At 48.8% G+C, this 238,905-nt stretch overlaps 14 protein-coding genes across 29 annotated transcripts in view; 7 read left to right on the forward strand and 7 right to left on the reverse strand.

Moving 5' to 3' along the window:
- The window catches only part of LOC133339828 (mediator of RNA polymerase II transcription subunit 15-like), a 13,310-nt gene extending 6,013 nt beyond the window's left edge, over positions 1-7,297 (forward strand). The window contains exons 6-8 of the mRNA XM_061547967.1: positions 417-512; positions 2,027-2,059; positions 3,815-7,297. The gene's annotated coding sequence lies outside the window, so the exon portion shown is untranslated. The remainder of the gene's footprint in view (positions 1-416; positions 513-2,026; positions 2,060-3,814) is intronic.
- Positions 7,298-10,198: 2,901 nt separating this feature from the next.
- Positions 10,199-18,229, forward strand: PAGR1 (PAXIP1 associated glutamate rich protein 1). The gene is made up of 6 exons (XM_061547983.1): positions 10,199-10,455; positions 12,749-12,880; positions 14,151-14,266; positions 15,784-15,917; positions 16,724-16,815; positions 17,979-18,229. Exons 2-6 carry the CDS (start codon positions 12,763-12,765, stop codon positions 18,140-18,142), a joined length of 624 nt encoding a protein of 207 aa, XP_061403967.1. The 5' UTR covers positions 10,199-10,455; positions 12,749-12,762; the 3' UTR covers positions 18,143-18,229.
- Positions 18,230-20,308: 2,079 nt separating this feature from the next.
- Positions 20,309-36,793, forward strand: PRIMPOL (primase and DNA directed polymerase). 2 transcript variants are annotated; one of them, XR_009754775.1, is made up of 11 exons: positions 20,312-20,652; positions 23,023-23,276; positions 23,821-23,936; positions 24,342-24,474; positions 24,690-24,837; positions 25,658-26,200; positions 27,778-28,033; positions 29,373-29,473; positions 35,014-35,096; positions 36,070-36,116; positions 36,712-36,793. XR_009754775.1 is itself a non-coding variant. In XM_061547869.1 (4 exons), the coding sequence occupies exons 1-4, from the start codon at positions 20,607-20,609 to the stop codon at positions 24,487-24,489; spliced, it is 564 nt and encodes a 187-aa protein (XP_061403853.1). In that variant the 5' UTR covers positions 20,309-20,606; the 3' UTR covers positions 24,490-24,832. The 2 variants fall into 2 exon arrangements, 1 of the variants encoding a protein (XP_061403853.1); XM_061547869.1 differs by lacking the exons at positions 25,658-26,200; positions 27,778-28,033; positions 29,373-29,473; ... (1 more) ...; positions 36,070-36,116; positions 36,712-36,793 and having other exon boundaries at positions 20,309-20,652; positions 24,342-24,832.
- Positions 36,794-38,548: 1,755 nt separating this feature from the next.
- Positions 38,549-51,424, reverse strand: METTL17 (methyltransferase like 17). The gene is made up of 14 exons (XM_061547881.1): positions 50,839-51,424; positions 50,557-50,689; positions 48,803-48,934; positions 48,572-48,683; positions 47,680-47,761; positions 47,147-47,220; positions 44,964-45,058; positions 44,091-44,158; positions 43,677-43,784; positions 43,079-43,147; positions 42,292-42,339; positions 41,000-41,092; positions 39,773-39,960; positions 38,549-38,886 (listed from the first exon to the last, which is right to left on the reverse strand). Exons 1-14 carry the CDS (start codon positions 50,893-50,895, stop codon positions 38,766-38,768), a joined length of 1,380 nt encoding a protein of 459 aa, XP_061403865.1. The 5' UTR covers positions 50,896-51,424; the 3' UTR covers positions 38,549-38,765.
- Positions 51,425-64,981: 13,557 nt separating this feature from the next.
- LOC133339763 (chemerin-like receptor 2) lies at positions 64,982-75,877 on the forward strand. 2 transcript variants are annotated; one of them, XM_061547931.1, is made up of 3 exons: positions 64,982-65,431; positions 65,618-65,748; positions 73,406-75,877. In XM_061547931.1, the coding sequence occupies exon 3, from the start codon at positions 73,454-73,456 to the stop codon at positions 74,480-74,482; it is 1,029 nt and encodes a 342-aa protein (XP_061403915.1). In that variant the 5' UTR covers positions 64,982-65,431; positions 65,618-65,748; positions 73,406-73,453; the 3' UTR covers positions 74,483-75,877. The 2 variants fall into 2 exon arrangements, with proteins under 2 accessions (XP_061403915.1, XP_061403916.1); XM_061547932.1 differs by lacking the exons at positions 64,982-65,431; positions 65,618-65,748 and adding an exon at positions 67,352-67,742.
- A 928-nt stretch (positions 75,878-76,805) lies between these two features.
- Positions 76,806-124,082, forward strand: XRN1 (5'-3' exoribonuclease 1). 4 transcript variants are annotated; one of them, XM_061547779.1, is made up of 40 exons: positions 76,811-77,003; positions 79,315-79,446; positions 80,589-80,689; positions 81,437-81,534; positions 82,661-82,770; positions 84,089-84,199; positions 84,713-84,798; positions 85,754-85,841; positions 86,491-86,659; positions 87,820-87,887; positions 89,206-89,280; positions 89,758-89,851; positions 90,298-90,391; positions 92,365-92,454; positions 93,853-94,009; positions 94,734-94,853; positions 95,398-95,507; positions 96,340-96,457; positions 96,950-97,042; positions 97,610-97,713; positions 98,882-98,983; positions 99,716-99,878; positions 108,522-108,635; positions 109,145-109,243; positions 109,640-109,755; positions 110,208-110,354; positions 111,445-111,534; positions 112,025-112,160; positions 112,650-112,706; positions 113,480-113,612; positions 114,786-114,855; positions 115,239-115,482; positions 115,863-115,922; positions 116,588-116,674; positions 117,496-117,627; positions 117,741-117,795; positions 118,807-118,976; positions 119,251-119,341; positions 119,720-120,114; positions 121,447-124,082. In XM_061547779.1, exons 1-40 carry the CDS (start codon positions 76,929-76,931, stop codon positions 121,729-121,731), a joined length of 4,839 nt encoding a protein of 1,612 aa, XP_061403763.1. In that variant the 5' UTR covers positions 76,811-76,928; the 3' UTR covers positions 121,732-124,082. The 4 variants fall into 4 exon arrangements, with proteins under 4 accessions (XP_061403768.1, XP_061403763.1, XP_061403746.1 ...); XM_061547762.1 differs by having other exon boundaries at positions 76,812-77,003; positions 121,375-124,082; XM_061547771.1 differs by having other exon boundaries at positions 76,812-77,003; positions 119,251-119,335; positions 121,375-124,082.
- Positions 124,083-124,309: 227 nt separating this feature from the next.
- On the reverse strand, positions 124,310-134,790 carry LZIC (leucine zipper and CTNNBIP1 domain containing). 5 transcript variants are annotated; one of them, XM_061548012.1, is made up of 7 exons: positions 134,717-134,790; positions 130,751-130,867; positions 129,065-129,200; positions 128,420-128,518; positions 126,716-126,811; positions 126,236-126,317; positions 124,310-125,705 (listed from the first exon to the last, which is right to left on the reverse strand). In XM_061548012.1, the coding sequence occupies exons 2-7, from the start codon at positions 130,849-130,851 to the stop codon at positions 125,647-125,649; spliced, it is 573 nt and encodes a 190-aa protein (XP_061403996.1). In that variant the 5' UTR covers positions 130,852-130,867; positions 134,717-134,790; the 3' UTR covers positions 124,310-125,646. The 5 variants fall into 5 exon arrangements, with proteins under 5 accessions (XP_061403996.1, XP_061403993.1, XP_061403988.1 ...); XM_061548009.1 differs by lacking the exon at positions 134,717-134,790 and adding an exon at positions 132,598-132,616; XM_061548004.1 differs by lacking the exon at positions 134,717-134,790 and adding an exon at positions 132,361-132,488.
- SLX1B (SLX1 homolog B, structure-specific endonuclease subunit) lies at positions 132,693-140,824 on the forward strand. Of its 3 annotated transcripts, XM_061547946.1 has the most exons (9): positions 132,693-133,079; positions 133,218-133,321; positions 134,727-134,916; positions 136,581-136,632; positions 137,315-137,379; positions 137,511-137,808; positions 138,247-138,377; positions 139,351-139,438; positions 139,959-140,824. In XM_061547946.1, the coding sequence occupies exons 3-9, from the start codon at positions 134,744-134,746 to the stop codon at positions 139,986-139,988; spliced, it is 837 nt and encodes a 278-aa protein (XP_061403930.1). In that variant the 5' UTR covers positions 132,693-133,079; positions 133,218-133,321; positions 134,727-134,743; the 3' UTR covers positions 139,989-140,824. The 3 variants fall into 3 exon arrangements, with proteins under 3 accessions (XP_061403930.1, XP_061403920.1, XP_061403924.1); XM_061547936.1 differs by lacking the exons at positions 132,693-133,079; positions 133,218-133,321 and having other exon boundaries at positions 134,282-134,916; positions 138,250-138,377; XM_061547940.1 differs by lacking the exons at positions 132,693-133,079; positions 133,218-133,321 and having other exon boundaries at positions 134,282-134,916; positions 138,253-138,377.
- A 65-nt stretch (positions 140,825-140,889) lies between these two features.
- LOC133339641 (BOS complex subunit NOMO1-like) lies at positions 140,890-161,942 on the reverse strand. The gene is made up of 31 exons (XM_061547797.1): positions 161,665-161,942; positions 160,424-160,513; positions 159,726-159,771; positions 159,255-159,355; positions 158,905-159,005; positions 158,147-158,219; positions 157,678-157,827; positions 156,879-157,016; positions 156,192-156,281; positions 155,399-155,501; positions 154,632-154,782; positions 154,236-154,410; positions 153,942-154,083; positions 153,496-153,627; positions 153,047-153,186; positions 152,511-152,598; positions 151,910-151,973; positions 151,047-151,145; positions 150,279-150,452; positions 149,751-149,833; positions 149,131-149,290; positions 148,751-148,877; positions 148,014-148,127; positions 147,586-147,713; positions 146,857-146,998; positions 145,838-145,921; positions 145,425-145,538; positions 144,853-144,954; positions 143,672-143,791; positions 143,163-143,255; positions 140,890-142,200 (listed from the first exon to the last, which is right to left on the reverse strand). Exons 1-31 carry the CDS (start codon positions 161,911-161,913, stop codon positions 142,069-142,071), a joined length of 3,705 nt encoding a protein of 1,234 aa, XP_061403781.1. The 5' UTR covers positions 161,914-161,942; the 3' UTR covers positions 140,890-142,068.
- Positions 161,943-165,702: 3,760 nt separating this feature from the next.
- LOC133339750 (uncharacterized) lies at positions 165,703-172,351 on the reverse strand. 2 transcript variants are annotated; one of them, XM_061547922.1, is made up of 3 exons: positions 172,005-172,351; positions 170,858-171,008; positions 165,703-169,135 (listed from the first exon to the last, which is right to left on the reverse strand). In XM_061547922.1, exons 1-3 carry the CDS (start codon positions 172,140-172,142, stop codon positions 168,147-168,149), a joined length of 1,278 nt encoding a protein of 425 aa, XP_061403906.1. In that variant the 5' UTR covers positions 172,143-172,351; the 3' UTR covers positions 165,703-168,146. The 2 variants fall into 2 exon arrangements, with proteins under 2 accessions (XP_061403906.1, XP_061403910.1); XM_061547926.1 differs by having other exon boundaries at positions 165,704-169,135; positions 172,017-172,351.
- A 2,671-nt stretch (positions 172,352-175,022) lies between these two features.
- On the reverse strand, positions 175,023-192,258 carry CENPT (centromere protein T). The gene is made up of 14 exons (XM_061547850.1): positions 191,914-192,258; positions 191,639-191,778; positions 188,955-189,048; positions 187,617-187,707; positions 186,964-187,097; positions 185,904-185,937; positions 184,655-184,788; positions 183,595-183,628; positions 182,509-182,687; positions 181,439-182,089; positions 180,742-180,829; positions 180,256-180,417; positions 178,054-178,158; positions 175,023-176,976 (listed from the first exon to the last, which is right to left on the reverse strand). Exons 2-14 carry the CDS (start codon positions 191,771-191,773, stop codon positions 176,844-176,846), a joined length of 1,974 nt encoding a protein of 657 aa, XP_061403834.1. The 5' UTR covers positions 191,774-191,778; positions 191,914-192,258; the 3' UTR covers positions 175,023-176,843.
- A 3,176-nt stretch (positions 192,259-195,434) lies between these two features.
- LOC133339659 (uncharacterized) lies at positions 195,435-206,139 on the forward strand. 4 transcript variants are annotated; one of them, XM_061547819.1, is made up of 7 exons: positions 195,435-195,610; positions 197,015-197,073; positions 197,530-197,578; positions 198,060-198,178; positions 199,158-199,280; positions 200,132-200,182; positions 201,403-206,139. In XM_061547819.1, exons 2-7 carry the CDS (start codon positions 197,023-197,025, stop codon positions 204,499-204,501), a joined length of 3,492 nt encoding a protein of 1,163 aa, XP_061403803.1. In that variant the 5' UTR covers positions 195,435-195,610; positions 197,015-197,022; the 3' UTR covers positions 204,502-206,139. The 4 variants fall into 4 exon arrangements, with proteins under 4 accessions (XP_061403803.1, XP_061403808.1, XP_061403810.1 ...); XM_061547824.1 differs by having other exon boundaries at positions 198,063-198,178; XM_061547826.1 differs by lacking the exon at positions 200,132-200,182.
- A 1,999-nt stretch (positions 206,140-208,138) lies between these two features.
- LOC133339895 (biogenesis of lysosome-related organelles complex 1 subunit 4-like) lies at positions 208,139-224,037 on the reverse strand. The gene is made up of 5 exons (XM_061548018.1): positions 223,931-224,037; positions 221,537-221,608; positions 210,859-210,960; positions 210,175-210,309; positions 208,139-209,011 (listed from the first exon to the last, which is right to left on the reverse strand). Exons 1-5 carry the CDS (start codon positions 223,988-223,990, stop codon positions 208,865-208,867), a joined length of 516 nt encoding a protein of 171 aa, XP_061404002.1. The 5' UTR covers positions 223,991-224,037; the 3' UTR covers positions 208,139-208,864.
- A 5,204-nt stretch (positions 224,038-229,241) lies between these two features.
- On the reverse strand, positions 229,242-235,885 carry LOC133340334 (neuronal acetylcholine receptor subunit alpha-10-like). Its single transcript, XM_061548477.1, has 6 exons — positions 235,839-235,885; positions 232,749-232,903; positions 231,019-231,199; positions 230,649-230,804; positions 230,344-230,539; positions 229,242-230,179 (listed from the first exon to the last, which is right to left on the reverse strand). Exons 2-6 carry the CDS (start codon positions 232,856-232,858, stop codon positions 229,659-229,661), a joined length of 1,164 nt encoding a protein of 387 aa, XP_061404461.1. The 5' UTR covers positions 232,859-232,903; positions 235,839-235,885; the 3' UTR covers positions 229,242-229,658.
- Positions 235,886-238,905: the final 3,020 nt, after the last annotated feature.

The following is a 238,905-nucleotide window of genomic DNA, read 5'->3' on the forward strand; positions in this document are numbered from 1 at the left end:
ATAGAAATTCCGGCCCAATGCCTGCCGTAGTCTGCCACCTGCCCTGCTCTGCTCTACCCACTGCCCCATCTGCGCTTGCCCAATGCCCTTCCCTCTTCCGCACTTGGCTGCTCCCAAGTCCAAACTCGTTCTGTTCGGCCGCCTACGGGCGGCGGCGTCGTGATGATGTGCAGCCTCATGATGCCACCGTACAGGCATTTCAATGCGATGCTCTTCTCACTCTAAAGGGTGCAGGCCAATTGCCTGTTTGAGCACTTGGAATTTTACGTTTTGGAATGTAGTATTCGGGAAAATATTTAATTCGCGACCTGTGCGTGACACTATACGTTCGTGTATTTGTGTGTCCATCCCCCGTGTCCTCGATCAACGCTCATTTGTGTCTCTCCACTGACCCTGCCGCCCACTCTGTCTCGCAGTGACCAATGGCAACGGTGGGTACGGCAGCAACGGTGGCAACGGTGGCAACGGCGGCAACGGCGGCAACGGCGGCAACGGTGGCGGCCGCTCCAACGGTACGTGTGGATGAGGGCCACAGCAGTACTCGTCCCTCACAGCAACACGGGTCTGGGTTCAATTCCCCACTCGGGTGCCTTTTTAAATCCTTAATATTAAGTTCACTTGCTTGCTTGCTTGCGCGCTTACGACCGTGCAAATCTTTCGGTCGTTTTTTAACCCACTTCCCGTGATCCAATCGAGCTGACATTTTGCACACAGACTCGTTGTGCGTGACAATTTATTTTCGTGAATTTTTTTTTCCAAAATTTTCCACTTTTTAGGAAAAAAAAAATTTCACTAACACAATCATATATTTTTCCTAAACACAGAAAAGTATTCAAGAAAACAACAAAAATGCACAATATAAACAATCATACAAAAACTGAAAACCTTATAATCCTTATATACGACTTTCCTTATATTTAATTTAAAATACCAATGTGATAAAAATGAAACTCTTACTCAAGAAAAACAGAAATGAATAATAAAATAAAACCGATGCCACGCATATAAAGGATTTATAGTGAAAAACTTTGTTTTTACGGGTTAATTTTTTCTGTGTAGAGTTTGTATTCATCTTCTTGGTTCTTTCGGTAAAGTCACGTAGAATGGAAATAATAAAATAATACAAATAAAACATATTAAATAATTCTCACGACGTTTCTACTCGACAGACCTGCTCTCCACCTGAGGACGGCTGCTTGCGTTGTGACCGAAACGTCGTGAGAATTATTTTATTAAGTTTTATTTGTATTATTTTATTACCTCCCTTCTACGGGACTTTACCTAAAGAACCAAGAAAATGAATCCCTGCAGTCACGAAAGCTTTAAATCGAAATTTAGAGTTTGTATTGTCCCTCCCCCTTTTTCTAGATGGGTTTCCTACGGATTCTCCATTTTCCTACCATAGCTAAAAGAAAACCCAGTATTAGCCAGGCCTCGCAATGCTGAAAATTGTACACTGCTAATTACTCAATTGAGTTTAAGAGTCTTGAGACACATTGAGGATTTTTGGGTGAACTAGAGAGTAGCAATACTTATTCTTGGGTTTTTTCGGTAAAGTCACGTAGGTAAAAAATTACACTTATCAAAGTAAAATAAAATAAAAATCACGACGTTTCGGAGGCAACACAAGCTTCCGTCTTCAGGTGGAACCGTCACAGCACGATAGCTGTCGTGATTTTTCTTTTATTTTTTATTTTACTTTTATTAATTTTTATTTTTTACCTACGTGACTTTACCGAAAAAACCTAAGAATATTAATCCTTGCAGTCACAAAAGCTTCAAATCTAGTAGCAATACGACATAATCCACAATTATACACGATTGCACATGTGCACACGCATGCAGTACGGTACTATAACATCAAACGGACTCCACGCAAGTCGCCAGGGTGGATCCACTTGAATGTGTCCAGTTCTGGTAACACGTGGGTCAGGCTGGAGGCGCGCGTGTGAACGTCTGTGTGGACGCTGCGTCGTGTCAGTTCAGTTTGAGGACCACGTGGTCTCCGTGTGCGATTTCGTTGCAGGCAACGGTGCTGGAGCCAATGGAGCGAAACCTTGTAAGTGCGCCGCCTCGAACCGTAAACACGGCAATGAGCACTCACAGTCGTCCTACTCGTGCTTATATGCGCTTCTCTAACACGGCACTTCGTACACTTGAACAAACATGAGCTTAATATTCTTGGTTCTTTCGGTAAAGTCACGTAGAAGGGAACTCATCATCAGGTGATGATGATTGCTTGTGTTGCAGTCGAAACGTCGTGAGAATTTTTATTGTTTTATATTTATGTTATTTTATTATTTCCCTTCTACATGACTTTACCGAAAGAACCAAGAATATAAATCCCTGCAGTCACGAAAGCTTTAAATCAAAATGAGCTTCATAGTTGGCATGCATATGTTGTTGACTTCGGGTATCTACGCGTTAAGTATACCTAATTAAGGACACACGTAAGCAGCATTTGTGTGTAGAAATTTTGTTTCAGACATTCAAAGGGTACTTTTGAGGTGCCCTGAAACGGCCAGCACTCAGCACCCTGTAACTCCCTGAGACCTGCATGAAGTCACCTCGATATCGATTATTTAATACCACACCCAGAATAAACTATTATGCTCACATATTTAACCATACTGAGCACAAACTTAAAAATGTTAAATCAACTTTACCAGGGGCGGTTTCTTCATTAGGGCGATTGGGCGACGCACCACCAATGTCATTCAACCACAGAGTCACGCTAGCCGTCACTGTGCCTCTGGATATAGTCCAATCAGCGTCATGCTACGTTCTGTGGAGTACCGCCTCTTTTTGGGCGATTTCCCTCCAGCTGAGAATCGCCCCGAGTGGCCCCATAGACTTACATTCAAAGATGTTTTTTTTCGAACAGGGGCGCTGCAATGCATTCTCTATGGCTTCCGGGAGGGCTCGCCCTAACGTGCTTACGTCATCATACGTGCTTACGTCATCATACGTAAGCACGTTTCATCCAACAATATAATTTGTTGCCACCTAGTGGAATCTTTAATAAAATAAACTTGAGTGGTTTGTTTTAATAGTGAGTATAGAAACAAACAAGATGTATTGTAAGAGTCACTTTATTTTTCATTAATATTAAAGAAGTGAAGTTGCCTTTACATGCTTAAGCTGTTAATTTATCCATTGCATGGGTGGACCTTATCCTTATCAATCATCCAGACATTTGCCCCCCCTGAGAGATTTTGCAGGAGCCGCCACTGAACTTTACGTTAAACTGAGCACAGGTTGTGTTAAACGCAGCAACGCTCGGATGTACATGGAGTGTCTTGGTGGGTCTGTGTGAGTGCGTTACCATAGAGGTACAGCCGTTTGATTCTGTTCCATATTAGCAGAGGCTAGAGAAGGCCTTTATCCAGCAGTAGATTGGCCATGGATGATGATGATAATTTACAGTCATTGTTGACCCAGCGAAGCTTCTTTCAGCATCGTAACTCATTTTGTGTTTTTACAATGATCTCGCTTGGGACGTTTCCACAATCTACTTGTATCTCTGCGTGTGTGAGCAAGCCAGAGAAGTCCCGTATGTGTGTGTGATGGACGACCACTCAGACTCCGCTCACACATATCAACAACTCGTTTGCAAAACCACCAGGGAAAAACACGAAACAACGTTTGGCCAAGATTAACAAACATCTTCGAATATCCACTAAATGTGTCGTGCAACATATTTCCTTCGTCAAATTTTGTCTGCATGTCTGTCTTTCAATAATGCTACCAGACCCTTTGACCACACCCTTAGGCTATCTTCTCTGTTCCTCAAACCGTTTCACTTTTTTGGCAGATGGAGGACCTCAGTCGACGCCGACAGCAGCCCTGGGAGGAGGCCCGGGAGGAGCGCCGGGAGATCACTACGGAGCCAAGGCCGGAGGGGCAGGGGCAGGGCCCGGCCAGGGAAAAGGCCAAGGCTTGGGTTCTCCTGTCGGGGCAGGCCCAGGGATAGGGGCAGGGGCAGGCCCAGGGGCAGGCCCGGGGGCAGACGCGGGGGCAGGCGTGAAGGCAGCTAAGACATCCTACGGTGGCAATGGATACGGCAATGGCCAGGGAAATGGCCACAACAACGGATATGATAATGGCAATGCAGAGGAATATTCAAATGCTCAGGCTATTGTTCAGGTTAATGGATATGCAAACGGTTACAAAAATGGAGAAAAAGGATCCACAAATGGGAATGGGAATGCTAATGGCAATGGAAATGGAGCTGGATATTCGAATGGCCAAGCGAATGGACATAGCAACGGCCACGCCAATGGGAATGGGAATGGTTATGGGGCGGCCCCTGCTGAGGCAGGTTACGGGCCAGAGGCTAGTGTAGGTGCCAAGCCAGCCCTCGGTGCCGGCCACGGCTTGGGTTATGGGCCTGGTGGGGCTGGTTACGGAAAGAGTAAGCAGTACAAGGGCTAGTGGACACGGCGTGACAAATTCACATATTTCACGTGTAACAATATTCGCATGATCACATTGAGCAGAAGTGTAGTCTGAACAGTTTCACTGTGAAAGATAAACACACACACAGTGACACATCAAATGCATTTTGAACAGTGCTGCGGTGTTTAAATGAAGGTAAATATAACTCGGCATTGCTTCATCGTTTATTTCAGCCATGAATGCTCCTGGGTAAATTCCCAGAAGCATTCTTGCCACAAGCCAATGGGCATTTGTCCGCATTTAAAACAAAATTATACTTTATTTGATACCTAAAGGCAGTCTTCAATCCCAGCAGCATGTGCACAACAAACCCTTTAGATGTGTAGTGTTCTACATCGATAATCCCCATGCACGTTTTCCCACGCAGATGACGGAGTCAGTAGCACAGCACTATCCCGCAGATTTATATTTTTAGATATTTTCAGTTTGATATCCATACAAAACAAAAGCCTGAAATCCAAAAAGTATTTGATATTTCGAGAATAAACATGAAAAGTAATCCAACAATAATGAACCTTATGGCGGTACCTCGGGGTCCCGAATAAATGGAAGTCAAATCGTAACCCCCCTTGGCGCGGATCATTCTGTTGTCGTGTCATGTCCAAGCGCAGCGGGGAGGACGAATGCGCAGAAGAAACACAACTTTGATTAGCGCATCGTGTAGCGCTGGTCGAGAGGAATCGATTTCCGTGCCGTTCGCCTTCAACAGACATGAAATGACGTCGCAACGCAGTTCATGCGAGAGACGGGGGCTGATGACCTACGGGGTCCCGCCATAAGGTTCATATATTTGTAATTTTATTTTCTTATTTTTATTTATCTGTCTTAATTACCATAGTCTCTACGACACAGTATGGGCCTATCGTGTTCAGCTCGAATGGCTTCGGGTAGATAATGCAATCATGATTGTTAAATTTAGCACCCAAATTGTGCCAACCCGTTTTGTTTTTTATGGACCGGTTATAGGCTCTGCGTTACAACCAAATCCCTCGTGTTTTGACAGTCGGGAATATTGCTAGGCTCACAAGTCTCTCGTCATGTTTTGACAACACTTTAGTTCAACAAACTCGTTACATTAATGTGCATAACGCTGCAACAGAAGATTAAATCACAATTTACAAAGTGACAACGGTAATGCGTATAGCGCAGACGTTCATTGCCGCTGGAGAATCCTTCCTGGCCCAGATCACCGTAACCGATTACACTTCTGAAGATCTTGCGCTAGAACTATCCTCATAATCCCAGGTGCTGTGTGGGAGCAACCATTGGCGCTGTGTACAGCGTCGTGGCTTTGTGTCCGTCGGTGTAGTTTTAAAATTCTACAAACAGTGAGGATTGGCGCTTTGCTTTAACCTACCCCTTCAGTTACGTCCTTCAGTGTAAGTATCAGTGCCATGCAACTGATGGCTTACAGGGAAGTGATGTACACCTCTCCAGTTGAGTTTATTTCTTGTGTCACGAGTGTTGTCGGAAACGTTGTGGGTGTATGTCTTGAACACTATCTCGATGTTACACACACACGTGTTAAGTCAAGCAGTCTCTCATGAAGGTAGTTTGTCTTTCAATACTGAAAGGTGCTATGTTACACAAAACGTGTGATCGTGTATGATGCAAACATTTAAAAATTAAAATTAATTAAACGTGTGATTTTTTTTTTAAATGAACGCATGTCGATTACATTAAGAATTGTACATACTGAATGAAATGGTATTCACATTAATGAAAGCAACACTTCTTTCATGAGAGATGCCATTAATTTGGGGGTGCGTTCGGTGCAAAGGTTGTGCCCCTTTGCTCGAGGGACAGACTTGGAGCAGTTGATTCATCCGGCAAAACCGGGCCCTGCTCATTTTTGGTGCTTTTACTCCACAGAATGTTATAGCCCTCGTTCAAAAAGACGAGCCACGTTTACTGCTCACGACCGTGACCGGTGATCCCCCCCCCGCTCCCTGGTGTTGTCTCTAGAGGAAACATACAGCGAGACGAATGCAGATTTGAAAAAAAATATAGATACATTTCGCCAGTTCTGGTGTTTGCCAGTGACTCCTCTGATAAAGCAGTGAATCATGACTCACACGCGCATGTGTGCCTCTCACGTGAAGTGCAGTGACTTGATTGGTAGCAATGTGTAAAATCTCTAAATAAAAGTGTTTGTTTCCAACAACGTCTCAATAACTTTACTTGTCTCCTGGTACAGTGTTTACACGATGACTTGGCCACTATTATAGTTTCAAAGCTTCCCTGTATGATTATTACCCCAACAAAGTAAACGCATGAGCACCCCAAACAATACTCGTTTGGTCAAGCAGACAAGCGCGTTTCATTCAATTTAAAAATATCCGACCGTGAAACTTACAGCAAATCACCGTTTGTTAAATCATCATCCCAAAGCACTCTTATCATCACGCTACAACGACCATCAGCATGAACATGCGTTGTGCTTGTGACAAGACTGGTGTAGTTCTTCAAGTCGTTTTTATGACCCTTTTTGAGTCGCATAATTAACCGAAAAAGAACCTGATGATTCTTGAGCTATGTGAACGTTTCACGTAGGGAACTGCGTCATGAATCATGGTTATACTTTGCCGCGCAAAATATAAATCGTTCAAGATCATTGGGGACAATAACGACAAATGTAGAGGCCAACCAACTTCGGGAACAAGCCGGGTTTAGGAAAGGTTTCTCTACCATTGATAACTCGCAGACTATATTCAACAGATTCTGGAAAAGCCCAATGCATGTCGATATCATTGCGACGTGCCTCTGTAGACTAGGAAGAAGCATTCAAGCTCTCGAAACCCAAGGCCTGAATACGTAATATATATTTTAAAATACTAATTTTAAAAAATTAAAAAACAGAACCACACTGATATTACATAGAGAAAGTACCAACATACACAAAGTGGCGTGCTCTCGCCAAGGTTATGTACAGTGACGTTTGATTTATTTAATGACAATGAGATCAATGGGGAATAACAACCGTGTCAGATTTTTCTGCTGATGTGACAGTGATTATAACGTCAAGTAATAAATGAGCTGCGGGAAATGTAAGAGTGTGTGACCGTTCGAGATCTGTGCTTGTGTGAATGGGTGAGTTTGATGCATTTGCATGCGAGCAAGACTGCAAGAGTTTCGCCAGGTGTGTGTGCTTGCGACGAGGGTTTGGTGTGTGTGTGAGTGTAAGGGGTAGTCGGGTGGTGTTGTAGTCACGATGTAGGATGTAAGAGTACCGTGCCTGTCGGAGAGGGCCATGCTCTTGGTATTAGCAGCGTGAGGCCTGCGGTAAAGAATATCACAGACCTGAGTGAAATATCCCACCCCCCATAATATCCATAATAGAGATCTTTGGGTTAGATCGCGTAAATATAGATGTGTCGTTAAATCCGCCACCACCCGACACAGCCAATTAGTAAGGTTTGTCACGGACACAAAACGTGGCAATTCGTTACGAGTACAGCACACCGGTGTGTTGGAGAGTAAACCCGCAACATTTACCATTCGAGCAGGGGCGGTTTCTTCATTAGGGCGATTGGGCGACGCACCACCAATGTCATTGAACCACAGAGTCACGATAGCCGTCACTGTGCCTCTGGATATAGTCCAATCAGCGTCATGTCACGTTCTGTGGAGTACCACCTCTTTTTGGGCGATTTCACTCCGGCTGAGAATCGCCCCGAGTGGCCCCATAGACTTACATTCAAAGATGTTTTTTTTCGAACGGCGGGCGCTGCAATGCATTCTCTATGGCTTCCGGGAGGGCTCGCCCTAACGTGCTTACGTCATCATACGTACTAACGTCATCATACGTAAGCACGTTTCATCCAACAATATAATTTGTCGCCACCTAGTGGAATCTTTAATAAAAGAAACATGAGTGGATTCTATTAATAGTGAGTATAGAAACAAACAAGAGATGTATTGTAAGAGTCACTTTATTTTTCATTAATATAAAGAAGTGAAGTTGCCTGTACATGCTTAAGCTGTTAATGTATCCATTGCATGGGTGGACCTTATCCTTATCAATCATCCAGACATTTGCCCCCCCCTGAGAGATTTTGCAGGAGGCGCCACTGCATTCGAGTACGACGTTTCGCCAGTAAATACAACTAGCATTATCAGGCGACAGCCAGAGTTGCGGAAAAATCCTCCTGTTTCGTTCCTTAAATAGAGGAGATAACGGTGATGTCGTCACTTGTGAGCCAATAAAGTGCGATGGCCAGAGAGAGGGGGGGGGTAATGTATGCATACAAATTACAATGGATATTACAATGGATATTACAATGGAAACCTGGCAGGACCCTCCTGAAAATGAGCCTTGAGACTCGGGGAGGTAAAAAATAATACGGTATCGATTACCGTTTCGAGTTTTGCCTCGAAATAGGACCCGGGCTTAAAGAGGGCACTTGCATCGCTCGCGGCGTTGATCCCACGCGGTGGCATTGGGCGCTGTGATCAGACGGGTATAAGGGGCCGTCCATAAATGACGTCACGCGATTTTGGACGATTTTTGACCCCCCCCCCCCTCGTCACACGGCGTCCACAAAAAGTCAGACCCCCCCTCAAATATGACGTCACAAAGCTCTGCCCCCACCCCCCAAAACCATATTACCATTTTGAAATCGCTTTAAACTATTGTAATTGTAGTGCGGATTTAATGTGGCGCTGCACTCTGATGTTGTAGGAGAAAATATTTATTAAATAGTCTATTTAATTAAGTAGAACGTGTTGTCTATATTTATTTAAAGTTGCGCATTTTGATGTGACGTCACACATTGTCACAAATGTCTGACCCCCCCCTAGGTGCGTGACATCATTTATGGACGGCCCCTAACTGTTGTTATAACGATTACATACCGTGTCAACCCATACGACTGTACCCCGTAATTTTGTACATGGAAATTGAATTTTCAGCTCTAGACGGCGTGCAGCCGTTTCAATACGGGCAAAACATTGATTGGTCTCCATATTGTTAAAGTCACGTAGGTAAAAATAAATAATAACAATAATAGATTAATCATAATATAAATAAAATAATATATTTTTTTGATTCTTGATAATATATATTCTCCATATTCTTGGTTCTTTCTGTAAAGTCACGTAGAAGGGAAACAATTAAATCATAAAAATATAAAACAATAAAATCATCAGGTGTGAAATCCACAGCAAGAAAATTAAATCAAAATTAAATTTTTAAATCAAAACAATGTTTGGTCTGTTTCTTAGTGTTTCTCCCTTGTGATGATGGCACTCACATGGGACCATCATGATGTATGTTAACAGCTTCAAAAAGTCTCCACTCGCTCGCCATCATTGTCAACGCGTGCCTGGAATCTTCTCCAGGTGGTCGCCACAACATTTCTTGTGGAATTGTTGCAAATTTTCAAAAGCAATAAAAACATTTCGATTTAAAGCTTTCGTGACTGCAAGGATTCATCTTCTTGGTTCTTTCGGTAAAGTCACGTAGAAGGGAAGTAATAAAATAATAAAAATAAAACATAATAAAATAATATAAAATATTTATTCTTTTAATTTTATTATTTTATAATATATTTATAATTTTTATTTTATTATTTTATAATATAATATATTTATTATTTTTATTTTATTATTTTATTACTTCCCTTCTACGTGACTTTACCGAAAGAACCAAGAAGAAAAATAAAAACATTTATTTTTAAAGCACCCAGCAAAACCACGTGAGTGTAGGAATCGATAGAGGCGATTCCTCGCGCCGGGAATCGAACCGCAAGGCGCCGCGCGCGCCCCGCGGCCTGGCCCGGGTCAACGTCGCAGAGACGGCGCTAGGCGAGGCGCTGGATCCGTAGCGAGAGTGGAGGCGTTAGTTCGTATCGATACTGTTAGTATCGATAGTGTTAGTTCGTATCGATAGTGGAGGCATTAGTTCGTACTGATAGTGGAGGCGCTAGTTCGTGGCCGCTAGTCTCGGCGCTTCGTGTTCAGGAGAAACACGCGGCCCGGCGGGAGAAGCGACTCAAGGTGCAGCCCCGCGAAAGCCGTTCTCACCCTACACACACACAGTCTACATACACACAGTCTACATACACACACCCTACATACACACAGTCTACATACACACACCCTACACACACACACCCTACACACACCCTACACACACCCTACATACACACAGTCTACATACACACAGTCTACACACACACAGTCTACATACACACAGTCTACATACACACAGTCTACACACACACACCCTACACGCACACACCCTACATACACACAGTATACATACATACACACACCCTACACACACACACCCTACACACACACACCCTACACACACACACCCTACACACACACACCCTACACACACACCCTACATACACCAGTAGTATCCACATACATACACACACACCCTACACACACACCCTACATACACACACCCTACACACACACACCCTACATACACACACCCTACACACACACACCCTACACATACACTCCCTACACACACACACACACACCCTACACACACACCCTACATACACACACCCTACACACACACACACCCTACATACACACACACACCCTACACACACACCCTACACACACACACCCTACATACACACACCCTACACACACACACCCTACATACACACACCCTACACACACACCCTACATACACACCCTACATACACACACCCTGCTCACCCTACACACATACACCCTGCTCACCCTACACACACACACCCTGCTCACCCTACACACACCCTACACACACCCTACATACACACACCCTACACACACACACCCTGCTCACCCTATACACACACACCCTGCTCACCCTACACACACCCTACACACACACCCTGCTCACCCTACACACACACCCTACATACACATACACACACCCTACACACACACACCCTGCTCACTCTACACACACACCCTACACACACACACCCTGCTCACCCTACACACACCCTACACACACACACCCTGCTCACCCCTACACACTCGCCCCCTACGCACGCTCACCATAGCCAAAACCACTGACCTTAAACGCCGTACTTTGTAGGCCTGATTTGTTCTCAACAGTCTGTTTTTGATGCACAGGTGAATAGTGGCTTTTCATATCAAACCAAACCATAATACAATTCCAGAGTTTACTGTGAATAAACCATTGCTGCCAAGATGCACTCACAAGCCATGTGGGCTGATGGTTTGTTTGTTTACGCGAGGTGCAAAGAGCCCACATGGCCTGTGAGTGCATCGTTTTGTGTAAACAAATAAACCATCAGCCATCTGTGGAGACATTAAGCATGTTTTTTAAATATAAAAATGTAAACTAGTTGTAGGCGATTTAAATATACTCTCAGCTCTGGGTACAGTGGATCAGAGGTCCCATACTCTTAGGTTTTTTCGGTAAAGTCACGTAGGTAAAAAATAAATAATAATAATAGAAATGATCATAGAAATAAAATAATAAATCACGACGTTTCGGAGGCAACATAAGTGGACACTTGATGCAGTAAATTTAGCTGTGACGGTCCCACCTGATGACGGAGACTTGTGTTGCCTCCGAAACGTCGTGATTTATTATTTTATTTGTATTATTATTTTTATTTTTTACCTACGTGACTTTACTGAAAAAACCTAAGAGTATGAATCCTTGCAGTCACGAAAGCCTCAAATCCAGAGGTCACATGTTTGATCAACTATACCTGCTGTGATGTTTTAAATAATATTTGAAAGATTACGTGCAGAGTGCTGAAATTTGGTTTGGCTGTTCGTCAAGACTACAATTCCACAAAATGTCATCAAATTAATTGGAGTTCGGTAAGAGCAGTGTTGATTTGTTATCGTATGGCCTGGATCACAGCAGCATGGAGGCCACTGCGTTGCCAGATGACTGCTCTGTTGCTTATGTGTGCATGTTGAACTTCTTTCGCACCGTATATAGCCAACCGTGCTAATCGGAGGTGCTTAGAAAATGTAATTTTTAGCAAACTACAATGACCCGATTTACTAATTCCACAAACGTCTGATTAAAAAAAGTATAAATACTATTATATGTAAGATATTCTCAGTGTGAAAATTCTAAAATGCAATTTTTTGGAGGCTAATTAAAACTTTTTATTTTAAATGGAATGTTTTTATTGTTATTCCACCCTTTAAGAGTAAAACAAATGCAATGTATAATATCCATCTTCGCTTTTCATTACAACCACATTGAGAACCTTAAGTAATAAGTGTGTTGGGAATGTTCATTCCTTCCGCTCTTTGATGTGTTCACCATCCCCGGTGTTATGTGCAGGTAACGTCAGTATAATGGAGACTGCGGTTGAGACGGTGGCGAGTGAACTGTCGTGCATGAACACTGGACATGACGATGGTGAAAAGGCTCAACAACCCCAAGAGAACGTCGGCGAGGGTGAAAAAGCAGCAAGTGAGTTATCTTGAACACTGTGTTGGCCTCAAATACAGGTAGTCCCCGACTTACGATGGAGATGCGTTACGACGACCCCATCGTAAGTCGAAAATATCGTAAGTCGAAAATGGCCTAGCCTACCCAGGAGTCTTAAAGAATGGTGATAATTTAGCAAAATAGAGCAATTTACAGTACCGTACTGTATAAACTATATGCGTACAGTACATCCCGGCAGCGTCCCAACGTACAGTATCGTACCTCGTACACTGCTGCGTTTGCCTGCCGCGCGAAATGTAAAATATTTTACAATTTTGTCATATCACTATCGCCCATTGTAAGATCGAAATATCGTAAGTCGGATCATCGTAAGTCCGGGGGGACTAGCTGTAATAACAAAAGTCACCTTGTAACGTATCCAGTATTCACTCGCTTTCGATGAGAGAGAATAACTCGGAGGCGTGAGGAATTGCAGACAAGCAGGAAGGCAGTAGCCAGGCGGTGAGCCGGTGCTTCCAACAATTGCCCAAACTCTGTGGCCCTCTATATATTAAGATGCTTTCAGCCAATTCACGAGTGTTAATAAATGTGGGAGGAAACCGGAGCACCCAGAGGGAACCCTCGTGCGCGATGGGGCAGTATCTCTATCCCATACAGATGGATCAAAGATGAGTCCACATTTTGCTGTTCCACCTTCTCCTGGCAAGCATGGCAGGGCACCTCAATGCCCACGGGAAGAGATGTCATAACATTTGTGCGGTCCACTAATCCACACCGTCACAGTTCTAGATTACAAGCGTATGCCACCATCGTCCGAATAAATAATAATAAACATGTAATTGGTATTCAGAGACGATTCTTTATGAGCTGTAAGATAAAAAAAAAATCCATGGCTAATTAGAATGAAACTTTAAATCTCATATCATCAGGGGCCATGCTGTAGTGTATAGCCTCAGTATCTATGAATATACCCAGCATTCACTGTTTTACATCCTATCCTGTATTGCTTGAAATGTATGGCCATCAATTATAATATAATATTCAAGGTTAAGAGATTTCTATGGTCAATTTTGTTAAAATGACCACCTCTCTCCATCCTTTCCCTCTGCTTAATCCCCCAACTGTTGACAAAGTTGGCATCTCCACTCTTCTAATTATTGTGTCATTTCACTTGTAATTAGAAAAATAATTCTCACAACAAAATTTAGCAATTAGATCGGCATTTTGGCAAAAATTGCCCCAGTGATATTTCTGCTTACCAATGTATATGTCATTTATATATCTTCTCTAGGTGACAGTGATTGGTGGATGGGCAGCAGTGATGATGAGGAAATCAAGCCTGGGTGCCCAGACTGGATGCCCAGCCCAGAACAGATTCGTACTCTGTTTGAGTGTATCGCTAAGGAAGTAAGTTTTGCGAATCAATCACAGTAGTTTAACTCCTAACACTCAATACACATCTTCTTGGTTCTTTCGATAAAGTCACGTAGAAGGGAAGTAATAAATAATAAAAATAAAACATAATAAAACAATTATTTTTATTATTTTATTACTTCCCTTCTACGTGACTTTAACGAAAGAACCAAGAAGATGAATCCCTGCAGTCACGAAAGCTTTAAATCGAAACTCAATACACACCTTCATGGAAGATAATGTTTAACGAATACATAATTAATATACACAAAATATCATAATTATGTATAAAATTATGTTATTTTAATCTGTCTTGAACTCCTGGACCAATGTTTCCCAGCAGCCTCTGTTTAAAACCAGGAAGCCTCTGGACTGGCTCTTCTTTCTGGGTGCATGAGTCGAGTCCAGTCTAATAAACAACTGCTGCTCACATGCCAAACGATGTAGATTAGAGCAGTGCCCCCCCCCCCGCCCCCGCCACTGTGTGGGTCATGGGGTTTATTTGTCCATAGGTCATTGCATTGGTCAGTGTGGGTCAATGACAGTAGGGAGCATAGCTGTGGGAGCATAGAAGTAGTACAACAGTGGGGTTTGCTGCACTGCCCTCTGCTGCCCATCACATAGCCCCACATCTGAGTGTAGCCTGTTTGTACAGTAAAACCTTGGATTGTGAGCATAATTCGTTCCGGAAACGTGTTTGTAATCCAAAGCACTTGTCTATCAAAGCACTCGTATATCAGTTGTGATCACGTGACGCTCGGCAGACAAAGCGTATACACGTACTACTCGTATTAAAAGACCTCGCTCGTTTATCAAATTGATATTTATTAAAATAATTTGCTCGTCTTGCAAAACACTCGCAGACCAAGTTACTCGCAATCCAAGGTTTTGCTGTATACGAAAACCTACGTTTTAAGTTCAACAGATGTAAGTTCGTTTAAGGGAAGACCAGTGTGATTAGAGCAGGGAAGGATTGTAGTGTTTGGGTTTGTGTGGTGAGGCAGCTAATTGAGAACCGGGAAAGTCACGACGCACTTTGCATTTTTCGTTCAAGTGCTGTACATGAATAATGTAGCGTACTTGTGTTTTTTTTGAGAATGCAAAGGATCCAAATGAATTGGCTTTACTGCTGTGTTCATCTGTTTGCAGACAAGTTTCATGTTCTGCAATAGCTTAAAACCCTATTATATTAAATGACTTAAGCATTATTAAAATCAATGTAATATCAATTGCATGTGGATAGATGGCAGAGAATATCTATCTCGCCCTCTTTTCCACAAATGTAGCTACCGACATACCTCTGGGCATTGAATTATGGCATCTGTCATAACATGATTTCAGCCTCTAATTTAAAAGGTATTCTAAGCAAATAAATAAGTGAATACCATTAAAAGAATATCATGTTCAGGTTTATTTAGTTTTAAGCTGGTGAAAACTCAAGAGATATGGATAGTCTCTTTGGGACTTTACCATTAAAACTAATATAATTTCAATGTACACTCTGTGTTAAGGGGTCACTTCCACTAAAAATGACACATTTGCCTCGGCGACCGCCCACCCCGGAACCCCAATGTCCGGATGAACCGGAAGAAGAAGGCCGAACAGAGCAGCCAGATGGGCAACAGAGTGAAACACTGGACGGAAAGTAAGTCTCATGGTCACACATCTGTAAAACCCGGCCAGGTTGCTGAGCCATAGAGCGAGTGGCTCGCAATCGGACGGTTGAGAGTTCAAATCTTGGCTGGGGGTTTACTTAGCGCATTAGTCTTCCGGGGTTGATAAAATAAGTACCACCATGTGGGCAAGTCAAAAGTGGTTGCCCTATAGATATATTTTCTCCCCCCTGAGGAATGTCGAATTTCCACTACTGTCTCAGGGCTGTGAACAGGTCATGAGTACCAGTGCCTCAAAGCGAGATTAAGCAGGAAATAAATGTAAAAAAATGTTAACTGCATGTCTGTCAGCGAAATTGGCCCAGTGAATGCCAAATTTGCCTGGAATAATCCAGAGACGTATTGAATACGATTTTGAATGCGACCTCTGTTAAACCGCTAAGCTTTGGCCTCGGTCAAATATCTGTGACTAAAACAATCGCAATTAGTGGGGTGCGCTTGAAAAACCACGCTCCTGCACGTCCCATCTTGACGCCGCCTCGATACTCACAAATGTCATACTCCCATTTACCTATAATGGCTTCACTAACATCATCTTCAAATAAAAATATATACACATTCAGTAATACATATTTATATAACAATTAAATGCTGAGTGGGCTTCTCACAACAGGAAATGGATATGCGTTATGCCTGTTTCCACTGTCGCAATTGTTTTATTCACTATATTTACTGGCTAAACACATGCAATGGAAGCTTAGCGATTGTTTAGTGAAAATGTTTTTTATTTTTTTTTATAAAATACACTCTTCTATTCGTGTCATGTGTGAATGTGCAGGTGTGACACCCCATCAGAATTTGATTTTAACGAGGAACTGACTCCAAAGAAAACCAACGACAAGAAGCTATTCAGTCCACGTAGGACTCCAGGTAATCAGAGTGTTCTACTTTTGTATGGTAACATTTGTCTGCAGTGAAGTGGGGTAATGGGTTCGATATGACGAGATAATTTAAAATTATCTTCAGGCCATTACAAGAACTGCAGGCACGTCACTCCATGCCGAGTCATGCATGTGCCATGATACGGGTGACGCAATAAATAGTGCGTTCATTTAGATATGAATATCACGTGAGAATAATTGATAGTAAGGACGTATACTCGCCGAACCTCTATCAGTAATATTTAGTTTACGTGGATTCATCTCCAACCCACGGCATTGCAGGAGCCTGCCCGCCAACGGGGATGACGCGTGTGACGTTGTAACAGGCAACTCCGGCTTCTGTTTGAGCTCGCGAAGCCAAGAGACACCGGGTAGACAAGGAGCTCCTCTGTGCCTGGGCTTCAAAGGTTGAGCCCAGCAGAAGCTGGATGTGTTTAGTTATGTAAGCACACCAGATAAATGACCGCACCGTGTAATGGAGCAAACCACTTAATCCAGCAATTAATCCTCCAATTCGAACACTTTCTGCAAATGTTGACTCGTCAGATAGAGAAGTGCTTGCATGCAGGCTGAAAACAAAAGGGTGTTCAAAAGTTGGTTTTTGGACAACGAGAGGTGCGTTTGTGACCACTGGATTCAGAGGCAGATCGAGAAACTTTGCAAGAAACTTCTCAGCCTGTATTTTGCAGTTCCCCAAATATCAGCAAGTATATGACTGTGTGGAATGACCAAGTACCCATTCTAAACACAATTAACAAATAGAAGACAGGGTGGGTTCATATTCCACTTGCCACTATTGTGCATGGGCAAGAATTGTAACCAGTTTACAATTTTACAGTCATTTCCATACATGAATGGAGTGATGAACACTAAATTTAACATAAAGGTTTTATCAGCAAATTATGTAAATTAACAGTGAGGATGCAGCAATAGTACTTTAGCTTGACCAAATCCTCGAGAGGTCATGGTTCAAAAACGAACGTCCTTTGGTGTGGGACGTTTTGTTTGTTTAACGTTTTCTGTACAACTGCGGAGCACAGGGATTCTTCATGGTTTTTCGAATTGGTTCCATAAGGTATCGCTGTTTTAAGTGTAATACGGACGTACATGCTTTGTTTATTCCAAGTTCACGTTTGTGATGTTGGCTCGCAGGAAGCGGAGGGCGGATACCGAAGCGGGAGGCCCGTCTGGACAAGGTGCTGTCCGACATGCTGCGCCACAAGCGGATGGACCAGCAGCTTCAGCAGAGATCCAGCCAGCACGGCACTCCCGAACGCGACGCACAAACACCCACCAGCAAGAGAAGCACGTCGTAATTATAGGACAAAAAAGTTTTTTTTGTATTAATGTACAATGTTTTTCTTACTCTTTTTGATTCAATTGAAATAAAATTTATTTTATTATCGGTGTCTCGATTTGTTTATATCTAAATCAGTTTATGTACCTCATTTGCAGTACTGATATTAGTCGTTGCAAATGTTTCAATTGGCACATTTGTTTAGTTCTAGATTTGAAGCTTTCGTGACTGCAAGGATTCATACTCTTAGGTTTTTTTCGGTAAAGTCACGTAGGGAAAAAATAATAATAAAATAATAATAAATCACGACGTTTCGGAGGCAACAAGTCTCCGTCATCAGGTGGGACCGTCACAGCTAAATTTACTGTATCAAGTGAAGATAAATCCAAAAGACAACATCTCTCCTCCCCTTAACCAGTATTTAAGATCTTGTCTTTTGGATTTCTCTTCACATACAGTAAATTTAGCTGTGACGGTCCCACCTGAAGACGGAGACTTGTGTTGCCTCCGAAACGTAATTTATGATTATTTTATTATTTTACCTACGTGACTTTACCGAAAAAAACTAAGAGTAAATTTGTTCAGGTTCATGCGCCGCTGAGTGCGAGACTCGGACGTTCTGCAGCCTTGAGCCTCCACCAGAGCGCGAGACTTGTGCTTGAAACAAACGTAACGATCTCCCCGCAATTCGGGAAGGGTGGCACCCTACCAAGTGGTCATTCCCCGGGCCCAATCCCGGCACGATTTTCCTGGTGGAATGGGGGTGGAGGACCTATCAATAGCGGAACGATGACCCCAGGAGACCTCGTAAATCTGACCCCATGCGTGTCTGTCAACCAGCCTATGTCTGCATGGGCCTCATCTCTTCATATGGGAGTCGGCACCACTCGGAGCCGTGTGTGTTATATATATATATCTCGCACCGTTTCAGTGGCACTGCTTGTGCTGAGATTTTAAAACGGTTGCCAAAGCACAGGTCCAAAATGTGTCACAAGTGGCACTCAAATATTGGAATACACCGAAGCCTTGAACGTCGCAGGGGGTTACGTTCTTGACAAGAGCTGCAATCGGCAATTCCGCGATTCGTCAACTGAGAAGGCAGATGGAAAAAAACGAGGGTTTCGTTCAAGTTTTGTCGTTTCTGTTACTCCGACATCAACCCCAAAGGTCACCATCGTCTCTGCACTGCGTCTCCCATCAGTGCAGTTCTCGCGAGCGATTCGATTCCGCGGATCGAATCGTGGAATCGATTCGGGGGGCAGGGGGGGGGTCACGCCGGTCACGTGACGAGAGAAACGCGCGGGAAACGCGAACTTGTGTGCGGTCCCTCCGCGGTCTCCACATCGCCTCTCTTTTTTTCTCTGCAGCCTCCCTCTCGTCTCTTCCATTGTCTCTGTTGTCTCCACATCGCCTCTCTCTCTCTCTCTGCAGGCTCCTCTCGTCTCTTCCACGGTCTCTGTTGTCTCCACATCGCCTCTCTCTCTGCAGGCTTCTCTCGTCTCTTCCACGGTCTCTGTTGTCTGCACATCGCCTCTCTCTCTCTGCAGGCCTCTCTCGTCTCTTCCACGGTCTCGGTTGTCTCCACATCGCCTCTCTCTCTCTGCAGGCGCCCTCTCGTCTCTTCCACGGTCTCTTCGCCGTAACGCAGTAGGCGGAGTGGTGGAGAGGTAATGGCGAGGTGTGGTGGAGAGTGATGGTGAGGTGTGATCGTGAGTGATGCTGAGGCGTGGTTGGTGATGTGTGTGTGTGGTGATGTGTGTGTGTGTGTGGTGATTGATGTGATGTGTGTGGTGATTGATGTGATGTGTGTGGTGATTGATGTGATGTGTGTGTGGTGATGTGTGTGTGGTGATGTGTGTGTGGTGATGTGTGTGTGTGGTGATGTGTGTGTGTGGTGATGTGTGTGTGTGGTGATGTGTGTGTGTGTGGTGATGTGTGTGTGTGTGGTGTGTGTGGTGATGTGTGTGTGTGTGGTGATGTGTGTGTGGTGATGTGTGTGTGGTGATGTGTGTGTGTGGTGATGTGTGTGTGTGGTGATGTGTGTGTGGTGATGTGTGTGTGTGTGTGGTCATCTCGGTCATCTCGGTCAGTCGACCCGTGGCACCTGGGTCTGCCCCGTGACCTCCTGCCAGCGGGCTTTCGACACTTCACGTGGCCTCAAGGTGCACTTGGCCTGGCACAAGCATCGTGGTGACGTCACCGCCACTTAGTGGCGAATGGCGGTTGTTGTTGTGTGTGGTGATGTGTGCGTGTGGTGATGTGTGTGTGGTGATGTGTGTGGTGATGTGTGTGTGGTGATGTGTATGTGGTAATGTGTGTGTGTATGTGGTGATGTGTGTGTGTGTATGTGGTGATGTGTGTGTGTATGTGGTGATGTGTGTGTGTATGTGGTGATGTGTGTGTGGTGATTGTGTGTGTGGTGATGTGTGTGTGAGGCGAATATTTTGTCTTGTGTTTAACCTGCGGCTCCACGCACACATGCGATGGGCACATGCCTCTTACTACTTGTCAGCTCATCAGGAGCGCTTCGTAAGCAACCACGCGGCACGCAACTTGTTAAAGTGCGGGTTTGCGTAAATCAACATCACTGCCAAAGCTCTGTGTTTCTGCTGTAATCTAAAGGACGGTATGGATGTACTTTATGTTGAACATCTTTCGACGCAACTACTTATTTCAATTGTGGGGCTATGCAAGATGCGACTATTGGCCCCCTCTCCCCCCCCCACTACTGAAACAACTACGGATTTTAAAAATTTATATTCTTTGGGTAAAGTCACGTAGAAACAATTTATTTAACGAAAAAAACTACTAAGTTTTGATCGCAACACAAGCAATCGTCATCAGGATTGCTTGTGTTGCGATCGAAACGTCGTAGTTTTTGGTCATTTTTGTTGTTCTATCTACGTGACTTTACCGAAAGACCCACAGAATATGAATTCCTACAGTCACGAAAGCTTTAAGTCAAGATTTTTTAAAAATAGTTTTCAATAATGTGGGCTATAACCCTACTATTGTAGTTGCACCGTGTATTGGGTTTTGAGGAAGACAGCGTCAATAATCAATATATTTAATGAGACAATACTCAAGTTAGCATGCGTCGTGCTTTCATTGTGGCCAATCGGTCAAAGATTTCGTCAAAAGGAGATAGTTGATCGGGCAACTTTATGCTGATCGATTGATGTAGCCAGATGCGTTAATCGGTACTGGTCCATGGTAGACCGTAGTTCATTTTTAATTAACATTTTTAAATCAAATTTCTTAACACGTTTTGCTTGTTTATCTGTTGATTCGGGGGTCCCCCTTGTGGCCGGCTGGGCCCCTGTGCGTCGCATAACGCTGCCACTAAACCCGTAGTTGCGCCCCTGACCGTACACTGCACCAACCTCAACGTTTTGTTATTGCTTTCATCAATCTTCATCGACAAAAACACATTCCTGCGGAGGGAGCTGGTAGGAACGTTGAGTTGCTCGGTCAATGGCCAGGGTCAACGGCGGCGTGGTGTATTCCGCAAATATACCAGACTTTGAGGGCGGGCACAAGCCGGCGTGACTAGGTTAAACGTTGAGTTTTATAAGGGCACCACGGGGTGACCAGCCCCTCCCCACCCAGCCCCTCCCCACCCAGCCCCTCCCCACCCAGCCCCTCCCTGCACGACGGATGAACACAATAATCCCCTGTGGGCTGGTGTAACCAGGAGGTTCATACCAGTATTATGACTTGTACCACTCGCATGAGACTGCCTTGAAAGGAAAATATATAATAGGCGACCTTTCGGACAATGACCCATCTTCATAGCACTATTTCACCATACCTGTCAACCCATACGGTTTACCCGTATTCCTGTACAGGGAAATTTAGTTTTCAGGTCCAAATGGCGTGCAGCCGTAACAATACGGGATTTTGTAGGGTGAACGTTGAGATTTATAGTGACACGGGGTGACCAGTAAGGTCTGAATTGAGCTGTAATAAAGTAGGACTGATAAGGGGTTGATAGATGCTATTCTTGCATATTGCAATATCCCTAGGAGCTAAGAGTGCCGTCATGAGGTCTTTCAGTTTTTTCAGTTGCATGTATTTGGTATAGCCCTGTGAGCCATTCGGCTCTTGAATCGGGTGCAACAGCAACAAAAAAAGGTCTGCTGGCCACGAGAGGGCTTCAGGAGAGGATTCGTGTCGTGCTGTTCCTTTGTAAGAGCAACACATTACAGTGGTTTATTACGTGGTACATAATTTGGGTCGCATGATCACAGTCGAACTAGTGTGGCTTGTCTTTACTTTTCCATTCATGGAGACGTACGCATCGGCCTGTTGAAGTTCTGATGCGGTGAATTGTTAAACAGGTGTCTTGGAGCAGGAATGTCAAAGCCAGGAGGTATGTGATGCTGTCAGCATTCTGTGGGTGCACATCTGTGAAAACGAGATTTATAGTTCGTCCAATTCCTTCAGTATAAATAAATATTATGATTCGCTGTGGTTTTTGGCAGTCTGTTGGTTTTGAGGCACCTAGGTTCCAGAGGAGTTGCCAGGCATTACAGCCATAGTGAGTGCAGTCTTAAATCTGCAGTGACGTCTTCCTCATGTTTTATTCGTGCAGAGTTCAGGGACAGCGCGGTGCCCTTATCACGGTCACAAGTTCTTTTTAACTGTTTCCAAGAGTTCTGTTTCTAGTTGCCAACAAGGCTTCATAGCACACATTTTGCATGCTATGCAGAAGGGTGATTGCCTTGAAGCATTGCTTATTTTTTTATCTTTCCTTTTAGGGCATTGTTATTTATTAATGTGTGCAGTTTTTTGTGCTTTGTGACACCACTGCCAATGTCAGTGTCGCCAAATAACTGGTGTTAAGTCTGTAATGTGTGCGCACATGTATAAATACACATATCGCTGTTCATTCCCTAGTTGCGCTGCTGCGAGGGGGCTGCTGCAGAGACTCGCTGAGTGTCAGGCAGATGAGTGCCAGCAGGGGCCGGGCGCGCTGGGCCCAGCTGCTAGAGCGCGTGTCGCTGCGGGAGCGCATCTTCAGCAAGCGGCCCCTCACCGCCACCCCTTACCGGCCCCGACTGTCAACGCCAGACCTCCCCCCGCATGTGTGGAGCCTCTTCCACCGGCAGGCGGACGCGCTGCAGTTGGCACGCAGCGCCGCCCCAGCTCAGGTAAGGAGCGGCGTCACGAGCCCTCACGACGCCCGTTTCTGGTGTTCAACGCGTGCAACCAAAGAGACCAGGAGAGTTTCCCCATAGTTTAATTCCATGGATTAAACCGAAATTGTGTTTGGTGTTTACGTGCAAATGTAAACATTTGTTGTCAGATTTCGATTTAAAGCTTTCGTGACTGCAGGGATTCATCTTCTTGGTTCTTTCGGTAAAGTCACGTAGAAGGAAAATAAAATAATAAAAATAAAACCTAATTAAATAATTCTCACGACGTTTCGGCCACAACGCAAGACAGCGTCTGAAGACGCTGTCTTCCCGACAGACCTGTTCTTCACCTGAGGACGGCTGCTTGCGTTGTGGCTGAAACGTCGTGAGAATTATTTTATTATGTTTTATTATTTTATTATTTCCCTTCTACGTGACTTTACCGAAAGAACCAAGAAGATTTGTTGTCAGCTTTTCTACTTTACCTTTTTGAAAATAAAATATATTTTGAAATCCGATACATATGAGTATGGGTCGCATTGTGTGTGTGTGTGTCCAGGAGGTACACACGTTCGCATTTGAGCGTCCTAACCAAGCGACCGCAGGTACAAGAACCTTCCTGGTCACATCCTACTCCGAGTTTTGGCATTACTATCATGTGTACTGCAGTGGAAGGTACGAATACCCTCGGTGTACACTGTGTTGCACAGTACTTGTTATAAACTGCACCAGATATGTTATCCTATATACACTTTTAGCAGACAACTCTCCAATCATATTACCAATTGGCACATCCTAGATTGAATTTCCACTGTGCATGATGTTTAAAAAGCAGGACGACAACGCTTATATTTCTTTCTGAGGGAAGAAAATGCTGACCATAGGCAGAAGAGGAAGGTCTTGAGCCTGAACTTGAAAAGGGGCAGAGAGTTTACAGATTCGTGATGGCGCAGATGCAGTCATTACTTGGATTAGAGAAGAATCGCACTGCGTTCCCTCTCACCAACACGGAGAGACCTTTATTGAGCAATTACCGTAGATTGACTGGGAGTGATTGTGATTGGTGGCGTGTTCCTGTAGGGCATCACACCAGGCGCATTACTACGAAGTGATCCCAGAGGGCAGCACGTGTCACTTGTATTTTGATGTGGAGTTCTCACGGGAGAGCAACCCTGACCTGGATGGGGGTAGCTTAACAGCCACTCTCATTAAGGTGAGTAGCCCATAGTTCTGCACCCTTCACAGATTGAGGTATTGAAGGTGCATGAGGGGTCAGGGTCTCACGAGATGATTCCTGTCTTAGGACCAGTGTGAATTCCACATGGCTGTGGTTAAAGCAGCAGGTGAAAAAGGTAAAGGTTTAGCCTTGCAATAAACCTCCTGCTGGGCTATATCACCACCCAGGTTGACACGTGTGCTTGTGGGCAGTATGTCTGTGCATGTATTCAAGCGTGCTACGGGCTGGCTTGCACGATGGGAGATGTGCTATCTCTGGACTCCAGCTCAGCCAGCAAGTTCAGCCGGCACTTGCTGTTCCACATCCCTGGTGCAGCTTTTCAGGACAACCTGCAAGCCGGCACGTACACACTGCTGACTGCACACATTGCCGTAGCCAAAAGTACCAGACACAATCGTCATTGTAAAAATACAGATATTTCTTTGAAGATTTTTCTTCATAGGTTTTCACAATTAATATTATGATTCATAATAATTTCTTTAGATATACATATCGCGTTGATATAATGTAAATTTTAAACTATACACGATAAAAACTAAATCATTTGGCATATTCGCGCGTAAAGATAAGAAATTTGATCTGCTGTGTCGTGACGGAACACAATGTGAATGAGGCAAAACTGTTTGTTTATGATACCCATTGTCCAATGCAGTAGTTTTCTGAAAACATGTGACTGGATATACCCTGTCCTACATTTAGCATGGTTTTAGAAACCCCTTACATGTTGGAAGTTACTGAGCCACATCCTCAAGTAAAAACTTGAATGAACTCTGTGTCCTGCCGTTATAATTATTATTTTATGAGTGCCTTTCATAAAAAAAATCTCCCAAAGCTCTAGAAAATAAAAAAAACAGATTTGATTATAAACACAAAAGAATAACTACTGTGACAAGCAGGTGAGGAAACCCACAATCCTGTAATTTAACTGTGGGGGAAGATGGTACAATAATAATATGTCCTTACACGTGCTGTTGCCACACATACCAGTTGCTACACACGATCTACTTACTTCCATTTGTTCAACAAAATCACCCTATGACCAAGGAGACTGCACAAGCTATTCAACGTCCTTGTTGTAGGATATGTATACAATATATGTTTAAAGCATTATGTGTTTGTATTTTAACATATCTTTCATAACCCTTCACCCAATATTCAGGAAACTTTGTCCGAAAAATATTCAAGCCGCTTGCTGAGAAAATTTGCAACATTACACTGCAAGGTGTCGCAGAAGCCCATTCTGTGTGTCCGAGTGAAAGTCCAGCAGTGCAACATATTGCAGAATCCACATTCTCCCAGAGTCTTCAGGGAGAGTTTGAGATCAAAGAACAATTGGATATCCTAGAATCTCACAAAACACTGTGGGATGATGCCGACTCAAATGAATCATGGACTGAGAACTGGAAGAAGGAGTTCGACCAAGAGTCTTCACTCTGTGGTTCTGAAAATGATCAGGAGTCGAAGAGCAATGGGGAGTGCACAGGAACCCTGCGTGATCACACAAACACTCAGTTCACCAAGGCAGGAGAGATGACCCTGGACTGTTCTGCAACATGGTATCACCCTCAAGATCAAGGGACATCAGGAACTGAGAAAAGGTCACTGTGGGATATCTTGGATTACAGAGAAACCTGGCAATATCTTCTGGAGGCTTTGATTGTGAAAGACAAAATCGGACAACTCACCCTGGCTGTTGACCTAGGTAAGAAGCCTGAGTGAACTCGATATTAATCTACAGTTGTGAAATAAAAAATCAAGGTGATTTCCTGCTCAAATGAGGATAAAAGGAGTGCTCATTTGCTGTTTACAGCCCTGAGCCAGTGGATGAAAGTCCATATTCTATGATTGGAGAGAGTCCATCCATAGGACAACCACTATTGACTTCCTCACAAGATGGTACAGTACTCATTGTATCGTCCCTGTAGGGATGGTGGGCTGAGTCATCCCCCAACCAGGATTTTAACTCGTAACATTCCGATTGAGGGCCGCTCGGTTTCCAGCCGAGCCATCTGGCGAGAATCTTGAAATAAACCGTCTGTTAATTAATCTGTCTGCATAAAATATATATTTAATGCATTAGACTATGACCTTTTCAGTCCAATGTCCAGCAAAATTACCCATCGGACGATATATAAAATAAATTTTTACAGATTTTTCTAGGAGCGCATAGTTTCAGTAGTAATGGTTAAACACCAGCAAACTCTGGATCAGCTTTAACATCCAGTGTCTCATCAGCCGAGTCAGGCTTTCTTGAGCCAATTCTGATGAACTGCTGGATTTTTATAGGAAAGCAGCCTTTTTGTTATCTATGGGCCCTAGTTTGACACGAAACTTCATAATATATAACACAAAATGATCATTAGTGTTTGGCACGACTGTAGTGACATCAGGGATGTATGTCACTGTATGGTGCCGCCCCGAGAGGGCTGTGGTGCGCGATGCACTGTCATCGCGTACACCCCGTAGGCGGGTGTAGTACTAGCCCTAGCGGGGCTTGGTGTGCACTGGGTTAGCGCGGGCTCCCACAAGGGGACGTGGGAGAGTGTCAGCATAGGGGCAGGGTTGCCCCGGTCCATGACACTCTGGTTGACCCCGTAGACACGTGATCCGGAGTGTCCACAGAGAAGACCCCAGGTGGGGGGGCTAGGGGGCGATCACGTGTCCGGGGAGAGCTCTCGAGAGGGATCGAGAGAGAGCTGGAACGGTCGAGAATGTGGGCGGGGCCAAGGGAGGAGCAGCCCCGACCCAGGGGGATATAAGGTGGGTCCCTGAGAGGGACTGGGCTCGCTGTCATTCTACAAGCTGGAAGCTTGTAGGACGTAGAGCATCAACACGTGGTGGGTACCCGAGTGAGGGTCAGACCCTTCGTAGCTGTAACTCCTCCGTATAGGGTAGTTAGCTGGGTGGCCACCACCCTAGGCTGTATCTGGTGAAGGGGCAGAGTTACCCCTTTGTGTTACGTGTTGATGTTACAAATAGATGTGTTGCCTCGAAAGAACGTCTGCGACTCAGTTGGACTCACTACAGGACTATAAGTTACAAAATAAATAATTATAGTATGCCTAATTTACATATCTGTCCCTCGAAATATAAAATAAAAGTTTATTTTACACATCCCATCAACCACATTTTTATCCCATTATAAAATACATTTGGGGCATCGTTTTTTTTCTTTACGTTCATCTTTGTCTAGAAGAGCTGTTTGCTTTGTTCCATATGATTTCTTGTACAGAATGTAGTGTGAAGTCTTACACAAAGGCATGTGTTCTCGCCATACAGGTGTATACACCAAGAACAGGAACTTCCGATTGTATGGCTCATCAAAGGCAGGAGTGCTTGTCCCACTGCGACTGGCTCCAGATGACAGTTATGTAGCCCAAAGACTCCCTGCATGGGGGGTCCATAGAGCCAGAGAGACACTGCAGTCCACGGGGACAACCAGAGCCTCCGGAAGGCCTGCGTGGTCCTCGGAGGCCAAGAAGCACGTGGGGCTGCAGGAGAAGATATTTTTGGCTTCACTTATCACCAATGTCGAGTGAGTCTGACATCTTAACATATGACAAGTGGGTGCAGCGGGTGTGGATGTATAGGTTGCCTGATTGTTTTTTTATTCTCTTTAAATAAAGACTTTTAATATGCTGGAAATTAGATCTTCATTAAAATAATGGTTATTTAAAATGAAAGTTTATTTCAAAAAGTAATCCTATAAAATATCAACATTTATATTTCTGATTATTCCATGCTGACGACACTATTGTCTGCCTATAATGGAGTGTTTTTTTTATTAGTTCACACAATCTCAGGGTAGCTGGGCTCTCTTTATAAATGGCTTTGATAATATCTAAATATTTTTTATGAAGGCCTTGGTTTGTAAGACCTTGGATGACTGGATCGGTTTCCACTAAATCAAATGCCTCAATCTACAAAAAAACATGCAATCGTGGTATTAGATATTCATTTGTATTTTCTTGAATCTGAATGATAGTATGTAAGTAGTCAATAGTAGAAAACTTATTTTCTAAATCCAGTTGACTTACATGGCTGGTTGGCCTCTGTCTATTCGATTCTCTGTGGTCTTCATAAACACTCTATACATGTGTGGTAATACGCTAATGGGTCTCTCATTCTGAATGTGAGCTTGTCTAACATTTTTAAGAAACAAAATTAAGGGATCATTCCTCAATTGAGATTTAATTTATGTATCAATGTTTAGTAAATAGTTCTGCTGATTTTGATGCTTGTGTAAGAATGTGTAATATCCATCACCGGCTCAGAGCCACCAATGCAGGTGAACACTGCCCTGTGTTCAGTAGAGCACAGAGATGCACTGTCATTCTGTATGTTTTAATGTATTATTGTTCTCTATATGCATCTTTGTTCCAGTGTTATTCTGAATAGATACGTTTTGATATTTGTGTGCATTATTGTTGCGTATCGACACCCATGGTATCTGTATCTGAATTGTGTAAGAACAATTTGTGTTCATGTATATGGTGTTGCTTAAATGCCTCAGCAATGCAAAGTGCTTTACATCATATCTCATCTCAAACAATCCCATAGGCACCCCAAATGCCAGCTGTTCTGGCACAAAGGATCTCGGCACCGGGCATAAGTTTGTCAGTATGGGGCCATAATTACTATGTGTAATCCTACTTGAGTAATTTGCAGGTAATTGTATCTCGAATTCGGACCGTGATGCCGGCAGACAATGGCCTATTTGTTTTTAATTATATTACGCGTGTCTCTAACGTCCACTGTGGGCAGTCTGCCGGAATTGACCAGAAAACCTCTGCAACATACGGCGAACACGCCACCGTTGGGCCACATCACCTCATGTATGTGCGTGTGCGAACCTTTGCATGTGAATGCGATAGACGAACCCCAGGCCTTCACGTGCTGAGCTGCCTCGGTTCTCCCATGGACACCCACCGGACAAACACCTTCGCTGCAAACAATGCTCACGGTGACGCCAAACGTGAGTTAAACTCTTTGAGCTGATGTGTACCTTTTGCTTTATAGGACGATTCTGAAAATGCTGATTCGTTCGTTAGTGGCTGGGCACAACGTTTCAGAACGTGTGTCTGATTTTGATTAAGCCCGTATAAATTCATTTCTGTCATTCTGCCTCCTTGTCACAAGGGATAGTCGTACCATTCCCTCCTCTGATCCCTCGGCCACATCGATTGATGGAAACGAACCGCATCACAGCATCATGTGGACACCTCAGATAGCCTGTGCACAAGTGGAGACTTGGGGACACTCCACAGTGCTAACAGGGCGAACAACTTCTCACTGTGGTGCATCTGGTGAACAATACTCGACTGTTATGCATTCCCCAGAAACATCTCTTGAGATTTTCTCCTGCATCTCTTTAACTTCAGACAGCACAATCTAGATTTGAAGTTTTCGTGACTGCAGGGATCCATACTCTTTGGTTCTTTCGGTACCTACGTGACTTTACCGAAAGAACCAAAGAGTTCCGACAGTACAATGTTGATCTGCCTCCATGTGACATTTTACTTGTATATTTTTCCCCAGTTAAAACGAATAATAATTTGCTAATGTATTCAGGAAAGCCACATTGAGTCGTTGGACTCTTTTTCAGTTGAGTCCTGCATTGGGTTTTAATTTTAAGGTGCATTCAGCCAATTAATGAGTATACAAGTGGGAGGAAACCCTGGCGCCCAGAGAAAACCCACACACGTGAGGAAGCAACACTCTATCCACGTGTAATAAAGGACTCAGACGCTTCTCTCTGACTCCGTGTCCTTTATTTGGGGTTCGCGTTCTCCTTCCCTCACGGCACTCCTCCTGAGACTCTCTGCCTGGCAGCTCCACATCTGCCTTCGCTCCCGTAGCCTTCCGCGCTCCTGCAGCTCCGCTGCAGGCTCTTGGTGCAGCCCTCTGGCTGCTCTCACAGCAGCTCCATCGCTGCTCCCTGTTCCTCCGTGCGTGGCGATCTCGCCACCTCCCAACGTCAGCCCTTCGTGGCCTCTGTGGCTATCTCGCCATCTCCTACCTCAGCCCTTCGTGGCCTCTGTGGCTATCTCGCCATCTCCTACCTCAGCCCTTCGTGGCCTCTGTGGCTATCTCGCCATCTCCAACCTCAATCCTCCACTCTCTCTTCCACCCCGCTGGCTGGCGCCATCATGAGCCCCTTAGCCACCAGGCTGAGGCACGGCGACCACCCAATGTGTTCACCACCCTTCACTCCCCCGACTGACCCAGATGGCTTCCTGTCTCCCCGCTATAACTTCTCCCCCTCATGACCCTGACTCCTCCCTCTCGGATCGTCATATCCGCCCCGCCTATTTACGCCCGCATTACACTACCCTCCCCCGTAGAGAAAATTCCAGCCGTCCTCGGCTGAAACAGAACAAAATAATGCGGGCGAAGGCATCACAATCAGGAGTCCCCCAGACACAACGGAGATTATAAGAACAACAACACAAGTAACAAAAGGGGAGGTATCAGGAACTGGAACAGAACACCGGCCTGTCCTCCGCGCAACAACAACAAGAATAAGAATGGCACAATGCACAACAACGGCAACTGACACGCAAGAACGGCCAACGCGCACAACCCAGGAATGTGATGTTTTAGTGCGTGTCCATGTTGCAGTTCCATCCGCTCGGCCCAAGTCCAACGTCAAAGAGCAATGGTAGAGCAGGAATGACGAACAGGCGCTCAATCGCTCCTTCAAGTCCTCGTCCAGTTAGCACACCAGGTAACACCCAGTGTGGCAGGCACTGAAGATCTGTGACGAGAAGGAGAATCCAATCCCCTGAGGCACAACACAACAACGCAGATCCACATGTCGTACACGACAGCCACCCGGCCCCAGGGAAGTGGAGATGATGTAAATCCGGCCCGCTTAAAAAAAACCCCATAAATACCCAAAATAAACGTGATGGATGCCCCAGTATTTACATTTTAACAACAATATTATTTACACGTAACAACAACAACAAAAAAAAAATTCTGCTCTTACCCACCAGCAGTCCTCCCTTGAGGACCAGCACAGACCTCGGACGTACACAGCATGTACCCACAGTCACTCTCAACAAACCAACAAAACGCCTAATCGCACACCCTCGCGTGGAGAGAGCCACGCTCCCCAGCGGTAACGTTTAACTCGCCGTAACCCTCACCGTGGTCGTCAACCCACAGCAACATCCATTTACCATACTCTCGGCTAGTGCCATTTCGGGGATGAGCAGCACTCGGCCATGCTCCTCCCTTACTATCCCATCAGCGATGGACACACACCAGTCTCGTATAGTCTGACGCTTTATAGCCCAGGGAAGGTTCATCCCCCGGCAATGCCAGACCCCATGGACTCCCCCCACGGGGCAATGTTCTCTTATAGAGACAATAACACCCTAACCCAGATCCCGTGAGCCCCCGGCACACCAGGTTCAGTCTGCCACCGCACAACTGAACCATGACTCCCCGAGCCATATGAGCACATGGCCCATTAGTTTAAGACATACCACGGAGGTTTCGCCTCCGGGCTGTCAGGTCAGCCATCAGCCATAGGCCGATGTGACCACAACTCATGCATCACCCAATCAACAATGGCAGGCATAACAGATGGAATATTTGCCCCACCGCGGTTTTTCCCGCGCGCTCAAAATGGCGGCCCCCTTCGCCCAGCGCGTTCGCGCAATAACTCACGCGCTCTCAAAATGGCGGCCCTTTGCGCAAAGCGCATCGTCGCCATACCCCGCGTGCGCGCAAAATGGCGGCCCAACGTGCGAACACGTGGCCAGTTTTCCCCGTGCGTGCTGTCCGCATCCCCCGTCACGTTATAACCCCCCCAACGATAGACGCACAGCCCCAGCTTGCTGCGCACAGCAGTCATATCGTGGAAATTTTAACCAATATTTTACCAACACATTGGTTACACACACCAACCCGCAAGCAACTCCTGGCTGCATGCAATCAACCAAATACGCGACGCCACTTGGCGCCCATTTACGATCCCATTAGCATTAACATCTGAGCCACCCACAACGGCGTCATCGCGCACCCTCATTTTCAAAAAGCTCAATTACCCCTATAATATACACGCAATCTCGTGTGCACAACACCCATACAACCAAATTTTTGGGTCCCCCTCTATAATATACACGCAATCTCGTGTGCACAACACCCATACAACCAAATTTTTGGGTCCCCCTCTATAATATACACGCAATCTCGTGTGCACAACACCCATACAACCAAATTTTTGGGTCCCCCTCGAATTTGTTACCAATTCCCAACAGGTACGCACAAATAATAACAATCCCAATTCCAATAGTCAACCACTGCATCGCACCCCATAACCGTACAGAACAGTGTAACAGCACATGCAGTCAGCATATCGCGATCACACGCGTACATTTAAGCACAATAGCAAGCAGATCTGCAGGCAACCAACACACCATTAATCCTGTCGTAACTTTGCAGCAACACAATTATTCTCTCTCATGCAACAACCGCATCGCACACAGCACCTCGCAGCACAATACACCAAAAAAAAAAAAATTTTTTTCTTTCAATTAAGCCCGTCGCGCACGGTAACCCACGAGATGGTACAGCACAGGATACCCGACGCTCCCAAGTTAATAATTAACTTCACCATCAAGATAACAACTCCACGCAGCAGCGCACACACATTATTTGACACTCAGCAAACACAGCAGACTCTCCGTCCATTCTCAACACACGCACACACTTATATTGACACCAAGCAACAAGCAGAAAGCGCGTTCATCGTTATTACACACACATACACACAGTCCGAACCGCGCTCCGCACAATCGAGTCATAAGAGAAAAAAAAACAAAATCGCCCCCCGGCCCTCGAAAGATGGGTGAGGTGTGTGTTAAGGCCGGGTGCGTATCGTTACGACTCGCCCGGGGCTGCAGCAAGAAGAGGACGGCAGGGTGGCAACTTGAGACGCCTCGCAGAACTCGTTCGGCGACTTGACTGCTCCGTTGTCACGCACCCGAGCCAGGACGGGAAGCTCCCGCCCCAGCAGCCGCAGCATCGTCCTCCTCTCCTCGCAGCTCGTCCTCGCGCAGCAGCTCACTGCAGGCTGCTCTCCCCGAGGCACCTCCAGATGGCAGCGCAAAGCTGCGTCACCGCCGCGATGTTGAATGGCGGCGTCTCCCCACCGCGGTGAAGACAAGATGGCGGCTTCCCGCCTTTTCTCCCCTGCCACGCCCAAGATGGCGTCTTCGTGCCACGTGGCAGATGGCGCTGGCAGCGCAGGAAAGGCGGAGGCCTGCGGATCACCACCGGGCCTCCCCGACGCCGTCCTCGGCGTGGTGAACTCACACAGTTGCGCCAGCACGATTTTCAAGGTCTCCATCTGCGCCGCCATCTGTCTCCATCGTAAGTTGGCATCCTCCGGCACAGACAGGTCCACCAACGCGGCGACACCTTGCTCACCCGGACCCGTACTCGTTCCAGCACAGATCTCCTCTTCCATCGCAGGCAGGTCCACCGTCTGAGGAAGGTCGTCGTCGTCTGATGATGTAGCAGATGATGGCGCAGGAATATTCTTTTTTTTTTCTTCTCTCAGTTGTTTTGAGATGCCGTTTCACTTCTGACACCAGTGTAATAAAGGACTCAGACGCTTCTCTCTGACTCCGTGTCCTTTATTTGGGGTTCGCGTTCTCCTTCCCTCACGGCACTCCTCCTGAGACTCTCTGCCTGGCAGCTCCACATCTGCCTTCGCTCCCGTAGCCTTCCGCGCTCCTGCAGCTCCGCTGCAGGCTCTTGGTGCAGCCCTCTGGCTGCTCTCACAGCAGCTCCATCGCTGCTCCCTGTTCCTCCGTGCGTGGCGATCTCGCCACCTCCCAACGTCAGCTCTTCGTGGCCTCTGTGGCTATCTCGCCATCTCCTACCTCAGCCCTTCGTGGCCTCTGTGGCTATCTCGCCATCTCCTACCTCAGCCCTTCGTGGCCTCTGTGGCTATCTCGCCATCTCCAACCTCAATCCTCCACTCTCTCTTCCACCCCGCTGGCTGGCGCCGTCATGAGCCCCTCAGCCACCAGGCTGAGGCACGGCGACCACCCAACGTGTTCACCACCCTTCACTCCCCCGACTGACCCAGATGGCTTCCTGTCTCCCCGCTATAACTTCTCCCCCTCGTGACCCTGACTCCTCCCTCTCGGATCGTCATATCCGCCCCGCCCATTTACGCCCGCATTACACACGTACAGATGGAAACAGATGGAGATTAGGCCACTTGCTGTACTGCCTTCTGAGGAGCCAGGGTATTGGCACCTTCACACCCACGGGAAGGAAGTTTCAGATTTGTGCTATCCGCAAACCCTCGCCTCCACACTGCTGGATTACAGCCCACGTGTATAGCCACCACCACCTGGCTATGTTTGTAAAATACTCTGTCGCTTGACACGATTGGCAACACAGTCCTCTGTTAGGGTAATGAGCCAAGATTTTAATTTCAGAAATTCAGACAAGTAAAATTTAATGTTATTGAATTCTCTGCTCATGCAGCTACTTTGTGGACCTACATCAGGGGATTTTCTACCAGAAGTGCCACGACCAGGAATGCAAGGCAATAAATTTCCGCTCTCAAAGTGAGTTTGTTTTGATCATAAGTAGATATAAAGTGTATCTCTTTGTGATGACATTCAAATATAAAATGTAACTTTATTGTAAGAAATTGTAAATGTTTTCAACTCGTTGTATTGTATACTTGATGTGTCTGTGCCTTATCACTGTTGTATGGCTACTCCCATGATTACCGTTCCCCTCAACTTCACTTCTTTCACCCACGTTGAGGATTTGGTCTCTTTGTGCTTTTTTCCTCGCACTGCTCTATTTGAAATTCCCTCCCATCGTCCATTTTCCCCAAGCTCCTATAATAACCCTGCTCATTTCATCATAAACATGTTATCCAGTGCAACTTTGAAAGTGAATTTAACACTTCGGTTTTTGTGACACACATTGTCCTCAAGCGATCCGACCCAAACATCTATTACGAATTTGGATAGCGACGTTTATTGGTGGTTGCTTGACATTTAGGGCCTTTAAGGCCGGCACTGTTAATAAATGTTTGAATTCATAACCGATACTAACAATGCAGTGCTGTCATCACCTATTACTGCCTCTTAAATTACAATTTTAATAGATAATGTAAGATAATTATCATTTATACTATTACCTAACTTTAGCAGTACAATGTAATGCTTGTCCACTTTTAGCAGGAAGCATGTTAATAATAGTATGCAAAGGCAAACTGGGTATTGTAGTTGAGATTGAATAACCTTTGAAGACGTAAGTATCATTGCAGCTGATTTATGAAGCCATTTAGAATAATTGAATAACAAAGCTACGGAGTCAAGAAATCCGTAAAATTATTTTATTATTACGCTTGCTTACCCTGGAATAAGTCTCAACTTTTTATGGAGGGTACTGTCAAGTTTTCGCAGTAAGGGGGCATGTTGCTGTGTGGAATTCCAATGGAGCAATTTGCATGTATGTTTTCATAATTGGGATGTTTGTATTCAGTAACATGCAAACATAAATAGGTTTGTTTATTGTTTTCAGACTATCCTCTTCCTCAAGAGTGCCTCCCCAAATTCATTCTCTCTCGAGTAAGTATATTTAATGGCATTTGCCATAGTAGCAAAGCACTATATTGTTAGCTTTGGTTTGCCCATGACAAATCTGCATAAATGACGTTCTTCCTTAGGCACGTTGGTGTTGCTTCCATTATCAAGTTAAGTTTTTAGATGCTCCAATTTGGGTGCCAGGCCTGGAGATGATGCAGCAGCTCCTCCAAATGGCAATCCTTGACAGCACCGGCCTAGGCATCTCCCTCTGCCGTGTCAGCTGGGGCTGGGGGCATTGTCTTGCCGAAGCAATGCTCCAGCTCATGTAGTTGATGGAACAAGTTTCCAAAATATGTACGTGTGATTGTCTCCTTGTGTGGAACGAAGTCAATAAGGAACCGCATTGTTAGAACTATCTAGAGGGAACTCCATATGGTTATAAGATCAGAATCTGACTACAGAACTAGATTTATAACCGGAGGCCGACAGAAATGGTTATTTTGTTTTGGACATTGTCATTTTTGTTTTTCAGTAAAAAATTTTGTTTCGTTTATTTGAAAATATTTTCATTTGTGGCCATTTTACCGCTTGTTAAATGTAATAATACTTATCTACGTGTTATGTTCCCAAAAAACAGAGCGATTTTCCTGGAGAAGCTGGAGATAAAGAAGTTGGAGAAGACCACACACAGAACCAGAGACAGACACAGTGACAACCACCGTGGAAGTCACCCACGTGGAAGTCACCCACGTGGAAATGTAGACATGAAGACATACAGCGTTTGTGTGATGTAAATAGTAGACTCGATTTTCCACGCTAATGACGGGGAAAGACGGCTCCGGATAATTCAAAATTGCGGATAATCCAAAAATATCTATTTTTGCGATCTCTATGCCAAAAAAACACTAATATAGGTATAAATTGTGTTTAAGTCGCCCAGTTTCATGGATTAAACTCACAAAATTATTGATCGGATAAATCACTCAAAATGAGGCAACTGACGATTTTGATTGTTACTCTTTCGACTTAGAACGAATACTAACGATCAATGCGGGTGCTCGGTGGACAACACTTTCCTGCTCCCGCACAGAAGAGTTAGCTCAATCTAGATTAGAAGTTTTCATGACTGCAGGGATCCATACTCTTTGGTTCTTTCGGTAAAGTCATGTAGGTAGAAAAATTAAATCAATTTATTTAATTTTTTTATAAGTTAAATTTTTTTTTTCAAATAAGTGTATTTTATTTTTTATACCTACGTGACTTTACCGAAAAAACTAAAGAGTAAGAGTTAGTTCACTAAGTGGGTAGCAGGACCACACCAATCAAAATCAAACTCTGCCCGCTGTCGTAAAGGTATGCAACTATTGTACTGTAGGTGTTCACGTGGATTTCGGATTAACCTGAGCACACATTTGTTCAGTTTAAGCACGTAACTTGTAATACACATTTCCAAGAATTACAATGTATAACCGTGTTTAGATTATTAATTTAGGCTCGAGGGAAAATCCATGAGTTGTTAATTTGTTAAAATCTAAGGTGCGCGGTTAAACCGCAAATCGGATAAACCTAACACAGTCTACTGTGACGCTTGTGTGATTTGTACCTGATATGTTCCATATTTAGTGAAAATAGGTTACAACAATGTCTTGAAATATTAATAAGCTGAATTCGCAGTTGAATTTACTGTTTGAACATGTCTACGCATTTGTCCGCTGCTTGCTATACATTTACATGCATTTTTTATTAAAATTATGTTTTTGGTTTAGGTTGTACAGTTTTAAATCATTTAAATGTTTATTGTACCGTATATACTGGACTGTTACGGATTATGGTACGATGGCATTTAGGGGGGCAATCACATGACCCAGCTGTCGAGTGTTACCTGCTTATTGCAGAGGTTCACGGTTGGAATCCAGCAGCTGCCCTGATTAATACTGCGGGTGTAGTAACCGGAAAAATATTCACCATCTGCCTGACCGGACATTAAAGATTCTGTGAAGTTATTTGCAATAGTAGGCCATTGCGTGCCGGGGTCGTAGTCGACATTACAAATTGCCCGCAAATTACTCATTTGGAATAAACACCAATCATCACCTGCTGCAAAAACTTGCCAGGACCCTCTTGAAAACGATACATGATACTCAGGGTCATTCAAAGTCATCTGCCATGTGCCAATGGCAGATTCGGTTACATGAGCCGGTCAAGGATGTGCTCCCCCTTTCGTACAGCATTTGAAAAGCAACTGGCAAAACATGAGTAGTAATCCATCCATGGGCATCAGGAGTTGTTGGGTTGTATTTTCTTCCCTGCGTCAGTGTAACCGTGGCACGGTGAGCAGTCGCTTACGAGATGAAAAGATTGCAGTTCACATTCACCACAGGACGAACATCTAATTTTAAATCCTTTTTGAAGGAGAGAGATGCCACCTGCTGGATCTTGTTCACACATGATTAAACGCAAGATGTGCTGAGATATTTTCAGTCCAGACGTACATTTATTTGCAAAACATGTATTCTGGTTCGTATGTTTTTCTCAAAAAACAACATTTTTAAAAGTTAATCTCATTTCATAATTATTTGTTGAACATATGTACAGTAATTCCCTTTCCAGAGGCCTTGAATTATGCAGTGGACTTCACATAATCCAAAATGTTCACAGGACAATAAGACTCAATAAAGTTCACAGTTTAAATCATTGTGACTCATCAGATGATTCATCAGATGATTCATGGTTGGAATTCTCCTTAAAGTCCAGCTGGTCTGTAGGCACCCTGTCTCCCACCTTGCAGTGACGAATGCTCCGGTACAGATCTCTAGGACACAACAAACACAGGCATTTGCAACAGCTGCTTGTCCGAATGACAATCTAATTATAGAAAATTACTGTAGTAGGTTGTGACCATCATATTCCAGTTGTTGAGTACTAACATTGCACTTGACTGGCAGGATACAGTCTTTATAGAGTATAAACAAGCACGACCCATTGTTGATAGAAAAAACATCTTATTGAAGGGATTCCAGATGCACTTGGGTGGCGAATATCTTGTGTAGGTGAACTCACTGACATGATTTATTGTTTTCCTGCAGACACCCCACAACCACCCCCTTCTGATTGTGCCTACTTTCTTTCCTGCCATGATCAAAGTTGCTGAGCATATTCCATACAATCCCAAACATCCACATCCATCAATTTGTTTAAGTTAATCTGTGTGATAAATACAATAACCAGAATTCCAACAACCTAAAGCCGACTTTCCTATTCTTCTTAGGCAGTGTTGGGTGACAATTATTCTGCTTTTCTGGTTCTGTCCTGAGGATGCTTGCAGTTTCCATCAAAACGTCATATCTGATTGCTACATTCGGTTGAGGATTGCTATTAGGTCTTTCGGTAAAGCCACGTAGATAGAACATAGTAAAGTAATATAATAAAAATATTATTTTATTATTTGTTCTATCTCCGTGGCTTTACCGAAAGACCCAAAGAATATGAAATCCTGCAGTCACGAAAACTTTAAGTCAAGATTAAATTGCTATTAAACTTACCACTGAATTGATATAATTGGTATGTTTGAATACCACGTGACAATTTTATTTTACGTCACAGTTGGTGGAGGGTTTTGCGACACAAATTTGACCATGGCCCAACTCAGAAATCAATGATGGATGAATTATTGGTGGCGTCTGGGCTGCGGTGTTTACCTGCCGTGCCTCTGGCGTGTAAACACGACGTGCTCGATGGCTCCGTTGGAGCAGCACATGTGGCAGTGCACGTGGCGCGTCCTGCACTGCACCGGCTGCAAGATCCTCGGCCAAACCTGCTCAGCGTTTTCCTCACCGCGGCGGAAAATCAGGTACGAGAACTTCTCCGTTCTGGAAGGAAGTAGTTTCTGGAACGCAAGAGCAACGGCAAACGGCAATATGCAACCTCCCGCAGAAGTAGTTCTAATGATGTTGCTGTTGCCGATCGTTACATATCAGTGAATGTAATTGTTTGTGTTTGAAGATATCTTTACATTTTTTATGCATTCTTGGAATTACATTGAAAGACAAAGGAACACAGGGATTAAAGAAGATGCACAGGTTAATGACTGTCCAAGCTATGAAGAAAAATGGGTTGGGTGGGACAAGTCATGACTACGATGAATGGTAAAAAAAAATGACAAATTGGCAGTCAAGGAATAGAATGCATCTAAGATGATACCCACCAAGGAGATGGAGCGATGCGTTCGATTCGTGTACAGGTGCTGGATGGATCGTTGCATAGTAGGATCAGGAGAGGTGGCGTGGCTTGGGAAGGCCTTCATTCAGCGGTGGATTGATTATGGCTGATGATTAAAATATTTTTCTAGGAAAATCCCTTCAGATGAAACATCTCATTTTCAAGATTGTTCATATTAGCTTCAGCATTGAGGAGTCTACACTCTCCACCTGGCTGGTGTGGTGGTTGAACACGATGTGGTCGAGATGAAACGGTCCGAGAGAAATAAGTTCTCAACGTGGAGGGAGGAATCAATGAGTGAAGTTCACAGGAACCCTATCCATGGTGGTAGCCAGAGAAGAGTGATACAAAGGTGACTGACCGCTGGTGAGCGAGTACAGTGAAACCTTGGATTGCGAGTAACTTGGTCTGCGAGTGTTTTGCAAGACGAGCAAAATTTTAAATAAATATGAATTTGATAAACGAGCGAGGTCTTGCAATACGAGTAGTAGGTGTATACGCTTTGTCTGCCGAGCGTCACGTGATCACAACTGATATACGAGTGCTTTGGATTACAAACACGTTTCCGGAACGAATTATGCTCGCAATCCAAGGTTTTACTGTAACTGGAATGATTCAGTGAGTGCCGGATCGTCAATCAACCTAACGCTGACAGGTGAAGACATTTAAATGAATAAAGTGATTCGTCACATTTTGCAATCACTTACGGATTCAAAGTCAAACGGCTGGTAGTTCTGAGTGAAGTTGCACGGAATGAGCTTTCTCGCCAGCGTCAGTGGGCACTGCAGACCATGCGGACACTGCAGGGAGAACATTCAGTCAGCTGCAATTTCTTCCGGTGATAATTTAAGCGTTGATAATGTTCATTGTTAACGTGATGCAATTGGGTTAGGCCACATCACGATCTGGTCAAATGTCCGTTGCAAACAATTTTAATTGTCGCGTGTGTACGAGTGTTTACCCCACCAATTATTTTTGTTTCTTACCGGTGAGCTGAAACAATAAAACTGGTGCATTAAATGCCGATACACGAGACAATATAATTTGTTTGGCTATGTCAGGTCGTGTAGCATTACACAACCAAACAGTGACTGAACCATTAAGTAGTCCAACCCAAAAAAATCAACATCCAGCAATGTAATGTTATACTTGTTATCTGCAATGAAGAGTGAGGTCACGGATAAGGGGAGTTTCAGATGAGAGAAGCTTCACTGTGAGCAAGTAAATTAGGTCTACGGGACGTGGCTCCACCCTGCGTCACGTGACGCAGCGCCAAACGTACCCCCCCCCAATGGTTATTTGGTGAAAACAAATCACGAAACTCATCTCCATCACACGTGATGGAGTGGGTTTCTGGCTTTGTGAGCTCCATGGTGGTGGCTCAGAGCCAGCGGGGTCCCTATAGCTGACCTCTCGCTATACCGGTCTACAACCGTGGTGGAGAGTTATGGGGGGGCGCGATGGCATCAAGGACGGTGGCCGTGATAATCTCGTGACCTTGCTGCACAAGGCCTTGATGTAATTGTTTAAGGCCACTGTCAAGGTTGGGACTTCTAAGATCTCCGAGGCGATCACCAATGACTGGATCTGACCTACAAGACGGCCAGTCTACACCGTGGGAAGAGGTTCTCTTTCTGCTGGCGCTTCGACATTGGGACATCACTATTTCCTTGGCATGAATATCAAGCACAACGCATCCTCTATCCATATCCCCATCATCCTCAACTCCTGCTATCGTTGGGATAGTGGGGGTCCGGGATTCTCTGTCCTGTGAGGATGCCAGTGGATTTGTCTTATAAGACTTGGATGCAAAGGGAATCTTCAGTGGAGCTAAATTTAATCCCCCCCACCCACTACCGCATCACAAGCTGCTTGTGCATTGCTCACAAGGCATTTCCCAGCGATCGTCAGGCCGGCAATGGAAAAATAAATCTTGATGCTCATCAAAAGGGCGAGGTTGGCAGCCACACCCGCAGGACACGGTGGCTGCCATACTTACAGGTGCAAAGACATGCCCTTGATTTTCTTTATTCTGCTCATCAGTTTCCTGTTTACACACACCAAAAATCAGGGGTATTTCATCTGCCATTCAGTGGTGGGTTTTAAATCAACATACCTGAGTTTTATCCATGATACAGGGCCATTTTTAAGATTGTCATGAGTTCAGTTCTATGCTTATTTGTCAATATTTATCAGAGACAGGAGAGAACGTGCTTAAGAGGATGGCCATCAAACAGATGGAGTGATAATATCGATGCATGAGCAGGCGCAATATGGATTTTTGTGGCATCACAGCACCATGACGGATGAGAGGCCTTCATTCAGCGGACGATAGACCATGGCTGACGATGCTGAAACTATGGAGACTAGAATAACATCATTTCGAAGAACGCTGCCCAATTTGCTAGGCTGTTGATATGAGTTCTGAAATGACCGTACGTAAGAAGACTTAGTGAATTGTCAGCCACGTGGATTCTCTTCCCTCCAGTGACCCTCCACCACCCAACACCTCAATTCTCAAGTGAGCGTGGAGGTGGTGCTTATCTTGTCAGTTTTGTAAATTGCACATTCATATGGCACGGGCGAGCCTATCCACTGGACAAGCACTGCTGATTTCCCCACAAAGTGGTACTAATTTTATCGGCCTCGGTGAGACGATGGCCTGTCAACCCCAAACCAGGATTTGAACTCGCAATCTTATTGCGATGCGCTTTCTCTGCTGGCCGGTATGGGCGAGTAGAATAATGTATCGAGACAGTGATGGTATGCTAGGCGCAGCCCTTTACCTGCAGAAGTGCATCCCTTGCCTGCATCAGAATGGTATATCCACTAAGAGTTCCATTCTCAATCAGTACCTGAACACAGGCAACGAACGACAGAAACAGGACATCGACACAAGAGCAGCTGACATCATTGTTATGATCTCCACCAAACATGCACCCCTCTCTGACACACCCATGCTATAGTCACTCGACACTACATGAATGTTTCTGTACCTTGATTTTACGAGAGAGTGTTTTTCATAGTAATTTGGTCGGGCCAAATTTTGTTACTCGAATTTAATTGTACTGAATATTGTTGATGTTTGGGCACCGTTTCATATTTTTCAGATGTAACGTGGTTGTGTTTGCTCCGCTTTATATTTTGGTTGCTTTTGCTCCCGATTCATATTTGCCGGCAGACTGTCTTCATGGGTGCCGTGTATTATTTATTTAAAATGCATTTTAAAAAATATGTCTCTTGCAAAATCCCTCCAGATGGAACATCTCGTGCGCAAGGGGGGTCCAGGGTGTCAATTGACATAGCAAAAAAACCCGTAACGGCATGCGTACAAACATTACTTTTTTCCGATCTAAAACATTGAAAATGAATGTAACCTTTTACCAGAAAAGAGTTTGTTCTCTGCCACAGAGACAGCACGGCGCTGAGACGATCGGTGGCGCTTCCCAGCTCACTCAGCGAAAACGCTGCCACAACAACGTCGTATCGTACCTGCAGATCGCACAATGGTACGTTTCGTACGGCAGTGCACACAACAAGAACTCTCTATATATTTATATTCTTTAAATGCTGTGCAATTATATGTAATGGTTGACACTCAGAAACAAATGTAGTCCATTTATAAAATAAAGCACGCACGGTGGAGCGGAGTCAGATCCAGCTCCCGGGGAGCTTGACTTCAAGTGTTTACCACCACACTTGGCCAATAACTAAACACATTAAAATATAATTAAAAAGCAACGGATAACTTATGAGTGAAACCTGACACTGATGTTGTATTGAACTGTAACAAATCACCTTTGATGGAGGTAGGAATTGGCGAAAGTAGACCCTCTCAATAACTGACGTCGCATTTTCTTGTCCTCCTGATCAGCAGAGACGTGGAAAAGCAACGAATTCAGTTTTGAGCAAACGACAGGCGGCCGGACCATGCAGAGGTCAGAGCGCTCAGCAGGCAGCGCTGAGATCTCGCGTTCGAACCCAGGTGTCAGCATCTGCTGCCTGAGATTAAACCGCCTTCTCATGTGCAGTGAGTGGATGGTCTCAGCAAGGTCACCAAAGGTTACACAAAAGAAATACATTTTAACATCTTGTCAGATTAGAATTTGGATGTGAAGGATCACTTTAATAATGATGAAGACATGTTTTTGATAAAGCGTCCATTACATCTGGACTTCTCAGAGCGCTTTACATGCATTTATTGAATTATACCACATCTCATTTAAAAAATGTTAAAGGCACCCCAGTGACAATTGTTCCTGAATGGTACATGGTGACTCAGCACCCAGCCTGCAAGTGGGCATTTGTCTGCCAGTACAGGGCGTTGATTGCTATGTGTAATGCCAATGAGTAATGTGGGTAATTTTTTTATTTGGGAAAATTTGGATGGATAAACAATGGCCTACTTGTTTCCAATTACATCAGGGGGCTCTTAAACGTCGACTGTAAGCAGACGGCCGTACTTATGGTTATTACACCCGCAGTAGTAACCAGGGTGGCCTGCCGGATTCGAACAGCGAATCTCTGCAACAAGTGGTGAACAATGCTACCGCTGGGCCAATTTTTAATTCAGGTTTGGGGTTTTATGGATCCGCCGCAATGATGAGCGACAAGCTCAGCCAGAAGCAAGCCTGGTGAGGTTTGGCGAGGCTTGGCGAGCTCCGGGCCTACCCCGGAGCAGCACGTCGGCGAGCTTGTTCATGGCGGGCGACACGTCCACGCAGTAGTGATCCCCAATGGATCCTGACCAGGTCTCGTGAGCAGCCCTGGAGCACGAACAAGGCAATCAGCACGAGTGGAACAGAGACAAGACTCCGGGCAGCGACAAACACAAAGTTCCCACATATACCGTATTTTCCCGCATATAGCCCGCATATGCATATAACCCGCAGACACAAATACCCCGCAAAAAAAGCGTTTTGTGTAAAACAAATTTCAGATAACCCACACCTCCATATACCCCGCATGCATTCATATCTTTAACGTCGTTACCGCAGCTTAATTCCATGATATTAATACGAAGTTTACATTTGTAATACATTCCACCATCAATTGTTAACATTAAAATCTTAACGTGCAGAAAGAAACAAACTAACCGGAAACGAGTGAACTTAAAACAGTAAATAAGTAACAAAAGTAAATATCCAATAAATAAGTAACACATAACTGCTAGATAAGTAAGTACTGTTTTAGCACTGGTAGATTGCGCACTGCGCAGACAATCGTGGCACTACGGTAACGCCGTCGCTTCCCCCCCACCCCTCTCTTCCCCCAGCTCTCCCATCACCGGTAAACAAAGTACGCCCACTTCAAACTGTGTCGTTTCATTGCACAAACAATTCGAATCATTTAAAACGTGATAACATGTGCAATTTTAGTGTGAGTGGTTTATTCAGCAGTGCTTTAGTCAAAGGTAAGTGTTGCATAGTGGATAGTCCTACCATGACAAAATTAAACGAGTTATGACATGTCACACGTGTCAAATATTTTTGGGATAGCCCGCACCTCCATATACCCCGCAGGGTCTTGTTTTGTTTGTAAAAAGTGGTCAACCACGCGGGTTATATGCGGGAAAATAGGTACTCTTAAGAGACTGCTTTGGCAAGTGCTATTCGTGATCACCTATGAAGGCTGGCACGGTACACGAGGGGGTGGGGAGCCAGCACCACACCTGGCCGCCTTTGTCTCCCCGGTGCTGATATTCACACACTGCACCCGGTACTCATTTAAGGCCGAGTGAACTGAGGGGATGCCCAGGACCGGTTCAGATATTCGCTGTCACTTTTCTTGGTCATGAGCGCTAACCACTGCGCTACCGTTCCCCACAGCGAGGGAGCCACGGACCGGTGCCGTATCGCATGGGGGGGGGGGGGGCGCTCCTGTCCACTGAGCGTACGTGCCGAGCACGGGGCTCACTCCGCAGAGCGCATGGCCCCAACATGCACCATTCTCATTGACCACTGGTTCGTTTTCATCATGCATATTCACGCATTCAGATTAACACGTAGGATTTCACGACCAATATTATTCATTTGAGGTTTTTTTAACGGGAGGATTTCTCCACAACTGTGGCTGTCGCCTCATGAGGTTTGTTGTAATTACCGGCGAAATGTCATACTCGAATTGTAAATGTGCTGATCTCGTAACGAATGGTATGTTTTGCTTAAGTGACAAACCTTGCCAATTGGCTGTGTTGGGTGGTGGCTGGTTTAACGACACATTTATATTGACTCTATCTAACCCAGTAGTTTTTATTTATTCTACACAGATCAGCATTATTATCCATTTACAACTTGTACAAAAGACAAGTTAACGTGCTGTGTTTCTGTAGCATACTTGACATTGATTACGAATCATAATATTGACTGGAATAATTTACGTATTAAGTTTAGATTTCTTTTATATTTACAGGCATCCTTAAGGTTTGGTGGCATGATCATCGCCTTTGACCATGATGACATCTTGACCTCGATTCATGTAACTGTGCTAAAAGAGTTGTTCTGTATTGTGTGTGATTGTGCAAAACTGTGGAAAGTGGAAGCAGTTAACGTGCTGCGCTACAATCCCGGCAATCCGAGTTCGATTCCTGCTCACGACCAACACCAGTTACGATTATCTGAACCGGTCCTGGGCCTCCTCTAGGTTGACTTAGCCTTATAAGAGTACCTGGTACAGTGTGTAAACAACCATGTGCCGTGCCAGCCTACATAGGTGCCCTCTAATAGCACTTGCCCCAATAGTCATTTTAGGCTATAGGGGGATCTTTGTGTTTGTGTAGTGAGTGAAGTACAGCTCTAGATGTGATGCATGTGTTGTGCTGCAGAGGCTGTGACGTGGTGGGATGTGTGGCGCACCACACTGAGCTGCCTGTGCCCGAGCCGAAATCCAGGAGGGACGTGGGGCGAAAGTCGGGAACACGTTTCTTGATCTAGAACACAACATAAATGATTAAGCTCACATCACACGGGTCGGGCCGTGCGTCTATAATTCACGCACTGTATCCGCTAATCAAGTAATCGTTCGGTGACTGCTGTGAGCTGCACTGAAACAAATCGTACAAACGAGGCAAAGATACAAATAAGGCAGTAAAAACCAGGCAAAATAAGAATCCCTTATTGCAACAAATCGTGGCCGGAATTGTGGCCGTGAATCGAATCACTGTGGGGTGGTTGTTACACGACTTGTGCTTGGCCAGATGGATGTAAATGGATGTACTGGCCACCTTCATGTTGAATCCTAAGAATTATATCCTGTTTGATCATCATCATCATCATCAGCCATGATCAATCAACTGCATCCTGCCCTCGCCCATTAATACTTCGGTCACCAATAGTAAATTAACCGGGGAGGCCGCGAGTGACGGTAGAGGAGCAAAGGAGCCGCTCACCTCGGTGAGCGCACGCACAGTGGCCGCGTGGCACCCGCCCATGCGCGCCGCCATGAAGGTCAGGCTCATGGCCTCGTCGTACCTGGGGGCAAACGACACGCCGCGCCAACTTTTGCACGAGAGCACTCGATAACGCGAAACACGCAGCGAGTAAAAATGGCCAGTTATTTTGTGCGACCTAACCCAAAAACGTACTGTGATTAATTACATTGACGTTATAACAGTAACTTAATAATATTCTTGGTTCTTTCGGTAGATAGAAAAAAATCTAAATTAAAAGCAAAAAACCCACGACGTTTCGATCGCAACACAAGCGGTCTTCTTCTTTCCACCTAAAGAAGACCGCTTGTGTTGCGATCGAAACGTCGTGGGATTTTAGCTTTTTTTTTGCTTTAAATCTAGATTTTTTGTTTTCTATCTACGTGACTCTACCGAAAGAACCAAGAATATGAATTCCTGCAGTCACGAAAGTTAATAATAGTTTGGATATAAATAAATACGTCCGGCTTTACATTTCATTCGGTTGTTCAGGGGGACTCTGGGCGTGCAAATAAGGCCTATCGAGTTATCATTCCAGCCAGTTGGAGGTGCGAGGCTGACGGGTCACTGGGCGCCATGGCAGGTGGGTGCCTTCGCCTACCCGCATTGATAAGCGTGGTGAAATACGGTCGAATTTCTTTCCCTAAACGGTCATGGAGCATGAAATGCGGTTCTACGTCATTTGCAACACTTTCTCAAACATGATGGCGGCAGGGAGCGGGGATGTAAGGAATCACTGGGTAATAACGGGACGCCTCTTGGTTTGAGCATTGCTACATGCAATGCACGAAATCGATAAGATTTAGACGGCTATATGCTATGGCGCCATACATCGCATATCGTGAACACTCACCTGAGCATCTTCCAGTGATAGGTCACCTTACGCAGTTTCTGCAGTACCAGGCTTTCCACCATTTCATCTTGTTTCTGCTTTTCCAAACGATCGCCGGTTTCCTCAAACCCATCTAAAACGAAACAAATACACGAGTTAAACACTGTGCCTCCTCTCAGGACGAGTTGAGAACGGTGGCGTCGCCGCCACAGTAAAGCGTGCGGTCCTCGCGGCCGTGCCGCGACTACTCACAGCCTTTGACGACGTCGCGATGGATCTGCGATGCTCTCCTCTGAAGGGGTTGCATTTCGATTGGCAGCGTGCGACTCCACAGATAGCTGCAAAGCTCCTTCATCCGCTCTTGCAGATGTGGGATCTGGAACTCTGTCGACACAAACACCGGTCTTAAACCAAACACATCTATACAAGAAACGCATGAAAATGCAATAGCAGTTGATTACTTTAAACAATGATAGGTTACCTAATGACCAATTCATAACGGAACACGAATGATAGATGTTGAGCTTAACCGTGTACAGGAAAACACCATAATTAGAGATCAGTCACACTGGAAACCAGCCTCTTCCAATTCAAAGGCTCATATACAAGTTTTTTATACCATTGGAACCTCATTTGCCAGTAAAAAATATAATAGTTTTTTTACTCTTCTATCTGGCAACAAAACTGACACCTTTTTTACAAGGAGTCCTGTTTGTATAGACCACAATACCTGCAGCCATAATGCAAAAAAAAAAACATAACTCTGATATATATTTTTTACTGGCAAATGAGGTTCCAATGGTGTAAATGCTTACCCCGAGCTGTCATACTCTGATGGTGCATTGTCTTTGAGTTGTGCGCCTTTTGGCGTCATCTGGTCCAACCCATGTGAGACTAGGCTCTAAGGAAAGCCGTCTCAGGTGTGGACCAATCAACTTCAAGGACAGTGCATATATTATCAGAGTTATATTTTTTGTTTGCATTATGGCTGCAGGTATTGTGGTCTATGCAAACATGACTCCTTGTAAAAAAAGGTGTCAGTTTTGTTGCCAGATAGAAGGGTAAAAAAAAAATGATCAACTTGTTTATATTTACCTAAATAAACAAATTTGTCCAGTTCTTCTTCGTTTTCCGCTTACAGATCCATTGAGGACTATTATCTCTGTGACTGGGGAATGGAGTAGGCCAGCATGCTTCAGACACTTTGTAACCGGCGCAACGCATGCTTTTATTTCCACATTAAAACCATTACAGACCCTGGCCATGCATGGTTCCACGTTATTATTTTTCGATACAAATGATACACTGGTCACAATCGTCGCTGTACATGGGTGTGTGTTTCTTCATTAAGTGCTAAAATGATCTTGGATGGTCAAGTGGATGTTTTAAAATTCAATAGGTTGCATCACTTTGCATCCATATACATTGATTCTTATACTCAATACACTTCTTGAATCGTGTGTCTAAGAGTCTGTTTTGATATTTATTCCAACGATATCATGCCGGATCAATTACATCCGACAGATTTGAAGCTTTCGTGACTGCAAGGATTCATACTCTTAGGTTTTTTCGGTAAAGTCACGTAGGCAACAAATAAATAATAAAAAATAAAGAATAAAAATAATAGAAATAAAATAATAAATCACGACGTTTCGGAGGCAACACAAGTGGACACTTGATACAGTAATTTTAGCTGTGACGGTCCCACCTGATGACGGAGACTTGTGTTGCCTCCGAAACGTCGTGATTTATTATTTTATGTCCATCATTATTTCCATTATTGTATTATTTATCCTATTTATTTATAACCAATTTTTATTATTTATTTTTAACGACGTGACTTTACCGAAAAAACCTAAGAGTATACATCCGACAGCCCTGGACTCCAGCAATCACGGTCATCTGACGCCAGGACAAAGTGGCAACTTTAAAAACAATGCAAAGACCGAGGGCATCATCATCATCATCTTCTGGCGAGCCCACGGCGGAGCAAGGCGCGCACTCACTCGCCAGCACCACCTGCACCCCTTGCCGCAGGGGCTCGGGGATCTTCACGCTCTGCACGTGGCCGATGCCCGGGTGCTTCCTGAAGGACTGGAACTGTTTGGTGGATTCCTCCGCCGTCGCCTCTGCAATGCACTGGAGGACGAAAACACGCGCACAGGGGGGGGGGGGGGGGTGTCTGCGTTACGGGCAGTGTCGCCTGCGAGAGGTGTGCGTGGCGGAACGTCGGACCTCCTCCCCCCCCCCCCCCCCCCCGTGTCTCTCGTCTGCTCCTCTCCGCGTACCCGAACGAGCTGCCGGGGCTGAGGACGCCGCCAGCTGCAGCCGGCGAGGAGGCGCATGGCGCCCCGGGGGAGTGCAGCCGGCACGGCACGGCACGGCTCGGGGCGGAGGAACCCCTCGGGGAGAGACAGAGAGAGACACGGGGAGAGACAGAGAGAGACACGGGGAGAGACACGGGGAGAGACAGAGAGAGACACGGGGAGAGACACGGGGAGAGACAGAGAGAGACACGGGGAGAGACAGAGAGAGAGACGGGGAGATATCACAATGAGACACGGGGAGACACGGAGAGAGACACGGGGAGAGACGACAGAGACACAGGGAGATACCACAGAGACACGGGGAGACACAGACACGGGGAGAGAGAGGCAGAGACACGGGGAGATACCACAATGAGACACGGGGAGAGACGGAGACACGGGGAGACACAGACACGGGGAGAGAGACACGAGCAGAGACAACAGAGACACGGGGAGATACCACAATGAGACACGGGGAGAGACAGTCGCTGAGACAGAGGCACGGGGAGAGACTCGTGCTGTCTTTGAGACGCGAGCGCGCACTGTACGACGCGCGTGCGTCCCACGTGACCGCCGAGTCTACTGTAGTACAGTAGAGCGTCGCACTGTACGACGCGCGTGCGTCCCACGTGACCGCCGGGTCTACTGTAGCACAGTAGAGCGCGCACTGTAGCGGGGAGTTGCCGAGAGTTCTCTCGTTGGGTCGAACGATTCGCAGCTCACCAGCAACTAAACATCGATACTACATCTTCTTGTTTCTTTCGGTAAAGTCACGTAGAAGGGAAGTAATAAAATAATAAAAATAAAACATAATAAAACAATTCTCACGACGTTTCGGCTACAACGCAAGCAGCCGTCTTCAGGTGAAGAATGAGACACTACCAAACTAGGAGCTTATATATAAGCTGCATTGGGGGTTGAAGAGCGCCTTAACAAAAAGAATGTGCATGTGAAGAGGGATTTAGCATATTCATGGAAAATGCGTAGGCGTTGGGCGGGGGGGTGTCAAAGTCATATTATGCCCATGCATTATGCAGGATCAGCAGCAACCAAGGGGGGTGCAGGGATTAGCAGTAACAAAGGAAAGGAATGTTAATGATATGTAGCTGCAGTTACTCAACAACCACGTAGAAAACTAAAGTATAAACTACATAAAAAACTAAAGTATAAACTGCATCGCACCATCAGTATACTTCCTATACTCTATAATAAGCTGAGTTACTAACAGCAAGTAATACATTACAATTTTACCTCGTAAAAATTCTATAATATGCTTCCATCTAAACCTTATTCTCTTACATCACACGAGCATATACCGTACTATATACTGCCATAGATAAACCCAACATTAAATTATATACTGTATTGCTGTAAACCAACCTATATCTTATACATTAATATCACACTATGTATTATTCTACACACCCTAATGTGTATCGAAATGGTTTATTACGTCCTTCCAATGATTGCTGAGCCAGAATCCATCTTCTCGGTTAAAGTTGTCTCTGTGTTTGTATATGTGGATCGCCTCATGAACGAATCTCTCATGATAGCCAGATGGCTTGCAGAGAACCTCTGTCTTGGAGAAGTCAATATCATGTGAGCCCACTGAGTTGTAACAGTGATCTGCCACGGCTGAGGTGTTAGTCCTACCGTGTTTCAGGTCAGCTTTATGTTCACGGATGCGGTCCGAGACATGTCGTTTGGTTTCCCCAATGTAACTGCTACCACAGAGGCAACTTAGTTTGTAGACGCCAGGGTACTGTATGTCTGGAACCACATCTTTTACAGACGGTACCAGATCACGGATTTTATGTACTGTGTTGAATCGGACCTGGATCTTGTGTTTAATCAGGATTTTGGAGATCTTTTTTGTGACCCCAGCAATGTAGGGTAAGGTGATGGTCTTGAAAGGCTCCTCAACAGGATCCTTCTTGATGGTTGGAGTGATGGCTTTGCGGATTGTATAGTCGGAGTAACCATTTGCCTTAAGAGCTTGGCGTACGTGTTTGAGTTCACTGGAAATGTGTTCATGGTCGGAGATGCATTGGGCTCTATGATATAGAGTCTTGATGAGGGAATTCTTCTGAGATGGATGGTGGTGGGAATCCGGTTTTAGATAAGCATCCGTGTGGGTGGCTTTCCTGTAGACAGAGTGGCTCATTGAACCATCAGGTCTCCTTTTGATTAGGACATCCAAAAAGGGTAGCTTGCCATCATTTTCGACTTCCATGGTGAATCTGATGGCTGGGTGTATGGAATTGATGTGGTCGAGAAATTGGTCTAGAGCAGGCCGGCCATGTGGCCAGATGACAAAAGTGTCGTCTACGTACCTCTTCCATAAGGTCGGGCGTAGAGTGGCAGTCTGGATGGCGTCCGTCTCAAATTTCTCCATGAAGATGTTGGCTACAACCGGAGATAGGGGGGAGCCCATTGGGGTGCCCTCAATTTGCTTGTAGAAGGTTCCATTCCAGGTAAAGTATGTATTGGTTAAGCAGTGTCTCACCAGGGGGGGTACCCCAGCATTCAGTCCTTGATGAACCAAGTCTTCAATGATTGCGATGGTGTCAGGCACAGGTACCTTGGTGAACAAGGAAACCACATCAAAACTGACAAGCAGGTCGTCTGGGGACAGGGCAATCCCCTTGATTGTCGATACCAACGCCTACGCATTTTCCATGAATATGCTAAATCCCTCTTCACATGCACATTCTTTTTGTTAAGGCGCTCTTCAACCCCCAATGCAGCTTATATATAAGCTCCTAGTTTGGTAGTGTCTCATTCTTCACCTGAAGACGGCTGCTTGCGTTGTAGCCGAAACGTCGTGAGAATTGTTTTATTATGTTTTATTTTTATTATTTTATTACTTCCCTTCTACGTGACTTTACCGAAAGAAACAAGAAGATGAATCCCTGCAGTCACGAAAGCTTTAAATCGAAACTCGATACTACATTCAACAACAACACCACCACCACACCACCACCACACGCTCACGTGGCTGTCAGTCCCTGATCAGTGCCCTAGCTTCTACTGGTAGGAACCACCTGGTTCCACCAGCCCACAGGGGATTATTGTGTCCGTCCGTCCGTCGTGTATCCAAAAATGGGAGGGGTGGGGAGGGGCTGGGTGAGGTGGGGAGGGTGGGGCTGGGTGGGGGGGAAGGTGGGGCTGGGTGGGGAGGGGAGGTGGGGAGGGTGGGGCTGGGTGGGGGGGGGCTGGGTGGGGGGGAAGGTGGGGCTGGGCGAGGTGGGGAGGGTGGGGCTGGGTGGGGAGGGTGGGCCTGGGTGGGGAGGGGTGGGAAAGGTGGGGAGGGTGGGGGGGTAGGGAGGGGAGGGGCTGGTCACCCCGTGGTGCCCTTATAAAACTCAACGTTTAACCTACTCACGCCGGCTTGTGCCCGCCCTCACAGTCGGCCAGATTCGCGGAATACACCACGCCGCCGTTGGCCCTGGCCATTGACCGAGCAACCCAACGTTCCTACCAGCTCCCTCCGCAGGAATGTGTTATACAGATCAATTCAGACCTCATTGGCCTCCCCTCGTGCTCTTATAAATCTCAACGTTCATTCTACAAAGTCCCATCACAAGGGAGAAACACAAACAAATACACAAACAAGAATGGTATTGCCCGTATTGAAACAGATGTGCGCCGCGTATGGACTTTACCGAAAGAACCACAGAGTATGGATGGATTGCTGCAGTCACGAAAGCTTCAAATCAAGATTGATGGGTCGACAGGTTTGAAGACTCATTTGGTCTTCTCCGTACGGCTGATGTTGATGAATAGCAGCATCTGAAATGTTCCATCGAGGCGTCTTATGAGCCAGATGATTGCACCATGAATCGTGTACGAGGTTGAAGGGTGTTGCATTTGTGACGATGTGTGACGAGGAGTTTGAGGAATGTGACGTCACATAAAAATGCGCAACTTTAAATAAATATAGACAACACGTTCTACTTAATTAAATATACTTTTTAATAAATGTTTTCTCCTACAACATCAGAGTGCAGCGGCACATTAAATACGCACTACAATGACAATAGTTTAAAGCGATTTGAAGCATGTTTTATTTTGGGGGGGGGGGCAGAGCTTTGTGACGTCATATTTGAGGGGGGGGCGGTCTGACTTTATGTGACGCCGTGTGACGAAGAAGGGGGGGGGGGTTCAAAAATCGTCCAGAATCGCGTGGCGTCATTTATGGACGGCCCCCAAGGAGAGACAAATACAGAGACGGGAACGCAGAGCGACAGACGCAACGAGAGACGCACATCCAGACGACAGAGAGAGATCCTGCAAGGGACAGATCGCAACGTAGATACTGAGAGAGACGTGGACACGGTGAGACACTTGAGACTGCATCGAGAAACGCAGAGACGTACACAATCGCAACCAACTTCTTCCGTCATCGTGCACCACCGCTTTGTTAACACATTCCTGCGGAGGGAGCTGGTAGGAACGTTGGGTTGCTCGGTCAATGGCCAGGGTCAACGGCGGCGTGGTGTATTCCGCAAATCTGGCCGACTGTGAGGGCGGGCACAAGCCGGCGTGAGTAGGTTAAACGTTGAGTTTTATAAGGGCACCACGGGGTGACCAGCCCCTCCCCACCCAGCCCCACCCTCCCCACCCAGCCCCACCCCTCCCATTTTTGGATTCACGACGGACGGACGGACACAATAATCCCCTGTGGGCTGGTGGAACCAGGTGGTTCCTACCAGTAATAGCACCAGAGTGCAATGGTCGCTGATGTCTGGAGCCTCCTGACCTCACCATAACCCATAACAGCATTCCCGATGGAGGCCATTCACTGGGCCTCCTTCAAACAAAGGCAAACAGCGCTTAAATCATGCTCCTTACAAAATGTTTCGCAACTGGTTAAACGAATATTTCAGATTCAGTGGGCTCGGCTGCAAAATGTAGTTAGATATAAATATGGGCGAGACAAAAGTCGCGTAGAACAAGCTGATTAAACAACTGAAGTCTACTTTGAAGCGAAATAACAGAAAAATACAGCGGTTAAGACCAACCACTGACGGCGGATGGAGATTGATTCGCATGGTAGGGGGCCGTCCATAAATGACGTCACGCGATTTTGGACGATTTTTGACCCCCCCCCCCCCCCTCGTCACACGGCGTCACAAAAAGTCAGACCCCCCCCCCTCAAATATGACGTCACAAAACTTGCCCTGCCATACGAAGCGGGTGAGCAAGCGGGCTGCTCCCCCGAGTAGCCATTCCGGGGGCTGGAGGGCTTTCGCTCTGTGCCACAGCACTGCGACCGCCAGATTGTTGTTGATCAGCACCCGCCCCCTGAAAGACATCGCCGGGGATAGGCGCGCCCAAGCCGCCAGCTTCGCTTCGAACCGGTCCCCCAGTTCGGGCCAGTTTTGCTGGGTGACGTGGGGCTTCCCGAGGTGGACGCCCCGGTATTTGACGCCGTCGGTCTGCCAGGCGACACCCCCTGGGAGGAGCACCGGGCACGCGGCACCCTGCGGCCCCAGTCGCAGAGCCGTGGTCTTCGCCCAGTTGATCTTAGCGCCGGACATCGCCTCGTAGGCCTCCACCGCCCGGCATAGCGCAGACACGCGTCATGCGTATCCGTGACGACCACGCACAGGTCGTCCGCATATGCCGACACCTTGACGACCGCCTCCTCGGGGCCCGGCACCCTGTACCCCGACAGGGAGAGCTGGAGGCGGCGTACGAGGGGCTCGATGACTCGGACGTAGAGGAGGCCCGACAGCGGGCACCCCTGTCTGACTCCACTCACCACGGGGAAAGGGGCGCTGAGCCGCTGGTTGATCTTCAGCAGGCTCGACGCGCCCGCGTATAGGAGCCGCACGTGTGACCTGAAAGCCGGCCCAAACCCAGACGCGGCGAGCAGTTTTTCCAGGAAGCGGTGTCCGACCCGGTCGAAGGCCTTCTCCTGATCGAGGAAGATGAGGCCCAAGTCCGTGCCGTCCCTTTCCGCCAGTGCGATCACGTCCCCGACCGTGCTTACGTTGTCGTGCAAGCATCGGCCAGGGACGCAGTAGGTTTGTTCGGGTCGAACAAGCTGGCCCACCACCGACTTGAGGCGATTGGCCAGCACTTTCGCAAAAATGTTGTAGTCTGCGCACAGAAGGGACACCGGCCGCCAGTTCTCGATGCGGCGCAGATCTCCCTTCTTCGACAGCAGAGTGACGACAGCCCTCCGGCAGCTCTGCGGGAGCACCCCCATCCGCAGGCTCTCCGCAAGGACCTCCATTAGGTGTGGCGCGAGATCGTCCCAGAAGGTTGTGTAAAATTCGGCCGGCAGGCCGTCGATTCCTAGGGCTTTGCCGGTCGCCAACCCCCTCACCGCGGCGCGGAACTCCTCTCCTGTGATGGGGCCCTCCGTGCGCTCCATCCCGGAGTCCGCCAAGATCGGGCATCCGTCGAGTAGCTCCCGGGCCGCCTCTTCGTCCATGTCACCACCTCAGAAAAGTGTGGCATAGTAATCCCGTGCGAGCCTGGCGATCTCCCCTTCTGCCGTGACAGTCCGCCCCCCCCCCTCCTGATCTGCAGACACGGGATGCTACGGCTGTTGTTGTTGTTGTTGCCGAGCTCGCATTGCAGGCCGAAGAAACATTTTGAGGGGGAGTCCATGTGGGCGAGGTGTTGCATTCGCTGTTGCATTCGCTGTTGCACGTACGATCCGATTGCCTGCCGGTCCGTGACAGCTCTAAACAGCTGCTGCTTCTCCAGCAGCGCCCTGCTTGGCTCAGCGCGAACGTCGCGAGAGGCCCCAAGTTCCGCCTCAAGGAGCAGCAGCTCGTCTCTCAGATGGCCTGCTGCATCCCCTTTGGCGATGGCGTGCTGGCTCCGGATCTGCATGCACAGTGCCCTCACCTGCGCCTTCACGTGCTCCCACCATGCCAGGGCGCAGTGAGAGCTCTTCCTGGCCGCCACCCACTGAGCCCAGCAGGCCCTGAAAGCCTTCTTGAAAGCCGCGTCCTTGAGTAGCCTCAGGTCGAGCTTCCAGTACGCGCTGCCGCGCCTCTCCCGAGGGACATGCAGCCGCACAGTGACCAGGTGGTGGTCCGAGAACCCGGCTGGGATGATCTTACATTCGCCAGTCCGGTTGGCGCTTGCAGCGCTGACGTAAAACCGGTCCAACCTGGCGAGGCAGACTCTCCCCCGGTAGTCACAGCGACTCCAGGTGTACTGCCGCTGCGTTGGTCGGTGTAGTCGCCACACGTCCAGCAGCCCCAGCCTCCGCACAACGTCGGCCAGCGGCCGCGCGGAATCCGGGTGAGGTTCGGCGCAATTTCGGTCGAGGGCCGGGTCGAGCGTACAGTTGAAGTCGCCTCCTATGACGGTCAGCGCGTCGTCCGCATCAGCCGCCTCCAGGGTGTCTCGCAATGCGCCGGAGAAGAACAGCCCCCTCCTGCGACTCTTACTTGGCGCGTACACATTAATACATACCATCCTGGTGCCATTAATCGCAAAACCCGCCTCAATCAGATGCCCCGTCACTACTTCTTTGAAGACAACATCCTCAGGGGCAAAGTCCGGGCCCAACACAAATGCCACGCCTGCCCAGTTCTCCTCGCCATTACTGAAGAATGCACGGCCGCCCAAGAGGTGCTGTCGCCGGGCTTGTAGAGCGCCATCGAAGTGGGTCTCTTGCAGGAAGGCCACGTCGATCTTGTTGTCCTTCAAAAAGCAGCACACGCGATGCCATCGTTTATCGCCGCGGGCGCTGTTGCAATTCAACGAGGCTGACTTGACCCCAGATGCCATCGCACCGAGCGGTAGTGGCAGTGCTGGTGGTAGCGACGCCATCGGAGTTCTATGGAGGGGGGATCAAGCTCTTCCTGACCTTGCCCGCCATTACTTTCAGCCGATAGATCTCCTGCTGGCTGAATCCAAAGGCCTTCGGGTCCTGCATCACTGACTGGGCCGTTGTCAGGAAACCCGGCCCGTCAGGGAACGAGTCCTGAACCACGACGTTGCGTTGCCCGAAAGTTTTCTTCAGGAAGCGGAGGAGGGTGTGGGGCGTGCACTCCCCCATCTTCGCTGCCACCGCCACCTTGACGTCGGCGGTGCCGTTGTCGACATCCGACCCCGCCTCCGGCTCCGATCCTGACCCCAACTCCGACTCCGACGGCGACGGCTCGTCGCCAAAGTCTTCGTCGGCGCAGGCCTCTGCTGCCATCTCTGCCGATACGCACAGAGCCAGGGTCCCATCAGGCTCGGGCTCAAGCCCAGGGAGAGACCCCCCCTGGGGTTCCTCAGTTGTCGCCCCGCTGGTCGTCAGGGTGGGCGAAGACGTGCCCCCAAGCACCGCAGCGCCGTCTGGCATGTCAGTGGCGCTGGAGGTGGTCGATGGCTCCCCCCCCCTCCTCCGTCAGGGCGGGTGAGGCCGGGTCCGGCAGTCGTGCCTCCGGCTCGACCACATCCGGCGGGTGCGCCTCGCCGGTGGTGGTGGTTTTGGTCCATAGCCTCCCCTCCCGCCACACCCGGGCGGCTGGCTGACTCGTTAGTGGCGGCTACCGTGGCCGCCCTCTTGGATTGAGCGTTCGCGCGCCTGCCCGCTCTCCCCCTCTTCCGCGACCCGACGATGGTGAAACCTTCGTCTTTGTCGCCGTCGCTGTCAGGTGCTGCTTCCGCGCTCTAGGGCGCAGAGTCAGCGCAGTCACGCTTCAGCCGCGGCCGCTGCCCCTGCTGGACCTGCTGCTGCGGCTGTGGCTGCTGCTGCGCCTGCTGCTGGGCTGCTGCGGCCGCTGTTCCTGTTGCGGCTGCTTCTGCACCTGTGGCTACTGCTGCTGCGCCTGCGGCTGTGGCAGCTGCTATCGCTGCTGCTGCCACCGCTGCTGCTGCTGTTGTTGTTGCTGTGGCTGCCGCTGTGGCTGCCGCCGCGGCTGCGGCACCGGCGTCCGCTGCACGGTGCTTGCCTGGGCAGGCCACACCCCTCCCTCCTTTGCCTTGGCTGGGCAGCTCCTCCTCGTGTGGCCGAAGCTGCCGCACCCAAAGCACCGCGGCGCCGCTGTTGACAAGTACACCGTGTGGACTCGACCACCGATGGTGTGTTTAATGGTCGCGTCCAGCTCAGTGTTCCCGCCTTTGAGAATTATGAAGGCCTGCCGCTGGCCCGACATAATGTGCCTCATTGCCGGGTTCCGAGTCCGCATTGGCAGCCAGACGATGCGGGAGACCACCACTCCCCATCGCTGGAGGTCCTTCATTAATTCGGCATTCTTCAAGTAGGGCGGCGCGCCGGAGATGGTGACCTTCACCGCCGGCGTGGATAGGGGGGTGCACTCTACGAACAGCCCCCCCTCCCCCCCGACGTTGAGCTCTGTCTCCACGATGCGCGCCGCTCCGTCCACCTCAGCTACGTACACCACATAGCCGCGGTTTTCGCGCCGGATGACCCGAATGGCCGCCAGGCCAACGTGCTCGGCCACCGCGGCGGCGATGTCGTCGGGCGGTGTCTCCGGCGGAGGAAAACAGATGAAACCGTGTTCATCCGTCAGGGATTCAAGATGCTCGTACTGTGCCATTATGTCCGTGTGGCAACAGCACTATGGCACGAGAAAAAAAATAAAGTGCTAAGAAAAAATAAAAGCAGCGAGGTGGAGGGAGATGAAGCCCCCTCCCCCTCTCAAGGGGGGGCAGGAGGGGGGACAAAACACACAAGAAGACAGCAGCGAAGGAGAAAGAGAGAGGGAGAGATACAGAGGGAGGAGAGACAGAGACACAGAGAGAGACACAGAGACAGACACAGAGAGAGGAGGAGAGAGGCAGCTGCAGCAGCCCCAAGGCTGCTCTACCAGCACACCTGGGGGCGTGGTGCCGTCGGGACGGAGGGAAACACAAAACAATTCGAAAAAGCCAGCACCACGTGAAGGAAAAAAGTACTCACAATGAAGGGGAGAAAAAGTTGTTGAAACCAAAAGACTCGATGACGAAAAAAGATAACGGGGTACAAGGTTAATGAACGTGTTCACGCTCTCAGGCTCAGGCCTGGGTGGTGAAAACCCAGGCCTCTATGCACTCCAGGTGGGGAAGCAGCCTCCTCCTCCCAGAATGCACAGAGAGACACACACATGGGGGAGAGACACATAGAGAGACACACACAGAGAGAGACACACACACAAAGACACACAGAGAAACAACGCCTCTGTGACGAGGCATTATATAGAGAGAGAAGAGGAGGGGGGCAGAGAAATGAGCATGTCAATGAGAGCGGCAGGGGGAGAGAAACTGGAAGTTGCTGCATCAGCAGCAGGCCATGCTTTCCCACCTGATGACGGACGCTTGTGTTGCGCCCGAAACGTCGTGATTTATTTGATTTTATTTTTTATACCAACGTGACTTTACCGAAAGAACCAAAGAGTAAAGAGACTCTATCTCTCCTTCCTGGCTCCTCCCCCCTCTCTTACCTATATAGCCTCTTGTTACAGCAGCCCTTTTGCCCACTTCACCAATTGTTTATTGCTATGGTCGCCCCTCCTGATGACGGACGCTTCTGTTGCGCCCGAAACGTCGTGATTCAATTTATTTTATTTTATACCTACATGACTTTACCGAAATAACCAAAGAGTATTGGCGTAGTCACTCTTCCGCCCCCTGTTGACCCAATAGTGATGCTGCCCGCTGACAATATGAGGAGTGCGGAATAACACATTCCTGCGGAGGGAGCTGGTAGGAACGTTGGGTTGCTCGGTCAATGGCCAGGGTCAACGGCGGCGTGGTGTATTCCACAAATATGCCCGGCGTGAGTAGGTTAAACGTTGAGTTTTATAAGGGCACCACGGGGTGACTAGCCCTTCCCCACCCAGCCCCACCCCTCCCACCCCCCACCCAGCCCCACCCTCCGCACCCAGCCCCTCCCCACCCTCCCCACCCAGCCCCTCCCCTCCCCACCCTCCCCTCCCCACCCAGCCCCTCCCTCCCCACCCAGCCCTTCCCTGCACGACGGACACAATAATCCCATGTGGGCTGGTGGAACCAGTGGGTTCCTACTAGTATAACGCCTCTCCAAGAGGAACCACTGCTCTAGACGGTATCTGGTCTGCGCTTCCACGTTGACCAGATTAGTTTGAAGAGGCGGGCGGACCCACACTTTAGCCCACCGCTTTAGCAATCCCTGCCAATGACCATATCGCACTGAAGCCACCCAGTTTCATCGGATTTCAGAAGACGGTGCTTGGGTGGCTGCTGCGATAGGGCAGTTCGGCACAACATCATTGTTGAACACTACTTAGTGGCCGTCCGTAAATGACGTCACGCACCTAGAGGGGGGGGGGAGGTCACACATTTGTGACGATGTGTGACGAGGGGGGGGGGGGGTGAGAAATGTGACGTCACACCAAAATGCGCAACTTTAAATAAATATAGACAACACGTTCTACTTAATTAAATAGACTTTTTAATAAATGTTTTCTGCTACAACATCAGAGTGCAGCGGCACATCAAATACGCACTACAATGATAATAGTTTACAGCAATTTGAAGCATGTTTTATTTTGGGGGGGGGGGCAGAGCTTTGTGACGTATTTTTTGAGGGGGGGGTCTGACTTTTTGTGACGCCGTTTGACGAGGTGGCAAGGTCAAAAATCGTCCAAAATCGCGTGACGTCATTTATGGACGGTCCCTTATGCTCCCAACTTGGTTTGCCACCTATCCATGTTTGCCCCCCCCCCCACCTCCACCCCCGAACATGTTGGCAGCCCTGGTTGGAGGTGCATAGACGAGTCTGGGAATCGGTATCTGTGGGTCCGGTGGCAGGCACTGATGTGAAGCATCGAGGTCTAGGGAGCCGTCCATAAATGACGTCACGCGATTTTGGACGATTTTTGACCCCCCCCTCCCCCTTCGTCACACGGCGTCACAAAAAGTCAGAACCCCCCCCTCAAATATGACGTCACAAAGCTCTGCCCCCCCCCCCAAATAAAATATAAAACATGCTTCAAATAGCTTAAAACTATTGTCATTGTAGTGCGTATATAATGTGGCGCTGCACTCTGATGTTTTAGGAGAAAACATTTATGAAAAAGTCTATTTAATTAATTAAAACGTGCTGTCTATATTTATTTAAAGTTGCGCATTTTGATGTGACGTCACATTTCTCAAACACCCCCCCCCCCCTTGTCACACATCGTCACAAATGTCTGACCCCCTCCCCCCCCCTAGGTGCGTGACGTCATTTATGGACGGCCCCTAGTACTGCTGCTGCTGCACGTCATTGCAGTGCCTTGCACTGCAGTTGTTGACAACAGACCTGGGCTTGAATGGAAAACTCATCCGGGTTTGCTCTGTGGAAAAATGTGGGGGGGGCGATTGCAATCTGTAGCCCCGATGTCCACTTAAAACCCGCACTGATCAGCGCGGATACGAACACAGAATACAGCTGAAGGCTGGGAAGGGCAGGAAGGAAGGGATTGGCTGGTAAACTGATGGCGGATACGAGATTAGTGAATGTTGAGGATGGTGCGTGATGGTGGTCCAGCACGTGGCAGATGAGTTCAAACGAGGCGAATGAGTGATCGCGCTGTCCGTACTCGCTCCAGAATGTTCGGCTGCGTTTCCAGCGAGGCCACGGTGTCTGCTGATAAATGAGGTGGCTCATGAGGTAGGGGGTGCAATTGCAGTAGCTCGGATCTGCTGGGAGGATGTGGGGGCATGAGGGCTATAAGATAGGGGAACCACGGTGGTGATGCGTTACCTACCTGGTATGCAGGAGGTCATGGGTTTCGTTCCCGACCCTGACGCCTGTATATTTGAAGTTTGCGTGTTCTCCCGGTGGTCGCGTGGATTTTTATCTGCCTTCTCCGGTTTTCTCCTCCACATTTAGAAACGTGCGTTTAGAGTATTTGGCTGCTTGTACGTCTCCACGTGCCAAGCCACTTCGTTGAGTTTTGATTTGCGGCAAGGTCGCTTCTGCAAAAGAGCTACATAGCTTAGTGGGCCTTACCTGGTAAAATAAAACATTGGGGTTTTTGTTCATGATGGGGTAGATCGAGAAAGGCATGGTGAAGCTGGGGCCATTGTAGGGAGGGAAACGGTGGTGGCCGTGACCTGGCCCAGCAGGAGCGCACTCGCCGCTTGTTGTAGACGTTCACCGTTCGAATCGGTCAGGCCTCCCTGGTTAATACTGCGGGTGTATTAACCGTAGAATGCTACGCGCTGTCCAAGTGACAGTGGGCGTTAAAGGTCCCGTCACGTCATTTGAAACGAGTTGGCCATTTGTGTGCCGGTGTCATGGTGCAAATTAGAAAGCATACCTGTAGGCTAGGCGTAGTCACAAACCGAACCTCTCCATAATAAAGGCTCAGTCTTTTGTTATGCAGTCTATTCATAGTCTCAAACCGCACCTTACCATAATAATAAAAAATGGGCCATTCCTGCCCCTTCCCCCCCCTCAACCATTATATATACGGAGTGGTATCTCCTGTAATCTCTCATTTACTTGATACAGCTGTCGTGGCTGTGACGGTTCCACCTGAAGACGGAGGCTTGTGTTGCCTCCGAAACGTCGTGATTTGTATTTTATTTTACTTTTATTAATTTTAATGTTTTACCTACGTGACTTTACCGAAAAAACCTAAGAATATGAATCCTTGCAGTCACGAAAGCTTCAAATCTAGAATCCATAACGGAGGTTTTTGAGTGAGATCGCGTAAATATAAATGCGTCGTTCCACCCGCCAAAACACCCGACACGGCCAATTAGTAAGATTTGCCACGTAAACAAAACATGACAATTAGTTACTAGTTCAGCACACCGATGTGTTGGAGAGTAAGCACACAACATTTACAAATCGAGTGCAAATGACTGAATAGGGATTTCACACAGCAGCAAACTCACTCCCTGTGGCCGAGTATAAAACCGCTCGCTGTGTGTGTGGAGGGGGCAGGGTGGGTCTGAGAAATGGACATGAACAGAAAATAAGCAGCGGGACAAGAGAGAGAGCGAGTTGTAAGTTTGCGTTCACCAACCCAGCAGCCGCCACCATACCGGGTCCCGCCCGCGTATTGAACACAGGGCGTGCATCGCTCTGCAGTTCTAAACTTCGCTTTACAAATGTCTTTTCCGTGGGTGTTTTTCAACTATTTTAAGTATTTCCTGTGGAAGTGGTGGTGCTGGTGTGTGTGTGTGCTAATGCAACTCGAGTGCTAAGCCAGATGTTCACGTTCATTAACTCTGGGCCGTATGCCGCAGACGTAAACACAGTCCTGTCACACACAAGCAGCGTGCATGCATCGCATGAACACCCACCCACAAAATGGTACACATAGCTATACAATAAACACACAAACAAAAAACAAAGACACAAACAAACAGTAAATACACGAGGAGCGTTATGCCCACACATGTCCACACACACACACTCATAAACCCCACAAACTCACTGAGTTTGAAGATTCCACTGTGGAATGCTGCCACGCACACAGCAGCCCAGACACACACACAGACTACACACACACACAACAAGTCCAGACACACACACAGAGACTATATAGACACACACGCAGCAGCGCAGGAATCACCACCAACAGCAGCAGCAGCCATCCTTGCAGCCACGCACTGACCCTACTTGTAAACCACGGTGAGTAACATCTGAGCGTCGTTGTTCGAATCACGGAATGGCACACTTTGTCACCGCTCGTGTTGATACCGACCCAGCCAGGGGGCCCACGCTGTGACACTGACGGCTCTGGCGCCACGAGTCTCCTGTTGCAGCACAGGACTGCGTTCTTCTCACTCTGTTCGTCGTATCGATTGCTGTCTGCAGCAGCTGCAGAAGCAGCAGCGGCAGCAGCGGCGGCGTTGCGTGACGCCACCGCGGACCTCTGAGAGTCGGGTTCGAGTCCGGGTCCCTCGCCGAAGCTCCCCGCACCCGGCGCTCTGCGTACCTGCAAGGTGGTGAGTGGTGGTGCTGAGTGGAGCTCGCGGCGTCTCTCTCTCTCTCTCTGTGTGTGTCTGTGTGTGTCTCTGTGTGTGTGTGTGTCTCTCTCTGTGTGTGTTTCTGTGTGTGTGTGTCTCTGTGTGTGTGTGTCTCTCTGTGTGTCTCTCTCTGTGTGTGTCTCTGTGTGTGTGTCTCTCTGTGTGTCTCTCTGTGTGTCTCTCAACCCACGGTCTCTACTCCACGCAACAACATCAACAGCTGAGACAGCACGCCGACTCCGCGTAGCTGTTCCTCCACGGAGAATAGACAAAGTATATCTTTTTTTGTACACTTCAATTTTCAGTTTCATGTATTTGGTATAGCCCTGTGAGCCATTCGGCTCTTGAATCCATGAAAAAACAGCAAAGTCTTCCAGAAAAACACCGTATATCAATGCTGTGTGCAAACATCCCATTGGGATGCAAGTCAAACAACAACAACCATAAGACAATTTAGATTAAAGTTATCAGTCTACACAGCCCATCAGCCCCACGACCTTCTGTGAGTGCACAATTTCAGCAGTTTCGACTTTCAGTATCTCATCTGCAGAGCCGGGCTTACTTGAAGCACTGCTGGTGAATCCGCGCAGAATGTGTCTAGGCAAGGACGCCTCTCTCTGTCACGAGACGGGTCCTCGTGAAACGTCGGCTTCTCTTTGATTATTATTCCAGCTTTGTCAGGTCTGGGTAAACCTTCGCCGTCAAGGGGGCTTGTTGTCTGGTGTGAGGTCCATATCCTCTTCTAATTTCTGGTACTGTAAAAGCTCGTTCGATGCAACAACAACAACCACAACAAACTCTAAAATACACAACACAAAATAATCATTCGCATTCTTGCGGAGAATATAAGTTACAAAATACGTGACGGGGAAAAAATACTTTTGTATTTTGCTTGGAGGGGCATACATGCGAAGGGGAGCGTCTTGTATTTGCGTTCCAACCGCTCTGCCACCAACACAGCGGCTGTCCGAGTTGTCTATGGCACCACCATTCCGTGTGGTGGAGGTGGTGGTATTAGTGGTGGTGGTATTAGTGGTGGTGGTATTAGTGGTGGTATTAGTGGTGGTATTAGTGGTGGTGGCGGTGGCGGTGGTATTAGTGGTGGTGATATTAGTGGTGGTGGTGGTATTAGTGGTGGTGGCGGTGGCGGTGGTATTAGTGGTGGTGGTATTAGTGGTGGTATTAGTGGAGGTGGTGGTGTTAGTGGTGGTGGTGGCGGTGTTGTTGTGTGCGCGATCCTAAAAGGGCGTTCTTCAAACTTGCCCCGTGTGTGCCTGACTCTCCTCCCTCGCAGCCTCTCTCTCTCTCTGTGCGCTGTGATTAAGGGTCATTGACCGAAACGTCGCCTATTACATATTGTTAAGGCAGTGTCATTGATTAATATTGTTGAGGTTGTTGTGTGGGTGTTGTTGTTGTTTTCGACTGGATATAAACACGAGAGGAAAACTCGACCCTAACCCCCGCCCACGGGACCGCAGCAGCAGCGACCGCCTCCTCCTCGCATTCCTGCACGGAGCTCCTCCTCGAGCCGCCAACTCCCGCGGTCCCACGCTCCCCCCATCCTCCTCCTTTCGTGTTGTTTGCGAACTTCTCCTTAAGGGAGCCACCGAACGCAGCGAAAGCGAGGCCCACATGAGCAGACACAGGCGGTGAAGCTGCCGCCAATTGCTGGCGACGAGCAGAGCGCAACGGCGGCGGTGGTGGTTTACGCAGATTCCGTGCACGCGGGCGAGCAAATCATTAAAGACGAGTGATGGCAACGTCCAATGACCGGACTGCCGATGCATAACAACAATGACGATGATAGCCTTTGGGCTCAGTGAGTGCAACGAGTGAAACGTCGTGCTTTATTTGCACAGAGCCACCTTTTGACGAAGGGCTGTTTGGGAGAGATCGTAGCGCAATGGGTGGAAGGTCAAGCGGATGACCCCCGGGTGCGTGAGAGTCGCTGAACGTCGCAGGTGGTGCAGACGGTGAGTGGTTCGCTGACGGACATTGAACAACCGAATGGCAGATGTGTGTTGGTGGCCTTAGAGCAGTGGTTCTTCTTTTTCTTCTTGTTAGCCTGGGCTATATACGCACCAACTGGGGGTGCGAGATGCCCTTTCTGGGGGTGCGAGACGGGGCCAGATTTTGTCAGAAGGTAAATCGTCGAAACACACAAACGAAACGCAGGCACGTCAGTACAACTACTTTGTTGAATCAAACCCTCTATGTATTTATTAGCATTATAAAACTAAGTAACGATTGAGAACCAAAGGGGTGTAAGACTGCAGTTAAGACTTTACCAGTGGCAAAATATAATAATAGGTTTTTACCCCTTCAACTGGTACAAAACTGACACCTTTATACAAGGGATCATGTTTGCAATAACCACAACACAAGCAGTCAAAATGCAAACAAAAAGAAACAACTCTGATAATGGTAATGATATGCACTGTCCTTGAAGTTGATTGGTCCACACCCGAGACAGCTTTTTTTAGAGCCTCGTCTCCATTGTATAAAGGTGTCAGTTTTGTACCAGTTGAAAGGCTAAAAACCTATTACTGCAGTTAAGGTTAAGAACCACTGCTTTAGAGAGTTGCATGGAGCCTGTTGGTGGGACTTGCTTGGCACGTAAGCCTCTCGCTGCGAGCCGCATTCCATGAGCCCTGGAGGCAGCCACTGCACTGATCACAAATCTCTCCATCTCTCTCCGTCTCTTAAGGAGCCCATAGTCATCAGTTTCATTTATAATGAACTAGCTTTACTACCCGGCTTCGCCCGGGACTTGGATTCACCACGCCCGGCCGCCTTTGTCTCCCCAGTGGCGATATTCACACACCACACCAGTTACTCGTTTGAGGCTGAGTCGACCTAGGGGAGGCCCAGGACCGGTTCAAATAATCGTCACCGGTGGTGGCCGTGAGCGGGAATTGAACTCGGCTCGCCGGGTTCGTAGCGCAGCGTAACGCTACCCGCTACACTACAATGCGTTACGCTTCCACATGCGCGGGTCACGTGACAGATGTGACGTCACAGCTCACTTGCCGTGCAAAAAATAAATGCATTATTGAGCTCCCCCCCCCAAAAAAAAAACACAAAAGTGTATTTTAATAATTTTTGCATGGTGTACAGTCTGGAAAGTACCCACATGGCAAATGTTAAGTTTGTTGCATGTCGGGAAGTACGCTAAACATTTTGAACAGACACACATAATCACAACTTTGCCTTTTATATATATGGAGATAACCCTGTGAGCCATGCGGCTCTTGACTCGGGTGCAGCCGCAACAAAAAAAAAACATGAACAAGAAACATCTTAAAGTGACTACACGCAAAAGAAAAATCCTGGAAAAAACAGCAAAAGTCTTCCAGAAAAAGCACCGCATTTCAACGCTGTGTGCAAAAATCCCAGTAGGATGCAAGTCAAACAATAACAACCATAAGACAATGTAGATTAAAGTTATCAGGCCAACTCTGCACTACAACAAACAAACATGGCCAGACCAAACCGTCCTCAAAATCACCAAAATAAAGCCACAAAAACAATGTAACAGTGATCATAGGAACTGTGATTCAAATCCAACAACAAACGATATACATAACATGTACGACCAAACCCCGCAGCCATAGCTGGCTGCATGAGTCACTCTATAATAGCAGGAGCATCAGTAGCAGAATAAACATTTCTCAATCCACCTTTAAAGATCAGCACACCACAATCAAAACTCAAGATCATACTTTGCAGCGGTCATCCGGAATGATACATTTGATTTCAGGCCATTCTGAATAGCAGTGGCAGCAAGGGGTGTACAACTCCTCTAGAGCAGTTTTGAGTGAAGATCTCACAGGTAGTGATCCAAGTTGCAGTTTATTGGCGATAGCATTAGTCGCGATGCGTGCTGTGAGTGGCGCTCTTCAGACGTCAATTATCGACTCAAATCGCGTTTCCCTCTGGGGTAATCGATCTCTCTCTCTCTGGGGGATTGCCGCAGGCAGCTTGCGAGGTAAGTGTTGGATTCATATCGGCTCCCAACAACAACGAGTTTTCTCCACGGCTTCTTTAACTTTCACGTAATTTGTAGCATACGCAATGGGGTGTTACGTTATAATCGCTGTATTGTTTTGAATGCTTCAGTTATTTGATCAAAACTCAAGTAAATGCCCATTCGTATGCGGGTGGATTGTGAAGTTCTAAATGTCCCCTAGTAGTATATCTCACAGTGAGTCCGTATAGTGAAGCATTGTAGTTTGCGCCCGTTCAATCGAGAAACAGAAAAAAAACTGAAGTCATCTCTAGATTTGAAGCTTTCGTGACTGCAATGATTCATATTCTTAAGTTGTTTCGGTAAAGTCACGTAGGTAAAAAATTTAAATTAATAAAATAAAAATAAAAATCACGATTTTTATTTTACTTTTATAAATTAAAATGTTTTACCTACGTGACTTTACCGAAACAACCTAAGAATATGAAATTAATAAAATAAAAATCACGATTTTTATTTTACTTTTATAAATTTACATTTTTACCTACGTGACTTTACCGAAAAAACCTAAGAATATGAAGTCATCTCGTGGCCAGCAGAATTCGACATTGGCGTTTAGCCCCTAAGTGTACACTATTGCTGCCATTGTGAACTGCACGTTTACTCGTGAATGAGGTCACGGTAGCCATGTCGCCAGGTTCACCCTTCATGCCGAGCTGACCTTTGCTTCACATGTTTGTGAACGTTGTAGTATCCCGTAGCGTAAAAATCCTGAACATGATCGTGAGCCATGATCCACTGTTGGATGAAGGCCTCTCCAAGCACATCACCATCTGTCAAGGTCCCGCAATGCAACACTCCATAGGGCCGCTACCCACCAGCCGACCTCGTCACTTCGCCTCTGCCAGTGGACATCCTCTTGAGCGAGTTTCCTCTTCTAGTTTTATCGGAGAGTCTGATTCGTGCGTTGTATTTTGCGTTTGTTTTGCGATAGGAATCGACATAAAATTCCACCACTGGATTTAACAGTCGATCTCTATCATCAATTAAGGTTCCATCGTTCTCCATATGAGTTGCCAATGATCAACTCTTTTTGCTGCTTTCACGCTGACACATCTTGCTATGAACACGATCATTAGTGCAGCCTAAGCAGGCGTCCTCTCTAGGCACTCCTCCCACCCTCATTGTACGTGGAATCTCTCAGTATTCTGACTTTAGTGAGCAACCTTTGTGACTTGAAACTTTCGTGACTGCAGGAATTCATATTCTATGGTTCTTTCGGTAAAGTCACGTAGATAGAAAAAATAATAATACAAATAAAGTGATAAAAAATATCACAAGGTTCCTGATGACGACCGCGATCGAAACGTCGTAATATTTGTAATCACTTTATTTTTCATTATGATTTTTTCTATCTACGTGACTACTGAAAGAACTATAGAATACAACCTTTGTGATTTCCGTTACTTTCTTGATACCTGTACATGTACCAGGCCGCTCAGGTTAGGAGGCACGTGTCGACAATGCGTGTTCGTACACATCTTTACATCCGTGCTCACGACGCCACGGCAGAATCCTTGACCCAACCCACAGATCAACTTCAAGCTGTGCTGATGAAAGAAGCAGGATGTGTTTGTTATGGCATGGGAAAACTTGCAAAACTGGAAACAGCTCCCGTTGTGTCTCCTTGGGAAGAAAGACACACGAGACATTGCAATATGGCACAGCAACAGTTGGGAAAACTCGAAACCTTTTTCAGTTCGAGCCCATCCATATTCGAGGACCCCTTGCAAGCGATGCAGGGTGTTTAAAAATGATGGACCCGATTTGAAATCGCCATATCTCTGCAACCACGAACCGCCCATGAATGCAACTCTTACCACTTGAGAGGGTGGGGCATAGAGTTTGAAATGATTACCGCGAGATGCCTCTTCCAGCGCACAAACAGCCCCTAGCCTCAGTCATTCGCAAGATGGTGACCCCGCAACTCAAGGGGCGTTGTGCGTTCTGCAGTTCAGCAAGACTGAATCTGTAATTGCGGTGCAGCGTGCGTTTCAACGGCGTTTTGGCATTGATCCGCCAATTTCAAAGAGCATTCGTCATTGGTACCGACAATTTGAGGAAACAGGCCTACGTGACTTTACCGAAGAAACCTAAGAGTATGAATCCTTGCAGTCACGAAAGCTTCAAATCTAGTAGGAAACAGGCTGTTTATGTAAGGGGAAGAGCACAGGGCGACCATGCACCTCAGAGGAAAACGTGAGAAGAGAGGCGTTTGGGACGAATTCAACTATCGTCTCGATGTTGTCCGTACAGCAGGTGGAGGGCACATAGACCATTTATTAAATGGTTAGTAAAACTTGATAACTCATTAAACCGATTGTAACTTTTTGTGTAATTGTAACATGTTGCCATCGTGAAATATACTGCTTTGAAATTGAGTACATGTCTTTCAAACACCGTATAATGCCAGGCGTATTGACCAGACACAGCTGGCTGATGCACCTCCTGCCTAAAGCGCCCATCAAACTGACTGAATAGAAAGCTTGTTCAGTTGACATGGCCATCTCCCATTGTCATACCCTGCAACGGAATAATACACGTTGAACGATGTTATAAAAATGTACCCATGTCATTCATTTAAAGGTTTATTATCGAAAACACTTTCTCACCAAACACTAAAACACCGATGGAATTTCAAAATGAATGCAGGACTCTCCTGAAAATGAGTCTTGAGACTCGGTGAGGCACTCCTCAATAAGTTGCATTGTCATTATTATGCCATGAATGGTAGAGGCCTGTTCTTTACAAACTGCCTATGGCCCAAAACCTGTTGCTAAGCTAGTGATTTTAGCAGGGGAAAGCTACTATTTTAAGAATTATAATTTGTATTACTTATAATAAAGAAGTGGATTAAAAACACATTTTCCCTTGTACAATTAAGGTGGATAATGACATACTCCGCTTACAAACACAGCAGTAACTTGTGTTTTCTTAAACATCCCATCGGCCACATGGCCTTCTGGATGTGTTTTTTTTCAAGCAAGCAAAATCCACGGTGCTGATGTTCGTATGACAATGTCAACTCGCAGACGACAGTGTGCCCGATGCGACTTAGAGGGACAGGAACGAGATAGAGGAGAATTGTCTGCTCATTCATCTTGCTCTTCACGTTCCCATTTTTTCTGGCAACAAAACAGGTGTTAAGATGTTAAAACACCAAACTGAAACCTTTTGCAAGGAATCATGTCTGCATTAACCACAATGTTTGGGGTCAAAATGCAAACAAAAGCTGTCTCTGGTCTCTCTGGTGTGGACCAATCAGTTTCAAGGACAATGTATATATTATCAGAGGATGTTTTTTGTTTGCATTCTGACCACAAGCATTGTGGTTAATGCAGACATTATTCCTTGTAAAAGGTTTCAGTTTGGTGCTTTAACATCTTAACACCTGTTTTTTAGCCAGAAAAAAGGGGAAAAACCTATTGTCATATTTTGGTACTGGCAAAGGAGATCCCATGATGTAGTTGTACATTGTACTTAAGATGATGACCTTCTTTCGCGCCGTACGTAGCCAACCGAGCTAATCGGAGTCGTGTGTCTTATAAAAGGCTGATTAATTTAACCATTGCCTTGGTGGTCGTGTTTTGTCTGTGCTGGCTGCTATAGACCCAGGCTGCAGCTCAATAGCGACTGCTGAACTGCGGGACGAGGACCATGGAGGTGCCGCACGATTTTTATGATGACACGCACGAGAACGTGACGGACGATCCCATCACCATCCTGGAATACGACAAGGCCATCATTGTGGCAACCTGCATCATACAGGCGATCATCTTCGTTGTGGGGTTTGTAGGAAACTCCTTGGTGATTATCATCACTGGATTTAAAATTAAGAAATCTATACCGACTATTTTGATAATGAATTTGGCCATCGCTGACTTTATTCTAATTTTGACCCTGCCACTTTGGATCGTGCATTATGCACTCGACTACCACTGGCCGTACGGACATCTCATGTGCAAGATCATGCCATTCATCAGTTACGTCAATGTCACCGCCAGCATTTACTTTGTTACGACTCTAAGTCTGGACCGCTTCCTGCTTGCACTTCAACATTCTTGGGTCCCAAAGATCAGAACTATGAACAACACAATTTTAGTCTGCTTTGGGGTGTGGCTGTTTGCTTCTTTGCTGAGTATCCCCACTTTTGTTTTCAGCAAAGCCCTGGAACATAACGGGCAGGTGTATTGCTATCAGGACAATGACCTCGTGGATCACGCAGCTATTATCTTGGCCAACTTCGTTATTAACTTTCTCATTCCCATTACCATTATGAGCTTTTGCTATTTGTACATTGTGCTCAAGATGAGTCGCGTCTCTTACTCTGCCAACAGAAGGGCCATTAACTTAATAATTGCCATCGTGGTCGTGTTTTGCCTGTGCTGGCTGCCATACTTCCTCGTTGACATCGTGGAAGGTTCGTTAATCCTCCACGATGTCAACAAATATTGGCACGTGTCACATGAGACAAACAAGGCAAAGAGAATTCTGATAAGCCTCGCGTTCTCTCACAGCTGCCTGAATCCCATCCTCTATGCCTTCCTGGCGAAGGGCTTCAGGACGCAGTTCAAGAGTGCATTTATCCTCCAGTATTTTGAGCACATTTTTTACGAAAAAATACCAAATGTGCCCGAGGAGACGCAGCTGACCGACTGCAGCATGCCACAGGCAGAACGGCGCTGATCTTTGCACAGCCGTTCAAATCACAGAGACACGGTCCACTGCAAAGTATTAAGCTTTCAGCGAGCTGCGGACAAATGTATGTGTATATTAATGGCTTTGGTTGATTAAGCGCAATCTAAAATCTGAAAGCGCTGTATGCCGAGCTACATTTCGAAGGCGTTTGTGAATATACACAATGTGTGCTCGTACTGCGCCTGCTGTCTGTCGCTGTTGTCACCAGCCGTACCCACCACCATCGTGTCCGCTTGCTGTCTGTGCCACTGATGTTGTCTCAGAACCGTGCCGGTCTTCATAGGTTACTCGCTAACAGCACTTGCCCCAATTAGTCTGCTAAGGCTATACGGGGGGTCTTTGTCTCAGAACGTCCCATCAGCCCCGAGCTCTTTATCCTCCTGGTCTTATTACACGGGTTGTCTTAACCTTATCACAATTAAAACATATATAACATTGTATTATTCAAATGTAATGCAGTCTCTACCAAGAGTTATACATTGTGTAATCAGAAAAGTATTATATTCATAAGTCAATGTTTCACATGACGTATTTAATTTATACCTTCACTTTGATTGTACCATGTGCGTCTCCTTGTAGCATGAAGAGTTACAATTCCTTTTTGGAGGATGTCTCGGCCTATAATCTCAGAGATAATTAAAGTAAGTACCATGCTGAGATGGCTGGACAGCTAAGGACTTAGAGTACGATTGCAGCACACCCATACTTTATTAAACCGGCTTCTCAAGAGCATCGAGTTTACGGTCTCAAAATGGTCACCAATCTATGCGTAAGAAACAAAAACTCAAATTGGCTAAATGCCATTTCTGAGAAGTAAAATATTGGTTTGACTCATGGCATAAACGTCTCTGTGTGCAGCAGAGCACATGGAAAACTGCTGCCCCCTAGTGTGGACAAGAGGTCAGGTCAGATTTTAGAAGCAGTTCCGTTATATCTCCTTCCACGGGGCCTTTTTCTAACGTTGGGGTGATGCCCCACTACAGTTCTCAATGGATCCTTCATTTTAATAGGAATACATTGTGGAACAATTAAAAAGACAAGTGCATACAATCGCGCAGTCACCAGTGGGCGTAGGATTGACTCGCACTTGGCATAGAAATGTGGAATGTCCACCACTTCGTAAAACATCTGCCAATTTTATTTGAGCACCAGCCCACACCCGTGAAGCAGGGATAGACTTCGGTGTTATCCTTCCGGCTAAATACTATCGCAGCTTACAATTATAAATCGGTGCTTCATAACTAAAAATATATGATAGAACTCTACTACAATGTTGCACGTGACAATTCTAAATGACCAACGCCAAGTCGTTGATGCCACGTGTTGGAATGTGGCGAGGCTTGTGCTCGGCGAGAGGAAATTGTATAAAAATAAAAACAAACGATGCAGCTGTCTCGTCTAGCATCCGTTTCTCGCCAGCGTCTCTCCCTCTACCCCCCAGCTGAACCCTCCCCCCAACAAGCAGCCCGCACGGCTCACGATGATGCACCCTGGGAGGTGCTGCCCGGTCAAGTTCAAGTTGCGAAACTTAGCCAAACTCCCCTCCCCCTACCTAGCCCCTCTCACCCCTCCCCCCTAGCCCAGCTCACCCCTCCCCCCCTTCACCCCTCCCCCCTAGCCCTTCTCACCCCTCCCCCCTAGCCCAGCCCACCCCTCCCCCCTAGCCCAGCTCACCCCTCCCCCCCTTCACCCCTCCCCCCTAGCCCTTATCACCCCTCCCCCCTAGCCCAGCCCACCCCTCCCCCCTAGCCCTTCTCACCCCTCCCCCCTAGCCCAGCCCACCCCTCCCCCCTAGCCCTTCTCACCCCTCCCCCCTAGCCCAGCCCACCCCTCCCCCCTAGCCCCCTCACCCCTCCCCCCTAGCCCTGCTCACCCCTCCCCCCTAGCCCCTCTCACCCCCCCCCTCCCCCCCTAGCCCCTCTCACCCCTCCCCCCTCCCCCCTAGCCCTCCTCACCCCTCCCCCCTCCCCCCCTAGCCCTCCTCACCCCCCCCCCTAGCCCCACTCCCCTCCGTCTCACGCCCGAAAGTTCGGGCGTGAGCCACCGTGACGTCACGCCGCAGCGGTCTGACACTCGGCGGTGACGTGACGTCACGCAGCCCACCGCGCTGTGTGACGCCTTCCCCGTGACGAACCCCGCGCAAGTTGGTCGCGAGGCTCCACTCCCTTCCCCGTGACGTCACCCCCAAGTCTATCTTAACGTTTTTGACGTCATCGCCACGCCTTTGCCGCGGCGATGACGTCAAATCCCCCCGCGCGGGAATTCTCGGAAGTGACGTGGGCCGGGCGGCGGATTGCGTCATGAGGTTCGGGCCTGGGCACGGAGAGAGCGGGCGGTGATAGAAGAAGAGAGCGAGCGGAGAGAGAGAGCGACAAGAGCGAGGGGAGGACGCGGGGGGAGAGTGTCGGAGAGTGGGGAGAGAGCCGGCGACGCCATGGGGGTGCCCAAGTTCTACCGCTGGGTGAGCGAGCGGTACCCGTGCCTGAGCGAGGTTGTGAAGGAGCACCAGGTGAGGGCCCGCATCGCACTTCGGTTCACTCCTCACTCCGACTCGGCTCACTCGCTCACCGTCGCTCACCACTCACTCACCACTCACTCCCCATCGCTCACCACCACTCACCACCACTCCCCACTCACTCCCCACTCACTCTCCACTCACTCACCACTCACTCCCCACTCACTCCCCACTCACTCTCCACTCACTCACCACTCACTCCCCACTCACTCCCCACTCACTCACCACCACTCACCCCACTCCCACTCACTCACCACTCACTCCCCACCACTCACCACTCACTCACCACTCACTCCCCACTCACTCTCCACTCACTCACCACTCACTCCCCACTCCCCCACTCACTCTCCACTCACTCACCACTCACTCCCCACCACTCACCACTCACTCCCCACCACTCACCACTCACTCCCCACTCACTCTCCACTCACTCACCACTCACTCCCCACTCACTCCCCACCACTCACCACTCACTCACCACTCACTCCCCACTCACTCTCCACTCACTCACCACTCACTCCCCACCACTCTCCACTCACTCCCCACCACTCACCACTCACTCCCCACCACTCTCCACTCACTCCCCACTCACTCCCCACCACTCTCCACTCCCCGCCACACACTCCCCCCCACTCCCCACCGCTCACCACTCACTCTCCACTCACTCCCCACCACTCTCCACTCCCCACCACTCCCCACTCACTCCCCACCTCTCCCCACCACTCTCCACTCACTCCCCACCACTCTCCACTCACTCTCCACTCACTCCCCACCACTCTCCACTCACTCTCCACTCACTCCCCACCACTCTCCACTCACTCTCCACTCACTCCCCACCACTCCCCACTCACTCTCCACTCACTCCCCACCACTCCCCACTCACTCTCCACTCACTCCCCACCACTCTCCACTCACTCTCCACTCACTCCCCACCACTCCCCACTCACTCCCCACTCACTCTCCACTCACTCCCCACTCACTCCCCACTCACTCTCCACTCACTCCCACACACTCTCCACTCACTCTCCCACCCACTCTCCACTCACTCTCCACTCACTCTCCACACACTCTCCACCCCTCCCCACCACTATCCACTCACTCCCCACTCACTCTCCACTCTCCACTCACTCCCCACTCACTCCCCACCACTCTCCACTCCCACTCACTCCCCACCTCTCCCCACCACTCACCACCACTCTCCACTCACTCCCCACTCACTCCCACCACTCCCACTCACTCCCCACCACTCTCCACTCACTCTCCACTCACTTCCCACCACTCCCCACTCACTCCCCACCACTCTCCACTCACTCCCCACTCACTCCCCACCACTCCCCACTCACTCTCCACACACTCTCCACTCACTCCCCACTCACTCCCCACTCACTCTCCACTCACTCCCCACCCACTCTCCACACACTCTCCACCCACTCCCCACACACTCTCCACTCACTCCCCACCACTCTCCACTCCCCTCCACTCTCCACTCACTCCCCACTCACTCCCCACCACTCTCCACTCCCCACTCACTCCCCACCTCTCCCCACTCACTCCCCACCTCTCCCCACTCACTCCCCACCTCTCCCCACCACTCACCACCACTCTCCACTCACTCCCCACTCACTCCCCACCACTCCCCACTCACTCTCCACACACAGTGCGCACACAGCACGGTACACACACTGACATCACCCGGAGAGTGAAACTCACTTTAATGACATCTTAATTCAGAAAGTGCTGTCCTGTATAAATACGCGGGGACAATGCCTCTCCTACACACCCATCTTGCCACGTCCAATATAAACGCATTTCTCACACACATCAGCCGCACAATCCTCTGGGGGCGCGTAATTCTCACCGTCTCGGACATCGCTTAACCAGTAGCCGCGTTGTTTTATGTTATTCTCCGTCGAACTGGATGGGACGACCCCATATCGTAATTGCAGGGTACTCCACCGATAACATCTGGCAGTTCACCAGCATTGGTTCAAGCAAAGCCTGACACTGATGATGAGATACTTAAATGTCGAAACCGATCAAGTGTTTGCTTTGACTTGAATCGATGCGGCTGAAATGACGGCACTCCCCAATAGGCCGTGCGTGCGGCTGATGGGACGTTTACGACATTCTGTGGAGAGTCGGACATGTGAAGTAGACATTGCATATTTTGTTGTTATTTATATCTCTCACAGCGACACTCATGATTATTTTGAGCAATGTGTAATGTAAATGTGGTGTGTTGAAGTCAAACATCGTGTTACATTGTGATACCGGTTTTTCACCGATTCAATTCGTTTTCTCACAGATCCCAGAATTCGATAACCTGTACCTGGACATGAACGGGATCATCCACACGTGCTCCCACCCAGACGACACGGACGTGCACCTGCGAATCCCCGAGGAGAAGATTTTCTCCGACATTTTCCACTACATTGAGGTGCGTACCGTGGCCACAGCGGTGCAGGGTTGGGTGCTCAAATGCCTACATGCAGCGAGTTATTTTTGTTTGCTGGGATGTTTGAACGTTCTCGTGTAGATTCTAACGCACACAGGTGTGTCTTGGCAGAAGAATGAGCGGCTTGCAATCGGAAGGTTGCCAGTTCAAATCATGGTTGGTGGTTAACTCGGCCCATCATAACTGCTGGGGTTGATAAAACAAGTACCACTCTGTGGGGAATTCAATAGTGGTTGTACCACACTGTAGAATACTTTCTGCAAAGTGTAGGTTAGTGTTCAGATTGCTCTTTCTGCTCTGAAGAAGAACCCCCGTGTAAGATTGCGTCATTTATGTTTGTGAACATTTTGTAAGTTCACGCAACAACATTGGTGGACATGGTATTTTGGTTAAAAAGCAGTTTGATGATTATTCTTAAATTTGTATGTATGTTTAACACGTAGGCTTTTGCGACCAATATTATTCATAATCAACGTTTTTGGGTTTAGATCGCGTTATTTATAAATGTGTCGTAACTCTCCACCACCCGACACGGCCAATCAGTAAAAAAGTGTCACTTTGACAAAAGACAAAAAGTTCACTGCTTTAGCCCACCGGTGTGTTAAAGCGTGAAACCACAACATTTACAATTTTTGAGTACGACGTTTCGCTGGTAATTGCATCCAGCATCATCGGGCAATTCGCCAGAATGGTGAGGCTCTGCTCTGGCTCCCGGTCTTATATAGAGCAGCAGCAGGGTGATTGTATGTGCCTGTACACTACTAAAACACAGTTGATACGTTAATTTAATTTTAATGGACAAGCAATACCAGTGGTAGTCGACAAGGCCATGGGAAGTGTTTCTTTGGACCTTTTGCAGATACCATTTTTTCTTTTAAAAAAACATCAGATTTATTGCTGCGTGGTGGTCCGCAAAGAATTAGTGTTGACAGTGGTGCGCAGGTCCATAAAGGTCGGGAACCGCTGATTTAGCATTTGTTCAAAATACACTTGTGAACTTTCTCGGTATGTTTACAACACTAAATATGCCTTGCAAGCATTAAACAGCTGATAATAGCATTGCAGCTCATGCTAGCCATGCTTACTACATTGCCCATACATTTGTTGTTGTTGTTTTTGTGCAGGTGTTGTTCAGAATAATCAAACCCAGAAAAGTGTTTTTCATGGCTGTGGACGGAGTTGCTCCCAGGGCTAAGATGAACCAGCAGCGTGGTCGGCGATTCAGGTGTGTGCACTGATGCTTATTGCATGGCAGGGAGTGGATCAGAAACTTTATACTCCATTCAGAAAAACACATTCCTGCGGAGGGAGCTGGTAGGAACGTTGGGTTGCTCGGTCAATGGCCAGGGTCAACGGCGGCGTGGTGTATTCCGCAAATATGCCTAACTGTGAGGGTGGGCACGAGCCGGCGTGAGTAGGTTAAACGTTGAGTTTTATAAGGGCACCACGGGGTGACCAGCCCCTCCCCACCCAGCCCCACCCCTCCCACCCCCAACCCAACCAGCCCCTCCCCACCCTCCGCTCCCCACCCAGCCCCTCCCCACCCTCCCCTCCCCACCCAGCCCCTTCCCACCCTTCGCTCCCCACCGAGCCCCTCCCTGCACGATGGACACAATAATCCCCTGTGAGCTGGTGTAACCAGGAGGTTCCTACCAGTAAAATGTAGACATGTGGTCCTTTACGTTTGGGTTGTGTCGCTCTTAGCCTCGCTTGATCCTTGTATTTTGCTTAATGCTGCTTATTATTTAGCCTACTATGCCGGAGGGTCTAATCAAACCAAGTGCTTGGTTCTGCTTACCCTTGAATCATCTCGAATTCAGGATTTTTCATTCAGAGTGATTTGGTGGTGCTTGTTCAAGTGAAAAACCACAACTGGCTGTATGAGCAGATATGTACGTTTTTGGTTTGAATGTGAGGTTTGTGTATTTACCATGAATGATTGATGACCTCTTCCTTGCATTTTGCTTTGCAGAAGTGCTAAGGAAGCTGAGGATAAAATAAAAAAGGCAATTGAAAAAGGTGAAGTCCTCCCCACTGAGGAAAGATTTGATTCCAACTGCATTACACCAGGTGAGAGGAATGGAATGGTTTCATAGATTCAACTGTACTTTTAATTTTACTACTAAGTAATTACTACTGAGCAAGGCCTTGGAATGATGGTGACTTTCAGTTTTACAATTTCTCATGTTGATTTGTATTGCTTGGCCAATTTAAATTAAGAGCTATATAGTTAATTTTGATTTAAAGCTTTCGTGACTGCAGGGATACATATTATTGGTTCTCTCGGTAAAGTCACGTAGAAGGGAAATAATAAAATAATACAAATATAAAACAATAACAATTCTCACGACGTTTCGACTGCAACACAAGCAATCATCATCAGGTGTGAATCTGTGGAATCTGTGGATTTCACACCTGATGATGATTGCTTGTGTTGCAGTCGAAACGTCGTGAGAATTGTTATTGTTTTATATTTGTATTATTTTATTTTTTCCCTTCTACGTGACTTTACCGAAAGAACCAACAATATAGCTATATAGTTTTCATTGTTATATACCGCACCTATTGAAGCTCAATGAGCCTCCAGTAGGCCATATGGCTCCCACAACAGACGAGTGAGAAGCTGCCTAATCATCGCACCAGTTCAAGCAGATGAACTTCGAGTCGATTAATGACATGAACACAATAGCAATGGAACCCGAGGTAATCATATTGTATTGGATATGACAATATGTTCCGGAGCTAAATGATAACATCAGGGTCTGCTAGCCATGGCATTACTGTTGGGAGAGTGATGTCTGTGTCAGAGAGCTGGACATTAACAAAGCAACTTAAAAAAGGAGCATATGGGTTTTCAGCATATGTGCACGTGTGAGAAAATAAGCACTTAAATGAAACATTGGGCAGTGCCATGGCCTTGCGGTCGCATTTAGATACGACATTTCACTTGAAACTGCGCCAAGCACCTTCAGCCCAGAATCCAGGAAATCAGAATAACCATGTCACTTGACCTGGCTTCCTAATATATGTATTCAAGATTGGTGTCCCCAGATCATTACGTGGCCTAATCCCAAAAAAATAAATCTATGACACGTAATATTGACTGCGAAAACCTGTGTCAGATTAATAAGAGCAGTTCCCACATGTTTTTTGTGAGCTTGTGGTTCTGTTTGTTGTTTACGTCTTCTTTGCTCAGGCACATTTTTCATGGCGCGGCTGCAAGAGCGCCTCAAGAGCTTCGTGTCGGACAAGCTGGACACCGACCGCCTGTGGCATGGTGTGACCGTGTTCTTATCTGGCCACGAGGTATGCCGTGTCATTACTAGAGTTGTTACGCGATAACCGGTAAACTGGTGAGCGTATTCAAAATCAGTTCCTAAAGTCAAGAATCTGTAACTGTTTCCTGGGGAATTCTTTTTTCCCACCCCATTGATTTAACTGCCTTGCCGAGAGGTGAGATCAAACCGGCGACCACTAGATCTTTCACTTAGAGGTGCATAGGTACTTGCTGTTAGCGAGTACCTATGAAGGCTGGAATAGCACACGAGGAGGTGAGTGGTCGTAACCACAAGTTGTTGTTTCCCAAGTTGTGATGTTTACACACCACACCAGATAGTCATTTGAGGCTCAGTCAACCTAGGGGAGGCCCAGGACTGGTTCAACTGATGTTGGCCGTGAGTGGGAATCGAACTCAGGTCTTTGGGTTGTTGCGCAGCACGCTAACCGCTTCACTCCCGCTCCCCCACACCATTCACACACTCAGTACTCCCTCATTTACTCACATTCTCACTCACTTGTTAGTTCACTCACTCATCAACTCATACACTCACCAACTCAATGCTCATGCATATACTCGCTCATTCACCCACTTCACCCTCACACTCGCTCGCATGCCTTCTCACTTAGATGTGCACTAGCTGTCTCACTTGTATTCAGATTCAATATGGCAGGAATGTAATTGTGCAGCAGTTCATCCAGTTAATATTGATTCTTAAATCTAACGTTACAGGCGATGAGTGGCGTGTATAATGTATATTTGTCTCTGCTCTTGTGCTAAGGCCTCTACATTTTTTAACAAAGTGGCCAGACATTGAAATCTCAGTTTAACAAGTTAGTCTTCGCAGCCAATATTAAGTTTATTACATTTTGTTCGACCATATAGTTATTTAGACAAATATATTTCATAAAACCCTCCACCATCCTGACATAGCCAAACAAATTAAATTGTCATGGGTAAAAAGAATTAACACACCACTTATTGTTTCAGCTAAGTTTTTCTTACTTCCTGCAGTTCTGTCCCTGAAGGTGCTTGATGCAGTTTCAAACGAAAGGTCATACATATCTAATAGCTCGGTTGTCAGAATTGTCCTTGTGTTGAAAAATCGGCAAGGATTTTGTACCGATATACTTTATTTATGTTTATTTATATTTCGTGACTTGCTTATATTATCTCTATTTTGCACACCTATCGTCTTTTTTGTATTGTTTGTTGCAACTCGCCAACCCGCCAACCCGCCCATCCTGGACATCTGTGAAAAAGAGCTTCATAGCTCCTTGCCTTCCACCTCCAGCCTAAATAAAGATTCGTATTCTGTGGCGACACTCTCCATGAATCCCTTTACAGACCCCCGGCGAAGGAGAACACAAAATCATGGAGTTCATCAGAGCTCAGAAAATCCGGGCCGATCACGACCCCAACACTCGGCACTGCCTCTACGGCCTTGACGCCGACCTGGTGAGTCCTCGGTTTTGGGTCACGTTTAGCTTGGCTGGGTGGTGCTGTGGTCATACTTGTGCATCACAACAAGAAGGTCCTGGGTTCGAGTCCCAACCAAAGCCCCTCTCTGGAGTTTGTATGTTCTCTCCCCCCCCCCCCCCCCTCATCCTGCATTGGTTTCATCCAGGTTCTGCAATTTCCTACCATCGCTAAAAACACATTCAATGTAACTGATATTGGCTAAATATCCCAGTGCTGAAAATAACATGCAAATTACTCAATTTGAATTACACATAGCAAGTATATATTTACGACTTACCTGTGACGTGAGACAATACTATTAGGGCGTTAAACACTTTTAGACCTGACAGCCTAATTAGCTTGGCTATGTCGGGTGGTGGAGGGTCTCGCAACACGGATTTTGCCATATCGTCACGTGACCTAACCAAGAATCCGAGCAGGAATTGTCATATTTGCCTGTTAAATCCTGCTTGTGAAGAAGAACATTTTGTCTCCAAACGTGTTTGGTAGATCATGCTGGGCCTCACCTCGCATGAGCCTCACTTCTCCCTGCTGCGTGAAGAAGTGCGGTTTGGGGGGAAAAAGTCGCAGAAACGGTTGGTGTTGTTTATTTTATTCCTCTTTCTGCTCATCATAACCGGTGTGGACCCTTCAAAACTTCATTAAATGTTGTCATTAACATCGGATTCGTATTTTAGGTCCCAACGAATAGTAAACAAAAATCCTATAAAATTTTGATTTGAAGCTTTCGTGACTGCAGGGATTCATATTCTTGGTTCTTTCGGTAAAGTCACGTAGAAGGGAAATAATAAAATAATATTTATATAGAAGGGAAATAATAAAATAATGTTTTTATAGAAGGGAAATAAAAAAAATTTCTTTATTTTATTATTTCCCTTCTACGTGACTTTACCGAAAGAACCAAGAATATAAAAATCCTATAGCGTCTGGCATTGTGTCTACTGGTGCATGCATAGTCGCCAATTCTTAGCCACAACCGTCGAAGACCGCAACTGGCACGTGAAGGACATCACAACCCAAGAACGAATTGCTCTTGTCGGGTGAATGCATGCCTAGATGATGCGCTATCAGCTTCAGAATCTGAGCCCTTCTGTTAAACCCCTCAAATTCGGGTCTTGGCCATGTGATGTCACGCGTAACGGACGAGTCGGGACGCACGTAGCTGACTGCAGTAGGTGATGCGGTGACGAAGAGGCGCTAATGAGTGGAGCGACCGGGGGGCCAGGGGACCCAGTGGTCTTGATTGGGAGGCCCTCAATTCAAAAGCCTGAGAGCCACTGCAGTAGAGCATGTGAAGCCAGAGGAACACATTGTCCACTTCTCAAGTCCCCACACCTGTTCACAGTTACGTTTGAAAATGGTGACTTATGATCAGCTACTGATGCAAAATGTAGCATTTGGCAGCTACTTGATACAGCTACTCTAATTGGTTGGAAAGCTAAAGAATGTGAAGGTAATAATTGGCGTATGTTATTTTGTTTCTTTATAAATGTTGTGATTGTGGATACTTTTCATCACGTTGTTTATCAGGAGCGTGGCGCCAGAAGAAACGACCTTTCACCTGCTGCACCTCTCGCTCATGCGGGAGTATCTCCAGTACGAGTTCGAAGAGCTGAAGGTAAAAAAAATTTAATTTTTCAGAAAGTTAAACGATACTTAGACAGTGAGTTCTCTTGTGAAGGTCTGTTTTTACGTGAATATGTGCGTTCTTATTGAGAAGATAACAGTGATGTTTGGATTAGGCCACGTTATTGCTTGGCCGAATATTTGTCGTTAACCCTTCACCATCCAATGCAGCCCGCCAAACAAATTGAATTGTCACGTGTACAAGTGTTTAGCGTGCCGTTTATTATTGTTTCAACTCTCTGGTGAGTTGAATCCTTTTTACAACTAAATTTAGCTACATTTTGATAAATTAGTTTTTGACTTTACTGACGAGCCAAAACAATAGTTACCACATTAAACTCTTGTACACGTGGCAATTTAATTTGCTTGGCTATGTTGGGTGGTGAAGGGTCTTATGTATGTATGTATGTTTAACTTATTTCACACCGTACGTAGCCAACCGTGCTAATCCGAGGTGCAGACAAAAGTTATGACCAGATCATTTCAAAGTCTAACCCAAAAATCAATATCAATCATAATATCGGCTGCGATAACCTCCAGGTTAAGATGACGTTGTTGCCGCGCTATGTAACGGTCCAGAATATTTTAAGCACAGAGAGCGCCATTCTGTTGGCCCACTCATGTGTTTTTTTGTGCGACAGGCATTGCTGCCCTTCCCGTTCAGCGTGGAGCACGTGATCGATGACTGGGTGCTCATGGGCTTCCTCGTTGGGAACGACTTCATCCCCAACCTGCCCAACCTTCACATTGCCCAGGATGCACTTCCACTGCTCTATCGCACGTACATCAAAGTGCTTCCCACTCTTGATGGTGATTGACTAAGCCTGGCCTCGCTCAGGTTGCGTTGAAGTTTATTTTGTTTAACCAGTTGAGAAATCAAGGTCGTCACATTTGCAAGAGTTACCTGGGCCACCAACATGACAAATGCGGTAACGTAAATACGAGTACAAGAAAGAAGCACGTAGAAATTACTCTTTGGTTCTTTCGGTAAAGTCACGTAGGTGAAAATAAAATACAAAGTGAAAACTACTAAATTAAATCACGACGTTTCGGGCGCAACACAAGCATCCTTCATCAGGTGAGGACCACCACAGCGAAAACAGTTGCTGAGGTATGCCAAAGAGATGGCTTTGACGTCGTGATTTAATTTAGTTGTTTTCACTTTTTTATTTTATTATTATTTTCACCTACGTGACTTTACCGAAAGAACCAAAAAGTATGGATCCTTGCAGTCATGAAAACTTCAAATCTAGAATCACGTAGAAATTGGTGCAAAAACAATGAAATAGAACTATAAGGAAAATAGTAAATTGTGCACGTAAGAATAAGGATGTACAATTGTTTGCAGGTATTTGAAAAAGGTCACTTTATATCAACGGTGTGAATGTGCCAGGACAAACAAGACAACATGCAAGATAGATTATACAAATGGGACGCTCTAATGTTTGTTCTGATTTGCTTCTCTGTTTTGGATTCAACAATGCTGATCGGTCGCTCTCTAAAGGCAACAGCATTTGTTTAGCGGGCTATACTCTGTAAATGAGAATAAGTTAATTACAAAGTGTGTGCTGCTTGAGTTATACCACCACTGCCTATGTTGGGTGGTGGGGGAGGCTCTTATGACATTAATTTAGCCAGATCATTACTTGAACTGAACTAAATAGCAGTTATGAATCATATTCTTGGTTCTTTCGCTAAAGTCACGTAGAAGGGAAACAATAAAATAATAAAAATATTGTTTTATATTTTTATTATTAATAAAAATATTGTTTTATATTTTTATTATTTTATTGTTTCCCTTCTACGTGACTTTACCGAAAGAACCAAAAATATGAATCCCTGCAGTCACGAAAGCTTTAAATCAAAAATTAAGTTATGAAGCATCGTAATTTTAATATTTGGGAAGTCGACAGCGACTGTTGTTTCAAGGTACACATGATACTCATGTTTTTTCTGTCTTTGTTCTTCAGGCTACATCAACGAATCGGGGATTTTGAACCTGCCCCGGTTTGAACAGTACCTCGATGCGCTCTCCAAGGTAAGTTATCCACGGAGAGATGCTAGGAGGCTGCCAGAGCACCCCTTAGAGATATAAACATAAATAACAATTGTAGTGGTATTTACAATGTGTTGCTTAAAGGCCTTGGCAACTCAAAACGCCTTGCATCACATCTCAAACATTTAAAGAGCGAAGCCTCCCCTTGTGTTGGATGATGTTTGGGATCCACTGGGTGCAGGTTTGATGACATCGCCCATTATAGGACGAGATCAAAGAGTGCGATTGCTTGAAAAAAAATTCGTACATTTATGAGCGAGTTTCTTGTTTGCATCCCTAGCGTTCGTAACTCCCTGAGTGAGGTTTATTGACCAGTGGTGCATCATTCGTGTGTGTGTATATATGCGCGATAGTGTAGCGGTTAGCGCGCTGCGCTACAAACCTGGCGACCCGGGTTCGATTCCCGCTCACGGCCAACATCAGTGACGATTATCTGAACCGGTCCTGGGCCTCCCCTAGGTCGACTCAGCCTCAAATGAGTACCTGGTGCGGTGTGTAAACATCGCCACTGGGGAGACAAAGGCGGCCGTGCGTGGTGTTGGCCACCCACCCCCTCGTGTGCCATGCCGGCCTTCATAGGTGCTCGCTAACAGCACTTGCCCCTACAGTCTGTTAAGGCTATATGGGGGATCTTTGATATGCGTGCGCAGTAGGGGGTACAGCTAGTACATCTGTCAGTCATCTCGGTCAGTCCGCCCATGGCACCTGGGTCTGTCCCATGACTTCCTATCAGCGAGTCTTCGATACTTCACGTGGCCTCTAAGTGACCTGGCCAAGCACAGGCACCATGGTGACGTCACCATCACTTAGTGGCGAACGGCGGGTATTAGTATATTTGCGTGCACCGTGCATCGCATGCTGTGGATGGGGGCTCCTGTGAGTATAGCAAGAGTTAAAAAGGTGCCATGCAGGTTATGGTGAGAAACGTGGAAGTTTGGGATAAAACGCAGAAAGAAAGCATTGTGTTCATAACCAGCAAGAGGGGCTCTGAGGGGGGTGCCAGGTGTGGGGGTCGTGAGACCGCTACTAGAATGGCACCGAAGGGAAAGACCAAAAGTCACAAGGTGGAATACTGTTACAGCAGACTTTGGAGATTGGTTTCAAATATGCAACGTCTGAGGAAATTGGCCATTACGTCTTATATACCGTTATATAAAATGTTGTTCAACATCATTTCACGAATGGCCCATCTTAATCGAGCAAAGTAATCAAATAAGGAATGGTTTGGCGTTGTGTTTGCAGATGTGCATTTTACCGTTGTGCTTCAAAGCGAAGACATTGCGCGTCTTGTTTCTTCTAGTTTGACCGAGAGCACTTCAATGAAGTCTACGTTGATCTGAAATGGTTTGAAGGAAAAACTGGAAACAGAGAGAAGGTAAAGATGTTGGTCATTTTTTGTTCACTTGTAAATAACGCATTTGTCTTTTCCCCTGTTATAGGCTTGGTAAACTTTCCCTGGTCAAACTATGTATTCTGTTAAAACACACACACATCCTATTCATGCAAGCCCGAAAAAAATCTAAAAGTTTAAAATGTTAGTTCTGCTTTTATCTTGGCCACCATTTAATGTGTAAGTTAGCAGCTGTAACAACAGTTGTAATGCTCTATACTCACGTTCAGTGGGGGAAATGTAAATGTGGAAGTGCCGGGATGAAACCCATTTACTGGCGCTCCTGTGAAAAAGTACGGGAAACGTGCCTGGTGTTTTGACAATTGCCTGTATGGCGCTCTGTCGAATACCATTCCAACTGGACCACTGCACTCCCATAACATCCTCCCCTTTCTTACAGCATCCGCACGTCTAATAGTCACAAGGTATTTTCATTTGGTCACATGCGTTGTGTCTTCACAGGAGAAGGATGATGTGTCTCGGCTTCCTCTGGAGGTTCATATGGGGATGGGAAATCCTCCGGCGAGGGACGGAGTCAGTGCCTCACAGATTCCAGGTACGATGAGCGCGTTGTGGGCACGCGTGTAACAAAAACCCGACCCAGTCCCACATCATGTTGTGTACGCTAAGGGTATTTGAGGCAGGCCAAAATCAAATACAGTACATGACATAACGAGGACGAGAGCAGGTGGGAATGCTTCTGGAAATATGAACTAAACTAATTAAAATATCGTTTTGAATCCTTGTGTACTACCTGCTATTTTCATATGGATCAAAAACATGGCCATTAACAAGACAAAACTAAAAGTGCTCAAAGAAGCGTGGAGCGATGCTTGCCGTGCCGGTTGAGAACCGCTGCCCTAGACACTGCGTCTCGTCGTGTGCGTTGTACTTGTTGGATTCTAAAGATGCGTAGGCGTTGCGCTCGTAGTTTACGCTGTAAGTTGGCAACGTCGGTGAATGTGGTTTCACTCGCACACTGTGTCCCGCGATGCATTGCAGAGGACAGGGAAAGGGATGAGCTGTTTGAGCTGGAATTTGCGCATTACAAGCGGAATTACTACATGACCAAGATGGAGGTGGAAGCTGTCACTGAGTGAGTGTCCCCACTGGCACGCAGCACATTGCACTGGCACCGGTTGGTTTTTATTTTGTGTTGTCGACGTTTTGTTCACCCAGGAAAGTGTCAAGACTTTCTCAGGTGGGGTCCTGCCTTCCAAGTTTTTCGCAGTAGAGGGCGATGTTGCTATTTGTGATCCAAATTGAGTAATTTTCAGGTATTTTTTCGGCACTAGGATATCCAATACCAGTTACATTGTATGTTTTTAGTTATGGGAGGGAAACTGTAGAACCCAGGGAAAACTCCATGAAGAACAGGGGGAAAACATACTCTTGGGTTTTTTCGGTAAAGTCACGTAGGTAAAAAATTAAAATGTAAAATAATAGAATTAATAATAGAAATAAAATAATAAATCACGGCGTCTCGGAGGCAACACAAGTCTCCGTCATCAGGTGGGACCGTCACAGCTAAATTTTCTGTATCAAGTGAGGAAAAATCCAAGAGACAAGCTCTTAAATACAAGTTAAGGGGGAGGGGGGGAGGGGGGGGAAACATCGACACTCCACACTGAAGGGCACCCGAGTTGGGAATCGTACCTCTTCCTGATATGAGGCACAAGCATTACTACCGCACCATACAATTGTTAGTTTAATGTTCTCAGCTTCGTGTTATTGTCATTTGCCAAATGTGCAAATGCCTTAATTATATATATTTAAATATAGCCATAGATATATTTTGATATTCAATGTGGAGTATATTTCGTAAGAAACTTGGAATAAACTTTAATAAAACTGGAGCATGGCAAAAGACTGGTTCCCAACCTGTGATACTCAATGCCATGGCAAGGAGTCCACAGAACTGTGGCAATACCAATTTGTTCACAAAGCACCAGATGTATTACTGCATGGTGGTCCGCGGACATGTCTTGCGGGTTGACAGTGGTGCGTACGGCTCGGGATGGTTGGGAACCGGTGGTGTAATATAAGATGAACAGCAGTCGTCAATCGGTAGATTCTCTCTCGACTTGGCCGACAGGAAGTGATGGTACACCATTGTGTTTAGATTAATTTGAGCAGAGGGGGAGAGGAGGCGTTTCCCTGTATTCATCTTCAACTTCATTCTTACAGCACCAGAGTGAACCTGCACAGCTGTTTAAACATCTGTGAAAAAGAGCTTCATAGCTTATCGGATTCCTCTAGTCTAAATAAAGATTTCGCAGTAGAGGGCAAATTGCCCGATGGTGCTGGATGTAATTACCAGCGAAACGTCGTACTCTAAATTTTAAATTATGTTGATTCACTCTTCAACACACCGGCGGGCTGAACTATTTGTCTTTGTAAAACGTGACACGTTTTTACTGTTTGGCCATGTCGGGTGGTGGAGGGTTATGACACATTTATAAAAATAACGCCATCTAACCCAAAAAATCTTTATCATGAAAAATATTCTTATTCTCATTACCAATGGGGAAATTTTCTTAAAATTTATCAAATTTCCCTGGCCTCTGTCCATCCGGCAGTATAAATGGGTAGAACCACAGCTATTCAATTTGCAGGTGATGTGTGGTGGTCTAAAGTGTGGGTATGCCCACCTCTTTCAACCTATCAAGTCAATGTGGAAATAGTCGACCAAAGTCTACTCCAGATTTCATTCGAGTGGAGGGCCTTCCCAACCAGCGGTGGCGTGTCCAACCCATGGCAAGGCCGCAGCTCTTAGGTTTAGTTGGCAACGAGGTGGAGCGATGAACTGAAGCTGCGTTTAGGAGCTGGGTGCGTTGTTGCATCACAATACTGAGGGATACCGATAGCTTGGGAAAGCCTTAATCCAGCAGACGATGACATGAGTGGTCTTTGAATTTTTTGGTACAGTGCTTTGATACCCCTTTGAGTAGGGGTGATGTTTCATTTCAAGTAAAACCTTTAGCCGGCAGCTGCGCATTGACACATTCGCAATCTTGCACGAGTAAACTTGTTGAACGTTTCTATTTTATTTTGAACGTATTTTCACAGCGATTTTTTGGCGAAACAAGCTCTGTGTTACGTGGAAGCCATTCAGTGGATCCTGCATTATTACTACAACGGTGTGGCATCATGGGGATGGTGAGTGAGTGTGTTTATTTGTTTTGTCTTCAGGAAGATAATGGGTTGTATGAAAAACAAGAATAGGTTTTACCCTTTCTGGCAATAAAACAGTTGTTAAGATGTTCAAACACCAAATGTATACATTTTGCAACAACAGAAAACAGATAGAAGGCTGTCTCTGGTGTTGGCCAATCAGTTTTAAAGACAATGCATATGTAGTGACTTGACTCGGAGACGCTAAGACTTGGAGGCACTTTTATTTAACCGAGCACCCTTTGCACAATACACACCCTACGCTGGTACACACTCTTCTGTCGCTCGTTTATACACAACTCTACGCGGGTCGCTAGCCTATACACACGCTAGCCGTCTAACACTGACGGCGCTGAACCGAGACGGCCAACTACCGTCTAGCAGCGCAACATCGAGTGAAGACGACAGCGACGATGGCGACGAGACGATGGCGACGATCTTCAACAGCACGGCGGGGATCCCACTCCAAACGACAGCCCCGAGCTCTCGCTCAGGGCCCCCTTTTATGCTCCCAGCGTGGCCTCGCTCCGCCCCGGCTACGCCCTCTCTCTAGAACCTACTAGCGGGCTCCCAGGCTTCCCCCATGTGCCCCTTCTGTAATCTTTCCCCCAGATATCCCATCTGGTGTATCACGTGGCCTGCTGACATCAGGGCTGCTGTAAACCACAGATCCCCTTCCCCACCTGCAGCCAGCGCTATGCTGCTACATAGCTCATTCTATGTCACTACACATATATTAGCAGAGCATGTTTGTTTGCATGTTCAACATAAGTACGTGTGGTTAATGCAGACTTGATTCCTTGCCAAAGGTTTCTATTTGGTGTTTGAACATCTTAACACCTGTTTTATTGCCAGAAAGAATTGAACCTATTGTTAATTTTCATACTGTGATACTGGCAAAAAGGTCCCATGATATAATGGGTGGTGGTATTAAGCTCTTCCACATGTCTATTGGGGGGGGGGGGGGTGGGCACGTGTCCACAGAACAAACACAGCTGGCTTCCCCTCAAAGTGGCAATCATTTTAGGGACCCCCGAGGGATTGTGGGCTGAGTCAGTGCCCAACCAGGATTTTAACTCACAACCTTACGATGATTACGCCACTTGCCCTATTGCTGAGCCTTGGTATTTCATAATTAAAGTACATAATACCTTTCAAAGTATTGCATTTTAATTGTGTGAGTTTAGTGCTGGGATCACTGTCAGTGGAAAGGTAAGGCTGTTCACATGTGCTGACAACAGTCATATTCATAAATGTATTTATTCGATATGGACATTGTTTTGCAAGTATATTACATCCATTTCAGTCTATAGTTGTGATTGTTACCAGCCAGCGATGGTCATTTGCTTTTGCTGTGTTTTTTGGTTGTGATTACACATTCAGGTTCTATCCCTACCACTACGCCCCATTTGTGTCCGACGTGCGTGGAATTTCAAAGCTGGAACTTAAGTTAAATCTGGGCCAGCCCTTCCTGCCCTATCAACAACTCCTAGCTGTGCTGCCTTCTCTGAGCAAACAACTGTTGCCACAAGCCTACCAGGTGTGTATTGGGGTGCTATCGTGCCTCTGTGCTGGCCTGCGTGTTCACGAGTGTCTGCCTGTGTTCACGAGTGTCTCTGCCTGCCACGGTGGAGCGGAAAAAGAACACCCGAGCACACAGTCAACTGATGCCCATCAAGGCCATGGAACGGCGGCACTGATGCATTTCACCAGCTCGCAGCCAGCGCCGTCAAACGGTTACAGAAGCTAGACTTCGCTTTAGAACTGTTGCTGCTGTTCCAAACGCAGTTGGTTATCTCTGCAGCACGCCATAACGGAAGGATAATAAAATAAAAAGAAGACGCACGCAGAGCCTGCTTTCGTATTGTGTTGCGTAAGCCACTTTTTATGATTTTGAGGCATTTTAAATCCAAGGCTAGGTGAGTGAATTACCATTGTCTTATGAGGCTGGGGCACGGAATACCTTGGTAATGAAGAGCCCATTGTCTCCTGATATCTCTTGGTATCCACTGCAGCGTGGATGAAAGGGGGCTTCCTACAGAGGGCACGACACCAGCCCGCAGTCATCTTTGTGTCACTGCTGCCTGTTTTTTGGGATGGCCACATTTTCTCAACATTCAGATCTGTTGAGCTTGTGGGCTGGATAATGCAATGCTACACACCTCTGTGTTGTTAAACCAAAAGAAGCTTCTCAGCATTGATGCTTGACACACACAGTTTCTCCGTTGAACCTAAGTCTGATCGTTTTGAATGTTCCTCCTCAGAGCCTTGTGTCGGATGAGACATCTCCGCTGCACGATTTCTACCCTAAAGATTTCAACACCGATCTCAATGGTAAGCAGCACGAGTGGGAGGCCGTGGTGCTGGTGCCCTTCATCTGCGAGGTGAGACCGTGTACACCGTACATCGCCGTGCATTCTGCGAGGCACGCAAAGACGCATGCTGCGTGCACGTATATAAACCGTGCAGGACACAGCCAACACGTGCACTGTAGGGGTTTATACACTTGTACAGTTGCATCAACGTTATCCACATGCTCACATCATGTTGTGTCGCACCAATGTCAACCTCCGCTCCGGATCTTTTTCAATCATCCAAGTTTCTTTCCCTGTTCTGCCATGAAATGTCGAAAAACCTCTGTGTACTCAAAGGCCACAGACTTCCTTTCTTGTTGCTTTGTTGACGTCCAGTAACATTACATGTGGTACTCTCTGGTTCTTTCGGTAAAGTCACGTAGGTATAAAATAAAATGTTTATTTTTTTATTTTATAACTACGTGACTTTACCGAAAGAACCATAGAGTATGGATTCCTGCAGTCACGAAAGCTTCAAATCAAGATTACATGTGGTTTTAGCGCGGTAAGTTGGCCGCCTCTTCCCAAGTGGTTTATTCATGTAGCACATCACAACGATGTTGCTGTCCCCCAGAAACGTCTCCTGGAAGCGATGAAGTCGTGCGAGCACCTCCTGACGGAGGAGGAACGCCAGAGGAACGTTCACTCGGCGTGTCTGGAGTACCTGTCCAGCAGAACGCCCAGGTGAGATAGCCGTGTGCACGGGGGTAGTGTAAACAAAATAAAGAATATATTCACACATCTTTTTACGAGCACAGTTTTTTTGTTAACACTCTCCTAAGCTCTGTGACCCTATACTGGAATAACAGAATACTTGGTCTTGCATCGGAGATACTGCAGACAGCACTCTGCGCCAGGGTAGAGCAGTTACACGATGGAACTGGGAAGACCCAAGCGCCGGCACAGATGTGAATATAATCGTTTTATACACCTCGCCATAGAGGTTTCAAGGCTTTCCTTTCTGGTATTTACGATTCTGATCTTTAAAAAATCACCGCTGCAACATGTAACCATCTTCCGCCCACACTTAACATGTGCCAATAGTCTCAACTCATTTAAATCCTTAATGTGAGTTAATACAGGAAATTAAATTGCAGCCACAAATGGCTGTATGAGTGTAACCCTCACGGATACCGGCCAGCTGGCTTGGCGGGTGAGCGAGCACCACACATCCAGAAGGTTGCAAATGAAAAGCCTGGTGGGGGTTGACGCAGCCCATCAACCCTTCCTGAGGGGTTGTAAACTAATAGTTCCACTTTGCGGCAAAGTCTGCAGTGGTTGTCTTAGGGATAGACATACCCTCGCTATAGGAATGGGCACTTTCCACCGCTGGCTCAGGGCTGTAAACAGAAGATGAGCACCACCTCAATGCCTATTTGAGCAGGGGAAATCACGTGGACTTTTCTCTGCATTCACACTAATTGATTGCGGTCCTGTCGTAACTTGTGGACGAGTTGTTGGTATTTTTCGTTGACGGCTTAACACCTGGTGTGATGGGGTCATTCCTTGGTACCAGGTGCGTTGAGGTGCCCATGGACGCCTGGCACGTGAAGACCAGGAAACCGCAGACGGAATACTCCACCCCCACCCTCTTCTACCCGGGCTTTCCCACCCTCAAGCAAATCCCACACAAGGTAGTAATAGTGATGAACAATTGAGTGCAATTGGTATTCACGCCATTCTTACAGTGCGGGGCTGTCGCATAGACGCGGAGTTTCAGTAGGATGTCCAGCAGGGAACAATGTAGCTCTGTGTAATCCAAATTGAGTGTAAGTGGAGCTGAGCTTTTGTTAACACCTGATCATGCCGGATGTAATGTCCAGTGAAACGTCAAGTGTAAGATTGTGAATGTTACTTTCTTTAAAAAAATCCGGTTTTGCTGAAAAAACAAACCAATTGGCATGTTTACCCATGTGACCACTTTACTTTATTTGCTGTGTCACAAGATTATTTAAATATCTGACACAAAATTACGTGCAGAATAACAATACGTACCCTTCGAAATGGTTGCATGTTATGCCTTATGGCTCAGTACCCGGTAATAAATCCATCCAAAAGGAAATTGGCAGTTGCCTGCACTGAGCTGTAAAGGCAATCACTGCTTCTCCTCTTGGCTTTGTCGGCAGTTCTACTTCAAGAAGGCCGGCGTCACGGTGTTCCAGCACAAAAGCAGAGGAGAGAGCATCATCCTCGAAGTATTGCCCAAGAACAACGAAATGGTAAAATACCGAATACATTTAAAATGGTACTTTTATGAAAGTTTATTCATGATTGTTTCGAATGTAAATTTACTTTATATTTAACAGAGCAAAAGTAGGGTGGTGCACGTGCTTTTGGGCAGCGGAATTTGATCGTGAGAACCACTTGGTAACGCATGTGTCCTTGCATGCGCAAAATTTATTTGTTGACCAATTGCGTCCGCTATCAGAGATCGATATGCAAGGGGCAGTCCTCAGCAACGTGGGCAGCTCTTGAGTAGCTCCGCAGTCACATGGTGGACATGGACAGTGCATCAGGGGGCTTAAACGTCCGTTGAGCCTGGCCCCAGACAGTCTCGATAGCTGGTGCCCATGTGCACGTGAGATTTGATGGTTAGTGGAGGCGAATGGCAGTCTGAGTGTTGTAAGACTCTCCACCACCTGACACAGCCAAACAAATGCAATTGTCATGTGCACAAGTGTTTAATGCGCCATTGGTAATTTTTTCGGCTCATTAGTAATTTGCGCATTGGTATTGGAGGCGTTGCGGTGGTGGAGTGGGTGACGGTTGTGTACGCTGTGTCGCAGGCGACGGAGGAGCTGGCTGCCACCTTGCTTGGTCGCCCCGTGTTTGTGAACTGGCCTCATCTGGAGGAGGCGCTGGTCATTGCGGTGGCAGACTTCAAAATCAAGTAAGAAAGAGAAGGCATGCTGCATTCCCCATCACCATCATCAGCCACGATCTATCCACTGCGGGACGACGGATTCCCCAAGCCGCTGCAACCTCTCACGTCTCTGACGCAACAACCTGCCCAGCACCTTCACATGGACTGCTGTAATCACTCCATCTCCTCAGTGGACGTACTCCCGGACGGATTCCGTTCCTTCCCTGCCCCACTCGATTATTACCCATGTCCATCATCCCTTCTCGTGACATGTCACCATGTCAGAGTATAAAAAAAGAAGTTTTTATTCGGTGAGTTTTACCTGATATGTAGATCAAAACAGACACTCACTTATGTTTTCGAGTCAAACTTTTATGCTTTGTATCCATTGGTTGCTACATGTCTCATTAGAAAACCTGAAATATTTAACATAGTCTCCATTTACGTTTATATTCCTTTATTTCTCCAATGCAGTTTTGGAAATTATCCTATTGAGAACTGCTTTTACATTGTCTTTCCCTGCACATACGATTAGCATAGTTGGCTACTTAGGGTTCGAAAGAAGTTCAACATACATGTGTAGTGGCATGGTTGACCATCATCGCCACTACTCATAGCCGGCAGTACTAGGGGCTGTTGGCCCTAGGCAATCCCTGGTGGGGGAGCATCGTGACCAACGGTCGGGACCCCAGACCCCAGGCAGGGGGCTGGGGGATGAGGTCATTCTCCAGGCCCTTGGAGAAGGTTCTGGAAGGGAGGCGTGGCCAGGGGCAGAGTGACCCGGGACCCTGTATAAAAGCCAGCTCCCCGAGGGGTCCAGCTCGGTCTTCGTACGGCCGTAGACAGAAGAGCCTCACCTGGAGCCCTGAAGAGAAGAGCCCAATGGGCAGAGCCGAACCCCTGGCTCGGGCGGCTCGAGCTCGTACCAGTGAGAGCTCCAGATTATAACCAGTGAAGAGAGGACTCAAGCCCAAGCAGTGTAGGTGTAGTGATAGCCAGTAAGAGGCGAGCTAGTCCAGGGGACTCCCTACATAGAGTATCGGGTGGAAGGGGCCATTACCCCTTTGTGTTGTAGTCTGTTGGTGTTGTAATAAGCTTCCTCCAGTTTATTACCCACTACACATGCAAAAGTTAGTCATTCTGCTGTTGTGGTTGTCGTGCCATTAATGTCATTCTCTCCACTGTGTGTGTACAGGCTGAGTGTGCAAGGGGAGGGTGCAGTGGATATCAAGAGGGTGCAGCTTTCTAAAGAAGAGGAGAAAAATGTGCGGAAAGATATGCTCGCCATTACTGAACAGTACGTTTCCATGCTCGCCATCACTGAACAGCACATTTCAACACTTGCCATTACCTTGTATTGTATTGTAGACATTGAGCAAGCACGCGATTGTGCTTGCAGAGACATGCCTCTGTGCCATGTGTGCTCTCTGCAGGTGACCTGATCTCAATACGCGTTGGCTTTGTTGGTAACATGGGCGGTGACATGGCCCAGCGGTTGCGCGTTTGCCACTTATTGCAGAGACCTGTGGTTTGAGTTTGGCAGGCCGGCCCTGGTTAATACTGCAGGTGTATTTACCAGTAAATATGCACCGTCTACTTCACGGTGGACGTTAAAGATCCCGTGGTGTCATTGGAAAATTGTAGGGCACAAACTGTCTGAAACTTAAGCGCCTTCCTCTTTGGTTCTTTCGGTAAAGTCACGTAGCAGGTATAAAATAAAATAAATTAAATCATGACGTTTCGGGCGCAACACAAGCGTCCATCATCAGGTGGGACAACCACAGCAAGAAACAATTGCTGAAGTGGGCAAAGGGCTGTTGCAACAAGAGGCTATATAGGCAAGAGAAGGGGGGAGGAGCCAGGGAGGAGAGACAGGGAGGGTGGGGGTGTGGGGTAGGGGGAGTGGAGGCGACAAGTTAAGACACAAGCACGGCCTTCCTTTGTGATAGCCATACCCTTTAAGAATGACAGCATGCGTATGAAATGTACTAAACCTGACACTTTGCATTTACGATTGTTTGTTGCATAGATACATGAACAGGAAGGGCGTGGTGGTGCCCACCTCGGGGTGCGTGCTGTACGCGCACCCACTCGTCTCTCGTCGCTACGTGTTCACGCAGCGTGGCTGCGCCACTCTGCAGCGCCAGTGGGCCGCCAACGCCTCCCCCTTCATGCTGCACACCTCACTCAAGGTCCGTCACCTATTCTCGGTGACATTTTTACGCTCGGTTCATATCCAGTTTTGGGGGATTGGGCCACGTCATCCTGCCTGTTTTGTGTCGTTGGAGCCCTCCACCACCCGATGTAGCCGAGATTATTTATGATGCGTACAAGCGTTTACCGTGTCAAGTGTTACTGTTCCAGCTCACCGGTACATCACAGCCAAATGTAGCAATTAGATACGATGTTTGTAGATCGTTACATGGCCGAACCCAAACATGTGATCTATATTACAATATTGGATGCATCTTCTTGGTTCTTTTGGTAAAGTCACGTAGAAGGGAAATAATAAAGTAATAATAATAAAACATAATAAAATAATTCTCACGACGTTTCGGCCACAAGAATTATTTTATTATGTTTTATTTTTATTATTTTATTATTTCCCTTCTTCTTCTTCTTGGTTCTTTCGGTAAAGTCACGTAGAAGGGAAGTAATAAAATAATAAAAATAAAACATAATAAAACAATTCTCACGACGTTTCGGCCACAACGCAAGCAGCCGTCCTCAGGTGAAAACCAGGTCCGTCGAGGCGACAGAGTCTGAATGAAGCAGCACACGAGCTTGGAGCATATATATAAGCTGGGCGCATTGACAAAGGAATTTGCATATCAAAAGGAATTTAGCATATTTATGGGAAATGCAGGGATGTGATTAGTACTGCATATGCATGTGCATTATACAGGATTAACAGCATCAAAGGGAGCTGCAGTTACTGCTGCTGCAGCAGTTGCTGCTGCTGCTGCAGTTTCTGCTGCTGCTGCTGCAGTTGCTGCTGCTGCTGCAGTTGCTGCTGCTGCTGCACTTGCTGCTGATGCTGCACTTGCTGCTGCTGCTGCAGTTGCTGCCTTATCCATTTTAATATAACACTATGTATTATTCTACCCACCCTAATGTGTATCATACTGCTATATGTTTACTGTACAATTACGACACCATACATTACTCTGCACACTGCACCATGCCAGTGAGTGGAACGCGGTCTGAAAGTCACCGTAAACGTGAACACAATCAGTTAAGATCCGAAATGGTTTATTACCTCCTTCCAATGATTGCTAAGCCAGAATCCATCTTCTCGGTTGAAATTGTCTCTGTGTTTGTATATGTGGATCGCCTCATGAACGAATCTCTCATGATAGCCAGATGGCTTGCAGAAATATTTCCAGAAATATTTCCCTTCTACGTGCAGAAATATAGAAATATGACACAGAAATACGTGCAGAAATATATATAAAAAATATTGCAGAAATATTTCCCTTCTACGTGACTTTACCGAAAGAACCAAGAAGATGAATCCCTGCAGTCACAAAAGCTTTAAATCAAATATTGGATGCGTTTATGTTATTTTAATATTATACTTGTTTTGCCCAGGTAAGCCTCAGCTTGTCTGTTGTATTGTTTATGTTTGTACACTGTTTTATATTTCTTCTGTCACGTGATTATTTTTGCTCCGATAATTTCAATTTGGTTGTTTTAATTCTAATTTATTGCTTGCTACTGAGGGAACCGCAAAAACCCTGCCATAGAATTCATGCTGTGCAGCTGACTGGGCATTTTCAAACACTTTTTCTCTTGGGTTAAGCCACATAATTGGGTCCGGTCAGTGTTTTTCCGTGTTATCCTCCAAAGTAAATCTTCACATGTGTAGTAAGTATATATGGAGGCTTGACGACAGGATCGGAGGCACACTTATTTATTACACCAACACAGTTATTACAGGTCACTTGGCTACAGGGATTTCTCGACAGCTAACCCCTCTAGCCTATACCAACTCCTCCACTACGGGACTAAGGAAGGCTATCTGTCCCAGCTTGGTTAAGCTGGGATCCCGGCTCCCTGAGTCACCAGACCAGCTTCGTCTGGGCTCTCGGGGCCACGCCACCGGCTTGCCCTGGTCGGCCCTTAGAAGGACAGCGAGCCAGGGGAGCTCCGGGGCCTATACTAGCAGGTCTTCGTTCTTCTCTGGTTAAAGCTGAGTCCCGACTCCCGAGCCTTTCGGCTCATCACCTTTTATAGGACTTGCCCCCAAGGGGGGGCCCGTGGGGGATACACATGCGGACGTCGGTGCGAGCGCCACCCTTGTGTACGGCCGTAACCCCGCCCCTTGTGTTTGTTGGCCATCCGTGGCCATGCATAATCACGCCTCAACATTCGTAGCCATGTGCAATTACACCTCTACATCACCCCCCCCTGTACAGCTCGCAGCCGTCCCCGGCTGCAAAAAAAAATCAGAATAAAGGTGCATCCCTCACGAAAACCCCGTGTGTGTGCCTCGCGTAATTTTTAACAAGAACAAGAAAACCTCAACAAGAACAACAAGAGGAAGAGAGAGAGAGAGAAAAAAAATAACCCGACGCACCCTCCCCGGATAAATACCCCAAAACCAACATATATATACGCTCCGGACGCCACCTTTCCCATTGTCCGCAAGGCCCCCCAACGGCCGACCTCACAACACCCCTTCCCTTTTTGTCCGCAAGGCCCCCCAACGGCCGACCTCACAAAAGTCTGCGCGTTTTGGCGCGCGTTCTCGCGGCGGGCCCGTCACAAGGGCCCGTCCCGGCACGCTCAGTGACGGTTGTAGACGGTTCGGGTGCAAGAGGGTCAGGCGTCGCTGCCGAGTGACCCCCGACCCCTCCGGGAGGGGTTGGTGGGCGTGGGCCCGTCACTCCTGTTTCACCTGGGGACGGAACAGCTGGCGTCAGGTTAGGCGAGTGCAGCGACGACGGGGAGTCGGCGACACCCTCACACGTTTGGCCATGCGTGTGTGTGTGTGAACCACGGGGCGGCGTGACGAATGGTTTTAACCTTGAGGGGTGCACATACCACCGGCGCCTCCCCCATTTGACGCGAACACATTGCGGCCGCAAAACCTGCACGACCTCCACTGGCCCCCGCCACGGCCGTACCAATTTCGACGAGGTTGCCAGCGGCACCTGAGGACAGTGCAACCACGCCCTGTCCCCTGGTTTCCATTTGACCACCTGCACCCGCCCCAACCGAAGCCTCTCGTTCGCCTTCTGGCGGAGTTCGGAATTTTGCACGGCCGCTTCCCGCGCCTCAGACAATTTAGCGATGTTACATTTAACGTGTTCGGACAAGTTAGACTTCGCCTGGGGCGCCGAGAGCTTCAGCTGGGTCGCCACAGGGGGGTGAACTTCGCGCCCATACATCAAAAAGAAAGGGGAAAATCCGGTGGCCACATGGGGAGCCATTCTGTAGGCCTGCAACACACCGGCTATACGGAGGTCCCAATCCGTCTGGGATATCGACACCTGCTGGGACAGCATGGACGTGATGGTCCGATGCAGCCGTTCCACCATCCCGTCAGTTTGTGGGTGATACGGAGAGGTCCGAACCTTCTCCGTACCCAAGAGGTCGCACACCTCACGTAGGAGTTTACCAGAAAAATTCCTACCCTGGTCAGTAAGCAGCCGTTCCGGAGCACCTTTGTCGAGGACATAGCCCTGGACAAAGGCCTCCGCGATGGCTGCTGCCGACTGGTTCGCCAGGGGCCAGGCCATAGGCCATCTCGTGAAGTATTCAACCCCCGTTAGTAAATACCTATTGCCCCTGGGCGTAGCGGGAAATGGGCCAAGTATGTCCAGAGCGACGAGCTCGTTAACCCGGGAAACTTTTATGGACTGCAGCGGAGGGTTGGACCCCCTCGCAGGCGGCTTCCTCTGCGCGCATTGCGTGCATGACCCCAAGAGATCCCCCACGTCCTTTTCCATGCCTGGCCAGAAGAAATCCAGCTGGAGCGTGGCAAAGGTCTTGTGAACCCCCAAGTGCAGAAGCCGCTCATGAACAGCCCATACCACCTTACCCCTTAAAGCAGCAGGCACCACAAGCCTCTGGCGCCGGGTTTTTCCATCCCAGTGCATCAAAAGACCCTGGAACAACCCCCACGAGTCAACGTTTTCCACCCCCTGACCAGCCCCCCCGACGCGACGGCGCAAAGCGAGGAGGGAGGTGTCCTCCATTTGGAGGCGTCCCCATTCCGCGACCGGCAACCCCAGCAACGAATCCCTCCCTTCTTGCTCGATAGGACCCGAAGCCGAAGGTGCATCGGCAGCGGCCACGAGGACCGAATCGGTGGTGACGTTCGGGGGCCTACAACGCCCCGAACCCAACAGGCACGCGCACTCCGAAGTGGGTGGCAATCGTGACAGGGCGTCAGCGTTCGTGTGGCGGACACCCTTACGATATGTGGTGACAAAGTCATAGTCTTGGAGGATCTCCAACCATCGAGACAACTGGCCCGGTGGTTGTTGAACCCGCAGGGCGTACTGTAGGGCCGCATGATCTGTACGGACGGTGAACCGCCGACCGTACAGATACGGGCGGTACTGCTGAATGAAATAAACAATCGCCAATAATTCCCGACGGGTAACGCAGTACCGCTGTTCGGCTGGAGACAGTACCCGACTACCGTAAGCCACCACATGCTCTACGCCCCCAATGAGCTGGGACAGCACGCCCCCGATGCCCGTGTTACTTGCGTCAGTATCGAGCAAGAAGGGTTGTGAAAAATCGGGGTAATTCAACGGCGGAGCCCCCACCAAAGCATTCCGGAGGGCGCGAAAAGCAGTCTCCTCCTCCGGCCCCCAATGAAACCTGACTCCCTTGGACGTCAAGGCATGCAATGGTTTCGCAATCGTAGCGAAGTCGGCCACAAATCGTCGATAATACGACGCGAACCCAATGAAACTCCTGACCTCTCCCACCGAGGTGGGAGTCGGCCAGGAGCTGACGCATTCCGTTTTGGCGGGATCAGTGGATATCCCCGAGCGCCCAACAATGTGACCCAAATACCGCACCGATTCGCGGAGTAAATGGCACTTCTGCGGTTTAAATTTCAAATTGGCAGCCCGCATTTTGAGAAAAACAGCACGCAACCTCTGGAGGTGTTCTTCGAAGGATTTGCTAAAGACGATGACATCGTCTAAGTAAATCAAACACGAATCCCATTGCAAACCTGCCAAGACCAATTCCATTAACCGCTGAAAAGTTGCCGGCGCAGAATGTAAACCCATCGGCAAGCGGTTAAATTGGAAGAGACCTTGCGGTGTCCGAAAAGCAGTCTTAGGTTTTGATTCGTCATCCAGAGGAAGCTGCCAGAATCCAGATAGCAAATCGAGGGTGGAAAAGAATCGCGCCCCCGCCAAGGCATCGAGCGACTCATCCATTCGAGGAAGCGGGTACGCATCTGCCACAGAGATTTTGTTCAGACGCCGAAAGTCGACACAAAACCGCAGTGAGCCGTCGTGTTTTTTCACCAAAACGATCGGCGCGCCCCACGGGCTGTTGGAAGGGGAAATGATATCGGCGGCTAGCATGTCATCAACAGCCGATTTGACATGATCCTTTTCGGCGGGACTCAACCGAAAGGGATTTTGGCGGATTGGCGCGCTGTCACCCGTGTCAATATGGTGTCGCAGCAATTTAGTACAACCAATATCAAATTTGTGTTGACTAAAAACGTCCGCAAATTCGCTCAGGAGAACTCGCAGCTGCGCGCGCTGCGAGTCGGACAGGTCCACTGAACCCGCGCAAAGCGCATCCAGCCATCCGTCATCACAGTCCGAATGCGGTCGCGACGGAAGATCGGTGGATACCTGACCCACGAGTGGTTCCTCATAGGGTACCGGCGTTGCGTGTGCAAGCACGGTCCCTTGAGGAACCACGGCCGTTCGCGATCCCACATTAAGGACTGCAATGAAGGGGTCCCCATCCCCTCGCACCATAGTCTGAGCCGCGAGCAAATCGGGTCCATTGACCCCGGCCCGAGATGGACCCAACAAGACCCCCCGATCCGCAACCCCTTCATCAAACGGCCGACGCAACCTAAGAGGGACGAGCATCTGGGCCCCCGGAGGCACGCGCACAGTTTTTGTGACGAGCGCCTGCACGGTGGCAAACGCCCGACGCTCCGTGGCGGGGGAAGACAGAAATGTAACGCGTCGGCCCGATGGGAGCTCAATGCACCCTTGGTCAATAAGGATGCGGATGGGCATTTTGGCCAGAAAATCCGTCCCCAACAGGCACGGAACCGCGAGTGAGGAGGAAACCAAAACAGGCCCGGATAATTTAATGTCCCCAATGCAGATAGTGGCGCGGATTTGGCCAATAATGCCCAGAGAGCCCCCGTTAGCGGCATAGCACGGCACGTCAACAGGGAGCAAGGGACGACTTTGAACGGGAAGGATGTTATAAATCAAATCAGATATAATGGTCGCCGATGCCCCTGTGTCAATTAAAATCCGCACCTCTACCCCATCAATGTGACCAACCACGACCGATGATCCCGCCGACGCAGCAACGACACGATGGGCGAGCTCCAACCACTGACCCGGTTGGAGCGCTCGCCGCATTACCGAACAATCGCGCGCGACGGACGGGGAATTTGGAGCCCTGTTTAGTTGAGCGCGTGAGTGTGTGTCGGATGTGTGTGTGGGCCAAACGTGTGAGGTGCCGCGACTCGCCGTATTTCTCTGCTGGAGCTTGAGAGGAGACGGCGTGGCGTCCTGGCGAGGTGTCGCCCCGCGCTGACGGGGAGCCCGGCATCCTGACGCAACGTGGCCTTGCAGGCCACAGTTGTAGCAGCGTGTGAGCGCCCCCGATGTCCTGGGCTGCTCCTGGCGACTCGGTCCATTCCGAGCCTGTGGTGCCGCCGATCTCCATTCCCCTCGCCGCTCCACCCCGCAGACCTTCGATGGGAGGGCGGTGGTCGCCATGGCATGGCCGGCCGCCCCCTTTGCCGCCTTTCGGCGCAGGGACCGCAAGCCCCCGTGGATGTGGCGCGCGACCAGCAGGGACGACATCTCCGCGTCGTCCTGAGCCAGGACGTTGACGTCCAGCTCGTCAGCGAGTAGCAGCAGCTTCTCAGCCACCATGGCATCCACTCCTTCCTCGTCCATCCTTGGGAAAGCAGCCTTCGCCAGAGCCAGGAGAGCCGTCCGGAAGGCCAGGGGTGACTCGTTGGCGGCCCGACTCCGATCGTGGAACAGCTGCCTGCAGTCCGAAGGCGGCCCATAGACGGCTGACAGCAGCTGCAACGCCAGGTGTAGAGTGGCGCGCTTTTCCCTCGGCGCCGAGGTGAGGGTAGCCAGGGCGTCGTTGTCCAGCATCGCTGGCAGCGCGCGTAGAGCCTCGGCGTCCGACCAGTTCGCCATCTCTTGATGAGCGATGAACCGCCTCTTGAAGCCGCCCCAGTCTCCGTCAGCGCCGACAAATTCTTTAAGAGGCGGCAGACGCTGTTGTAAGGCGGCGTCCGTGGCCGCAGAACGCTCTCCGTCGCTCCCCGCCGATGATACAGTGTGGGCGGGCCGTGCACATGGCATCGCCGGTCGCTCCGATGTTGACGCGCCGGCCGGCGTTGATGATGTCACGGCTTGTGTTTGGCGCTCAGCAGACACGTGACGCGGGCCGGCCCCGCCCTCCGCTCGTACTGTAGAGATGGCGGGAAATTTGACCGCGAGCCGCGTCGGGGTGGCGGGAAACGTCGCCCCGCGCCGGCTGCCGTCGTCGACCCGCGCTGCTCCTCCAGCCCCCAGCCGCGTGATCTCCTCCAACGCGGCGGCCGCGGCGTAGAGCAGGTCCGCCAGGCGGGAGTGGGCCAGCCGGAGTCCTTCGGCCGACGCATCCCCCTCCTCCTGTCGTAGCGGCGCGGGCGTACTCGGCCCCGGCTGCTCCGATTCGACCCCGGCCATCTCTGGTGGTGATTCGGCCGCGGCGTCTTCCATCTCCGACTCCCTGGTATGTGTCGTCCCTCGTGTGTCCATCGTTGGACGTTTACTTCTGACCCCAGATGTAGTAAGTATATATGGAGGCTTGACGACAGGATCGGAGGCACACTTATTTATTACACCAACACAGTTATTACAGGTCACTTGGCTACAGGGATTTCTCGACAGCTAACCCCTCTAGCCTATACCAACTCCTCCACTACGGGACTAGGGGAGGCTATCTGTCCCAGCTTGGTTAAGCTGGGATCCCGGCTCCCTGAGTCACCAGACCAGCTTCGTCTGGGCTCTCGGGGCCACGCCACCGGCTTGCCCTGGTCGGCCCTTAGAAGGACAGCGAGCCAGGGGAGCTCCGGGGCCTATACTAGCAGGTCTTCGTTCTTCTCTGGTTAAAGCTGAGTCCCGACTCCCGAGCCTTTCGGCTCATCACCTTTTATAGGACTTGCCCCCAAGGGGGGGCCCGTGGGGGATACACATGCGGACGTCGGTGCGAGCGCCACCCTTGTGTACGGCCGTAACCCCGCCCCTTGTGTTTGTTGGCCATCCGTGGCCATGCATAATCACGCCTCAACATTCGTAGCCATGTGCAATTACACCTCTACACATGTACAAGCGTTTACGACACAAATCACTACACAAATCATTATCATTTCAACTCCATTCTAATTTACGTTTTGTTGTTTTTGCTCTGATTTGTATTTTCTTTGTTCTACTTGTTTTTATGTCATTGCTTTAGTGATATCGGTGACCCAGGTCAGTCATTCTTGCAAATTAAACTATCCTGGTCTCTCGAGGTCTCACCTGGTTCAACAAAATAACTGACACATGAAACATGGCCAATGTGTGTGTGTGTCCCTGTCTCTTCTCCAGGATATTTGCACACCCGAAGTTGCTGCTAGCCACAGCAAGACCTTAGAGGAGATCTTCCCGCTCAACTCCACGGTGTTCATGCTAGGCACCCCTCACTATGGCTGCCAGGGCGAGGTACGTTTCACATTCGCACCGCGTCTCGCTTGCTACTGAGGGAACCGTAAAAACCCTGCCATAGAATTCATGCTGTGCTGCTGACCTGGGCATTTTCAAACACTTTCTCTCTTTGGTTAAGCCACATAATTGGGTCCGGTAATTTTTTTGTCGTGTTATCCTCCAAAGTAAATCTTCACGTGTACAAGCGTTTACGACACAAATCATTATCATTTCAACTCGATGCTAAACGCTCGTACACGTGACGACAACTAAACCGAGATGTTTCTCTGCGGCGTGGAGATGCAGCTGACAACAAGTGAGCGTTGCTCTGCTTCAAAAGCAGAGGGATATTTTGGGGTCCCCCAATGAACCCACTTTATACAGGATACGGTTTGTCCGCCCACATACAACAGGTTTGCACTGTATCTTGCACTGTATCTGAAACCGTGACGCTGCCAAGTCCTGGTGCGTTCTAATGTCATGCCAAATGTCGTATTTTGTTTCCTCGTGTTTGTCTCTCAACCCAGATTTTGGATTCGTCCGACATCATCCCTGAGGGACGAATTCGAGTGATGTTCACCGTCCCGTACGAGCCCAACCTGCAACCGGTCATTCAGAACCAGCACGTGAGTGACCTGGCTCACAACCATTACTGCACTCTACCCTAGCAGTGCTTTTGCAGTGGTTGAGGGCATTTGACTGTTGTTAATTGTGGGGGTGGGGTGTATGTGATGTGATTCATAATAATTTTTTGGTGAGGTCAAGTACAGATTGCATAAAATCCAGCATGACATTACCCATGACAATTTAGTTTTGTTTCGCCATGTCATGTGATGGTGGGTGTTATGACACCGGTTTGACCAGATCATTACGTAGCCTAATCCAATAAAAACGATCGTGAATCATAATTTTGTCTGCAAAAAACCTACGCCTTTAAGTGTAGCTACAGTATTGGTGTGTGCCGTGGTTTTACTGGTGCTGATTGTGTCTGGCCCCGGGGTTGCCCTCGCGTCCCCGTGCAGAGGTTTGCAGTGCGCTATAGCCCAGGCTACGTGCTCGCCAACCGCCTGGCAATATCGGGGCACGTGCTCTCGCGTATCACGGGCACGCTACTCGTCGCCAAAGGCTCCAGGAAATGGTAATTGAGCTTGCACTATCTGCAAAAGATACATTTACTTGTGTGATATAATACATTGGGAAATATCAATGCGTTTGGCTTTGGGCTTTGGCATTTGTGATGCTATTTTAATACAAAGAAATACTTTTCCGTGACTAATTCGAATTTTAACTTGATTTAGTTTCAATACTCTTTGGTTCTTTCGGTAAAGTCACGTAAGTAGAAAAAATAATATATCACGACGTTTCGATCGCAACACAAGCAATCGTCAATGTTTATTTACAAAAACACTTCTAGTCCTACCCCTACTGGTGCTGCAGTAAACCATATGCTACACATATAAACCTTGCACCCAGGAGCCACCATATTTAGACAGGCATAAGTTATTTATAGTGGTCTTTATCACACATCGGTGCTTACATCGATGCCATCGGTCCGAGTTAATTTACCACGTGTGTGTGTGTGTTTTACAGCCCCAAGGGGGATCAGAAATGCAACCTGGGGCTCAATCTCAAATTCAACAGAAAAAACGAGGAGGTGTCCGGTTACACGAAGCGCGTCGAAAATGAGTGGCTCTACTCAGCCGCGACAGAGTTGCTGCTCGGCCAGTACGTCGAGAGGTAAAGTGTGAAGAGAGAGAGAGACAGCCCCCGCCGCCGCTGCTGCTGCTTCTGCTCTCGTGAGCTCAGCGCGCACACAGAGCCCTGTGTGCCCAGCTTCCTCAGCAGGCTCAGAGGGGACGACGCCTGTAAAGTGGAGTCTGGCATGAAGTGAATATTTGTTGTGTTGTGCGCTCTTTACTGTACGCGAAGCACAAAAGACGCATGAAGTCGTTGGGAGTACCCACCGTGACATCACCAAATGCCAAAGCTTTGGCTGTTTCCCTTTGCAATTTGGGCCTGGCTACTTTTAATTTATGAATTACATTTTTTAATGTTTCTGAAAGCAAGTAAAATTTTGAATGGACTTGATCGAATAAATGTCTGGTGTGCTGCGCAATTGTCAGGTGACAGTGCATATGAGTTGTGTTGGTTCCATTGATTTCTCATCGAGTGTAGTTTGTAGTGTAGTTAAAACGATTGGCTTCTTTGGAGATAAGACTGGAGTTTAAGTAGCCCAGATGAGCAGTCATTTCTCTTGTTGCTGTCGTGTGGATGCAATCGACGTGAATATAATTTTTTTTAAACGACTCGACAGCAACTGCCAACACGGAGCGTGAAGAGTCTCCTTAAATTTCGATTTAAAGCTTTCGTGACTGCAGGGATTCATATTCTTGGTTCTTTCGGTAAAGTCACGTAGAAGGGAAAAAATACAATAATAAAAATAAAACATAAAATTCTCACGACGTTTCCGCCACAACGCAAGCAGCCATCCTCAGGCGAAGAACAGAGCTGTCGGAAAGACAGCATCCTAATGAACACTGCTAAGCTTGGCAGCGTATTTTAAGCTGGGTGGGGTTATATATTATTTTCATTATTTCCCTTCTACGTGACTTTACCGAAAGAACCAAGAATGGGAGTCTCCTTGTTGTTTGGGGATTCTACACCGTACCCTTGTATCCAAGCGAACTGCAGCTGGGACATTTAGCATTGCGACGAATATTAACTTTGAAGCATTTCTTTTGGTTAACAAGGGTAGAGTGAACAGACGATTGTTAGGTTTGTGTGGAAATGTGCTTTCTCAATGAAACTTCTTTCTTCCCCATTACAGATTTCCAGAGCTTTTCAAATATTTGGCAAGCAACTCGCAGAGTGACATGTTTTACGAGGATGAAATCTGGTCGTCTGAAGAAGAGAACAGGTAATCTGAACCCATCGCTGCTTTCACCATCGTGTGACAAACGTCGCATCGTTTGCCCACACCGACAGCAGTGCTATTGCAACGCTTCCTTTGGTGAGATGCATGCCTTACCATCGCGCTAGTTTGCCCAGGAAACCTCAAATCAAATTTGGAAAGTGATATTTCGACCGTAACACCTGTCCACTCTTTTTGAATGGCGTCACGGGATCTTTAACAACCACTGTGAAAAAGCAGAGACCGCTTATTGCACGGTTAATACACCCCGTAATATTAACCAGGGCGGGCTGCTAGATTTGAACCATCAACTTCAGCACTAAGCGACGAACGGGCCTCCGCTGGGCCACGTCACCGCCCCGTACGAAGGGCCTTGCAAGAGGCGCAGTGTTGAAGCACACACCAAAATAACCTTCCACACTCCTTATTCAGCGGAACCCAGCATAGAGAGAGGTGGTTGTCCCGCGCGTGTGCCGCCCCGTGTCTGTGCGTGCAGCTCGGAGCGCGTGCACGAGGTGCTCGATTGGCTGAAGTCGCTGCCCGCGTCCAGCGCATCGCGCTCGTCCTGCGACACGCAGGTCCTCGACGCCGGCGTGGTCGAGCGCCTCGAGCAGGAGATAGATGCCCACAAGGTCCGTGTGCCACTCCCGCCACTGTGCAAAGTATTTTCTTAATCTTTATCACGGAATTAATGGTGGTCTGCACGATATCTTGTTTTGAATCACTTCACCATGAAAGGACGCTTCTGTCAGCCTCAGACACTAAATCGTTTTATTTTTAGTGGAATTGTTTTGTCTTGAATATCCCATGAGAAGGAATATCTCATTTGCAAGGGTATGCGGTGTGTGCAGCAAACACGTGTATACAAACATTTGGAATCTATAATGCAGCCTTGACTATCATCCAGCCTGCTGAGCCGCGACTGAGAATAAGGCACTCAAGCTCCCCACATCATGACGGAGGGGGGATTTTATACTCTTCCTGAGTCAAACGGAGAGTGATTAGGTAAAGAAAAAGTGTTGTGAGTGCAGAAAACAATTATCCAACAATGTTCAACACGATGATTGAGTGTTTACGTCTTGTGATGTGTGAAATAGTGTGCTGTAATATGTTGTTGTCAGGCTATGAAAAACAAGAAAAAAGTAAAAATCAGTGTGAAGCCGCATCTGCTGTTCCGGGTGAGTGGCATCGCACCTCGCATGTCCCGTGGTTCACGTGTGTGCACTGTATCCACATCATTACTAAATGCATTTTTTTAAATTCTGTAGATTATTAATTGTGGTGGTAGGGGGGACGAGAGGTAATAACTTCGTGTCTCACTGCAAGAAGGTCCAAGGTTTAATTCCCGACTTGGGCGCCTTTCTGCGTGGAGCGTGTGTGTTGTCCTCCCCCTGTTCTGCATGGATCTCCTTTCTCCCACAAATTAAAAAAACGCTTATACGGTGTGACTGGTATTGTCCAAAACATCAAAATGCTGAAAAATGTCCTGCAAATTACCCCGTTGGGAGTACACACCCAGCAACATCGCCCTCCTACCATGAAAGCCTTGAGGCTCTGAGGCTTTTTTTAGTGAACAAGCGCAATAGAAATGTATTCAACAAGGCACTTTCAACGACACATTCTGTCTCTTCTTCAAGCAGTGCAATTCGCTCTCGTTGCCTCTCCTTGTCCCCACACGGGAGGTGCATGGCCAGTTTATACATTGCACGGTCATAGAGTAGGAACGTCACACGTTGCGATGAAGTGGCCACTTGTGAATCGCTCCAGCCTGTTGCTTGAGATCACTTTGAGACCTAAACAAGTCCGAACGATGTTTGCATGAGCTGTTGTGTTCATCGAATTCTGTGTGTAGCGTGGCTGCTGAGTGCGTGCGTGCGTGTATGCGTTCTGTCGGCGCGCAACTTGGCATGAAAACCGCGGCGTCTGTTGTGGCGGCGGTCGTGCATTGCAGCCCGAGGAGTCGCTGGGCTACGTGATCCCAGACCCGCAGGCCAAGTTCCAGCTGTTCGACCGAGTGGTGAACGTCCGCGAGAGCTTCTCGGTGCCGCTCGGCTTGAGGGGAACCTTGATCGGCATTCACGGTGGTGAGACTTCCAGTCGTGATCCACGTGTCGTTTAATAATCCATGAAACTCCCACTCGCTTCTAAATACTCGTCGAATGAGGTTTTTGGGTGTGGAGATAATGCTCACATGTCCACACAGATGCACTCGTGTACCCACTTGCTGCACTGCCATCTCCTGCCGACCTCGTAGAAATAGGACTGCAGTAATTCAGATATGTCACTGAAGAGAAAACCCATCGTGGTAAAAATAACAAGGTTGTCAGGATGGACCACGTAGAACACTGGTGAGACTAGACCATAAAGAAGGCTGTCTCTGGTGTAGGCCAATCAGTTTCAAGGACAATGCATATATTATCAGAGGATGATTTTGCATGTTTTGTCACAAGTACGTGTGGTTCATGCAGACTTGATGCCTTGCAAAAGGTGTCTATTTGGTGTTTGAACATCTTATCACCTCCTGTTTTATCGCCAGAAAGGGTCAAAGGTATTCTTATTTTTCATAATTTTTGATGCTGGCAAAAAAGGTCCCATAGATAACACGAGGAATATTAATTAACTTTACTGTAATTGAACCGCATTGCGCAGCATACGCAGCGTTGTAGATTTTCGTGCAGCATTATGCATGGATCTTTCACTGCCGTGTTAAGGAAGCCGTGAACATTCGTTCTCGATTCCTTTGCATCATCAGGTAAACACCTTTATGTGAGCTTCACTGGCCCGGGTGGCTCAGAGTTACAATGAGCAACTCATAATCAGAAGGTTGTCAAGTTCAAATCCTGTTTTTTGGGTTCACTCATCCCATCATCGCTCTGCAGCTGATAAAACAGATACTACTTTCCGAGCAGAGACTCTGCCCCCGGCATAGGAATGTGGAATTTCCGCCACTGGCTCAGGGCTGTGAACAGGAGATGAGCACCGCTCATTTGAGGAGTAAGTCGACAATTGACGCGCGTTGCTGACCGGCTCTGTTTCGGTGGCCACTTCACATGAACGCACACTCGGTGTCCACCCGGTGTCCACCCGGTGTCCACCAAGTGTACACTCGATGATGGGCTGAGTACACAGACTGTCAACCCGGTGTCCACCCGGTGTCCATCCTGTGTACACGAGGCATCAGCGTTGACCTCTCCACAAATCCTCGTCTACTGCACACAACGTGGACGCTACAGACTAATTGGTGTTTGTTTTTCCAGCTGAACGTGAAGCAGACATCCTCTACGAAGTCTTGTTTGATGAAGAGTTTGTTGGAGGTCTGACCATAAGGTGAGACGCATTGAATGTGCTCGCGCGTGCGTAGTACTTTGAGTGTTCGTGTGCGTCTCTTATGTGATCACTTGGCATGGCTGTAGTGGAGCACACCGTTCGTAACTCAAGGTATTCGGTATAATTAAACGTAAAGCAGCAGTCGGGGTGATTAATCATCCAGCACTCACCGATATGAATTCTCTCCCCATCATCTCTCCTCCCAAGCTCTCATAATAATCTTTCTCACTTCATAGACGTGTTAACTGTTACCAATTACAACTTTTAATGCGCCGTTCGTTAATGTGCTGTGACACGTTGGGCCTTTCGGGCCTCCGCTGAGCCACTTGTTTTAAACATCCCTCAAGTCACGGATGGTATCGCTGCCGTGTCCCCCGTGCCAGGTGCACGTCGGGCCGCGCGTACCGCCTGCCTCCGTCGGCCCTCGTGAACCTGTCGCACGGCACGCGTGGCTCGTTCGAGCTGCTGGGCCCCAACGTGGGCAAGCTGGCCACGGCCCCGCAGCCGCTGCACGTTGGAAACGACTTCCGAGGCCCCCGCAAAACCCCAACCAATCAGCCGCTGGCGGTGCTCACCTCCGCGGGAAGACTCAACCACTCGCCCACCTCGCCGTTTCTGCCAACAAACGTAACGTTTCCTCGTCTGTTTGTCGACGACGTTAAGTTGTGCTGCGCTAAACGGTTCCCTGTTTAATTGTGATTGGTTTTAACCCCGTAAATGTTAGCATGCGTAAGTGTGCACAGTGGAAGGAAATAGCAAGCCAACCAATGCTGCTCGTGCGCAACAGTATTGGGGTTACTTTCCACAACAAGATGACAATGTTAATATCTAAGTTATCGTTTGCCCTGTAATGCAAATCATTTGATCGTCAGTCGGGTATTTTAGAACTGGGATTAAATGATGTACATGTGTGTTTGCCTTGAGTGCACTGTTGATCCTTGCGTTCGTCATCGCAATCGTTACCACCTCACAACTCGCAATCTGCTGCGTGCTTGGTATTGATGCAGGATGGATTCGTATCCCTTTGGGAAAAGCTGCAAGATAGTAAACCTGGGAACAACACCAATGTAAGAAGCAGATAGACACGTTTATATACACTTGCGACATCCACCAGTCTCGCATACAGAGGAGAGGGAACCAGTAACGGATAAGACAATTAGGATGACTTTATTGTAATGTATACTCAACGTGACGCAGTCATGTTGGTTCATGTTCCAGCGCTCACTTATTCACTCCAGTCACTCGCCGGCAGTCGGTCATCTCCCAATCACTCTTTTGTCTCGACTACCATTGTTACTGTTCCTCTCACCTTCACTTATTGATTCCTCCACCCACACGGGATGCAACCACCACATTGCAGGTCACAACACATCCCTTCCCTCGCACTACATCGCATGTGCTCTCCTACCTCTCTCATCTCACTCTACTCTCCTCCAAACACTCTCCACTTGTAGAAACCCCCAGTCAACCGTTGCTCAGTGGAAGGTTGCTGTTTCTCCTCTGCTACCCCCAGACAACCATGCTGTCGACTCTGCTCCTGGTCAATTCCATGCTCGCGATCTTACCTCCTCTGCCTATCACTGCCCCTTCGCTGCAAAGTATACATGCTAGCCTGCTTTCCCCGTGATGCACGTCCAACTTCGTTGTGCAGTGGCTTCCTCCAGGTCCTGTTTACGTCGAGTGACCCCGTTTGCGTGGCGCCACGGTCGTCACCGCTTCCTTTTGCCTTTAGGAAGCAGAAGTCAGCAAGCCCAACATCTCCATCCTCGCCCGGCCAGTGCAGAGCGCCCCTCAACCTCAACCGCAGCCAGCCCAAGGGGTAAACAGGCGGCTTCTATATTTACACCAACACGGCAACCGCAGTTGCATAATAAGTCTAATCATCACGCGTGCGTTCGCTTAAATGCCTCGGCATCTCAAAGAGCTTCGCATCACAGCTCGTCTCGAACATAATGAAGGGGGACCCCCAGTGGCAGCTCTTCGTGTGTGGCACAAGATATCTCAGTGCCTGGCCTGCAAATGGGAATTCATGTGCCAGTCAGGTGCGACGATTGCTGCTGCTGTGTGTGGAATCCCATCGGAGTAATTTGCGGTCATTTTTAAATGTCAAATTTGGACCGTTATGCTGGCACACAAGGCCTAATCGTTCTGAATGGTGTCACGCGATCTTTAGTGTCCATTGTGAAGTCGATAACGAGTGGTATGTGACGCTCAATAAACCCACAATAACCAGGGCGGCCTGACAGATTCGAACCGCGAATCCCAGTAACAAGCAACGAACGCGCTAATGCAAGGCCACGTCATAAAATAATTTAATGCACTGCTAACGGTTTACAAGCACAAATTTAATTTCAGAGAATGACCGTCTCCATCTATGACGATGCTTTTGCAGCATAGATGTTAATCTGAGTGTTTTGGGCAAAGGCACGAAACATTAGTCTCCTGGATTTTGTCTGCTTAGAGCCATTGCAAATCCCATTTGCTGATGAGGTTTGTTTACCAATGTTGTATACATTTTTATATGTATGAGAATTTGTTTTCACGTGTACAAAGCACAAGTACTTATGTTCATTTCATATTTTACACATTTGAGTATTGATGGTGAGCTGGCATTTGTCTGCTTTTTATATTTTGTCAAAGATCTCCAGTGAATTCCAAAAACTTCTGTCGTCACTGAAAGTCGGTGAAAATGAATCGAGTCATCCGAAACCTCAGCAAGACAGTGGCCCGGGGCCCAGCCCCAATGACCTCGACACCCACTTATTTGTGCAGGTTTGTGAGCTTTCCTACCTCTGGTTTGCAAACTCCCCCGGTGGCGCGCAAACTCCCCCTGCGGCTGTGCGTTGTTCTTCATGCTGTGTTGCACTTTGTGTTTGATTTCACAGAAAGGGACTGAGACGCTCATGCAGCTGCTGAAAATTGACAAGCAACCGGCACGCGGTGAGACCGTCGTTGATGTCGATTCCGTTGGCGTGGTGTTCTTGTTTCCATGAACACAGATGCATTCCACGTTTCTGATATCCACAGTGGTGTGGGTGTGGGCCTCGTAATGGTCTGGCCAAATTTTTTTGTCATTAGACCCTCTACCGCCCAGCACAGCCAAACAAATAAAATTGTCACATGGTGAGCAATCGTTGACCTCGCAAATTATTACCGTCGAGCTCGCCGGTATGCTGAATAAATAATTGGCATATTAAATGCTTGGCCTTCTCTTCCACACTGGCCAGATGTCTTGGAAAACGTGGAAGTACCCACACTTTACACCACCGCATGTGCTTCAAACGCGTATCCTCTGATAACATCAGGTTTAAACCTGCCAGACACCAGGTTATTGAAAACCTGGTGTTTGACAGGTTGACTGAGCCCGATGCTATCTTCACATCGTGCTTGCCTGGCTTCTGTGCCACGTAAGCAGACAAGATTCCTTGGATTCAACAAATAGCAGCCTCGCGTTTCTATTGTGGACATGTTTTTTCACCTCGAGCAGTCCCTCATGTCCACTTTCCACACCGTTGCATGTGGCGTTCAGTTGGATTTTGCTTTAACGTATTGGCTACGGCAGGCGGCACAGGGTGGCAAGGTGGTACCACTTGTGGCTCACAGTAAGAAGGACCTGGGTTAGATTTCTGACTCGGGCGCCTTTCTGTGTGGAGTGTGAATGTTCTCCCCCTATTCTGCATGGGTTTCTTCCAGATTCTCTGGTTGCCTCCCATAGCTAAAAAAAAATCCATACGGTGCAATTGCTACTGTATTGACCAAACATCCTATGTACTAATTCGTGTTCACACGTACCAACATTACCCCGCCGAGTCTTGAGGCTTTGCTGGGCACACCCACCCAATGACGGCCTCCACCTTAGTCTTGAGTCTCCGTGAGGCTTCATGGATAAACAAGCATAACAGCGAGGGATGGTTTTGCTTCACAGTGTCCCGTTTGTGTACCGCCACCCAGATGCAAAAGCCACCACCGGCCCCGGTGACCGAGAGCCGAGAGCCGGGGCTGTGCCGGCCGCCACACACCCTGCGGCGGCCAAGCCGGAGCCGGACGCAGTGAACGTGTCTCACCGGCCCCCCCTGCTGCCAAACGTGCCCCGCATGGGCCCCCCACAACCACTCCAGCAGGTGGAGTTCCATCCCCTTCGCTCACCGTGACGCTCGCCCACTCCCTCCAACTTGTTTCATGACCCGCCAGTCAGTTGGCGGTGACGGGCGGCGTAGGCGGGAGGTCACGAGTGGCTGCTCTCTGTGATCCTTACACGCACAATTCGTCTCAATCCGTAACTTAGACGTGTCGCGGTGATGCATTAAACTTTCCATCTTGTTTGCGCCGATAACGTTTGTGTGTCTGTGATGGCGCTGCTGTGCTGAGCGTGCTGTTTTGTGTTTGCGAGTGTAGATGATTGCCGGACAGTCGTTCCCGTGCAACATGTACCAGCCTATGCGGATGCAGGGCCTGCAGCCGCCAACCACCTCTCTCCAAGGTGCTGGTGAGGGATGCCTCTTTTTTCTGTCAGCAGGGGTCAAGTGGAAGTATCTAAGCAGCGCAGCGCTTAGAGATGTCCCCACATGTAAAATCCGGCCCAGTGGCTCACCTGCAGAGTGAGCGGCTTGCAATTCGGAGTTTGCGAGTTCAAATTCTGTTTGACTCAGCCCATTATCCCTCTGGGGTTTTAAAATTAATACGACTGTGGGGAAGTCCGTTTTTGGCTAACACTAAATTGTTCAATGTGCCCATTTTCTGAAGTGGTGTTCTTAATTGGTTACAAGTAATTTTTATTGGTTCTGATAACCGTTCAGTGTAACATAATACGTGTGACTTGTACGATTGTTGTACGTGTGTTTGTGCTGTTCTGTTTGTCTTGCAGCTTTTACCCTGCCTCACTCGCAGCCGTATTTCCACCCGATGCCCTGGCAACCCATCATCTCTTCCCCCCAACACCGCTACCACCTGCAGGCGATGAATCAGCCTCCGTTTCACATGAGATTCGCTCCTCCGAATCACGCCATACCCCATCAGCAGCCACGAATGATGACCACAGCCAATCAAAAGCTGCCCCATCAGCATACGCAGGCGTATTCAAGCGGTCGTAAAACAATGCCCCAAGTATTTACGCAACCACCACAGCAGTTCTCAACTAATCAAAATGCAGCGGCCGGCTTTGGATTCTCCAATCAGAGCGCTCCGCATCAGACGAAGCGACTGCAGCAAGCCAATGAACCCGCAGCGTCCGCGCATCTGTCCCAATTTGTTCCACTCCAGGTAGGGAAAAATGCATTTACCGGTGTGCTTTAAGATATCCCAGAAATTAGCAAGATTTGTGTCTCTTCTAAACACAGCTGTATATGAAGAGACTGTGTGCTGTGCACAGGCAGCAGTATGATGGAAAATATATTTTTTATTACAATATTTGACCTTGATAATCCCTTGAGATGAAACGTCTCGTGGTGATTGGCACTTGCACAGCGAACACGTAACTACGCGTACACAAACATCAATCTGTAATTGATGATTACACAAATAAGTGGTGCAAACCGTTGGGTCGTAATGAATGTACCGTAAACAGTTGCAAGTGTTGTGTAAGTGAGTGTAAATGAAGGATTTTAATAAGTTAAGACTATCTTCTTAGTTCTTTTGGTAAAGTCACGTAGAAGGGAAATAATATAATAATATATTAAATAATTCTCACGACGTTTCGGCCACAACGCAAGCAGCCGTCCTTTTATTATTTCCCTTCTACGTGACTTTACCGAAAGAACCAAGAAGATGAATCCCTGCAGTCACGAAAGCTTTAAATCGAAAGTTGAGACTAGTGGCACATGTTGTGTTTTGGGAGATTGTTCCATCCATACCAGAGGTTTTTTTGGGTTAGATCACGTAACTATAAATGTGTCGTTAAAACCCGCCACCACCCGACACAGCCAATTAGTAAGGTTTGTTACGTAAACAAAACATGCCAAATAGCTACTAGTTTAGCAAACCGGTGTGTTGGAGAGTAAACCCAAAACATAGAAAATGTGAGTACTACGTTTCACCGGTAAATACAACCAGCCTCATCTGGCGACAACAAGAGTTGATTGTTCCACATTGAAGAAGTGACTTGGCATGGCTGAAAGTTCTCATTTTTTGTGATTGCTATCATCAACCGGATTTCATTGGGAGAACAATTCTGGTCATGTGGAGGAGAGTGTGGACTCATTTGTTGTCTTATCTGTATGGGATTGTATTGCCCCCTCGTACCCGTGGGTTTTCTCTCCGTGCTTCGGTTTCTTCCCATGTGTATAAACATTCACTAATTGGCTGATGATATTCATCATAAATAGAAGACTGCAGAGCTTGGGCAATTATTGGCACCAGCTGGCTGCCATTTGTTTCTATCTGTGGTTCAGCGATTGTGAGATGTAATTCGCATGAACGACGCAGCATGCATAACTAAACAAATATTGTTAAAACATATTGCGGTGAGGAGATGCGCACTTGCGTTTACTCGTACGTCCTTTCGTCTTCGGTGGATGGGTGCAGGTGTACAGGCAGCAGGTGACTCACAGCAACCCTCTCCAAGCAGCTAATCCGGCCGCTCACGCTCACCCACAGCCCCTGAAGGCGTCGCCTCAAGCCGCGGAGCTCCGACCTGAAGTGGTGCCGGCCGTGGTGGTGCACACCGGAACCGCCCTGGCGCAGCCGGACTCTGAGGACGCACCGCCAGCGGGGGCCTCCGAGTCGCGCTCGTCTGCTGCCTCCACCGCCACGCTCGCAAAGGAAGAGCAGGACCAGCCTCCGCAGCTACCGGCGGATTGCATTGCAGCGACATCCAAAAAGAGAAGGGCTCGCAAGCCGGCAAATTTGGCCGTTAATTTCGGAGGCCAAATGCCAAAATAGGTGCGTACACCAGCGCCGCGTGGAACGGTCCGTTCTCGAAAGGCAGGCCGGTGACGCAGGGCTGCGGTGGAGAGTGTGGGGTGGAGACACGGTGGTAGCGAGCGGATTAACGACTGGCAAGAGGCGCATGCTTGATTGAAGACTCTGGAAGAGTTGGCTTGGGCCCAGAATAACCACGACTTAGGCGAGTCTTGGTAGAGACGAGTAAATGAAATGCAGTGTGAAATAAAACTCGATCTTAGTGTTCTCCACACTTGAGTGGTTCATGGGGCCCATTGTATTTGGTGAATGAGGACAGAAAAGTGGTGTTGCAACTTCCAGAAAATAACCCAGAGTTTTCAGAGTGCCTGCCATTTTTAAAGACTCTCGGTAAATCTTAGTGCGTCGTCTTCTTGCATTGCAATGCAGATACATCGTGCTCGACTTGCTGGCTTGTGATGAAAATCAAACCCACAGTGGAATACCTTGAATTGTAGCTCGACGGCTGGGGATGCTGAAAATACTAAAAGCAATGGGCTGGAAATTTTGGACTTAAGTTATGTTAGTGTTGACAACAAGCTGGAACATATTTTGAGCCCCTTTTTAATTCCGAGTTAACCAGCGGTCTCTTCAGCAGAGCAGAGTATCGCAGCAGCAGCAGCGGCGGTGGCGGGCGGAGTGTTGGATCAGAGCAGCAGTGGAACCACTTGGTTGAGTGTGGCTCACTTCCTCGCTGGGGGCGCTTGCAGACAAGCGATACCGGCAGAACATCACGCCACGCGACCGCGTCGCCTTCACTTGACCAGGTGTAACCCGTTGAGACACGCCCGAACCTCATCGCCTCGTTTTCAAGGGATATTAAGGGCGACTTGTTTCATTTTGTAGAATCGTTTAGGGTCTGGTTGTATATAATGATACGTGCAGGATTCATCGTTGATGTTTGGGTTAGGTCACTTTAATGATCTGGACAAATTTGTATAATTTAGGGCTCCTCCACCACCCAACATAGTCAAACAAATTAAAATCGTAATTCAAAGAACAACTGTTGACAACCAAATTCACCGTTTAGATGTGTAGAGTTTCACTTGAAACTATGTCAAGCATCAGGTTTACATGCAGGAAGTCTGGACCCAGATCATTCCACGTGGCCTCTAACCCATATTGGCTGAGAAACCTTGCGTGTCAAGTTCATACGTGCATATTTATCGCAAGTGAAAAAAATCTGCCAAGGTGCTTCAATAATGAGTGAATGTTTTTAAAATGTGTTTGGCGTTTTAAAATGTTCCCCTCTGTCAGGCTCATGGCACGCAGAGCAGCAGGAGGTTGACCGAGTGCTCGCGCACTCCAATTATCTGTTCTTTTTAAATTGCCAAAAAGTTATTTCCATGAATTGGGTTAACATGGCCGTACTTTTTATTCCAAACATATTAACTTACTTTACTAATTGCATACGTTGTGCTTGAGTAATCTCATTAAAACTTTTTACATAATTTGTCGGAATAAATTTATTGCCACCTACTGGTTTATACCGTTTCACTGGTTGTTATTTTTAAGCAAGTACTTCGAAGCGTGTAATTTTTGCATAAAATGTGTTGCTCTTGTCGTACAAAATAAAACTCTTAACACATTCGAATGAACATTTGTTAGAGTACGACGTCACTGTGGCGGAGGGGGGGGCGGTCATTGTTAAGCCAAACAAAACGATTACAGCGTCCCCGTCGAGGGAGACTGACGCTCAACGTTTGGACGCGTCAGACTCGCTGGGTTGGGACTCCACGCGGGCAGTCAACATCGCCCACCGACCGGCAGACCGATGTGACGCTTGCGTGCCGGGTGCCTTGTTATCTTGTGCCGCACGGGACAGCTGCCACTGGGAGTGCCCTTTGAGATGAGGTGGTGGAAGGCGCTTATCGCTTGCAAAGCCCAGTTGCACACGGGAAAGGTGTTCTAATTATGGATCCCTTAGGTGCAGTTTCATTTGTGTTGCTGTCGTGGACTTGGTGGCTGTGTAAAATACTGTCTGCCTACTTGGGTTCCTCATGAAGTGGTCATTTTAAAGCACACAACAGGTGATGGCGATATCCGCGCGGAAGTTTGCTCGTGCTTTTTCGGTTTGGTGATCTTTACTTTTAACTTTTTGCGCGTATTTGTTGGTATGTAAATGAAATTGCATCAGAAGTGTGACCATTAAACGTGCTTTTAAATGTTTAGACTCGTGGAAGAGATACATTTACATGAATAATCCTAAGCTTCAGTTTAAACATTATAAATAAATGTAATCATTGTAGTCCGATGGCTATTTTTGTAATTACGTTTTTAAGATTAAACTGATGATCTCAGGAATCTGAAATAAAGTTATCATGTCATCTTTACAGCTTTCATGATGTTTACATATTTTCTCGCATATCATGTCTGGCACGAATGATTGATTTCATCCTCGAGTCTCCAATCAACACAAGACAAACACGTCCCAGCTCACCCATCGTCCGGTTACCCACCGTTTTATATAACGAAGTCACGTGGACAAGTGATTATTGGATGGTTTAACACGTAGACTTTCGCGACCAATATCATCCATAAGAGGTTTTTGGGTTAGATCGTGTAAATATATAAATGTGTCGTTAAAACCCACCACCACCCGACACAGCCAACTAGTAAGGGTTGTCACGTAAACAGAACATGCCAATTCGTCACTAGTACAGCACACTGGTGTGTTGGAGAGCCAAGCCGCAACATTTACAATCTGAGTACGACGTTTCGCCAGTAATTACAACTAGCTTCATCAGGCGATAGACAGATTTGTGGAGAAGTCTTTTAACCTGCGGGATGAATGAGCTGGAATATCAGTGGCGTTCCGTTGGACGTCCAAGTCACCGGAACCTCGACAGTTAACACTCGAGGCACGTCGGGCCAGTGTGACTTCAGGGCCACGTGCGTTATGAAGAGCTCTTAAGTGAAAACGTGATCAACGTGTTTTGTACGCTTTATGCTTTGCCAAAATTACTAGAGAATGAATATGTCCATGTTGCTCCAACGTTTTGCACCGTCACAATAGGACACTCGTTAAAAAAGTTAAGAGCAGCGGAGTGAGAGTGATCGGTATGTTGGCTGTGGGGAGAAGTCCTTTCTGCTCGAGCCCACAGGGCTTCACTTCCTACTGTGTATGGCCGACAGAGAGCAACTATAACACATTTTAATTACGATTCAGCCATCGTGTTGCTTTGTCCGAGAGCTGGCGAACGGCAGATCCACCCACCCACCACCGTCACGTGTATATGTTTGGGGCAGTGCGAAGTTACACGGCCCCTGGTTTTGGAGTTAATATCCACAGTCGCACACAAGAAGAATTGTCTGAATTCATTGAGACAGAAAAACTACGGATTGTACAACAGCTGACACCCGATGAAACCCATTTATACCAACGTTTAAGTTTATTGAAAACCATCTAAACAACTTTTAATTACAATCTATTTATGACTCCGCATAAATCAGAGTTTTTAGTGTGGAGACATTGAATAGTGGGAGCAGCAGTACCGTGAATTATACAGACGGCAAAACGCAGCCGAGTAGTTTGATAGTTCGTATAGGGGCAGGAACAACGTGAGCGGTGAGCGTTTCAGCAGAGGGTAGCTGCGTCCACAGGGCAGCACGTGGAACTGCCGTGCTTCTCCATGCGTCTGTGCAAGTTTAATGTGCACGTGGATCGTGCCGTGCGTATAAGCACCGCCATATCACGTTGCCAAGTGTGCAAGCGCTGAGCATGTGTAGAACGCTCGCACGCGTGGCTCGCAAAGCACTGCGCGTGTGTAGAATGTGCGTAATGCTGAGCGTGTGTGGCAGTGTGTGAATGCGTGTAAGTGTGCGCGTGTGTAGAACTCGTGCTTTGCGCCAAGTTGGAGTCGGCGAAGCTGCACTTGAAGCCACCAGAGTTTAACTTTACTTTTTAACTTTCACCACCTCGGAGCTCGCAAGTGCCAACACCTTATCAGCTGACCCTGCAACACAACAGAAGCGATAATCACCACCAGAAAGTATCACCGCAGTACCGTGCCCCGTGCACACAGCCTCCGGAGAGATGTCAGGGCAGTGAGACGGTTCGTTAGCACGTTCGCCGCAGCTTTGAGTGCTTTACGATTCGATTCGGCACGCCGCTCCGGTTGCCACGCAAGTGTCCATTCACCGTCGAAGACTTCGCGTCATGCTGCACAGTGGATGCCAAGGAAATTCTGACGTCATTTGAAACAAGGAGGCTGTCGTGTGCCGGCATCTTGGACCAAATTTGCTCACTTCGAATAATTAACACTGCAAATTCCTCACGGTTGGCTACGTACGGTGCGAAAGAAGTTCTGCATCAACGCAGCGATCATCACCGCCGAGTGGCAGACGAACGCATGCTTGCAGGCCGGGTGCTGAGATGTGCTGCTACTTGTCGCGTGTAAAGCGCCACCTTGAGACACCCCCGGCTATCAAAAACAAAATATGACATTTGAGAATTAATTTGAACGCTGGAGGTGACGTTGCTCACCGAGGTCGTCGGTCACGCGCTCGAGTTGGCTGAGGGCCGCCGAGGCGTTGGCCGACAGGAACGCCTCCTCCTCGGCGCTCAGCTGCGAGAGAGAACGCGACGGTCATAACAAACCACACTCGGCAGGAGGCCGCTGCCTCGCGTGTTTCACTGTGGATCTACTCCTGCCTGATGTAGGAGTGGTGTGCTGAGGCACAGGGTTAATATTTGCTTCAAGTACGTAACTTTTAAGAGGCAGCAAAATTCACGGCAGTAAGATTCAATGTGTAATTTTTCGTAGTTACCTTAAATGCAATTGTGTGTTTATTAAACAAAATTCTAGAAATGGCCAATGCAATAACATGCTATTTTAATGTGCAGTGTACTCAAGGAAAATGTTGGGGCGAGGTTATTCCTGGGTTGCGCCTTCACTTAAGCAACGACCACAGGCATGACACAGGATGGGGGAGGGGTGGGGGCGATTCATATTGCCATCCTTACCGTGTCGCCGAGTTTGCGGAGTGCCATGAGAGTTTCAGCCTTCTGTAACGAGTAGACATCTCTTGGGAGCTTACCCACGAGCACGTCTCTCTCCAACTGCAATCCACACCGCAGTGGAGTGTGAATGCAATCCTCCGTGTTATTCAGTCGTCGCAAATAATTTGAGCGATTTACTAAAGGCAGCGGTCTCAAACAGCAGCTACCCGAGTGGTAAGCTCACTTACCGTGATACGCCCTTCTAATGGCTTTGCCACGTTACGGTGCTATAGAAACTGTCATAATCCAATATGATAATTGGTTTTTTACCCTTTAATCTGGCAACAAAACTGACACCTTTTTTACAAGGAGTCATGTTTGCATTGACCACAATACCTGCAGTCGAAATGCAAACAAAAAACACAACACTGATCATGTATGCACTGTCCTTGAAATTGATTGGTCCACACCCGAGACAGCTTTTCTTAGAGCCTAGTCTCACATGGTGTTGGACCAGATGACGCCAAAAGGCGCACAACTCAAAGACAATGCACCATCAGAGTATGAGAGCTCGGGGGAAGCATTTACAGTGTCAGTTTTGTTGCCAGATAAAAGGGTAAAAAAACAATTATCATATTTTGCTACTGGCAAAGGAGGTTCCAATGGTGTCATAATCCAGTTTGACTGTCATGCAAAGTGCTGCTCCCTAGCCGTGAGCATTAGAGGTCACTTGCAAGGAACTTCAACGTACAGTAAACCTTTGCTAATTCGACACATATGGGGCTCTGGCCTTGCCGAATTATCCAATATACCGAATTAAGTACAATGGTCCTCCCCGGTGCCTCCTGCCCCAATCTGCAGGCGTTGCGGCAGGCATACTGCACCGTGTTGAATGTCCATGCCGCGAGCGTTAACGCTAGGTGCACGCTCCTGTTTCTACCACTTATACAAGTCGACAAACGTTGCGGCCTTGATCCTCTTCTGTACCTTTTTGGAGCTGCTAGGATCCTCTCAAGGTTAAAGCATACTGACTCTTTGGTTAAAATAAAAAGTTATTTTTATTATATTTCCACCTACGTGACTTTACCGAAAGAACCAAAGAGTATGGATCCTTGCAGTCACGAAAACTTCAAATCTAGAATTAAAGCATACTTCCTAATCTTCTCCCGGGCCTTTCTTGATGTCATAAAAGGTGCTTGATTTTACGTCAAACTCTTCACACACCATACGCATTGACACACACCCTGCATGAATTCTACCCAAAACTTTGGATTTGTCTCGCAGACTAAGGGCGTCGCTCCACGTATATGCCGAAATTGGCCCATTCAGTACGGCAAAACTGTATAGATGCCGAAAGCGTAGCCGTGCCGAATTATCCCCAGTACGAATGATCAAAGACCAAAATAACGACGTTTCACTGTAATTCTGTGAGATCTGCTTCCACGGGCCGTTCCCAAACCTGGCGGTTGCCCTGCAGTGTGAGAGCTGGAGGCGTTTTGTCTCATGACGTCAATAGCACAATTGGGTGAAGGGGCACGTTCATTCTCAATTCCTGTGGGCAACCACGAGGCAATGTCTGCAAGAAATGACCAAAATTTACTGTCTTGTGCACAGTTGAATGTACAGACCACGGCAACCACCAATGCCAACCATCAACGATGACAACCAACGGCAACCACCAACGATAACCACCAATGGTAACCTCATGGCGGCTGTGTGAGGGCTCACCTGGGCCATGTGTGTGCGGAGCTGGCCTGGCTGCTTCCGCGCAAACATCCGGATCACTTCTGGGGTTTGGAAAGCTTGACTTATTGCGGCCTGGATAGCCTGCGGGGTGACGCAGCACAATACCAACGGGTTTGTCCCTCTTAGATGTCCCAATGCTAATGCTCCACAACCATGCGTTGCATCGATTAGACATTTAGTGAAAAGCACACATTTTAAGCAAGCAAACAGCCTCACATAGTGGTTGGCAGTGTGTTGGTTGAACAGCCAGCGTTATCATTTATATTATGTTTATTTACCCAGAAAAGCTTCACCGAGTCCCAAGACTGTTTTTCAGGAGGGTCCTGCCAAGTTGTATTAATGGGGAGAAGATTGCTACGTGTAATCCCAATTGAGTAAATTTCAGCTCATCTTTTTGGCCAATACCAGGTACACAATTTTTTTTCTAGCCATGGGAGCACACAGCAGAACCCGGAGAAAACCCATACAAACTCCACACATGAAGGTTTGCCGAGTTGAAAATCGAACCCACGCCTTTGTTGTTGCTGTGAGGCGCAAACGTCGCCACTGCGCTGCCACCCTAATGAACGACGTAGGACCCTGCGCGAATACGGCGGCGAGGGCGCCGGAAGAGCCCTAGCTCGTCACCAGCTGCATGGCGCCCAGGTCGTCCACCAGGGTCATGTCGCCGGCGACGATCTTTTGCAGCGCGGTGTTGAATTCTGAGAGCTGTTCGAGCGTCTCCGCCTTGGTCTCCTCGTACTCCTCGGCCTCCAGGTCCTCCCTGCACACGCGCGGCCAACAACAACACCCGCTGGGCTGCAGGAACCACACCTCCACACGGCAGCACAGTTTTCTGAACGCAATGATGAATTTAGTAGTAGGTTTTTACCCTTTAAACTGGTACAAAACAAGGTGTCAGTTTTGTACCAGTTTAAAGGGTAAAAGCCTACTACTATATTTTGCCACTGGTAAAGTAGGTCTCATAGTGTAAATGATGAATTTATTTCTATTTTATATTGTTCGCTCAAGAAAGCGTCAGCGAGTCTCAAAGACTCGTTTTCAGGAGGGCCCCGTCCAGTTTTCTGCACATAATCCCAATCAAGTCAGATAATTTTTCAGCATTCGGATGTTTTGGTAAATCACAGTCCCGTTGTATGTTTACTTTTTACCTAAGGGTGGAAACCACAGAACCCGGAGGAAACCCATGAAGAACAGGGGGAGAGCATCCACACTCCGCACAGAAAGACGCCCGAGTCGAGAATCAAACGCAGGTCCTTCGTGCTGTGAGCACCGTGCCACCGCCCTGCCGCCCCATGACTGCCACACTAAGAACAAGCAGTGGGTCCCGTTCACCTCGCATTTCTCCCACTCCAGCCACCCTGGCAGCTACAGAAAGAGAAGTGAAGATGTTTAACCTTAACAGACTGCTGGGGAATGTGCTTTGTCTTTGGGTGACCTCCTGCCAGCGAGGCTTTGAGACTTTACATGGCCTCAAGATGCACCTAGCCTGGCACAAGCACCGTGGTGTGCTGGCCACCCACCCCTCGTGTGCCGTGCCAGCCTTCGCAAGTGCTCGCTAACAGCACTTTCACCAACAGTCTGTTAAGGCTACATAGGGGGGATCTTTGTCTTTGTTTACATCCGCAGTTCGTTGTCAGTCAACTGCTGGATGAGGGCCTCCCCACGCTCCGAGGGTCGTGGGGTTATTTGACCACGCTGGTCAGTGCGGGATGGTGAAGTCGAGGAGCATCGACGTGGGAGTGTAGCGTACAACAATGGATTTTGCTGCGCCGCCCTCCGGTGTCATGTGGCATGCATGGTGCCAACGCATTTCAAAATCAGACGAGATCCAGCATATTCCAGGCTATTTGGTCATCAGCTAATGATATAGATATGACGCTGAATAACAAAAAAAAATCTACAGTGTTCGATGTAATATCCAGGCAAGCGGCATTCCTGTATTGTGGGTCAGTCAACAGAGGTTGTACTGTGGAAGAGACTCGCTCCCGCCATCGGAATGGGGAATTTCCACCACTGGCTCAGAGCTGAAAACAGGAGCTAAGCACCGCCTCGATGCTAATTTGAGAAGGAAATCACTTCCTAGTTTTGTATTCCTGTTTACGCGACTTCATCAGACATGACGCTCGGTTCAGAATTGGTCAGGCCAGGAGAATTCATATTTCGTTTTCAGAACGCCAATTGTACGAGCTGCGAGGGTTCGTGATGCCGCCGCCGCCAGAATGCTGCCACAAGCCTCCTGCGGCCTCGAGCCTGCAGGGACAACGAGGGCAGCGTTGGGGACGACGGCGTGGCCCAGGGCCGCGTGCTGACCGGCACCGCTCCAGGTCGTGCAGCTGCTGCACCAAGCGATCCAGCTGCTCCTCCAGGTTCCGTCTCAGCTTGTCCGTCTCGCTCTTTCCCCGCGACGCCATCTTCCGCTCTCCCCTCCTGCAAAACAGCCCACAAGGGATCTGTCCCGACGACGCTCAATCTTCAATGGCAGAAACGCTCTCGTCCTTTCACGGAAGAGCCGGCCGGCCCACCGGCAACAGCCGTCAACTCGTGCGGAACGGAGCCTCGGAGCGGGAGGGTCCTGTCAAGCAGCAGCCTGAGCACAGATAATGCTCGTGATATCAGACAGGCTGCCATCGTAGCAAGATCCAATATGCCGCCGCAAGAGAAAACTTTATGGGTGGTGACATTAACATATATACTATACTTTAGACAACTGATGTGCGAGTGAGAAGTCTCAGCTGCCATTAAACTTCTCTCCTAACTTAACGGTGCTTCGTTGTTTTAACTCACGTATAAAATCTAGAAATACGCAAGACGTTCTGTACCAAGGCTCCAGGACCTCAACTGAAGAGTGGGCCACACATCCACAAGAATCTTAATATAAAAGCTCACGCAAAGAGACTCAGCCCACAGACACCCTGCTCACGTAAAGACTCACAGCTCGCACAGAGCCAGCTCACATGGAGACTCACAGCTCACATGGAGACTCAGCTAACAGAGACTCACAGAGACTCCCAGAGACTCACAGAGACTCACAGCCCACAGAGACCCACAGAGACTCACAGAGACTCACAGAGACTCACACACACAGAGACTCACAGCCCACAGAGACTTACAGAGACCCACAGAGACTCACAGAGACCCACAGAGACTCACAGAGACCCACAGAGACTCACAGAGACTCACAGAGACTCACAGCCACAGAGACTCACAGAGACTCCCAGAGACCCACAGAGACTCACAGCCCACAGAGACCCACAGAGACTCACAGAGAATCACAGAAACTCACACACACAGAGACTCACAGCCCACAGAGACTCACAGAGACCCACAGAGACTCACAGAGACCCACAGAGACTCACAGAGACCCACAGAGACTCACAGAGACCCACAGAGACCACAGAGACCCACAGAGACTCACACCCACAGAGACTCCCAGAGACTCCCAGAGACCCACAGAGACTCACAGAGACTCACAGCCCACAGAGACCCACAGAGACTCACAGAGACTCACAGCCCACAGAGACTCACAGAGACCCACAGAGATTCACAAAGACTCACAGAAACTCACACCGACAGAGACCCACAGAGACTCACAGAGACTCACAGCCCACAGAGACCCACAGAGATTCACAAAGACTCACAGAGACTCACACCCACAGAGACCCACAGAGACTCATAGAAACTTACAGAGACCCACAGAGACCCACAGAGACTCACAGAGACTCACAGAGACTCACACCCACAGAGACTCACAGAGACTCACAGCCCACAGAGACCCACAGAGACTCACAGAGACTCACACCCACAGAGACTCACAGCCCACATAGACTCACAGAGACTCACAGCCCACAGAGACCCACAGAGACTCACAGAGACTCACAGAGACTCACACCCACAGAGACTCACAGCCCACATAGACTCACAGCTGGCAAGAGACTCACAGCTGACGGTAGAGGCTAACGCAGTGACGGGCACACGCAGCTTAAGCTGGTTCCACACACGTGCCTGGGTTACACTGTAGTGGGCTGGTGAATGGTGACACTCACGGGGTAACGTTGCCACTGGTAACGTTACCACGGGTAACGCAGCCGAGGGGTAACGCAGTTACGGGTAGCGATGAACGTCGCAGGGTAACGCGCGCTTGTGTCACGACCTCTGACCTCGCGTGATGTCGCGATTCCTGCGTCGATCGATTACCGGATCGATGGATCGACCGCTCGAGTGGCCGCGCTCCGATTCGATTCGGAATCGAGAGGAGGAATCGCGCGATTGCGGCAACCACTGTACGAGTGGCTCTGTGGTGGTTCTGTGGTAGCGGTGGTTCTGTTGTGGTAGCGGTGGTTCTGTGTGGTACTCGTGGCTCTGTGTGGTATTCGTGGCTCTGTGTGGTAGCGGTGGTTCTGTGTGGTATTTGTGGTTCTGTGTGGTATTTGTGGTTCTGTGTGGTATTTGTGGTGCTGTGGTACCGGTGGTTCTGTTGTGGTAGCGGTGGTTCTGTGTGGTATTCGTGCCTCTGTGGTATTTGTGGCTCTGTGGTAGCGGTGGTGCTGTGGGGCCGGTGGTTCTGTGTGGTACTCGTGGTTCTGTGTGGTACCGGTGGTGCTGTGGTATTTGTGGTTCTGTGTGGTATTTGTGGTTCTGTGGTAGCGGTGGTGCTGTGTGGTATTTGTGGTTCTGTGTGGTACTCGTGGTTCTGTGTGGTACTCGTGGTTCTGTGTGGTACTCGTGGTTCTGTGTGGTATTCGTGGTGCTGTGTGGTATTCGTGGCTCTGTGGTAGCGGTGGTATTGAGTGGTACCGTTGTAGTCGTGTAGCAGTGGAGCAGGAGGACGCGGCTACCACTGGAGCCTGAGTACGCGGCTCACGGGACCCAGCACCAGTTCACGTGCGTACTCGGTGCACCGCCTGTTTGTGCTCTGCGTGTGTGTACTCTGTGTGTGCACTGTGTGTGTGCGCTGTCTGTGTGTACTCTGTGTGTGTACTCTGTCTCTGTGTACTCTGTCTCTGTGTACTCTGTGCACCGCCTGTGTGTGTGCTCTGCGTGTGTTCTGTCTGTGTGTGTACTCTGTGCACTGCCTGTGTGTGTACTCTGTGTGTGTACTCTGTCTCTGTGTACTCTGTGCACCGCCTGTGTGTGTGCTCTGCGTGTGTTCTGTCTGTGTGTGTACTCTGTGCACTGCCTGTGTGTGTACTCTGTCTGTGTGTGTACTCTGTCTCTGTGTACTCTGTGCACCGCCTGTGTGTGTGCTCTGCGTGTGTTCTGTCTGTGTGTGTACTCTGTGCACTGCCTGTGTGTGTACTCTGTCTGTGTGTGTACTCTGTCTCTGTGTACTCTGTGCACCGCCTGTGTGTGTGCTCTGCGTGTGTTCTGTCTGTGTGTGTACTCTGTGCACTGCCTGTGTGTGTACTCTGTCTGTGTGTGTACTCTGTCTCTGTGTACTCTGTGCACCGCCTGTGTGTGTGCTCTGCGTGTGTTCTGTCTGTGTGTGTACTCTGTGCACTGCCTGTGTGTGTACTCTGTCTGTGTGTGTACTCTGTCTCTGTGTACTCTGTGCACCGCCTGTGTGTGTGCTCTGCGTGTGTTCTGTCTGTGTGTGTACTCTGTGCACTGCCTGTGTGTGTACTCTGTCTGTGTGTGTACTCTGTCTCTGTGTACTCTGTGCACCGCCTGTGTGTGTGCTCTGCGTGTGTTCTGTCTGTGTGTGTACTCTGTGCACCGCCTGTGTGTGCTTTGCGTGTGTGTGTACTCTGTCTGTGTGTACTCTGTCTGTGTGTACTCTGTGTGTGTACTCTGTGTGTGTACTCTGTCTGTGTGTATACTCTGTGTGTGTACTCTGTCTGTGTGTACTCTGTGTGTGTACTCTGTCTGTGTGTACTCTGTGCACCGCCTGTGTGTGCTGCTCGGTTGACAGTCGCTTAAGGAGACAAGTTGTTAAAGAGGACATCGGGGTGGTATTTTGCCCACAAACGTCAACATTTTATTTCATTGTCCGCAACGTGGCCAGCGTCGCCCATTTGCATCATCATTTCAGTTCAAATAATTAACGCAAAATGATGAGTGGCATCGTTGTGGATTATATAAGGAACACTCGATAAACAGACAATCCGGCTCCTCCCCATGCCTGCCCCTCCACACAAACAACACGTTCTACACACTCCCCATCAGCCACAACGCGGCCTTCTGCGGAGTGACAAACTTTTTCAGCTGCGTTGCTGCTCCAACGCGAGCAAAACTCAGCACCCAGTTGAAATCGTCAGCTCTGCACGAAGTCGCACTCACTGCTTTGCAGACGACCGCCGGGCCGCGATGGTGGTGGAGGTGGAGAACTTCTTCGGCGTCTACATGCTGTACTGCACCAACCCAAAGTTCAAGGGTCGCATCTACGTGGGCTACACGGTGGACCCTGAGCGCAGGATCGGGCAGCACAACGGCGGCCGACGCAAGGGAGGCGCCTTGCGCACCAGCGGTCGTGGCCCGTGGCACGTTGCCTGCACGCAGCATCCACCACCACCACCACTCGCATGCTGCTGCAGTGGGACCAACAACAACAACGACAGGGATAGCAGTGGGAAGAAATCACTGATTTAAAGCTTTCGTGACTGCAGGGATTCATCTTCTTGGTTCTTTCGGTAAAGTCACGTAGAATGGAAATAATAAAATAATAAAAATAAAACATAATAAAATAATTCTCACGACGTTTCGGCCACAACGCAAGCAGCCGTCATCAGGTGTCTTCTCAACAGACCTGTTCTCCACCTGAGGACGGCTGCTTGCGTTGTGGCCGAAACGTCGTGAGAATTATTTTAATTATGTTTTATTATTTTATTATTTCCATTCTACGTGACTTTACCGAAAGAACCAAGAAGAAGAAATCACTGGTTGGGTGGGACTCATAAATGCCCCCAGCATACCACGCTAGATCCCGATCGTAGCAAATGAGCCTGAGCGCAAGGGGGAAGGGGGAGTGGTGGATTCGACCATCGATCAATACATTCACGATCATTTAAAGTAATGAAGCAATGTTTTTTATACAGTATGTGTATATTTGCAGAGCTTATACACAATTGTATTATGCGTGTGCACCCACGTAATCTTTGGTAGATCGGAAGCGTGATGGACAGACTCTCGTTAACTATAGATATATAAATATACGGTGTAGCAATCTAGATTTGAAGTTTTCGTGACTGCAGGGATCCATACTCTTTGGTTCTTTCGGTAAAGTTACGTAGGTATAAAATTAAATAAATCACGACCCTTCGGATGCAACACAAGCAATCATCATCAGGTGGGACAACCACAGCAAGAAACAATTGCTGAAGTGGGCAAAAGGGCTGCTGTAACAAGAGGCTATATAGGTAAGAGAGGGGGTAGGAGCCAGGGAGGAGAGATAGAGAGGGGGGTGTTGGGAGGGGATTGGAAAACGAGTAAGGGAATGCTGGGGGGGGGGGGGGGGGGCGGGGGACGGGGCTGGGAGTGGGAGGATGAAGAAACTTCCAAAGAGTATAAGGTGTAGCCTTTAGGCTCGACCATGCTTCCTGCTGTAATGACACACGGGTTCAAATCCCATACCTGTCAACCCCTTATCAGTGCCCTCTTATTACAGACCAATGCAGACCTTATTGGTCACCCCGTGCCCCTTATACATCTCAACGTCCACCCTACAAAGTCCGATCACAAGGAAGAAACAAACAAATAGACAATGATTTCTGTACTCAATTTCCCTGTACAAGAATACAGGTAAACCGTATGGGTTGACAGGTATGACATTCTCACTCCCACCACGGCGATCGGGCTCGCTCAGCCCCCTGCGTACACACAATGTGTCATTGACAGAAATTTTTAGTTTTAGTTGGGTGACGTAATTTGGCCAAATCTGCGTCAAAAGACCCTCCGCCACAAGACACGGCCAAAACCCATCAACTTACAACGTGAACAAGCGTTTAAGGGGCCAATGGTTGTTGTTTCTGCTCACTGGTGAAGAATAATTCTCACAATGTTTCGCAGTTGGATATGACTTTTTCGCTTGAAACTGCATCAAATCATTTTGATTTCCTGGAGTATTCTGCCCAGATGTGTAGTAGCTGTGCCTGCACTTGCTCTGCTGTGAGTGAGTTCCGCGGTGTTTCTCGCTTGTCGTGTGCAGGGACATGGTGCTCATCGTGCATGGATTTCCATCCGACATTGCAGCTCTGCGGGTGAGTGCCACATCTATCCGCAGCTGCTCCATACAAACACATCTTTTGCAGTTCGGTGTTGTTCTGTGATATAAACATCACACAAGCATTGTTCCAAGCAAGCCTGATTGCTGTTGAGACGATGTCGAAAATCGGTCCAGAGAATTGCTTGTGTTGAACCCTCTGCTGAAATTAAATACCACACAGCACCACCGTGTGGCTGATGTGAAGTGTAAAATATACTTTTCATGTTTTTGTGTAAAGGGACAGATGTGGCAATGAGGCGAATGGCCTGCTTAGTTATTTCGGTCCTTTTCACCAGAAGCATTCTCCGCCCCGCGTCGCAGGTGTCACGTTCACGCGTTACTTTTGGTGCCGCGGTATGAACAAGCGTCCCTCCGGTCCCAAAACATCACAATGAAGGCTTCCGAAGCCATGACTCTGACCACATGAATTTTAACTGTGAACCCTGTGGGAAATGACGTTCGTGGTGAAAGGGTGATGAAAGAGCGATTACCATGAACCTTGACCCGCGATTGCTGGAAACCATCAAACATACTTGGCGCATAACCATGCAGTAAAACAAAATCTGGTGTTTGGTGAAATGTACTATGCAGGCCTTAATAGATACTCGCAAACAGTGCTTGCCCCAACAGTCGGAGTAAGGCTATGGGGGGGGGTCTTTGTGTGTGCGTGTGTGCAGTTTGAGTGGGCGTGGCAACATCCCCAGCGCTCACGGCGGCTCACCCACGTCGCACGGAGACACCGGTCCGGGAGTTAACGGTCTAATCGGCAACGTACCCACACATTCAGTTCTTTTGAGCCGGTGGTCTGGATAAGGCCGAGAGCCTCTGCACATGTGCAACGCCGCGGACCTCTCGTGTGTTGTCCCACTCCAGGTCCGAGAACTCCCTGCAGCTGCACTTGCGCGTCCTTTGGCACATGGTGCGTGTGCCGCCCTGGTGCCGCCTCCCGCTCACCCTGCGCTGGCTGCGCCCGGAGTACCGCGAGGACTTCCCCGTGGGCATGGAGCCGCCCCTGCACATGCCCGTGGCGTTTGGGCTCGTGCGGGCGAAGGCCAGGCCCTGCGGTGGCTCCCGAACGCAGCAGCAGCAGGGAGAAGTCGCGGTGCAGTCCGTGAATCCGAGTCAAGCGGCCGGCACAGCAAGATGCGTGTTATGTCGCCAGCGCATCCAGGTACCACCACATGGCGCTGCGCAAAGCCAACAATGAAGTCGGAGTGATTTCTGAGCGTGAGGCAGCAGTACTCAGCCACTTGGGGAAATTCCTCATTACTGTGGGAGGGGTGAGTCTTCCATCGGACAAATTGAATCTTCCCCACAAGCTAGTACTAATTTATCAACCACTTTGGCATTTCCGCCCATCTTCTCTTCTCCCAAGATCTCATGATAACCTTACTCCATTCAAGAAACGTGTTAAATACTGCCGATTACAACTTTGGCAGTGCTGTTTATTGCTGGCCGCTTGATGTTTTGAGCCTCTCGTCCTCTGATCGGCGATGACCGTGTAACAAAAAAAGGCGTGAGGCATAAATGTAAAACAGGCGGTGGTGTGCACAGTCGGTAGAATGTTCCTCTCTGTGCGTCGTGTGTGGCCACGCACTGCGACGACGACGAGGAGGAGGATGAGCGCATGTCGTGTTTCCACCCGGGCTGCCGTATGGAGGCTCACATCACTTGCCTGGCCCGGGAATTCCTGAAGACGGACCCTACACAGCTGCTGCCTGTGGAGGGCCAGTGCCCAGGGTGAGCCGGGCACCGGGACGTGTGGACACTTGGACGACCTTAAGCATTGTTACTTTTGAAACTTGGAATCTCTCGCTGTTGCCGACTGGAAACCCCCCCCACCCCACTGTTCTCACTGTGTTCCCATTGGTGAGTGATACCTGTCTTCTTGGTTCTTTCGGTAAAGTCACGTAGAAGGGAAATAATAAAATAAATAGAATAAAGCATAATTAAATAAATATTTTGTTATGCTTTTTTTATTATTATAAAATAATTATTTTATTATGTTTTATTTTTTATAATTTTATTATTTCCCTTCTACGTGACTTTACCGAAAAGAACAAGAAAATGAATCCCTGCAGTCACGAAAGGGTGATACCTGCTTTGTGGCTCCAGGAAGGTTGGGAACGGCTGTGTTCGAGCAAACGAGTGCGTGCGGAGAGGCTTCACAAGACGCACGCCTGGGTTTAGTAGCGTTGTCGAGAAACGTTTGCTTCGATATGCACCCTTTGATTTTTTTTTCCTTCCAAAAATGTCTTTAACGAGATGGGAACTTGTCGGCAAGAGTGACCTGGGTCACCACAATGACAAAAGCAACGACTTGAAAACGGTGCAAAATGAACCAAAGAGAGAGAACAGCACACAAAACAAAAGAGTCGATAAAATATATTTGAAATGACAAAATAATAGATCACGACGTTTCGATCGCAACACAAGCAATCGTCTTCAGGTGAAAAAGACGATTGCTTGTGTTGCGATCGAAACGTCGTGATCTATTATTTTTTATACCTACGTGACTTTACCGAAAGAACCAAAGAGTTTGGATTCCTGCAGTTATGAAAGCTTCAAATCAAGATTGAAATGACAAAAGTTTATTTGAAAACCATTAAGTGTAAAATTAAGTAAAAAAAACATCACAATAGACTATTGGACTCGTATGGTAACACAAGGACACGTGTCAAATAAGAACACGCGTTGATGTCATTTTGCACAGCTGTAAGAATGCAGTGCTGTGGGGGGACCTGGTGCGCTATAAGAATGGATGCTACGGGGACTTGGAGGAGATCATCTCATCGTCACAGGTATCCGATATCCAGTCAGACCTTATCCTCCCATCGAACACCTTACGACGGGCACCAACCCCCACCCCTAACCTTCCACTCACACCGCGAGTGCACGTGGCATGCCATTCTCACAGCGCGGTGTGCAGTGGTTTCGCACGAGGGGGCGATGTTGCCATCTCATCCCAATCGAGTCATTTGCGTTGTAAATTCCAAAATGCGAATAGCGATAACACTTATCTTTCAGCTTCTTACCTTGCACTGCTCCACTTTGGAATTGCTTCTCATCGTCTATATTTTTCCACCGAGATCTCAATTCAAGAAACGTGTTACCTTATTATCTGTTGCAACTTTGAAGTGCTGTTCGTTGCTGTTCCGGCTTGATGTATTAGGCTTATTGAGCCGTGGTAGTGTAGCAATAGTGTAGCATCGGTTAAGGACCAATATCTCGGTTTGTATCTGATGAAGCCCCCCCGTGTTCGATTCCACGCAGTGACGGACGTGTTCACAGTGCCCCTGTATGTGTGCGCGTGTGTTCTAGGCTCACTGGGCAGACGAGGTGCAGTTCTGAGCCAAGGTGAATGAACGACGAGAACGAGTTTGTGGGGCTGCGTTTAGACGTTTTGGCGACGCTTGTTGGCATCCCAAAGACACAGCGGCAACGCACCATGGGTTGGGTCGACAAGAGGCATTGAAATCAACGTCACGTGGTGCCGAGCCCGCCCGAAGCGCTCTATGAAATACAAATCGAGGGCGTGGCCATGCACGACAGACAAATAATCCCTGGTGGGCAGTGTGGAACTGTTGTTCCTACCTGTAAAACATACAATATACCTGCAAATTGTTGAAATAGTTGCCTATCGTTTTTATACTGTTCATTACTGCATTTTTAAATAAATTATTTCAGTATCAAGACAGGTGCTGGCTTCACCTACTCAAAGCACTGGAGACTCTGTTCGATTCCAGACTGGGGTGAGAGATTACAGAGCATGGGATGCTCCCCGGTATCTGCACGCACGGTTATTTTCCGGCCTGTGGTGTCTCAAGCATGTGCAGGTGAAAGGTATCGTAGGCAGCTGAATAATGGAGCAGTCTTTGGGTGGCAGTGGTACAGCAAGTGGATTAATCTCCATCTGTGCAGGTATTGTGTGTATACCTGCTTCGCACATGCAGGCTTACTCCAAAGTGTATCAAGTCATTCGTGGAGTTGACCAAACATCCCAATACAGGATCACAGAACTTGGGCAATTCTTGGCACCGGTTCTGGTTGTCTGTGGTATCCCACGTGGACACAAACACCGATTCTCAGACTGCCCCAAAATTTGGGTCTGGGTGGCAGGAATTTGTGCTATCTGGTGCCGGTGTTGTGTTTAACACACGTCCAATATAATGCAAAGTTTTGGTTGGAGACCTCACCTTCTGAGACACGTGAGGGTTTGTGCCTTGGAAAAAGTGGAGACTCCAACCAGGGGTCCAGACAAAGGTGGCAAGTGTTTTGGTTTGTGCATGCACACCACTGCAAATGCATTTTAATTGTACCATGGGAGGTGTAAACAGCTGTACATACGATCTTTACAATGTGATATGGAAAGCAAGAACAATTAATTTACAAAACATCAGTTACTGAAAACCCAAGCTCAAAGGGACTGCACGTGAAGTGGATTGAACCGTGTTGGTCTAAACATGGAAATACCTGGCAATGTCTCCCGCACCTCGAATAAAAGGCGAGAGGGCTGCAGATCAGCTTGCTACGATTACAAATACGCAATTCACATTTCTGCACGTGGTAATGCACTGGACACCAGTGAGGTGAAACTTTAGAATGGATCCATTTCCAGGGTTACTTTGCATCAGGGTTTGGTCACCAGGCACACCTCACTCGCACACCAAGGCCGTATTCTCAGTCGTAGCTTGGGCTCGAGCTGCTCCACTGCTTCCAAAGACGTGAAAAGTGGCTCAGCCGTGGCTTTGCTCAGGCTCATTGAAATCCTGAGCGTGGATGTGGGACCACACTCGGAGCCGCCAACAGTTTAAACACCTGGCTCAAGAGCAGAGCCAGGACTAAGAATACGGCCGGAGGGCCCCGCGTCAGCCTCTCGCCAGGCCTCTCACTCGTCAGGCCTCAATTAAATATCCCTGAGACTCCCTCCACGTGCATTTCTTCACATGGGCATCACGTGGTTGTTCCTGCAAAGCTAGAAGCAGTGCCGCTCGCGACTCGGACCTCCCACTGAGTCCAAACAGGTCGCCGGTTCGACTCCATCTCCCGCCACGGCAGTTGAAACAATGAGGGCGAGTTTCTTAAATCCACCCTCTGAACACCAAGCGGTAAACATGCTCGGCAGGTGACGTATATAGGGGGGGGGGGGGGTAAAGTGTGAAAGAGTAGACCAAATGCCACTACCAAGTTCCCTCCAGTGGAGGCCCTTCCGCCAGCAGTAGCGTCAATATCGCACAATTCACGTAACGTTAATATTAAAATTGTGGTTTTTATTTTATTTTATATATATTAATTTGTCTTCTAAACACATTGTTAGATTTTATGGTTTACTCCATGCAGGCAGTTTTTTCCTTTTACATCCTAGTGGTGATGGATTCATGGTGTGATGCACTCGGAAGGGGAGACGGTGGAACGCGCCATGGGTGATGGGTCACGTCCTCCGGCTCTTGGGCTTCTTCAGCAGCTTCTTGGCGTCCTCCACAGGCGGGGCGGCTCCGAACGGAGGCCCCATGGCCTGCACGGCCTGCACACGGCTTCCCAGCTGCCAGAGCATGGGCAGCGCCTGCTCCACGGCACACACGGCACGGCACAGAACAGTCGCCACACAGCACGTTCGGCATCAATCCACAATATGCCAGATCTCTGGAGACTAAGACGAGGCATCTGACTTGGTGGAAATTGACACGGTTATCAAAGCTCTCGCAAATCGAGACCTAAATAAAACATTTAGAAGGAATAAAAACCATTTACAAGAATGTAAGTGCTGCACTGAGACATTTGTGGTGTTATTATTCGAAGGTTTGGACCATGACGCGAGCACACAGTCTTCTCGTTTCGAATTACGTGTGTTATTTAATGTCCACATTGTTTAAATGCTCTTTAATGTCCACTGTGAGAACGAAGCAGACGACTCGTGATATTTTCACGGCTGATAACGTGCAGTATTAACCAGGGTGGCCTGTCGGCATCGAACCGTCAACCTCTGTGACAAACGCATGGCGGCTTAGGGCAGCTGTTGGTAAACGACGCACGACGGTGCCAGCCGTCCGTGCTACTGCACGACACCACCGGCACCACCGGCACGGCACCACCGGCACCACCGGCACGCCCCCACAACGCCTCAATGGGGCCCGTGTGCAACCACCTTTCACATTGAGCTGCTTACTCAGCATCACCACCACCATCCCTCCCCGTGTTTAACTCGCTCATCAGAACGTGCATATTGTTTAAATAGTGCACAAACGTGTACATATATGAATAATTTCATTTTATATGGCGTCATTCATGCTAATGGATTGCACAACGCTGTACATTAATTATATACGAGACATTGTTACCCAACTTATATGTAAATTGTTGAATGTTTTGTTAATTATATACACCGTGACCCGGCGACCTTGGTGATATTTGTTGTCTAACGTATGCTGCAAAAATGCACCCGTGTCCAGAGAGGGAGCGCAGAGATACACCGCGGAGTTTATTAAGTCACGCAAGGGGCAAATAGGGAAAGGGGGCGATGGTCACCTTGTCGTGGTTGTAGATGGCGATGAGAAGCAGCAGCGTGAGCGGCAGGGCCAGGTACGAGCCTTGCGACGCCTCCTGCTCCATCGCTTTCCTCTGCACGCCACGCCACGTCGCGCCGGTCACGTTTCACGCCAGAGGCACAGCCGTCGTTCACCCACGAACGTCTCAGTCTCGAGACTCTTTTGCAGGAGGGCCTTGCCAAGTTTTTCACAGTAGGGGGCAATGATTGCCATGTGCGCAATCCCAATTGAGTACTTTGCGGTGTCATTAAATTTTTTCGTGCAAATTTGGGCCACCGGCGCCAGCGCGCAACGGCCTTCTCTTGAGAATGACATCCGGGGATATTTAACGTCCACTGAGGCAGACGGAGCGACTGTTAACACTCCGCCGGTTAAAACCAGGGCGGCCTGGAAGATTAGAACAGCGAAACTCCACACCGAGCGGCAAAGGCGCTACTGCGCGTCGCGTGCCGCTAGCGGCGGACCGGACACGGCTCGCGCTGCTCTCACCCGCGGGGAGAAGGAGAGCGTCACGTGCTTGTGGAAGCCCGCAGTGCTGAAGGAGACCTCGGGGAGCGAGAACTCGTAGAGCGCCCGGGGCAGCGAGGACTCGAGCGCCATCGTGTAGCTCTGCAACGGAACCGCGGCCGCATGGCCGGAGCGCTCAACGTCTCCGTGCAGCACGAGTTTCGGGGCCAGCCCCGCCGACACACGGTGACTTTGAAGTTACTAAGAATAAAGTTAAATGTTGGTTTTGACCAAATAACTTGGGTGGGTTCCTTCTAGATGGCATTAATAAAGAAAAGTATTAAATATCCATACTTTTACCCCAACTCACTCTACTCCCCTTCACACACTCTCCTACCTCTCCCCTATCATCTCACTCTACTCCCCTCCACGCACTCTCCTGTCTTTCTCCTCTCATCTCACTCTACTCCCCTTTACACTCTCATACCTCTCTCCTCTCATCTCACTCTACTCCCCTACACACACTCTCCTACCTCTCTCCTCTCATCTCACTCTACTCCCCTACACACACTCTCTGCTTCAACAACCAAGGCCTCCTTTCATCGCCCCGAGTCAACTGTCGCTCTGTAGGAGGTCGCCAATTTTCCTCCTTCTCGTCTGCTGCCCCCATAGTCTGGAACTCCCTTCCCCCAGATGTCTGTGCTGTCCTGACGTGGATGAGAGTCCCCCCCTTCCCAGAGAGAAGAACCACTCGTGGTCTCTGCCTGTAGTTTCTCTGGAAAAAACATAGTTCTTTGGGCCATAGACATACATCTGATAATCATGACAGTATCTCTGCCTAACGAGAACAGGAAGTGTGACAGGAGCAGGACAAGCGGTGCCACAGATTCATATTATTTTTTTCGGTAAAGTCACATAGGTAAAACATTTTAATTAATAAAAGTAAAATAAAAAATAAAAATCACGACGTTTCGGAGGCAACACAAGCTTCCGTCACAGCCCGATACAGCTGTTGGGCCTGCGACGGTTCTACCTGAAGACGGAAGCTTGTGTTGCCTCCGAAACGTCGTCATTTTTATTTTTTATTTTACTTTTATTAATTAAAAAATTTTACCTACGTGACTTTACCGAAAAAACCTAAGAATATGAATCCTTGCACTCACGAAAGCTTCAAATCTAGAATTGGTGCCACAAATGATCGCCGAAGCCGCAGCACCACCCACCTCTCCGTCCCTCTGCAGAGGAGGGAAGTGGAAGAATGACGACTGGGTCAGAGAGAGCGTCTGGAAGGGCGTGTCCAGGTTCTCTCCACGATACAGCACCACCTGGAACACGCGTTACGCTCGCTCGCTCACGCATTCCTCACTCCAACCGCCACACCACCGCACCCCAGCGTTTGGTGTCAACAGTTCCCATGGGCCCAGCATCGGAGACAGAATTTTACTTCCGTGGCCGAACTGGACGTTGTTTTCATTGCCAGCGTGCATCTCTCCGTGCTGCTCTGCGCACGTTCCACTCTGTTTATCTGTGTTTCTGATCCGCGTCACGGCGGGAAGTTCACACCGATTAAAAACTTTCTTCTTAGGCACAGGCGTCCGCTGCTGTTGATTATGAAACTCAATTAAGCCAAAGCGCTCCAAACCGTTTTTATTCGCCTCCCATTAGTAGCCGTGTCCCTCCAATTTGGGATATTTGGCCAGTTCATAATTGAGTCGTGCGAGTGGCAAGAAGGAGGGAACATTCGATATCGCCCTCGCTCACGCCCTCGCTCGCTGAGTCGGCTAGGAGCTCTCACCTTGAGCGTGGCCAGGAGTTCCTGGCTGGGAGTGATGATGTTGCCACTCAGGTCAAACTGGTTCATGTGGCGGAATGCGACGATGTTCACGTCGTGGATGTCACGCGTGTCCACCTGCAGCAAACACAAACATTAAGCGGTTGGTGGTGAACTAAGACAGGACTCTTACCTAGAAACATTTAGAAGTTCACCAGAATTAGTTCAGGCGAGACTTACTCTGCCCATGAGACACTGAATTTAAAAACCCCTCCAGAGTTTACTTGTGTTGAACCGATGCTGCTGGAGTGATGATGCACTTCCCAGAAGGCCGTGTGGCTGATGGGATGTGTAACGTTTATATTTATCACACGGAGGGAGACGCGCGAAGGCAACATGCCGCCTGCTCCGTTGTCGCGAGGATGCAGCGCACGCACCTGCACGGCGCGGTAGTGCGGAATGGCCCTCTCGACGTGGTCGTTTCCTTCCCGCTTCACGCGCACGTGGTACGTGCACGATGGCTGTGCGGACACGTGGGAGGGGAGGGGGGGGGCAGCAAACACAACACTCATCACGACCACGCGGCGTCTGCGCCCAGCTTGCTAGACAGGGTCGTGGGAATAGCCCCACATGTTCACTTTTTAAGCCGTCCACTCCCATGCTGGGTGGGTGAGCGAGCGTCAGTGGGAAAGTGGCTGGGAGCGTGAGCGTGTGAGTGGTTGAGTGTGTGTAGGTGAGTGAGGAGTGGGAAAGGGACTGTGTGAATAAATAAATAAGTGGGTGAGCGTGCGAGTGAGTTCAAAAGTGATGTGTCCAGGTCGACTGATCTCCTTTGTGGCAGCGGCTAGGCGGTCGCCAGCGCTGCGTGCTGATTGGCTAGGGTACCGAGCTGTGCCCACCACGTTTCCAGTCTTGGTAGAGGCATTTGTAGGACAGGACGGACTCGTGGGGTTTGGGGGGGGGGGATAGCAGCGGCCTGCCAATGGCTCTGCTTGTTGCACGAAGTTTCCTCCCCTGCCTCACAGTGACCTGGAAGAGCGGCTTCACCACGCGCCTCGCTTTGGCATTATTCTCAAGTCTCCTCCAAAGCAGCCAATGTCAGCCCTGCAAGGGGCGTGTCGTTCCAGGCTCCTACAAACATCCGCACCTCACTCTCCAATCCACAACCTGATTATCTGGCTCCTTCATGCAATCGTGACATCGTCAGCATCCGCAGCCGCTCGAGATGCCTAACAAACGGTGACAGCCGAGATCTATTAAAAATGCGCAAGGCACCGCCGTGCTCAAAACCCGACCCCGAGATGTGCAGCGAGCTCAGGGTGACGTGGGGTCACGAAGCCCGGCGACCCAGGGCGACGAGTCACGCAGCTCGACCGTGAGGAACACACTCGGGAAGGTCAACTCACGAGAGGTGTAGCGCGAGAGTTACTCGCGATGCGGTGCGACGGTCACTCACGGTGAGGCCACGGAGACGGAAGCGGCCCTCCTCGTCTGTGGCGCTCTCCTCCACGCTCGTGCCGCACGCGCCCTGTCCCACGGCCTCCACCCCCACCCCTGCCTCCGCCTCCCCACTCAGCGACCACACCCAGCCAAAGCAGCTGCGCACACGCACGCATGCACAGAGGTTCGCGGTTCGAATCTGGAAGGCCGCCCTGGTTATTACTACGGGTGTAATGATCGTACCAATGCTCGCTTCCCAGTGGACGTTAAAGATCCCCAATGCCATTCCAAACAAGTGGCCATTATGTCGGCATTTTTTGACAAATTCGAAAAATTACATCGCCATACACTTTGGTTCTTTCGGTAAAGTTACGTAGTTAGAAATAAAATAAAACAAATCACGACGTTTCGACCGCTTGTGTTGTGATTGAAACGTCGTGCTTATTTTATTTCTACCTACGTGACTTTACCGAAAGAACCAGAGTATGGATTCCTGCAGTCACGAAAGCTTCAAATCGAGAATTACATCGCCGATTACTCAATTTGGAAACAGTGGCAGCGATCATCGCCCCCCCTACTGGCAGACTACGTCCGCTCGCAGTCCCCTTGTGCCGCACAAGGACAGCTGCCACTGGGGGTGCCCTCTCGTACGTTTAAGCTGAGATGTGAGGAACCGTGTGCGAAGTGTTGCGAGACGCCCTGCCGTCACAGGGGCGCGCAGTCGCAGACGGATCGTCGGGCGCACCTGTACGCGACGCGGAAGGCGCTGACATCGATGTGCACCGCGTGTCCTTCCTGCACATCCACCACCTGGGACGGTGGCTCAAAGCGGAACTCCTTCATCATGGGCTTGAAGAAGAACTGGCCCGGAGTCTGAATGAATGAAATACAACGATCCACACGTGGGTTTACGCAGCCGATGTTACGACTCGCGATATATTTTTGGGTCAAGCCACGTAATAATCTCGCCAAATTTGTGTCATTAAACGCTTGTTCACTTGACAAATTTGTCTTTGTTTGGCTATGTCAGGTGGTAGAGGGTCTTACAACACTTAATTATCAAGATTATTACATAGCCTTAGGTAACATGTATTATATATAAATTAATCCGGGTTGGAGCGAGAGCGTTGTGCGCTGCTGCTGCTAGTGCTGGTAGCAGCGTGCATGACGGACCAGGTTGGTGAACTTGTAGGAGCCGTTGTCCTGTGTGAGGCGGTTGGAACGGAACTGCCCTCCGCTCAGCGACAGCAGCACACCGGGCAGGGGCTGCCCATCCTCCGACGTGATCTACACGGGAGCATCACGACACACGCAGCAGCACGCACACACACACATATATACACCCACGCGCAAACGTCTCCATCAAAGTGAATCGGATAAACCATGCTAATGCGGGATATCCCAGATTCAGCCTCAGCTGGAATCCTACTGCTGCCGTCACATCTCGCATGAAGCACCCCATAATCCTGACAGAAGTCACGGTGACTGCTGATCCAGCCCTCACCGATTTACTTTAGTCACTCACTCACCGAGAGTCACACCACACTTCTACAGCTACTACTACCATGACTGTTCCCGTGAACATCCCCCATTGATTCCTCCACCCCATGTTGAGGACTCGGTCTACCAGACACGCACCGTTTCGTCTCATCCACACCACGTTCAGCCGCCACCACACTTGTAGCTCACAACTCACTTGCCCAATTCACCCACAACTCTCACAAACAAGGGTGCCAAGAATTGTGGCACAACCCAAACACACAATTACGAATAATAAGTACACAGGTGCTGCCGGTGTGCACGGGAGCGCCGAGTGAGTGCGTGCGAGTGTGCGAGAGTGAGTGAGTGCGTGCGAGATGAGACGCGGACCCCCGCCTCCCCGTACTCGTGTGGACGTGGCCGGCGGGTACCGTGAGCGTGATGGAGGCGAGGGCGAAGGCCTGGAAATGGCCGTGGCGACCGTCCACGGGGCGCAGCACGAAACCCTCCTTGGCGGCCGACACGGCGTAGTCGCGGTGGCCCTGCAGAGGGCCCACTCTGCGCACCACGCAAACATCCTCGCTCGCCGCCGTTTGCTATTGCTCCGCTCACGCGCAGATGGAGAGCACGCGCCGCGCGTGCATCGCGGGCGCCGATCGGCAACACGATCCCGACACCTCGGCGGTCGGTAAGCGCGCGCAGCGTTACCGGGATACACACGCGTCACGAGAGACATCGCGCTGCCCGTGCCGGAGCGGCGAGGCGCCTCAATGAGGTGCCGCGGCAAAGCGCCCGGCGAGGCGGTACATACCGGTAGGAGCCGTGCTCGTCGGTGAGCACCGTGACGAGGCTGTCGGCGGCCCCGGATTCCCGTACGTCGATGGCGACGCCGGGCAAGGCCGGTTCCACGCGGCCCGCCACAAACACCCCGGCCTCACCAGACACGGCAGCCAGCCGCTCGGGGCAGCTCTCTACACGCACCGGCAAGACAAAGATCCCCCGTGTAGCATTAACAGACTTTAGGGGCAAGTGCTGTTAGCGAGGCACCCCCATGAAGGCCGGTATGGGGCACAAGGGGGTGAGGTGCTGTTAGCACCTCGGCCAGCTGCCTTTTTCTCCCCTGTGATGTTTACACACATCAGATACTTATTTGAGGCTGGCGATGTTGGCCACGAGCGGGAATCGAACCCGGGTCGCTGGGTTGGTAGCACAGTGCGCGCGCAGGCACACACTCTGCAGGCCAGATGCCGAGTCGCCTTGACCCACACAGGGACAGCTGCCACTGGGGGGCTCTTTGAGCATTTGAGGTGCAAGGCGATCGTAGCGTATACAGCGCTCCGAGTTACTCGATCAGCAACTTAACCGTGGTCATCATCGTTGTCACACAAACCGCTCTCCCACAGTGCAAGGAAGAGGAGGAGTGTGACCCACCTCCTTGCACGACGGCCTCAGTGCTTGCCGGGTAGAAGAGCAGCTCACGTGAGGCAGCCTCCACTCGCACCTTCTCCCCCGCGCTGCTCACAGTACCACACAGCATGCGCAACACACACACAGCACGCAACACACACGCAGCACGTACACACACACACAGCACGCAACACACACACAGCACGCAACACACACACACAGAGCAGGAGTAATACGTTTTTCAAAGCATCGTCCATACAAACTATTATTTTTTTCTGAGATAAGGTTATTTGGAACATTACTCTTTCTCAAAATGTCAAAAAACACTGCTGGTCAACTGTCAAACACGGCATGGCCTCCCGGGCCGCCCCATCATCGTGACCAACTGTCCTGACCCTGTGCTGCTGCTGCTGCTGCAGCAGAAAGCGACTGTTTGAAGAATTATAACTCGGGCTAGTACGAAATTTTTCGATTCTAATTTTAGTAAGGGGGGGATATCTGATGGATGGAAGGTCCCAAATCCGGCGAGCCCCCCAGCTCGCGGCCACGCACCGAGCCCAGAAGGAGTAGGGGTAGGTGAAGGGCGCTTGCGCTGGCGGCGATGGCGCCACAGACTCCCGCTCGCGCTCCCCCGCCTCTCCCTCCTCTTCTGCCTCCGCCGCCGCCTCCTCCTCCTCCCCCTCCAGTCTCAGAGGGCCCAGGACCTGGGTCTCCTCCAGCGATGACCTTGACCAGGCACACGCACAGCGCACACCGCACTAAGTATGCAAGCGCAGCGGCATGCAGCGGTTCGTGTGGGTGCAGGGTGAGTGGGTGCAGGGTGGAGGGGTGGTTACGGGGTGGGTGGGTGGGTGCAGGGTGGGTGTGGGGTGGTTGCGGGGTGGTTGCGGGGTGGGTGGTGGTTACGTGGTGGGTGGTGGGTTGTGAGGTGGTTGGGTGCGGGGTGTATTAGGAGGATTGGGTTGAGGAGATGGGCAGTGCAGTGAGTGTTGTTGGGGAGGATGGATGCCCATCATGGAGGAGCAGAGATGACTCTTGCAAGGTTGAGTACAAATTGTGCAGAGGAGCGCTACGACACTCTATAGTCAGAATACGCAGGGGCACGGCAAAGACTCACGTGGTACAACCCAGAACTGCTAGAGGTTGCATTTTTATACAATCACGCTGCGATAAAATGGCACCGCAGTCGCTCGTGCGATGACGGCTTTCAGGCTCGCACGTCCACGAGCGATGCTTGCGGCGAGGGCCTATGCGGCCCGTGCCGCGCGTACCGTGGGCGCTCACGGTGGCCGGTGCCTGCGGGAGGAGCGCGACGCTTACTGCACGGTGAGCGTGATGTCGGCGGCCATCTTGTCGGTGACGATGGCTCCCTGCACCAGGTGGTGAGTGGCTGTCATGGCGAGCACGCTGGGGTGGGCGCTGCACGGCGCACACACGCGAGGGGCATGGTGAGGCGAGGGGCATGGTGAGGCGTGGCGCGCAGTGGTGTGATCCGGCGCCTCGCGCTCGCCGGGACAGGCGCGAGCAGCTTTTTCTTTCGCACGACATTTAGAACGATTATTGTTATTACGCAGGAGGAGTGATGTTTCGTAGTAGTGGGGGCGATGTTGCTATGTAATCCCAACTAAGTACATTTTCAGGTAATTTTTTAGCACTACGATGTCCAATACCAATTCTGTTGCACGTCCTTTTAGCTATGGGAGGAAATCAGAGAGCCCAGAGGAAACCCGTGCCGAACAGGGGGGAGAACAAACTCGACAAAGAGGCGCCCAAGTCTGGAATCAATCCCTGGCCATTCTTGCTTCGAGGCACGAGCGTTACCACTGCGCCACCACCGTGCTGCTGCCCTGTGTCACCGTGCCACCCAGAAAAGCAACTGACAAAAAACAATAACTGTGTTGGGTAGTGGTTGCTTACAAGATGAACAGATCGCACTTCACATTCAACAACAGGGAGACTCTTTGACTTGACATTTCTGAAGCTCTACGGTAAATGGCGCTCTTGCAGAGGGATGCACTGTGATATCAACCTCAAGCTAGATGTGGAGATTGAAGAGTTCATGTCTTCTCAACCGACTTCATGTAAATCTCCTTTTTTGCTTCAAACGATTAGTTACAGATTAAGAAAAGTAACATCGTCCTGTCAAAAAGGTGCGATCCACATGCGTGCAATGCTCGGCTCACGTGTCGTAAGTGTACACGTCCTGCTGAAAGCGGTGGCAGGAACGCGGCGTCAGCTTGTACATGCCTGCACACACACATTCACCCAAGCAACACACGGCATCAACAGTAGCTCCACGCGTGCGCACACGCAGATACTGCACATGATCAGTGCACCCTGCGCTGAGGGCAAGTGCTGATGGAAGCACCTATTTAGTGAACACGTGGGAGAGCGATTCATAGTTGAAGTTTGGGTGAGGCCACGTAATGGATCTGGCGAAACTGAGTTCCTAAGACCCTCCCCGCCACCGGAAACAGCCAAACACATTGTCACGTGTGCAAGTGTTCAAAACGTGGTCATTTGTTATTGTTTCAGCTCACCGGTAAGGTGACGAACAACATACTAGAGACGTTGACGTTAAGTAACAGCTAACGGTGGTTCTGAGAATTGTTCCCCTGCACGCCGCGGGGGGGGAAGGTGCCACCAGCGCACCAGCTCAACGACCCGGCAGTAACAAAACAGAGCGACGACGAGACGCGCGGCATCAACAACTTTGGCCGCGTCGATGACCCCGTGCGCGACCTCGAGGAATGAAAACGCTCAACTTGGGCGACAGGCACATACCCGGCAAGGAAAGGCAGAAGCGGTTCATGCCCTTGGTCAGGTTGTAGACGCCGACGTTCTCCGGGCCCTTCTCGTCCTGGTAAAACTCCTGCGAGCACAGTCACGGGCATCACAGACAGGCCACCAGTAGTGAGATCGCCACGGCCACTGTCGTCACAGTGCACTTTATAGTTCATGAGCCCAGACAGGATATGTCGCTTGATTGGTTCCAATTTGTCAACGTGGTCAATAATAGTCAAATATGTGTTAACCATTTCAAATGATCGGGTTATCTAATTACTGGAGATATAAACCTGAATATTTGTTTAGCTATGTCGGGTGGTGGAGGGTCTTATGACATAAATTCAGTCACATAGTTACGTGGCCTAACCCAAAAAATTGTATTACGATCTTAACAATGGCTGCGAAAACCTTCACGTTAAGACTTTCAATCTGGACGCAGTTTTGCTTTGTGGGAGGACACAGAGGGCTGATGAACTGAGGGTGGAATGGCGAGCGGCACCCTGGGAGTTGGCCATGCTGCTGCTGCTGCTCACCAGGGCGATGGAGTGGGAGAGGCTGCAGCGCAGCATGAAGCCCGTCTGGCGGAACTCCACGTGGCCACCACCACCGCTCTCCAACAGCTCCACCTCCAGCGAGCGATTCTTCCAGCACCACTCCTCCTGGCCCACCGACACTGCGCAGACGACAGCCATCGTCACGCACAACCAGACGCAACACGGCGGCCACCGTCACATGCAACCAGACGCAAGACGGCGGCCACCGTCATAAGCAACACAGCAGCCATCGTCACGTACAACCAGAAAAAACACGACAGCCATTGTCACGCGCACCCAGGGGCGACACAGCGGGAAGTTAAATGGTTTTAAAGTAACTTCTCAAAGCCAACTCGCATGAGTGTCCGTGGGGTCTACAGGCCTCCGCTACGTCGAGTCCTCACCGGATTAAAAACGAAACTAAGAGGCACCTCGGGACCGCATCTCACCCTTGTAGCGGCCGAGCAAGAGGCGGTCGAAGGAGAAGTCGGCAACAGGGCCGGAGTCGGAGAGGGACAGTGAGTGCTTCTCGCCCTGCGGTGCCGCATGCTGCAGCGTCAGCGCCAGCTCCCCGCAGCCAGCTGTGCGCACAGCGCCCCTCCTTGGTTAGTGTTGCGGCCACAGCCCATTGCGCTGCACACGTAGACTCGACAGACCGCACGCAGCTGCACCGACACGCTCACAAAACGCTCCGCACCCTCCCCCCTCACCCCCCCCTCATCCGCCCACCTCACCCGCCCACCTCACCCGCCCCCCCTCACCCGCCCCCCCCTTCACCCACCCCCCCCCACCCACCCCCGCCCCTCAACCGCCCCCCTCACCCACCACCCCAGCGCTCTATAAAAACGCAGCGTGGCAGGGCAATGCACACAGAGAGCAGTGGCGCACGGGTTACCCAGGCAGGAGACGGTGCCTGACAGCGACAGCAAGAGCTGAGTGAACGAGAGGCCCAGCACGGGAGCCCGTGTCACCGTGACGGTCTGCAGCGCGGGCTGCAGCGCCAGCCCCGCCTTGCTCTCAGCTTCGCTCACATCCACCTGTGAGCACAGCAGCATGCAGTCACACACAGTCTCACCTGTTAACACGCACAGCCACAGACATGGCAAAGACAAACTCTGCCGTGCCCGAGTGAGACGTAGCCAGCGAGTGTACCTGCAGCCGTGCTCGTGGCGCGTGCGTGTAGGCCTACCTGGAGGCCGTACGTGCCCGAGGCGGCCAGGAAGCAGAAGGCCCCGAGGGCGTCTGTTTCGGAGACTTCGGTGGCGGCGGCCCCTCCAACGGGCGTCAGCGTCACCCTTCGCCTCCCTCCCCCGCGCCCCCCCTCGGGCAGCCGATCCACGCTCACGGTGCCGCACACACTGAAACTGCAACCGCACGGCCCCCGTTACCGCACGCACTCTCACACCGCTGTAAACCATGCCCCCACACCGCCGACCCACCACCACACCACCCCTGCTGCCCCCCACTCAACCCACCACTTCTGCTGCCCCTCACTCAACCCTCCTGCTGCCCCCCACTCAACCCACCATCCCACTCCTGCTGCCCCCCACTTAACCCCCAGCGTACGGACGTGTGGCGGCGGCACCTAGAGGCGACGATGTCGGGCAGCGTGGGTGTGCTGGGCGCAATCTTGCTCGACACGGGCGGGAAGCTGTAGTGCTCCTTGCTGGTGGCGATGGTGTAGGATCCCGTCGTCATGTTCTCCAGCCGGAACGAGCCGTCCTCCCGAGTGACCACTGGGGGCGTGCAGCGAACCGCCGGGGACAGGGGTCGGCGGGGAGACGCCGAGAGGATATCGAACGCGCCAGGGAGCCGGGCATGGAAAATGTTATTCTTGTTAATATTAATGTGATCAATAACTATGTTGCGCTATTCATCGTCCGTTTACTTGTTTACCCCACGGTGTACCCCACGGTGTAACCCACGGTGTACCCCACGGTGTAACCCACGGTGTACGCCGCGGTGTACCCCGTGGGCAGCTGCCCGGACACGGATGCAGGATCTCGACGGTGTCAGTGCAATGCTCTGGCCTCTGAGCCACCCAGCCACCTCCAACATAAATGACGTTTCAAGGTTTCATTAGTAACTTTACCACTGTTATATTTATGTATTTATGTTTACAATGGCTATAGGAATTAACTTAAAAACTCTGGAAGAGTGATTATGTGCCTTTCCTTGTGCGTCGCCAATAATAATGAAATATTTTATAACAATGTTGAATTTGTAACGTGCGCGGCGGGAAGGCAGCTACACCCACCGCCAATAATTTCCCACGCTCTGCGGTCCCATAATGGGATAGGTGCCAATGAATGACGGCTCCACATTTGCTTTATTGTGAAGCTGTCATGTTACCTTGTATGTTGTTGAGGGACACAACGGCGCCTGGAATGCCGTTTCCCCCGACCGCTTCCAGCACTCGGCCCGTCACCGAAAACCCCATCACGCGGAACACAGTCTGCAAAACGTGAAACGAGGAGCACAGCTGACGTCACGGCGGAGACGACCTTCGTGGGGACACAGCACAATACTCTCTGCACGCACGCACGCTGCCTGGCCCGCCGGGTTTCTCTGCAGGCTAACAGGACAAGACCGAGATGATTCCGTTTTTAGGTGAGGCCACTTCATAATCTGGTCAAGTTGGTTTCGTACGACTCTCCACCACGCGTTTTTTGAGCGTTTAACCACGCGCAAATTATTATTAGTATTCTTTCAGTTCACCTTCAAGTTGAATTATTAGCTAGTTTCTACATGTCAGTAATTTCAGAGTACTATTTTAATTTGGCAAAGACACCGAAGACAATGACCTCCTCTTGTGACGTCTTGGAATCTTTGACGTCCACTGTGGTTAGGGCGGCTGCCGCACTCAAACCGTAAGCCTATGCAAAAAAGTGGCAAATGCTGCTTGTTGGAAATTTATTCAAATTGTTTTTGCACTGCCGTAAATGTCTTCCATAATGCTGTTATTTTTTCTCTGATTTCTGTTCGATTGATTTTGCTCCGATTTCTATTTGCTTCACCACTGCACGTTGCTTTCACGTCGTTACTTTTGTCATTGTCAGACTCCTCTATCCTGGCTTCTCGAGTTCCCACCTGGGAACACGACATCAGCGTGTGACAACGCACGCTGTGCCACCGCCGGGCTTACCTCGAGGCTCAGGCTGTCGTGCTCCACCGTGAAATCGAGGCGCGCGGGCGCGACGTCGAACGTGATGCGCTCGCCTTGGTAGAACGGCACCTGCAGCAGAAACGGGGGACGCAGAGCTCCAACATCGCGCGGCAGCATCCGGCAACATCGCTCGCTTGGGATGACGCACAGCGGCAGCGATCATCGCCTCCTACTGGCAGACCGGACCAATACCCCACGTGGAGCCTCTCCCTTCCCAGTGTTAGTGGTGCCATTGGCCTCCTTGAGGCTCATCTGTCTTTAGTAACCGACACATTACCCAGGGTCCCACTGCCCTGTTGTGGATGCATGCAGGGCCGGCTTAAGGCACAGGGCTTTAGGGGATGCAGCCCAGGGGCCTCCGCCAGCTGGAAGGCCTCCAGAGATTAAGTGAAAAGTTATTTCATTTGTGAATGCTGAATTAACATTTGTTGTTAGCCTTGTAAAAAATACATTTTATTTTTATTTAACTTTGTTTTCCTTTTGAAAATATTACTGAGGGCCTCACAGTACCTGTAGCCCAGGGGCCTACACAATCTTAATACGGCCTTGGATGCATGCACGCTAACAAACATGCTCACAGCACGCTACCAGTCGAACGCACGAGTGAAATTGTTGACTCGTGGGTGTTGCTTGAACGAAAGCACGGAGGGAGACGGAGGTGCTCACCAGCGAGTAGGAGCCGCACGGGAGCGACGGAAACATGAAGGTGCCGGCGTGGGTGGAGGTGGTGCTGCACACGAACGCTGGCAGAGTCGAAGCGGCCGAGAAGCCCTTGACAGGTCCAAAGCTGCACCCAGCCACATCCTAGACAGCGCACACCACCTCACTGAACTCTTCACCGACGGCAAGCACAGCTTCTGCCACACGCAATGCAGCAACACCTCCGCAGAGCGCGGCTCCACAGCCTCGTGGCCCTGGTTCCTACGGTCCCTTCCCAAGGCCACTAGATCCCCTCTGCTCATCCACTCGTGCATTAACGCAGTGCACGTACACAGCACAGGGAGTACACTGCTGTGTACTCACACTAGAGGCCGACCGAAATTCGGTTTTGGTTTCAGCGCTGAAAGTTGGCAAATGGCCTCCTTTCGGCATACTTTCGGTTTTGGCCGAAAGTAAATTTTTAACTTTCGGTTTACTTTCGGTTTCGGCCGAAACCAGAAATTAAGTTTCGGTCGGCCTCTATCTCACACTGCCACGTCCTCTCCCGACACTGCCATGTACTCTCTCCGCCATGTACTCTCCCCTGTGTGTGCTCTCTCCCCCATGCGCACTCTCTCACCCATGCGCACTCTCTCACCCATGTGCACTCTACAGCGTACTCTTCCCCATGCGCACTCTCTCACCCATGCGCACTCTCTCTACGGCGTACTCTCCCCCCGTGTGTGCTCTCTCACCCATGCGCACTCTCTCTACAGCGTACTCTCCCCCCGTGCGTACTCTCTCTCTCTCTGCCGTGTCCTCTCACCTGCTGGGCGACGCTGGAGAAGAGCAGCAGCTGCACGCCCTGCACGGGCTCGTCCTCGCTTCGCACGCTCCCCGTCACTTGGTAGCCGGCCACGACCAGCCCCTCCCCCGCATTGCCGTTAGCCACCCCCACCGTCACCGCCACGGAGGCCTGCCACGGCAAACACAAAGACCGCGCGTGAGGCCGACAAAGACTGTCGGGGCAAGCGCTGTTGGCAAGCACCCACGAAAAACGGAGCAGCACACGACGGGGGGCGGTGAGACAGCAAGAGTCGGGCCTGCTTGAGCCAATGCTGGGCCACTGCCAGGTGCTTACTGGTGAAGGCCCTCTCTGCTAGATACGGGTCCTGCACAACGACGCATTCACAGCCAACCCTGACTGCCCGCGAACGTATTTTGCCACGGACCCTGTCGACACGTGGTCGCGTTCGCCTCAGACTCTTAAATTGTGATGCGGCCGAGCCACTCACGGGGTGGAGCGTCCAGGTCGCGTGGGAGGCCTTGATCTCGTACTCGCCCGGGTGGACTCTCCCAAAGCTGTACCTGTCACAACGAGCACACACACACACCCTCAGCACACACACCCTTAACACGCGCATCCTCAACACACGCGCACCCTCCAACCACGCGCACCCACAACAAGACGATGGGATGGAATTGCAAAGTGGAGCAGTGTGAGGGAGGAAGCAAAAAGAGAAGTGAGGAGAGCTGCAGTGTGGTGGTGGTTGAATGCAGTGTGGATGAGATGACACATTCGGTGTCTGATAGACCGAGCGAAGTTCATGGCAATAGCAGCCATAGTAGTAGTAGATGTAAAAGAGCGATAAGGAGGCAACTGCTCCAATGGTGCGCGAGTTGACTGGGCGAATCAGTGAGTGCTCGATCATAAATCACCCTGCCTGCTGCTTGACGCTTAATTCTATCAGGCACATTGAGGTTGGGACTGGGTGCTCCAGTCCAGATATGACGGCAGGAGCAGAATTCCAGTTGAGGCCAAATCCATGCTTTGTATAGAAACAGGAAAAGCTGTTCGGAGTTAAAGAGGCTTTGGCACAGGAAAAGAAAACCAAGCTTCTTCAATAATGCCTTCACCAGATCAGCAACAGAGCCATGTCATGAGCGCGACAGGTGCGTCGAGGTTGCCGCGCCGGACAGTCACAGGCGAGTGGCTGTGGACGTGTACGCGCGACAAGCGGGACGAGGTGGGGAGGGGGCCGAGCGGACCGACCGGCCGCCGGGCTGCGTGCGCACGCTCTGCAGGGCGTCCCCGCCCGCCGTCAGCTCAACCAGAACGCCGGCTGGCCCCGACTCCATGTTCCGGCTCAGCACCTGCGGCACACACGGCACGTGGGACGGCGTCACGACACCGAACGCGAGTCTCGGAGGTGGTCGTACCCACATTTTACCCACCGCCACACGCCAAGCGACTAACTCTGCTGGGTTTGGAGGGAGAGTGAGACGCGCGCTGTGATGCAAGAGGATGTGTCTCACGCCGAAAGGGTGAGTCTCACACTGAGAGGGAGAGTCTCGCGCTGAGAGGAAGAGTGAGAATTGCGAGTGGAGGGAGCCGACACTCACGCGGCCCGCAACGCTGAAGCCTGTGAAGAGGAAGTCGATGTCGTCGCCGGTGGAGCACGGGTCGGTCGCCCCATCCACGTGCAGCTCCACACTGCTCGGCTCTAGAGCGCGGGGTGGGGCGGGGAGGGGGTAGACGGCTGAGAGATCGCACAGATCCCCCCTTGAAGACTTTAACAGACTGTCGGGAAAGTGGTATTAGCGAGCACCCGTGACGGCCAAAACGGGACACGAGGAGAACATTATGGGCAGAATCACGCCCGACCGCCTTTGTCTCCCCAGTGCTGATGTTTTATACACACCGCACCAGGTGCTCAATTGGGGAGGCCCAGGACCAGTTTGGATATTCGTCACTGATGTTGCTTGGGAGTGGGATTCGAACTCGGGGAGCTGGATTTGTAGCGCAGTGCGATAACCACTGCACCACTCACTCTGATCACACGCAAGCCTCGCCCAGCAGCAGTGAATACTCACCGAAACTCCAGCCAAGAGGAGGCTCAATCTTCAGGGTGAAATCGCCCTGCAGAGAGGTGAACTCGGTGAGACAGCAAAGCCGGATATCAAACATGGAACCTCATCCATTGTTGCATTTGTAGCGACATGACCCGGAACCAATCTGGAACCCGGTGCAGAGCACTGCCTTCGTCATTGCGTCTGCAGGTCTCACAGCGATGCGCCGACCAAATGATCTGAGAGACCCAGCCTTAAGGTGCACATACCGCGAGCGCACTCCCCCCCTTGTCCACCCCCGTCCGCATAGATTGGGCTGTTAAACGACCACCGTTTTCACAGGAGGAGGCGGCGTTTCCAGCAGAGCGTCGGAATGATTGCACTGATCGCCACGTGCGCGGACATACAAACCACACGGGTCACCGCGCGGATAAACGTGCCCTCCCTTTCTCAGGAGGTCAAATGTGCAGCCCTGCAATTGTTTTGCTCCCGCTACTGCTGCTGGCAGGGGCCTCGACTGCAGTGAACTAACGAGGATATTTGGTCTACTCTTCCGGACAGACCGGGCGTGCCCCACACGTTACCCCCATAACACGCGCAACCTGCCGATCGACTGTGATGTTACCCAACATTGAATAGAGCGAGGCGAGCTGGGGAGGCCACGTGGGGAAATTTGATCGACACATGCGGCCCGCACACACGTGGGTGGCACGCGCACATACCTTGTCGTAGAGGGGGATCATGAAGTACCCGTTGTTGGGGGCGCAGTCCGTCTGGTATTTGAGGTTTCCCTGCTTCGTGTACAGCTTGATCTGCGCAGAGGAGCCGGTGTTACTCCCTAGTGATCGCTAATGGGACACCTTCACTCGGTATCAAATACTTTTCACAAAGTGGATCGTTATGTTATTGATCCTGTCCGCTCAGTAGAAAATTATTCAGTCGTCCAAGCTCTCTCAGAACAAGGCATGAAGAAACAAAATGTTAGGCTAAACCCATTTATATACTGTAAACGGTAGAGCCACAATAAGATTACACGAAGTACCAAAATGCATGATAAAGTAACGAGTTGACGGCACCCGGCACCCAGCCTCCAACTAACCACCCCCCCCATGCCACTACCAGCCCCCCCTGCCACTACCCCCCCCTCTGCCACTACCCCCCCCCCCCTCTGCCACTACCCCCACCTGCCGCTACCCCCCCCTCTACCACTACCCCCCTCCTCTACCACTACCCCCCCCCTCCTCTACCACTACTCCCCCCTCTACCACCCCCCCCCCCCACCACTACACCCCCCAGCCCCCCCCCCGCCACAACCCCCCCCAGCCACTACCCCCTCCCCTTTGCCACTAACCCCCCCTTTGCCACTACCCCCCCTCTACCACTACCCCCCCTCTACCACTACCCCCCCCCCCTCTGCCACTACCCCCCCCCCTCTGCCACTACCCCCCCCCCTCTACCACTACCCCCTCCCCTTTGCCACTAACCCCCCCTCTACCACTACCCCCCCCCTCTACCACTACCCCCCCCCCCCTCTGCCACTACCCCCCCCTCTGCCACTACCCCCCCCCCTCTGCCACTACCCCCCCCCCTCTACCACTACCCCCCCTCTACCACTACCCCCCCTGCCACTACCCCCCCCCCTCTGCCACTACCCCCCCCCCCTCTGCCACTACCCCCCCCCCCTCTACCACTACCCCCCCCTCTGCCACTACCCCCCCCTGCCACTACCCCCCCCCCCTCTACCACTACCCCCCCCTCTACCACTACCCCCCCTGCCACTACCCCCCCCCCCCCCTCTGCCACTACCCCCCCCCCCTCTGCCACTACCCCCCCCCCTCTACCACTACCCCCCCTCTGCCACTACCCCCCCCCCTCTGCCACTACCCCCCCCCCTCTGCCACTACCCCCCCTGCCATCACCCCCCCCCCCCCCGCTACGACCCCTCTTCACCCCGCCGCCGGACCTCAATGAGGGAGAAGTTGATGTCGATGTCGGACTTCACGAACCCCCCGCATCCCAGAACGTCCTCCGCGGCGGCGGTGGCGGCGACAGCGCTCAGGCCGAGGAGGAGCAGAAGAGGGGATAACCTGAAGGAGAGAGTGGAGGGGAGAGTGGAGGGGAGAGTGGAGGGGAGAGGGGAGGCGAGAGGGGAGCGCGTGGCGGGCGTCGAACGCCAGCGACCGGCGGCAGCGTCGCCCATGTCTGCACGCATCGCGGGGTCACGGTGCGGGAGAATCGATTCGATAAATCGGAATCGATTCCGAGCGCGCGATTCCGCCACCGTCATGAGCTGCGCGAGCCGAGTGCGACGGCGGAGAAGAGGGGGGGGCGTGACGTCACCGTCAACCGTCGCTGGAGTCGATTCGCTAACAAGCGGTAGAGAATCAACGGAATCGATTCTAGCCCAGGCGAGAGAGCATGCTCGGGGTCACGTGGGGGGTAAGCGTTAGGGACCGCGGCCACTTTAAAGCGTCGTCAGCGCGGAGAGACCGCGACCATTTACTCCAACCTGCTCAATGCTCGCTTCTTATAGATATTAATATTGTGTTCTTGCCCATGGCCAACACCGCCTTGGTCTCCCTCGTGATGTTTACACACCACGCCAGGTGCTCATTTAAGGCTGAGTCGACCTAGGGGAGGCCCAGGGCCGATTTAGATCAGCGTCACTGTCTTACAACCTCTTATCTTAAAACCACCATCTCCAACACCACCACCACCACAATCACCAATATTGCAACCACCATCTCCAACACCACCACCACAATCACCATTCTTGCAACCACCATCTCCAACACCACCACCACCACTAATCTTGCAACCACCATCTCCAACACCACCACCACAATCACCATTCTTGCAACCACCATCTCCAACACCACCACCACCACTAATCTTGCAACCACCATCTCCAACACCACCACCACAATCACCAATCTTGCAACCACCATCTCCACCACCATCACAATCACTAATCTTGCAACCACCATCTCCAACAACACCACCACCACCAACCACCATCTCCAACACCACCACAGTCACCCATCTTGCAACCACCAAATCCAACACCACCACCACAATCCTGCAACCACCATCTCCACCACCACCAATCTTGCAACCACCACAATCATCACCAGTTTTACCAGCACCATCATCTCCACGACCATTCTCCAGAGCTGTACTATCCCGGCATATGTAAATATCTTCAGGAGCTAAGTCGAGGTCTGCTCGACACGACGAGAGGGCTTCAGGATAAAGTTCGTGTCGTGTTGCTGTTCCTCCTCCATTGAAGGAGCGCAGACCACGGTGGTTTACTCGATGTAGTCCATCGGGTTGGGCTGCACGGATACAGTCGCACGACCGTGACTTGTGTCATAACTTTACATTTAACACATTCCTCCTGCGGAGGGAGCTGGTAGGAACGTTGGGTTGCTCGGTCAATGGCCTGCAGGGTCAACGGCGGCGTGGTGTATTCCGCAAATATGGCCGACTGTGCGGGCGGGCACAAGCCGGCGTGAGTAGGTGAAACGTTGAGTTTTATAAGGGCACCACGGGGTGACCAGCCCCTCCCCTCCCCACCCAGCCCCACCCCTCCCACCCCCCACCCAGCCCCTCCCCACCCAGCCCCACCCCTCCCCACCGAGCCCCTCCCCTCCCCACCCTCCCCACCCAGCCCCACCCCTCCCCACCCTCCCCACCCCACCCAGCCCCTCCCCACCCTCCCCTCCTCACCCAGCCCCACCCCTCCCATTTTTGGATGCACGACGGATGGACACAATAATCCCCTGTGGGCTGGTGTAACCAGGAGGTTCCTACCAATATTTAGATGTGTCAATCGACCTGGCGATGTTGTGATGCGGGTCGATGGTTCCACCCCCTCCGCCAGTGTCTTCGATGTGGAATGCCAAAGCCAGGAGGTGTGATGATTGGGGTCTCGAATGAGACGTCTGTTCTGGACATGCGCGGTTCCTCTGCATCTGGCTTGAGATTCTAGGGATGGTGATAGCAGCAGCAGCAGCCCTATTCAAGAGAAGGGAGATGGACACTTACATCCCACTGGGATTTTTTCAGTGTACGGTGCATTTTCTGCAATATTTTGCTGTCTTTTCTTGGATTTTCTGTTTGCACATAGTCACTGTTTTCTTGTTCATGTTTTTTGTTTGTTGCGGTTGCACCCGATTCAAGAGCCGAATGGCTCACAGGGCTATACCTAATAAATGAAACTTGAAAATGAACTTGAGTTGGCTGCGAGGAACATTGTTGATGGGGTATATATGGTTGTCGTTGGCAATACATCGTCCAAAACGTATTTGCGCTTTGGTGAAAGCGTGTCTCCTAGTTCGACTCCGCTGATAGTATAATATACAGGATAACCTTACCCAACGCTGTTTTAATGGAACGTATTTTTCAGCTCCACACATGGTTTACCCAATGAGGTTATTTTTTTGTTTTGCGGAACTTGTGGGTGGTGCTTTGTGAGTGGGTGCTCGCCCGGTATGGAGGTGGTCGTGGGTTTGACCCTGACCCTGACCCCTGCTGCTGTATATTTGGAGTTTGCGTGTCTCTCCTCCCCGTGGTCGCGTGGATTTTTCTCCAGTTTTTGCCTCCACATTTAGAATCAAAGTGCGTTTAGTGTATTTGGATGCTATAACTTTCCACGTAAGTAACTTCGTTGTGCTAACATCTGGCCAGGCCGCTTGTGAAATAGAGTTATGTTTATCGCTCAGTGGGCTTTACCTGGTAAAATAACAGTTTAAATAGCTCAATAGTGTGGGCGACCTTTCTACCAAGTCATGCATTTTCCAAGTCTACATTCTACAGCAGCGCTTCTCAACCATTGTTACACATCCACGGGTCTCAATGTCGAGACTGCTCGATCTTCACGGCACACCGAACACAAAAATATATCATCAGTGGGCCCTATACCCTGCAGATGATTAATCATGGCTGATACGCGCGTGTGCGTCTCTTAAGTACTGCCGTGGTGCCGTCATGGGAAGGTGGAAAATCCAATCCTTCGATCACCGCGTGTTCCCTCTCGGCTTCGTCGCGTGAGGTTCGGGTTTAATCTCTCACCCGGCACGGCCAATTCACTCAGCGAAGTCGTATTCTGTCAGTACACATCTCCCGTCTTAAATTTCGATTGAAAGCTTTCGTGACTGCAGGGATTCATCTTCTTGGTTCTTTCGGTAAAGTCACGTAGAATGGAAATAATAAAATAATAAAACATAATAAAATAATTCTCACGTTTCGGCCACAACGCAAGCAGCCGTCCTCAGGTGAAGAACAGGTCTGTCGAGAAGACAGTCCGATGAGGACGGAGTTTGAATGAGGACGGCTGCTTGCGTTGTGGCCGAAACGTCGTGAGAATTATTTTATTTTTATTATTTCCATTCTACGTGACTTCACCGAAAGAACCAAGATCTTCCGTCTTGTCTATTTAATGTTTTTTTTGGGGGGTTGTGTCCGTGTCTACTGCGTTCATCTCAACGTGTCTATTTCTTTGATGTATTTTCATTATTCAATCGTTCACATTGAGGTCTGTGTGGCTGTGTTGGTTGATCGATTCAGAAATACCTCTGCACACCAGTTGGGAAGCACTTGTCTCCAAAGACGAAGACACAATGGTATTTGAAATTTAGTGTATATTCTAGAATCAGTAGTATGTGGTCGTCTGAAATAGGGCCATTATCTATAACATCACCGATTAGAAATGCTTTTAAAGCAGTTTTATGTGTTGTTTTGTAGTCAGTGGAACCCAATCATTTGCTGTATTGATCTTTGTGAATAGTTCATATACGTGACAATAGCCCAATGGCTCTAATCATTACAATTTTATCCTTCCAAGCTCGAGGTATTTCATTTCTCAACGTTTAGTAAATAGGTTTACTTTTCTACCAACTGGTCTCACTACTTTGATTTTGTACATTCATTCCATCTTCATGCCAAACCTGGCTCACTCATCTCTCAAAATAAACATGCACAAATATGTTTACTATGCAGTTATTTTCCACACAATAAAACACACAAATACTCTTAATTATATACCTAGATGAGACATGGAGTTTGTATAAAATGCAGGCCAATATTTCCATAATCGAATATATGTTCCGACTGTTCTCACAGGTGGTACGGACTATAAACATGTAACAGTTTAAAATGTACTCGACATATACACAAACAAGCCAACAAGACTCGGACGTTTTCCATCACGGTTAAAACATGTTGCTGTCCTCCTCAGTTGCTTATCTGACCGCACGCTTGACTCACAATCGGAAGGTTCAAACGGAAGTGAGAGGCCTACTAAGGCCAGCTACTCACTGGGGTAAATACATCACTATGAAATCCATCACCTCGTGGAGAGGCTGGCACCTGCCAGAAGTGTAATGTTCACACAATGGCTCAGGGCCATCGACATGGGACTGCTCGCTTGAGGAGACATTCACCGAGCGTATTATAATTTCATACACGGCCGCTCGACTTGGTCTCCACGAATCCAAAAAAAAGGAATGTGGACGTTTTCTACATGTCGTGTGCTGCTGTGTGTCATTCGCTTCTCTTTAAAAGCACTCCAGATGGAGAAGGCAGAGGTATCCAGCCTGGATGCATCTGCCTTATCTGCACCGCTGCATGGCAAACACGGCCCTTGTGCGATGCTTTAAGTATTTACATACGTCCAGTTTTCTATGTAGTCTTCCTGCACTCACCAGGTCACCGTCAGGTACGCGTGCAATCGTCGTGTTCACAAACTGAAGAATCCGTGGCGTTGGGAGGGGTGCGCTACAGCGGTGCGATTCATCCACCACATAGGCTCTAAGCTTCTTAATGCAACGAGTCTTGACAATGTGACGAAACAAAAGTTCAAGAGCCAAATGTACCGAGTGATTTTGCGTTGACGTTTGGACACAAAGTTCACACATTTCGGAAAACTGGTCATAAGCAATATATGGAATGCCATACAAAGCGTTGTGGGGAAATATTTTTACGGGTACTAAATATAATAATTTTACACAGCTGTATAAATCATAATAAACATCAATTGTAAAAAATAACATGGCAACAACACCAAATGTATGGCTGTCTTAACTTTTTTCAGCCAAATAAATTCATTAGCTCTGTCCATCTGTCTGTAACAGTGGCAGGCAGGGGGGGCACAATTACTCTTAAAAACAAAACAAACTGGACAGTTTCCAAAGCGGCACAAACAGGACTCGCTCTGTGTCCCAGCCCTGCCACGTGCTTCGATGTGGGATGCACCTGGACTGATGGGGCGAATTCATACTTCTGAACACGCATGTTGTGAAGTGTTACATGATCCATGCAAAATGTTTTTTGTTAAAGTTGCATTAAACTGCCCTACAAAGGTAATCAGTTTACTTAAATGGTAATAAGAATGCAAATTCTAATTTGGAGTCTCTTTTTAAGAATTGCTAAGGAATGCAAATTACTTTATAAACACTTGTTATAAAAAGCAAAGTAGAGGCAAGGTTAGATGTAAGGTTCTTTGAAAAATAAAGCTGCTATGCAAGCAGCGAAACTCCTTGCCTCCAGGCTCATAGCTGCTCTGTCACGACTATCTCCGTGGCCTCGGTGCTCCCTGATGGCTTGTACACGATGTCATTCGTGAATTTTTCCAGCATGGTTTTGGTAACGGTAAAGTTGCTACAGTCCTCTTGCCGCCATGCCAGTCCACACCTCACTTGGATAATGGCTTCCATGGTGGAGGTCTGCATTCTGTTCTGCTGCTTTGATTTGACTTTATTGACAACGGAAAATTCTCTCTCCATTGCCACGTTGGAGAAAGGCAGACTGAGTACGGCCAAGGCCAAACTGGATATGTTGACAAACATCTTTTCTCCGACTGCATTCTCTGCATTGTAGACCTCGGCCCAAAACTTCACGGTTTCTGTTTGCTGACTCCAATCTTTCATCGGCAGGAGTCTCCACTCAAGTTCCGTGTCATCCACACGATTCACAATCGAGGAGAACCGTGTCGCGAGAGGCACAATGGACTCTTTGAGCTCACAGCAACTGTATCTTGGAGTCAACCAATCCAGAAATTGCAATGTTTCCACATTTTCAGGCAAACAAATTCTCACTTGTGTGAGGAGTTCACACAGAAAGATCATGCAATGCTGTGTGACTTCTTCAGTCTTCCCTTTGCCAATGGCTGTCACGGCACTTGGCATGATGTAATTCTCAAAGTTCAGCGACAGCGCTTCTATTGGCGAGAGCTCGGCCAGCTGCTGAGGAGCGACGAGCTTCTTCAAAAGACCGTAGTGATAGTCTACAAGGTCAGAATTCAGCTGTGACACTTCCGTATTCTCCATTTGAAACAATTTGTTGATGCGATGGAGATCCATAAGCTCGTGCTTCAAGAACACAAGGTACTGCTTGTTGTAGGAGTCTGTATACAATCGATGCAGCTGTTCTGCAAGAAAGCATCGCTCAGTTGATTTTAGCCATTTCAAATATTTTGCTCAGCGTGTCCCAATGACTAACAATGTGGGACACTGCCTCGTATGTGCCAAGCCACCTCACATTCCCCGTTTGGGTCATTTTCAGAGGGTTTTCTCCAGAATTCAGCGACTTAAACAGATCTTTGTGCTCCAGTTGATGTTTTTTATTGTGGAAAAACCAATTGTAAGTTTCCCTCACCAAGTATTCGAGATGATTTGGCAGTGCTTCCGATGCCTTGCTTCCTGCTAGATGGAGAGATCGGCAAATGCATCTGAACACCACAACATGCTCCACAGACTCCTTTAGGATCATGGAAATAGACTTCTCACATCCAACATCCATGCTCGCACCATCAACACCAACCCCAATGAGCCGCTCGATTGGCAATTCATCCTCCTGCAGACAATCCATGATGGTCTTACAGATATCCTCTGCACTGCTCGACTTCATTGTGAGAAGCCTGTAAAATGTTGTTATAATCAGTTCCTGCTTCGTGCTGTAATATTTAATGAGTAAACACAAGCAGTTTTCACAACTGATATCGGTTCGCTCATCAATGATGAGGCTGTAATATGCGGCGGACGAGCATATATCTTCGACCAGTTCCTTGTGGAGCGAGGGAGCGAGCACGTTGGTGATCAGCCTTGTGCACTTTGTCCGGTGTAGCTTCAGAGACTTGAGGGTGTCGGACTGTGGGTCGAGTTTTGAGATCATGTCTGCCAAATGGTCACAGCTCTGCAGGGAGTAATGCTCAGCTGTGAATGCTGAAATGCGAAGCTCGGCATCTTTCACATCGCTCAGCGTTGAATAGGTAGCCAACTGAGCAATTACACCTGAATAACTTATACTGCTTTGGCATCTTTGATGCTTCTTGGTTTTGCAATGATCCATCAGGTCCTTTTTTCGAGCGTGCAGCGTCACGTTGCATATCCTGCACCCAGCCATGAACTTGTTTCCTGGAACTGGAGACAGCCATCCTGTCGGAACAAAACAGCATGAATACAGTTAGCTACCGAGTCAGATTTGCTTGCACAAATGCTGAACTGTCATTTATCAAGGACCATCTCGATTAGATATGGGTCCTATCAATCCTGACTAATGATAATAAACTGAATGTAGGTAACTGGTCCAGTTTTCTTGAGTTGAATGAATGCTCCTGAAATTACACACTCCCAGAAGGCCATGTGGCTGATGGGATGTATAAAGAATTGTAAAATGTTTTAAAGAGAGACAGCTATGTGAAGTACATTGTCCACTTATTGATTTTGTTACTTGTATTCTCCAAAATGGCACCAATGATTGTCTCACATCTTGGGAGTTGTTAAAACTGCCAGCTGAACACTGCTAAAACTGAAGGCCTTCTCTATCAGCCCAAATCCACAATCAGTTTAGACTCCAGTTTGAACCTGCGCAGCCTGAACTTTAGACGTTACACTGGCAAAGTGCGAGCGCTAAGCTTCACAGTCTACGTCGCCCCCTGAGCTCTCTTCTTCTGACAGGATATACAGAACCTCTTAATTCATTGCACCAAATATGATTGAGACTCTGGATGACATCAACGCACCACCACCAGTTTTACAACAAGCATCATCTCCAACTGGCACAGGACACGAGAGAGTGGGTGGCCAACACCACGCCCACCCACCTTAGCTCTCCCTATTACTGTTTACAAACCACACCAAGGTATTAGTTTAAGGCTGAGTCGACCTTGGAGAGGCCCAGGGCTGGTTTAGATAATAGTCACTGGTGTTGGCAGTGAGCGGAAAACTAAACTCTGGTTGCTTGGTTCGTATCACAGCACGCTAACCGCTATACTACTTCTCCCACATCTCACAACTACCATCTCCAATTCCACCACAATCATCATCACCAGTTTTACCAGCACTAACCATATCCACGACCATTCTCCAAAGCTATTCTATCCTGGCCTATAGCAATATCTTCAGGAGCTAAATATCAATGTCAAGGTCTGCTAGCTGCAATGAGGGCTTCAGGACAGTCTGTGTAATTTTGGTATTCCACTAATTAAAGGAAGCATAGACTACAGAGGTTTATTATATGGATCATAATTTGGGCTGCATGACCACATTCACACTGTGACTTGTCATTAATTCTCCATTTATGAAGGTGTTCACATACGGCCTGTTGATGTTCTTCGAGGACATCTGTAAAAAAAGAGTTGTTGACTTAAAGCTTTCGTGACTGCAGGAATTAATATGCTTTGGGTCTTTCTGTAAAGTTACGTAGATAGGTTCAAAGAAAATAATAAAAACCAAAAACTACCGACGTTTCATTCGCAACACAAGCGGTCGCCTTCAGGAAGACGACCGCTTGTTTTTGTTATTTTCTTTGAACCTATCTACGTGACTTTACCGAAAGACCCAAAGAATAAGAGTTGCGTAGTTAATCAGATTCTTCAAGTATAAAGATTATGATTCTGAAAGTCAAAGGCAGGAGTTGCAATGTTTGGGTCTCCAATTAGGAGGTGTTTATTCCGGACGTCCACATTGTTCCAATCTGTTCACAATAATTATTCTGGATCTGGGATCTGGACGTGAGTGTACGGCCCAGGTACATTGTTGACGTCTTGATCGATGGGTAGGTGGTCGTCGTTGTCAACAAAATGTGTAAACTCCAAAAGCTGTTCCCCCCCAGGGTAAACTCTCCCAGAGACGATCCTATCCTAGGGCTCCACGCACCTTTGAGTGCCGGAACGCGCTCCCACGCCGCCGTGTACTTCTGCTTGTACTGCGTCTTCTGCTTGCTCGGCACCACCACGACTGTGGCAGTAACAGCAGGGTCGGAAGCAGGGTCGGCAGCAGGGGCATCTTCCACTTCGACTTCCATCAGCTACGGGAGACGAGGTAGACACGGAGGAACAGAGAGGGAAATAAAGAGGGGAGGGGAGCGGGAGAGAGACATAAGCTTCTGGGCAACAAGTGCAGCTCCAGACGTCACAAACCACGCGCTTCATCGTCCCAGTGTTCGTTCCTCAGTTATTCCTGTAAGCTACACTCACCCGTGTGTTTGATGCGTGTATGTACAGATGTGTATGTGCCCATGTGCGTCTGTGTGGCTGGTGCTCACATCTCGACTTTGTTGACTTTCAAGACCAATATTACCATCTAAATTGCCTTGCTGTGATTGTCACACCTGATGATGATTGCTTGTGCTGCAATTGAAACGTCGTGATTTAATTTAGTTGTATTCATTAATTTTATTTTTACCTACGTGACTTTACCGAAAAAACCAGAGTCTGAATACTTGCAGTCACGAAAGCTTCAAATCTAGAATTAATCTCTGGTCCGTTTTCAACATTATGGGTCTCATCAGCAGTCAGATTTGTCAAACAAATCCTGATCGATTACCAAATGTGTATCTCTGTGTATGTATCTGTCTGTATGGGCATTTTTCTACGTCTCTGTGCATCTCTCTGCCTGTGTGTATCTGTGTGTACTGAACAGGGCGACGAACCGGGCGACCTGAGTTCAATTCCCTCTCACGGCCAACACCAGTGACGATTATCTGAACCGGTCATGAGCCTTCTCCTAGATCGACTCAGCCTCAAATTCGTACCTGATGCGGTGTATAAACATCGAGACAAAGGCAGCCAGGGCTTGGTGTTGGCCACCCAGCCCCTCGTGTGCCTTAATAGGTGCTCGCCTAACAGCACTTGCCCCCACGTCAGGTAACATGGGAGAACTTTGTACTGTACACCACACGTGTGTATCGCGCTGTGCACAGTATCTCTCTGTGCGTGTATGTCTCTCCGTATCTCTCCATTCCTGCCATCTCTCTGGATGTATCTACACATCTACATGTTCCTCTGACCCTCTGTGTACCTACACCGTGTCTCACCATCCCCGTTGTTTCGATGCGGCCGTCTGGTTCCAGCGGAGGAGACGACGGCGGCGGTGGAGGAGAGGCGGGAGACTGGCACGGCGAGCCTTTCATGGCGAGGCTCGAAGTGCCGACGTGGATCATTGCGAGTCTCTTCACCGAGGGCGAGAGACTCGCCCCACGAGAGTCGATCGCCGAAGAGGCCGAGTCGCCCCGCGAGTCGCCCCGCAAGTCTTCGCGTCTCTCTCGTCTCGCCCCGAGGCACTGACCCCGCGGCGCGGCCTAGGCCAGGCTCCACTCAGCGGAGCGCGCGCGCGCGAGTCGCCGCGTCACGTGGGCATCCACGCAACCCCTCCCGGGCATCCACGCAACCCCTCCCACCCACCCACGCAACCCCTCCCACCCACCCACGCAACCCCTCCCACCCACCCACGCAACCCCTCCCACCCACCCACGCAACCCCTCCCACCCACGCAACCCCTCCCACCCACCCACCACCCCACCCCCACGCAACCCCTCCCACCCACCCACGCAACCCCTCCCACCCACCCACGCAACCCCTCCCACCCACCCACGCAAACCCCTCCCACCCACCCACGCAACCCCTCCCACCCACCCACGCAACCCCTCCCACCCACCCACGCAACCCCTCCCACCCACCCACGCAACCCCTTCCCACCCACCCACGCAACCCCTCCCACCCACCCACGCAACCCCTCCCACCCACCCACGCAACCCCTCCCACCCACCCACGCAACCCCTCCCACCCACCCACGCAACCCCTCCCACCCACCCACGCAACCCCTCCCACCCACCCACGCAACCCCTCCCACCCACGCAACCAACGAACCCACCCCCTTCCTACCACACCAACCCCATCCACCCCCTCAACCCCATCCACTCCAACCGCAACCCCCTCAACCACACCCTCCCCCATAACCCCACCCACCCCCTCCCCCATAACCCCACCCACCCCTCCCCATAACCCCACCCCACCCCCTCCCCCTCAAACCCCACCCACCCCCTCCCCCTCAACCCACCCACCCCCTCCCCCTCAACCCCACCCACCCCCTCCCCCTCAACCCACCCACCCCCTCCCCCTAACCCACCCACCCCCTCCCCCTCACCCCACCCACCCCCTCCCCCTCAACCCCACCCACCCCCTCCCCCTCAACCCCACCCACCCCCTCCCCCTCACACCCCACCCACACCCTCCCCCTCAACCCCACCCACACCCTCCCCCTCAACCCCCACCACCCCCCTCAACCCCACCCCCACCCTCCCCCATAACCCCCACCCACCCCCTCCCCCTCAACCCCACCCACACCCTCCCCCTCAACCCCACCCACCCCTCTCAACCCCACCCACCCCTCCCCCTCAACCCCACCCATAACCCCACCCACACCCTCCCCGATAACCCACACCCCCTCAACCCCACCCCAACCCACACCCCCTCAACACCCCCCAACCCATCATGAGGCCTCCTTTGCCAGAAGCAAAATATAATAGGTTTTTTAAAACCCTTTTTTCTGGCAACAAAACTGACACCTTTTTTCAAGGAATCATGTTTGCATTAACCACAATACCTGCGGTCAGAATGCTAACAAAAAACAACTCTGATAATGCATGCATTGTCCTTGAAATTGATTGGTCCACACCAGCGACAGCTTTCTTAGAGCCCAGTCTCACATGGTGTTGGAGCAGATGACGCCAAAAGGCGCACAACTCAAAGACAATGCACTATCAGAGTATGAGGGCTCGCGGGGTAAGCATTAACATAATGAGGCCTCCTTTGCCAGTAGCAAAATATAAGTTTTTTTTACCCTTTTTTCTGGCAACAAAATTGACCTTTTTTCAAGAAATCATGTTTGCATTAACCACAATACCTGCGGTCAACCCCTCAACACCCCCAACCCTCCCCCAATACCCCCCAACCCACCCCCCAAAACCCCCTCCCAAGACTCCTACCCACGCCCCAACCTCACCCCCACCACCCGGGGACCGCAGTGAAATTCTCACGATTTACATTGACAGTTCACTCTCGAGCAAGGGACCGCGTCGCTCTCCGGTGATGCACGTGGTAGTTGAACCGGCATTGGCTGCTTGTTTTGACTTTTGTAACGACCGAGGCAACGTACCACTTACGGCCTCACATTTCAAGGACGTGTGAACGGAGAGTCGGGAAGTCAAGAGGAGGCTTGAAATAGTTGTGTCCGAATAAAGGCTCTTAATAAAGCAAGAAGAACGTGCGTTGGCGTCACTACACCACGAAACCGGAGTTCCCGGAGAAAACCAACGCGTCCGCCGGGGTGTGCAGCCATCTCCTGGCAAGCCATGGTGTTGCGACCTCGACGACCACGGATTGGGAGAGCTAAACACGTCTTGTGATCGATCCCCTCGCCTCCACGGTGGTGCTGGGGCGCATAGCCACAACATCATCTCCCTAACACATTGGAAGCGATCCATAATCTGGATTTCCCGTGGAAATAAGTTGACGCTGTTACGGCCCTTTCCAATGTCTTGCCGCAAAATAAAATGTTGGACGCGCTCCAACGGCCCACACGGCCTTCCACGTTTTTTCTCTCCAGCAGATTTGATTAAAAACCAGTAAAGTGGATTCGGTGTCTCATCAACAGCATTGTGCAACGAATTCTGTTGGGTTTAAGATCAAGATGAAGTTGATTGTGGCCAGTCACCAATTGCGCATACAGCAGGAGAGGGAAAACTATCAATGGGAGCGATTAGGGCCAAATCAATAGCACTCGATGCGGGGGGAATGCAAGAATCGTTTCGCCTCAATACCACCAACCACATCTACATTAAATTCAGACAAAATGTACTTTTTAAAACATTAAATTAAGCCAGAAATATATTTCAAAATGTACTTTTTGTACATTAAATTCAGCCAAAAATACATGTAAAAACGAAATAGAATTTTAAATGTACTTTTTTACATTGTCTTAACATTCCAAAGAATAAACTTCTACACAACTGTTAAATGATAACACAATTCAAACAATGTGGTCTGTAATGACATTAAATTGGTATATTATATACACCTTTTATTACACTGAAGAGTGACACTTTTTTTATTACACGCTTTTCTTTAACTCACTGTTGTATTCTTGTAACTTAATTTTAACCCACTTCCCAATGTCGTATCGACTGCAAACTTGGTATACTTACGTCATACTGGTGACAATACTAAATTCTATAATTCACATTACGTTGTTTCGGCTTGGGTCTAATTGTCGACGCTCAACTGACGTTGGCTGTAAATCACCACACTCACTTACGTTATGGCAAGCCTCGGGGCCACCTCCTGGAGTCGTGGAGTTCTGCCATTACTCGTACGGTACATTTAATTAAAGTGTTTTTTTAAACGGTATTTTTAAATATCAATTATTGTTGCATTATTTAGATAATACATAACGGTTTGTGTTAAACACTTCGTTCTGCGTAACTGTTGAAAATAAAATCGGGGTTCTGGCGGAGAGTAGAGAGGCGTGGCGCAATCAATGGCTTTGGCCACGTCTCGTTGATTTTTATTAAACGCGACAACTTTATTCCTCGTCTTCAACAGTTACACATTGCTGAGCCACTGCAATCAACCACGGCCAAAGTGTGGACACGACACTGGCTATCGAGCCTGAGACCCAACCGACAGACTTGTCCCTTGCTTGGACAGCCCAACCTAAAGATCTGATTGTGTGTACAGCTCTTAAGGAATTGAATCTGCTTGGCCTTTGATAAAATATAAATGAATTTTGAGAAATGTTTACATTAAAACTTGGCCAGTTCGCTCAGTGGAATAAAGCGAGTAGCAGGAAAACATATCCTGGCTCCAAGGTCGATAAAATTAGTACCAGTGTGGGGAATGCAATTGTGGTCGCTCCTGCTATAGGAACGTGGACATTCCACCACTCGCTCAGGGCTGTAAATGGGAGATGAGCACGACACCTCCATGCTCATTTGAGCAGGAAGTCACCAACAGACAACGTACACCATGCCACTATTTTACAACTCACAGAATTTATGCTCCCTGTCCCCATCCACCAGAAATATTAAAATGTGTAGAAACCTATTTTAGTTGTGAACAACATTGCACCTCTGATTAGCACGGTTGACTATGGACGGTCCGAAAAAAGTGCATCATATATCCATAAACCGACAAATATCCTCAGCTTGCCCATGTTCCGTCTTCTCTCCCAAACACAATCGCACGACAATGACACGGCAAGGGAATATTCCTGTGATAGGTGGCGAGTTAACAGTAGTTAAGGGGTATACATACACTTGAGATAGTGCACAAAATATTTTGAAAGCTGACAAGTATTTTCGAATCATATTTACTGCTATTGCAATGAAAAACAGCCAAAATAACGCTTATATATAATACTATAATAAACTGTGCTCAGTATGAGTAATTGTAAAGCATATTTAAAGAACAGCACTGAATGGTGTAATGGCTAGTACGCTGGACTTGCAATGCAGGGTCGCCAACTCAATGTCATATCCCGCCACGGCAGTTGAAACAATGAGTGCATTTACCAAATCCCGCCCGCCTGTCCACCTAGCAGAATGCGTTCACAAGCTAGCCGATCAGCAGATCGTGTGCAAAGGAATATAGCGTGGGACTCTCCTACCTTGTCCGACACGTTTGGTCTGTGTGGAAGAGTAGGCCAAATACCCTCTAGAATTCGCTTTCGTGGAGGCCCAAAAATTGCCGGGTTACAGCTGAAACTTCCTCTCGCAAACCAAAATGAGGCTGGTTAAGACAATGCGTGAGTGTGTGTTGTGCTAGCATTGGGTAGTGTTTCCCGCACATGCAGCGTTCTCGATGTTCTATTTGTCTGTCATGGGCAGCGGTGGCAGGACCTTGCCCAGGACAATGTCCAGCAACTCCACACGCTTCTCCATGGGGAGATACTCGCGAACCAGGGCTACGAGAGGCATCGTGTCCGTCACATAACGCTGCCTGCACAGACGCGCACACAGACACAACATGAGGAAAGGGCACCCCAAGGGTTCCACAATAACAGCAGCATTTTTCATCCAAGTTATAATTATCTGACCAGGCAGTTCATTAGGGGTTGAGCAAGCGACTCTTAATCGGAAGGCTACGAGTTCAAATCCTGGTTGGGGGTTGATGCAGTCCATCGCCCCTCTCGATTGGGAAGTCAACAGCGATAAGACTTGCCCCTGCCATAGTAATGTGGAATTTCTACCACTAGAGCTGTAAACAGGAGATAAGCACCACCTCAATGCACATCTCAGCAGGAATTCACTGAGACTAAAACCACTTCGTGTTTTGTCAATGTACTGTTGGATGAAGGCCTCCTCTCGCCATATCATGGGTATTGACCATACTTTACCACGCTAACCTCTGCACCACCACTCTTTCCCAAAAGGAATCCAAATACAGACCTGGTATCAGAGAATGTCTTTACATTATCGATTGTGAATCCTATATAGTTGAACACTGTGGGAGATTTTGATTGATTACGATTCAAGTTTGGATTTACTCAGCTGAGGTCTGGATTTAATTCAAGACTCGGCCTACCAGAATGATCGTTTCATCTCATCCACACATCACACAGAAGGTCAAAACACTTCTCCTCTGCTTCTTCCCTAGCACTGCTCCACTTTTAAATTCCGCTCTATTCTCTTTCCCAAGCCCTTATAATCATACTTAATTAAACAAATGTTTTCTCTCATCTACTACAACTGACTCTTATCTATTTTTGACAGTGGTATTTGTTACCAGCCATTTAACATGTTGGGTCTTTGGGTCTGCGCTCAGCACACGTTTTTAAAAATAGTATCGCCTCTGATAAAGTTGCAAAACAGCTTTGACAATTTGGTTTTTAAGTCTCTACGCTTGAGAGTTCACTGTCATGGCTCATTTTGTAACATTTAACAATCGAAAAAAACATACTTCAATATTACACTGGCTTTTACTGGGTTAATTCTTGAAATCAAATAAAAAAAATAAACATTCATTTAACATAGTTGTAAACTTTAACAGCCCATTTGGTGGCATCCCTGCCCTCACCTCTTCATCAGCAGCTCCACATCTGCGATTGTAATCGTTTTCCTCCCAGCATGGGATGCAAATGCATCCAGGTCATCCAACATCTGTTCAAATAACAGTGGCAGTCTGCCGTACAAACACACGCATGTCAAGATCTTGGCAAGCTAGAAAAAGGATTGCAAATAAATGAATAGATTTTCAATCAAGACCTTTATAACCATAACACGATCATATATTATTACATAGTTTTCTGTTGAACTAGGATCCATATATCAAAGGGTGCTTGGCGAAAACAATCTGGCAATTCACCAGCATTGAATGTTCATGCCGACCTGCCTGTCGATGAAACAATGAATGTTGAAACTGGTCCAGAGAATAATTGTGTTGAATGCTGCTGAAATTATGAACTTCCCAGAAGAATTTGTGGATAATGGGATGTGTAACAAATATTAGATTTTTTTCTGTGGAAGAACAGAAATGCAAAGGAGGCATAATTGTCCCATTATTACCAGGCCAGGGCCCATTAAAGGAAAATGAAAGTCAACGGAGACAAAAGTTAAAATAAAACCTACATCAAAATAGTATAAAAGTGAAAGACATCCAAAACTATTTTTTATTTTACTAGGTAAGGCCGACTGAGCTCCATAGCTATTTCTTTTTCATCAACACAACCTGGCCACAAATGATAGCTCATTGAAATAGCTTTTGTGGAAATGTATAGCAGCCAAATACTCTTAATACGTGTCTCTAAATGGAGGGGAAAACCGGAAGAGATCTGGAGAAAAATCCACGCAACCACAGGGAGAATATGCAAACTCCAAATATACAGGTGTCAGGGTCGGGATTGAACCCACGACCTCCTGTATACCAGGCAAGGTAGTTAACATCCCACCACCGTGGCACCCCCGAACAGCATTACACCAGAATAAGGACAAAACAGGACATGAAAAATCATGAAGCATTATTTTTCATGTCTTCACAGAAGATTCTGGCTCTACTCTTTGGTTCTTTCGGTAAAGTCACGGAGAAAGAAAATAAATTAAATAATAGAATACAACGTTTCGATTGCAACACAAGCAATCGTCATCAGGTAGAACTAAATTTGAGAGAGACAAAACACAGACACACACAAGCAGATTGAGGCAACACAGAGACACAGAGAGAGACACAACATAGACACATAAAGACCCAATGCCTCTGTGTCGAGGCCTTAATACAAAACCCAAAAATGTATCGGCATTCAAAACATAAAACAATGTACATTCATACTGTTAAAAGAAACATTTTAAAGGCTTACTGAAGACTGAGGCAGCATAGTTTCTAAACGTAAGACACGATATTGTACATTACGAGGTGCCAAATGGATGTACCAACATTGATATTTCTTATGGCATAAACACTGACGCACATCCGAGTTGTCGGCGTTTTTGGCCCATGGTCTAAGCAGATGAGGTACAACCCCTTATCAGTGCCTACCTTATTACAGACCAATTCAGACCTTATTGGTCACCCCGTGCCTTTATAAATATCAACGTTCATCCTACAAAGTCCCATCATAAGGGAAAAACACAAACAAAAGGACATTTGTTTTGATCCGTATTGAAACGGCTGTATGCCATATGAACCTGAAAACTAAATTTCCCTGTACAAGAATACGGGTAAACCGTATGGGTTGACAGGTATGGAATTAACTGGTGGCTAGGCATTGGAGGACACATTCAGAGACAGCCGCGGGGTAGAGCTCTACAAAACAGCTGCGGGCACAGAGAAACACTGCTCAGCTAGGACGGTCTTCTTCGTGTCACCCAACTTTTATGGTGATGTACATGTCGGCACCAATACACGTGTCCCAGTGCTTTATCCCTGATCTCTTCACTGTGATCTCTATGGTCAGACACCGTCCTCCCTTTACAGATGGTGTTCAACTGCCACACTGCAGGTTACAACACTTCTCTTTCTGATTCTTATTTTGCAGTGCTCCACTTTTGAATTCCCTCCCAATGTCTCTTTTACCAGGCTTTTATAAGACCATTAATCAATTAAAGAAACATTAACACTCATCTATTACAGCTATGATAGTGCTGTTTGTTACGAACCACTTGACATTCTGGACCTTTGGGCTATGCTCTACAACTGTGTTTAAAACTGTAAATAAACGTATTTATTGGAGTTGGGCAAAATATCAAACACATTTTTTCAGTTCACATTAACGACACAGCATACCTATTTTCAATGGCCAAAAGGGCATCTCTGTTCAGCCGGCAGGGCACAAATCTCTGGCAGATATTCTTGATCTCCTTCATCGGTATCTTCAACACTTTCTCTGTCTTGCCTCTTTTTGAAGTAGCTTTGTTTATCTTCAGCGCGGCCTTCTGCTTGCCTTTACTGCAAGAGATAAAACAAGCATATGGCTACACATAACATCAAGATGAACTATGTAGTAGTATATGGCTATTATGTGGAAGATTATGAATCTGTACCAACATCAGCCCAAACTACTCCGGACTGCTAATCCGCAATAGGTGAAATTATCAGTGTAACATTGGATTCAGATTAATGATTTGTTTTGACCACGTGATGATCTGGACAAATACTATCTGGATTGGTTAACATAACCTGAGGAATGCCCAACTCACTGTGCAACATTGGTAAACATTCAAAACACACCAATATTTGTTAAGCTTTAAAATAAGGACATACTTTACTTACGAAAGTTTGTCTTTCGCGAAGAAAGCAGGAGTGTTCAGAGTTGGCGAGGGCTTGCTGCTCGCCTTCAGTTCATGCAATTTTAACTCTCCTGTTCAAGGACATGCAGCAACAAACTCCTTTGTAAATTTTCGTGAGATATACTTCAGTTCTTACTATTAATGCTTCAATGTAACAAAGTCAACATTTGACATTTCCAAGATTAAAACTATTTCCCAAATAATAAGAGCCTTAAACTCATCAATAAACAAGCACCATTTGCTTCACAATGGAAGTTAAAGATCCCCTGACATAATTCAAAACAAGATCCAAACATTACTCAATTTGGATTGCACAAAAGCAATCATCGCTCTGTGCTGGATTATTGTTGGGAGCACCGGCTCATCACCGCGTGGCTGCTGCTGCATTCCTGCTTGTCTGTGGTTTCTCCTAGTGCCTCTGTGTCGTTCTCTCTCTCTTTGAGAGTGAGTGAATACTGTAATCTTTAAAAGTTGAAATTATTAGTCCGGCTAGCCGAGATTTTACTGTACAAGTTAACATTTTTAACATATAAAATATATCATATCCCAGTCCTACACAATACGGAGCACTTGTTTTTATATTTGCTGTGCTCATGCACCACGAATATCCCTTGTTAAACAGCTGGGCAACTGGCTAAACGGGCTCATCTGTGTAGCAAATGAAATGAACTTTGCATTACCTTCCTCATCGTTACTACTGCCGTAATCTTCCTCCTCTTCTTCTTCTTCATAAGGTGACGTTGCCAAATTGTGGCTAAGTCCACGATCCAAGGCATCTCCAACAGGGCCAGCTTGGTCACCGTCTGACTCAGGTTTTGACTCCCCCTCCTCCTCGTCATCCATCAAGTCTTCACCAACTGGAGATGTGTGGCTGAGGTGTGGAATAGACATGGGATCTACTAACTCGGCAGATAGCATTTCTGCTTCCTCCATGGGGTTCAATCCAGATATTTCTTCAGACATCTCGTCTCTTTCACTCATCATCTCCAGTTCCTCTGCCCCTGTGACATCTCCATCGCTGTCCTGCAGGCCACTCTGTATTGCAGATACTTTTGGGGTGCTAATGTGTGGTGATGGGTGAATGTCAATAACTGGACTAAGGTAACCCGACATAGTCACTTCTGCAGGAACACCGTTTTCTTCCATATCGTCACTATGCTCGTCTTCTGCCCTTCCCGACACTTCCATATGACCATCTAGTGTCTTTGCCGCCATTTTCCCGACTCCCGGCGTGGATCGGTCTCTCAGTTTGCGCTTGCTACTACTCCTTTCTGAGAAATGTGAGGTGTGTTCCCCGATGGACAGTTCAGAAACCCCTCCAGGCATCAAGTCTACGGAGAAACACAACAGGACATTGACAATATGAAACACACAAAAGCCATCCTTGATTTTGGCAACACCAGTCAAGTCAGAGTCAATGCACATTGAGGCGGTGCTCAGTGTGTTTACAGCCCTGAGCCAGCTGGTGAAAATTCCACATTTCTATGGTGGTTGCGGGTCTTTCAAAAGAACCAAATTTGAACTTGCAACCTTCATATTGTGAGCCGCACGCTCTACGGCCGTGCCATTTGGCCGGTAATGTGCAATGGGGCTTAAACGCCCAGTGGATACACTTGCTGCCGCCATGGGTATGTGCGAACTCCAACCACAGGCTCTGGGCTGTACACAGGAGACAAGCACCGCCTCAATGCCCACTTGAGCAGGAAATCACATTGTCCTTGTTAGCATGGAGAAAGCGGCTTCTTCTGACCTGTGGTGTGCGCAGGTCGGGGCTCCTCAGCCTCCTCTCTCAAGTGTTGTCGGAGATGCTGCGAAAAAGCCTCCTTGTTGACCCTTTGCGTTGGTGCCCTCGTGTGGCTGCGTCGTATCCTCACCCCCGTCGCATCGTCACCCTCCTCCTCGGAGTCGAGTGGAGTGTTCAGGTTTAAGCTGCCATCGGTCAAAACAAACTGTGCAAGTTACACGCAATTCAATAGTTATGTAGCAATGTGGCGCAGTGGTAACAGTTGTGCGTAACAGCAACAAGGCCCTGGATTCGATTCCCGACTCAGGTGGCTTTCTGTGTGGCGTTTGTATGTTCTCCCCCTGTTCCGCATGGGTTTCCTCTGGGTTCACTTGTTACCTCCCTTAAATAAAAAACAATGCAGCTGGTATTGGCCAAGCATCCCAATGTTGAATAATTACCAGCTCATTACTCAATTCAGACTGCGCACAGTAACATTGCCATCTACTGAAAGTCTTGAAACTCAGCGAAGCTCTCCTGGGTAACCAAGAATAACAACGAAATAAAATAAAATTCCAAGTACCTTATTATTTTTTACAGCAGTTGCTTGATGTAAAGTATTCGCACCGTCTGTGTTAGCCTATTACTATGTTTTTGGTCTGTGATAGAGAAACCTTTCCTAATCCGGCTTGCTCGTGTGGTTGGTTGCTGCCACTATACGTTCCGTTATCGGGAGCGGGTGCAGTACTGTACTCGGGTGACATGGTCTAGTTTGTGGATACTGGTGAGAAATCTTGTAGCTGCATTTTGGATCATTGGGATTTGGAGATGAGGGATTTGGAGAGGCCAGAGAGCAGCGTTGAAATAGTTGAAAAGCCTAATTCCAAATATGCTTAAAATGTAAGGAGATGCAGATAATGTTACATTTTGTTTCATTCCATGAGTAAAGGGCAATTAAGCGTATAACCTGTATAGGGACTTCTGACACAATGATTCGGTAAATAAAGATCTGACTTAGTTAGACCTGTTACAATCATTCGGGTAGGATCTAGAGGATACACACCTGAAGATGGAAACATATGAATGAAATGCACTGCGTACAGATTACATTACCTGTTCATGGCAGATCGTTCCAATGCAGGTAGGTCTGCAAAAACATTTCACATTACAATATTTAATGACGGATATTGTACCGTTACCTAATTAATGCCTCAATGGGGTACAGGAGCAACCCTGCAATTGCTTGCTCAAGCCACTGTTGGCAGTAGGGCTTCTGGTAAAGGGAGCTCTAGAGGGTATTTTGGTCTACTCTTCCATGTTGACAAACCGTGCTGGAAGAGGTGGGCGTACCCACACTTTACCCCACCAGACACGCCCCGCTATTTGACAAAATGTGGCGTGCCCATTTATCCTGGTTCATAGTAGTAGGGAGAGTTAAAAAACACTTGCATCACGTGTCAACTGGCGACTTCTGGATTGCAAGTCCAGTGTGCTACCCATTATATACTTTTAATTAATTAAGCAGACACTAAGTGGTGCACCTTTCCTGCACATAACTCTTCATCATTATTAAAATGCTGCACATCTCAGGTTTACAATACACCTTACTAATTTCTGTTTTAAAGCAGTTACACATTACTGCACTAAACCCAAGCGCACCCCGAGTCCATGTATAATATAGCCTAAGACTTGAGGCCCAGTGCCCTGGCCTTCACTCTTGAATAATGATACTTGGAATAAAAACATATCAAGGCATTTTCAAGAATTAAGGGCTCGTAAGAAAATATGAGGGAAATATCGAACATCAAATTGTTATTTACACATTAAGGCGAGTGTGTGCATATCACATCCTCGTGGCCATGTGCATAAACCCATGCAACCGTGTTATATATAGCCATAGCATTGTCATATCCAGCTAAATCCTGGTCGGGGGTTGACTCAGTCCATCATCCTTCCAGGGTCGATAAATTTAGTGCCGAATATGTGCAGAAGCCTTAGGAAATATGTTCCCCTGCAATAGGCATGAAGAATTTCCACCACTGGCTGAGAGCTGTAACATTAGATGAGCAGCAATGGTGATTTCAAAAAGTACTGAAGATGTGCAGTTCCCTGCATTGCCCAAACGTGCTCGTGTGATTGCTGCCTGCAGAGAAGCACTAAAGTGGGAACCTGCCTCTGCCATCCATGGCTTGCTGGACTTTCTGGGTGAATGTCTGCATGTCGACCGGCGTCTTCATGGAGCGATGGTGCCGCTGCTTCAGTCTCCCGCTCTCATTCTCGTCCGTCGGTGTGGTCAACTCGAACAGACTGCACCCAACAGCACCACAACAACGATAGATTTACAACTCAAAAGTTGGTACATTTCTCACATTTATGGACACCATCTCTGTACCATTTACATTAATCAGAACAAGGTTAATCAACTTTGGATTAACCTAATACATAAGATTGCCACAGTCAATATTAGGATTCATAATTAACTTTTGTTGTATAACCCTCTACCAACCAACATAACCACACACATCAAATTGTGATATGTACAAATGCAGATTATTAAATTGAGCTAAAAAAATAATTTGTGCATTAAATGCTTGTACAATGACAATTACATTTGTTTGTCCATATCAGGTAGTGGAGGGTCTTACAACAAGTTTGGTCAGATCATTGTGTTCAACCCAAAATGTAAGTGTGAACCATGGATTCAATTTACCTCCCTTAAGTAAAAAACAATGCGACTGGTATTGGCCAAGCATCCCAATGTTGAATAATTATCAGCTTATTACTCAATTCAGACTGCGCACAGTAACATTGCCATCTACTGAAAAAGTCTTGAAATTCAGCGAGGCTCTCCTGGGTAATCAAGAATAACAATGAAATAAAATTAAATTCCAAGTACCTTATTATTTTTTACAGCAGTTGCTTGATGTAAAGTATTCGCACCGTCTGTGTTAGCCTATTACTATGTTTTTGGTCTGTGGTAGAGAAACCTTTCCTAATCCGGCTTGCTCGTGTGGTTGGTTGCTGCCACTGTACGTTCCGTTATCGGGGGCAGGTGCAGTACTGTACTCGGGTGACATGGTCTAGTTTGTGGATACTGGTGAGAAATCTTGCAGCTGCATTTTGGATCATTGGGATTTGGAGATGAGGGATTTGGAGAGGCCAGAGAGCAGCGTTGAAATAGTTGAAAAGCCTAATTCCAAATATGCCTAAAATGTAAGGGGATGCAGATAATGTTACATTTTGTTTTATTCCATGAGTAAAGGGCAATTAAGCGTATAACCTGTATAGGGGCTTCTGACACAATGATTCGGTAAATAAAGATCTTAGTTAGACCTGTTACAATCATTCGGGTAGGATCTAGAGGATACACACCTGAAGATGGAAACATATGAATGAAATGCACTGCATACAGATTACATTACCTGTTCATGGCAGATCGTTCCAATGCAGGTAGGTCTGTAAAAACATTTCACATTACAATATTTAATGACGGATATTGTACCGTTACCTAATTAATGCCTCAATGGGGTACAGGAGCAACCCTGCAATTGCTTGCTCAAGCCACTGTTGGCAGTAGGGCTTCTGGTAAAGGGAGCTCTAGAGGGTATTTTGGTCTACTCTTCCATGTTGACAAACCGTGCTGGAAGAGGTGGGCGTACCCACACTTTACCCCACCAGACACGCCCCGCTGTTTGACAAAATGTGGCGTGCCCATTTATCCTGGTTCATAGTAGTAGGGAGAGTTAAAAAACACTTGCATCACGTGTCAACTGGCGACTTCTGGATTGCAAGTCCAGTGTGCTACCCATTATATACTTTTAATTAATTAAGCAGACACTAAGTGGTGCACCTTTCCTGCACATAACTCTTCATCATTATTAAAATGCTGCACATCTCAGGTTTACAATACAACTTACTAATTTCTGTTTTAAAGCAGTTACACATTACTGCACTAAACCCAAGTGCACCCCGAGTCCATGTATAATATAGCCTAAGACTTGAGGCCCAGTGCCCTGGCCTTCACTCTTGAATAATGATACTTGGAATAAAAACATATCAAGGCATTTTCAAGAATTAAGGGCTCGTAAGAAAATATGAGGGAAATATCGAACATCAAATTGTTATTTACACATTAAGGCGAGTGTGTGCATATCACATCCTCGTGGCCATGTGCATAAACCCATGCAACCGTGTTATATATAGCCACAGCATTGTCATATCCAGCTAAATCCTGGTCGGGGGTTGATTCAGCCTATCATCCTTCCAGGGTCGATAAATTTAGTGCCGAATATGTGCAGAAGCCTTAGGAAATATTTTCCCCTGCAATAGGCATGAGGAATTTCCACCACTGGCTGAGAGCTGTAACATTAGATGAGCAGCAATGGTGATTTCAAAAAGTACTGAAGATGTGCAGTTCCCTGCATTGCCCAAACGTGCTCGTGTGATTGCTGCCTGCAGGGAAGCACTAAAGTGGGAACCTGCCTCTGCCATCCATGGCTTGCTGGACTTTCTGGGTGAATGTCTGCATGTCGACCGGCGTCTTCATGGAGCGATGGTGCCGCTGCTTCAGTCTCCCGCTCTCATTCTCGTCCGTCGGTGTGGTCAACTCGAACAGACTGCACCCAACAGCACCACAACAACGATAGATTTACAACTCAAAAGTTGGTACATTTCTCACATTTATGGACACCATCTCTGTACCATTTACATTAATCAGAACAAGGTTAATCAACTTTGGATTAACCTAATACATAAGATTGCCACAGTCAATATTAGGATTCATAATTAACTTTTGTTGTATAACCCTCTACCAACCAACATAACCACACGCATTAAATTGTGATATGTACAAATGCAGATTATTAAATTGAGCTAAAACAATAATTTGTGCATTAAATGCTTGTACAATGACAATTACATTTGTTTGTCCATATCAGGTAGTGGAGGGTCTTACAACAAGTTTGGTCAGATCATTGTGTTCAACCCAAAATTTAAGTGTGAACCATGGATTCAATTTAGCAATAAGTACTCGATATAAAATCACGTGTTTTTAAATCCAGCGTTGACATTAGTGCCAATTGATTTGCGCCAGACGCAATGACAGACATATTTAAAATAAAATTTAATGTACTGACCTGCTTGCTTCAGATGTCCTGTAAGTCCCCGCGTCATCCTTCACATGTTCAGGCATGGGCTTAAACACCTCCACAGGGCTAACCTCCGTGGCTGTGGGCAACATGAAAAGAAACCCAGGGACCATATTGCCTGTGGTTCAAAACACTTCACCATTGTCATGCTTACTACTTACTGCCTTATTGGAGAAAAACATATAGCAAGCTGACATCGTCAGCAATGTCCTTTCTTCAGAATACTTGATGTGTTGAGTTATAAAGTAGTATTAATAAGGGGTGAATTTTGTTTCAGCCTGTGATTGAGAAAACCCAGTTTGCCACTCACTAATAATAAATATTGACTGTGGGGCACTCGCCATGCAACTCACATCACGTGATCTGCTAATTGTCACTGCTAATTTGTGTCATATCTCTCCAACGTGGTCCTCTGTGGCCACACCACTCTTCAAACATCTCAGATTCCTTGGACTGGCTCGGAGCCTCAGGTGTTAATAGTGAACCTCAAGAATCCTAAAGGAAACTACATCCATACAGGGGCCTTGCCTCAGATTAAAACATCTGATTGAGATCCCAACGGACTGCTGTAATACATTGAGAGGTGTGCTTGAGTAAGGCGTGACATGCAGTCTGATTTCATTTCAGACTGTGCCTGCTCATATCTACAATTTGCACGGATAGCTCAGCTGCTGATGGGACAATGGGAGATCGAGAGGTTGGGGTTTGCTCTAATAGATTTAGGTTTTACACCATTGGAACCTCATTTTCCAGAAGAAAAAATATGAGAATAGTTTTTTTACCATTTTATCTGCCAACAAAACTGATACCAATCAACTTCAAGGACAGTGCATACATTATTAGTTGTTTTTTTGTTTGCATTACGACTACAGGTATTGTGGTCTATGCAAACATGACTCCTTGTAAAAAAGGTGTCAGTTTTGTTGCCAGATAAAAGGGTAAAATAAAACTAATTATCATATTTTTTCTTCTGGCAAATGAGGTTCCAATGGTGTAAATGCTTACCCCGAGCTCTCATACTCTGATGGTGGCGTTGTCTTTGAGTTGTGCGCCTTTTGGCGTCATCTGGTCCAATACCAAGTGAGACTAGGCTCTAAGGAACGCTGTCTCGGGTATGGACCAATCAACTTCAAGGACAGTGCATACATTATCAGAGTTATGTTTTTTGTTTGCATTACGACTACAGGTATTGTGGTCTATGCAAACATGACTTATTGTAAAAAAAAGGTGTCAGTTTTGTTGCCAGATAAAAGGGTAAAAAAACAATTATCAGATTTAGGTTTTATTATTGAACAACTGTGGTGGTGCCTCAGGCCGTTTTCTTACCTGTGTTGTGGATCTTTTTCAACAGGGTGTAAGGACTCATGTCTGGAGTGCTTGCATTTTTCGGAAGCTTTGTAGATAATGTGGGCGATGCACTCTGCAACATTGTGGTACAGTATGTTACAGTTGAACACTGTGCATGAACAGCTTCAGCCGTCCCTAACTAGAAATATCCCTCACCGTCAATCAATAACATAATATACATCATATCGTCAGGTTGATGATCCAGCAGTCACTAATTCACTCCAGTCACTTTCTCACTTCATTCCCATTCATCCAACCATGTTAAGGACTCGTTCTATCAGACCGTTTCGTTTCATTCACACCGTGTTCAACCACTACACTGCAAGACACAATGCTTATTTCTGCGTCTTCCCCTGCACTGCTCCACGTTATTTTCCCAAGCTTATAACTTTTCTCAATTCGAGAAACGTGTTACCGTTTATCTATTACAACTGTTACAATTCTAATTCGTAACAGGATATATTGGTCAAGTCGGGTAATGATCTGACCAATAGGTCATAAACCGTCCTCCACCTGACATGGGCAAATAAACTTGTTACGTGTGCAAGGGTTTTAACACAGCAAGAGTGCTGTTTGTTACTGGCCATTTCACGTTTTGGGCCTTTGGGCTTGTGCTCAGCAACGGTGTAAAAAAATACAACTCTACTATAAATCTGCTCTAAGGCTAAACCTATCTTTTACACCCAATTAAATCAACTTGGAATCTCATTCCCATCCAACTCGCCAATTGGTCTTCTCAAGTTTGTTCCAATTCCCAGAAACTCATGCGGGATGTGCAGAGTCCACAGGATTTGGCGCAGCAGCGAGGTCATTCCCTGCCGCAGGGCAGAGTTCTACCGAGGCCTCGCAGGGAACTGACTGCACGTGGCACCACTGGCAATGATACAACAAGTGCCTAAAAGCCAGCATCAGTTCGAATCATTTTCAGCAGTAATGATTTCTACAGTGACCAGCAACGACATCTTTACAACTGCTTTTCGTGTTTAGTCTTGTTGTCCTTCCCCCCACACCTTCGATGAACACAGTTAACAACGTATGGTGCGAAAGAAGTTCAACATGCATACAGCACAAACAAGAACTTAGTAATTCATAATGGTAAACAAATATACAATCAAAGATAGCAGCTTACACACTGAACTCGGCAACTCGCAATCACTCGCATGAGTGGTGGGCCAGCGATAGCGGATGAAGCTAAAGTACAGCATTCCTATTGCAGTTCACTGCTATAATGACCTATTACGTATACGACTGCTTTAGAAAGCGCTAATATCTAAACCGGAGTTTGCTTGTACCGTATGAAACCAATGCTGCCTGAAAAATAGCACTCCCAGAAGGCAGTGACTGGGAGGGACGGATATGGAATGGTGTGTTGTATGTATTGTTACTTATTCAACAACAAGGCTTTAATGCAGCACGTTGGCACAGTAGGGGGTATAGGGGGTGCATCTGCCAGTCATCTCAGTCGGCCAACCCATGGCACCACCTGGGTCTGTCCCGTGACCTCCTGCCAGCGAGCCTTCGACGGTGCACGTGGTAGCCTCAAAGTGCACCTGGCCTGGCACAGGCGCCGTGGTGGTGGGTATTGGGTCATTTATTCTCAATAACTACCCTCGCGATTCGTTACGTACATCAGCATGGCCATTATTAATAACCCTTGTTTGCACAGGAAAGCCTCACCGAGCCTAAAGAATAGTTGAAAGAGGGTTCCTGCCAAGTTTTCGCAGTAGGTCGCAGGTGGGAGCGATGGGGGAGCGATGTTTTTGCGATGCCTAATCCCAATAGAGTAATTTTTAAGGTATTTTTTTAGAATTTGGGATGTTAGGCCAATACAAGTTTGCGTTCTACGTGGAGGTGTTTTTATTATTACACGCTTTTTATTAACTCACTGTTGTTGTCGTATCCTCAAATCTTGTAACTCAATTTTAACCCACTTCCCAATGTGGTATCGACTGCAAACTTGGTATATTTATGTCATACTGATGACAAGACTATATTCTATCATTAAAAATCTATAACATATTTTAAAACATTATTTTTATTACACGCTTTTGATAATCTCAGTCTGTTGTCGTATCCTCAACTCTGTCTGTTGTCGTATCCCCAAATCTTGTAACTCAATTTTAACCCACTTCCCAATGTCGTATCGACTGCAAACTTGGTATGCGTATGTCATACTGATGACAATACTATATTCTATCATAATATATATTTTACATTCTTTTGAAATGTTATGTTTCGGCTTGGGTCTAATTGTTCATGCTCAACTGACGTTGGCTGTAATTGTCCACGGTCCCTTACGTTATGGCAAGCTTCAGGGCCACTTTCTGGAGTCGTGGAGTTCTGCCATTACTCGTACGGTACATTTCATTAAAGCGTGTTTTTAAAAAAAGAAATCTTAAATATTACTTATTATTACACGCTTTCATTTAACTCACTGTCTGTTGTTTAACTCACTGTCTGTTGTTGAATCCTTGCAGTCACGAAAGCTTCAAATCAAGACTTCAACTTGAACGTTGTGGCAAGCTTCGGGGCCACTTCCTGGAGTTCTGCCATTACCACTACATTTCATAAAATCGTGTTTTTTAAAAGCGTGTTGTTTAAAACACTACTTATTTCTCTCTCGGCCGACAGAGCAAGGGGGGAGGGAGGAGAGGGCATCTCACCGTGCCAGCTTGTGCCGAGAGGCGCTTCATGAAGTTCAGCTGAAGCAAGCGGATTCGTGCAGACTTCTCTTTGGAGGCGCTCAGACCAAGCGGCCTCCGCAGCGGCATCGCAGACGACACCGGAGTCTGCGCCATTGCTCCTGCGAAGGCAACAACAACAACAACAGCAGCAACAACAACAACAGCTGTTATCATCGCTGCTTGGCTCGTGGAACCAGGGCGGAGGAGCGACGCTCACCAACAAGAACACAGCAAAGGTAACGAGAGGCGGCTACCTGTGGCAGACGCACGTAGATCTGACGCCAGCTCCCCGCACGCAAACGGCCTCGACGTACACCTAGCCTGGCACCAACAAGCGCCGTGGTGAACCCGCCAACTGAGCGGCGAACTGTGTCTGTTGTCGTGGTTGGTGTGGTGTGGTGTAGTAGTTAATGTGTTATTTTTGTTGTGTTGTAATTATTGTGTTATAGTGTTCTTGTTATTGCGCTGTTCATTCCTTTCGCGCACCAACTTCGCTCGGCAGCGGTCTCCCGCGTTTTCTTGCCTTTTCATATCAACTCTCGCGAGAACTCAGCGCTCTGCCCGACCGCCGTTCCTATTGGCCGCTCCCAACAACTCTCGCGAGATTGGCTCGCGCACCAACGGCCGCGGAACCGCAACCCACCCACGTGACCCCCCCCCCCCCGCGATCCCCCCCCCCGCGTGACTCCCACCCCGCGACCCCCACCCCGCGACCCCACCCCGCGTGACCCCCACCCGCGATCCCCCCCCCGCGACCCCCCACCCCGCGTGACTCCCACCCACGCGACCCCCCCCCCGCCACCCCACACCCCGCGTGACCCCCACCCGCGACCCCCCCCCGCGACCCCCACCCGCGACCCCCCCCCGCGATCCCCCCGCCCGCGACCCCCCACCCCGCGTGACCCCCACCCGCGACCCCCTCCCCGCGGCCCCCCCCGCGACCCCCCCCCGCGACCCCCACCCCCCGCGACCCCACCCCGCGTGACCTCCACCCGCGACCCCCCCCCGCGATCCCCCCCCCGACCCCCCCCCGCGATCCCCCACCCCGCGTGACCCCCCCCCGCGACCCCCTCCCCGCGGCCACCGCGGAGGCTTGTAACCGTGAGCGCACCGCAGCATTATAATCACAAACTCTTTGGTTCTTTAAGTAAAGTCACGTAGGTATAAAATACATTCAATCACCACGTTTCGGGCGCAACACAAGCGTCCGTCATCAGGTGGGACAACCACGCTTGGTGTTGCGCCCGAAACGTCGTGATTTAATTTATGTTCTACCTACGTCACTTTACCGAAAGAACCAAAGAGTATCGATCCCTGCAGTCACGAAAACTTCAAATCAAGATTATAATCACCGTCAACTTTATTTGTTTTATATCGCATGTGCCTTCAATTTAAGAATCGCAGTGCGACGTCCGTGTGAAAATTGGACCCTTTGCATAGCTGTCAACCCACACGGTTTAGCCCCGTATTCTTCTTGTACAGGGAAATTGAGTTTTCAGGTCCATATGGCGCACAGGGCAACAACAAAAAATAAATGTCTATTTGTTTGTGTTTTTCCCTTGTGCTGGGACTTTGTAGGATGAACGTTGAGATTTATAAGGAGAACGGTAGAGACAATACGCAGGAGCTAGTAAAAGAGTCATTCGACTCAGCGTGGCTTACTGAGTATAGAAACTCTTGTCCAGTTTTGACATGGAGAGCCTCATTACCAGCCATTGAAATATTTCACCTGGAAAAATTCCTTGGGATGGATCATATTTGCAAGGTTGTCCAGAGGATCGATTGACACGTCCATCACTTGAGGTGGGACTCAAAAAGTCAAAACTGGCCCTGTTTTCTTGTTTCCACTTCGCATGCATGCTGATGAGCAACATTGGTGTGGAGTAAATCAGAGATTCACAAATTTGTCATAATCAAGAACATGCCACAACAGCACATTCACTCCCTGGTTTGATGACCTGAGGATGATCAGTGCAGTTTAAAGCAAAATCTTTGATCTACTGTAATTGCAAAACAAATGTTTGAGAGTTCTCAATTCCACCGCTTAGCTGAAACAATATTCACGCGTTAAAGAGTTGTACGTGTGACAATTACATTTGTTTGGCTATGCCGGGTGGCAGAGGGTTTCATGTCAAACAATGTGGCCAGATGACTGTGGCCCAACCCAAAACTCATTTTGAAGTACACGACGAGTTTCTACACAGAAGAGGAAATGCACCGTGTCAATCACGTGTCTCCAGACTTCCAATTATAGCAAGTACAGGAATAGCCCGGCTTACATCGGGGATGCGTTCCTGAAAGGTGCGAATATCGAAACGCCGTAAATCAAAGCAATTGACAGAGTAGGTGGAGGCGAAGGCTGTGAGGTGACAGATACAAGGACGGATGTCGTCAGCGACGTTAGTGTGGGTTGAGGCAAATCAGGTAGTGGTATCAATGAAGTGCCGATGTATTTGCGAAAGGACGTAAAAGGGATATTACTGCATTTAAAATACAATTAGCACGAGCTCTTTATCCATGGCCCCGCATTGATCCACAGACTTCCCTACGGTTTAAACATCACTTCTATTATTTATTCACGCTTACCCCCCAGATGAGAGTGATCAAGAAGTGATGACACAAATGTGAAGATGTTAAATTTCGCGCCAGAAAAAAACGAAAAAGCTGCCACATTGGGAGGCTCAACCAGGACACGTGCGCCGGGGGGCGGGGACTGTCAGCCCCTCCCCTCCCCTCGAGCCCCGCCCTCCCACCAGCCCCGCCCTCCCACCAGCCCCTCCCCTCCCCTCGAGCCCCGCCCTCCCACCAGCCCCTCTCTCCCACCAGCCCCGCCCTCCCACCAGCCCCTCCCTCCTACTAGCCCCGCCCTCCCTTCTAGCCCCTCCCTCCTACCAGCCCCTCCCTCCTACCAGACCCACCCTCCCACTAGCCCCTCCCTCCCACTAACCCCGCCCTCCCACCAGCCCCTCCCTCCCACTAGCCCCGCCCTCCCACCAGCCCCTCCCTGCCACCAGCCCCTCCCTCCCACCAGCCCCTCCCTCCCACTAGCCCCTCCCTCTTACTAGCCCCGCCCTCCCACCAGCCCCTCCCTCCCACTGGCCCCTGCCTCCCGTCCACTACACAGTGTTGGTGTACGGTGTTTTTTTTCTGCAATATTTTGCTGTCTTTTCTTGGATTTTCTGTTTGCACTTAGTCACATATTCACTTTAAGATGTTTTTTGTTCATATTTTAGTTTTTTGTTGCGGTTGCACCCGATTCAAGAGCCGAATGGCTCACAGGGCTACACCTAATACATGAACTTGAACCCACTAGCCCCGCCCACAGCGCGAGCCCTCCACCGACTCTGGCCCCGCCTACCGTGTACAAGCCCCACCCAGTAGCCCCGCCTACCGCATACAAGCCCCGCCCACTCACCCAGTAGCCCCGTCCTACCGCATACAAGCCCCGCCCACTCACCCCGTAGCCCCGCCCACCGCACACAAGCCCCGCCCACTCGCCCCGTATACCGCACACAAGCCCCGCCCACTCACCCCGTAGCCCCGCCCACTCGTCCCGTAGCCCCGCACACAAGCCCCGCCTACTAACACCGTAAGCCCCGCCCCTTCGTCCACGCGAGGGGCGGCGCCTAAAAACGCACCAATCTCGGCCGCGTTCTGGCGCCGCGCGGTGCACGCTGGGCTCGCGACTGGCTCCACCCCCCCCCCCGTGTTGCCATATAAATGGACTCGTCCGCGCGCTGCTCATGAATATATCGCATGACGCAACTTCCGGAAAGCACGGGCAGCCCTCTTTGTGTTCCGCGCGGCGAGCGGCGTCAACGCCTTCTCCTCCTCCTCCTCCCTCTCTCCCGCGGGCCGTGACGCGGCCAGGGCTGCAGCTCCCTCTGCTTGCGCCGTGCGGTACTGGTGGCGGTAGCCGGCTCTGTTGGAGCCGGTGACATTCCGGCCGAGGTACGTGCTTACCTGCCCCTTCGCTCCCTCGCTCCTCCCGCGCCCCCGTGGTGGGCGACGTGGGTGGGCGACGGGGGTACGACCCAGGGCCGCACGCTCCTCCCTCACCCCCGCGAGCACGAATCGACGCGTCCCTCACGCCGTGCTCCTCCCACACCCCCCTCCTCCGCCTCCTTCTCTCGTGGCTTGGACGCGCCCAGCGTGACGTTACGGGGGGCGGGGCGGCGGGAGGAGCAACTGGCTGTCGCCTGATGAAGTTGGTTGTGTCTTCTTGGTTCTTTCGGTAAAGTCACGTAGAAGGGAAGTAATAATAAAATAATAAAATAAAACATAATAATTATGTTTTATTTTTATTACTTCCCTAATAAAATAATAAAAATAAAACATAATTATTATGTTTTATTTTATTATTTTATTACTTCCCTTCTACGTGACTTTACCGAAAGAACCAAGAAGATGAATCCCTGCAGTCACGAAAGCTTTAAATCAAAAGTTGGTTGTGGTTGTTGTAATCGCTGACGAAACGTCGAACTCGGATTGTAAATATTGTGGGTTTACTCTCCAACACCGGTGTGCTTAAGTAGTAACTAACTTTTGTTTACGTGACAAACATTATTAATGGACCCCAAAAATAGCTTTTATTACGGATAATATTGGTCGCGAAAGCCTACCAATACGTGTTGAACTGGGGTGGACAGTGAGGCCCCGAAATAACGTGTATAGTGTCTCCGGAATGTAAAGTTACTCGTAAGACAGCCGCAGTAATAACTAGGGCGGCCACTTGTGTCGAACCGTCAACCTCTGCAGCATGCGCTACCGATTGGCCGTGTCACCGTCTCTGAAGTCCAACTAAGGAAGTTACACGTAATCCACTGCGTAGAATCTGCATAATCCTGTATTGTATGAGGGCCAAATGCAAGACATTGCTTAACACTACTGTTCCCTAAGCCTTTTGTATGCTGCATAAAGATTAAAGTTTTGCATATGCGCTACATTCACCGTGGCTCTGCCGCTCAAACTTGTAACACAGAACTGTGGAGGCAGTGATGGCGAATCGCACACAATAATGCACTGTGTTAATGCAGTTGGCCACACGTCATAATATAGGATCACAGAGCTTCGGCACATTTCGGTGTCGTTTTTTTGGCTGCCTTGCCAAGCACTTATTTGTGGGTTCCTACGTCGCTTTGAGGAACCTGCAGCGTTTTGGTCTGCGACTTGAATGGATGACACTGCTATACACAAATAAAACATGTATAGTTTAACAGCTACAGCTGTGACACATGGCTGCCACGTGGCTCTGACATTACCAGACAACTTCCTGCCATTCTATCCTCTCCATGGTTTCAGGTGTATACACTATATACACTATATATATTTATGTTGCCTTTCCATTCTGTACAGGTTTTCCCATGGAGAAGGAGCAGCGGCAGCAGCTCGCACATTCTCCACGGGCGAGCCAGGTGAGTGTTACCTCCAGGGGGGCACACACAGAATTGCTGAGCATGGGTCCAAATGCTCCAAACATCAAGCGGCCAGAATGCAAACAGCACCGTCAAAGCTGTAGTAGACAAGGGTGTAACACGTTTCTCGAATTGAGCAAGGTTGTTGTTTATGAGAGCTTGGAAAAGAGATGACGATATTGGGAGGGAATTCCAAGGAGGCGGAGGGCGAGGGAAGAAGCAGAAAGGGAAATGTAGTGACCTGCAGAGTGGTGGTTAATGCCATGTGGATGAGGTGAAATAGCATGGTTGACCTGGTCCTCAACTTGGGTGGAGGAATCTATTACAACTTTAAAAGTGCTGTTTGTTGCTGGTCGCTTGAGATGTTGGGCTTTTGTGCCAGTGCCTGGCAACTGTGAGTTTAAATTAAATGAAACCCTTTGAGCTGGAGAGTAAATGTTATTCTCTGTTCCCCAGGATGCCATGACTTCCGATATGAAGACCGACCTTTTCCAACAACAGCCAGGTGACCAAAATCATTCTGACTGTTCACACTATTTGCTCGTTCACTGCAAGATATAAGCATATCCACGGACAGAATAAACATTACACAATGTCAATGAAATATTTGGTAACGTGGACCCTTAAAATATTAGGTGGAATTGTTTTCGACCCAGGAAGTCAAAACATAACACAAGTGCTCATTTCCTGTTTACAACCCTGAGCCAGTGGTAGAAATTCCGCGTTATTATGGTGAGGGCGAGTCTATCCATACGACAACCACTGTTGACTTCCCCACAAAGTGGTACTCATTTGAATGACCCGTGACGGATTATGTGCTGAAGTCAAAACCCAACCAGGATTTGAACTCCAATCTCCACTCATGAACTGCTCACGTAACTGCTGAGGCACGGTGTCAAGAACCGGTGCTTTAACCGCTGTGATTAGCGTAGCAGCAACACGCCAGGAGTAACAGCCAGGGGTTGTTGTGGTGTCTGTATTTGCAGCAGCTGGGTCGTCACTGCAGCTGCCTGTGTCAAATCTGGAGTGTCTACGCAAGAGCCGTAAAACCGTCAAGAGAATCCTGTGCGACATTGGCCTGGAGTGGTGCCAGACGTTTGTGGAGGTAACGCTTGTGGCAGAGGTCGCAAATGGGTTTTGATTCCTTACCCGTACCCGGCCGCACCAGGGTCGCAAACGGGTACCCGTACCCGGCCGGGTAGCCGGGTATCGGGTAGGGTACGGATATCGGGTACCCGATTGCGACCTCTGGGATGAAGCCATGTTGCAGGCGCGGGTGGGTTGATTCTAGAAACTTGAATTGTGAGAAGAGACAAGACGTTGGGAAATGAGTGACAAAAGTTTACTCACCAGTGACTCACGGCCTTCTCACTCATTGGTTGGGGTGAGTCACGTGCGGCTACCTGTACCCGGCCGCACCAGGGTCGCAAACGAATACCCGTACCCGGCCGGGTACGGGTAGCCGGGTATCGGGTAGGATACGGGTATTGGGTACCCGATTGCGACCTCTGGCGTGTGGAGGTGGCAGCAGCTCGATCACCGCGAGGCTCAGCAGCTGTGAAGTCTGACGCGAGTGCAGTGCCCGCATTAGGTGTTGACACCGCCCTGCTGTAGCGCGTTTGACCTTTGTCGCAAAGGTTTGCTGTTTGAATCCGGTAGGCCGCCCTGGTTAATACCGCAGGTTGGGAGTTTCTGAAAAAACTAATCGGAATCAAAATCTTTATTCATCCTGGAGGAATCTGATGAGCTATCAACCTCTTTTTTTACAGATGCCCAGTAGTTTCACAGATGTCCAGTAGACAAACATGAAGGCAGTGCTGTATTTTTTTTACCTTTGACAGGTATTCCATTTCAGAACTAGTATTTGATTGTGAAAATAGATTACTGGTTTACCAGTTTTTGTTTAACATTCCTCATTTGAATGTATCTGTCATGTACAATGTTGAGCACGTGCGGCCTGGCGTGGGCTGCTGGCCACCCACCCCTCCGTGCGCTGTGGCAGCCTTCATAGTGTGCTCGCTATTGCACTGGCCCTGACAGTCTCTTAAGGCAATATGGGGGATATTTGTCTTTGTGCATGCTAGAACCAGGAGGACGAGGAGCTGGTTACTTGGAACTATCAGTGCACAGACTGGGAGCTGCTCACTGAACACGAACCTCCCGCAAAGCACAAGCGTAAAGCCCTGGCGAGTTTGCCGGCCACCACGGTAACAAAACAAACTTCCAGAGCTGTAATACGTGTTAAACTAACAGACCTGTGTTTGATGGAGCCGCCCTGCGGTGCGCCGCAGCGTCTTGCAGCGTCTCGCAGCGCTTCACACGCAATGCAAGATTTGCATCTCTTCGCAAACACTTAAAAGTGCACCCGCAGGGGCAGCTGTCCCTGGGCAGCACAAGGGGACTCAGCACCTGGCTTGCAAGTGGGCATTAGTCTGCCATTAGTGGCCAATGAGACTCATCGTAAAGTATCATAGCCGTGTTTGCGATGACATTGTGCACATTATTAAATTATTCAAATGCACAAGCACATGTCAAAAATATTTATGCTACACAAGCTCACGATGTTGTACAAAATGAATGCATATCCCCATTATGCATACGCCTTGCATTATAACGCTTTGCAGGCGGACTGTTTTACTTTCTGTTGGACGTATTACAGGCTCTGACTGTGCTTCTCTCTGTTTGTACCTGGCGTTCTTTCTTTGTCCATCTGTGTGTGTCTGTTTCTTACTGTTTATCTCTGCATGCGTGTCCCTGTGGAGCTGACCTGTCTACTAACTATCACTGGTATCTGAGAGGCCCTTCTGCTGTTTGTCCACTGTGGGAATAGACGTCCAACTAGGAGGATGACCATTCAAATATAGTTCTGTTTGCCTCGCTTGGAAATGGAACACACACTAAATCCTCATTTTAACCTTATGACGGGACCCCAGGGTCCTGAATAAACGGAAGTCAAAATCTGAATTAATTTATTTTTGGCGACTCTGTCCCACCGCGCACATAAACGCCGTGACCCACCTGGCGCGAATCATTCTGTTGTCATGTCGTCCAAACGCAGCGAGGACGAATACGCAGAAGAGCTGAACAAGCGAATGTACTCCATGCTCGGGTATGGGCAGGATCATTAGTCTTATCCAAAGCTGCACAAACTGCCTACACGACTTAAGGCCTTTATTTGTCATAACGATATGCATAATACAGTGAAACTGCTCTCTTATCTTCATTATTATTTGTAACGAACCAATGTCTATAGCCGGGATCAATCGATGACAATCCTATTACCTGCAGATATTTAACAGATGAGATGCGTTGCACCGTTAATTCCTGCTGTTTGATAATACTTTCTTGTCTGTATGCATCTGTGCAGATTGGCTTAACCGCAAAAAAAAAACTTAGTCCCCACATACCGCTCTTATCAATGCGGATAAGAGGAGCGGCGACCCACTACTCTGTAGAGTAACATTGGTATAAACGCTTGTTACAATATGAACAGCGCATTGAAAACGCGTACTCTTTTATGTACTGTTTACAAAGTGTGTTCACAAATCCACACTGAGAAACACGATGATTGACAGAGGGGTGTAAATTATTTTTTCTATAGTGTATTTAAATAGAGGCCCTGCAGGTAAGTAGTTTTTCAGTTTTATAGGCATCGTTTAACAAGACAACACTTGCCACCATCCTTCAAACCCATTGGTGAAAAATAGAAAAGTTTTTTTCATTATAATATAATGTTTATGCGAGAGCCGGGGGCTTATGGGACCCCGGGGTCCCACCATAAGGTTCGTTTAACGCATTGGATGCGTTCCTGAAAAGTGCCACATTAAGCAAAAAACGCGTTGAAGCAAAAACAATTTCTAAATAAATAATTTAACGAAGTTTGGCGAGATATGATGTACGTACACACAGTAAGATGGCGGAACAAATAATTGAGGGTATGCCGCCGCGTTGATGCATCATTCCGCGTACTGTATCACACCACTTGGCCGCGCACCTCAAGAAAATCGACCGCTCAGAAACCGCATTATCACGGTGCGCGTTCCGCATTGTGCGAAAAGTGTTCCTTAATGGAAGAACTGCATTTTAGCGAAAACGTGGTGTGTAATCATGTGTTAAGTGATGACCGTATATAGGACTTTTAATTAATTATTATTACATACAGGATGTTCAATACTCATTTAAGAGACATGTGGACATCTTAAAATGTAATATTCTTAACAAAAGCAGCAAAATTAAACCTGCATTACCTTAGGAATTGCGATTGCCACTGAAGCAGATTGTGCTGCTTTCATAGCTGTTATGCTTACTCTGCTCCGTGTGTTTACTCAGGAACAGACCAGTGGCACCTTGGCAGTAAAGACCAAAAAACCAAGACGTCAGGAGAGCAACTATGAGACGATGCTGCGGCACGCGGCGGCCTCGCACGACCCCAGGCACCCCTGGTCTCCCGTCGGATACACCAGCTTTGCGCCGTCGTGGCCGGGCGGCAGCGGGCAGCAGCAGTACATCTGTCCCACACAGCTGCTTGCCTTCCAATCATCCTTGCCGCCGCTGCCGCCCCACTATCTTGCCCCGCCGTCACAGAATGCAGCTCTGAGCGTTCAACCGAGCCAAGCGTCTATGGTTCCTGTGGAGAATGGCGGAACAGTGGGCTCGACCGTTTCATCACTACAGGTCAAGACCGGATCACGATTAGTAGTACCGGCACAAAAACTTCAGTTCTGCCGGTTCTGCAAGGAGTTTGTGACCTCAGAGGTATTTCTGGGGCATACCCTCACGTGTCACGGCCCCATGTTGGCAGAGGAGAACGGCCTCTCCGCTCCACGCATGTCAGAGTGCTCCTTGTGCAAAGCAGAGATGCATCCCACGATGCTGAGAGAGCACATGCTGCAGCATAGCCTGCGCTGCCAGTACTGCCTCTTGGCCTTCAAGGAACATCGGCAGATGCTGGAACACATGGCCAAAGAACATCCGTACTATGGGACGAGTGGCTCTACAGTTCTTGAATCGCAAGCCGTCATTTCTGCAAGATCTTCCGCGCACTCGCAAACGTTTACGAACGATTTCCAGGCACCAGAAAACATTATGCCACACAAGTTTTTGCAACCTCAGTGCACCGTGTCAAACATAAGGCAGCCATGCAGTGGTGCGACCGTGCAGAGTCAACCTTCGAATGCGTCTCTCCCAATCTTCACTTTCACCCTCCCGCCGGTCCCAGTGTCTGCCCAAGATCAACAGTCGTTGATTCTTAAGTTGGTCCCTCAACAATCTGTTGTTGCGTCACAATCACAGCAGCTTGGCAATATGCCAGCGTTGCTCACACTGAACTTATCGCAGGCTCCGCAGTCTGGCGGAGTTCCCCGCTTTGTGTCTATAGCTCCCTCCATGCCAGCAATGCAGTCCAACCAGGAGCCCCCTGTTGTCTCTTCCCGAGTGACGACCGCGTGCGCACAAAACGTAGTTTCCACAGTAAGCAAAGCGATTGAGAATAACGTGATGCCCGGACAGGAACCGCTGCGTCAGCAAACGGACAGTGCCACACAGCTTCACTTAGCGATGGCGTCGCCTACAGCGGTGAACGTTTCGGAAGCAGCTCAGGCGCAATTCACCGTGAACCCCGGCACCGCCTCAGCATTGCATCAGCTACAGAATGGCATGTGGGCATCAGGCGCCATGCAGATAATGATGACGCATCACCAGCAGCCGCACGTTGTGACGGTTCCTCACATGTCCGCAGGGATGATGCCGCAGACCGTCACCATCTGCAACCGCGGGACTGGGCAGCCCCTGCAGCTGTTGTTGCAGCCAGCTCCTGCTCTTGCTCATTCCAGCTCCGCCCAGATGCCCGTGGGCACGACAACGAAGGGGGTCGTAAATTGCGACGGCGTGAATTCCGCAGCGATCGGTGTCTCCGCTGCTGCGACCCTGCCGGCCGCCCCGATGCAGCAGTATTTTGTGACGGTCAACAATGGCTCCGCGGGCCCCATAACCATGGTGCCAGTGAATCAGACCTCTACGCCCTCTGCGCATGCCGCCGTCGCCGCCGCGATGCCAACACCCACAGCTCTTTGCTGTGCATCGAGCAGCTGTTTGGTCACCGTCCCTCCTGTACCTATACCCGGCGATTTGGGTAAAAGCCCGGCGCCACTGCCCCCTGGTGTGAACGCCACGAGTCTCCAGGAGCCAACGGGGCCGTGGATGCCGCAGCCGAGACCTCCGGCAATGCGCTCGCGGTTCCTGGGGCAGGTGCACGCACTTTGCGTGTTCTGCGGGGCGACCATACGGGGACCCCAGCAGGAGATCGCGGTCATGGTGGAGCATCACCTCAATACAACGCATGGTGTCAGCCAGGCTTTTGATCGGAAAAAGAACATGGTGAAGTATTACTGCTTTCACTGCAAAGTACAGTATCACTACCCTCTGTATGTCAACGCGCTGGACGCTCACAAGAAGCACTGCCCGATGCAGGTGATGGAACGTAAGGTGCTTGGGCTAATGGCTGCTACAAAGGACGACTGCACGGTGAACTCTCCTCAGGAGGTGAGGATCGCTCAGTACAAACCGAAGGTCGTGGATCACAATGGAGGCAACGCGGCGCCACGGGTTGAGTTCGCAGTACGTTGTGTCAAAAACACACCAGTGCACAATCCAAGTTTCAGGGATACTAAGGCAAAATTACAACAAAACACAACATCTGTGATCATTCAGAAGGGTTGTAAATTTAAAAAGGCAGTGCATCATAACAGGAGCAGCGGATCGATGCAGCTGGCTCTAGATCCGACCGACCACGTCGACAAGAGTTACGACGAAAGGAAGCAGTTCCTCGTGAAATATTTCAATGAGCGCCCATACCCAAACCAGAAAGAGGTGGCCCTGCTCACAGAGAAACTGTGGATGTGCCATGGAGACGCGGACATTCTGTTCGCCTGCAAGCAGGAGGAATGCCTACGTTCGATCGAGGCACATCGGACCCACGTGCTGCTAGGGTTCAGCATGCTGGAGATGCAGGGCCTCAACCACGACCTCTTCTTCCCTGCATTGGACTCGACCACGTGGGACATGCCGCTGGAAAAAACAGCGCCGCCAGGGCAAAGTAACCACACAGAGCACACGGAGCACACGGAGCACACGGAGCACTTGGAGCACGCAAGGCAAAGTAACCACACAGAGCACATGGAGCACACGGAGCACTTGGAGCACACGGGGCAAAGTAAGCACGCAAGGCAAAGTAACCACACAGAGCACACGGAGCACACGGAGCACTTGGAGCACACGGGGCAAAATAAGCACGCAAGGCAAAGTAACCACACAGAGCATGCGAAGCACCCGGGGCACACGGGGGATGCAGAGCACTCGGGGCACAGTAATGACACGGATCACGTAAAGCACGTGCGGCATAGTCAGCACGCGGACCACGTGGAGGTTTAATGTTTAGTTCAAAATTTTTTCCAGCTAATAAACTCACACGGTGTACCTGGTATTAAACAACCACCCCAATGCTGAAAAAATACCTGCAAATTACTCATTTGGGATTCCACACCCACCAACATCGCCCCCTATCGTGAAAACTTGGCAGGACCCTCCTAAAATAAGATTATTTCTGGGTAAAAGAGGTGTAAATAAATAATACAATGAATATAACCCACGGATCTGCTACTGTACATATACTGCTACTGTACATAGATTAAATAATTGTATGGGTTGTGAGGGTATGAATGCGACCCCCATTTGAAACGCGATCCTGGTCGTGTGTGCCGAACCAAAGTCACCTTGGCGATGTTCGGTTAATGTGTTTATAATGTTTTGTCTTTGTATTAATGTGAAGCTTTATGTATTTTACAAATGTCGGATAATTTCGGTGAAAAGTTTGCTTCCCTGAAATACAGATTTGTTTAATATAGTTTCCGAGCACAGGCAAAGAACGCTAAGCGGCCTGCAACAAACAGCACGATTAATGATAATTGTTTTTTTACCCTTCTATCTGGCAACAAAACTGTGTGTCAGTTTTGTTGCCAAATAGAAGGGTAAAAAAACAATTATCATATTTTTTACTGGTAAATGAGGTTCCAATGGAGCACGATTAATGTTGAAACGGATAAGAATTGATGGGTTTCATGAATAGGCAAGGCTATTATCTAAGAGATTTGGAGAAGAGACGATGGGAGGGAAGAAGCAGTGTGGCGAGTGAACACTGGGATGAGACAAAACCGCCTCCACTGTTGATGCAACAAACATGAATCGCAGAGGCTTCTGCACACTCATGAACACATTCCTGCGGAGGGAGCTGGTAGGAACATTGGGTTGCTCGGTCAATGGCCAGGGTCAACGGCGGCGTGGTGTATTCCGCAAATATGGCCGACTGTGAGGGCGGGCACAAGCCGGCGTGAGTAGGTTAAACGTTGAGTTTTATAAGGGCACCACAGGGTGACCAGCCCAGCCCCACCCTCCCCACCCCTCCCCTCCCCACCCTCCCCACCCAGCCCTTCCCTTCCCTCCCCACCCAGCCCCTCCCTGCACGACGGACGGACGGACACAATAATCCCCTGTGGGCTTGTGTAACCAGGAGATTCCAACCAGTATAACCTAGGTTATAAGAGTTGCGCATTCATAAATGATCTTAATAAAACTTTCGATTTAATCTTTCATTATTTACTTTGCACGACTGTATGGAAGCTGGCCCAGAGGCGACATGTCCAGGTATTGGTGACTTTCCTTCAATGCCCGTGTTCAGATAGATTTTCGTGACATCGCTTCAGTGAACGTCGGAAGGGGATGAGTGGGCTGGGAGTGTGCAACAGAGCCCTGGAGCTGGAGAGAGAACGCGGCGCAGCTGCGGTTGTACTTTTAGAACATTGCACGCAGTACAATTTAGCCTGCTTATTCTTGAAACCAGAAGCGGGAGATATTTTCCAGAGCGATGTGGGGTGCTGTGGGTTCGCATTGTGCGGTCCGCAGACCCCATGGTGAATGTTCAATCTTGAGTTGCATTTATATTTCAGAGCTGTATGTCACCTATGTGGCTCGTGAAGATTACAATAACATTATTGCGTAACATTTTCTCGTTTATATCCCATATGCCTCGTGCATGTAGGTATGAAATATAAATATTTTGGATGTACATGTTTAATAAAGTTGATATTTAGCAGATGTGTGTACCTTGTTCATCAATGCACTGTTGCCCACGATTACTAAGGTTTGCTGTCAAATCATTTGTAACGATATATATTACCTTATCAGTTTACCGTAACTTTATAACTGTTCACTTAACTCAAGTCAGCCTTGAGTACTGTATTTCAATCTTTGTGAATTTACATCGCACATGCCGTCATAGCATGTTGAGAATCGTCATGCTGTCAGTTATTCCAAAAAACAAATGTTGCACAGCACTCATGAGCAATAGCTGTTGATTTAGAACTTGGTAATAATTTCGCATTGTCAGGATTTTTTTTATGATAAAAGGTAATCATGGTTCTGCTTCTTTGATGACATTCAGTTCTATCCCAGAAGCTTTCCGTTTTTCATGGTAATCCCTATTGAAGTATCGTAACCTGTATAGGCATGCATTTAAACAATGTGTTATTTGATGATTAGTTTCCAAGCAGCACTAAGTCTGTAGCTATCCGAATGGTTTTAATTATTTGTATTTCTCTAATTTTCGATATTCTCTAATTAGTTGTGGCCAGTAGTAACTAATTTTGCACACAACTTCAACATCAAAATCAATTGGTATGGGTATTTTAGTACAGTAAAACCTTGGATTGCGAGTAACTTGGTCTGCGAGTGTTTTGCAAGACGAGTACAATTTTTTTTATAAATATTAATTTGATAAACGAGCGAGGTCTTGCAATACGAGTAGTACGTATACGCTTTGTCTGCCGAGCGTCACGTGATCACAACTGATATACGAGTGCTTTGATATACGAGTGCTTTGGATTACAAACACGTTTCCGGAACGAATTATACTCGCAATCCAAGGTTTTGCTGTACACACAATCGACAGGAAAATACAACAATGGGCTTGCGTAATGCACATGCATAATGTACGGCACTCTTTGGTTCTTTCGGTAAAGTCACGGAGATAGAAACTTTATAGATCACGACATTTCGATCGCAACACGAGCAACCGTCATCAGGTGAGAGAAACACAGCAGCAGTTCCCCTACGATCGAAACGTCGTGATCTATTAATTTTCTATCTACGTGACTTTACCGAAAGAACCAAAGAGTATGGATTCCTGCAGTTACGAAAGCTTCAAATCAAGGTAATGTACGTTCATTACCATATAAATAACCCGAACGGCAATGGATACCCAGTCCTTGATATGCAATCATTAATCCCCCCCCCCCCCCCCACTTCGCGCAAGAAGAGCTCACAAGTGTTGTCATCACATCTACCCCTCTATTTAAGGAAGGAAACAGGATTTCTCCACAAATATGGCTTCACCTGATGAAGCTAGTTGCAATTACTGGTGAAACGTCGTACTCCGATTGTAAATGTTGTGGATTTGCTCTCCAACACCGGTGTGCTGTACTCGTAACGAATTGGCATGTTCTGTTTACGTGACAAACCTTACTAATTGGCTATCGGATGGTGGCGGGTTTAACAACACATTTACGCAATCTAACCCAAAAAACCTGTATTATGGATATTGGTCGCGAAAGCCTACGTATCAAACGGAGGAATTAATGGGTCAAGTTAACAGTAACCATGGTCGTACTGATAGTGATAAGGATGTGACCACCGTAAGCAAATTAGCAAGTGCTCAATCGGCAGCACATTCCTCAAAATTCGTGAACCACACACTGGTGGTACACACCTAGCGTCCAGCACGACCGAGGCAAGGGGTGGTGGATTAAACAAATTTGCCAATCCCCTGGCTTGACAGGGTATGGCAGTACACTACGTGGATTGTCAATCTCACATGTATACATTGCAGGAGTTTGCCAAACGTCTCAATATAGGGTCATAGACCTTGGGCAATTGTTGGTGCTGGTTCTGGATACTTTAGCATTGGTTTGTGTTTTTCCTGCGCCTATGAATTCTAACAAAAACTGCGCGTTACAAGTTTCTGTATTCATTGAATGTTTATTCCCGGTCATGCCGTCATCCAGGCAACAGCAGCAGGGTTTTCTGTCAGCCCAACAGTAATCCCCATAACCCCTCATCAATGTGTTATTTTTTTACTATTTGCATTGGCTGGGGGCTCGTGCTTTACTAATATTTGCATGTACAGTATATGGCACGAAAATGCCTCTATCTCACAGTGCGTTACACCACGTCTCATCTCAACATTAAAAGGGCACCCCCAGTGACAGCTGTCCCTGTGCATCACAAGGTGACTCAGCACTTAGTCTGCCATTAGGGGCCGATGATTGCTGCGTGTAATGCCAATTGAGTTATTTACAGGTAATTTCTACTCGTTTTGAATGATGTCACGGGATCTCTTCACGCCCACTGTGATAGAAGCAGATGGCACTTATTTTATTAATACACGGAGCAGCCTGCCGGATAAAAACCACGAACCCCTGAAAAAACGGTGAACCTGCCGTTGCATTGGCCATGTCACTGCCCCTCTACTTTGTCAAAGTGCTCTTGCCAAAAATCGATAGTGACCCAGCAATATATTTTTTCTCACACACTGGCAAGATCCAAAAAAATTAAAGCCAGTTTAGAGTTTTCTTGTTTAAAGAAATACTGCTGGATAAATATTGGTTTGAAAACCCCAGAGGTCGATAAAAAAAAACTTTTATGTGCAGATGCGGAAGAGTGGTTGACTGATTTCTCTAAAATTTCAGTTAGAATCCCGCATGTCGTTGAGTCCCAGATCCTCTGGCCAACAAGCAGTCTCCTGGCACTTGATGAAGTCTTCTGTGTGGAACACAGCAGGGATGCTGGGCAAGGAAGTTGGAGCTGAGGCCTCATCAGGACCGGACGATTTCTGCTGGTATAGAAAAACGCAATGCATTTCGTAGACAAACCTATGTCCGACAGCTGCACTTGCTAAATTAAGGCATGAATTTGATAGATTTTTGGATTAGGCCTCGTGATGATCTGGAAAAACTTGTTGCAAGATCTTCCACCACCCGACACAGCCAACGAATTAAAATGTCGCGTAGCGAACAAGGTTTCAACGCATCAGTTTCTGTTTCATCTCACCGGTGAGTTGAACAATTCTCACATCCAAACGTAGACATTACATACGACGTTCATTTGAAACTAAGCCAATCAACCGTAGGGATGCATCCATTCAGTCAGAATAGTAAATCATATTGCCCGTGAAAACCTACGTGTGATCGTATAAATTGTCACAAAAAAGCCAAGCATATAACGGAATTTGTATTTCGCATATCAATGTGACTGTATCTCAAGATATTGCAAAAGAGACAAATGGTTAGTTGGGACGTTTCTCCAACTACTATTAGGGCCTCCAGTTAGTTGCATTCAAGATTCAGGTTATTTTGTTTAACCAGGTGAAAACTCAAGAAACCAGAACTTTGCAAAAGTGTTCTAGGTCACCACAATGATAAAAGCAACAATATAAAAACAAGCATAACAACGAAGCAAATAGAAATCAGAGCAATAGCAACAAATTATAAATCAGAGAAAGAGCAAGCTAATAGATTCTGGAGCATACAGCATGTGAAGGGGGAAGAGTGAAATTAAAGGGGAGAGGTAGGAGAGTGCGTGGAGGGGAGAAGTGAGTTGAGAGTTAGAATGGGTGGAGGAGAGTAGAGTGAGATTAGAATGTATGCATGTTGAAATTATTTTGCACCGTACATAGCCAACCGTGCAAATCGGAGGTGCAGAAGGAAAAGTTAAGAGAGCCCATGGAGGGGAGTGGAGTGAGATGAGAGGGGAGAGTTAGGCAGGGCAGAGTCAATGAAGGACCATCGGGATGGTGAGAGGGACCTTGTAGTTGACTCAGGAACGGATGAGGTAACCAGCAGAGGGACCTTAGGATTATGGAGATGCGTGGGAAGAACTTGACAGTCCCTCCCCGAGTACGGGAAATGTCAATTACACCTCTATGGCCGTACGTGAGTGTGAAAGGTGCGAGCTGGGCACTGGGAGATTCTGATTCTGTTCGTCGAGGAGACGCACGCTGAGGAAGGAGGGCATGCTGATGGAGCGGAAGAACTTGGTCATGGAGTGCGGGAGGGAGCCTTGCTCCCGCTCGGCCGCAACGACAGCGTCCTCCATGGCCTGCACGTCCCTCCCCACGAGTCGCACAAATGCCTGCAGCAGATCCAACACAGCTCTGCTTCTGCCTCTCGCTGCATTTTGCTTACAAAAATCTCGAAATCCAAGCCAGGGACAGATCCAGGGGAAGGGGGGGCAATGGGGATGTGATGGGTTTTGGTATTTTTTTTTTTATATTTAACAGGGAGAATACATTGGATGTTGTTTTTATTAATGTATGGCCCTGTTTAAAATTCCTAACATTTTCAGGGCCACTCCCCCCACCTACTCCCTGGGAAGATAAAAAATCACCGATTGTTGAGCACCACTTCAGCATTCTGGCTGTTGTCAAAGAGTCCTTTATTGCCAATGGCACAACTATTTGGTCAATGGGAAGCAAGTGAATGTTTTTTATGGCTTTGTAATCAACAGTTTACAGCACTTTTTTTTTAGAGTAAACTCAATATGTTCTGAGTGCATGGCGGTGTCCGAACCAGGTTTAGAAAGTTACCAGTGGACCGTTACGCTAGGCGGCGAGAGGACTGCACAGTAGGGTGCGGTGGTTACCCAGAGTTGCGCCCGTGAGGGACATGTCCCCGTGCTCACCTCCAGTTGATCAACCCGGTGGAAAATGGTGGTCATGGCAGCTGCTTGCTCCAGGATCTCGGGCAGGCTCGTAGACACAACCTGAGATGAATCTCTGCGCATCTGTACGGTGCAGCAAACCCACGAATATTCCACTGTGAGGTCTTGACCAGGGACGTGCGGGCCAAGGGAGGCAGGGGAGGCACAGCCTCACCTGTCATACTCCAATGAAAATAGCTGTTACGAAAAGTAAAAAATAATAAAATAAAAATTTCGATTTAAAGCTTTCGTGACTGCAGGGATTCATCTTCTTGGTTCTTTCGGTAAAGTCACGTAGAAGGGAAGTAATAAAATAATAAAAATAAAACATAATAAAACAATTCTCACGACGTTTCGGCCACAACGCAAGCAGCCGTCCTCAGGTGAAAACCAGGTCCGTCGAGGCGACAGAGTTTGAATGAAACAGCACACGAGCTTGGAGCATATATATAAGCTGGGCGCATTGACAAAGGAATTTGCATATCAAAAGGAATTTAGCATATTTATGGGAAATGCAGGAATGTGATTAGTACTGCATATGCATGTGCATTATGCAGGATTAACAGCATCAAAGGGAGCTGCAGTTACTGCTGCTGCTGCAGTTGCTGCTGCTGCAGTTTCTGCTGCTGCTGCAGTTGTTGCTGCTGCTGCTGCAGTTGCTGCTGCTGCTGTTACTGCTGCTGCTGCACTTGCTGCTGCTGCAGTTGCTGCCTTATCCATTTTAATATAACACTATGTATTATTCTACCCACCCTAATGTGTATCACACTGCTATATGTTTACTATACAATTACGACACCATACATTACTCTGCACACTGCACCATGCCAGTGAGTGGAACGCGGTCTGAAAGTCACCGTAAACGTGAACACAATCAGTTAAGATCCGAAATGGTTTATTACGTCCTTCCAATGATTGCTAAGCCAGAATCCATCTTCTCGGTTGAAATTGTCTCTGTGTTTGTATATGTGGATCGCCTCATGAACGAATCTCTCATGATAGCCAGATGTTAACAAAGTCGTAATTAACCGCAGTAACAGTCCTATTTCTGAAGGTTTGAAATCCGTTTTAGCTAAAGGACTAAACTTTGCAGTCACACCTAGACACATACCAGTTAATGATATAATTGCTCGAGTAGATGTAGCTCTCAAGGGCTTGAGTCACATCGCTGCAGACGTAGCAAGATCTGAAATCTCTGTAACCCTCAAAAACGCTAAGATGCCAGCTAGCAACATCAGCAAAGATGAGCGTTTTGAATTAGCTCAATTAAAAAAGAGGGATGACATTGTCATCCTCTCAGCCGACAAAGGCAATGCCACTGTCATCATGGACAAAATAGAATACAACAACAAAATTCAAGAACTACTCAACGATGGCAGCTATACAAAAATAAAAAGAGACCCCACCAACAGCCTCGTCTCCAAAACCAACAACATCATTTCTGCTTCAACCGCATTAATTGATCAGACCAAACAGTTCTCGTTGAAACCTTCTGCAGCCAGACCACCAAGATTGTACGGCTTGCCAAAGATACATAAAGAAGATACACCTCTTCGTCCCATTGTTTCTACTATCAACTCCCCCACTTACAAACTGGCTCGTTTTTTGTCCGAAATCCTACGGCCTTTCACTGGAAAAACCACCTCTGCAGTACTAAACTCTACTGACCTGGTATCGACAATCAAGGGGATTGCCCTGTCCCCAGACGACCTGCTTGTCAGTTTTGATGTGGTTTCCTTGTTCACCAAGGTGCCTGTGCCTGACACCATCGCAATCATTGAAGACTTGGTTCATCAAGGACTGAATGCTGGGGTACCCCCCCTGGTGAGACACTGCTTAACCAATACATACTTCACCTGGAATGGAACCTTCTACAAGCAAATTGAGGGCACCCCAATGGGCTCCCCCCTATCTCCGGTTGTAGCCAACATCTTCATGGAGAAATTTGAGACGGACGCCATCCAGACTGCCACTCTACGCCCGACCTTATGGAAGAGGTACGTAGACGACACTTTTGTCATCTGGCCACATGGCCGGCCTGCTCTAGACCAATTTCTCGACCACATCAATTCCATACACCCAGCCATCAGATTCACCATGGAAGTCGAAAATGATGGCAAGCTACCCTTTTTGGATGTCCTAATCAAAAGGAGACCTGATGGTTCAATGAGCCACTCTGTCTACAGGAAAGCCACCCACACGGATGCTTATCTAAAACCGGATTCCCACCACCATCCATCCCAGAAGAATTCCCTCATCAAGACTCTATATCATAGAGCCCAATGCATCTCCGACCATGAACACATTTCCAGTGAACTCAAAACACGTACGCCAAGCTCTTAAGGCTAATGGTTACTCCGACTACACAATCCGCAAAGCCATCACTCCAACCATCAAGAAGGATCCTGTTGAGGAGCCTTTCAAGACCATCACCTTACCCTACATTGCTGGGGTCACAAAAAAGATCTCCAAAATCCTGATTAAACACAAGATCCAGGTCCGATTCAACACAGTACATAAAATCCGTGATCTGGTCCCGTCTGTAAAAGATGTGGTTCCAGACATACAGTACCCTGGCGTCTACAAACTAAGTTGCCTCTGTGGTAGCAGTTACATTGGAGAAACCAAACGACATGTCTCGGACCGCATCCGTGAACATAAGGCAGACCTGAAACACGGTAGGACAAACACCTCAGCCGTGGCAGATCACTGTTACAACTCAGTGGGCTCACATGATATTGACTTCTCCAAGACAGAGGTTCTCTGCAAGCCATCTGGCTATCATGAGAGATTCGTTCATGAGGCGATCCACATATACAAACACAGAGACAATTTCAACCGAGAAGATGGATTCTGGCTTAGCAATCATTGGAAGGACGTAATAAACCATTTCGGATCTTAACTGATTGTGTTCACGTTTACGGTGACTTTCAGACCGCGTTCCACTCACTGGCATGGTGCAGTGTGCAGAGTAATGTATGGTGTCGTAATTGTATAGTAAACATATAGCAGTGTGATACACATTAGGGTGGGTAGAATAATACATAGTGTTATATTAAAATGGATAAGGCAGCAACTGCAGCAGCAGCAAGTGCAGCAGCAGCAGTAACAGCAGCAGCAGCAACTGCAGCAGCAGCAGCAACAACTGCAGCAGCAGCAGAAACTGCAGCAGCAGCAACTGCAGCAGCAGCAGTAACTGCAGCTCCCTTTGATGCTGTTAATCCTGCATAATGCACATGCATATGCAGTACTAATCACATTCCTGCATTTCCCATAAATATGCTAAATTCCTTTTGATATGCAAATTCCTTTGTCAATGCGCCCAGCTTATATATATGCTCCAAGCTCGTGTGCTGTTTCATTCAGACTCTGTCGCCTCGACGGACCTGGTTTTCACCTGAGGACGGCTGCTTGCGTTGTGGCCGAAACGTCGTGAGAATTGTTTTATTATGTTTTATTTTTATTATTTTATTACTTCCCTTCTACGTGACTTTACCGAAAGAACCAAGAAGATGAATCCCTGCAGTCACGAAAGCTTTAAATCGAAATTTAACCGCCTCTACGGGGAGGGTTTCCACATAACTTTGAGATCCTTCAACAAGCTCCGGGATAAGAAGGCTCAGCTAATCGAGTCTCTCACCTTTCTGAAGAGATGCCGCGACTCTAAGGTAATACCAAACGCATTTACACTAACATCTGCTGCTGTAACTTCTTCTAATGCGAAACGAATTCTGTCTAGAACTAGCTTAGCTCTTATCTCAGAGAAAATCAGACTTACGCGCACCGAACTAGATCAGTTAGACAAGACACTCTACAAATCACACTTATCTTTGAGTGTAACAATGTCCACATCGGATTGGGAACATGTGGAAAAAATGACTGCCTCTTCAGCTGCCGCTATGTCGACTAAATGTAAGGACAACTTGATTTCCAAATTCAACCGCCTCTCAAACAAGAAACCGGACCCACACATTGAAAAGCTAGATGTTAACAAAGTCGTAATTAACCGCAGTAACAGTCCTATTTCTGAAGGTTTGAAATCCGTTTTAGCTAAAGGACTAAACTTTGCAGTCACACCTAGACACATACCAGTTAATGATATAATTGCTCGAGTAGATGTAGCTCTCAAGGGCTTGAGTCACATCGCTGCAGACGTAGCAAGATCTGAAATCTCTGTAACCCTCAAAAACGCTAAAATGCCAGCTAGCAACATCAGCAAAGATGAGCGTTTTGAATTAGCTCAATTAAAAAAGAGGGATGACATTGTCATCCTCTCAGCCGACAAAGGCAATGCCACTGTCATCATGGACAAAATAGAATACAACAACAAAATTCAAGAACTACTCAACGATGGCAGCTATACAAAAATAAAAAGAGACCCCACCAACAGCCTCGTCTCCAAAACCAACAACATCATTTCTGCTTCAACCGCATTAATTGATCAGACCAAACAGTTCTCGTTGAAACCTTCTGCAGCCAGACCACCAAGATTGTACGGCTTGCCAAAGATACATAAAGAAGATACACCTCTTCGTCCCATTGTTTCTACTATCAACTCCCCCACTTACAAACTGGCTCGTTTTTTGTCCGAAATCCTACGGCCTTTCACTGGAAAAACCACCTCTGCAGTACTAAACTCTACTGACCTGGTATCGACAATCAAGGGGATTGCCCTGTCCCCAGACGACCTGCTTGTCAGTTTTGATGTGGTTTCCTTGTTCACCAAGGTGCCTGTGCCTGACACCATCGCAATCATTGAAGACTTGGTTCATCAAGGACTGAATGCTGGGGTACCCCCCCTGGTGAGACACTGCTTAACCAATACATACTTCACCTGGAATGGAACCTTCTACAAGCAAATTGAGGGCACCCCAATGGGCTCCCCCCTATCTCCGGTTGTAGCCAACATCTTCATGGAGAAATTTGAGACGGACGCCATCCAGACTGCCACTCTACGCCCGACCTTATGGAAGAGGTACGTAGACGACACTTTTGTCATCTGGCCACATGGCCGGCCTGCTCTAGACCAATTTCTCGACCACATCAATTCCATACACCCAGCCATCAGATTCACCATGGAAGTCGAAAATGATGGCAAGCTACCCTTTTTGGATGTCCTAATCAAAAGGAGACCTGATGGTTCAATGAGCCACTCTGTCTACAGGAAAGCCACCCACACGGATGCTTATCTAAAACCGGATTCCCACCACCATCCATCCCAGAAGAATTCCCTCATCAAGACTCTATATCATAGAGCCCAATGCATCTCCGACCATGAACACATTTCCAGTGAACTCAAAACACGTACGCCAAGCTCTTAAGGCTAATGGTTACTCCGACTACACAATCCGCAAAGCCATCACTCCAACCATCAAGAAGGATCCTGTTGAGGAGCCTTTCAAGACCATCACCTTACCCTACATTGCTGGGGTCACAAAAAAGATCTCCAAAATCCTGATTAAACACAAGATCCAGGTCCGATTCAACACAGTACATAAAATCCGTGATCTGGTCCCGTCTGTAAAAGATGTGGTTCCAGACATACAGTACCCTGGCATCTACAAACTAAGTTGCCTCTGTGGTAGCAGTTACATTGGAGAAACCAAACGACATGTCTCGGACCGCATCCGTGAACATAAGGCAGACCTGAAACACGGTAGGACAAACACCTCAGCCGTGGCAGATCACTGTTACAACTCAGTGGGCTCACATGATATTGACTTCTCCACGACAGAGGTTCTCTGCAAGCCACCTGGCTATCATGAGAGATTCGTTCATGAGGCGATCCACATATACAAACACAGAGACAATTTCAACCGAGAAGATGGATTCTGGCTTAGCAATCATTGGAAGGACGTAATAAACCATTTCGGATCTTAACTGATTGTGTTCACGTTTACGGTGACTTTCAGACCGCGTTCCACTCACTGGCATGGTGCAGTGTGCAGAGTAATGTATGGTGTCGTAATTGTATAGTAAACATATAGCAGTGTGATACACATTAGGGTGGGTAGAATAATACATAGTGTTATATTAAAATGGATAAGGCAGCAACTGCAGCAGCAGCAAGTGCAGCAGCAGCAGTAACAGCAGCAGCAGCAACTGCAGCAGCAGCAGCAACAACTGCAGCAGCAGCAGAAACTGCAGCAGCAGCAACTGCAGCAGCAGCAGTAACTGCAGCTCCCTTTGATGCTGTTAATCCTGCATAATGCACATGCATATGCAGTACTAATCACATTCCTGCATTTCCCATAAATATGCTAAATTCCTTTTGATATGCAAATTCCTTTGTCAATGCGCCCAGCTTATATATATGCTCCAAGCTCGTGTGCTGTTTCATTCAGACTCTGTCGCCTCGACGGACCTGGTTTTCACCTGAGGACGGCTGCTTGCGTTGTGGCCGAAACGTCGTGAGAATTGTTTTATTATGTTTTATTTTTATTATTGTACTAGCTGTACTACCCGGCTTCGCCCGGGACTTGTATCCACCACGCCCGGCCGCCTTTGTCTCCCCAGTGGCGATGTTAATACGCTACAGCAGTTACTCGTTTGAGGCAGAGTCGACCTAGGGAAGGTTAAAATAATCGTCACCGGTGGTGGCCGTGAGCGGGAATCGAACTGGGTTTGCCGTGTTGGTAGCGCAGCGTAGCGTTAAGCACTACACCCACCGCTCCTCACACACCACACACGCACACACACAGACACACACACAGACACACACACAGACACACACACACAGACACAGGCAGCACGCTAAGCACTACACTACCGTTCCCCCTACACAACACACGCGCGCGCGTCCATAGGTACACATACACGCGCTTGCTGCAGACACACACGACTTTCAGGGTGCGTACGGCAGTAAACGACTGAAATAATAAAGCGGCAATGCTGTGTAAGGAACGCCTTAGACCCGCATTACACATTTGTGTAATGCGAGCGTAAACACACAAACACACACGAACACATACACAATACACACACACACATACATGCAGACACACAGACAGACACATAACACACATACATACACACACATACAAACACAGAAACACATACACACACATACATAGACACACACATACACATCCACAGACGTACATACACACATACATACAGGCACGCAGACATACACATAAACACATACAAAAAAACCCACATACATACACACACACATACATACACACAAACACATGCACACACATACATACACACATGCATACAGACACACAGACATACACATAAACACATACACACATACACATGACCCGGCTTCGCCCGGGACTTGGATCCACCACGCCCGGCCGCCTTTGTCTCCCCAGTGCCGATGTTAATACGCAACACCAGTTACTCGTTTGAGGCTGAGTCGACCTAGGGGAGGTTCAAATAATCGTCACCGGTGGTGGCCGTGAGCGGGAATCGAACTCGGTTCGCCGGGTTGGTAGCGCAGCGTAGCGTTAAGCACTACACCCACCGCTCCTCACACACCACACACGCACAGACACACACACAGACACACACACAGACACACGCAGACACACACAGACAGACACAGACAGACACACACACACACAGACACACAGACAGCACGCTAAGCACTACACTATCGCTCCCCACACACCACACACGCACACACACAGACACACACACAGACACACACACACAGACACAGACAGCACGCTAAGCACTACACTACCGTTCCCCCTACACAACACACGCGCGCGCGTCCATAGGAACACATACACGCGCTTGCTGCAGACACACACGACTTTCAGGGTGCGCACGGCAGTAAACGACTGCAATAATAAAGCGGCAATGCTGCGCGAGGAACGCCTTAGACCTGCAACACATTTGTGTAATGCGAGCGTAAACACACAAAGACATACAAACACATACACACACACACATACACACAAACACACACACACACATACACACACATACATACACACAGACATACACATACACACAAACACACACATACATACACACAAACACATACACAATACACACAGACATACATGCAGACACACAGAGACACACATAACACACATACATACACACACATACATACACAGAAACACATACACACATACATACACACACACATACACACATACATACACACACACATACACACAAACACATACACACACGTACATACACACATACAGACACACAGACATAGACATAAACACATACAAAAAAACCCACATACATACACACACAGACATACACACAAACACATACATACACACATGCATACAGACACACAGACATACACATAAACACATACACATGACCCGGCTTTGCCCGGGACTTGGATCTACCACGCCCAGCCGCCTTTGTCTCCCAAGTGCCGATGTTAATACGCCACACCAGTTACTCGTTTGAGGCTGAGTGGACCTAGGGGAGGTTCAAATAATCGTCACCGGTGGTGGCCGTGAGCGGGAATCGAACTCGGTTCGCCGGGTTGGTAGCGCAGCGTAGCGTTAAGCACTACACCCACCGCTCCTCACACACCACACACGCACAGACACACACACAGACACACACAGACACACGCAGACACACACAGACAGACACAGACAGACACACACACACACAGACAGCACGCTAAGCACTACACTACCGCTCCCCACACACCACACACGCACACACACAGACACACACAGACACACGCAGACACACACAGACAGACACAGACAGACACACACACACACAGACACAGACAGCACGCTAAGCACTACACTACCGTTCCCCCTACACAACACACGCGCGCGCGTCCATAGGTACACATACACGCGCTTGCTGCAGACACACACGACTTTCAGGGTGCGTAAGGCAGTAAACGACTGAAATAATAAAGCGGCAATGCTGTGCGAGGAACGCCTTAGACCAGCAACACAATTGTGTAATGCGAGCGTAAACACACAAACACATACAAACACATACACACACATACATACACACACATACACACAAACACATACACACAGACATACACATACACACAAACACACACATACATGCACACAAACACATACACAATACACACACACATACATGCAGACACAGACAGACACATAACACACATACATACACACACATACACACACATACATAGACACACACATACATAGACACACACATACATACACACAAGCACATGCACACACGTACATACACACATACATAGAGACACGCAGACATACACATAACGACATAAAAAAAAACCCACATACATACACACACACATACACACAAACACATACATACACATACATACACACATACATAGAGACACACAGACATACACATAAACACAAACACACATACACATGACCCGGCTTCGCCCGGGACTTGGATCCACGATGCCCCGCCGCCTTTGTCTCCCCAGTGACGATGTTCACACACGACAGCAGTTACGCTTTTGAGGCTGAGTGGACCTAGGGGAGGGCCAGGTCCGTTTCAAATAATCGTCAGCGGTGGTGGGCGTGAGTTGGAATCGAACTGGGGTCGCTCAAGCAGCTTAATGACTGTTTGTACAAAGAACATATAAAGAATCGATGATAATAACCAGGCAAGAGTCCACATTATAGACTACCAGTACACGCACTCAGCTTCATAAGCAGGCTAGAGTGTACATGATAGAGTGGCAGTACGCTCACTGAGCTTAATAAGCAGGCTACAGTGTACATGATAGACTGGCAGTACGCTCACCCAGCTTAATGAGTATTTGTACAGTGAACATTAAAGTAATCGATTGTTGGCGCGTTGGGTTTAAAAGTAATATTAATAGCACACATTGTGGTGGGGGTGTAGTGAAGAGTAGGAAAAACTTTGATGAATTTACCTCAGAGTGGCGTGGTGGGTGTCGAGGCCTAGTAGCGTGCAAAGCCTGCGGCCTCGCCTAAAATTGTCGGCTTGGAAGAGGCAGGGTACGGGTGGCGTTCCTTCCCCCCCCCTAGCGCTCCAACAATACTGTGTAATGGCTATTATTTAATTAAATACGGAGCTTATGAAAGTGGCGAAGGCGTGGCTAGCCGTTGGCAGGGGCAACCGCCGTCCAATGAAACTGCAGCCCTTGGCGAAGGCGTGGCTAGCCGTTGCCAGGTCCAATGAAAGCGGCGAAGGCGTGGCTAGCCGTTGCCAGGGGCAACTGCCGTCCAATGAAAGTGCGTATGGGCCAAAGTCCACACACACACACACAGACAGACAGACATGAACGATTTTATATATATAGATTACTTCCCTTCTACGTGACTTTACCGAAAGAACCAAGAAGAATAAAATAAAAATAAAGATTTTTCCACTGATCTGTCTTATGTCAACTCTGTATGATTCCAATCCTTTTTATAGTCAAAATCGCCAAATTTACGGCGCTCCGCTGCAAATACAGGGAGACGAGAGGTGAGGCAGGGACATGCTCAGCCTCCCCACTGATTGCACAACCCTTCAGAAACTGGATGGAGCGCGGGCAATACGCGCGTGCCTGTTACTATCTCTCTGTAATGATTGGAATCATACAGAAATTACATTTATAACACAGATCAGTATGACAGGTGAAGCTCTGCCTGCCCTGCCTCCCCTGACGACACATCCCTGGTCTTGACCTTGGGGGTCAGGCATGAATGTTGCAGTGGTAGCCAAAACTCACCATGTCCAGCATGCTGCAAAACTCCTCGAGGCGTGTCAGCATGGTGTCAATCGAGTGGTGCAGTTGAGCAGCCTGCACGGCACAACGCATTCTATTACTCCACGGAATACAATGTAAAGCAGTAGGGTTAGTGACCCCAGTACTCACTGATAGACTCCAACCAGTCACCTCCTGATGTCCCTTCTATAGCTACTCTACCATGGTGACGGTTCCCGTGAACGTCACTCGTTGGTTCCTCCTCGTCTCATCCGCACTGTGTTCAACCACCACACTGGAGGTCACAACAACTTACTCACCCACTCACCACACTGCAGGTCACAACTTACTCACCCACTCACCACACTGCAGGTCATAACGTACTCACCCACTCACCACACTGCAGGTCACAACAACTTACTCACCCACTCACCACACTGCAGGTCACAACTTACTCACCCACTCACCACACTGCAGGTCACAACTTACTCACCCACTCACCACACTGCAGGTCACAACAACTTACTCACCCACTCACCACACTGCAGGTCACAACTTACTCACCCACTCACCACACTGCAGGTCACAACTTACTCACCCACTCACCACTCTGCAGGTCACAACTTACTCACCCACTCACCACACTGCAGGTCACAACTTACTCACCCACTCACCACACTGCAGGTCACAACTTACTCACCCACTCACCACACTGCAGGTCACAACAACTTACTCACCCACTCACCACACTGCAGGTCACAACTTACTCACCCACTCACCACACTGCAGGTCACAACTTACTCACCCACTCACCACTCTGCAGGTCACAACTTACTCACCCACTCACCACACTGCAGGTCACAACATACTCACCCACTCACCACACTGCAGGTCACAACATACTCACCCACTCACCACACTGCAGGTCACAACAACTTACTCGCGAAGCCACTCACTCAGCCACCAACACTCTGCTTCTTCCCTCCCATCGTCTCCATTCCTCAAACGCTTGCTCAATTCAAGAGACGCTTTAACACATTTATAAACGACTGCCATAGTGCACTGCCTGTTGCTCGTCGATTTCAAGTCAATCCGTGCTGCGTGGCGCCCTGGCTGCTGCTGCTGGTGGTGGTGCTGGTGGTGGTGCTGGTGGTGGTGCTGCTGCTGGTGGTGCTGGTGGTGGTGCTGGAGCTGGTGGTGGTGGTGCTGATGCTGATGCTGGTGGTGGTGCTGATGCTGGTGGTGCTGGTAGTGGAGCTGGTGGTGGTGCTAGTGGTGCTGGTGGTGGTGCTGCTGGTGGTGGTGCTGGTGGTGGTGCTGGTGGTGGTAGTGCTGATGGTGGTGGTGCTGGTGGAGCTGGTGGTGCTGGTGGTGGTGCTGCTGGTGGTGGTGCTGGTGGTGCTGGTGGTGGTGCTGGTGGTGCTGGTGGTGGAGCTGGTGGTGGTGCTAGTGGTGCTGGTGGTGCTGGTGGTGGAGCTGGTGGTGGTGCTAGTGGTGCTGGTGGTGGTGCTGGTGCTGCTGGTGGTAGTGGTGGTGCTGGTTGTGCTGGTGCTAGTGGTGGTGCTGGTGGTGGTGCTGGTGGTGGTGCTGGTTCTGCTGATGGTGGTCCTGGTGGTGGTGGTGCTGCGACTGAGAAAGACATCTCGGGGGGTGGCGGGGGGATCTCCTCCTCTCGTTGCCTGCCGCCCAGAGCGAGCTCAGGGTCAAGCCGCCCGTCCATGCTCACACGCGAGCATCCCAGGCGGTGCTCTGTTCCCGTTTACAATCCCCAGGCGCAGATGGGAATTCCACATTACTGTGGTAGGGGGGCGAGTCGATACATCGGACAAACCAAAAATGTTGTTGGTGGTCAATTTATTTACCTCCCAGGGCCCCCTCGCCCCCCCCCCACCAGACCCCCTCCACCCGGCCCCCCTCACACCCCCCGCGCCCCCCCCCACACCCCCCGCTCCCACGCCCCCCCCCACACCCCCCGCCCCCCCGCCCCCCCCCCACCCGGCCCCCCTCACACCCCCCCCACCCGGCCCCCCTCACACCCCCCTTGCCCCCTCGCCTCCCCCCACCCGACCCCCCTCACCGCCCCCACCCGGTCCCCCCCACCCGGTCCCCCTCACCGCCCCCCCACCTGACCCCCCTCACCCCCCCCCCACCTGACCCCCCTCACCCCCCCCCCACCTGACCCCCCTCACCCCCCACACCCGGTCCCCCTCACCGCCCCCACCCGGTCCTCCTCACCCCCCCCCTGCCCACCCGCCTCCCCCCGGCCCCCCTCGCCCCCCCTCGCCCCCCCCCCCCATCATCCTCCCATCACCCCCCTCATCACACCCCCCTCATCACACCCCCCTCATCACACCCCCCTCATCACACCCCCCTCATCACACCCCCCTCATCACACCCCCTCCCCCCTCCCCTCCTCGCCTCTCCGTGCGTCTCCACCGCGAGCGCCTCTCCGAATCCCCGCGCGGCGCGCTCCGCCATGGCGAGCCGCTCACGTGACCCGGCACGCCCCCCCCACCCACCACGTGGCGCGTCACGTCTCCGCCGCCAATCAGAAGTCGCGCTGGCTTCGGTGGGGGCGCGGCCATGGGCGGGACGCCGGAGACGGGGTCACGTGCGCCCTCCACTCTACACCACTGCACATCCACACCACTGCACCTCTACACCACTGCACATCTACACCACTGCCCCTCCCACTCTACACCACTGCATCTCCCCACTCTACACCACTGCACCTCTACACCACAGCACCTCTATACTACTGCACCTCCCACTCTACACCACTGCACCTCCCACTCTACACCACTGCATCTCCCCACTCTACACCACTGCACCTCTACACCACTGCACCTTTACACCACTGCACCTCCCACTCTACACCACTGCACCTCCCACTCTACACCACTGCACCTCTCACTCTACACCACTGCACCTCCCCACTCTACACCACTGCACCTCCCACTCTACACCGCTGCACATCCCACTCTACACCACTGCATCTCCCACTCTACACCACTGCACCTCCCACTCTACACCACTGCACCTCCCACTCTGCACCACTGCATCTCCCCACTCTACACCACCTCACCTCCCACTCTACACCACTGCACCTCTCACTCTACACCACTGCACCTCCCACTCTACACCACTGCACCTCCCACTCTACACCACTGCACCTCTACACCACTGCACCTCCCACTCTACACGACTGCACCTCCCACTCTACACGACTGCACCTCCCACTCTACACCACTGCACCTCCCCACTCTACACCACTGCACCTCCCACTCTACACCGCTGCACATCCCACTCTACACCACTGCATCTCCCACTCTACACCACTGCACCTCCCACTCTACACCACTGCACCTCCCACTCTAAACCACTGCACCTCCCACTCTACCCCACTGCACCTCCCACTCTACACCACTGCACCTCTACACTACTGCACCTCCCACTCTACACTACTGCACCTCCCACTCTACACCACTGAACCTCCCCACTCTACACAACTGCACCTCCCACTCTACACCACTGCACCTCTACACCACTGCACCTCCCACTGTACACCACTGAACCTCCCCACTCTACACCACTGCACCTCCCACTCTACACCACTGCACCTCTACACCACTGCACCTCCCACTCTACACCACTGCACCTCCATACTCTATACCACTGCACCTCCCACTCTACACCACTGCATCTCCCCACTCTACACCACCTCACCTCCCACTCTACACCACTGCACCTCCCACTCTACACCACTGCACCTCCCACTCTACACCACCTCACCTCCCACTCTACACCACTGCACCTCTACACCACTGCACCTCCCACTCTACACCACTGCACCTCCCACTCTAAACCACTGCACCTCCCACTCTACCCCACTGCACCTCCCACTCTACACCACTGCACCTCTACACTACTGCACCTCCCACTCTACACTACTGCACCTCCCACTCTACACCACTGAACCTCCCCACTCTACACAACTGCACCTCCCACTCTACACCACTGCACCTCTACACCACTGCACCTCCCACTCTACACCACTGAACCTCCCCACTCTACACCACTGCACCTCCCACTCTACACCACTGCACCTCTACACCACTGCACCTCCATACTCATACCACTGCACCTCCCACTCTACACCACTGCACCTCCCACTCTACACCACTGCACATCTACACCACTGAACCTCCCACTCTACACCACTGCACCTCCCCACTCTACACCACCTCCCCTCCCACTCTACACCACTGAACCTCTCCACTCTGCACCACTGCACCTCCCACTCTACACCACTGCACCTCTACACCACTGCACCTCCCACTCTACACAACTGCACCTCCCACTCTATACCACTGCACCTCCCACTCTACACCACTGCACCTCTACACCACCGCACCTCCCACTTTACACCACTGCACCTCCACACTCTACACCACTGAATCCCTCCACTCTACTGCACTGCACAATGTCCCCCAACAATACATATTCAACCGGAGCGCAATGTTAACTGCTATGGCGACACGTGGATCAAAACACGGTCGTTATAGAACATGGGAGAAAAACTGAAAGGTGTGCAAAGAAGCATGGATAGATGCACGCACACTTGGAATTACATTGAGTGGGAAATTAGAAACTTCCTTGCGTAAGCCGTTTGGTATTTTGGGCCCCAGGATGGGATTCTTATTTGCAAGAGGGATCTGGGATCACCGATCTGATAAAAGCGATTCCCTCGATAATGGTTGGTGCTGGCTGGCCGTGCACGTGCTGTTGCAATGGCCCCACGTGCAAACGCGTTCGTTGTAGTGGCGGCTCCGTGACAATGTTTGGATGGGGCAGGGTACGGGGGTGAGGGCCTCACTGCTCCCACGAGGTCGCTCAACCCTCGCCCGGAGGAGGATCCATGACACGAGTGAAATGATTTGCATTTATTGGGCGCTTGCTTAAATGACCCAGCATCTCAAGGCGCGTTACATAGCATCTCATCTCGATCGAACAATGTCCCAGCTCTCTTCTGTTTGTAGCCTCGGGCATTGCTTCTCAACCTTGTTCACTCCACGCCACTCACGCTCACCGTCAAGACTGATTTCTCGTTGTGGAACACCCAACCAACAAACGCACCACTGTCGGCTCTGCATCCATCAGTGGATTGATTACAGCTGATAACACTGGTCAACACACTTTTTCTGGCATAAGGTATTCCAATGGTGTTAAGATAAGTTTCGGGTGCTGATTCCAAATCTGGCATCAGTTTTTGTCCATCACATCAGGTTTTTGAGATATCAAATATTGCATTTTCAATAAAAACTGCAGAAGAGAAATATTAAATAAATGTGGATATCTACATAAAATAATATTATAAACACACTATCCTATAAATACAGCACCATATTTTAACACTAAAGCAGTCACTGACTCGCAACAACTTACAATCATAAGTGACAGAGTTAATTTCGGGTAAAATCAATGAAAATTGGGTATGCCGATAGCATAAAAATTAGATGTGATAGAGCAAATTTGAGATCAGATTTGGAATCCGCACCAGTTGCAAAAGTCCAGGCCAGAAAAAAAATGTTTATTTTTTGTTGACCAGTGTAATGATGGTGTGTGTGTGTGCGGTCGTCTCTTTCTCAAGTGACGCGCCGCTTCGGACGGACTTAGTGCCGTCATGGAAATGTGGAATGTCGAGTCATGTGTGTGTGGATCTCCCCTCGATCACCGCATGTTCCCAGACGCGTGACTCCCGAGGTGGGGGGTCTGGGGGGGGGGCACCCAGCTCAGACAACTCGCGGAGGGGAGTCGTGTGTTCAGTGTGTGTCTGTGTTGAATTGATAGTTTAGGATGGCCGTCTGTTCGTCTATTTCACGGTTTCAGTTGTATTTCTGTGTCTGTCTACTCTAAATTTTTATTTCAATTGCTATGTATCTGTCTTATAGTATACAGTGAGGGTAAAAAAGTGTTTGATCCCCTGCTGATTTTGTACGTTTGCCCACTGACAAAGAAATGATCAGTCTATAATTTTAATGGTAGGTTTATTTGAACAGTGAGAGACAGAATAACAACAACAAAATCCAGAAAAACGCATATCAAAACTGTTATAAATTGATTTGCATTTTAATGAGGGAAATAAGTATTTGCCCCCCTCTCAATCAGAAAGATTTCTGGCTCCCAGGTGTCTTTTATACAGGTAACAAGCTGAGATTAGGAGCACTCCCTTTAAGAGTGTGCTCCTAATCTCAGCTCGTTACCTGTATAAAAGACACCTGTTCACAGACGAAATCAATAAATCAGATTCCAAATTCTCCACCATGGCCAAGACCAAAGAGCTCTCCAAGGATGTCAGGGACAAGATTGTAGACCTACACAAGGCTGGAATGGGCTACAAGACCATCGCCAAGCAGCTTGGTGAGAAGGTGATAACAGTTGGAGCGATTATTCGCAAATGGAAGAAACACAAAATAACTGTCAATCTCCCTCGGCCTGGGGCTCCATGCAAGATCTCACCTTGTGGAGTTGCAATGATCATGAGAACGGTGAGGAATCAGCCCAGAACTACACGGGAGGATCTTGTCAATGATCTCAATGCAGCTGGGACCATAGTCACCAAGAAAACAGTTGGTAACACACTACGCCGTGAAGGACTGAAATCCTGCAGCGCCCGCAAGGTCCTCCTGCTCAAGAAAGCACATATACATGCCCGTCTGAAGTTTGCCAATGCACATCTGAATGATTCAGAGGACAACTGGGTGAAAGTGTTGTGGTCAGATGAGACCAAAATGGAGCTGTTTGGCATCAACTCAACTCGCCGTGTTTGGAGGAGGAGGAATGCTGCCTATGACCCCAAGAACACCATCCCCACCGTCAAACATGGAGGTGGAAACATTATGCTTTGGGGGTGTTTTTCTACTAAGGGGACAGGACAACTTTACCGCATCAAAGGGACGATGGACGGGGCCATGTACCGTCAAATCTTGTGTGAGAACCTCCTTCCCTCAGCCAGGGCATTGAAAATGGGTCGTGGATGGGTATTCCAGCATGACAATGACCCAAAACACATGGCCAATGCAACAAAGGAGTGGCTCAGGAAGAAGCACATTAAGGTCCTGGAGTGGCCTAGCCAGTTTCCAGACCTTAATCCCATAGAAAATCTGTGGAGGGAGCTGAAGGTTCGAGTTGCCAAACGTCAGCCTCGAAACCTTAATGACTTGGATAAGATCTGCAAAGAGGAGTGGGACAAAATCTCTCCTGAGATGTGTGCAAACCTGGTGGCCAACTACAAGAAACGTCTGACCTCTGTGATTGCCAACAAGGGTTTTGCCACCAAGTACTAAGTCATGTTTTGCAGAGGGGTCAAATACTTATTTCCCTCATTAAAATGCAAATCAATTTATAACATTTTTGATATGCTTTTTCTGGATTTTGTTGTTGTTATTCTGTCTCTCACTGTTCAAATAAACATACCATTAAAATTATAGACTGATCATTTCTTTGTCAGTGGGCAAACGTATAAAATCAGCAGGGGATCAAATACTTTTATCCCTCACTGTATATTTGCGTCTATGTGTCTGATAATTGTTTAATTTAAATGTTTAACACGTAGGCTTTCGCGACCAATATCGTACATAATAGAGTGTTTTTGTAGGTTATATCTAAAAAAATAAACGTATATTATGGTTAATTTAATTGTCTTAATTTTTTTTTATTTCAACGTGCCTCTATTTCATTGTTTTACGTTCATGTCTGCAGTGTTTGTTTCATTGTCTGTGCCTGCCGATCAATTCTAAATACCGTAGCACATCTGGGACCGTGCTGCAGCACACCGGTTGCGAAGCATTGGCATAGGGGACCCCCTGATGACAGCTGTCTGTGTGTAACAAGGTAATGCAGTTGCTTGCTGTTATTCCAATAAAGTTTTATTTTAAAATAATTTAGCAATATTGGCCAATTTTGACAATGATGCCGGCACACATGGCCTACTCTTTTTCGAATTACGTCACAGTATCTGTGACGTCCACCGTGATGCCATTTCCGTGGCACATGCCTGGGCATCGTGGTTGCGACGTAGAACTCGAGACGAGGAATCCTGGACCAGATTACTCCCCCTGCCCATAACCCCGTTCCTGTGACCGCCTCACATGGCCTTGCCAGCGATGAGCAGGCTCATACAGAAGACGAGCAGGAAGAAGATCCACATGAACACGCGGTCCATCACCTTGGCCACCTTCTTCCACTCGCTGCTCAGCTCGTGCGCGGCGCGCGCCTCGCGCACAAACGCCGCGATGGAGGCCACGTCCCTGGCCACGCGTCCCCCCCGCGTGCCCGCGCAGCAACAGCAGCAGCAGCAACGTCGGCAGCGGCCGGCGGCGGCGGTGGTGGTGGCGGCGTCGAGGGGTTCCGGCGCCTCGTCCTCCCACTCCTTGGTGTCGAGCAGCGCGGCGGAGGTGGCCGGGGCGGCGGCGCGCACCCGCGCCGTGCGGCAGTTCTCCCCGACCTCGTAGACGAAGAAGGCGCGTGCCAGGTAGTGCAGCACGAGCACGCGTGCCCACGCGGGCACGGGCCGTGCCTCGGGTCCGCAGTGGTGCATGTTCATCACGAAGATGGTGAGCGCCGTGGAGGCCGTGATCATGCTCATCGTGGCGATGTAGTATTTGCCTGCGAGGAATAGGAGTGGCGCAGGCGACCGAGCAGTCAGCAGCAGCAGCGGCGGCGTGAGCGCCGTCACATGGCAAAGCGACACACCCGCCGCTCCTCCGTCTAATACCCATGCGCTCTTGGCACGTCTCGCGTGGTGCGTGCTGATCGCGGCTCGTCCTTACCGATGAGCGGCATGTTCTCAGACGGTGGCATGCTCTCGGCCACCAGCAGCTGGAAGACGGTGAGCGCCAGCAGCACAGTGACACCCAGCGACACCTTCTCGCCTGAGTCGGCGGGTAGGTAGAAACCCAAGGGTGCCAGGAAGGAGATCATGAGGCACGGGAGGAGGAGGTTGAAGATGTAGAATGAAGAACGTCGCTAGAAGGGAGAAGCGCACGAGTTCAGTTTCTTGAAACGAGTGGCAGCAGGGGGCAGTGGATATACCGGTGGAAGCGTTGCAGGACATGATAGTGTGGGTGATGGACACCTTGAGTGTGATGGTGTAGGTGATGTCGGGGTAGGGCTCCGAGCAGCATCCGTACACGATGACGTTGCGCCGTGCAGCCATGCCCAAGATCTCCCATTCGACGTTTGCGACAAAGTCCTTCAGCTCGGCGTTGTCTGGGCCTGGGAAGATGTCCACCTGCACGCGTGCCCGTGGGCGTGGGAAGAAGCCGCCCTCGCTGTGACCCAACTGCTATCACGCGGCTCCGGTGGGGTGGCTCAACCAGGTCGGCCGTGACCAGGAAACTTAGGACCGATTTACCAGTCCCTTCGGGCCTGCCCACGCGGGATGACCCGTGACGCAGAACAAGGGCATAGACGACGGTGGCGTTGCATGTCCTCCGTGCGCTCACCTGATGCCCATTGTAGGTCCACGAGCCGAACGTCAGGTGGCACTGCTGGGCATCGAACGGGAAATAGGAGACGTCCACGCCGCATGAGCTCCTGGTGATGGACGGCTGATCCCACGTGATGTCGCCCGTGTGCCGCAGTACCACGTTGGTCTCCATGGAGCGCGTGAACTCATCGTCGGCACTGCGGGGGGGGGGGGGGTGGAGAGGATGGGTGGGGAGTCGCTCAACCTTCGCCTCCTCGCTTGGCGGAGGCTGCTCATGGTCGCGATCGGCGATGCGGAGAGGGTTCTACCTGTGGAACGTGCCTGACGACGCGGTTGTCCGCTTTAACGGCAGGGTGGCAGCTCAGTGGTGACACTCGTGCCTTATGGCGAGAAGGCCATGGGTTCAATACCCGACTAGGGCATATCTCTTATGTGGAGTAGGTATTTTGTCTCCATATTCTGCGTGGGTTTCCTCTGGGTCCTCCAGTTGCCTGGCATAGCTAAAGAGAACACACCCAATGTAACGTTTTGTCCAAACATCCCAATGCTGAAAATGGACTTTAAAATTACTCAATTGTGATTAAACGAGGAAACATCATCCCCTACTGTGGAAACTTGGCAGGACCCTCCTAAAAACGAGTGCTGAGACTCAGTGAGGTTCTCTTGGGTATACAAGCATAATACAAATGATACATGAGACTCAGCGTATGAGAGGTGGAGTAGTGGAGCGTGAATTATAATAATATGATGGCGATGCAAAGGCCCGTTTAATTCCAAGATGTATTATTGCTCGTGAGATGAAACCCAACAAAAGACATTTCTACTAAAGCAGAAAATTATCCCCTACACGTACCCAATAACAGAGTTGGGGCAAGTGCTGTTTGCGAGTAGCACCACAGAAGACTGGCATAGCACACCTGGGGGTGGGTGGCCAGCACCACACCCGGTTGCCTTTGAATTCTGAGTGGCGATGTTTACACACAGCACCAGGTACTCAATTGAGGCCCAGGATCGGTTCAGATAATCGTCACTGGTGTTAACCGTGAGCGGGAATTGAACTCGGGTTGCTGGGTCGGTAGCGCACTGCGCTAACCACTGCATCACCGTTTCCCATAATAGAACAACACACCGAATCACCCTAACCCAATAACTCATCCACTCATTCACTTTCTGCTTAATTCCTAGCAATGCTCAACTTTGAAATTTCCTTCCAAGCTCTTATTTAAAGCATCCTCAGTTCAAAACAGTGTTAACTCTTAACACAACTATTACAACTTTTAATCGTGCTCCTTGGTGCTGGCTGCCTTTTGGACCTTATGGCCTGTGGTCGGCAACTGGGTTTAAACAATTGGGAATATTCAAGAGTAACTCGAGTGCCACCAGCGTGCCCGGTGCCGTGCAACGCGAGCGCGGCACGTGAATAATGGATGCATCCTCAGTGCCTCCGGACCGCGGGTGAATGGCGTGAGTTGAGCCTCGGGAGTAAGCAGACCGCATCGGGTGGTGCGGGGACTCGACTCAGTTGTGCGTGGGTCGGTTCCGCTCACTCGATCGCCGGTTGTCATTTGAGTGCCACACTGCGCCGCAACTGGCTGCGCCCCAGCTGCGTGCGTGATGCACGAGGGCACACGTGCTGCACCTGGGTGGGGTGAGCGCGGGTGATGTGCGCGTGGGTGCAGTGCTCGTCGGTGGAGCGGTTGCTGCGTAGCTGCTATTGTTTGCTGCTGGTGCATGCATGGTGGGTACTTGTTGTAGAGCACGATGTCTGGTTTCCACACGAGGCTGCTGGGGATCCTCAGCGTGTCGAGACCATCGTACTGATCTCGGTCCCAGCTCAAGTAGGCATCTCTCCACATCTGTCGCACCCAGAGGTACGCGGCCAGGATCTGGTTGCGTTCGTCCTGCGGCGCAGCGGAGTGGCGGCAGGGTTATGTGGATAGGTGAAGGATGTCTAATGGGGAGCAGTAGCATAGCAGTTAGCGCGCTGCCCTATGAACCCGGCAACCTGAGTAGGATTCCCACTCACGTCCACCTCCCGTACCAATATCTGAACGATTACTGGGCTTCCTGTACTTGTAGGTCCACTCAGCCTCATGTGAATACCTGGTGCGATGTGTAAACGTCGCCAGTGGGGAGACAACGTCTGTCATCGGGCGTGGTGCTGGCTACCCACCCCCACGTGTGCCGTGCCGGCCTTCAAAGGTGCTCGCTCACAGCACTTGTCCCACCAGTCTGCTTCGGCTATACTGCGGAACGTTGGCTTTGTCGACACGCAAAAAAACTAGGATGGTCAAATGACAACCGGCAAACCAAACCAGTAATCGTTTCCAGAATCGATTATCGGTCTGAAAGGCAGGAATCGCACGGCGACCTAAGTACACTTGCCTTCGTTTCTCAAAAGGTAAAGGTGAAGTCCTGCAATTCCGTGCGCACGCCACTGCTGGGGGAAGGGCCTCCACGAGAGAGAGCTCTTTACTCGCCCACCCACTCCTCACTTGTCCACCCACCCCTCACCTGTCCACCCACCCACTCGCTGACCTGCCCACCCACCCACTTCTCACTCGCCCACTCACCCACCCGCCCACCCACTTCTCACTCGCCCACTCATCCACCCGCCCACACACCCACTCCTCACTCGCCCACCTGTCCATCCACCCACTCGCTCAACTGCTCACCCACCCACTTCTCACTCGCCCACTCATCCACCCGCCCACACACCCACTCCTCACTCGCCCACCCACTCCTCACTCGCCAACCAGTCCACCCACCCACTCGCTCACCTGCCCACCCACCCACTTCTCACTCGCCCACTCACTCACCCAGCCACCCACTCACACACCCGCCCACTCATCCACTCGCCCACACACCTACTCATCACTTGCCCGCCTGCCCACACACTCGCTCACCATGTCGATGATCTGGGAGAGCGTGATCTGAAGCGTCACGTTGAGCGCGCTGTTGGTGTCGCTCACGGGCCGCACGGCGCTCGAGTAATTCTCAAAGAGCGCGCGGAGCAGAGCGTGCGCGAAGCGCCCATCGGCACCGCGAGCCCCTGCACGGGGACACGGGGCGGCGTGCACACACCAACATTCCACACTAAGTGGCGGTGACGTTACCACGGCGCTTGTGCCAGGGTAGGTGCACTTTGAGGCCGCGTGAAGCGTCGAAGGCTCGCTGGCAGATCACGGGACAGACCCAGGTGCCGTGGCGTGTACGCACCCCCATACGCATCTTCACGCATTGTTGTGAGTGTCGCTTCTCTGTTTTTGGAGGGCGACTGCTTCCAACTGCTCAGTAGCGTCTTTCACGAGCCTCCATAAAGGCCGATCTTGACACCGCTCTTATCAAGTCCGTTCAGCTCTACACCCTCTCGGTACCACATCAGCCGATCTCTTCTCTATCCCATGCCCCACCTGTTTAGCCCCATCTATTCGGCCAAACAAGCTGCTTGGGCATGCGGTGCCCCCATGGTGTTTCAGTACGGGGTGGTCCTCTATGTATGCCATATTCTCTGTCCATTTGCTACAGCAGAGGTGTAGGGAAATCCAACAGGACCTACATCTCTGCTTATAGACCTGGTCAAGGTCTATTCTTCTTGCTTTCAGGGTCGTTGACCCTCTGCTCACAATCCTTGACCTTAATGATGGTGGGCAGGCCCAGGTAAAGCTGTGTGGTTGGAAGTCGTAACTATTTTCTCTTGACCTTGGGATGCAACAGGGATATCCTCTGGTTCCTACTTTTTACATATTTATGACTACGTAGTTAAATAATATTTCCATGGCTGTAAAAATGGAATTTATATCTGATACCGCTCTAATAGGAGACTGATCAATGCCCAGTAAATCATGTTAAGTATGCCAATGACCTGGTAATTGCTACACCGCTGTACCTGAAACGTGCCACAAAGAAGTGGGGCCTTACCATCAGTCCCATAAAAATAAAGCACCTGCATGGGTATTTTGATCATCAAACACTCCACCCCTTCAACTCCCAATGAATGATTGGGGCAGTTGTGCAGAGAGTGGAGAAGCTCCCATACCTTGGTATTCTGCTTATGACTAGTTCCGGTTTGGCTGTTGAAGTCTCAGTCGAGCGGCATTATATTTTCATCAGCTGCGTAACGCGATGCGAAAGCTACCTTGCCCTTTCGCTCCATACGAAGCTCCAGGTCTTCGCGGTCACAGTTATGCCCTCTCTTCTCTATGCTTCCGAAACGTGGACCCCTCTAATATAAAACATCTTCGCCGGTTTGAAATGTTAAGGCTGACCTGCCAACGAGCCATTCTGGGTTCAAACGGGCTGGATTGAGTGAGGAGCTCACAGATCCTTGAAAGATCTGGACATGGTCAAATTAGTGGGCTCCTCCAACAGGCGAGGCTGCGTTGGCTGGGTCATGTAGCCCACATGCCCAGCCACCTTATGTCCGCATACACACCTGCACGCATTCCCTTCACACACCTGTATACACCTGTATACACATGCGTACACCTGCACAAGAGAAATATCCCCCGTATAGCCTAAACAGACTGTTGGTTGAAGGCCGGCACAGTACCACGCCCCGCCGCCTTTGTCTCCCTAATGGCGATATTTACACATCGCACTAGGTACTAATTTGAGGCTGAGTCGACCTAGGGGAGGCCCAGGACCGGTTCAAATAATCGTAACTGGTGCTGGCCGTGAGCGGGAGTCGAACCCTGGTCGCCAGGTTCGTAGCGCAGCACGCTAACCACTACACCACCGTTCCGCATACTCACACCTGCACGCACCTGCACGCACCTGCACGCACCTGCACGCACCTGCACGCACCTGCACGCACCTGCACGCACCTGCACGCACCTGCACGGACACTACACGAGCTTGTACCGACGCGGTCGGGTGGTGTGGTGCCGCCGCACACAGCGCGTTGTACCCAACGGGAGAGCGGACACGAGGAGGAGGCACGTGGCGAGCAGAGCGGCGAGCGGCGGCTGCGGCTCCATCGAGGCGAGCTTCAGCGAGTCGCGCGGCGGCACAGGGGAGGGGGTAGTGCGGAGGCGATGGGGATGCGGAGGGGGGGTCTGGGGGGGTGTGGAGGGGGGTCTGGGGGTGTGGAGGGGGGTTTGGGGGGATGCGGGGGGTCTTGGGGGTTGCGGGGGGGGGGTTTGGGGGGATGCGGGGGGATGCGGAGGGGGGTCTCGGGGGGTGTGGAGGGGGGTCTGGGGGTGTGGAGGGGGGTTTGGGGAGATGCGGGGGGGGGGTCTTGGGGGTTGCGGGGGGGGGGTTTGGGGGGATGCGGGGGGATGCGGAGGGGGGTCTCGGGGGATGTGGAGGGGGGTCTTGGGGGTTGCGGGGGGGGTTTGGGGGGATGCTGGGGGGGTCTGGGGGGATGCGGAGGGGGGTCTGGGGGGATGTGGAGGGGGGTCTTGGGGGATGCGGGGGGGGGGTCTTGGGGGTTGCGGGGGGGGGGGGGGAGTTTGGGGGGTCTGGGGGGATGCAGAGGGGGGTCTCGGGGGATGTGGAGGGGGGTCTTGGGGGTTGCGGGGGGGGGGGTTTAGGGGGATGCGGAGGGGGGTCTGGGGGGATGCGGAGGGGGGTGTGGAGGGGGGTCTGGGGGGGTGTGGAGGGGGGGTGGAGGGGTGTGGAGGGGGGTCTCGGGGGGTGTGGAGGGGGGGTGGAGGGGTGTGGAGGGGGGTCTCGGGGGGTGTGGAGGGGGGGTCTGGGGGGATGTGGAGGGGGTTTTGGGGGATGCGGAGGGGGGTCTGGTGGGGTGTGGAGGGGAGGGGTTCGAGGGAGCTGGTGGCGCACGTTTTGTCAGGCAGCACTGGGGGCGAGGGTTGGTGGATTGGAGAGAGAAATGTTTGCGAGACTCTCTTCCCGTAGGCATCAAGGTGCCATAACCCTGGCTTGCCGGCAGAATGCAGTGCAGTGTCTGTCCTTGCTGTACGGGATTGAGCGTTCTCCCCTCGCACGTGTGATTTTTCTCCGGGTGCTCCGGTTTTCTCCCATGTATACAACACTCATTGGCCGAAAACATTTTAATACGGTACGTATATTAGTGCAGAACGATTGTTGGCAGCCTCCCAAGCTTGTCTGTGGTTCATCAGCCATTGTGTAGCACGAATGATGCTGCATTCAAAACGAATCGTTTCGCTGAGATGAGTTCCTGACACTCCTTCATCGAGGACTTCTCAGTCTGCTTCCCCTTCCCAACCCCCCAACGCTTGTGCCCTCTCCTCAGACTCCCACTACCCAAAGCCACCACCACTACTTTGGGGCCGTCCATAAATGACGTCACGCTATTTTGGACGATTTTTGACCCCCCCCCCCCCTTCATCACACGACGTCACAAAAAGTCAGACCCCCCCTCAAATATGACGTCACAAAGCTCTGCCCCCTCCCCCAAATATAAAACATGCTTCAAATCGCTTTAAACTATTGTCATTGTAGTGCGTATTTAATGTGGCGCTGCATTCTGATGTTGTAGGAGAAAACATTTATTAAAAAGTCTATTTAATAAAGTAGAACGTGTTGTCTATATTTATTTAAAGTTGCGCATTTTGATGTTACGCCACATTTCTCACCCCCCCCCCTCGTCACACATCGTCACAAATGTCTGCCCCCCCCCCCCCCCTAGGTGCGTGACGTCTTTTATGAACGGCCCTTTAACCCCGTATACTCGTTCCAGGGAAATGTAGTTTTCAGGTCCATACGGCGTACAGCCGTTTCAATACTGGCCAAAAAATAAATCATAATTGTGTATTTGTTTGTGTTTCTCCCTTGTGATGGGACTTTTTAGGATGAAAATTGAGATTTATAAAGGGCACGGGGTGACCAATAAGGTCTAAATTGGTCGTTAATAATGTAGGCACTGATAAGGGGTTGCCAGGTATGTAGTGGTGTAGTGTAAAGTTGTGTAGTGTATAGAGTAGTGTACGGCAGTGTAGTGTATAGTGTAGTGTATAGTAATGTAGTGCATAGTAGAATAGCTCTCAACCCATATGGCTCACCCAGTATTGTTACAGGGAAATTGAGTTTTCAGGTCTATACGCCGTACAGCCGTTTCAATACGGGCAAAACTAAAAATGTATGTATTTGTTTGTGTTTCTCCCTTGTGATTGTGAGTTTGTAGGATGAACGTTGACATTTATAAGGGCACGGGGTGACCAATAAGATCTCAATTGGTTTGTAATAAGGTAGGGCACTGATAAGGGGTTGACAGATATGGATATTTATTCATGGTTCTTTCGGTAAAGTCACGTAGAAGGGAATTAATAAAAAATAAAAAGTCTCACGACGTTTCGATTGCAACACAAGCAATCATCATCAGGTGTGAAAAGCACAGCAAGAAAATAAAAAAGTGGCAGATTTCACACCTGAAGTGGTCTTGATTGATGATTGCTTGTGTTGCAATCGAAAAGTCGTGAGAATTCAATTTTTTTTACTTTTTATTATTTCCCTTCTACGTGACTTTACCGAAAGAACCATGAATATGAATCCCTGCAGTCACGAAAGCTTTAAATCGAGGTATGGATATATTGCTTTAAGTTTCGTGTTATTTTTTTTATGGTTTCCTATGATTGCGCCTGGCATTTAATTTCTCAGAATTCTCGGGGATGTGGGAACACTTTCGCACAATGCACCGTGCCAACCAATGACACCTCATCATTTTACTCGCAAGGAGTTTATTTAACAAGCACAGTTACTCAACATCTACTATTAGGTAACTCCTACGCTTTGTTTAAAAACAGGTCGAAATTTCTTTGGAAGATTACATTCTCAGCAGACCCCGTGGTGTAAAGGGCAGTATTCAACTCTCTCTGTGAAGGGCCATTGCTTGAAACGTCGCCTGTTCAGGCCACAGTGCGATTGACGAATGTGTAGAGTATAGTGTAGTGTAGGATGATGACGGAGGCTTGTGTTGCTT

This window comes from Lethenteron reissneri, chromosome 9 (genome assembly GCF_015708825.2).
Source record: "Lethenteron reissneri isolate LAM-NWPU_2019-01 chromosome 9, ASM1570882v1, whole genome shotgun sequence".
NCBI lineage: Eukaryota > Metazoa > Chordata > Hyperoartia > Petromyzontiformes > Petromyzontidae > Lethenteron > Lethenteron reissneri.

Excerpts from the sequence above, each read along its gene's own strand:
- PAGR1 (XM_061547983.1), top strand. The coding sequence starts at position 12,763 with ATGGAGACTGCGGTTGAGACGGTGGCGAGTGAACTGTCGTGCATGAAC. Across the intron at positions 12,881-14,150 it reads CGAGGGTGAAAAAGCAGCAA|GTGACAGTGATTGGTGGATG; the intron begins GTGAGTTATCTT and ends TATCTTCTCTAG. Across the intron at positions 16,816-17,978 it reads CAGTCCACGTAGGACTCCAG|GAAGCGGAGGGCGGATACCG; the intron begins GTAATCAGAGTG and ends GTTGGCTCGCAG.
- PRIMPOL (XM_061547869.1), top strand. The coding sequence starts at position 20,607 with ATGGGCACATGCCTCTTACTACTTGTCAGCTCATCAGGAGCGCTTC. Across the intron at positions 20,653-23,022 it reads CAGCTCATCAGGAGCGCTTC|TTGCGCTGCTGCGAGGGGGC; the intron begins GTAAGCAACCAC and ends TTCATTCCCTAG. Across the intron at positions 23,937-24,341 it reads CATGTGTACTGCAGTGGAAG|GGCATCACACCAGGCGCATT; the intron begins GTACGAATACCC and ends GTGTTCCTGTAG.
- METTL17 (XM_061547881.1), bottom strand. The coding sequence starts at position 50,895 with ATGCGCCTCCTCGCCGGCTGCAGCTGGCGGCGTCCTCAGCCCCGGCAG. Across the intron at positions 43,148-43,676 it reads AGAGAACAAACTCTTTTCTG|GTACTGATTGAGAATGGAAC; the intron begins GTAAAAGGTTAC and ends GCCTGTGTTCAG. Across the intron at positions 38,887-39,772 it reads ACACGCCAGAGGCACGGCAG|AGATCTGTACCGGAGCATTC; the intron begins GTAAACACCGCA and ends GTTGTGTCCTAG.
- LOC133339763 (XM_061547931.1), top strand. The coding sequence starts at position 73,454 with ATGGAGGTGCCGCACGATTTTTATGATGACACGCACGAGAACGTGACG.
- XRN1 (XM_061547762.1), top strand. The coding sequence starts at position 76,929 with ATGGGGGTGCCCAAGTTCTACCGCTGGGTGAGCGAGCGGTACCCGTGC. Across the intron at positions 109,244-109,639 it reads CGGTCATTCAGAACCAGCAC|AGGTTTGCAGTGCGCTATAG; the intron begins GTGAGTGACCTG and ends GTCCCCGTGCAG. Across the intron at positions 112,707-113,479 it reads AGCCGCATCTGCTGTTCCGG|CCCGAGGAGTCGCTGGGCTA; the intron begins GTGAGTGGCATC and ends CGTGCATTGCAG.
- LZIC (XM_061548012.1), bottom strand. The coding sequence starts at position 130,851 with ATGGCGTCGCGGGGAAAGAGCGAGACGGACAAGCTGAGACGGAACCTG. Across the intron at positions 129,201-130,750 it reads CACGACCTGGAGCGGTGCCG|GGAGGACCTGGAGGCCGAGG; the intron begins GTCAGCACGCGG and ends GCGCGTGTGCAG. Across the intron at positions 128,519-129,064 it reads ACCTGGGCGCCATGCAGCTG|GCTATCCAGGCCGCAATAAG; the intron begins GTGACGAGCTAG and ends GTCACCCCGCAG.
- SLX1B (XM_061547936.1), top strand. The coding sequence starts at position 134,555 with ATGCCTGCCCCTCCACACAAACAACACGTTCTACACACTCCCCATCAG. Across the intron at positions 134,917-136,580 it reads ACCAGCGGTCGTGGCCCGTG|GGACATGGTGCTCATCGTGC; the intron begins GCACGTTGCCTG and ends TGTCGTGTGCAG. Across the intron at positions 139,439-139,958 it reads AGATCATCTCATCGTCACAG|GCTCACTGGGCAGACGAGGT; the intron begins GTATCCGATATC and ends CGTGTGTTCTAG.
- LOC133339641 (XM_061547797.1), bottom strand. The coding sequence starts at position 161,913 with ATGCGTGCAGACATGGGCGACGCTGCCGCCGGTCGCTGGCGTTCGACG. Across the intron at positions 160,514-161,664 it reads TCAACTTCTCCCTCATTGAG|ATCAAGCTGTACACGAAGCA; the intron begins GTCCGGCGGCGG and ends TCCTCTGCGCAG. Across the intron at positions 148,128-148,750 it reads TCGCCTCCATCACGCTCACG|ATCACGTCGGAGGATGGGCA; the intron begins GTACCCGCCGGC and ends GCTCCCGTGTAG.
- LOC133339750 (XM_061547922.1), bottom strand. The coding sequence starts at position 172,142 with ATGATCCACGTCGGCACTTCGAGCCTCGCCATGAAAGGCTCGCCGTGC. Across the intron at positions 171,009-172,004 it reads CGGGGATGGTGAGACACGGT|CTGATGGAAGTCGAAGTGGA; the intron begins GTAGGTACACAG and ends CGTCTCCCGTAG. Across the intron at positions 169,136-170,857 it reads GCGCGTTCCGGCACTCAAAG|GATGGCTGTCTCCAGTTCCA; the intron begins GTGCGTGGAGCC and ends TTGTTCCGACAG.
- CENPT (XM_061547850.1), bottom strand. The coding sequence starts at position 191,773 with ATGGCGCAGACTCCGGTGTCGTCTGCGATGCCGCTGCGGAGGCCGCTT. Across the intron at positions 182,688-183,594 it reads GAACGATCTGCCATGAACAG|CTTAAACCTGAACACTCCAC; the intron begins GTAATGTAATCT and ends GACCGATGGCAG. Across the intron at positions 182,090-182,508 it reads CCGACCTGCGCACACCACAG|ACTTGATGCCTGGAGGGGTT; the intron begins GTCAGAAGAAGC and ends GTTTCTCCGTAG.
- LOC133339659 (XM_061547819.1), top strand. The coding sequence starts at position 197,023 with ATGGAGAAGGAGCAGCGGCAGCAGCTCGCACATTCTCCACGGGCGAGC. Across the intron at positions 198,179-199,157 it reads GGTGCCAGACGTTTGTGGAG|AACCAGGAGGACGAGGAGCT; the intron begins GTAACGCTTGTG and ends TGTGCATGCTAG. Across the intron at positions 200,183-201,402 it reads CGAATGTACTCCATGCTCGG|GAACAGACCAGTGGCACCTT; the intron begins GTATGGGCAGGA and ends GTGTTTACTCAG.
- LOC133339895 (XM_061548018.1), bottom strand. The coding sequence starts at position 223,990 with ATGGCGGAGCGCGCCGCGCGGGGATTCGGAGAGGCGCTCGCGGTGGAG. Across the intron at positions 221,609-223,930 it reads CGGTGGAGACGCACGGAGAG|GCTGCTCAACTGCACCACTC; the intron begins GCGAGGAGGGGA and ends TGTGCCGTGCAG. Across the intron at positions 209,012-210,174 it reads GCATGCCCTCCTTCCTCAGC|AAATCGTCCGGTCCTGATGA; the intron begins GTGCGTCTCCTC and ends CTATACCAGCAG.
- LOC133340334 (XM_061548477.1), bottom strand. The coding sequence starts at position 232,858 with ATGTGGAGAGATGCCTACTTGAGCTGGGACCGAGATCAGTACGATGGT. Across the intron at positions 230,805-231,018 it reads GGACCTACAATGGGCATCAG|GTGGACATCTTCCCAGGCCC; the intron begins GTGAGCGCACGG and ends GCACGCGTGCAG. Across the intron at positions 230,180-230,343 it reads TGAGAACATGCCGCTCATCG|GCAAATACTACATCGCCACG; the intron begins GTAAGGACGAGC and ends TATTCCTCGCAG.